The sequence below is a fragment of the Crinia signifera genome, chromosome 1 (assembly GCF_055691185.1).
Source record: "Crinia signifera chromosome 1, ASM5569118v1, whole genome shotgun sequence".
Lineage (NCBI taxonomy): Eukaryota > Metazoa > Chordata > Amphibia > Anura > Myobatrachidae > Crinia > Crinia signifera.
Window position 1 is genome coordinate 156,619,743 of NC_139217.1, and position 272,845 is coordinate 156,892,587.

Below are 272,845 nucleotides of genomic sequence, written 5' to 3' on the forward strand. Positions count from 1 at the left end.
GCCTCTGAATTTAGTTGGGCCTAGGGGACATCTAAATTTAGATGCTAAAGCATTTAAATTTAGTTGGGTCTAGGGGTACACTATTGAAACCTGTCCACAGTGGCACTAGTCGACGCAACAGCTGTCGACCTTGTAAATTCCACTATCCACGCCAACCCGAAGCGTGGCGAGCGGCGGCGGCACGCGTCCGACTACCTTTTCATACCCCCACTATCCACGTCGGCGAGGAGTTGATTTTATAAAGTGTGACGAGCCACCGAGCCCGAAGCGTGGCGAGCGGACACGGATACCTGTGAAGCCCGCGAGGGGACGCGGATACCTGTGAAGGTATCCGCTGCGCTCGCCACGCTTCGGGCGCGGTGGCTCGCTGCGCTCGCCACGCTTTATAAAATCAACTCCACGCCGACGTGGATAGTGGGGGTATGAAAAGGTCGTAGGACGCGTACCGCCGCCCCTCGCGGGCCACGCTGCGCTCGCCACACTTTGGGTTGGCGTATATAGTGGAATTTACAAGGTCGACAGCTATTGCGTCGACTAGTGCCACTGTGGACAGGTTTAAGAGTGTTTTGCACAGTGCATATGAATTCAGACGCTAAAGCGTCTAAATTGATAGCGGTGTGCTGAGTTTAGACGGAATTAGATGCTACGCTACGCTGATAATGTAGCGCTGCGCTGAGAACAGCTAGAGCGGCACGCGCACATGCTACGCTGGTAACGTAGCTCTGAGAACAGCTAGAGCGGCACGCGCTCCAGAGTCTTACAGGCTGCCAAGTTTCAAACAGACTGTGCGCGCGGCGGCGCCGTGAAACTACACAAGTACCATAAATTACATAGGAAAATCGCATCGCACGGATCTAAAATGGCCCATGCGATGCAATGCGATTTCCCTACGCAGAATAGCCCACTAAGCAAATTGCTTAGTGGGCGCCGTGCCAGGAAACAGGTCCCCAAAAAAACCTTGCAGTTTAAACACAGATAGCTTACCAATGGTTGCATACAGTGTCCTTGCTCGCATTCTCCACCAATTGTGACAAGGATCTCAAAAATGGGGACTCAGATGAAGAGTTTATTTATTTTGAACAGCAGGTCACAGCATCTCATGTCAATCCATATCCAATCGTTATTACAGGCTTTAGCATACAGGCAATCTCAGCATAACAGACTTTTGCAAAGGCTCTAACGGTCCCTACAATAGTCCATAGACCCTGGCCTATCGCTTGGGCAACTAATCCACCATCAAGAGCAAGGGGACTCTGCCCTGGAAACCCTTATATCAGGAAATCCCAGATGCTGCTGATTAGACACCTACTGCTCTAAAACCTGGTCTGGATCCTCCATATTACTTTCATGTGGGGAGATGCTGACAATATGTATATTTATGTACAGTTTCTTATATAGAACAGACAAGGCACTTGAGAAAGGACAATTTTGTTTGAAACGCGTTGGAAATAAAATAAGTGGACAACAACACAGGGTACGGTTCCCCACTTGGGAATTTTCTACATTTAGATACATATTTTAAGTTATGGTATCACACTGTATGGTTCTTTTCTCTATTTTATGTATATTGAGAGACATCGATAAAACCTTCATTGGACATAGAGACAGATTTAGAGTGAGGAGCGCCTGAAAGACTGTCAGTATATATTTTTTCTTATGATCATGTATTGTTTACCCAGCTTTACTTTTTTTATTTCATAGAATTTAAATCCCAGTTCTTAGCTTTGTTTTTGCACCCCATGGTGTTTACCCAACCTCATTCCCAGTGTCTCTGCAGCTCCCTTCTGTCCCTCCTCACTCACCCTATCACTGGGTCTCTCTGGCTCCTCCATGTTTCTCTAGCTCCAGCCATCCAGTGATTCTATAACCCATTTTCATCTTACCAACTTTAGTTCTCCATCTCTAAAGCTCAAGCCCCTTCCATCTCTCCAGCATTTCTCCAGCTACAGCACACTGTTTCTCTAGCCAGGGCCGGATTTGGGGGTCAGGCCGCCCCTAGGCACCACACTTTAGTCCGCCCCCCCAGTACCTGGTCGGACCATCCCCGGCACTCAGTCCTGCAGCCAGGCTCAGCGCCTCCACTTGGCCTCTTCACCTGCTCCCGCAGCCGCCGGTCCTCACCCTGTAGGTCAGTGATGGAGGAGGAGAGCAGCCCTGCCAGCATGTCTTCAGCTCCAGCTGCCTCTCCAAGCCCCTGGGACTCCTCCATTTCCGCCTGCAGCGTCCCCCTGTCACCCTCCCGCCAGAGGCCCCTGTAGCTGGCAGCCGGCCACAGAGACACCTCCGCACCGGGTACATGGATGTGCGGGTGGGAGACTGCACGCTGGCTCAGGCAGCATTGAGGAGGAAGCATTAGCAGCCGCTAGAGCACAGGTACCGCTGGACACCTGTGTGAGCAGGAGCCTCGCTGGCACAGGTCACTAGCTCCTGGTCTCTACAGGCATCTGTGCAAGGGGTGATGTCAGTGCTGCCGATGCTGCTACCCATAGAGACCCGGAGCTAGTGACATGTACCGGGTGAGGGTCCTGGCTGCCTGCCGCCCTTAAGTTGTGCCGCCCCTAGGCCTGTGCCTCACAGGCCTAGTGGCAAATCCGGCAATGTCTCTAGCCCAGGGGTTCTCAAACTATTTTGCTCTGGTACCCCATCAGACAATAACAATTATTACAAGTCCCCAGCAAGTTACCACAGAATGGCTGCCACATGTGTGGTCAGTGAAGTAAAGTACTGTTATTGTGACAGGGAGGCAGTGGGTAATGAGGGGATGGAAAATGGGGATAAAAAAGGGAAGCAGAGGGTGTTTACGTAATGAGTTATCCCCTGTCCCTCCCTCTACAGACACACTAATCTGATGGTCAGCAACATGGAGTCGTGACGCCATGCTGAGGTGGTCGGGACCCACAGTTTGAGAACCACTGCTCTAGCCTGTTTGTGTCTTTCAAACTTTAGCTCTCTTCTGCCTCTAATCCCCCAAATATCTCTCCAGCTCCTGCCACCTTGTGTCTCTCATGCCTCCTTGTATCTCTTACTCCATACTCCAGCCGCAAAGTGTTTCTTTAACACAGCTGAAGTCGCTTTCCATCTCTCCATCCCCCAGCCTCCTTTTATATCTCCATCTTCCTTGTGCCTTTCCAGCCCTAGCTCCCTTCTGTTTCTCCAGCCATGCAAATGCCTCTCCTGCTCCTTTCTCCTTGTGTCACTCCAACTCCTTAGTGTTTCTCCAGTTCCCATGTGACTCTTCAGCCCAACTGCCTCATTAGCTCCAGTCACCAATGTTTTTACATGCCCTTTCTATCTCTACAGCTTTAGTTCCCTGCTGTCTCCTTTTCCAGTGCAAGCCTCCTTTTGCCTGTCCAACCTCTTAAGGCCCCCATACACTAGTAAGATTTATCTGACCTGTAAATTGCATCTGCTCTCCCCTCAACTTCCCCAGAAGCTTCCCAGGAGGCCTACATCCAATTTGACACTTGATGTGCCGTTTTATACATCCAATTTCCGTCAGATAAATCACATGTGATTTATCTGACGCAGTGTCTGCCTAGCGGCCCTGAGCCGTTGGCGGAGGCCATGATCCTAGGCTGTCCCTATGAGCCCACGTCCCCTGTGCGGGGAGACCTGGAGCTGGTTTCTATTTTATTTAATATATTCTGGGAATTTCTGGGAGGCTCTAGAAAATCGGGTCCCCCTCCTGGTCCCCCAGGAAGGTCGGCATTCCTCCAGCTTTTGCCTGGCAGCCCCCTTACCCCCCTTCCTTACCGCACTAATAACCGTTTTTTCACGGGTCCGCGGCAAGGGGCGGGACTAAAATGAAGCAAATAGCGTCATTTTAGTCCAGCCTCCTACTTGTGGACCCGCGAATCGCGGCATTTGCCTGGATTGGGGGCTGGTCTTTCAGTCATCAGCCCCGGCCCCTGAACTGAAGATCCGGTTGTCCTCTCTGGGCTTCACCCAGAGAGGCTATCCGAAAAGTCGTCAAGTATGGGCGTGGGTGGAGGGTTAGAGTGCAAGAAGGGATGATTGGGATGCTGGGGGGGGGGGGGGGTATAATTTCAAAATGCTACTGTAGTATGCCTAGTTCTATTGATGTAGCCATGGGCTCCGTTAAGCCAGGTGGGTTTTCTGTCCCCGTGTTTATTTTCACAGTTTGGATGCAGTAGGTATTACTCATTATCTGTGTGTGTGCTCCTGTATGAGCATGGACTGAAACAGTTAACTACGTTCTGGGAAGCAAAGAAATGTTAAGGTGCCCACGCACGCACGTACAATTGCCGACCTCAACCTCCAGCAGCACGGGAGGGTGGATCAGGCTCTGCTGTCTGCTCTGACCTTGTCCTCCAGCAGCAGGGGAGAGGTGTCAGAACTCTGCAGCAACGGAGAGGGGGGTTGGGCTTTGCTGCTGCCGGCTCTGACTTCCAGCAGCAGAGGAGATTCTCACTGTGACTGACACTGTCTCGTCTCTCCCGGCGCGCCTGCCCCTTCTGGTGTCGTGTATCTGGCTGCAGCTACTGGGGAAGCACCAAACTGAGGTACACATAGATATATCGGATCTGAAACATCGTGGGTGCTAAAAAGCACCCATGATGGGTCAGATTCTGATATATCTGATGTTCAGCAGGTCCGACGCCCTGATCCGAGCTGATGCACACGGGAACGCGCATCAGATGAGATCAGATGTCACACACATGCGATTTTCGGCCGATTTTATCCGATTTATCGGCCCAAAGGGCCGAAATCGGATGAAATTGGACGAAAATCGCATAGTGTATGGGGGCCTTTAAGGTGGCTATACATCAGAAAGACATTGCACCCAATCATACAATATCAATGGATTGTAAAATGGATTGTATGCAGATTGTGTGCACATCGTGTGAGTATTGAGTCCCAATTTGTACATCCAAGTTGGAAATGGTGGCAAATGGCTGAGTCCGTGGGGGAAAAAGGGGTAGCTGGTCCAAGGGGTGGTGGGTAGGTGTCCAAAGTGGTAATCACAATACTGCAGACAAGGGTTAACCTGACGCGTCTCGTTGCGCTCTGGCAACTTTCTGTACAGTTTATCTGTATATCTGTGCCACAACACTCAAGCTGTCTGCCCTGTACCCATCACTTCAAAATATGCAGGAGAATGTTTTATATTCAATTCAGAATCTATACCTTTTTTCAATGGTAAAAATGTCAAAAGCATTATGTGCATGGGAGAATTTTGAAGCAGTTTTATACCGTGTTCTCACTACGAGTGAGAAATACACGGCTTCTACCCGGCATTAAAATGCTGGGGACTGCAGGGACGGACCCCCGTTCTCACTGCAAGGCAAATTCCCAGGTGAAGAAGTTCTACCCCGTAACGTGCCTTTAAACAGGGGTTTTTATGCAGTGAGAACGGGCCAACCCGTGTCTGCATATCTGGATCTCAAACATGGGTAAAAAGAAGGGTTTTACCTGTGTATGAGATCCGGGTATGCGACCCGTTCACACTGCAAGAAAACCTGTGTTAAAAGGCAAATTTCCGGGTCAACATGCTAGACCCGGGAAATTGCCTGCAGTGAGAACGGGGTATTAGTGTTATGCAAAGTATTGTTACCGTGCTGGTAAACTTCCTGAGCCTCTTCTTATCAGCACTGTGGACTGGAGATGCTAAGAAGATAAAAACAGTCTCAATCAACAAATTATGTTGATTAATTGCAGTAGAGGAATCTAATGTGACCTGCGTCTGGGAGCTCACTCCACTTACAAAAGCTAGCAGCCGTCCAGGGAGAGGGAGGAGGTAGCATAGCAGGACTTCAGAGTGTTTATTTGTCCTGGCTGACAGTAGGCGTTTTATAGCGATTTCCCCATTTGCCCCACTCTGAATCCATGCCTGTCCCTAAACCCCTCTGCCATCAGCCCATAATCACTTACCATACACTGCATCTTCCATGCTGCTCCTTTTTTTAACTACAGCCTCTGTCTGCTTCTCAATGGTGCACGTCTTCCCAGAAGGGGGAGGCCAGGGATGTGGCTCCCTGAAATCTGTACATGCCCCTGTGGCTTAGCCTGTAAATTGGTCAGGCATGATGGGCAGCCAGGAGCTGTGGCAAGTAATGAAGGAGACCATGGGGACTGACCCAGCGGGAACTGTCTTGTATTCCCAGTGGCCCATACCACCCCTATAAGCTCACCCTGATTTTTAGCCAATCAGATCATTGAAATGTCTACACAGCAGCAGGTGCTGAGCTGCTTGTGGGAATGCATATGGCAGGGACAATGTCAGGATATGTGGTAGACTATTGGGATAAGCAAGAAGACAGGGTTAGACAGTGTAGAACCCTAGTTACACAGAGTAGTAGAGCTTTCACACAGGTGACAGTAGATAGGCTATACAAAAAAAGCATATTTAAAAATAAATAGAACTATTACAAAACATTACTCATAATGCATTTTTTATTGAAATATATGTAAACATTCACATGTATTACATTCCATAAAATAGTACATCAAATTTAATAAATTATATTTTGGTGATGAGTAATGTAAAAGTACTGAATGATTGTTGTGTAAGATGTGCCTCAGTATGAAACAAAGTTCAAACATCCAGCTTGTTTATCAGCTATGTTACAGCAGGAAATTATAATAGTGTGAAATGGTCCAAGTTGGCAATAAACTTGTTTAGATGTTTCTAAATTAAATAGAAAACATAATGTAATTTCCTTCTCATTAATGTCAAGTTCTGCCTCACTACTTTTTTCATCAAACCGAAATGAGCCCCTGCTGCACATATTCACATCTATTCATGACTTTCCCATTAGAATAAATCAGAATGTAATGCTGTTGGCTGTTACAACCAGCAGGGATTAGATAACATGAGCTGAGGTTTTGTTTGCCAGTTAAGCAAAGTTGGCCTAGATTTGCTAAAATCTGTGGAATTGTTGAGCGTACCTATTTAAAATGAAAACATAATTTTCGTTTAATGTGCTCTTTTAAATTTTACAGGCATTGCTGAATATACTGTACATGTGAAGCAGATAGTTGGATAAAATCACACGATACTGAAAGAAATTACTAAAAAACCTTTAAGGACAAGTAAAAATGAAGTCATTTTGCAGGACAAAATACAATAAAAAGCATTTATGATGTTTCTGCAAGTATGCATCTTATTTTGGAATTAAGACTTAGTAATATTAGTTAAAAGTCCGTCAAAATGACAGCTTCTGCCATGTACTTTCACTTTGAGCTGTGACAGTTTATACTCAAGGTATAGATTAACAACACAAACTGCTAACTATGGGGGGTATTCAATGCCAGGGGTGAGTGGTGACAGCGAGCAGGGCTGCCTGCTCGCTGTCACCGCTCACCCGGTCAGTAGTCAACTGACTCACCCGCATATGCCGATTCTGTGGCTTCGGTGTATGCAGCCACAGAAGCAGCGAGACTCGCGGCTAAATGCAGCGGGCTCCCTGCATTAGATGAGAACCTTGCCGTTTAGGGGAATCCTATTCATGGAACCTATTACATTAGAGTGAGCGGCCGGCACGGGGGTTAAACAGTGAGGCTCGCTGGTTTTCTGTGATCCCTGCCATTTAACCCCCTTGCCGGCCGCTGGCTACTAGATTAATTACTGCACTATATGTGTACGGCTAAAATATACCCATACCAGCCATAATCACTCTTGCCCTCGAGCACAGGATGGATTCATTGTGCATGAATCCACAGCCCCCTGCATGCAGTTCCCTATCAGCGTCCAGTTCCATCGACCACCAACTAGCGGATTGTGCCTCAATACGACTGGTAGGATCAGCCGCTATGCAGCAGACCATGCCGCACAACAGCTAGAGTTCACAGAACGACACCAAAGAAGACCATCCGCTAAGATATACTAGCTGGCCAGCAGCTACTACTGTACATAGTAAAATCGTCTTGCCCTTTGTAAAATAAATTGTAAGACTGCCATCTGGTTAATATATTAGAGTTCATTATCTCTCTATCTGCCATTGGGAGCCAGTGGAATACAGAGGATTGTAGCTATACATATGTTATAGTTGCCAATTCATCAGAGTATATTTCTGCTAGTGTTTTGGAAAATATCTATTTCAGGTTTTGCAGATCAAGAGGAAACAATTGGTATGCATATATTATGGAAAACGATATTTTAATAAACCAGTGGATAATGTAATAATCATACTGTATGCATTACCTTCTAAACCATGCAACCAGTTACCCCTAGCAACAGCAGGAATTCTACAGTGATTTCAGCAAGGCTTAGTTCAGTGTGTAAAAGCTGCTTCATTCACAGACAATGGGAATGGTTGTAAACCACATTAGCATATGAATAAACACTGCTGACTGTAGGTACAGATTCCTTACAAGATTAACCTGTCCCCTGCTATATAAGATTTAAAGATATACCCTTTATAATGTCTAATGCAGCCGCACGGCTATTAAAACTTACTATACAGATGCATCAGCGTTTGAGTTTCTCAATTAGAGTTTGTGCAATGAATATCACTTTATGACCTTAAGTACACGATCAGCTCACCATTGCCATTAATCGTATTGCACATTGATTAAGATTACAGCTGATAATGCATTCGAGACACATCGTCTGACTACAAAGAAATAATACACGCAGACCTTGGTTATGTGGAGATCACAGATCTGACCCCGTGTAGTATTATTATTGATGTCCGTAGTGGACCCAAGGGGGTGGGGGGTACAGAGTAACACACAATACATATATGTATAAACTATAGAATAGTACAGTACAGCTTATACGTGGAATAGAGACATTACTACAATAGATATAAATGCAAGTACCACTTAACACACATAAGAATTAACACATATAAGGGATACAATTACCGTCAAAAGGAGCAGATACCACAATTGGATAGGGTTCCTCCATTATCCCTGAGAATGTGTTCTGTTTAGATCACATGTCTTCTGGATCCTGTGCTAAGGCTTTTAAAGCGGTGTGGGTTCAGGCTGGAATATCATTGGATGCAGTAAAGGGACTAGGCATCTCTTCATTGGTTCTCAGCTTCACGGGGACGTCTTCCTGTAAATGGGAATCTCGTCAGAGCATGCTTGATTCCTGGTCTTTGTTCTTGGACTGACAACTGGTGTGAGTCGGAATTATAGTCTGTTTCTTAAGCACACTGATTCATTATATAACACAGACTGGGTATCTGTAAGGTCATATATAGTGATTGTTTCACTATACTGACCTTTGCGACGGTTGACGGCAATTTTGACAAGTTAAATCAAAAACAACATTGGGGTTTATTCAGAGTTTCACGTAAACAGAGAAAGACAAAAGGGAACATATCTTTAAGAATTAACCATTAATGTTTCACATCTGGCCCTGGTAGTTACACTTAAGCTAATAAGACGCAAATAGCGTGATGGAATTGCGCAGAGGGCGGTCCTAATACCACCTTAATGGCGTAGAGCTGCAATTTAGACTTCCACAATATTTATCCACCATATTAATTGAAAACATGTATTAACCACTGTTTTATTTATCAGAGGCCCCACCCAGCCACGCTACCAACTCCCTCCCATTCTTGAACCTAAACTGGACGCACTCCCTTACCCTGCAGCCTCTCTCGATCACACGGACACCCACCCTCACGCCGCAAAGTGGACTCTATCACACTGACGCACTCCCTCACCCTGCGGCCTGTGCTCTATAACACTGATGCTCTCCCTTACCCTGCAACCTGTGTTCTACAACATTGATGCAATCCTTCACCATGCGGCCTGCATTATGTCACCCTGACTAAATCACTCACCCTGCGCTATATCACACAGACGCAATACCTTAACCTGCTCTATTACACTGATGCACTCCCTCACAATGCAACCTGTGCTCTATCACACTGACACACTCCCTTACCCTGCGCTCTATCACAATGATGATGTGCTCCCTTACCCTGTGCTCTATCATGCTGACATGATCCCTCACCCTGTGGCCTGCATTATGTTACACTGACGCAGTCCCTCACCCTGCGCTCTATCACACTGACGCACTCCCTCACCCTGCGCTTTCACAATGATACGCTCTTACCTTGCGCTCTATCATGCTGACGTGATCTCCCCATCCCCCCTAATCCTGACATTCCCGATCCCCGCTAGTGCTTAACCCTCATACCCTGCGGCGTAATTCCTCCCCCCAGCAGCCTAACACACCCCACATATATACAAACACACCACTCCCTCTTACCTTTAAACCATCTGCAGAGTGCAGTCTCACTACCTGTGTTGGCCTGGAACTTCAGCAGCCTCTGTGTCCCCTCCCTCTTTAGCAATAGCAGGAAGCACCAAAACAGCAGCTACATAGCTCTGCCCATTTAGCCCCTCCCACGACAGGACCCGTGTAGCTCCACCCACCCACCAAGCAGGGATGCCGGTCGTCTGAGGGGGGATTCTAGGGGCTGAGTGCTGCTGAGGTCACTAAGAATCCTGGGACATGTGACAGCCTCCTGTCCAGCTGCTGGAGGCTGTCACATATTCTCCACACAGTGCTGACAGTGAGTCTCCTCAGGAGCAGCAGCAGCTGGGTATGTCTCATGACCCAGCCTGCCACTGATGGGGGGGGGGGGGGGCTGTTTTGTGGTCCCTCAGATCGGAGTGGCCCGGGTCAGCAGTCCCCCTTGACCCCCCTGTCACCAAGCCTGGGAATCTGTCATCGTCGTCATCTTCCTTTCTCAGCAGTCAGTGTATGTAGGTGATGTGTCTGTGCTAGGATTGTCTGCGTACCTGTATATGTTAAGTCACTCAGCCAACAAAAGACAATGATTAAGCATTTCTACACCTATTAGGAAACTCTTCGGCATTACAGGCACAGCAGTTACTGCAGTATGTACAGGGAGATGTTTTTTTTCTCTCCTTCCTTTGGACACTCCCGAAGTTTGGGTTACCCCTTAGCAGACCTCCCCTGGACACCCAGACATCTGCATACACTGCATGTGTCGCTCCCTGCCTCCAAATCAACAGCCGTCCGAGTATGGGATAAATTGGTATCTCGGATTCCTGGCTACTACCCAAAGTACTCAGCCCTGTCACTGCAGGCTATAACTACAGTGATCCCAAATCTGGATCTTTCGAGATGGCTGGCCTGCGGAATCCATACCCTAGAGGACCTCTTAGATGGCCCAGTTTTACTCCTTTTCTCATCTCCAGGCACATTTCTCCCTCCCTCATACAGAATGGTTTCATTTCTATCAAATCCAACATTGGTTTAGCCAGTTACCACCACCTAGAGGATCCCTGTGCTCCCTCTCTCAAGCCGTTATAGCCCATATTTATAAACCCCATTCTAAAAGAGATATTTCCTTTTGGTACAATGTCCTTAAAGAACTATTGCCTTACACTAAACCCAACTCCCAATCCCGCTGGGAGACCGACCTGGGTATACCCCTTTCAACCTCACAGTGGTAAAATATTTATGCAACTTCTTACCGTATGTATAGATGTCTTAACCACTCAGAGGTGCATGTAAAATTATTACACCGATTGTACTTAACTCCAGATAAATTACACTAGTTCTGACCTTCATGCTCTAAATTCTGTTGGTGGAATTGTGAACAGGTGGGACACTGTTTCCATACCTTCTATTCGTGCCCTGCTCTCCACGGTTTCTGGAAAGAGGTTTTTCAACTAATTAATATAGTCTTAAAACTAACACCGAGACTTGATCCGGCCCTGGCCTTACTGCATATCTTCCCAACCACAGTCCCCTCCCACCTCAGATATGTTCTTGCCATATTTGCATTGCAGCCCAGGCTACAATAGCCCAATCATGGAAGAAACCCCTCCCTCCACCTTTGATTAAAGTATTTCATAAGGTTCACTTTCACTTCTCTGTGGAAACTAAGTTCTTACCATACTCATCTTCGACTTAGTTTCCCCTAAAAAAGTAGCTCCCTTGGCACGAGTATGTGACCGATGGAGTTGGGGCACAATTTCTACCTGATACTCCGACCCTAGACAATTTAGTTTTCTTGAATGAACATCTTTTTTGGGTTCAAGTCAGGATATGGACTATACTATACCTCTCAAACAACATTATTTGGCAAATTCAATGAGTGATATTCTTGTTATGATGCTCCAATCAACTTATGTCATCTTTCAAACACATGACAGTTATGGAACTCATTGGGTGAAACACCATTTAAGATTAGTAACAAGTGATAACAAGATCACACAGTGTTAAGTTTTTGTAATTAGGTTTCTTATAAGCCATTTATCTTTATGCTTTGAATCATTGTATTTGTGCCTAACACAATGGAGCATGGGTTCAAGCTAATTTACTGAAGGCTGGACAATCTCCCGCACAATGTTCTGGTAGAGAGCAAAATTCAGTTTGATCAATTGTGAGAAGTCACCCAGGTCCCAAACAGTTAAAACACATTTTCTTGTGTAATGCTTTGTTAGCTTGACCCTGTATAACAGGACCCAAGTCTTCCAAAAAGTTCAATTTGTCTCATGGAGTAAAGCAGCTCTTTTGGTGGAATTGTGGTATGAACATTCCTGATAAAATTTACCACAATTTCATGTTTTATCCATCAGGAGATCATAGCTCTCACAGTGGTTTTCTGGACACCTAGAGCCTTAGAAATTGCCTGGTTACCTTTAGAAGACTGATAAATTTCATGTCTTTGATTGTGGCAGACTCTACTGTTTGAAGAGACATTGTCAGGACCGTTCTAGATTTAAAAGGATGTGCAGTTATCAATCAAATAGTTTATTGGTTGAATGAGTAATTATGGGCCATAATTAATTGGTACTGGTTAACGCTTTTCCTTGAATTAAATAAAAATAATAACCAAAAAACAGTATTTTGTGTTACCTAGGTCATCAGTCTTATATTCAATTTTGTGTGGACACCAATAAGAGAACATTAATAGAGAAATAACAGAAAAACCCAAATGGCAGCACTTCCATTAGAGGTGTCCAGGAACATTGGTGATGTTGTGGTATGGGCCACAGAATGTTGCACATGGAAGTGGATTAAAAGCTCAACAGCTTGACACTAGATAGTCAACAGAATCAAAAAGGGCAACAGGTCAATAGCCATCATGAGCTTATGTCAGAGTCAAAACTCACCATGTAAAATGGTGAACACAGAAAAGTTAGGCTTTTTCCTATTTTAAACCTAATCTTAACATTCCCCCTAGTGCTTAACCCTAACCAACCCCTTCCTCAGAATAATCTTCCACCAAGTGACAATCCCTAGAAATCATGAAAAAAAATATCAGAATTCTATTTATTTTGTGTGACATTTTGACATCGGTGAACAGAGTCCAAGTAGACAATTTAACTGAGGCCTTTTGACCTTCTCAAAAATATTGACTGTTGTACTTCTACCCAGATACCACCGCATATACAAATAATAAATACATTTTATGATCTCTAAATTAAAAAACAAAAATTTTATTGGTTGCGTTTGACCCCCCCCCCCCCCTTTTTTAATTTCCTTAAATATCCAAATGGCATATATTATTGGAAGTACAAAGCATGAGGGTAGTGATAAAAGCACAAATATACAGGTGATTTAAAGTGTACTGGAAACGGAAGACTAATCCATTCCCTCAAAAATTAAGTTATATGGAATACATACAAGAAATGCACTCGAAGCCAAAACAAAAAAAAACAAAAAAAAAAAAAAACCTTTATTGAGTAGAAGAAAATACACAGACTCTAGAATTCACACAGAAGCAAATTTATTTCTAAGACAGAACAAATATAGTGGCAAACATCAATAAGCAAATTCACTGTATAACTGGGGTAAACAGACTTCAAATACAAAATATATTAAAAGGGAATTGTATTGAATGTATTTTATATATTTTTTTGTTAACCAGCAGCTCATGTCTCCATGTTTCTTTTTATTTTTCCTGCAAGATTTAGTCCATCAGGCCAAGAAACTTTAACAAAGGGACTGTAAATTAAAGCTTGCTTCAATTCAATTAAGTTGTTATGAATAAGGCTTCATCGTGATGAGGAAAATAGCACTGAAAACAGTAACTATACCAGTAACATTCACTCCATGCTAAGCCACAGTCTTGTCTGAGATCAGTACTGCGAAACGTGAACTATTTTTGGCAAAATCAGAAAGACTGCAATAGTAACACTCAATTATAAATCATATATATTTTATTACTTGATAAGATTAAACATTCTAATCTTAAGGTGAATTTATATGTCGAAGAGGGAAAATGTGTGAACGGTTTAGAAAATTGCATTTAATGAACCAAAAATGTGATTATGTAAAAGCAGAGTTATTCCATTCCACTTTGCCACCTAAGGCAGGATTAATACCCTGCTCCCCACAGACAATCACTCTAGTCACGGTCCAGTCAATGCAAGAACAAGCGTCACCTTGACTCATGGAAGAAATAGCTCACAAAAATAAACTTTGCTTTAAGCCATTTCAAAACATGTGTTAATTGTGGAAAAGTTTCAACAGGACCAAATACTAAAAGGTAAATCAGGGTCATGAGATTTTCGTAGTTTGGACCTGAGGTGACAGATTCTCCTGTAAAATTTGTTTGTACAAAAGTATCTATTTAAAAGGTTCACAAAAGGTAAACTAAACAACAAAGCTGCTAAAGCAAAATATACGGTATTTATTATGAGTAGACCTCACCATTAAAACTATTTATATGGTACAGTAGGACTAAAATTGTTTCTTTAAAAAAAAAAAAAAATAAAGTAATGATTGCTTAGTATCTCCAATTCCGAGTGTGCCGCATCTCTCTGCATGTGTGTGCTCCCACACTCCAAAAAAGATAAACTGATAGGTGAATTGGCTTCTGAAAAAAATGAATCCTAGTGCCTGAGTTAGGAAAGTTAGATTTACAGCATTAAAGGAACAGTGGAATATGTAGGCACCATATAAAAGGTTACTAATAACTGCAGCCAAAATAGTACTTGAATTAAAATGGCTTTCCACAAAAAAAGTGCACCTCTAAGACTTTTTAATTAAATTAAAACTAGTTAGAAATGTAAACTAAAATTAATTGACTATTTAGTATTAGATTGGCTTTTAGCAAGCCAGAGAAACCAATTAAGGTATATGGTTTCATTTATTCCAGTGCCTCAATTGGGTGCTGTCAGTTTACTAGTAAACTAAAACTAATTATGTAAATAAAAACGAAAGTGAGGGAGCACACCGTATACTTGTAACAAAGGTGGTAAAAAAAATGTCAGGTATTATCCAATACCTTCCCACTGCCCAGATGCAAAATCTCAAACATCCTTAGAAGAGAATTTTAGAATTGCATTGTAAACAAGCAAAAAAAAAAACCATTAGAATACAGTCATTTAAGGTGCTGTGAGATCACTGGCCATGTGCATTTAACCTCTAAGTCACGTAAAGCGGTCACTCAAACTTGGCCTGCTTTATTAAAGAAACATGTCCCTACTAACCTGTTACAGAGGTATGAAAGGTTATTGTGGGCATATTTTAGAAGTACAAACCCTGCTTTTATTATTTCATGTATATTACTCAGCCCAGCCAATATATAGCATTCATTAAATAGATTTACTTTTTAAATAACCCCTGCACTTGTTTAATGGATTAGTATTGAAAATTAGCACTTCCTCCCTACAGCAGATTTTTATTATTATTACCTACAGTACAAGATCTATCCTGACTGGTTACTAGTTTTTAATACTATTTTCCTCAAAAATCTGTACTTGTTCTTTCAGGAATTCTGCATCACAAAGGGCTCATGCAAACTACATGCCATATTAACCATGCATAAACATAACAGTCACATCACAGCGTACAGAGCATCATTACATAAAAGGTGGTCACCCACTCATATTATATTGTCCAGGAGCGATAACCATGAACCCTTGCAGAGCTCAATAAGGTTCTTGGCCAGATTACAATTAAACTGTGAATTCATAACCCTCTCTGTATCATTGTGAAAGAGGTTACAATTAAAAAGGTCATTGAAATGCCTTGGCTAAAACAGAATGATGTATGGTTTCTATAGGATCAGAGCTGCTTTATTGAACGCAAAAGGAAACTGAAGGGCAACAGAAAACCCCACATATAAAACTGTACGGAGATTGTCAATGAGTCTTTGAAAGGAAATTCAAGTTTATCAAAAATTGTTCTGTGATTACAGACAATGCTGTAAAACAGGACGTCTATCTTCAAGCTTCTCAGCATGTGTGCAGTTAGCTTCCATAGAAGCACCATTAGGAAGAGATAGCACCACATTTACAGGTTTTAGAAGCTAACTGTCACCGTGCATGGGAAAACTTGGAACACACTAAGGTCCAAATACAAGGCCATTTACAGTTATGGTAATACAGTACAATACAGTTAAAGAGAACATATTTTAGAGTACAGTACAAAGGTATAATCACTATTCAACATGTGGATATTGAAAGCTATTACAAACAAGTTTTGTGGCATGGACCTTTGCAACCCAGTATTTTCTTTCCCAATGAAAACAACTGCATTTTGCATATAGAAAGTGTGCAAGGTGTTTTTTATGCAGGAGTTGTGTACACAAATCGCTAGTCTATAGACGTTTTTAGACCTCATTATCAAAATTTTCCTTTAGCTTGAGCTACATGGTAATTATTGCAATGTGCTGAGCTGCAGCAGGCCTCATGTTTAATATGTGGATTAACCAGACAAGTTATAGAATGCTACAATGATCAGGAGTATGAGGAACCAAAAACCAAACAGCACTAAAAATCAGCCTGAACCCAAGCATAATTGGCAAATGCAAATTACTTGAGTCCAGGAAATGCTTATAAATTATATAATAGTTACGCATTTGTATTCGCAGTACTGACTGCATCTATATAAATCAGTAATGGCAGAAATTGAAGAGTGATGTTTTATAACCAAACTGAACTTGTGACCAGAGTTAGATGGGACCGCACAGCAAACAGTAGCTTTTGTGGTTTTAGAAATCGAACTATAAATAAAACAATACAACCTTGTTGCATCATTTAGTCACTTGGAACAAACAAGATGTACACAAATGGAATAGTCTATGCATTTCAGACTTATCTAAATTGAATTCCTTTACACAAATGTAACATTGCTCAGGTACAAAAGAGGTAGGGAAATAGATTACACAAGTTATCACAAAGTGTACCTTGCATGTATGTTAAAAGGTCAGACTATTGCAAAGCTCAAGCATCTCTATTCAGTTAAAGTTACAAAAAAAAAAGAAAAAGAAAAAAAAGTTGCCAATCTGTGAAACAACTTTCCAAGATACACAAATTTTTATATGGCCAATGTTAAAAAAAAAAAAAAAAAAAAAAAAAAAAAAAAAACGGTTAGAGGTCTGGTAAGTTTAGTACAGGAATATATCTGTAGTTGCTGTGTATAGAAAGGTGCAGTCCATTATTTTGTTTTTCCTTTCTCACATGAGAGAATAGACTGACATGGTTCCTAATGAGAATGCAATATGTAAGAAATGATTATGTGAACTTCATATAACATGTATATCTACAATGCACCTGGAACATTGAGGTTTGTTGAAAAATCAAATTATTTTAACACACTTTGGCCCGTATTCAATGGGGACGCCGCGGCCGGTGAGGGGGGTTAAACAGCGAGGATTGCAGAAAACCAGCGATCCTCGGTGTTTAACCTCGCCAGCCCATTGCCCTATTAAACATTCCAGGGGAATCCTCGCTGTCACAGGACTGTGAGGATTCCCCCAAACAGCGCATCCTGCGGCTAATGCAGGGAATCAGCTGCATTTCACCGTGGGTTTTGCTGTTCAGCAGCAAAATACGCCGATTCCCCTTCACTCCAAAAACGGAGCGAGGGGGAAATCGGTGTATTAGGGGGGCCAGTTGAATACTGTGGGGGTGAGCGGTGACCATGAACAGGCAGCCCTGCTCGCTGTCACCACTCGTCCCTGGCATTGAATACTTGTCTTTGTGGGGTGAAATTGAAGACTGAATTTATTAGAAACCTACATGTGTTGGTCAAACTGTAGAACGTTTTTTTTTGTGGTCATATGTGATGGTCAAGAAATGCTCTTTCATAAATCAGCAACTTTTTTTTTTAGGAATTTACAGAAAAGCAGCAGCAAGTAAAAAAAAAGTAAAAAAAACCCAAACACACCCTGTCTATTTGTAGAGAGATTGCCATGATAAAGTGTTAAAGAGCTTAGTTAGCACTTTACCAAATCAATAACATTTATGTAGTGCAGAATCAATGTGATGTGAAAAAAAATAAACAAAAAGCATAGTTCTTCAGAGACCTTGGCAATTGTAGCAATAACAAGATGTCAAATACTGCAAAAAACAAACAGATGCCACAATATATTAACATGACAATTTTATATATAGGTAAATAATAATAAAAACCAGACCTAAGACTAATAATGTGAAGTTAGATTTGGTTAATTTATAATAGCACCACATGAAAAAAAAAAAAAAAAAAAAAAAAAAACATATTACTAATGTTAACAGAGTACATTTTTAATTTACATCAATTTATAGAGAACATCAGCACCAATTTTTCTAGCATACACAAGTATTTTGCTTCAGGTGACACAATGTTATCTGAAGCACTTTGTCCTGCTCCAAGTCAGTCGACATCAAGACATGGAATGAAAAAAACAAACAACAAAAAAACCACCTTTAAGGCCATCTAGCTTGCTCCACATACTTGGAATTACCCGACTCACACACCAGAATGACTGGAGTAGGTTACATGTTTTATGCAGCAATCCTAAAATTCATTTCATGCAGCCAATATAGAGCACCTGCTGAATTAGCTTCATCTTTTCTAGCTGCATATAAAAAGCACCACCATGATTTTATAAGATTATGTTCTTAATGAATGTCTCATTAAACTCACAAAATTTCCATCCCATTTCAGAAATAGAACTGCAGCCTATTTCTGTTGCCCCCAGAAACCTTGAGATTCACATTATATAAACCTTTTCTAATAAAGTAACATCACACTGCATTGGTAAATTAAGCTTTGTGTCAGCATTAGGTGATCAGTTTTCTAAATTTACACAAAGGCATGGTCCTGTCACTATAAAGCAGTAGTGGTTTTCCGGTGAGTTGAAGATTTAGAATGGCACGAATACCCCTTTCACATTACAACTAAAAATGGTATATTGCCTATTTTTAAGGGCTTTAAAACGGTTCTAGCTGTAATGTGAAAGGTCCGTTCTAAATTTACCGGTTTAAGAAAACCGGTAATTCAAAACGGGTTAAAAGCAGTGTCCTACCCGTTTCAGAGCTGATCCAGTGTGTAGTGTTAATAGCTCTGAAACAGTATGCAGAACAAATTACTGTAATCAGGCAGGTGATAGGCCGTCTCCCTGCCTGATTACATGCTACGGTCCCTGCGCCGGATGGGCAGATAGCGTCGGGGTCCTTGCAGAGGATGGGAACTAGTTCCCATCCTCCGCAGGGACCCCACCGCTATCTGCCCATCTTGTGCAGGGTCCTCCTGCCCCCCCATGCTGCTCCGACCCTGCAGCACCCCTGCCGCAGATTCAGCCAGCCGACTCCAGTGGATCGTGGCTTACTTCCTGCATGGAGCTACGGCCTCAATTTGTAGCCCCCGATGGGGGTGATCACCCGGGGATGTCCGGTCCACAGTGAAACGGGTGGAATGTGAATGGACTCATAGCGGTAATGTACCCTTTTGAAAATGCAATGTAAAAGGGGTTTAACTGGCTTTCGACTAGTTTTTTTTTAAACACTTAAAATAACGGGTTGAAAGCAGGTTTGTAATGTGAAAGCAGCATTAGTGTACTGTAGATCACGCTGACTTTACACTGGCTAGGAGCACACAGTTTTACATATTTCACCTCTAATCTGTGGGGAAACAGTGGATTGCTTCCTAAATAAAAGCACTGATTCTAGAGGCTTATATTATTTTATACTTCAAAACAAATACTACTAAGCAACAACAGATGGATAGGAATGAGATTGGATGATACTGTATGCTTGCTAAATATATACACAGACCCACTATATAAACAAACCTATTAATGCTAAATGAGAAATGCTAATCTAATTAAGCCACAACCAATCCACACTTATTTCTGATGTGTTATTCACTCTTTAAAAAAAAAATTTTTTTTTATTAAAAATGACAGAAGCTCTGGCCTCATCTGATATATTTTCAATATTTATTGTTTATTAAAAGAAAAGGTTAGTTAAATAATGTAGTGTGCATAAATAGTATTGTGTATTTAGTTATGTTTTTGAAGGCTTTAAAAAGGCTAAGCATAGTAATAGGGAGCATCACGGCATAATTTTTTAGTTATAGAAGAGAGCAAGCAAGTTGAATGCAGGGCACACTACGATAATTAAATCTAAAATTTTATTTGTATGCAATATAATACATTAATATTAACTTAAATGTATTTATTTATGCATGTCAAGTTGAATAATATATTTGTGTGTATATATTTGCTGTGACCAATTAGTACTGTGTCTTGGGGGGGGGGGGGGGGGGGGGGAATTCAATCCCAGGTCATGACTGTTGATCCATCCCGACAGCCATAAACCCTATCCCATTCTCGTTTGGCTCGACCGCATGTCACCAGGCAGGGCTCAATGTCCCGCCTGCCGATCGTCAAAAAAAAAAAAAAAAAAAGGGGCTTATCCACATAAACTGCTGCGTATTGTGAAGATTCGGCCGTGCTCGACAATTATCTTCTAAACGGGCCTGGCAACTTTTAAAGTCGGGCATGTTCTGTCGATCTGCCTCTTCAATGCTGTCGGGCAAGACTGTATTGAATAGGCGCCCGCCCGACAATCCAAGTCCGTTCCCAGCAAAACGAGCCCGACTGACTTGGGCTTGTTTTGTCGAGATGCCTGTTCAATGCTGGCGGGAAAGGCAGCATTGAATAGGCGCCTGCCGCTATTTTCCCTGTCGGAAATATCAGTGGGGATTTAATACCCCCTCATTTTCTGTTAGAAACCACATGCTGTAACAGCACTCTAAATTAATACACTGTGTCCATAGCGGTACCTGAGGAGCGGCCGGCCATGTGGAGCGCACACAGACCCGAGTGCCAGCAATTTTAGGTGAGCGCATTGTAGGACAGCCGATACCAGCTGCAGGAGCATTAACCGCTACCCAAATGTGAGTGTCCACAACAAACCACACACCAATAAAAAGGCAAAGTTATTTCTATTTAGCTAAAAAATTGATCACCACTGCTAGGCTATAAAGCTAGCTAACCACAGAGTGCTAGAAGGAAATATGCTATGCCGAGTCACTATCTATTGCTGCGAAGTCATTGACCATTTGTTTATCTGGGATACTCATTGTAAATATATATATATATATATATATATATATATATATATATATATATATATATATATATATATATATATATATATATATATATATATATATATATATATATATATATATATATAGAAAATTATTACCAATATTACTATTATATTACATTATAGGAGTGAATATACTCTAATACGGTCAATTAACCAGCATATTAGAGCCGGCACATACCAACAGCATAACTACTGATGCATTCTAGCTTTGATACTAGTAGAATCATAATTTGTTACTCTACTATTGGCAGCACAGCATACACACAATTACTGAGCCATACATGCTCAGAGTAATTTCAAGCAACCACTGACATCAGACTGAATTAGTAGTTTTAATTTATATACTTTTTTCTAAACGTCTCCCTTTTATCTTTTTAATATTTCACAGTTTTATACCTACATATATTTGCATACAAATAAACATTTTGTTTTAGATATAATTGTATCCTAGTGCACCTTGCTCATTGAGAGGGAAGCTTTCTGACTAAAGTGAAGCTTGATTACTTAAGTGAGTTGGAAACTGAAGCAGGTGAGTTATCTTGCATTCTGTCTTGTATTCTTTATCTGTCTTTCTATATAGAGACTGTAATTTTGAGGGAGAAATCTGAGTGTGATTTTGGTTGTGCCTGTATCTGTATAGTGTATTGTTACTAGGTGTGAACTGATACTAGGAGGAGGAGTTAAATCTAGGTGTTAAGAGAGATTAGGGGGAGGAGCTGAGTGTAACAGCTGACTGACATACTATATAAGGAGGGGCAGAGCTCATTTTGAGCTGGCTCTTTGAGAGGGAAGCTTTCTGACTAAAGTGAAGCTTGATTACTTAAGTGAGTTGGAAACTGAAGCAGGTGAGTTATCTTGCATTCTGTCTTGTATTCTTTATCTGTCTTTCTATATAGAGACTGTAATTTTGAGGGAGAAATCTGAGTGTGATTTTGGTTGTGCCTGTATCTGTATAGTGTATTGTTACTAGGTGTGAACTGATACTAGGAGGAGGAGTTAAATCTAGGTGTTAAGAGAGATTAGGGGGAGGAGCTGAGTGTAACAGCTGACTGACATACTATATAAGGAGGGGCAGAGCTCATTTTGAGCTGGCTCATTGAGAGGGAAGCTTTCTGACTAAAGTGAAGCTTGATTACTTAAGTGAGTTGGAAACTGAAGCAGGTGAGTTATCTTGCATTCTGTCTTGTATTCTTTATCTGTCTTTCTATATAGAGACTGTAATTTTGAGGGAGAAATCTGAGTGTGATTTTGGTTGTGCCTGTATCTGTATAGTGTATTGTTACTAGGTGTGAACTGATACTAGGAGGAGGAGTTAAATCTAGGTGTTAAGAGAGATTAGGGGGAGGAGCTGAGTGTAACAGCTGACTGACATACTATATAAGGAGGGGCAGAGCTCATTTTGAGCTGGCTCATTGAGAGGGAAGCTTTCTGACTAAAGTGAAGCTTGATTACTTAAGTGAGTTGGAAACTGAAGCAGGTGAGTTATCTTGCATTCTGTCTTGTATTCTTTATCTGTCTTTCTATATAGAGACTGTAATTTTGAGGGAGAAATCTGAGTGTGATTTTGGTTGTGCCTGTATCTGTATAGTGTATTGTTACTAGGTGTGAACTGATACTAGGAGGAGGAGTTAAATCTAGGTGTTAAGAGAGATTAGGGGGAGGAGCTGAGTGTAACAGCTGACTGACATACTATATAAGGAGGGGCAGAGCTCATTTTGAGCTGGCTCATTGAGAGGGAAGCTTTCTGACTAAAGTGAAGCTTGATTACTTAAGTGAGTTGGAAACTGAAGCAGGTGAGTTATCTTGCATTCTGTCTTGTATTCTTTATCTGTCTTTCTATATAGAGACTGTAATTTTGAGGGAGAAATCTGAGTGTGATTTTGGTTGTGCCTGTATCTGTATAGTGTATTGTTACTAGGTGTGAACTGATACTAGGAGGAGGAGTTAAATCTAGGTGTTAAGAGAGATTAGGGGGAGGAGCTGAGTGTAACAGCTGACTGACATACTATATAAGGAGGGGCAGAGCTCATTTTGAGCTGGCTCATTGAGAGGGAAGCTTTCTGACTAAAGTGAAGCTTGATTACTTAAGTGAGTTGGAAACTGAAGCAGGTGAGTTAGAATACTGAAAAAGGTGAGTTTGAACACAGTCTAAATTTTCATCTTCTATTTTATTGTATTATATTCATCTTCTTTCTATCGTATTGCAACCTGTTGCTCAATTTTGACATTTAATTCATTTTTATCTATATTTTTTCCAACATTGTATTTCATTTTACTCATTCACTATTATCTTCTCTTATCTTTGCCACACATTTATTGCACTCTGGTTCCCTCTTCACGCCTGCTCACATTTGCCTCACTTCTGACCTTCTCTGTTCCCTTCATCCTCTCACTTGTTGCTGTTTCATACTTAATTGGATTACTCAATCAACCTGATTTTACCCACTTGTCTCCTCTCTGACAGTAGTTCCTTGCCTGTTACCTTCTCTCTCACTCTGTTTTCTACCAAATCTACTACAGACGCTGTCTGTCCTCCCAAATCCCTCTGTCTGATTTCACTAACCTACCCTCTCACCTTCGGTTCCTCATGGCTGTTAATCTCTCAACTTCACTTTCTCCAACTGCTCCTCCCCCCTCCCATCCCATACCTATCCTGACCACTCGCCCCCGCACCCCCACCCTCCCAACGACCCCCCCTCGCTTCTGCAATCCCAAAAACCTTATCCACATAAATACACAACCCACCCCCCCTCTTTCCTGTGCACTATGGAACGCCAGATCCATCTGCAACAAACTCCCTGCCATCCATGACCTATTCATCTCTAGAGCATTCCACCTCCTTGCTATCACCGAGACCTGGCTCTCCACCTCTGATTCTGTCTCTCCGGCTGCTCTCTCCCACGGTGGCCTCTCTTTCTCTCACACTCCCAGGTCGGATGGTCGCCAAGGTGGCGGTGTGGGTCTTCTCCTCTCAGCCTCATGCACCCACAGTGTCATTCACCCTGAACCCTCTCTCCTTTTCTCCTCCTTTGAGTCTCACTCTATCCGTCTATACTACCCCTACCACCTCCGTGTTGCTGCAATCTACCGCCCCCCTGGCCCTATCTCCCAATTTCTTGACAACTTCGCCGCCTGGCTCCCACACTTCCTCTCCTCTGACCTGCCATCTGTCATTCTTGGTGACTTTAACATCCCCTTGGATAACCCCGCTGATCCTGGCACCTCCAAACTCCTCTCTCTCTGCTCCTCTCTTGGCCTATCTCAGTGGACTACCTCTCCCACCCACATCCAAGGACACTCCCTCGATCTCGTCTTCTCTCGCTCTTGTTCCCTTACTGACTACACTATCTCGGCTTTTCCTCTTTCTGACCATCACCTCATCTCCTTCTCCCTCACTGCTTCCCCCTCTCCCACTCCCCCTCCCAAGCGCATTGTCTCACGGCATAACGTCAACACACTTGATCTTGCTGCCTTCTCTAACACGCTGTGTCCTCTTCTCGCCCCAATCACCACCATGTCCTGCCCGAACCTCGCCGCCTCCTTCTATAATGACACCCTATCTTCGACATTGGACTCTGCCTGCCCTCCATCCTCTATCCCCCTTCGATGCTCCAACCCCCAACCGTGGCACTCGCCTATCACCCGATTCCTTAAAAAGTGCTCTCGCACTGCTGAGCGCTTCTGGAAGAAATCACGCTCCCTCGCGGATTATCTCCATTTCAAATTCATTCTTTCCTCCTTCAGCTCTGCCCTTGCTCTGGCCAAGGAATCCTACTTTAAGTCCCTCATCCTTTCCCAATCATCCAATCCCCGCAGGCTCTTCGCCACCTTCAACTCCTTGCTCTCCCCCCCTCCTCCAGCTCTTCCGTCCTCCATCGTAGCCGCTGATTTTGCTACCTACTTTTCAACCAAAATCTCCTCTCTCAGGACTGCCATCACTGCTGCCATGACCCCACCCTCTCCCTCCTCCCCTCCTACATCCCCACTCCCCTCCTTCCAACCCCTGTCCTCATTTTACCCCACCACTGCTGCTGAAGTCCACTCTATCCTTCAATCCGCTTCTCCCTCCACCTGCCCGCTCGATCCTATCCCCTCCAATATTATCCGTCGTCTCAGTCCGTCAGTCTGCTCTCACCTGGCTCACCTGTTTAATCTTTCCCTATCCTCTGGGATCTTCCCTTCCTCCTTCAAACACGCTCTTGTCTCCCCAATTCTCAAAAAAACAAATCTGGACCCCAACTCCCCATCCAACTACAGGCCCATCTCCCTCCTCCCTTTTGCCTCCAAACTCCTAGAACGTCTGACCTATAATCGTCTCCTAAACCACCTTACTGCTAACTCCATTCTCGACCCCCTCCAATCCGGGTTCCGCCCTTTACATTCCACTGAAACTGCCCTGACCAAAGTCACTAACGATCTAATATCAGCTAAATCCAAAGGCCTCTTCTCTATCCTCATCCAGCTTGATCTGTCAGCTGCCTTTGACACTGTTGACCACCCTCTCCTGCTCAACACACTCCGCTCCTTTGGCATCACTGGCACGGTATTCTCCTGGTTCACCTCATACCTCTCCGATCGCTCCTTCTCCGTCTCCACTCCGAGCTCCTCCTCTCCTACTACCCCGCAGCCAGTCGGTGTTCCCCAAGGGTCTGTCCTTGGCCCTCTCCTCTTCTCTCTCTACACCACCTCTCTGGGCACTCTCATCAGCTCCTATGGTTTTCATTACCACCTTTATGCTGATGATACCCTAATCTATCTCTCTTCCCCCGACCTTTCCCCATCACTCCTGTCCAAGGTCTCTGAATGCCTCACAGCCATCTCAGCCTGGATGACCCAACGCTTCCTGAAGCTAAACATGGCTAAAACTGAACTTCTAATCTTCCATCCCCCGAACATCCCCTCTTCTCCCACTATCTCCATCAGTATTGGTGAAACCGAGATCACCTCCACCGACCAAACGCGCTGCCTCGGTGTCATCATTGACTCCTCCCTCTCTTTCACCCCCCACATTCGTGCTCTCTCACAGTCTTGCCGCTTTCACCTACGCAACATCTCACGCATCAGACCATTCCTCTCCACTGACGCGACCAAAATTCTCATTCACTCTCTTGTCATCTCCCGCCTTGACTACTGCAACATCCTTCTCTCCGGGCTACCTCTCACCCGCCTCGCACCTCTCCAATCCATTCTTAACGCTGCTGCTAGGCTCATCTTCCTCTCCCGCCGCTCTACCTCCGCCTCCCCCCTCTGTCTATCTCTTCACTGGCTCCCCATTCCTTTCCGAGTTCTCTTTAAACTCCTCACCACCACCTACAAAGCTCTCTCCTCCTCCACCGCTCCTTACCTCTCTTCACTGATCTCTATCCACACTCCCTCCCGTCCTCTTCGCTCCATCGCTGACCGCCGACTGACCTCTCACCTAATCACCTCCTCCCACTCCCGTGTCCAAGACTTCTCTCGCGCTGCCCCCCTGCACTGGAACAACCTCCCGCCACCCATCAGGCTTTCTGATTCCCTTACCTCCTTCAAGCGCTCCCTCAAAACCCACTTTTTTCGACTAGCCTATCCCTCCTCCTAACCTCTTTTGATCCTCTTATCCTGCCTCCGTTCCCCTCCGTTCCTACTTATCCTATTGTTTTTCGTTCGTCCACCCACCTATTTTTAGTATGTTAACTCTTATGAGTAGGGCCCTCCTTCCTCACGTACTCACCCTACCTCTTTACCTCACCTGTGCTCCTGTCCTGTTCTTCCCTTCCTCTACTTCATCTTTAGTCTCCTTGACAATTTTGACACCTACTTCTGAACTGATGCTGACTTTAGTTCTACCAGCTATACCCCCATTTATACTGTATTTTTCAACACACCCTGTACGTTACCTCGTCATTTTTTTTTTTTTGTTTGCTATGTACGGCGCTGCGGACACTTTGCGGCGCCCTATAAATAAACGTACTACTACTACTACTACCTTGCAAACTACTTGCTTGCCCTCTTGTATAACTGTCTATTTAAAGTAGTGGGTAGCACCTCAACATTAATTTATGTGATATCCACGTAATAATGTCATATCTAAGATGGGACTAAAAAATTATTATATATTACCACTAATACCAAACCGATGCTGGAGAGGCTTCTTTTTATAAATGGCATAACATGTGTGTTAAATGAAAAGGTTTGGTACATGCAAGAGACTGTTTTTTGCATTTTTATTTATAATTTGGTTTATTTTTTTTTAACGCTTTCTATTTTTGCTATTGTGTTATATAAAATGTTGATGCGATTTTAAAAAACACAATAACCATCATCCACACTGTCTGCATTACTTTGTGTGACACTATGATGCAATATCCCATAACAGCAAAAGTATGAGCCTGTAATTTAACAGTCTTCACCGCTGGACATGTACAAAATCCAGGAGTTCTTAAAAAATATTTACTTAATGTTTTAAGCCAAACAGATCCAGGAAACAACTGCCAGACAATATGCCGGTTGTCTGGCACCTGATCAAAATGTTAAAGAGCTTTTGCTATTTGCAAACCGTTAACTTTGGCTTGTAATGGCTATAAATTCAATTGCACTCCATTAGAAAACCTCGATGATATCAAACAGCAAAGCCATCAAATAAGCTGTTCTCTTGTCCTTAAATTACACTACTTAACAGGTTTTTTTTTTAGATATATATAAATTATCAATTGGCTTAATTAATTGAATTAAATATGGGTTCGATATTTTATAAATAAAAACGCTCTACCCAGATGCAATTACCAGTGGCAAAACCATTTTTTTTTTCAAACATAAATGATTATACTCTATAGGTTTCCATCCTCCATCAAATCATATGTAGGTACACTTTCCTCCTCACCCTTCCTATACCCATGCCTCTGTTTTCCTCCACCCTTCTGTACCTGTCCCTATGCAATCCCAGCACCTGTTAACCTACATACTTTGAGTAATATTTTTTATATGCTACACACACACACACACACACACACCTAATGAGAGATAGGTTTGTCTGTATAGTAGTTTGGCCACACCACCATAGTTTTCATTTACTTCCTTATTAGGAATGGATTTCACTCATGCTTCAATAATATTGTTCATTTTATTTCAGCGCATGGCTAATATATTACAGTCACTATAATGCCTTAAGTGTTGTCATAAACAAATTAGAACAATTATACTAAAATAATGTAATTTAGGCCAGGCACTTTCCAAGTAACTTTTGCTGGGGATCAGAACAAAGATAATGCTGGACATACATGGTCAGATAAAATGCCTCTTAGATGGACATATAAACTTACATCCTGACACCCATCAGATTTCCTATGCATATACGGAGAGATTACACTGTGTATTGCTCACAATATCGGCATTCCTCCCATAAAGAGGGGGGATTTCTCCTTTCCACTCCTGTGAAGCAAAAGGGAAAATGTTGGCCAGCTGTAGCAATGCTTACATTGCCTGATATAGCCAATTTGCAACTTACAAAATATTCCATTTGACAGACAAGCTGGACGATTCAGCATATACAACAAATTTTTGGGGGCTCGGTTGCACACATATATTGTGCAATTATCTGGTTCATTCTCCGATATCAAGTGTTGAGATTTATTTCTAGAAAATGTTAAAGTTATAAACAATCAATAACATTAACTATACTGGCGAAAGATAAACAAGTGACCTGCATTTTATTTTTGTTTGTATTTATCGCAAAAAAAAAAAAAAAAAAATTATAAATGCTTTATAATGTATAAGAAAATAAATGATCATATTAGAAATGTATCCATGCGACAATTAATCACAAATCTATTTATACAGGTTCCTCACTACGACGTCTGAAAGAGTGCATTTATACATGTACCATCAAACTACAAATAGAGAAAGCTACCAGAATGGGCCCCCCTTCATGACATTCCAGACCCATAAATTTAGCAAAATGTGGCCGGGTATACTCATGCCTACATAAAAAAATATATAAATTGTAACCAACCATCGGTTTGGCGCGGTGTTGGCTTGTCAATGATCAATGCCAGTCAGTATTATTCATGCACAAATTGTTAAAAAGATGTCAGTGTAATTGAGCAACCAAAAGTTTGATTATATTTAGCCTGCTTTGAAACAAATGTACAGAGAAAAGTAGGACTTTCAGGGGGTAATCAGATAGGAGTATTTCAAAATAGGCTTCAATAGCTTGAGTACTACTTTGCTCACTAAGGGTTTTGTCTGCCGACTTGTTTTTATATGAACTAGTGATGCTTTTCCCTCTTCACACTAATGGAGGGTTGGGTATAGCCATTTCTTATATAGTTCTTTTGGCACAAGAACCATAACAGATGGCCAAGTGCATTTACTGCGAAAGATCATATAATATTCTAAATAAATACCTATTATATTTTTGTAAAAGAACAAATAGTAAAACTGAAAAGACCCCCAACCATAATGCAGACATATTAAACATTGAATCTTATTTGTTTTTCTAAGCACTTTAGTATTAGTTTCTGTTGTCACATTAACTTTTTACACAATGAATTAAAAAAAAAAAGGTTTAGGAAGCGACCTTTAAATTGCAGCAGTAAAACTATAAATTGCAATGTGTATTAAAAGATTTTGGCAATTACTAAAAAATTGAATAGAATTTTAAGAATGGGATGATGTTGCTTATATATATATATATATCTTTTCTTACTGGCATAATTTTCTTCTAATGTATAAATCATAGCTGGCTCCCTAATCCAGTTCAACCCCAGGCTTTCCTTCTCATTTCAAAGAAATCAAGATATTAAATTAATTGGCTTTGTCCTTGAACAACATGGATGCAAATTCCTGCCCCCCAAATTCAAGAGATGTAGGAATATTAAAGTCTTATCACATTTGTCCATTTGATTAGTTATCTTATGTGGATTGCACAATATCCTTAAATTGTATAATTTCCAAGACTGAACTTGGTAGACCTATTGCAACAACAAAAAATAAAGAAAATAATATAAAATATAGCAATGGGAGGTTTGTTTATGCTATCTGGTGTGCATAATCTGGACATTATTATTAGTTTGTGGGTTTAGATAAATTTTGGTCCATGAGATTATAACACTGCTGGCCTGCTGCTCATACAATGTGGGAAGACCAATTAGCCCTGACGAAAAGTGTTTGTACTGAGTTCTCTAAAATGTTGTTCAGGCTTATTTAAGTAGATCGCCCAAAAAAACAAACACTTTTTCCTCCCAAGACACACAGGTTGAGTAAAACAGATTTGTTTCGGCCATAGCTGCTTCGTTTTCGCTTGTAAACTGGGCTGCTTTCTCTGATTTCGCTTTGCCTTATTGGGGTTTATTGGATAGCTTCGGGCAAGAATTACCCATGACCAGTGATCGCGGGTAATTGGAGATCATTGAAAATGCTTGCTGAAACAAATTATTTTCTAACACTCCTGCAGTTCATTCTAGGGCCAGACACTTCTAGACAGGGCTATTTAATAGATTCAAGTCAATGGATGCTACTCTTTATTAAACTTCCCAACCCATTTCCTCAAGGATGGTAGCATGCCTCCTGTAGAATTTATACTGCACTTTTGAAAGGCCCACTTTAATGATAACTTTTTAGTCAAAGAATTGTACAAAACAAAACATTTTATGAATGACTGACATTTCATGCCATTGTGCATTAAGTACTGGTGATATGCTATAGACAATGGTAATTTGCTCATTAAAAATGTCCTACCAGTCCTATATAGTATTGTATAGTTTTAGACTGAAAAACATTTTCTCTTTCAAACTGATTTACTGAAGATTTTATGGTATTTGAAACACCACAATGACCTAATTTTGATTATTACCAAGTCTTTATAAATTCAAATAGATTATTGCCACAAGATTGCAGAGGGGTTTCATAAGTGAAATTTTCATAAATACGCCATAAATATTTCAGATTATTTTTGTTGACATGTCCAACATGTCTTGTAACAGAATACTATGCTTAAACAAAATACTTTATAAATTAGAGAACTCAATTTACATCACTTAAAACTATTTAGCTTTTAGAAACTATTCTTTATATCAACTTTGTCATCTATAAATAACTTTATTATTAAAGGCTGTAGTTTAAGAGGAGACCGAATAATTTTTTTTATACCACACGGACGCAGTCAATGACCTACACCAACACGCACATCAGAAAGCATGACCTACACATTCCTAAAACGTAATACCTATAAGCGATCCTGTGCTCGTTTTAGCACCATATAATTTTCAGGAATTAATCTGTAAAATTAAATATATATGACCATGCCGAGATTATAGATCTATATAAAACCATTTTAAGTGAAGGCTAGATAGTTCTTCTAGATCATGAAACTTAATACAGAAAGTGAATTAAAGAAAAAAAAATAAAAATAAAAATATACACAGGGGAGATTAGAAGGGTGTCAGTTAAAAATTCTTAAATGATTTAATAGTTTTAGCGATATAATAAAATAAAGTTGAAATCCAAGTGGTTAAATGTGTGTCACAAAGTGCCAGAGTACTAAAAAGTACAGGATGTCAATTATTGCACAGTTTACCATATTCTTTAAACCGGCCAGAAAATATCACATACAATGGGGTAATGTTCCCTAAACTGCCCAAATATTTCCAATGCAATTACTTTTAGTATATGGTTTGGATGGTTTTACTAAATACTGTATACAGATACATTACTTTGGCAGCAGTGTACTCAATATTCCAAGACGTATGTAAAACGCGTAGGTATGTATTCAATCCCTGCCCCTATTTCCGACAGGGGAAATAGCGGGGGGGCTCCTATTCAATGCGGTCTTGACCGACAGAATATAAGAGGCAGATCGACAGAACTGGCCAGACTTTAAAAGCTGTCGCGCCCCTTTCACTGAGAATTGATCGCAATCCACGTCCGTTAACACAGACACGCCCCCTCTTTGCAGATTGTCAGACGGGACATTAAATCCCACCTGGCAATTAGCAGTCAAGCAAAACGAAAATGGGCCAGGGTCACGGCTGTCGGGACGTAACTACAGTTGTGACCCGGGATTGAATACCCCCCTTGGTGTAAATGTTGGCAAAAATCTAATATTACCTGTATTCTATAAGATGTCAAATGTACTATAAAGAAAAAAAGTCAATGATTGTGAATACAAAACACTGACAACTCTTTAGAACTGGACCAGATAAGAAGCTTCTCTGGTATGAAATGCTTATAAAGTACTTGGCTTAGAAGTGCCACATCCTCCAGTGTCCTGCCACAAATTTTAACTGGTTTCTGCATGTAAAACTTAAATTTAAACTTGTCCCTGCTGAATATATAGCAGCAAATAGAACATTTGGTACTTATGTAGTATCTGGGCTTCCGATTTAGAAATCGGATCGGATCGCATCGTATCGCATCGCATGCGACCAAATCGTATGCGATGCGATGGTCAAGATTTTTCCATAGGATTCAATGTTAAAATGGTCTGAGTCCATTTTAACATAGAATTCAATGGGAAAAAGGGGTCCTTTTCCTTTCCCCACTATCCAAGTGGGCATGGAGTTGGATATAAACCTGTGGCGAGCGTAGCGAGCCACCGAGCCTGAAGCGTGGCGAGCGTAGCGAGCCCCGCGAGGGGACACAGAATACTTTTTAAGAAATATGCGTCCCCTCGCGGGGCTCGCTTCGCTCGCCACGCTTCGGGCTCGGTGGCTCGCCACGCTATATAAAATCAACTCTATGCCCACTTGGATAGTGGGGAAATGAACAGGACCTTCTTAACATTGAATCCTATGCAAAATCGCATCGAATCGCATCGCATCTGATTGTATGCCTTAAGGTAAGGCATACAATCACAAAATCGGCAGCCCAGATACTACATAAGTACCGAACATTTTGACAATACTGCATATGGGGCTAGAGAACCTACTTATAGTCCAATAGAAGCCTTACAAATAGGGATTACAGTTCTGTAAACCTTTGAAGACCCCAAAAACCTAAGCTAATCCTTAACCATGGTGGTAGAATACACACATACAATATAGCCATCTAAATGTGCTAGTATACGAGCTATATGACCTTTAATTTGGGTTAATGTTTCATTAAGGTGCCACTACTACAGTACATAGTTGCTAACACCAACCAACTTGCACTAAACAGATCAAAGCCAATAGCTGTGCAATTGTAATTCAGTGTGGATCTTGCACCCAAATTCAATGCTGCTAAATAAGCCCTATTGAAACAACCATGATTATTGTACATTATTCTACATATGGTTTAAAAGAAAAAGAAATGTATTAATCTACACAAAATACGAGGTTACTTCAAAATTAAAATACATAAACATAAAACACACATAAGGAGACGGATACCATGATAAAGTGATTATGTGCTTTGGTGCAAAAAAAAAAAATCCTTTTCATTCAAATGGAAATCTATTGTACAAGAAAAATCATGGAAAAATGCCATTATGTGACGGACAGAGGAATCATGGTTACCCAAATGTGGGATATGTATGGCCCAAATGATCTGTTACATTCATACACCCAGATAGCTGTGTACATGTTCTCAGTTACTACAGGCACTGTGATTAGCAGCAACAGTGTTTAGTGATACTTACTGTACACTCCACTTATAATCTGTACTAAAAAAGGTAACTCTATAGGTATGCTTAACATGCATAACTATGATATACATACAATTTTCAATTTACTAAACACTAAATGGTGTATATATATATATATATTTATATATATGTATTCTTTTCTTTAAATAAAAATAAAACTTTTCAGCACTTGTGCACCGAACATATAAATTCAGCAACCCTTGTGCAAAACAATACGCAAGTAAGGGCAGATTTGGTATGGTTCAACCTCCATTTTTAGTCATGAGAACCCTATGCCACTATTCAGGTGGAACAAAAGGTTTTTGTCTTCTTATCCTATAAGCATACACACTTTCTATGCCAGGAGATGCCGTATAAACACTGCAATCAAGCAACAACTAACCCAAAGAATAGTTGAACATTCACTGATAGCCATTTCATTATTACCTACCACACCCACACACAGGAGGGAAAAAAATCCCCCAAAAGATAAGTTAACATAGTATAAACAAGCTATCATTGTACAACAGGCCTTCATAATATATAGATTTATATATAAAACAGCCACGATGGGAGTATTATTAAAAGGCATAATTGCACACGCTTACCTCTCTGCACAACGCTACTGAATGGACAGATTTATTTCTCTCAATCTTGTTTACGGTGCAGCTATTTTGTTGAGACGGTCATTTTTGATGTTTTTAATAGTGAAATATATAAATTCCTTGGCTGTAAACAGTGTAAACAGTTAACACGCACACTGTCAGCTATTCTTCTCCCTTACTGTTGGATCCTGCATCCAACAGATATTCTAGACTCGATCAGAGTCTGCAAACATGTAAATGCATTTCCTATACATTCACAGTAATAAATGCCCTGTAAATAAGCTTGGCAGAGCTTTTTTTGTTTTAAATCAAATAACAAAAATAAAAAGAACAAAACAAGTTTATATTATAATTCTTATCTGTATAATACTGTATAATATATCTATACATCTATACAAGTAGAAATATAGATATATGTAATTAGCTTTGATAGTGCAATTCAAGCCTTACCTAAGGTATTTAAAATGTTTAACTTTGTGCTGATCAAAAACATACTTCTAAAGTCTTGATATTAGTAAAGCAGCTGTAAGGGAGGCTGGTACGCTCAAAGAGTTTGTGTTGTAGATTAAATGTGGATTACCAGACTATTACTTTTGTCCAATGATTCTTTGCTAAAAAAATAAAAGGAATGAACAAAAATTAAAAATAGGAAAAAAAATCTTCTAAAAAGACTACAGAATTGGTCTTCAATAAAAGACTTCAATAATGTTGTAGGTGTTCAACTGGCATTTGTTCTATTCTGGACACTCTTGCTCTTCACTACTGTCCACACGAACATCCATCCTTTTTTCTTTATGGCTGTTATAAATTTTCCTCATCTCTTCTTCATATTTAATAAAATTGTCCCCAAACCTAGTCCATACTTTGTAAGGGACTGTTATAGTATTGCGGTATGGTGGCCTAACCTCGCTTACCCTCAAAAATATGCCATAACGGTTCGAACCCACATCAAAGTAGAACCTCTTGTTGTCCACCCTGAAAGATGTTCCTTCCGGAAGCTCAGGAGGTTCATCCCCACCCCCTCGTCGTTCTTCTATATCTCCTTCACCATAATCTTCAATAAGTTGAACCAATGCATCTCTAAATTCAATCATACCTTGCGCTGGCAGAACTATAGTCTGCTCCTGACCCAAACTCTGGCCAAAGTAGCCAATCATTCCAGGTCCTCTGGTCATTGTTTGTCTTATTCTTAAAAAACGTCCTCGTTGATTTTCTTTAAGGTCTAGGTAATATTTCCTATTGTCTCTCTCAATGTATTCTGTTTTCAGAACACTGTGGGTAGCAGGCTCTTCAGATCCTGCAGAACCGGAAGGTGAGGATGGATGTGGTCTCCTTCTTGAATCATGCTCTTTTTCACTTCCATGTTCGCTTCTTTGAGAATGACTGCTTCGAAGACCTAGATGGGCATAGTGTTCAATGAAATCCCCCAAACAATCCTTTAATTCAGCAGCGACAGATAAAGATAAAGTCAACTTGCTCTTTCTGATGTTATCCTGTCGTCCTCTGCCAATCCATACCTCTGCGATTTTCAAAAAACGTCCTCGAGCACTCTGTTTGACATCTAAGTAAAATCTCTTTTTCTGAATGTCCACTCGCTTGGATGCGAGCTCCTGTATCTCTAAATTCTGTGATGATGGGTAGCTGTATTGTTGAGGGTAAATATTTCGGCTTATACCTGCACCTTCTCTTTGACCTCTTCCCTGATCCATTTTTATCGCAATAAGCTGTAAAAAATATATATATATAAAAAAAAAATGCACATCACAAAAAACAGCAAATTAAAAGTAAAGATTTGGATGACCCATTATGGATTTAACGTAAAATGGGTATAAATAACAATGCAGATCAATTCCTTTACTTAAGACACAAGGCATGCTGCAGAGATTGCACACATTTCAATTAACAAATTAAGATGCAAAATGGAGCTGCAACAGGACATGTTGGCACAACTGCAGGGTATGCAGAGTTCAACATAAGTTCAGTATATAAAATGGACACAGATATTACACAGGTCAAGGGCATTTGTTTTTTACATACACAATAATATATAATTAAGAACACCTACAATTCTATTAGAATCCTCTATAAACATACTGAATAGAAGTACAGACAATTAGGATGTTGCCATCCAATTAGTCCTGATGCTGGCACTCCTCTGCATAAGAAGCCCCCCCCCCCCCCCCCAATTGTGGCTGCAAGAATACACAAGTCTGCAACTTTTCATGGATTCTATGTGTTTTTCACACTTTTTATTTCTCTGAACATTTTTTTTGCGGCTAATAGGATACTACTCTTAGTAGGAAATCGCCACAAACTTTGTGCTAGTGAGGCTGCATGAGACATTGAACATCTCTCACCTGTGCTCAAACAGGAATATCATGAAGATAAGAGTCTGTGAGTGCCTCCTCAAAATCTGAGTTGTTTACCCTGTGGATGAAAATTAATTTCAGAAAAATGTCAGGCCAAATGAACAGCTATAGTTATTAAAACAATGCAGCAGATTATTAATTGGGAACTGCAAATTATATATGCACTTTAACATTGTTATATTGTGTAACCTATTTTCCAAATTTTTTATAATGATGTGTGACTTATCTTGGACATTCACTTGTCTGATTCTGCATTGTAGCACACATACACATAATATATAAGAATGGGGGGGGGGGGGGGTTCAGAGGGTGCTAGAATAACACAGCAATTTAGATAAAAGATTTGTATTTAATACAAAAGGATTAAGAATGAAATTTCACATGAATCACCCTATATCGGGTGTTACAAATTAACACAAACACAAGTGTTACAACAATATGCCACTTCTGGTGGGTAGATGAATTGCTCAAAAGATTTTCACAAATGTATGCTCAACTCTGGTGGGTTGATGGTGGAAAGCCCCAACTCTGGTGGGTTGATGGTGGGCTTTCCACCATCAACCCACCAGAGTTGAGCATACATTTGTGAACATCTTTTGAGCACTTCATCCAATCTTTGGTGATCCAATCTTTGGAGTCATAGAGAGTTTTTATGTAAAAGTTTTCATGTCTATGGAGAGCCAGTACATAATAATCTAAATAATATCTCGGTATACATTTTTAGGATCTGACACCTCCCCAAAATTCCATTGCTTGTTGGAAACCTGTATTACATATACAAAAATAGTTATTACCTAATATTTTAGAGACATAGGGTGAGATTTAATAGGATGAGAGATACAGAAAGTGAGAGATTTGGTAAGAAATCTCCAGTTTTTTTAAAGCGGCAATCATTTACACTGCAAAATCAAACTGGTTTTGCAGTGTAAATGATTGCCGCTTTAAAAAAACTTGGCGATTTCTCACCAAATCTCATTTTCTGAATCGCTCATCCTATTAAATCTCACCCAGTATGTCACGAGTCTATTGGCTCAACATTTTTTCACTAACCTAGCACTATCTTAACCCATTCCAACAGAGCACTTGTTCACCATCACATAGCTCTCCTTCTTCTTCGTCTTTTTCGTACCAAATCAGGTGTGTTTTTATTTTAAGAAATGAATGGGTCCATGAGTGAAGCCTTCTGTGAAGTTTTAATGTAAAGCAAATATGATTTTAAAGTAATGTTTGTATTTGTAGACACAAAACTGTTCCCCTGATCTGTTTAAGACGAAACGCGTTGGGACGTTTCTATACATCATTATTTGTGTCTGGAACAACTTTCTGAAAATAAAGATATCGAAAGAACTGCTTTGAGTGCTTCACTGGAGATTGGATCACCATATTTAGGGACTTTTATTAAATTAAGACGCCATTCCACAACTGGGTGTTATATGGTTGTTAGGGTCCCTTAACCCTCTGGGGACATTGTGGTAAAGGCTGCCAACCTTTTTGAAAAATAAGGTTAATTTAATTGTATATAGAATTGTATATAGAGCGCGAGGTGGAATATTGGGGTTACATAGATAGATAGATATTTTTTTTAACATACATATACACACAAATACATATACAGATGGAGCCCCTCTCATTCACTCTCAGCACTCACCAAGACATCACCGCTGGTGGAGAGGGACTCCATCAGACTGGGAAGCGTGTGCGTCTCACACGCACGTGTGTCCCAGTCACCCGGTGGCGTGACCCTGACCGTCTCCACTTCAGGGAGATGGGCAGGTTCGGGGCGGCGGTGAGGAGCTCAGTCAGAACGGGGCACGCAAGCGTCTCGTGCACACGCGGACCCTTCCCACGGCTGGTGGAATCGCCAGCCACTGCAAGGAAGAGGGGCGCTACATCTATATCTATACACACAAAAAGTAAAGACCACTAAGAATTCCACCCTAAACTGAAATTAAAATGTTACCAGGAATTTCCCAAGCTACTTGCCACACCAGAGCAGAGAGGCATTTGCATATGGTGTATTTGGGGCAATGAGGTAAGTTATTCTGATCCAAATCATGTACATTGAATTGTGTGAATTTCGCTAAGAAAAAAATAATACTTTCAAATTTTGTTGGAGTTCTCTTAATTCTCCAATGTCCTGGTCTCAGGCATCATGCTCGCCCAGAAAAGTCCCTAATGCAGTGGTTCCCAAACTGTGTGCCGTGGCTCTCTGGGGTGCCTCAGGACACTTGCAGGGGTGCCCTGGGTTGGTGTTCCAGGAGCAATTCAAATTATTTATGGTTAATTATTTATGGGTAAAACCAGTGCTGGTGGATGCCAATAATAAAATGTGTAAAAACAGAAAAAAATCCTGCCCTTTACCACATAACTGACCCAAAAAATTGCTGATAAACCCAACCTAATTAATTTTTTTTTGGCTTGTGCTGTGAAAATTTTTTGATAGGGTTCCGTGATTCAAAAAGATTGGGAACCACTGCGCTAATGTATAAAAAGGAAAAAAAAATAATGTAATGATGTACAGTATCTCAAAACAATGGCAATATAATGGCTGAAACATACAAAACCATTTACACCATTTTCTGAATAATACAGGTGATTTTCTTTCTGTCTAAAAGAAATAATAAAAAAAAAAGTTAATTAGAAACTTCCTTATTTTTTTTAAAGAAAAGCACTGTATTTAACAAATAACATTAAATTAATCATAAATATCCTCTATACAGTGTTAATGTGGTAAACGACTACTCTAGCTGCAAAGGTCTGGTTGGTTTTCAAAGGAATATCTACATAGGTGTATAGAGGTGGGTACCCAGGGTATTTAAACAGGTAAGACCAAAAACACTATTTTCCCCCTTCAGGTCATGGCCTCACGCTGAGACCATAGGATGGGCCACAGCAGTCTCTCAAGGCTGTGAACAATCCTGAGCTGGCCCTTTGCCAGCAAATCAGCACAGCCGAAGTAGTCACATCTATAGAATCTGATTAAAGTATGAGAATGGGACCACGTGGCTGCTCAGCAAACCTGCTCTTCAGAAGAAGCCCTTCAACCTGCTGCCAAGATGCCACTACTGACTAAGAGGAATGGGCCCTGACAGATGCCAGATCCAGCTTATCAAATAAGCTTAAAAGATGGGCACAAAGATCAAACATGTTAGTCTGTTTAGAGGTTGCCCATCCTCATTTCTTGCGGTCATAACTTGCGAAAAGGCCCTGTACCTTGGACGTGTGCAAAGGACAAACAAAATCCAGAGTCAGTATAGTGACATCATTGTCAAAAGAGCAGGAGAAAAGGAGGGAACTATCTCCTGGTTAATTTAAAAAGAGGATAGTAACTTGGGATGGTAATCCGATGAGTATAACGCATTGCACAGTCCGTGAGATAGGGCTCCTAAGTCCGAAACCTGGCGAGCAGAGTTAATAGCCAACAAGAAATGTCAGCCAATGGAGAGAAATAACATCCAAATGCTCAAACATGGCTTTTGCAGAGCCCCGAGAACCACAATTAGATCCAGGGTGTACATTTGAAACAAACAAAAAAAAATAAAGTTGGTTGGATCTGGAACCCCCCTGTAAAAAAGTTCACAGTAGAAGGGGGCCAAAACCTTCAGGTTCTCCTCACCGGCCTCGCGCAATCCCAACTGGCTCCTCTCCAATCTGTCCTCAATGCTGCAGTCAGGCTTATCTTCCTCTCCCGCCGCTCTAATTCTGCCACTCCCCTTCAACAAAATCTGCACTGGCTTCCATTCCCCTACAGAATCCTCTTCAAACACCTCACACTCACATACAGGGCCATCTCTAATTCCATTGCTCCATATATCTCTAACCTCATCTCCATTCATACACCCTCCCGCCCTCTACGGTCGGCTGACGACTGTAGTCTCTCCTCCACCCTGATCACGGCTTCCCATGCTAGAGTACAGGACTTTGCCCGTGCTGCACCCCTTCAGGGGAACGCACTCCCTCACTCCATTAGACTCTCCCCGACCTTCCAAAGCTTCAAACGGGCACTGAAAACTCACCTATTCATCAAATCAATACCCTTCCACTGCATAAACGAGCTGGTTCTCCGACCCCTTGCCTTTTTACATCCTGCTATCTAACCACCACCCACTCGCGTGCACCTCTTGTAATCTGTCTGTCTCCCCTTCCTACTAGATTGTAAGCTCCTCTGAGCAGGGCCCTCTTCCCTCCTGTTGTCAAAGCCCATTTCTCTTCACATTTCACTCACAGCTCTCCTATACTCCAACACTCAGTGACCATCTTTGTCCGCATACACATCTCCATCATTGGCATCTAGCCTCTAGTTGATCTGTGGCGCTCTTTATTTGTACTGTATTTTTGTTATTTATTCAATGTTATGCCAAGCTTTGTCTCCCTGTATTGTTCCTTTGTACAGCGCTGCGAAACACTTGTGGCGCCTTATAAATATAATAATAATAAAAACCTAGATTTGAGTGAAGCCTGATTCCAACCCAGACTGAAGGAAAGTTAATAGTCTAGATAAAGAATAATTTTCAAGGCTTGATAACCTGGTCAGGAAGCCCCTGGCTTTTAGGATCAACTTTTCAATAGCCAATGTGTCAATACCAGACAATGAAGGTGCAGAGTAAAAAGATCTGGTCATAGAGGAAGTTCCGACAGGGAATCAATTGACAGGCTGAGCAGATCTGCAAACCAAGCCTTTTTTGTCCAGTTTGGGGCAATGGGAATGGGCATAACGTCCTCAAACTGCCGCTTGCAAGAACTCACTTTAACAGAGCTATCTGACGAAAAACATACACCGTACAGTAAGGCCACCATGGCAATGACTAGAAATGTCCCTGGACCTCTGGTCATCACTCCATAGCGAGGAAGTTTGTGATTGTGGGGAGAGGCAAATAGGACATTCTGAGGACAACTCCAGCAAAACACCAGCTGCTGGAAGACCTCCAGGTGGAAAGGCAACTCGGCCATACGGACATCCTGCCTGCTGAGGAAGTCAGCCTCCCAAGTTTGAAGCATCAGAATGTAAACAAAGGATAATACTGATAAAAACTGCACTGCCCATCTCAAAAAGTGGGTCAGATTTTAAATGGCTGCATGACTGCGGGTGTCATCCTGATGGTTGATATAGACTAGACTTTGTAGGACTGGACCTTTGCTGTACAATTTTGAAGCAAAGCTCTGCCTGACTGAAAGCTAGTTAGAGAACCTCTCAGGGCTAGCACACTGAAAGTTTTGGCTCTTCAGCTGTCCAATGAACCTGAAAAGAGGGACATGCAGTGACCGCTCCTCAGCTCCAGGGGATGGCATCCATTGTGAGGATGACTCATTACAGGTTGAGGAAATCTTGACCCCTGTTTAGGTATAATGTCTGAAGCCAGCACAAAAGAGGAAAGTGTCCATGGAAAGGATGAGTTATTTAGACAAAGATGAGAGCGATTCCAGTTCCGGAGAAGTTGCAGTGGTCTGGAGGGCCATGAAATTGTCCCTCTGGAGGACTTTTAGTATAGACTGTAGTGTTCCTTCTAGGAACCAAACGGGGCAGGGCGCTGGAGGGGGCGGACCAGGCACATGGACGGCACATATGGGGGCGTGTCCAGGCCGCCGCATCACAAATGGGGGCGTGCCGGGGCCGGCGCGGCACAAATGGGGGCGTGCCTGGGCCGGCGCGGCACCGAAGGGGGCGTGCCCGGCCGTGACGACGTCCCCGAGCTGCCGGGAAAGCGCCGTGCACCGCCGTCTATGGTGGCGCTGGGCTTCACCGGTGCACTCCGGCAGGACAGGCAGCAGGCTGTTTTAGCGGGGCACTGCTAGAGGAGCAGGGCGCATTTTGACCTTTAAAAATCGGGCAGGGCGCAGCGCCCCGCTAAAACAGCCTAGCGGGAACACTAGACTGTAGAGAGAGACTGCATCCTGAATCTCGAGACCTGATGAAATGTAGTTTAGGGAAGGGCTTAACACTCTGCTTCTTATAAAAAGGTGCATCCTGCCGCCCGGGATTCCCCATGGCCAACAGGTGGGCAGAGTGGAGGACTCCTGGCTGTATTAGAGCAGGTCCTCAGATATTTAAAAGGTACTCTTTACTTAGAAGGGCGCCCATCTCGGGCATTGAATGCACTAAAAAATCAGGTGCGATGCGACAGACGAGATGCCCGAGATTTCCCATAGGGAACAATGTTAAATGTCTCAATTGACCCGATTTTCCTGTTCAATGCCTCAATTGACCCAATTTTTCCATAGGAAACAATGTTAAATGGGCCACAGAGGCCAAATAGGCACCCTGAAGTGAATAATGGCCACCCGAATTGTTAACGCCACCCCACGATCAACGTCAACCCGAAGCGTGGCGAGCGCAGCGAGCCCGCGAGGGGCGGCGGTACGCGTCCTACGACCTTTTCATACCCCCACTATCCACGTCGGCGTGGAGTTGAGAATAGAAAGTGTGGCGAGCGCAGCGAGCCCGAAGCGTGGCGAGCGCAGCGAGCCCCGCGGATACCTTCACAGGTATCCGCGTCCCCTCGCGGGCTTCACAGCTGCCCGCGTTCCCTCGCGGGGCTCGCCACGCTTCGGGCTCGCTGCGCTCGCCACACTTTCTATTCTCAACTCCACGCCGACGTGGATAGTGGGGGTATGAAAAGGTCGTAGGACGCGTACCGCTGCGCTCGCCACGCATCGGGTTGACGATCGTGGGGTGGCGTTAACAATTCGGGTGGCCATTATACACTTCAGGGTGCCTATTTGGCCTCTGTGGCCCATTTAACATTGTTTCCTATGGAAAAATCGGGTCAATTGATGCATTGAACAGGAAAATTGGGTCAATTGAGACATTTAACATTGTTCCCTATGGGAAATCTCGGGCATCTCGTCGGTTGATCGCACCCGATTTTTTAGTGCATTCAATGCCCGAGATTTTTTACTAACGATGCCCACGATCAAAATCGTGGGCGCCCTTCTAAGTAAAGAGTACCATTTAAAAATGTGACCTTGCTCACGAGCCAATCGGAGCTTGCAGTTCAGCAGTCTCTAAGTAGAGGCAACAGTAGCTCCTAATGTGCGGTGAGCCTGGGATGCTTTTAATGCTGCCCCCCTCCACTGCAACACGCAGCACATGCATCTCCTCCTTTAATATCGTGTCACTAACCCCCCCCCCACCACCCCACTGGACTAACAGACAATCTGGAAATATGGGTAACCCCCAACGGCAAGGGGATATGGTCACTAGGTGGAGAAGGGGAAGGTCGACATGCATCAAGGTTGACACACCTGAAGGCCAACATGGGGTTAGGTCAACACAAGCATTGGGTCCACATGAGCAAGGTTAACAGTAAAAAGGTTGACATTGTGTTTTTCATGTTTTTTTTGACCCGGCAGGCGGAATTTCATGCACTAGGACATGGTGGGAGTATAAAAAAGTGTGTCGAGCGTAGCTACCATAAAAAGAGGGATACTTGCAGATATTGGTACAGTCACCTGAGATGGAAAAAACTCCCAGACTAGAGCTGGGTCTTGCACAGGAGGTGGTCTCTGAAGCAGAATCCCCTGGGTCACAGACCATGTAACCATCTGTATAACTTTAATTACACCTTTTTCATGCAGCTAGATGCTGTTCTGATAACCACTTACACACAATAACCGGTACAACATAAACAGAAGCTTAATAAAATACACTGAAGTGGGAGTGAAGGCCATAAGGAAGCAGCCACACCTGCCCTAATTAGCAATATATAGAATATAAAGCGCAGACACCTGTTAAATCTCTGGAGGGGGGTATAGAGGCGAAGCCAGTAACTCTAAATTTAAAGTGCCAGCTCCACTTATCCACCCAACTATACCCACGGTCATAAGCCTCTAGTGTCCCTTATTGGATGAAGAACAAATAAAAAATAAATAAAAAAGTAAATAAAAGTTAAATCTCGATGCTCAACGGAGAGATATCGCAGATCGTTCCTTCCGGCTGCAATTAGAATGTACAACTGTCATGTTCTGAAGAAGACCTGCATGTTCCTAGATTCTTGAGTTATATTGTTTGGATCTTATCTTATTATGGGTGTTGTTATTATGCTATTACTCTTATCTGTACTTGAACCTTGCTGTAACGATTGAAAATTTTTCCATTGTGAGACAAATAAAAGGAATTCTATTTTCCTAAAAGGGTGCCCTTTCCTGAGGCACAAGTAAAAAAATTGGCTGGGCTGGGGCAGGCTGGGTATAGGGGAGGAGCCTCTCCCACTGCACTCAAGAATTTAACTCCTTGGTGCTCGGTCAGTGGACTTAAACTATACCATGGTCCCAGTGCGACACCATGGGCTTCAAGGAACAAGATATCCTACAATAGTTGGGTAGATTTTTCACAGTATATAGTGATCTTATATGCAGATATTATTTATCACTACAATTTACGGTCAAAAACAAAAGTAGGTCCTTTTGATTCAAAATTAGATCCCACACTATTTATAACATGGGTCCTCAAACTGCGGCCCTCCAGATGTTGTGAAACTACAAATCCCAGCATGCCTTGCCACAGTTTTGCTATAAGGGAGTGTTAAAACTATGGCAATGCATGCTGGGATTTGTAGTTTCACAACATCTGGAGGGCCGCAGTTTGAGGACCCATGATTTATAACTTCTATTGACTGATTACGATGAAAAGCAGACTCTGCCGTCTTCATGTATCCCTAATTCAGATACCTTTCTAGCTGGTATTTCTTAAATAAAACAAATGTCCAATTCACACACTATTACTCTTGCTCTACGGAGTGCAGATATGGTGACTGGATGTAGAACATCCCTTCTATGAAATTATATATATATATATATATATATATATATATATATATATATATATATATATATATATATATATATATATATATATATATATATATATATATATACACACACATACATACACACACACACACACACACACACACACCTAGACCAGAAATAAATGAATCACAACAGGCAAAATAATTCTTGCCAACCCTATGATAACGGTTTTAAGACACATTCTCCCTGGCTCTAATAATAGTTTGAATGATCAGAAATCCCTTTCTTCTATACAGTCTTGCTATTCATTTTAGACAATCAATATACCCCCCCACCCCCCAGGCCCTGTGACAGAAGATTGTTGTGAAGCAGATTCATGATCCCTGAAACTAATTATATGTTTAATAGTTTCAAAGCCTAGGGACTACTAGTATCACTGGAATTGCTTCCTTTTTTTGAGTAATCAAGAAAGTATCGCAATGGGAGGGAATATGTAAGCCAAGTGGAACACCCAGTGCTACAATGGCATCTATTAAAAAAAGGCAATGGGTCTCTGGCCCTTATTCTGCTTGGTGCGGCCGGAGCCGCATATGCGGCTCCGACCGTGCAGGCGAATCCCCGCCTTCCATACGGATCGCCACGGCCGTCCGTACGCGGACATGTGGCGGTCCGCATGAAAATGGCGGGGGATACGCCTCCACCATCTTGGAGCAGCCCCCTGCATTCGATGGTCGCCGACCATCGAAGGCAGGGCCGCACGCTCCACCAGCTCCCGCAACCATAGACCTCACGGACACTTGTCCGTGCGAAAGCATGTATGGGGGCGGGCAGCTGACATCCGGCGATGTCAGATGCCCGCCCCCAACACATGCGTCACAGCCTCATTACCATGCGTACGCCCCGCGTTTGCATGGGAACGCCCATGAAACGCGGGGCGTATGCATAGGGAAATGAGGCTAAGTAGCCCCTCACGCCCCTATCCACCCCCTTTGCGGCGGTAAAAAAAATTGTGCGGCGATTTCGCCTGCACATGCGCAGAGTGCCCTCTGCACATGCGCAGAGCGAAAACATCGGCGGAACGGCCGCAAGCGGCCGTTACCGCTTAGATCGGAATAAGGGCCCCTGTTTTTCAATATAAGCAGGCAGTTGTGTTGTACTAGGAAGCCATTCAACTCATCTACTGTTAACATCACTGTTTAATCAGACTGCTTAAGACAGCCGAGTGCAGAGACCATGCTCTTGGATGAATCTCTGCCCAAGACGAAATCTGAAATTATGTTTCTGTCTGACTGGACTCTGGTAGGCCTGACCTAAAACAGTGGCCAAGCTTTGCGCAATACGCTCAGCAACACTCTTATTTCCCAGATATTGATTGGAAGAGTTTTTTCCCCTCTGGACCAAAGTCCTTGTACTGTAGATCAGTGGTTCTCAACCTCTGTCCTCAGAACCCCCCCCAACAGTTTACGTTTTCCAGGTATCCACACAGAATCACAAGCCACACCTGTGGATCTTTTAAAATGTGTCAGTGAATAATGAGTGCCCCTGTGCACCTGCAGGGTGACCTGGAAAAAGTGTACTGTTGAGGGGTCCTGAGGGCCGAGGGTGAGAACCACTGTTTTAGATGATGAATAGGACTGCACCCCATCCCCGAAGACTGGAGGCATCCATAGTAATTACCATCCACACCTGAGGGGTACTCCGGCTTCTGTTCTAGTTTTCAGACATGGTCTGCTACCTCTTGCGAAAGAGGAACTTAAAAGATCTAAAAAAAAAAAAAAAAAAAAAAAAAAGGGACTGATCTGAAAATAATTTTTCCAAATAGGGAACAATCATTAGAACTTAGAAGTCCTGCCATGACCTTTGTAAAAATATATGTAAGGAAATCCCAAAATTGATTTCTTCCTTCGACTACAAATCTTTAAAGTCACTGTTGCCCTTAATAGGCACTAAAAATAACTGAATACATGCACAGCACAGAGTAAACGCATTTATAGAGATTTTAATCCAGAAACCTAACATTTAGTCACTTCTAGGCAAATCTATTTTCATAATTATTCAGATTCTGTTTGCGACAGGCATGATGCAACTTCTGATCTATTGTATGCGGTCCTTTTGCAGAGGATAGATCATATATGCTCCCGTTCCCCACTGCGGGGAGGGACAGTGCATCGAATCGGATGTCAAACACATGCGATTTGGTTTTTATTAAGCAATTACCCAGCCCGAACCATCTGAATCAGGTCAAATGTGGCCAAAATTGCATTAGTGTATGGCCAGCTTTAGCACATCCCACCAAAGAAGTTATTTCTCTTTGGTAATCCACTTGATAGCTTTTGTTTTAAAAATCGACAAATACTGTATAACAACGAGAAAAGTACAACAATGATCCCAATCAAAAGGCCAAAAGCAAAGCTGGAATGGTTGGACACAATGGTGTATGTTCTACAATACCCAAGTCAAAGTCCAGATCTCAATACAATTGAGAGGCTATGGCGCCATTTGAAAATTGCAGTCCACAAGCAATCAACCTGAAGAAGATCTGCAAGACAGCTGGGCAAAAATCACTCCAAAAGCAGTGTGCAAACTGGTATGGATCATTTGGTCTACAGCAATTAGGTCAACAAGCATTGGGTTGACACCATTAGGTCAACATGGGGAAAGGTTGACATGGGTCTAGGTCAACAGGTCATTAGGTCGATGCAAGCATTAGGTCGACATGGGCAAAGTCAACATGGGGGTTTCAGTTTGACATGAATGTCGACATAGACACAGGTAAAAGTGCACCGCTGCGCTCGCCATGCTTCGGGCACGGTGCCTACACACAGGGCGACTACACCCACAATGTATGGACAGCGATGATCGCATGCATTGCTGGGGGTGGGGGGGAGCGGAAGCCGCTCAGTGCATACACACTGAGCGGCTTTCCCCCTGCCCGGCACAGACGGAGGGGGGAGGACGGTTTTGTATAGCGCAGTGCTATGCAAAGCCGTCCTCAAAGACACTCAACTGCTGATATAACCAGCAGATGAGTGGCGTTCCTGGCAATGATGCAGGAGCGCTCACCACTGGGGCATACACACTGGGCGGCTTTGAGCTGAAAGCCGCTAAAACCTGCTGGTTTGAGCGACTTTCAGCTCAAAGTCGCCCAGTGTGTATGGGCCTTTAGACTCAGCTAAAATCTTTCCAAGGGTGGTGCAAAACCTTTTGCAAAGTTATGCAGATAAACTGGGGGGTATAAGCAGTTGAGCTTATAACCCTGACATTTGCTTGTGGGCTTATTATATTCAGGAGAGAAAATAGAATAGGATTTTAATGGAGTTCATATGGGGTACTGAGGTCTTATAACCTTGGGGAATAGAGGGTATCCGACAGGAGACAGGCACATAATTTTTTCTTCAACCAGGGTGTGTTGGCTCCTCCCCTCTACTTCCCCTTACTAGCCAGTTAAGAAGGAAGGATAACGTATGTGAGGTAGGAATTAGCATTAAAAGGTAATTTGGTGAGATTCGCACCAGCACACCACAACAAACAACCACAACACTATGAACTAAACTTAGTTAACCCCGTCATTGTGTTATATGTGCAATCAAAGCACCGCACTGAGGCGGGCACTCAGTAACCCATATGAACTCCGGGAAAAGGATTTATCGGTAGGTATTAAAATCCTATTTTCACTATCATTCATATGGGGTACTGAGGTCTCATAACCTTGGGGAGGTCCCATCGCTTCCAGAAAGGGCGGGAACGTGCGGAGCTTGTTGCAACACTGCCTGACCAAACTGGGTATCATCCTTGGTCATAGTGTCAAATTTATAAAACTTGACGAAGGTATGTTGACCTGACCAGGTGGCAGCTCAACATAGCTGACCCAGGATGCGCCCACGGCTCTAATGGAGTGAGCTCTCACTCCAGTCAAATGGACTGCCACATAAGCTTGCTGTATATTGGAACAACTCCATCTAGCAATCAATTGCTTTGATGCCGGGCAGCCTTTCTTGTGTGCATCATACAGCACAAAAATACACTCTGTCTTACGGACCGGTGATGTTCTCTTGACATAGATCTGCAAGATCCTAACCACATCAAGTGACTCAGGGATATCTTGATGTCCTGAACGAGAAGGCACCACAATCGGCTGATTCATATGGAACGCCGAGACCACTTTCGGCAGGAACTACTGTCATGTCCTAAGTTCCACCCTGTCCTGATGGAAGATCAGGTATGTACTCTTACAAGAAGAGAGCACTAAGCTCAGAAACTCTTCTGGTCGAATCCAGAGCCAGTAGCGTCACAGTCTTCCATGTGAGGAATTTCAGGTAAATGGTGTCCATCGGTTCAAACCAGGATTACTGAAGGTACGTCAGGACTATGTCCAGGTCCCAAGGCGCAGTCGGCGCTACAAATGGAGGCTGTATTCTTAAGACTCCTTGCAAGAAGGTCTTGACTTCAGGATAAACCGCTAACTTTTTCTTTAAAAAGATAGAGAGGGCCGACACTTGGACTTTTAAAGACCCCAGCCGGAGTCCCTTATCAAGGACCACCTGCAAGAAATGCAGAAAACTGTCCAATTTAAAGTCCGGTGGCGGAAAACTCATGTGCTCGCACCAAGACACATATCTTCACCAAATCTTATGGTAGTGCGAGGCCGTCACTGTCTTCCTGGCCCGGGTCATGCTGTTTATGACTGAGGAATAAAATCCCTTTAGAGCTAAGATGTCCCGCTCAACTTCTAGGCCGTTAAATTAAGACACCCTAAGTCCCGATAGATGAAGGGAAGAAAAGAAGGGTCAACACTAATGCTGTGTACACACGGGGGAGATAGGTGCTATAATCGCTGGGAATATGGTCGCAGGTAGGGTGGCCAATCCCGGGATCGGGATCGGCGGGATCCCGGGATTTGGCCCCCAAAATGCCGGGATTTCAATCCCGGGATTGGAGTTTCCAATCCCGGGATTTCGGGATTAGACTGCGCATGCGCGCAGTCTAATGCCAGGCAGCGTCTGAGCATCGCTCAGACGCTGCCCGACTTCTCCCGGCAGCACTGTGTGCAGCGTGACCTCTCAGGGTGAGATCAGGGGTCACGCTGCGCAGGCAGAGGACGCACCCGGCATTGTAATGCCGTGCCGGACAGCGTGCCCACCCAATCCCGGGATCCCGGGAATGAGCATTTTTCAATCCCGAATACCGGGATTGAAAAAATGCCCCGGGATTGGCTTCCCTAGTCGCAGGCGACCATATTGCCAGTGATTGGGAGTGTGCCCCGGCGATAAATTTCCGGGTGCGCGCTCCCGTTTTCTGCCCCATTGTAATCGCTGGTCGCAGGAGCTTGCTCCTGCGACCAGCTAATTACCTCTGCGGCACCCACAGCAGAGGTTCGTTTTCAACAGCGACCATCTCTGGTCGCTTGTTGAAAAAGACACTGAGCAATATATTGCTCAGCAATATATTGCTAGCAATATATCTCCCCCGTGTGTACGCACCTTAAGTGTTGTCCCTGGGAGCGCTTGTTTATGAACTGCTAATCAATGTTAGCTGCTGCTATGTTGGGGGGAGGGTCAGTCCCCGCAATGGGATAGCAAGAAAAAAACACAAGGTTATAGCAGCGCTCAAATTTAAATGAGTGAATCAAGATTAAAGGGTAAAATACACTTATTTATTAATACCAATTAGGGTATAGCATATTATAAACATATAATTGAATAGACAAAAAATATATAAAAAATGTTGGTTTAAAAACGAATGGTACCAGATCTCACGTGTATGGGGCAGTCCCAGGGAAAAAGATGGTTGGATTAGACCTGCACTGTCCTTCCAATTGGTCCCAATTAGGGCTGGAGTCCCTGATAGATGAAGGGGCCTTGTTCCAGAAGAGCTCTTCTTAGAGGCAGCCGCAACGGTTCTTCTACCAGCATGTTTTGCAGACTTGCGTACCATGCTCTCCGGGGCCAATCCGGTGCTATTAGGATTGCCTGCACCCTTTGATGTCTGATCCTCTGCAACACTCTCCCCAGGAGGGGAAGGGGCAGGAACAGGTACACCAGTTCGTATGACCACTGTGGTCAAAGCATCTGTTGCCTCTGCTTGAGGATCCCTTGTCCTTGAGCAATACCTTTCCACCTTGTGGTTGGTCCTTGAGGCCATCAAGTCTATTTGTGGGAGCCCCCACAGATCTACAATGCTTCCGAACACCTGAGGATGTAATCCCCATTCCCCGGGGTGAAATTCATGACGACTTAGGAAGTCCGCCTCCCAGTTGTCCACCCCAGGAATGAATATGGCAGAGATTGCCACTGCATGCATCTCTGCTCTTCGTACCTCCCTGGTGATTTATGTAAGCAACTGTCGTTGCATTGTCCGACTGGACTTGTATCGCCTGATGTTCCAGGAGGGAATGAGCCCCCAGAAGAGCATAGTAGACAGCTCTTAGCGCCAAGTTGTTTATATGGAGCGGTGCTTCCAGGGATGTCCATCGGCCTTGGAATCGCATCCCCTGGGTTACTGCCCCCCAGCCTTGTAGGCTGGCATCTGTGGTTAGTAATATCCAGTCCTGGATCCAGAAGAGTCTCCCTGCAAGGAGATTTGGCGTATGTAGCCACCACTGCAGGGACTGTCTGTGCCACATGCACAGGATGAGACAAGCGAATCATCCTGTGCATGTGGATGTGTGAGCCCGACCACTTGCTCAATAGGTCCCACTGGAATGTTCTCGAGTGGAATCTCCCGAACTGAAGGGCCTCGAATGAGGCTACCATAGTTCCCATCAGCCTGATGCAGATGTAGACCGAGACTCTCTCCGAAGCCAGCACTTCCAGCAGCAGTTGTTGTAGTGCAGTAATTTTCTCCAATGGGAGAAACACCCTTCTTTCCACTGTGTCCAAAACCATCCCCAAGAACTGGAGACATTGGGATGGTATCAGTGAAGATTTTGGTATATTCAGTACCCATCCATGATTGGACAGAAGGAGTCTGGTCGTCTCTATGGCCCTCGGCAACTTGGACACTGACTCCGCCTTTAACAGCAGGTCGCCCAAGTATGGGATAATGTTTATCCCATGAGTCCTTAACAGGGACATCATCTCCGCCATCACTTTGGTGAAGACTCGCGGGGCCGTCGAAAGTCCAAACGGTAGGGCTTGGAATTTAAATTGTTTGTCCAGGATTGCAAACCTCAGGAAGGCCTGGTGTGGCTCCCTCACCGGTATACGAATGGACGGTATCAATGGACGCTAGGTGTTCTCCTTCTACCAGTCCTGCAATCACTGCCCTCAGGGATTCCATCTGGAATTTGAACACCCTCAGATAGGGGTTCAGGGACTTTAAGTTTAGGATGGTTCGAACTGACCCGTCTGGTTTTGGAACCATAAATAAGTTGGAAAAGTAACCCTTGTTCCTTTCTGAAGGGGGCACTGGTATGATAACCTGTGCTAGCACCAACTTCTGTACAGCGCGTCTGAGGACACTGCGATCCTCCGCTACTGCTGGGAGTCCCGACCTGAAGTATCTTTGAGGGGGCGGTCTTTCGAACTCCAGCTTGTAACCATGTGAATGAATAGCCCTGACCCAAGGGTCGAGGGAGGATGCATCCCACACGTGACTGAAAAACTTCAGTCTGGCCCCCACCACGAGAGTATCCCGAGGTGGGAGGAGCCAGTCATGCGGCGGGCTTAGGGGTAGCTGCACCTGTGCTACGGTCTCTTGTAGCAGCAGTCGCAGCCTTTCTTGGCTTACCTCTAGCGCCTCTATTGGCGTTGGAGCCTCCCCTGGCCTTGGGCCTAAATTTACAGGTCCGAAAGGACTGCTGGAAACCCCTGTAAAAGGTCGTCTCACCGGAGTGGAGGATGACGGGAGGAAGGTGGACTTACCAGCTGTAGCTTTTGATATTAAATCATCCAATTCACTCCCAAAAAGTCTGTCCCCTGAGAAGGGGAGGCTTTCCACGCTGCGTTTGGAGTCTGCGTCAGCGACCCACTGCCGCAGCCACAGGGCCCTGCGGGCCGACACGGCCGAGTTACGGGCATTAATGGCACTTAGCTCCTTTTGTGCTTCGCATATCATTTTTGCCGTGTCCTGGATGTGATGTAGCTTTTCAGCCACAGTAGGTACATCCATGTCACCCAGCAGGCCTTCTTGTATCTGGCCTGCCCATGTAAAGATAGCTTTTGCCATCCAGCAACTAGCACGCACAGGGCGTTGTGAAGCTCCACTGGCTGGATACATAGCCTTTACTGTGCCATCTAGTTTTCTATCGTCCGCATCTTTTAAGGTTGAAGTACCTGGGACTGGGAGCACAACCTTTTTAGAAAGGCGGGACACCGAAGCATCCACTATAGGGGGCTCCTCCCACACCTTCCTGCCCATGTGGTCAAAAGGGAAGGCAGACTTAAAACGCTTGGATAAGGAGAAGCGTTTCTATGGATTTTTCCAGGCAGCTTTGAACACATCTTCTAAGTCAGACTGTTCAGGAAAGACAATATCTTGTCTCCTATGGGACACAAATAATGGGTCCCCTTCAACAGGTGTTGCTAGAGGCAAATCCAGTACCTCTCTAACAGCTAGGATAAGGTTTTCAGTGCCCTGAATGCAAGACTGACGCTTGTGAATCAACGACATCATCTGCGTCACCATCGCCCATATCGGAGTCAGGTGCAACGGCATTGAGCGCCCTTTTGCCAGACACCCCTGACATGGGTGTTAGAATATCCACCCTTGCTGAAAGCACTTTTAAATCCTGCTGCACCTGCTTAGTCTGCAAGGTATTTGTCGCCAGCTGTGATGAGACATTCTCCAACATGGCTTTCATACCAGTGGCCCATGAGGGTTCCTGGGTATCAGCCTGCGAACTACTGCGCTGCGGAGACATGTTACTGAGCTGTGGTGACATACATTGCTCACATGCAACCTGTGATGTGGAGCTAGGAGCAAACTTGTTTCTACAAATCATGCAAGTTATTTTTCTCACCATGCTGGAGAAAATAACACCCCCTTAAACACACTGCAATCACACAAGCAGTTGAATGTACAGTAATATATATACTATGTGCAGTCACATATGAATATAACAGTGTGTAAATGCTTAACTAGCAGTGGGGGAACTGAGGAATATGGGGGACACCAGCACCCTGTAACCTGGTCTACCGATTAGATAGACCGGCCTTAATGCACAGACACCAATATGATCAATACTGTGTACTGCTATAAGTGGCTTATAGCACACTTAAAGCGCTTTACTTGCTGTCTCTGCTGACTGATCTCTCTCCCTTCAAGGCTGCGCTGAGGAGTGATCTCTGCTCTGCTGTAATGGCGCCCACAGCATGAGAAGAAGCAGGAAGCAGTGTACAGGCGCGCTCAGGTCCCGCTCTGAGCTAAGCCCCACCCCTTGTAATGGCGCCAGGGCTATACTAATTTTTATACTGGCGCCTGGTAAACCTTGCAATAAGGAATACCCACATAGCGGTATATGCCCTGGTGGTCCAGTGGCAATGCCTGGCATCCAGTCTGTCTGCTTGGCTGCAGTGTAAAAACAGCTGCGAGCGATCGCTGTGCAGGGCTACTGCGCCGCCATCGCCATTATGCTGCACATAAAACCGGCGTACCCCACTGAGGGGACCCGGTTATTACTCACCACCAATGGTTTCAGGCTGAGCCAGGGGTGTGCGGCAGCTGGGGGCGTGCATGCTGCAGTAACAGCACCCTCTCAGGTCGGTGGACCTGCAGCAGGGATCAGTTTGGTTCCTTGAAGGCCTGCAACTGTCCCTTCCCCCGGCTTCCCTCCTCGCAGGTAAGCTGTTAAGCCCAAACAGCAACCCAAAAATAACAAACTAAAATAAATTGAAGAAAAACTCTGTGCATCCTCTCCTGAGGGTACATTTTCTAAAACTGGCTAGTAAGGGGAAGTAGAGGGGAGGAGCCAGCACACCCTGGTTGAAGAAAAAGTTATGTGCCTGTCTTCTGTCGGATACCCTCTATTCCCCAAGGTTATAAGACCTCAGTACCCCACATGAATGATAGTGAAATTAAAAATACAGTATTTTGTGTGGTTCTGATTGATGGACAGCTCTGAAAGTTACTTAACATATGGTGGATTATAAATCAAGATGAGGTCTTCAGAAGAAATGCTTTGGCAGAAAATTTTGCTAAGCTAGCAGCACTTTCTGGAAATTTGCAATACAGTCCAATTCTTTGTTTGTTTGTATACAGCATTTGACTACACTACAGAATGAAAAATCCCACAACAGAATCTGAAAAGGCTACATGGAGGTCTTTTGGTTTAACACTGCAGAACACCTTCATTAAATCACCGGAGGTTTTAGCTCCCCAGATCACATGTGGGATGACACAAACGTATCAGGAAAGATTTGCATTATGGCAATAGTGTTGCTAAATTGTCAGTGTTATCATGTTTGAAAGAAAAGTTACCAAAAAGGTACCAAAAAACAAAATATAAAAATTGTACACAGTGTAGTCCAATTGTAAATTTGAACATTTGTGACTGATGAGAATGCTAAAAACATTAATCTGTATCGGTATTTCTCAATACTTCGCATGGGTTAACACAAATAAGAGTTTATATTTAGAGCTGGGTAAAAAACAGCCCACACAAACCGCAAAAAAAAGTCATGTGCCCAATAAATTTTTGCTGGCACCTACATTTTGGGTGTCTTTTTATTCAGGTCACTTAATGCTGCAATAGTTTCAAAAATAGAGATTATAGAATGCCTCAGAATAACGGGGCAAGGTTTTTTCCTTTTACTTTGCCAGTTGGATAACTTGCCCAGAGGATATCTTATGTGTTAGCCTGGCACACAATGCTTTCACCACAGTGCATTACAAAATGAAATAAATTATTTTTTTCCCCCCAGTAAAAACACACACACACACACACACACACACACACACACACACACACACACACACACACACACCCACCCCCACCCCCCTAATGACCACGTGAAAAAGTTCAAGTCTGGAATCTGTCTGGGCCAATCAAGGACATTCACAGAGTTGTGTTGGAGCCACTCCTACGATATCTTGGCTATATGCTTAGGCCTTTATTCAGGTCTGATCGCAGTACAAATTTGTTTGGAAAATGGGCAAAACCATGTGCACTACAGGTGGGGCAGATGTAACATGTGCAGAGAGAGTTAGATTTGTGTGAGTTATTTTGTTTCTGTGCAGGGTAAATACTGGCTGCATTATTTTTACACTGCCATTTAGATTTCAGTTTCAACACACCACACAAAATTTAACTCTAGCTGCACATGTTACATCTGCCCCACCTGCAGTGCAAATGGTTTTGCCCATTTTCCAAACAAATTTGTACTGCAATCAGATCTGAATAAGGGCCTTAAGAGTGATGAACCATTGCCCCATCTGCTGCAAGATGAACCATCGCCCCAGTCTGAGATAAAGAGCAATCCTGAACAGCTTTTCATTCAGGAAGTCTCTGTATATTGCTGCATTCACCCATCCCTCTATCCTGACTAGTCTCCCAGTTCCTGTTGCTGAAAAACATCCCCACAGCATGCTGCTGCCAACATCATGCTTCACTCTAGGGATGGTATTGGCCTGGTGATGAGTGGGGGCCTGGTTTCCGCCAAACATGAGGGAGTACGGTCATGGAGACTGAACCCCAAGTGTGACGGTCTCTGCATGAGGACAAAGGCAGAGCAAGAGATTGCACACCTTGTGCTGAGTGAGAGAGAATGTGCTTCTTAGGCTGCTTAGGATATATATAATTTAGGAATCCAGTAACCGTGCGACTATAGCACCAATCAATTTATAGGGTATTATTAGGGGGTGTGGTACAGGATCCCGACTGGCCGGACTCAGACAGCGTAGAAAGCGCAACAAAGCCTGGTACCATATATAGTGGCATGCGATGCGATTTTTGCCGGTTTTGCAGTTTTTTTGTCAAAATCGCATGCGATTTTTCACTGAAAAGCATCCAAATGCATTGGAATTAGTATGAAACATGTCCAATGGCCCCCAAATGGCATTTTTGAGGCTGTACCACCCCCACTATCAACGCGAACCCGAAGCGTGGCAAGCGCAGCGAGCCCGCGAGGGGCGGCGGTACGCGTCCTACGACCTTTTCATACCCCCACTATCCACGTCGGCGTGGAGTTGAGAATAGAAAGTGTGGCGAGCGCAGCGAGCCCGAAGCGTGGCGAGCGCAGAGAGCCCCGCGAGGGGACGCGGACACCTGTGAAGCAAGTGAGGGGACGCGGATACCTGTGAAGGTATCCGCGTCCCCTCGCCACACTTTCTATTCTCAACTCCACGCCGACGTGGATAGTGGGGGTATGAAAAGGTCGTAGGATGCGTACCGCCGCCCCTCGCCACGCTTCGGGTTTGCGTTGATAGTGGGGGTGGTACAGCCTCAAAAATGCCATTTGGGGGCCATTGAACACGTTTCATACTAATTCCAATGCATTTGGATGCTTTTCAGTGAAAATCGCATGCGATCAAATCGCATGCAATGCGATTTTTTCATGTACAATGGCCATCGTGGGAGCCGTGATAATCCACAAGTACCCAAAGCCCCTTGCGGGCTCATTGCGCTCGCTACGCTTGCCACCTATTCTATTCTCCCTCTATGGGGTCGTGGACCCCCATGAGGGAGAATATCCGGTGGCCGTCAGGAACCCATGCGTCAGTATTTTAGCATTCGGGATCCCGACCAGCACCCATTATAAGGGCATAATAAGTGCCTAAAGAACTGTTTATAGAAGGGTATCCTGGCAGAGAAAATAAGAATGGACACTATCTCAGGCACTCACATAAAGAAGTTCTTGCAGGTTTGAGCGGCTTTCAGCTCAAAGCCGCCCAGTGTGTATGCCCCAGCGATGAGCGGTGAGCGCTGCTGCGCGCTCCTGCAACATTGCCGTGAAAGCCATTCATCTGATGGTTATACCAGCTCCGCTATGCAATGCCGTCCTCCCCCTCCGTCGGCGCCAGGCAGGGGGAAAGCCACTCAGTGTGTATGCACGGAGCGGATTTCCCCCCAGCGATGAATGTGATCATCGCTGTCCATACACACTGGGCATAGTCGTTTAGTGTGTATAGACCTTTAGTCTTACAAAAGAGACCACTTTCGATCTTTGAAATAAAATACATTACCATTATCTGCCACAGTTTTGGAATAAAACTGTTGCAGGGCTTGCTGGTCTATGAAGTTCCACAATAGCAGGAGGGCTGCATGGTAAATTACCCTACCCTATTGGGTTACTCTTTTACATTCTGTATTACATGTATAGGGAATGCAATATACAACACCAATACATGACGTTATAGTGAGTGGCCATTGGTGGACCCCTCTTCAATCCTGTGAGAAGACGACTCAAGTTCTGGCACCCCTAGATGAGGAGATAATTAAACTGATAGCAGATGACAACTGCTTGGCCCTTAGATCAAGATTACCCTTTTACACCGCACCTCAGCCACAGGCAATTTGCTGGGCTGCTGACGTGTCTACCCGGGTCAAGGTGCGGTATGAAAGCACCAAAGTTTATAACCGGGGATTATGGTCAGCACCCACTCTATGAATTGTTCTTCAATGCACATTAAGACTCTCCTCTAGCCTCCAAACTCACCTCTTCAGGCAAGCATATCATATGCTGTAAACCCCCACATTATCTCCAGTAGCAATTCATATCTAATTGCATCTCATCAGGACAGTCTTGCAACCTGGCGGGACTACCATGCTATGGAATCCCATCCTTATGTATCCCTCATATTATCCCTAGAGATTGTAAACTTGCCTCCATGTCTGTTTGTTACTACACCGTTTATGGTTTCCTATTGTAAAGCACAACAGCATTTGCTGTGCTATATAAGAAACTGCAAATAAATAAAAAAAATATATATATATTGTGAAAGCACTGGACCCTGGTCCGACCTGGCATAGTTATCTGAAAGGGGTATACAAGATTTAAAGCAACAGCTCTGGCCTGGGAACCAAAAAAAGAGACCCACATACAGACTTGGGAACCTGAAAGAAAGAAACCTACCCCACCCATGGCTGTTATTGCATGGCTATCGGGTGTGGCCCCTTGGCGATGGGGTTACCAGTTCATTAAGAATTGGTAGTGGCGCAGCCACCATGGACCAACGCAATATTCTTTTTGTTGATGTTAAGTTAGAACCGTCTAAATGTGCTGTCAGACTTGCCGTAATAGAATGTACTGACAAATTTCAGCTTAGTTTACTACTACTATTACTCCATGTAATCACCACCAAAATTGTGCAAATAGTAGGGCCATTTGTATACCATTTGGCTCCCAGTAAAAAAAAAAAAAAAAAAAGGGATTATACTTTCTGCACAGACACATGTATATAATATTCCTGCTATGTCAGACCTACAGCAGACAGCAACAGGTCAATGTTCTCAAGAGAGCAGACACCCTGTATAGTTTGTATTTGAATGGACCAGTGGTGTAGAATAAAAACCACTTTGGGGTTAGGGGGTATAACCTCAAACCGTTTACAAATAAGAGGGGGTGGGGGTATTCAATCTTGGTTGCTATTTACATTAGGGGAAACAGCAGCACCCACATGTTCAATGCGATTGTTTCAGACAGCATGGAATGCAGATTACGAAAAAAAAAATCCAATTTATAACGTCAGATCGGTTGTCGGAAACTGACCCAGATTGTCAAATTCACAGACCGTTTGACAATCCACGGACGTTTTTGCCGACGTGCCCACTGTCCAACACTTGACAATCGGAACATTGAATTTTGGCTGTCGAATTAGATGAGTTGAGCAAAAATGGCCAAGGATTCTGACTGTTGGGACGTTCCAGAAGTCGGAATCCCAGACTGAATACCCCCCCCCCCCCCCAAGTATCCCATCAGTTGCCAACTGCCATGTTACAGGCTGTGAGGCTTAGTACATCTGCACCAGGATGGGTGTCATATCTGCAAAATAGTCCACCTGTATCTCGGCGGGCGTTCGTCCTGGCTGCTTAGCGAGCTGTACTGAAGCAAGACCGTTGCACATTAAGAGTATATATGTGGATTTAGTAAAGCTTCTAAAACAGACATGTGGCGGTGTTGTCCATAGCAACCAATGACATTTTGCTTATTATTTTGTAGACTGTAATAAAGTATATAGCTAGAATCTGATAGCTTGCTATGGGCAACACCACAACTTGTCTGTTCTAGAAGCTTTTGTTAATCTATTCTATAATCTTTAAAAATTGCATAAAGATGTAAGTAGTGGTTTCCCTACACACCTATATCATTTTCATTCAAGCGTTTGATCGACACTACTCCAGACTGAATGTCCCCAAACTACAGCCGATATGTGTGTACACACCTATACAATCTTACTTGCAGCGTCTGATCTCTCCCATCCACTCGCGTAAGAAAATTATTGCAAGAACAGCCGGCTTATCGATGGAATGTGCATACACACTGCACCTTTGTTCCGATATGGGCCTGTTAGGTCGCATGACTATTAAACTGCACATAAGATTCAGGGTATGGGTGATTAGGTCGACATGCATTGGATTAACCACTGAAGGTCGACACAAGCATTAGGTCAACAATAACCAGGATGATTTTTTTATGTCTTTATATCCCAAAAGTCGACATGGACACCCAGAGGCAAGTTCGAGTTTGTTGTCTACCACCTCATACAGGTTGTATGTCAACATTCACCTGTGCGTATCATCTCAGAGTCCAGCAGCATTGCTGGCTGCAGCATGGGCTGAGTGGTACCAGGTAGGAGCTGTCCTGTCCTCTATTGCAGATGTTACTAGGGCTCCTGGTATAGAGTCAATTAACTACAGGTGTGCCGGACAGATGATGATTTACATGCAGGTGTTCCTTTAGGGCAGGCATGTCCAACCTGCGGCCCTCCAGATGTGCTAAAACTACACATCCCAGCATGCCTTGCCACAATTTGGCTATTAGGGAATGCTAGAATGATGGCAATGCATGCTGGGATGTGTAGTTTTAGCACATCTGGAGGGCCGCAGGTTGGACATGCCTGCTTTAGGGCTTGGAGCCCGGAGGCTGGAGCCTCCATTGCTTTTTAGAGTTACGCCTCTGGTATATCCTGTCTATGGAGGAAGCATCCAATATACAATATTTTGGGTGCACTGCGTAGGTTGCTACTGGCAGAATGTGCACACAGGGGGGACAAAAGTGCACAGAGCTTTCCTAAGGTACCAGCAGTGTACAGTGTGGCGACTTGCATACCAGTTCTGGTCTTCGCATGAGATGCTAATTTTCTGACAGTAAATAAATTTGCACATAACAGACTAAGGAGCAGATTTATTAAACCTATTGAAGGGATAAAAAGTGTAAGGTGATCACGCATAAGTTACATTTTGTAAAACCCAGCCTGTAACTTACAGTTAGGAGCTGACTGGCTGGCGTATTGTCACGGGCCACATTATCACTTCACCAGGCTTAATAAATCTGTACCTCTAGGAGGTGAAGCAATAATATGCATAATTCAGAAACCTGTACGTATAGTTGTCCTAAACTCAGGTAGAATATGGGGAACCCACCAGTGTTCAGTAGAAAAGTGGCTGGTGTGGCTTTTCCTGATGTACGATATCTTTGCTCAAAGGAAAATCCTGTAGTGCTCCTACTGTATCTCAACTCCCTGATCGCCTTGAGGTGTCCTATTGTTCTCATGGGGTAGGTCAGGTGTCAGTGTTTTCCAGCAGGGGTTAGGCCACAGGGCAGCATCAAGTGGGTCTAGCAATCCACGCTGGGTGCCTCAGACAGAAGTGAATCACATCACACAGTACAAAAAGTGCAGCATGTACTTTTTGTACTAGATCAGTGGTAGTCAACTCCAGTCCTCGAGAGCTACCAACAGTGCAGGTTTTCTAGCTCACCTCACATAATCACAAGTGAAGTATTTAGCTCCACCTGTGGATATTTTAAAATGTGTCAGTCTGTAATATGTGCACCTGTGAGGTGAGCTGGAAAACATGAACTGTTGTTGGCTACCCCTGTACTAGATCATATATAGTACAGAGCACATCGCTCCGTTTATGGGCACCATAAAGGCTCCCATACTCTACGCGATTTGTGCCCAACTTCACCTGATTGCAGTGGATCGGGCAGAGAATTTAGATGAAATTGGCACAAATCGCATGTGTATGACATCCTATACAACAGGGGTTCTCAACCTCGGTCCTCAAGGACCGCCAACAGTGCACGTTTTCATTAGTCACTGACACATTTTTAAAGATCACAGGTGGAGCCAATTACTTCACCTGTGATTCTGTGTGGAGACCTGCAAAATGTGAACTGTTGGGGCTCCTTGAGGACTGAGGCTGAAAACCACTGCTATAGAATAAGCGTTCCCGTGTGGATCGGATCAGAGCCAGAGATTATACATGCTGCACTTAAGATAAGATATACCGTGTGTGCTTTTTAGCTGTATCACATCCAATGCGAGGGGATGCCGAGAGCCAGGCAGGGCAACGCCAGGAGAATTTAACATTTTTCTTAAAAACATGCAAATGAATAGGCTCCACTGATTAGTTGAGAGACCTATGTCAGCCAATTTGTGGCGGCCCACTCATTTGTATGTTTTTTTTGTTTTCTCCTGCAGTCCCCACCCCCCACACAGGCATCCAGCTCCCCCTGCCTGCAGCTCCCTGGGAGTACACGTGCCAAACTGTACATGAGCCCTCCTGGGGGGCTGCCAGGGAAATCAGAGCAGACATCCTTAGGATAAGTCTGCCTAGTGTATGGGGGCCTTAATATGGCATGGTTGACTCACCAGAGACCCATGCTTCGGTAGGCATGCAGGCCACTTTTAGTTCCAGTGGCGACTACAGTGATGGTGTTGCAGAGCACTCAGATAATCAATACTCCTTTTTATGATTTTTTTTAAATATCATCCAAAAATATGCCCGCAATACTTCATTTTTTTTCTCAATTGGAGGTGGACATACTTATGTCCCCCTGCAGCAATAGAGAACTTGCAAAATTGAAAGCGCTACTAAAAGGGAGTAGAAAAGGATCCCTCTTTCCTTACATTGGGCCTAATTCATCATGGATCGCTAATCAGGGAAATGCAGAGGACTGCAAGAAGAAAGCTGCCACCCAGTGTGAAAAATGCCCTTTGCAAAACTGCGAATGGTTCACTAACCGATGAGGTCTATTCGCAATTCCCAAAACATTGAAGAGATTTTGCATTCTGTGCAAATGTGAGTAGGTCTGAGGCTTCCATTAATCTGCAACCGAGACAGGCTGGAAGTGGTCAGTGCGAACATCAAAGACCATCCTAAAAAATGCCTGCATTCTGTCAACCACGCCCAAGAAATGGCAGGTTTCCTCCCCCCCCAAACGCTGGCTTCCTGTCAGTTAAGCTCCAGTCATTCGCACTTTCAGTTGCCATTTCCCCTCGTACATGCACAGTCGTTCAATTATTGCTCTATTTGTGAATTCTCTAATTAGGGATCCATGCTGATATAGGTCCATGGTTCCCTATGGCTGTAGGAAATTCTCGGCCACATTAAAACAAGATCAGATTTATTTGATGATCCAAAGGTCGAATTTTGCTTCCTAAAGAGTGTACAGAACCAAATGAAATGGTTCTATATCACAGACTATGTACTGTGGCACAAAACTGGTAATCGACGGCATAGTTATAATTCTTTAAGTGCTATATATCTCGATCACCTCTTAGAAAATACAGAATATTCCAGGATTTTTTTCTTTTTTGGGGGTGATGCTGACCACTCCAATAAAGTCCAGTCCAGTATGTATAAAATACCGTGTAGAGCAATAGAGTCTGTTGCGCTTTGAAGCTTGTTAACTACAGTTAGCGCAGAAATCATTAGTTAAGCGAATACAAGACATGCACAGTGTTGAGGGATTTGTTCACAAGTAACAGTGTTCATTCTATCACCCGCCATCTTTGAAAACACATGCAGATCCTCTTCCCTGCCTGGGGTGTCACTGTCTGCTTTAGTGCTTCTAGCACAGTGTGGTCTGTATATAAGCATTAATATGCAAACCAGACCTGTGCTAGAAACACCACAGCAGACAGTGACACCCCAGGCAGGGAAGAGGAACTGCATGGGTTTTTAAAGATGGTGGGTGATAGAATGAACACTAAGTTTCATACAGATGTGTTCACAGATTTAAAAGGGAGGACCAGATTTAGCTTTCTCAAGAGTTGAGGAGAGGACAAGTTGCCCATGCCAATAAGTCAGCTCCTACGTAGAAGTAATAAAGAACGTTACATGGATAAGTAGAAGCATCATAGTTACTATGAGCAACTTTGCCACTCTTCAGGCTTGTGAAAACCATTGGCAAGCATTTTGTTTTCTTATAACAAGCAGACACATGCATTTGTTCTGCACTGCATTTTGTATCAACTATGCTTGGTTTGTAACTAATTAATGAGGTGTTTGGTTAATTACAGACCCAATCTTCCCCACTGATAACATCATTAGAATGTAAACGCTATCTCCTTGTCCATTTCCTTCCCCCTTCCTTGTGTTATGTCACTTATATGTTCGGTACTACATTATGGGGTACATTTACTAAAGCTTCTGAAAATTAATATTCTATTGCATCCTATAAAATTATAGACAGAATCTGATTGGTTGCTATGGACTTTCATTTTTAGAAGCTTTTGTACATTTACCCCTATGTTTATTTTGTTATATTCATAGCTCTTAAATATTCTACATTTGCTTCTGCTGATTGGAAATCTACATTTATTACTACTTTTCCATTCCTTTATTACAGGGCTGGGCAACACCGGCCCTCCAGATGTTGATGAACTACACATCCCAGCATGCCTTGCATCAGTTTCAGCATGGCCACATAGCAAGACTAATGCAAAGCATCCTGGGATGTGTAGTTCATTAACATCTGGAGGGCCGGTGTTGCCCAGCCCTGCCCGATTGTAAGGCTACAGTGAAATTATGGTGAGCCTTTAAAAAAAAAAAAAAAAAAATATATATATATATATATATATATATATATATATATATATATATATATATATATATATATATATATATATATATATATATATATATTACCATATTGCAGGGGGTTCTCAAACTTGTTCCTCAGGACCCCACACAGTGCACATTTTCCAGGTCTCCCGCCAGGTGCATTCATTACTCATTGACACATTTAAAAACATCCACAGGTGGAGCTAATCTCACTTGTGATTCTGTGAGGAGGCCTGCAAAACATACACTGTGTGGGCCTCAGGGCTGTTTCACACAGTACGGTTCCTGCCGCACGGTGAAATCCCGTACGGCCAGGGAGCCGTGCCGCACTCAGCAGTTGTGAATGGACACTATTGTGTCCATTCACACGGGACGGCCACGGCCCGGCCGCACGGCTGCAGCCGGATCCCCCCACTGGAAGGGACGGCTGCCGGGCTGTGGCCATCCCTGCCATTATAAAATTCTGAGTGCGGCGCGGCTCCCTGACCGTACGGGATTTCACCGTGCGGCAGGAACCGTACTGTGTGAAACAGCCCTCAGGACCGAGTTTGAGAACCTGCACAATATAGTATAATTCAGTCACATATACTACAGCTTTCCAGGGACATTTAGCTTACTTCACATTTAAACTAAATATCCCAGAAAATACTTAAAATCAAAAGGACATGACCTGTGGTAATTATGGACATTAAAGGTTCAGCAGAGCCAAATATTAATTCGAGCAAACGCTTATAGTCCATCACTTTTCATAAATTTTACCCATTGACATACTGTATATGAAAAAATTGCTGTATGGGGCTATTTTATTAAACCGTGTGAAATGCAAGAATAGAATGAACAGATTATAAGGAGCAGTGGCATTTATCCATGCATGTGCCTTCCTTGGGTTGAGCTGCACCAGGCAATGAAACCATAACGGTAAAAAGAAGTCATTGACATCTGTGGAACAAGCAAGACATTTTTTTTTATTTAGTCAATGAAGCTGTCCATGGTCCTGCTACGACTTTTGACATAAACATCACACTGACACTAGAGTTACTAACAGGTAAAGGTGCAAACTTGCACATAACCAGATGAAGGTTGACTGGACTTGAGATGGCCTAGGAGTTAAAGCAGCATAACCAATGGATTGTGTACATACCCAGCAAAGACACATACTTATACCTACCTACTCTCCAACACATGCTGTTATTCCGGGCCATGGGCACTGCCACTGGGGGGTCCTACTGCAAGTGGCCTTTCTCCATGGAGCTGATGTGAATGCGATGTTTACCTGACGAAAACCACGATGACACCTCCGCTTGTGTTTGTGTGTGTGGCCTGGGCAGGGATATGGGTCGCACAGATATTGGGGGCAATAAGACAATAAGGACTGACCCACATAATACAATCAGGTGTCTGCTCTGCGTATGATGGATTAATTCTATATATAGCACAGTGCAAAACCGGTGCATGCCCTGACCAACACATCCTACAGCAGCCCTCCCCTGACCTTGCAGCTTCCCCCATCACTACAGCGCAGAGTACACTCACAGCTGGGTGCACCGTCCCCTCTGTCACACGTACGCTGCCCGCACCCAAAAGACACGGCGCTACTCACTGTCACACGCCTTGCATGGCGGGCCGCCCAGCTCCCCGGTGCAGCAGCAGCAGCCTGGAGATGACCGCTCCGCCCGCTTTCATGGCCGACCTGGAATGACTGCTCCATCTGCGCGTTGGCGCAGAATTACGTCACCGCCTATGGATGGCAAGGTCCCGGAGACAGGCTTGACATAGCGGAAATTGTCTGCGGGAGTGAGGCATGCCGGGGTGAATGAGCACCAATCAGAAGTGCGTCTACACTGCTGGCGGAAGTGTTTGTCCTTGGAAGCTTCAGCTGAGCGCGGGACAGCTTGGTGGCCGAACACACAGTTGTGCGCTCCCGGTGTCAGTGCTGGAAACATGCCGGGTATCCAGCGTGTACGATGTCATAGGCGCCGGCGAGTGGCGAGTAGCACCAGTTAGCCGCATCCCTGCAGCATCCTGTTGCATGAGATCCAGGCTACGTATCAGGTACCATGGGCTATGGATGGAGGAGCACTGCTGCAGTGGGTACTTAACTCAAGGTTGCCTACCTGACCCTCTCCTTCAGGGAGAAAATCAGAATCAACTTTATTGGCCATGTATGCTTGCGCACACTAGGAATTTTTTGTGGATTTACAGTACAGCATCAAGCAGGGATGAAGGGGGGGGGGGGGGGGGGGGGTGAAGGCATTACATACATTACATTAAGACATTACATGTGGGGAACACATACCCGCCGAGCTGCACAGTGCCTAGGCAGCCATCAGCGGCGCCACTGGTCGCCAAAACAGCCAGGTAGGTAACAATACAAGCAGAGAGACAGTACAGTTATCACACATGGAACATATTTGGCTGAGCTGCACAGCTCCTAGGCAGCCATCAGTGGCGCCATCTTGATCATGCTGCTCAAAGGCAGCAGTAATAATATTATTTTCATGGCAACTGAAGCCACCAGCGACCAGTGGCGCCGCTGATGGCTGCCTAGGCGCTGCACAGCTCTGTTCCTGAACTTCCCTGGTAATGTATGATTGCCATCACCTGTGGTGAGCTAGGTATTTAATAAGAAAGGTGTTTTACCACAGGTGATGGCAATCATACATTACCAGGGAAGCCCAGGAACAGAGCATTTTGTCCCTGAAGGAGAGGGTCAGGTAGGCAACCCCGAAAACTGTCACAGGGTTGTGCGTCTGTATTGCAGCTAATCCTGTGTAACTTGCAGTAATTAATATGCTAGTATGTATATATGTTCATCCTGGTGATGAAACTGTCATACTTTTTTCTTAAAGGTATTGATTCCTGATTGGATATTATATTAAAACTTTGCAATTCCGGCTATTATCTAACTTCTAAAATGACTGGTGAAGTCCGGAAGCTTCCTGTCTGGATGTCAGATCAGAATGCATGCGGCACAAGTGAGACCACAAAGGCAAGTACACATTTATTTAAATGGTACAGGTTCAGGACCTGGGTTAGTATAGCTAAACTACTCCATAATTAGCTACTTTTGAAAATTAGTTTCAGGGAGATTCCAGGTGCTCCTGGGCGAACGCTCCTTTCACACTCGCCTGGGCGTATGCTCCAGTATAAGAAGGCATGGGGCAGCAACAGTGGAATGCCAAGTGTTTTATGTGCATCAATAAAAACACTGTCGGGCAGTTGACGTCAGCTCCTGCCTCGTACTCCGCCATCTCCTGCCAGGATAAAAGTCAGTTTTGACTGAGTTTTATCTGTGAAGGGGAAAAAAAAAATTAGATGGTGAGCGACTGATGTGAGTGGGTGTGTAAGCTTACACATCCCCTTGCATGCTAATGAGGGGGATTCGCACATCAGGGGGCAGGTGTTTGGCGGGGCAGCCGGTGGCATTTAAATGCTCACTAGGCTGCGAATATAAGCAGCCTAGTCAACAGGTCTGAATCAGGCCCATAGTGCACACACATTTATTCCTCCCATATTACAGCCCCCTCCCCAGTACACACAGCACTCACCTGGCTGCGTTGCTCCTTCCAGGGGAGTGCAGGGACCCTGCAGTGTGGTGAGGGGGAAGCAGCATAGGGCAGCCGGTAACACAGGAGCAGGATTGATGCAGAGTGTGGTGGGTGGGGCCAACCTCAGTGAAGCCCTGGCTGCTGACTGACTTTCCAGCTCCTCCCATCCACAGACTTCCTCACTGTGACAGCAGCTCAGCCACCGCTCCCCACAACCCCACAGTGGCCAGTTTGGATGTTAGCGGGGTAGCAGGAGGCTGATATAAAAGTCGGGACCCCACTTCTGAATGCGGGAGGGTAGGCATGTCTGAACTACTCCAGGACAGCAATAAACAGGTCCATGATATTAAGTAATATGTTAACACTTCAATGGCTACTTCCTACTAATGTAATGTTTTCGTGACCTGATACTAATGTACCACATTTTTGTATCTTCTTCCTAATTGAACACTTTTCAGTGTCCTCACTGGAGAATTAAGGAGACATTTCAGCAGAGGACCTGTCCCCATTGGTGATGAGACATGTCTGCAGAAGAACTGACATGCTTCTGTTGTAATTCTAACAGCCAGCACCTCCGACACCTCCCACACAGTCCCCGCAAACCGCAGCTAGAGAGGATATGTCTGCAGAGGGCCCGGACCACAGACATGCTCCCAAGGCAATGCTTCTGGCTGTACAGAACTCACCACCACTGAAAAATAGATCTGTTTCCGCTATCCTCCAAACAATGAGGACACTGACAAGTATTCAATTAGGAGGGAAAGAGAAAATACAGAGAATGTTGTATTAGTAAGAATTAGCAGTTTAAGGGATAATCCTATTGGTTTTGAATAGCTTACAGAGGATGTGAGTTCCCATTGCAATGGTGTGTAAACTCCGTAATGACACCTGAACTTCCCCACACGTTCGCTTCAAGTGGTAGACTTGTACATCCTTGCTGAGGCCCTTCTGTGCCTGAACCAAAACCTGCACATTCGGCAGTAGCGTAAGCGCAGCCAGCGTCAGCCACATTTACTCGCGATGTGAGCTGTTGAGAGTAAACCAAATGTGTTAACTAGCACTCTTACTGATAATCTGAAGCAGTTTATTTATGCTTACCCAAGTGGCCTCATTTTTCTGAACTTGAACAGGTGCGGGAGTAGCGTACAGCTGATTCAGCTGTTTGGGATCGCGCACACCAACCTGCATACAAGTGGGGCGTAACACTGAGTCCTCAGTCATACTAGGACCGTGTGCGCTACCCAGTGATGCCTCCCCATGTCCCTGGCTGGAAGACACACTGTAGTGCAGATAGACGTAGGAGCTGGGTAATACCGCAGCTCGGAACTTTACCAGTGGCAGAGTCTAGGAGAGCAGGGTAGAGCACACAGAAACGGAGGCGTGGGCAGCGGTACAGCTGCCCGACTATAGATCAGTCTCTGGCAGAGGGCGAGAGGTCCACACGACCATGGTGGCAGGACAGATTTCTGGGCAGGGATCGTCTTCTTTCTGTGTGATACAGAGACAGTGAGACGCGGGCAGCGACGGTGGCAGTGCATCTGCCTGATTTAAAAGATCAGTCACCCGGCAGAGGGTGAGAGGTCCATATGGCTGCAGTGGCAGATTTTTGGGGATACCCGGGAACTACATCTAATCCCTAATAATCATTTTGGTACTTATGTAATATCTGGACTCCCATTTTTCTTATGAGACCGCGTCCCCTCGTGGGGCTCGCTGCGCTCACCACGCTTCGGGCACGGTGGCTCGCTGCGCTCGCCACACTATATAAAATCAACTCCATGCGTAGTTGGATAGTAGGGGTATGAAAAAATGGGGTGCATTTAACATGGGAGTCCAGATAATACATAAGTACCATCATTTTACTATTTGAGGTACACCAAAAGGTCAGGTGGTTTATATCTATATTTATGTCTGAAAAGTGACATCATTTGTATAATATATTTAATGCTTTTTTTTTAATTTTGATATTTTATTCGTATGTGTTTTTTTGCATTTTTTTCTGGACATACTAAGTGATATATGCAAATATCCTTTTAAAAACAAAGATGACTTGGTCTTTCATCAATTGGAAATTGAATGGTTATTTGGGACTATTTTGAGACATTAAGTTATGTCTAAACCTAAGGAGTAGCGCTGTAAGAGACCCTCAAACTTTTCCAAATGTTTCTTGTCCTATAGTTTGAAGTTGAACTATTTTTGAGGGACAAGCAGCAGTAGGGCAGAGTTTAGCGCTTAAGTTTTTTTTTTTCAAAAGCTTTACTTTAAAGTAATGGAGGTTGGCTCCACAAAAACATTTAGCCAATTTTATGTACTTTATTACTGTGTTTTGCAGCTCTTAAAAAAATATAAAAAATGAAGAAGCAGTTTGCCCAGCTCCCTTCATTAAATATGGTTTCAAATGTACTGTTCAAGAACTGCAGAGACTGAGTAATAGGTAGTCTCTGTTACAGGGTCACTGTGTTCGAGCATATATTGTCAAAATGTGGACAAATCATTTAATTTCTTTTTTTAATAGTTGTGTTTGGTCATTTCTCAATTATCATTTTAATTATCTATTACTTAAAACCCATTAGAAAAAATATCTAATTAAATTAAAGATCTTTTAATTTATTTTGTTTAAAAAAAAATGAAATAAAAAAATAGATCTCAAATTTCGTGAGCTCATAATGTTTAGGGAGGAAATCAGTTGTGCCATTCAGACGTGATGTGCTGTTGCAGAGCAGCACATCTCAGCAACAGACATTGCAGGTTTTTCCTCTCACGCCATAGAGGTGTACTGGAACTGCCATTTCTAATGTGCATAGCTGAACATTAGGAGATGCTCTGCTCCTTTTTGCCAGCAATAACATTTCCTCATTAATTGAATCTGTTTTAGTCATTTTTAATGTGTTAACCTATGGTGTAGTCTAGTGCAGGTGGATTTAAAGAGAAATTAATGATAATAAATAAAAGTGTTAAATAAAAAAAGAACTACAAACCACTTGAATGCATTTCACAGGGAGCGTACACGTGAAACGTGTACAAGTGATCATTATTGTAATTCTGTGGATGAGTGAATCATTTTACAGTGGAATTAATTTGAAGATGTCTACCCTGGAATTATTTTTGAATGCTGTTTAATATTATACAGTTGTTACTTTACCTACTGCAGTATGGATTTCTACATACGTTCCATCATAACTGCTTCAAAATACCATTTGCAACAGTGAATGGCAGTATATTGTGTAAAGATCCAGCTAAGTGATGAAATGACTGGAGAAATAAACTAAAATAATATAATAAAGTAGCCAGCAGTATAGACCATTGGACAATAGGTCACTGAATTAGTTATCACCAAGGTAATATACACCAGAGCACTAATTGTAATACAATAGAAATATGGTAGACTGTCCTAGTAAATCAGGCCACTGTAGGGTGATATACACTATAAAAGTAAAAAAATTCTGTACGCCACTGTGAGGATATTCTAGATTCAATAACAAAATCCATGGTTTCCATAGTAATACCATCCAGGTGCATGTAAAGGAGGGGTAATACTGAGTAAGTAAAAAATCCATGGTTTCCCCCAGCTCACTGAATGGTATTAGTAACCAGTCTAGAAGACTACATGATAATAGAATTCATAGATATTGGTTACATGTATTTTGCGCAAAAATTATGTGTATGCCCAATACACCCTGCACCTAGATATAGCGCTAGGGACCCCCATAATACAGAGAAGCCTTGATGTTGGCTTGGGGGCTTACACATAATTTTGTGCAAAATATATGTAACCAATATCTCAGAATTTTATTATCATGCAGTGTTCTAGACTGGTTACTAATTCCATTCAGTGAGCTGAGGGAAACAATGGATTTTTTACTTACTCAGTATTACCCCTCCTTTACATGCACCTGGATGGTATTACTAAACTAATTGAGCACCTGCCACGATCTATATGTCAGATGCAATAACAGTCTGTCACAAGTCCAAACTTCCTCTTGAAGTCTCAGCATCCTTTCCATCTAAATATATGAGGCCTTTAAACATTTTCCAAGCAGGAATACATTAATCTTACCAACACAAAGCCATGGTTTGTCCTAAAAAAAAGAACAACATAAAGTAGCTTTATAAAGTACAGAAAATGTATTCATTGTGGAATATATCATAGGTAGGTATTAGAAACCATGTGAAATGCAGCTTATATGATTTCTTTTGAAGAGCCCGGACACCCTTTCTGGGATCCTTTCAGGATTCAGATTCTCTGCACACTCAGGGTGAAATGTAATAGCCAGCCTGGTTATGCTTTTATGTTCTTTTTGCCTTTAAACACAGAATCCTATGACAAATTCATACCTTGTGATAACATAGCGCGAGTTGCGGTACAAACTTATCATAATTGCAGCAAGTTGGCGTGAGTTTGTACTCTCACAAAAACTTGTACACTTGCATTTGGCTCCTTACGTCTCACAGCCAGAAGCAACTTGTGTCACCTCCAATGCATTTCAACAGGATCATCTTTTATAAGGTGATGTTGTTGCTGGCCACATGTGGTGAGTTTCAAAGAAAGAAATGTTTATAAAATATGTAAATATTACATAATGCAACATGTTTTACATAACTAAAATACAAAAAATGCTTAGAAACATTAAAATTATGATTTGGTCACTTCTGGTTCCAGACCTCCAGCAAGAAATTATAGCAACCATAATTAAGTACCCAATCAGCAGCCTCCTGCTTTGCTTACATTGAGGACTGAAACAATCCTTCCTTGTGTAAAAAACAATCTGTGGTTGGATTTTCCAGGAACTGTGACTCAAGGGATGTATGGCATATAAGATTAGTCCCATGTAGCTAGTCCTTCAAATATCTGATGGGAAAATCTGAAAAGTGTAGTTAGATTTTAGTGATGTTGGTTAAGTTAATGCCCGCAATTGATCTAGATTGACAGTTTCTAGAAACCTGTACAGAGCAGTTTCCCATTAAAAAAAAATAGAATAAAAGTGTGAATGTGAAGAAGAATGTGTAGCAAATACAGTAATTTGAGGACATTTGTTCATTTGGCTCTACCAATATATGAAAGAGTAAGATGGTCTCATACCCTAAGTTCAACCACCATATCCCTAATTGCAAGAGTGACATTTTGTTTATAGAGATCAGTCAGGTTTTTAAGAAGACTAACTCCTGAATAATAAAGGACATTTATCACTGGTATATTTAGGCACTTGAGAGGGTCGTTTCTCTAAAGGTTGCTTCATAGGGAGGGGATAAAGTCCATGCCCCCAGGTCATACAACAGAAAGAAACCAATGGAAGCAGCTCTTATCCTATTATAAAAGTATTTTTAAATAACAACAGTGGGATAGTCTGAAAAAATATATATAATGTTCATCTATTGATAAAACATATTAAAAATAAGAATAAATATAAATTGCTTGGTTAGAGCAGCATAATTTCACGTTAGGGTAATCACAGTTGTTTTTCAATAGCACACACAGTCCCTCTGATAAAGAATTTTTAATGATGATCATTGATGGAATTTAAATAGGTGTGTAAATAGAGAATTCTGGGTACTTGGTAATAGATTTGATCTCACTGCTAGAGGCGTTCTTGTGGACCGTTGGTATACAATAGGTCCTCACAATAGTGTGGATGCTCCAAGATTAAATATTAGGCTTTGTATTTACGAATACTTTGTATTATACTTACCTGCTTCCTGTATTCTGGTCAAGTTCTCGGGCAATCCTACCAATTACCATATTCTGGTTCATGCTTCCAAGTTCCCAGAGTCCTCTATTGGGTCAACCCTTACACCCGTGGCTTATGGTTCCAACCAAGCCTTTGGCTTGACAGACTGTATTTCATTTGAAAAACAACTGATTTCCCTAACGCAGCGGTTCTCAAACTGTCTCAGCATGGGGTCGCAATTCTATGTTGCTGATCATAAGGCTGATGACTTTTCTAATCCAGTGATTAAAGGAGTCTGAAAAATCTGTTGAATAGTCTATTTTCCTTGCTCCTCACATTATTTTGTGGCTCCACAATCCTGCCATGCGTTTGCTGTTAGCTGACTACACATGTGACGTGATGACCTTCTGCAGTAACTTGCTGGGGTCCTGTAATTATTTTTATTGTTTGATTGGGTCTCAGAGCAAAATAGTTTGAGGACCCCTGCCCTAACATGACATTATGCTGCTCTAATCAAGCAATTCATAGTTACTGTATACTTCTTTCTCCATCATCCATATGGGTTACTGGGGTCTCAATACGATGGGGAATAGAGGGTCCTCCACAGTAGACAGGCACATAAAACTTTCTTCAGAACTGTTGTACTGGCTCCTCCCCTCTACATCCCCACCTAGAAGCCAGTTTAGAAAAATGTGTCGTCAGGAGAGGATGAACACTTCTGGAGCTCCAGAGAGTTTTTTTCATGTCAGCATGCAGGGCTCTGTTGTTGCGTCAGTGGGTCACGGATGTAGACTCCAAGATGAGTTGATTTCAAAAGCTACGGCTGGGAAATCTACCGGTTCTTACTGCATCTGGTTGTCACCTGAGTTTGAGTGACATTGTTTAACCAATGTTGTGACTTTGTTTACTAATATAATACAATAAAAGGTTAACCAGTTAGGTCACCAGTTCTTATTGTTGTTTGGGGTGTGCTGGTATGAATCTCACCACATATCATGTATCACATATCCTTTTCTCACATACGTTGATCCTCCTCCGGGCACAGTTTTCCTTAACTGGTTTGTGGGTGGGGACATAGATGGGAGGAGCCTGTACACCCGTTCTGAAGAAAGTTTTATGCGCCTGTCTCCTGCAGAGGATCCTCTATTCCCCATCGTATTGAGACCCCAGTATACCATATGGACTTTGAGAAAAGGATTTACCGGAAGGTATTAAATAGCAATTTTTAATGTTTTATCAAAAAAATGTACCTATATTTTTTTCAGACTATACTGCTGTTGTTATTTAAAAATACTTTTATAATAGTTTAAGCGCTACTTCCATTCCATTAGATAAGTTAGAAAAGATGAAGGAGTTTACAATGGAACTGCATGACTCCATCAAGGAACCAAATACCCAGTACAAGGGGAGTATTCCCACGTAATTATTAGTGTTAATTACAAGCCCAGAAGTGCTGCCATAAGAACAAATTTTGTCTTAATATACAAGTCAAAGAATTTGGAGAAGGTTGTCAAAAGTTGAATATTATCTGACTTGAATACCCTGGATTGATGGCCAAGGCTTTAGTATGTGAAGGATGGGATACAGTGCTAAATTATCAATTGTCAATGTCCCTGTTACAATCTTATCACTCAAGTCCCTTGAATAATAATGTAGTGTATGAAGCACAAAATAAAAAATAATAAAATTAAAAAATGTAATAAAATCAGGATGAAAAGCTTTAGCTGGATACACACTATAAGACTTTATTTTGTTAGACGCCGTGGCTACCTACCTGTTGCGTCCCTGAGTGCTCCTTCTGTTGTTCTTTCAGGAGGCTCAGGGACAGGGTCCGGCGGCCATCGGCAGTCAGCTCCTAATGGTCTGTGGTGGGTTTTGCTGGGGCAGGACAAACCTGCCCTGGCAGGTTTGTCCTGCCCCAGCAAAACCACCACTCACGGGGTTAACAGCGTTGTGAAATTGTAGTAAAGGTTTCTTTTTAATTATGACATAGGTGAGCGCATCTATGATTTCCTGTGTATATTTATTTCACAAAGTACTTTATATTTTTTTTCGGTACTGCTTTCCTAGCACGGCGCCCACGATCTAGATTGTATGTATGGGGCTGATATCTCAAGCATCTCGTGCATCTTATGTGTTTGTGCGGCATAAGATGCATGAGATGATGCAATCGACGTGATCGACGAGATTGACAGGATTTTTACATTGCAAGCATCTCATGCATCTCATGCATCTTGTGTGTTTGTGCGGCATAAGATGCATGAGATGATGCAATCGACGAGATTTTTACATTGGAATCAATGTAAAAAGGCCCCAAAACCCCAATTTTAATTACTAACCCCCCCTAATGGGTGACATGGCCCCCCCATTGTTAAAGCCACCCTACTATTGACGCCAACCCGAAGTGTGGCGAGCGCAGCGGTACGCGTCCTCCGACCTTTTCATACCCCCACTATCCACGTCAGCGTGGAGTTTATTTTATATAGTGTGGCGAGCGGACGCGGAATACATGTAAAGTAGTCCGCGTCCCCTCGTGGGGCTCGCCACGCTTTGGGCTCGGTGGCTCGCTGCGCTCGCCACACTATATAAAATCAACTCCATGCCGACGTGGATAGTGGGGGTATGAAAAGGTCGGAGGACGCGTACCGCCGCCCCTTGCGGGCTTGCTGCGCTCGCCACGCTTTGGGTTGGTGTTGATAGTGCTGGTGGCGTTAACAATGGTTATTGGGGGCTCACGATTTTTTATCTCATGGATCTCATGCATCTTATGGATGCATAAGATCCATGAGATTAAAAAATCGGGTCCATCGCATTGATTGTATGCCTTAAGTACCTTAAACTTAAGGCATACAATCAATGAGACGGGCGCCGTGCTAGGAAAGCAGTACCAAGTTTTCTTTACACTTTAAAATAGGTTATTGAGAATATGCAAACAATAAGGTATAAATCTCTCACTTCCATAAAGTGAGAGATGCATTCCTTTTCGGTTTAATTTGGGAAGTGCTTATTCAGCATGAATCACTCAATAGAGAAGTTTAAAATCGAGTGATTATTAAATTACTATGCATGAGGGGAATCGGTGACTGAAATTGTGAATGGATTGTAAATGCAATGTAGCTGCAATTTAAGTGACAGAAACTCGGCTTTTGGGGGTAGTGACATGGGGTGTTTTCTCAGTCAACTGCAACTTTTCAGATTAACAACCCATGCAAGTTTAAGCCCTATATCAGTGTTGCAATGTGTAAAATAATCTTCTAGGTTTATATCATCACATCAAATAGTTCACCTTCCATTGAATGATGCATGAATGATGCACACTAGCTTATTTTATTCTCGCCTTTGGGTTTATCTTCACTAGAGATACACTACTGATTTCATCTTTTTCAGTCCAATCCATAATATTTGGTGCAATTTTGTGTACTCTGAAAAACACATGAGAATCCAATTAAAGGTGATTTAGAACTGAAGCCAAAATTGGAAGTTAGGGATGCTTTGCTTCTTTTGCAAAGTCTATGGTGAATACCTTGATCCTCCCTAATAGCCATGATGATCAGGTAAATTTAGCCAAATGCCTAGATCATTTGAATTGCCTTGGGGCATTTAAGCCTAGAGCCAGCTGAGCTTTACAGTGGCCAGCAGTGGCGTATTGGGACAACGGCATGTAATGACAACCATAGCACCCTTTACTAATGTTCTGCAGTGGCCTAAGGGGTTAGTGAGGTAGTGTCATAACTGTACCCAGCGTTACAACCCTACATTAATTTCATTGCCTGCTCTTCCTGGCAACTGGTCCCTCCGCTAGGACTAGTCTCCATTGAGCTACTTTTATTTTCTTGTTCCGCCCCTTCTCTCTTTACTCCTCCACTGTCTCTGTTCCATCCCATAGTCCCTCTCCTCTCACCTGTCTGCTCTGTAGCTCCTCCCCCTCCTCCTCTTTCTCTCCTCAAGCATCCCTCATCTGACCTGTCTGCTTCTCTGTTCCCCCTCCTTTCCTATTTTTTCACCCCTCCTCCCTGCTTCTTAAGGCTCAGCTCGTCCTCATCCTTCATGGCTGTTCGGCTTCCTCCATCAGCTGACACTAAGAGACCTGAGCACATGGTAACTAATTCTACATAGGAGTGTGTACTTTCTAATACAGTGGGGACAATTTTTACTAAGATGTGAGTTCTATTTCACATGGGATGTTGCAATGAGCAACCAACCAGTCGTCATCTATTCTCTCCTAGAACAGTGGTTCTCAACCTCGGTCCTCAAAACCCCCCAACAGTTCACATTTTCCAGGTCACCCTGCAGGTTTACTCATCATTCACTGGCACAATTTAAAAGATCCACAGGTGGAGCTAATAACTTCACTTGTGATTCTGTGTGGAGACCTGGAAAAGGTGCACTGTTGGGGGTCATGAGGACCGAGTTTGAGAACCACTGTTCTAGAAGGTGATAAATAAGTAGATTCGGATTAGTAGTCCATAGCAACATCCCATGTGAAATATAACTCCCATTTTAGTAAATTTCCCCCAGTGTGTGTGTGTGTGTTACAGTATAATACACAAGTAGGGGACTATTGGTAATGGTGGGGCATTATTTACAGTATAATATGCTGGGGTGCATTATATTGGTGAGGTTGGGTTGTCATTTATAAAGAAATGTGGTGGTTTGTTCTAAAGGTATAAAAACATACACTGTATTTGTATTTAAAATGAATTTAATATGGTGTTTGGATTAAATATAAAGGTACTTGTGGAGTATCACAGCTCCCACGACCTTCATCGTATGCTGATTGTATGCTAAAAATCGCATCGCATGCGATCAAATCGCATGCGATGCGATCGCACCCGATTTTGCACTGAAATGCATCAGAATGCATTGAAATGTGTATTAAACTTGTGAAATGCCCCCAAATGCCATTTTTCATAGTGCACCACCCCCACTATCAACGTCAACCCGAAGCGTGGCAACCTTTTCATACCCCCACTATCCACGTCGGCGTGGAGTTGAGAATAGAATAGTGTGGCGAGCGCAGCAAGCCCCGCGCAGGGACGTGGATACCTTCACAGCTATACGCGTCCCCTCGCGGGCTTCACAGGTATCCGCGTCCCCTCGCGGGGCTCGCCACGCTTCAGGCTCGGCGGCTCGCTGCGCTCGCCACACTATTCTATTCTCAACTCCACGCCGACGTGGATAGTGGGGGTATGAAAAGGTCGTAGGACGCGTACCGCCGCCCCTTGCGGGCTCGCTGCGCTCGCCACGCTTCGGGTTGGCGTTGATAGTGGGGGTGGTGCACTATGAAAAATGGCATTTGGGGGCATTTCACTAGTTTAATACACATTTCAATGCATTCTGATGCATTTCAGTGCAAAATCGGGTGCCATCGCATCCGATGCGATCGCATACGATTTTTGAGCAAAAATCGGTAAAAATTGTATCGCATCGTATGCCACTACATATGGCATACGATGCCATACGATGGGGATGCGATGGCATACGATTTTTGAGCACAAATTCTCAAAAATCTGTAAAAATCGTATCGCATCGTATGCCACTACATATGGCATACGATGGGAGCCGTGATACTCCACAAGTACCAATATAAATGTATGTACTATACCAGCCATTGTTTTTTTTTAGCTCCAGCTGTTGCAATTAACTTAATTTTCTGTTAGAAACAGGTGACCGGCTTGCATAAATACTCATAGGACCACAGAGTCCTGGATACCAACTCCCTCACAGCCACTAAATAGTGGTGTAGAGGGATGAAGAGCAGCATAGGGATGTAAAGGAGTCTAGAGTGGTCTAGAGCAGTATATAATTGGTAATAGGCCAATGTCCTGCTCTTCAATGAATGAAATAATAAACTACTGTAGCCCCTTTTCCCAACTCAGACTTCTTCCATGCTGCATTGGTACCATGTGGGGTATACATACATTTATTGGTAAGCTTTTGGTAAAGATTTCATTTATATATTGTGACATTCTGCTAGCTTGTTTGTTTCAATTATGCTCAAGTCAGGATTTTCCTTTATATATTAGAAGCCTGGGCGCACAATTAACCTCTTTGAAGACAATCTCCCATTTTTGGAATTTGGTGGCTCCATTGTCTATAGCTATGAAGCGAATGACTGCTCTTTCTTGTCTGAGATGATCAGGTGAGCCCTTTCAAATAACATAATGTTTCTAGTTGTACTTTAGTTATGTGGCTTTTGATGGTAGTAATAGCATGTATACTTTCCTCATGCCCCTTAGTGTCAGGTGCTGTATCTATTATGGTTCCACAACTCGACACAGCTGGGATGGCACCTGCCACATATAATTTTTGTTGCGGTTTGGTTGGATTGTAGCATTGTTGGTTTGATTTTAAAGTTCTGGTTAATTAATAAACTTAAAGTGCATTTGTAATTAAGAGTTACATACTTTATTATTTTAGAGAGGGACTCCAAGAAGGAGAAGCAGTTGGATTTGACATTGAATGGCCCCCTGTTTACTTAAAGGGCAAAACTGGGAAGGTTGCTCTCATCCAAGTATGCATTTCAGAAAAGCAGTGCTACTTATTTCACATTTCCTCTATGACAGGTGGGTGTTTTTAATATAAAATGATCAAGAAATACTGCTTTTAGAAATAATTTTTTTTTCAAAGTTGTATGTCTAAATAACCAGAATGCTTTAGTCCATATACTAAATATGTGATCGTTGTTTGATGTTACTCATATTTCTTATACAAGTATTACTGTTTGTATTAGAAATTTCTTTCCCATGTCTAAAAAACTGTTCAGTCATACTTCACTCATTTTTAATTGCAGTTGTCCCTTTTTGCAATGCAATATACCTGTTGAATATGATAAATATTGTGAAGCTTATGTTCCACTTAAAAAAAAATTGTACCAAAAAAAGGTTTCTTTTTAATTAGAGCTGAGTGAGCTCAGTTTTACTTCGATCTCAAAACAGGATCTTATTGGCTAGCTATCCAAAACACCTGACAGCCAATAACTAATTGGAAAAATCCGAAATTGTGATAATTTGGTGAAAAGATCCAAGTAAAACCAAATTCGCTCACCACTAGTTTTAATTAGTAAAGAGAGGAAAATAATATTTTAAGGGATTATTTTTGGTACTTGTGTAGTTTCATGGCGCCACCCGATATCGCATGCGATTTACAGATGGGGCAGGCCTCTTCCTTGCTGGCGAATCTCCAGAACGTCAGCGCTGGCGATCCGCCAGCAGCCTGCCTCACCATCTGACTGAGATGCGCATGCGCATCTCAATCTCCGTCGGCGGGGTGACGGGAACCCTGTCCGTCTCCGCCTCAGGGAGATGGACAGAGTTAGGGGGGGTGCGGGCAGGCGGCGGGGACCCCTGGGGAGCGGCTGGATGCCACTATCCACTCCGACATGGAGTTGATTTTATATAGCGTGGCGAGCCACCGACGCCGAAGCGTTGCGATGGGACACGGATTACTTGACCTGTATTCTCTGAGTCCGGGGAATACATTTCAAGTAAGATGTGTCCCCTCGCGGGGCACGCTAAGCTCGCCACGCTTCAACTCCATGCTGTAGTGGATAGTTGTGTTATGAACAGGTACTAAATCGCATGCAAATCGCATGCAATTTAGTGGCGCCGTGAAACTACACAAGTAGTTGCATGCTCCTCTGACCAGCGACTTCCCCGGCCTCCTCTCCCGGCAGTGTGTCATTTTCATCAGCGACCATCTCTGGTCGCAGTTGAAAACGGGACACTGAGCAATATATTGCCAGTGATCATATTGCCCCATGTGTATGCACCTTTAGACTGAGATCTTTTATTGCCATTTGTAATTGGCTGCTTGTAGATATGAATTGCTCATATTGTAACATATAAGAAGAGCAATTATAAGGAGTTCAATTATTAATTATCATAATGCTAAATTATTTACTTGTACTTCCAGCACTGATCGAATGGCGCCCAGTCCCCCTGCCTGTAACACCTCATCACCCTGCTTGCATTCTTACAGTCTGCAGATTAAATTTTCCGTATTTCTGTACAGCATTAGTACAGAAAACTACATACAGTATAATAAACATTTGTTTTCCCCTGTCCTACTCTAATGTGCTGAAGTTTAGCAGGGATAAAGCAGAGCTGCGCATTTTCGAATCCACTGTTACTGCTTTTCTATATTTGTATTGCCTTTATAATATGAGATGCAGTCCAAACATTTTTTTCGTTATCTTCCTCTTCATATAATAATATTACACTCTAGTATGGTAGCAAACGCCCGCATTTTGCCATACTTTGTTTCACATAATAGAACATCTATGTGTACAGGTACTAGGGTTAAAAGTCTTGGCCTGACTCTTAAGGCCCATACACACTAGATGATTTTCAGCTGAAAAATCGCTCATTTTGGCCGTTTTGAGCGATTTTCAGCTGAAAATCGCCCAGTGTGTATAGGCCACCGATGGTAGACTAGCGATGATGCGCGCTCCCGCATCATCGCTAGCAAAATCTCTAGTCTGCTGGTTTAACCAGCATGCCAGAGATGATGGCTGGTTTATTCAGCCATCATCTCTGTGTGTGTACGCCCCTCACGGCTGCCGGGCTGAAAGATTATCGACTTTGAGCCCGGCAGACCGCCCCGCTGCCTCCCTTTCTCCCTCCCCCTGAAGTGCTGCTCACTCCCCCTGCTCCCTATAGCACTGCACGGATCAGGGAGGTAAAAGCCGCCGCCGTCACCCGCCCCCATCCGCAGCAGCGCCAGCACCTCTGGTTCCCCTCTCCCTCCCCGGCTCCCCCTGCACCGCATACTCACGGCCGCCCGTCGTCTGCAGCAGCTCCGAGTCCCCCTGTCAGTACGCCAGCTCCTGACCTGCTCCCCCTGCTCTGTATATACATGGAGCAGGGAGAAAAAGCTGCCCGCCCGCCTGCCTGTCCAGTCTCCAACTCCCCTGCCCGCAGCAGCACTATTGATTTAGCTGGTAATATATACATTGCTGGCACATGCCAGCAATGTATATATTTCTGGTAGCCCTACCCACCAATGAATATATATTAGCTGTTAATATATACATTGCTGGCACATGCCAGCAATGTATATATTTCTGGTAGCTCTGCCCACCAATGAATATATATTAGCTGGTAATATATACATTGCTGGCACATGCCAGCAATGTATATATTTCTGTTAGCCCTGCCCACCAATGTTTATTAATAAAATATGAGGCGCTAATGTATGGCCGGCACTGTCTATGTTACCGCCACCACTGCCCCCCAACGTACATTATGTTATGGGGGTAACACATGCATTGCTGGTCTGCATCAGCAATATATGTGTTACCGCCGCCACTGTCAAACGCCTGTGATCCCTGGTCGTTTGCGGTCTTATTGACAGCAGACAGACATTTTGGGGCATGCCATTACCATTTTCTGGGAGTTCACCAGAAAATGCAGGTGTTCCCCAGCCATTCTGAGTCGTCAGTGCCCACCTCCCCCTCCACCCTTGGAATTCAAACTCAGCCCATTATGTAAATAGCCTTTTATATGAAAGATTTTCAGCAAAGTCTTTCACCTCCTGAAAATCTCTTGCTCTTTGGGAAAATAGCGCAGTGTGTACGCACTACTTTGGTGACACATATATCTTTCAAAGATTTTGGCAAAGTCCTTTGAAATGAAAATCTTCTAGTGTGTATGGGCCTTAAGTGGTTTGTAATGCAAATGCAACGCCCATTGCAGATTAAATATATACTGAATGCTAATTTGACTACACTTACAGATGGAGCCTTCTTCAACTAGCTTTCTCTGGTTAGCCATGGTGTGCCATGGCTCACCAAGGCCTATTGTTCTCAGCTGCAATGCAATACATAGAACAATACAGTAGGTGATTAGCAGAGGATTAAGTCCAAGAGCTCTGTTCTAAAGTGCGTGCATCTACATGATTTCACTGCAGTGCTCTTCCTTGTGCAAGAGTAGACCTCGTTATTCTCCTCAGCAGGACTTACACATATTCTAGACCAGTGGTTCACAACCACGGTCCTCAAGGACCCCCAACAGTTGATGTATTTCTAGGTCACCCGGCAGGGGTACAGGTGTACTCATTATTTACTGACACATTTTTAAAAGATTCACAGGTATAGCTACTTATTTTACTTGTGATTCTCTGTTGGGACCTGAAAAATGTGCACTGTTTGGGGGTATTTGGGGACCAAGGTTGAGAACCACTGCTCTAGATCATGCTAAAAGAAGGTTATGCTACTGATTTTGGCATCCAGAATGCATATATAATGCTTTCTACACACCCATAATGCACCTTGACACACCCACAATACACACTTGCATGCCTTCAGTTGTTGTCACTCAGTTGCCACCAACAAATGTCCATTTGGTTGCAAGGAAATGGTTGATATGCATGCAACTCCGAATCATGCATATGTTTGAAAATACCTATGCAGCCCCTGGTGCTTCCACATTATTATTTGTTATTTATAGAGAGTACACAGAGAGTAGTTAGCCATTTGCAGCGCTTTACAGAAAGTGGTTGACCTTTCACATTAGGCCCATGTGGAACTCTATATTATATATATACACACACACACACACACACACACACACACACACACACACACACACACACGTTTTGAGGTGGGAGAGTAAGCCTACACCAGCACAAGAAGAATATACAAACTCCACACAGGGCTGTGGTGGGCATCTAACACATGACCTCAGTGCTTAAGGCTCAACAGTAATGCTTACCATTACACCAAGTGTGCTGCAGTGTGTCACCCGTTGCTAAGTGTCTGCATATGAAGTTGCGTTTAGCTTATTGTTAGGCCCTGTGTGTGTTGAGCATGTGGACCGGTTTCTTGAATTATTTACAAACACTGTATTCATCAGACGTTTATAGACCATAATTAGATGTGTGTATTATTATTATGCTTAGGTTTTCCAAAGGGTCTTAAGAGGTTGCTAGAAGATGTGACCATAAAGAAAGTTGGTGTAGGGATCGAAGGAGACCAGTGGAAGCTAATGAGCGACTGTGATCTGAAACTGAAAGGATTTGTTGAACTTTCTGATTTGGCCAACCAAAAAGTATGTAATGTTCCATGTGAAAATGTTGTTGGGATTTTTTGTTTAAGAAAGGAATGTTTTTGATTTATTCTACTTTCTTACATTCAGATATGCTAACATACATAGATTCTACATTTATGTATTTTTAACAACTTTGTACTTTTCATAACACGAATTTGATGTGTAAAATATCAGTGACTTACTGCTGTAGAGTCTCAGCTGGAACGTATTTGCGTTTCAGCGCTAAAGCTCATCCTAGGTCAGGGTCACCTGTTGTCTACATCAGAGTTCTCCCTCCAGGTGCATAATCTCTAAGCAAGGAGGCCAGGGTACATTGTGCTGTTAAACATCCTGAGTAGAGGGCCGTTCCAAAGGCTATGAGAGCTACTCTATTTCATAAATATATATTTCACTTTCATTCAGTATGGGGTACTGAGGTCTTATAACCTTGGGAATAGAGGGTATCTGACAGGAGACAGGCACATAACATTTTCTTCAACCAGGGTGTGCTGGCTCCTCCCCTCTACTTCCCCTTACTAGCCAGTTTTAGAAAATGTGCCCTCAGGAGAGGATGCACACTCCTGGAGCTCCAGAGAGTTTTTCTTCAATTTCTTTTAGTTTGTTATTTTCGGGTTGCTGTTTGGGCTTAACAGCTTCCATGCGACGAGGGAAGCCGGGGGAAGGGACTGCTGCAGGCCTTTCAAGGAACCGAGCTGATCCCTGCTGCAGGTCCACCGACCTGAGAGGGTGCTGTTACCGCAGGCATTGCGCCGCAGCGAGCACACCCCCAGCTGCCGCACACCCCTGGCTCAGCCTGAAAATGTCGGTGGTGAGTAATAACCGGGTCCCCTCAGTGGGGTACGCCGGTTTTATGTGCGGCATAATGGCGATGGCAGCGCGGTGGCCCTGCACAGGGATCGCGCGCAGCTGTTTTAACACTGCAGCCACGCAGACTGACTGGATGCCAGGCATTGCCACTGGACCACCAGGGCATATACCGCTATGTGGGTCAACCCTTATTAAAGGGTTACCAGGCACCAGTATAAATATTAGCATAACCCGGATGCCATTACAAGGGGCGGGGCTTAGCTCAGAGCGGGACCTGAGCGCGCCTGTACACTGCTTCCTGCTTCTTCTCATGCTGTGGGCGCCATTACAGCAGAGCAGAGATCACTCCTCAGCGCAGCCTTGAAGGGAGAGAGATCAGTCAGCAGAGACAGCAAGTATAGCGCTTGATAGCGCTTCTAGTGAGCTATAAGCCACTGATAGCAGCACACAGTATTGATAATATTGGTGTCTGTGCATAAAAGCCGGTCTATCTAATCGGTAGTCCAGGTTACAGGGTGCTGGTGTCCCCCATATTCCTCTGAGTCCCCCACTGCTAGTTAAGCAATTTTACACTGTCATATATATATATATGTGAAACTGCACATAGTGTGTTAGATACATATATACTACTGTACATTCACTGTGTGTGTGTTCAGCGTGACTGCAGTGTGTTTAAGGGGGTATTATTTTCTCCAACATGGTGAGAAAAATAACTTGCATGATTTGCAGCAACAAGTTTGCTCCTAGCTCCACATCACAGGTTGCATGTGAGCAATGTATGTCACCACAGCTCAGTAGCATGTCTCCACAGCGCAGTAGCTCGCAGGCTGACTCCCAGGAACCTTCATGGGCTACTGGTATGAAAGCCATGTTAGAGACTGTCTCATCACAGCTGGCGACAAATAATTTACAGACTAAGCAAGTCCAACAGGATTTAAAGGTCCTGTCAGCAAGGGTGGATATTCTTACACCCATGCCAGGGGTGTCCCTCAAAATGGCACTTGATGCCGTGGCACCTGACTCCGATATAGATAATGGCGATGGTGACACAGATATTGTACATTCACAGGCGTCACAGTCTTGCATTCAAGGTACTGAAAACCTTGTCCTTGCTGTTAGAGAAGTACTAGATTTACCTCTAGCCACACCGGTTGAGGGTGACCCATTTTTTGTGTCACACAGAAGGCAAGACATAGTCTTTCCTGAACAGTCTGATTTAGAAGAGGTGTTCAAAGCTGCCTGGAAAGCGTTTTAAATCTACCTTCCCTTTTGACCCCACGGGCAGGAAGGTGTGGGAGGAGCCCCCTATAGTGGACGCTTCGGTGTCCCGCCTTTCAAAAAAGGTGGTGCTCCCAGTCCCAGGTACCTCTACCTTAAAGGACGCGGTTGATAGGAAACTAGATGGCACAGTAAAGGCTATGTATACAGCCAGTGGGGCATCTCAACGCCCGGTGCTTGCTAGTTGCTGGATGGCAAAAGCTATCTTCACATGGGCAGGCCAGATACAAGAAGGCCTGTTGAGTGACATGGATGTGCCTACGGTAGCTGAAAAGCTATGCCACATCCAGGACACAGCAAAGATGATGAGCGAAGCACAAAAGGAGTTAGGTGCAATTAATGCCCACAACTCGGCCATGGCTGTGTCGGCCCGCAGGGCCCTGTGGTTGCGGCAGTGGGTCGCTGACGCGGACTCCAAACGCAGCGTAGAGAGTCTCCCCTTCACAGGGCATAGACTCTTTGGGAGTGAACTGGATGATTTGATATCAAAAGCTACGGCTGGTAAGTCCACATTCCTCCCGTCAGCCTCCACCCCGGTAAGACGCCCTTTAACAGGGGGTTCACAACAGTCCTTTCGGACCTCTAGATTCAGGTCCAAGGCCAGAGAAGGCTCCACCGCCAATAGAGGCGCCAGAGGTAAGCCTAGGAAGGCAGCTGCTGCAGCTACAAGAGACCGTAGCACAAGTGCGGCTACCCCTAAGCCCGCCGCATGACGGGCCACTCCCACCTCAGGATATTCCCGCGGTCTGGGCAAGACTGAGGTTCTTCAGTCACGTGTGGGATGCATCCGCCCTCGACCCTTGGGTCAGGGCCATTATTTCACACGGTTACAGGCTGGAGTTCGAAAGACCACCCCCCCAGAGATATTTCAGTTCGGGACTCCCTGCAGCAGCAGAGGATCGCAGAATCCTCAGACAAGCTGTACAAAAGCTGATCCTAGCACAGGTCATTATACCAGTGCCAGCTGCAGAAAGGAACAGGGGTTACTTTTCAAACCTATTTGTGGTTCCATAACCAGATGGGTCGGTTCAACCCATCTTAAATCTAAAGTCCCTGAACCCCTACTTGAGGGTGTTCAAGTTCCAAATGGAATCCCTGAGGGCAGTGATTGCAGGTCTGGAGGAGGGAGAATATCTAGCGTCCATCGATGTGAAGGACGCGTATCTCCACATACCGGTGTGGGCCCCACACCAGGCCTTCCTGAGATTTGCAATCCTGGAGGAACAATTCCAGTTCCAAACCCTACCGTTTGGACTTTCAACGGCCCCACGAGTCTTCACCAAAGTGATGGCGGAGATGATGTCCTCATTAAGGGGTCAAGGGATAAACATCATCCCATACTTGGACGACTTGTTGCTGAAAGCAGAGTCAGTGTCCAAGCTGCTGGGGGCCATAGAGACAACAAGACATCTCCTGTCTCAGCACGGATGGATCCTGAATATACCAAAATCTTCAATGATTCCGTCCCAACGTCTCCAGTTCTTGGGGATGATTTTGGACACAGTGGAGAGAAGGGTGTTTCTCCCAGGGGAGAAGATTGCAGCAATACAACAGCTGTTGAGGGGGGTGTTAGCCCCAGAAAGAGTCTCGGTCTACCTCTGCATCAGACTGATGGGAACTATGGTGGCCTCATTCGAGGTGCTGCAGTTCGGGAGATTCCACTCAAGAATTTTCCAGTGGGACCTATTGAGCAAGTGGTCGGGCTCACACATCCACATGCACAGGTTGATTCGCTTGTCTGTGAAGGCAAGACAGTCCCTGCAGTGGTGGCTACATACGCCAAATCTCCTGGCAGGGAGACGATTCGGGATCCAGGACTGGATCTTGCTGACCACAGATGCCAGCCTTCACGGCTGGGGGGCAGTTGCACAAGGGATGCGATTCCAGGGCCGGTGGTCATACATGGAAACTCAGCTCCACATAAACATCTTGGAACTGAGAGCTGTACACTATGCTCTTCTGGAGGCTCACTTCCTCCTGGAGCATCAGGCGATACAAGTCCCGTCGGACAACGCAACGACTGTTGCTTACATAAACCGCCAAGGCGGCACGAAGAGCAGAGCGTGCATGAGAGAAGTCTTCAAGATTCTGACCTGGGCAGAGACACATGCTGTGGCAATATCTGCCATCTTCATACCCGGGGTGGACAACTTGGAGGCGGATTTCCTGAGTCGTCACGACCTCCACCCCGGGGAATGGAGTCTGCATCCTCAGGTGTTCGGAAGCATTGTAGATCTGTGGGGGCTTCCACAGATAGACTTAATGGCCTCAAGGACCAACCACAAGGTGGAAAGGTATTGCTCAAGGACAAGAGATCCTCAAGCAGAGGCAACAGATGCTCTGACCGCGGACTGGTCATACAACCTAGTATACCTATTCCCTCCCCTCCCCCTCTTGGGGAGAGTGTTACAAAGGATCAGACATCAGAGGGTGCAGGCAATCCTAATAGCGCCGGATTGGCCCCGGAGAGCATGGTACGCAAGTCTGCAGAACATGCTGATAGAAGAACCGTGGCGGCTGCCTCTAAGAAGAGATCTTCTAGTACAAGGCCCCTTCGTCTACCAGGACTAAGGGCGTCTTCGTTTAACGGCCTGGAGGTTGAGCGGAACATCCTAGCTCTGAAGGGATTTCATTCCTCAGTCATAAACACCATGACCCGGGCCAGGAAGGCAGTGACGGCCTCGCACTACCATAAGATCTGGCGTAGATATGTGTCTTGGTGCGAGCACATTAGTTTTCCGCCAGCAGATTTTAAATTAGACCGTTTCCTGCATTTCTTGCAGGTGGGCCTTGATAAGGGACTCCGGCTGGGGTTAAAAAGTTTTAAGTTTCTTTAAAAGTTAAAATATCGTCCCTTTCTGTCTTTTTTCAAAAAAAGTTAGCGGTCTATCCTGAAGTCCAGACCTTTCTGCAAGGAGTCTTGAGGATATACCTAGATGTTGTCCTGGAGTTCCTTCAGTCAGCCTGGTTTGAACCAGTGGACTCCATTGACTTAAAATAACTCACCTGGAAGACGGTGACGCTACTGGCTCTGGCCTCGGCCAGAAGAGTTTCTGAGCTTGGTGCTCTCTCTTGTAAGAGCCCATACTTGATTTTCCATCAAGACAGGGCGGAACTTTGGATAAGACAGCAGTTCCTGCCTAAAGTGGTCTCGGCGTTCCATATGAACCAGCCGATTGTGGTTCCTTCTTGTTCAGGGCATAAGGATATTCCTGAGCCACTTGATGTGGTTAGAATCCTGTGTAAAGGGGAGGTTGTATGCAAGAAGCATACAGAAAAGGACAAATGTGCCTTTTTGGGCGCACTCTTTGTTCAATAATTTGATATGATTAATTCATTAAAACATAACTTTTATTAGCTTCTTATTCTAAAAAGTTGGGAGCATTACTCATTTCTTGGTCATTTGATACATTATCATTGACCGTCAATCAGAAAAAAAGGGGGGGGGAGGGGGTCACATACAACATTTAGACAAGACATAAACAGACATTTGAAGACATGCTAGACTTCTAGCTAGTCCTCATATGTAACCATCTAATTTATATGGCCTTTTACAATAATCAGGTTATAAATTTTATGTTTGTGATTTATTATTGGAATTTTTATAAATTTTTATCAATTTTTAAATTTATAAAAATTTATAAAAATTTATAAAAATTCCAATAATAAATCACAAACATAAAATTTATAACCTGATTATTGTAAAAGGCCATATAAATTAGATGGTTACATATGAGGACTAGCTAGAAGTCTAGCATGTCTTCAAATGTCTGTTTATGTCTTGTCTAAATGTTGTATGTGACCCCCCCCCCCCCCTTTTTTTCTGATTGACGGTCAATGATAATGTATCAAATGACCAAGAAATGAGTAATGCTCCCAACTTTTTAGAATAAGAAGCTAATAAAAGTTATGTTTTAATGAATTAATCAAATTATTGAACAAAGAGTGCGCCCAAAAAGGCACATTTGTCCTTTTCTGTATGCTTCTTGCATACAACCTCCCCTTTACACAGTTGCAAATACTGATGTGTTGGGCGCACCACCAATCCAAGACTACCACCATATAATTGAGTAGTCCAGTATATTGGTTAAACTAATGGTTCTAGTAAAATAGATCAAATATGTATTAAGTCTGTGCGGATCCATACCTTTTCTTTGTTGCACAGTGGTTAGAATCCTGCAGATCTACGTTAAGAGAACATCAAGGATCCGTAAGACGGAGTGTCTTTTTGTGTTGTATGACACACAAACGAAAGGATGCCCAGCATCGAAACAATCGATTGCTAGATGGATTCGTTCCACTATACAACAAGCATATGTGGCAGCCCATCTGACTATTCCGGCCTCAGTGAGAGCCCACTCCACTAGAGCCGTAGGAGCATCCTGTGCGGCTGCTCGGGGTGTGTCAGCATTGCAGCTATGTAGAGCTGCCACCGTCTGGTCAACACACTTTCGTCAAGTTTTATAAATTTGACACTGTGGCCAGTGATGATACCGAGTTTGGGCAGGCGGTGTTGCAACAGGCTCCGCACGTTCCGGCCCTTTCTGGAAGTTTTGGGACCTCCCAAGGTTATAAGAACTCAGTACCCCATACTGAATGAAAGTGAAAATAGGATTTTAATACCTACTGGTAAATCCTTTTCACTGAATTCAGATGGGGTACTGAGCGCCCGCCTCAGTGCAGTGCTCTGTTGCACAGGTTGTAATCCTGTTATTGCCTTCTTGCTGATTGCAATTTCTGGCATTCTGAAAAGTTATAGGTCCGTTGACCTGTTTGGGAGCAGCTGAGTTTTGGTGATTAATTGCTCCACAAAAATCTTAATATCATTTATGTTCTAAGTAACACAATTACGGGGTTAACTATGTTTAGTTGAGAGAGTTGTTGTGTTTGTTGTGGTGTGCTGGTGCAAATCTCACCACGTTATCTTAATGCTAATTCCTACCTCACATACGTTATCCTTCCTTCGGGCACAGTTTCTTAACTGGCTGGTAAGGGGAAGTAGAGGGGAGGAGCCAGCACACCCTGGTTGAAGAAAATGTTATGTGCCTGTCTCCTGTCGGATACCCTCTATTCCCAATGTTATAAGACCTCAGTACCCCATCTGAATTCAGTGAAAAGGATTTACCGGTAGGTATTAAAATCCTATTTTTTCTATGGAATTGAAGCTTTCGTTTATAATTTATTTTATAACCTAACTAGAAAGTAAAATTTACTATGTTTCACAGCCATTGTCAATATAATCCTGATCACAGATGTTGAGATGTCTTAAAAATTGTAAAGGGCTTTCGTTTTTTTTTTTTTTTTTTTGTAGCTTAAATGCAAAGAGAAGTGGAGTCTGAATGGCTTGGTTAAACACCTGTTATACAAGCAGCTTCTGAAGGAGGACTCCGTGCGCTGCAGCAGCTGGGACAGGTTTCCGCTGACTGATGACCAGAAATTGTATGCAGCATCTGATGCTTATGTAAGTTTCATTATCAAGCAAATTATTCCGTTATACCATAAAGGTTCTCATTTCTGTTCTACTTAGTTTGGCCCATATATATTTGAACATTGTCTCAATTTGTTATTTTAGCTGTTTACTAAAATGTACCTAAGTTACAATTATGCAATGAATAAGCTCTGTGTGTGTGTGTGTGTGTGTGTGTGTGTGTGTGTGTGTTACATATATAAAAGGCAACACACAAATAAAGAACAGATGCAGAGAGGAACACTGCACACCGTACTGCCAAAGAATCACATGGAAAGCTCCAATCCAATTAGAATGGGTGTGACGGATGGAATGCATAGACTAGTCTCTGTCACCCACAGGGGCAAAGAAGTGTCAAGGACATGGGGTGTCTACTGTAGAATACCAGCTTTGTAAATGATGATCACAGTGTACCGGAAGCAGGCTTGAACTTAGACCCATTGGAACCACAAAGATGGAAAATGGTATCAGGAAAATGAAATGTCAGCAACCAGAAATATGTAAGACAATGAAGTAATGTGGTAGCAAAGTCAGAAGGCAACGTGAATCCTACATCAAAGTCATTTGGTGTGTACTGGAGGTTTTAGACAGACATTGTGAGTACACACACGGAAAAGTCCAAGGTTTGAGATTGGAGTCAGTCAATCTGCAAGTGATAGAAGGGAAGTGGATATAGGACTGACAAGTGATAGCTAATCCAATCAGTCATGAACCCATCCTGAATTAAGCTAAAGAGCTTGCCTAAAACCCATATTAAAAAGGATTTTTTCTGCTAGCGCTCAGTTACCTTTTGAGCGAAGGGGCTGCAGAGTGTTGGGCTGTCCTAGCCCAAAAGTGCAATAAACAGAATTGGGTTTACACTGCGCTCACCTTCTAGCAAACCTCTGTGGGTGCACAGGGGGTTGCTCTGTGTGATGCACGTGGCGTGCAGTATTGTTGTGGATATCAATAATGACCAGTTGAATATCTGGTTCAGATATAAACCCAATTCTGTTTAAAACCCATATTAACCATATTTACTAGAGCAATGTGTGACACTGCAGTTTCTTGTCCCCTATACAACATTTGTCCCAAATTTTTGATGATTTGCAAGAGACCAGGGGCCAGATGCACTAAGCTTCGAAAGTGATAAAATGGAGAGTGATAAACAATCAGACCCTGCCTCACAGTTTTCAAACACAGCCTGTAACATGGCAGGTAGGATCTGATTGGTTGGTTGTTTATAAATCTCAATTTTATCACTTTTGAAGCTTAGTGCATCTGGCCCCAGAGCTGGCTATCCACTGATGTCCCCCATTTATTGCAAATTATAAAGAGTTGTTATAGTAAGCAATATGTATGCCGCATTTGTCAAAATATCCATTTGACACGCTTTGGTTCTTATGCTAGCTTGCCGTATTTATGTCCTACTGTAACCTCGGTAACTACTGGGGTGCACTGTTAAAGGTCTAGCCTGAAAATTGACTCACTGTGACTAACTGCCTGCGGGAGCTAGGCACATCACTGCTCACTCTTGGGCTTTTTAATTTAGAGATCTGCAATCAGCAAGAGGACAGGCAGGTATCTTTCTGTGACAAGGGAGCTGCTTGGGGGACCCGTGCGGCTCTCCTCTGGGTCCCTGGCTGGTGGGACCACCATCCCTGAGGAACTGGACTCCGCTGAATGCAGTGTGCCTTGCGGACCGCATTCAGTCAGTCCACCGCCGGCCAGCACAGCAGGGGTACATATACCTTGGCTCCGTAATGGCGGGGAGGCCAGGTAAATGTAATGGCGGTCATTTAAGGCACTTTTAAATAAAGCGTCATTTCTTAAGGGGCAGAGCTTATCGCGTCATTTTCAGGTCTCGCAGGGTTTTTATAATCTTATCCTTTTCCTACGGATAGCAGAAAACTATGTGGATAACCTCCATCCATAGACCCCTCGGTCTCCAGAAGAAGACCATTCTGCCTATCTTGGGAGCCTCATCCCTTAAGGACGCCTCTGACAGACATTTACATAGCACGCTTAACATTTATACCGTTGCGGGAGTCTTGCAGCGTTCCGCTCAGGTGGGTTGTTTGGTCAACAAGGCTATGGAGGCCTGGGCGAGTTAGGCAATGATCCAGCTACAGGGGATCTGTTAGTGTTAATGGAACACATTTGTGAAGCAGCAGGCTATCTAGTAGATGGATGCACGTATATCTGCACTCTCTATTTCAGCTCGCCGAGTTTAAGACTACGACAGTGGCATGCAGATGTCAATTCCAAGCGGGCTGTGGAAGCGCTGTCCTTCGCAGGAGACATGCTTTTTGGTCCAGAATTGGACCAGATGATTTCCCAGGCCACTAAAGGTTTAACCCTGTTTCTACCCACAGCAGCTCCTCCTCCACACAGGGCCTTTCAAGCTGGAACTGGAGGTCATTCCTTTTGGCCACAGGCAAAATTCAGGGGCAGACCCAGGACAGGGTAGAGGAAATACCTCTACTTCACATCTTACCAAGGTAATGGCAACCATGATGGAGATACTGAGAGCTCAGGGCTCAGGGTAAGACAACCTCTTACTAAAGGCGTCGTCCAGGGAGGTTCTCTTGCACAACATCCACTTGACTTGAGAGACCCCCGGTCCCTTATGGGTGGATGCTCAATATCCTGAAATCTCCCCTTCTGCCTACTCAGAGGTTAGTGTTTTTGTTGATGATTTTGGACACGGTTCTCCATCAAGTTTTCCTGCCACCAGACAAGATACAATTCCTTTAGGAGTCTGGTGTTGCAACACCGACAGGTCTCAGTCTTTCTTTGTACACGTCTTCTCAGAAAGATGGCGGCTGCTTTCGAAGCTGTACAATAAGGTCACTTTTGGACTCAACCTTTTAAACTCTGCCTTCTTCGTCAGTAGTTGGGTTCTCATCTTTTCCTACACCAATAAGTATCTCTGTTTCCACAAGCTCAGTCCTCTCTGGCATGGTGGCTCAACTCTGTGAACCTACAAGAGGGCAAGAGATTCGGCATTTGCAGTTGGACTCTCCTTACCACGGACGCCAGTCTCGGTGGGGGTGCCCACAGATCGACATATGGTGACAAGACACAACCATCATCTTCCCCTGTATTGTGCACGCACAAGGGACCCCCAGGTGGTGTCAGTGGATGCTCTCACAGCCCCCTGGGACTATCAGTTGTTCTATCTCTTCCCTCCATTTCTGCTGTTGCCTTGGATTCTACAGGACATTTGCAGGAAATTGGTAACCATACTCTTGATAGCACCGGAATGGCCCCGCCAATCCTGGCTAAACTATTCTAACTGCTCTTCTGATAGACAAGCCCTGGCCTCCTACCCCTGTGGGACGATTTACTGTCTCAAGGCCCTTTCGTCTTTCTGGACTTAAGGCATCTTATTTTGACGTTGTGGTTGTTGAGAGGTCCATCTTGAAAAAGGCAGGCATCCCTGCTGCTGTAATTCCTACCATGATGAAGCAGGTCATGTCGGTTCATTACTATCTATATGGAGAGCTTATGTGTCCTGGTGTGAATTAGCTGATAATTACTTTATCAGCTATGTTTATTTGCTAGAAAAAAAATTGTAATTCTAAAATAGAGGATGTGAACAGGACAAAAAGTGACATTGGAGACCAACTCATGTACTTTTGCTTAACCCTTTCAGTGCCAACATCTCTGTGAGAGATGCGTAAAAATATCTGCTAAAAATGACAACATCTATGTGAAAGATGTGCAAAATATGAGTGCCAACAGGTCTATGAGAGAGATGCCAAATATCAGCTAAAAATGCCAGCGTTGCTCATATTTGTTATATGAATTCAAATAAAAATGTTGTGTTTAACCCCTTCCCGACATTTGACGTACATTTACGTCATGGTCGGGAAGTACTTCCCGACACATGGCATAAATGTACGTCATGGATTTAAACTGTCACCGCGTCTATAGACGCGGTGACAGTTTGGAGATGTCTGCTGTCCCTGACAGCAGACATCCCCCCTCGCCGCCCAGGGGGGGCAGGGATGCCCCCCCCGGTCGGCGATCGCTGTGATTGGCTGTTCAAATCTGAACAGCCATTCACAGCGTTTCCTGTGTTACCGGCGGCTAAGCCGCTCGGTAACACAGGGATCGGTGGTGATCGGTGCTGTTAAGTACAGCACCGATCACCACCGATGAGCAGCACCCCCCTCCCGACATATGACGTATATATACGTCATGGTTTTTAAACTGTCACCGCGTCTATAGACGCGGTGACAGTTTGGAGATGTCTGCTGTCCCTGACAGCAGACATCCCCCCCTCGCTGCGATCGCTGCGATTGGCTGTTCAAATGTGAACAGCCAATTGCAGCGTTTTCTGTGTTACCGGCGGCTAAGCCGCTCGGTAACACAGTGATCGGTGGTGATCGGTGCTGTTAAGTACAGCACCGATCACCACCGATCGCCAGCCCCCCCCCCCCTCCCACCCGGCAGCCCCCCCTCCCTCCCACCCACCCGGCTGCCGCAGCGCCAGCACCCCTTCCACCCCCCCACCAGCCGCAGCGCCAGCCCCCCTCCCAAAGCTGGTGACCAAAATGGGGTCACATGTGGGGGGGTTCCACTGTATTGGTGCTTCGGGGGTCTTGCTAATGCGACATAGCACCCACCATTCATTCCACCACCAAATATCACTCCTTCCCTTCTGAGTCCTGCCATGCACCCAACTGGTATTTTTTGGTCACATGTGAGGCATTGCCATACTCGGGAGAAATTGGGGCACAGATTTTGGGGTGCTTTGTCTCCTTCATTCCTTGTGAAAATGAAAAATTTTGAGCCAGATCTGCATTTTTGTGTAAAAAATTACATTTTTTTACACAAAAATGCAGATCTGGCTCAAAATTTTTCATTTTCACAAGGAATGAAGGAGACAAAGCACCCCAAAATCTGTGCCCCAATTTCTCCCGAGTATGGCAATGCCTCACATGTGACCAAAAAATACCAGTTGGGTGCATGGCAGGACTCAGAAGGGAAGGAGTGATTTTTGGATTTTGCAGCACAGATTCTGGTTCAATGACCCCTGAAGCACCCATACAGTGGAACCCCCCCACAAGTGACCCCATTTTGCAAACTACACCCTTCAGGGAATTCATCAGGGGGTATAGTGTACATTTCAAACCCCCAGGGGTTTCACCAATTTTGATACAACTGAGCTGTGAAAATGAAAAATTTAAATTTTTTCATTTTCACAGCCCAGTTGTATCAAAATTGGTGAAACCCCTGGGGGTTTGAAATGTACACTATACCCCTAAATGAATTCCCTGAAGGGTGTAGTTTGCAAAATGGGGTGACTTGTGGGGGAGGTTCCTAACTTTTAGCACTTATGGTGCCTAGAAACCTACATGGTGCCTAAAAAAAAATCTCATAAAAAGGAGGCTCCAAAATCAAGTAGGTGCTCCTTCTATTATGAAGCCTGTGGTTTGGTCAACGTGCACACTAGGGCCACATATAGGATATTTATGAAAACAAAAGAATTGGGGGAATCAATTTTTAGTCACATTTCTCTAGTAAAATCTACTGTATTCGTTAGAAAAATGTATTAAAATTGAAACTCTGCAAAAAAAAAAGAAATTTTGAAATTTCACCGACACTTTGTTTTAATTCCTGTGAAACACATAAAGGGTTAACAAACTTCCAAAATGCTGTTTTGAATACTGTGAGGGGTGCAGTTTTTGAAATGGCATCATTTATGGGGGTGTCTCACATACAAGTCCCTCAAAGTCACATCAGAACTGAACTGGTCCCTAAAAAAATCAGTGTTTGAAATTTTCTTGAAAATTTGAGAATTTGCTATTCATATTTGAAGCCTCCTAGTGTCGAAAAAAATGAAAAGGAGGTTGAAATAATGATTGCAACATAAAGTAGACATATGGTCTTTGTTAGTTATTAACTATTTTGAGTGGTATGTTTATTTGTCTCACAAGCAGAAAATGTGACATTTTGCAAATTGCAAAATTTTCCATTTTTTCACGACATTTTGGTATTTTTCACAAAAAAACACAGACTGTATCGACCCAAATTTACCACTAATTTGAAGTACAATGTGTCACGAGAAAACAATCTCAAAATCACTGGGATAAGTAAAAGCAAAAAAAAGTTATCCCCACTTAAGTGAAACATGTCAGATTTGAAAAAAATGGCTCTGTCAGGAACGCAAAAACTGGCTGTGTCAGGAAGGGGTTAAATAAAGTTGTGGTTAAAAAAAAAAAAAAAAAAAAGATTATATTTCCTAATATAAGGTCAACGTAACCGGTCATTATGATGAATAAAAATGTTTGCTTGCCCATTTTCACACCAATTTTGACAAAATCACTTGGCACTCAAGGGGTTAATGATTCCTAAATCCCCCAAAAAAGAATATAAAACTAAAACCCCTTCAGCAGCAAATGTCTTTGATTCATGGAAATGTTATTTAGCATACATTCCTAAGGATCTGAAAGCATATCTCAGCCACCTACTTTGTCAGAGCTTTACACTCTATGAGAATCCTTTTGTTTAATATTTGTGTTAGTGACAGTGTTCTTTGTTCATTTTAAAACACAACTGATCTTCTTATACTGTTAAAAGAAAAGAAAATATATGTTGGCACAAAGCAATATTGTCTTTAGAAATCAATAATAAAAAATGCGAAATGAGTAACTTTCTTAATTTGTAATCAATACGGAGTCCCAGATACGTATCTCAAGTACAAGAATGTCTAAGAAATATATCGGTGGAGAAATTTACTGGTACCCATACAGCTCATTGAAACAATGCTTCATTCCTCCTGAAAAATTATGACTTTAAAAGCTATTGTCTCATGTATGGGTGCCGGATGACTGCCCGACAGGGGGTATCCCAATGTGGAATCCCAACTGCCGGGGCTATTCTACCTTGTGGGGGTCCACGACCCCCATAGAATGAGAATAGAACCTGTGGTGAGCCCGCAAGGGACAACTTTGTGCTCGCCCCCGTCGGACCCCAGGCAGTTGGGATACTGCCTGTTTGGATCCTCCCTGTTGGGCAGTCCTACCACCGCCCTCATGTATACCTGCACGCCTTTGATATAAATAAAGCAACACAACTGAAAAGTGATAAATGTATTGCTTATTCTCTAAAGATATTCCCAAATGGCATGTCATGGGTTTGTGTCATAGGTCCTACAACAGGAAGATGATACAAAACCAAAGGTGCCTTTAGCTATATATGGGTGATCAAGATTGTATAACAGTAAAACATTGGAATATTCTGAACGTTCAATAAACATTGGTGCAAACATTAGTCATTTTATCGGACCATATCAACTGATTATTTCCTTGGTAACTAAAGAGTGTCCACGGGGCAGGTTGAGGGCCTGCTAAAGTTTTTCTGTGGCCAGGTGTGAACAAATTTGTTCTTTGCCTGTATATGGCAACACCAACACCTTACCTAGATTGGACCATTAATGCAAACTGAAAGACAGAGTGGATATTGGTTGGTCTTTAGTATGGCAACTATCTCAAACATTGTACTTTAAAACTAGCCTATATTACATGGTGGCAAAGAATCCGCTTCTGAAAAGTGCCCCACTCATTCTCATTTGGCTTTGCAAAAAATCACTTGGAAATATCTTGAGACATGTAGCAAAAGGTTATATGGTCAGATGAGACAATGATTGAACACAGTGCACCTCCTACAACACACTATGGGGTCGATCCTATTACACCAGAAGGGTGCAGATGCGTCCGGTGTTTGCGAATTGTCATGACAACGGGCGCACTTTACAGCGGGCCGAATTTGCTGAAAATTTCTTGCACCTCCATTGGGGTGCGAGCAATATTCTGCTAATTCGGCCCTGCGAAGGGTGCGAGTTAGGGTTAATTCACGTGCTGTTTTCAGCATTAAAACGTCACCCGAACAGGAACTCGCACCCTTCGAGGTTAATAGAATCGACCTGTATACCTCCAGTTAATACTAACCAAACAGCTGAACTGCACTATCTAGCTGGCAAAAGATTGGTTAACTGGCTGCAAACTCCATTAGCCAGATCTAATGCTAAGGAATGGTTATTCTAAAGAAATCGGGGGTGGGCATGCTCTCATCTGTGTAATTGAATAATAAGTGGAGTGTGATAGACTGACCTACTGATTAAAGAAAGGGTATTCTATAATATTGTTTATTATGAATAATATTAAATTGTGTATTAAATTAATGGAATTATTGTGTGTCTGTGTGTGTGTATAGATGTGCATATAACAGTTACCCTTTCTTTGAATGTTGTAAAATGTCTAAATAAAGCTGGAAAAAGTTTGATTCAGCTTTATTTTCAAGGCTTTTCAATATACTGAGGAAGTTCTTTGTTTCCATGTGTTACCAATGTTATTTTTAATGAATTGCAGGCTGGTCTTCTAGTTTACCAGGAGCTAGAAAACATGGATGAGCAAGAGATATCTCTTTTACGTATCGGAGGTAAAAAATAAATACAGTGTACCAATTTGAATTATTTAATTGCAAATAATGCTATAATAAAAGTTTCAGCAAGTGAGTATATTTAACCCTGTGTTTTCCAGGGGTGATTGCTGGGTCTGCTACAGTGAAGGATAAGTTAGTTGCTCTGTCACAAGAGTTTCTTGAATTGGTGGAACATGTCCCTAGTAACTTCAGTGAGGCACAAAGGTAATCATTCTGTTTTTACCCTTTTCCTAAAATAATGTTATATATTGTAAAGAAGATGTATAATGCGGAGACTCCCTGTTGAACTTTTTAGCATTTTGTTCAAAAGTGAGTGTAACTTGTCCAAACACAATATCAGCCCTCTCATTTGCCTTCGTGGGGAGTGGGAGGATGACTTGGGAACCTTAAGTGATGAGAAATGGGACTAAACTAGGAAATTTCCACACACCACTACCGAATCCATCAGATTCAACAGTCTGTTTTACATAGAACATATATGAGCCCTGTATGTTTGGTAAAATTTGGTGGTAGACATTTGAATACCAGTCCCAAGTGTGCTGAGGCTTTAGGCCCTTTCTGGCACCTTTTAAGGGACTCATTAATTCTACAGGCATTTTGGTCTCAAGGTAAAACACACTGGTGGCCACTGGCATACATACTACTAATGCTTCCTCCCAAACTGTGTATTATACTGTGTATAATACAGGCCAGCACATTGTATAAATTGGAAGTACAATACTGTATGTTAGCCATTAGCAAAAGTCTGCCTTGCCAGATTGTAGTTGGCTCATACTGGGCTAGATATTAACTCTTCTACAGCACTGGTTAATGGTTGTATAATTCATGAACATCATGTGTAACCTTACATATAAGGGCGGTATTCAATGAGGCTGATTCGCCAGGTTTTTATGGCGATTTTGTGCTGTAAGGCGAATCACCCTATTCAATGACCAGATGGCGAATACATTTCAAGGTTTTTTTCGCCATGATTCACCGAGTAGCAATCGCTATCTTTTTATGGTGAAGTGGAATGTGAACTTTTAAAATAAAGTGTTTTGTTTTTTACATTTGGTGTCAAAAAATCAGGAATTTTATTCTGAGGAGGGGCATGCTATTTTTATTCATGTGCTGTAAGCACATGAATATATATTTAATAAAAAAAATAATAATAATAAAAAAAAAAATATATATATATTTTTACACAGACCAGCCAGCAGGGGGCCGGAGCCGAGCCGCTCATTAGATATTCATATATTCACTTCACCCGATCATTACATATGCATGATCGGGTGTAGTAAATATACCCGGTCCCCTGCTGGCACCCCCGGGGGGCAGCCTGTGCTGCTTGGCACCCGGGGAGCCCACCTTTCCCCCACAAACGTTCTGGGGACCGTTAGACCACGTTAGACCTTTAGACCATCCACAATTTTCTACATGCTGTGTATTCACAGTTGATTTTCTACATACCTTGCAAGTAACAGCATGGTACAGTATTTGCATTACAGATGCCATCCTGTCAGCTTGTACATATATGGCCACTTTCCTCTGACTCATTAACAAGGCCTAACCTGCTCGCAATTTTTGTTTTGCCCACTGGATCCGGATTATAGATGGACAGTCAATGGGTTGACACCATAAAGTCGACAGACACAAGTGGAAAGGAACACTAATTAGTGGTCCACATGATCAGGTATTGTCATTGGCACCAACAAAAAATGAAAAGCGCGTGTGGACTTATTACTGCTGAACCAATGATCCATGCCATTGCCCACCGTTGAAAATCCCAGGAGATTTATGTTTTACCAGATAAAATAAAAAAATATATATATATATATATATATATATATATATATATATATATATATATATATATATATACAGTTTTGCCTAGCAGAATTTGTGATTTTCTGGCCATTTGTCAGAGAATATGAATGATTAGTAAGTTTAGTAAGTTTTATTTATATAGCGCACTTTCTCCAACAAGGCGCTTTACAGAATGATAACTCACAAACTTTTCTTTCACTCATGGTTAGTGGTTGGGTGAAGCCATTTATTGTCAAACAACTGTGTTTACTCTTTTTAAATCATAATGACAACAGAAACTACCCAAATTACCCTGATCAAAAGTTTACATACCCCAGTTCTTAATACCGTGTAAAGCCCCCTTTAACATCAATCACAGCTTGAAGTCTTTTGTGGTAGTTGTGGATGAGGCTCTTAATTTTCTCAGATGGTTCTGGCAAAAAGCCTCCAGTTCCTGTAAATTCTTGGGCTGTCTTGCATGACCTGCACGTTTTGAAATCTCCCCAGAGTGGCTCAATAATATTGAGGTCAGGAGACTGAGATGGCCACTTCAGAACGGGTGTGGTATAGGGGTCCGACAGTTGGGATCCCAACAGTCATTAGCCTGATATCCCAACAGTCATTAGCCTGATGTTGGGATCCTGACTGGCCGGACTCAGACAGCATGGCGAGCGCAACAAAGCCCCTTGCGGGCTTACTGCACTCACCATGCTGCGGGCACAGTGGCTTGCTATGCTCGCCATCTATTCTATTCTCCCTCAATGGGGGTCGTGGACCCCCACTAGGGAGAATAGCTGGTGGCCGTCGGGAACCAGTCTGTCCTTGTTTTAACAGTCGGTATCCCTACGTCGGGTAAATTAATCCCTAATTTTCCACTTCTTAATTAGAGTTTGAACACTGCTGATTGGCATTCTCAATTTCTGGGATATCTTTTTATATCCCTTTCCTGTTTTATACAGTTCAATTACCTTTTCCCGTAGATCCTTAGACAATTCTTTTGCTTTCCCCATGACTCATAATCCAGACACATCAGTGCAGCACTGGATGAAAGATGCAAGGGTCTTTCAGGAGACCAGAAACTCACTGACCTTTTATACACACATACACACTGATTACAAGCAAACAGATTACAGGTGAGGATGGTTACCTTTAGTAGCCATTCAAACCCGTTTGTGTCAACTTGTGTGCATGTAATCAGGCCAAAAATCTCCAGGGTATGTAAACTTTTGATCAGGGTCATTTTGGGTAGTTTCTGTTGTTACTATGATTTAAAATGACACAGTAGTTTGACAATAAATGGCTTTACCCAACCAATAACCATGAGTGAAAGAAAAGTTTGTTGAGTTATCCTTCATATTCTCTGACAAATGGCCAGAAAATCATAAATTCTGCTAGGGTATGTAAATTCTGGTCTGTGTTCTGAACAACAACTGAACTCTGTGTCCATGTCTGTATACCTCTATAACTGAGACGATTGCTGTTATGATCTCTTTAAGTAAGATTAGTGCAGTTTATTATCCTGTCTAAATGACACGACCGCCTTTAGAACTTCTGGAACTGGGATTAGGTTTTGACAAATCTCTACCGATCAATGATGTCAGAAAGAACACAGAAAGCAAGCATTTACATATTTTATTTAGCATCTATTTCAATTAAAAAGTACTGTTTGAACCTGCATAAGTGAGAATCTCTATAAATGATCCATTCCATTAATAATCTAAAATATCCCCAGCCTCTGAATTCCAGGGTTTCTGTTCATTTTAAAACACAGTTTATTGCCAAGAAACATGTTATCTCTTCCCTTGCAAAGAATATACACTTCAAAAGCCTCACACATGGGATTTTACATCTACACAGGAATGGTTTTAACCCATTTCCAAAACCCTGCTTTGTTCTGAAATAACTTGTAATACTCTAAATCAGCAGCTGAAAGAAAAGGGTACTTGTGTATTAGCTGGGCGCCCGGTACGTAGTTAGCATAGCGGCGCTGTCAGAATCAGCGTAGTGTTCCCGAGGCCAGCATAGTTAGCGAAGTCAGTCAGAAGTAGCGTAGTGTTCCCGCGAGCGTCCCTGTCAGAATCAGCGTATTGTTCCCGCGGCTGCGTAGCCAGCGTCTCTGTCAGAATCAGAGTAGTGTTCCCACTGTGATCTTTTCTCCTTTATTATTAACTAAAATCCAGTTACCAGTTAACATGTTGTCCTTACTGTCTCAGATGTATGATATGGCAGGTGTGAATGTGTTCCTGAAACACCCCCACTATCCACCCCAGCCTGAATCGTGGCGAGCGGACGCGTTATGCATCCTCCCTACCGGTTCATACACCCACTATCCACGTCAGCATGGAGTTGTTTTTTTAAAAGTGTGGCGAGCGGACGCGGATTACTTCACATGTGTTCTGTGTCTGCTCGCCACGCATCGGGCTCGCTGCGCTCGCCATACTTTATAAAAACAACTCTACACCGATGTGGATAGTGGGGGTATGAACAGGTCGGAAGGACGCGTAACGCATCCCCTCGCAGGGCCCCCTGTGCTCGCCACACTTTGGGCTGGCGTGGATAGTGGGGGTTTGAAAATGCCTCCTTTATTGTGCATAGGACGCACTTGTGCCTGCATACCCCCTTTATGCATGAGGCGCACGTTCTAATAATTAATGAGACGCAGGAGCATGCACCAGCGTCTCAGACAGCTGGAGCACCTCTCTGCCGGCGCCCGCATGATCCTCTCTCTGCCGTTGTCTGCCAGCGCAGGTGATCTGGCGGTTACTGGCGCTGTGTGAGAGGTGCTCACTAGACTTGGCCTGGATGCCGGGGACAGAGCCATGGACGCCGAGGACAAAGCCGGGCTGCCGTGGAGTGACTACGCTAGGCAGCCATTGGGCTGCCGCTAGGTAGCCGTTGGACTACGCTGACAGCGTAGCTAGCCTACGCCTGCGTACGTTTTCTAATTGGGCGCCCGGCTAATACAAGTTACAAGTTAAGAAAAGTTACCTGTACCTTTTGCATAAGAAAAAATCAACTAGATATAACAATAACCAAATGTGTTTTGTTTATTTATTAACAGTTAAATTAGACTCTCTTTAGGAACCCATTATAACTTCAGGATCACTCACAGACTTGAGGAAGAAAAAAAACTGACCAATATTATCTTATCAAATGCAATTCATACTTACTCATTGATGACCCAATGTATTTATATACCTCCAGCTTTATACTTTCACTCAGCCCACTACGAAAGGCAGTTTATATCAGTCCAGCACAGGCTTGTATTCTTAAATTCCTTGGCAATTAAAAAAAAAAAAAGTGCAGTTGTGGAAGTGAAGCCAAAATCCCATTATCCCCTGTAACCATCGAAATACTGTGTCTTTAGGCTCACCAGGTTCAAATGGAGACAAATCAATGTGGGGCCTAAGTGACGTCCCTGTGTGCTGACATCCACAATTAAGAAAACTACAGGCCCTCTGGTATGCCCAATTAGGTCCATCCATCGCAATGCTAGATTTCTATAAAAAAAAAAAAAGGTACTTGTGTAGTTTCATGGCGGCAGGCTGTGCTATGTTTTCAGCGTAAGCTAAGCTACGTTGTCAGCGTAGCCCAACAGCTGCCTAGCGTAGTGACTCCGCGGCATCCCTGCGTAGTCAGTGTAATGTCCCCGTCAGGCAGTTAGTCACTGTACTGTCCCCGGGAGCTGCAGCTCTGTCTGCGGCGTCCCTGGCAAGCCTAGTGAGCACCTCTAACACAGCGCCGGTAACCGCCAGATCCACTGCGCTGGCGGAGAGGGGATCATGTGGGCACCGGCGGAGAGGTGCTCCATTTGTCTGAGACGCAGGAGCAACCCTGCTTGTGTCCGCTTCAGGGAGACTGACAGGGTTAAGGGTTCGGTAGCGGGTGCGTCTCGCGCACAAGGGGGGGTGCGGTGTGCAAGTGTGTGTCATGCACAATAAAGGACCCATTTTCCAGTGCTCCATGTCACATACTGGCAAATGTCTCCATTTCAGACCCCCATTATCCCCATTATTTGACGTGTATTCCGCGTCCTCTTGCGGGGCTTGCTGCGCTCGCCATGCTTCGGGATCACTTTTATAAGATCAACTCCACGCCGACGTGGATAGTGGGGGTATGAACAGGTCGGGAGGGTGTGTACCGCATCCCCTCACGGGGCTCTCTACACTCGCCCCACTTCGGGCTGGCATGGATAGTGGGGGTGTTTCAGGAACACATTCACACCTGTCATGTCAGGCAGGTTAAAATGGTCAATGGTTCACACACAATGTAATAAGCGCTAACTGACTGCGCTAACTGACTACGCTAACTACGTGTAAGCTCCGGCTGGCCGCAAATGGGCGGGTACACGACGCTGATACTGAGAGGGACGCTTCACTGACTACGCTAACTAGGTAAGCTCCGGCTAGCCATGAACGGGTGGGAACACTACACTGATACTGACAGGGGAGCCCCCTACGCTGGCAGCGGAAACACAACGCTGATTCTGACAGGGATGCTACCTAACTACCTAACTGCTGCTGTTAAACTACACAAGTACCAAAAAAAAAAAGAATTGCTGGCCTTATTGTATCTTCAGATCTTTCCTATATTACGGAGATTTGGCTAGATGAAAATGCAGCATCTATCTTGGAAGCAGTAGTTCCAACAAATTACTTTTGTCAATCAAAACCCAATACTGAATCGCAGAAGAGGGGAGTGGATATCTGGTTTAAAAAAAAAAAAAAAAGTTAAGGTCCACACAATGTCAATTTCTCTTTTTAGTGCATCTCTGCCTATAGATTAAAGTATCCAAGTACTCATTTATCTCCCCACTGTAGATGTAAAAATTTGCAGATGTTCTTGCTGGACTAGTCCTGGTGCATCAAAGATCACTGATCCTTGGATTTCAATGCATGGGTTGATGATGAGCTATCACGCCTTTATCAAGACCTTGTGCACAATGAATGCTATGGGCCTCACACAAGTCATTTCCTCTGCTACACATAAAGGTGGTCACAGGTATTGCCCAAGGAGGGACATGACTCCCCAGGCTCTTGCAGCAAACTTGGACCTCTCCGCGGTAATGGGGGCCTGTGAAGATCCTTCTTCCCTAGTCTTTAGCTATAAGTGATGTGGCGGCAGCAATGGATGTTATTGCCCTTGTGCATATATGACCTTGCCAACCACACTATTAAAGCCCCTGGTTTGACAGCAGTTTGAAAGGGTATGTAGCATTGAAATAGAGGAAGACAAATCGGCTAGAGGATAAGTTAAAGCTAATCAAATTGGGGAATATCCATCAACAATCACCTGCAAGAAGACAGTTCCGTTGAAAAGAGATCATGGCAACGATCAATAGGCCAGCTCAGCTTTTCCACACATTGAAGATGCCTTGCAAAGCAGCATGCCTGCAGCCTCATGAGACCATCTCACTGTCAAGATGTAATGAGTTTGCAGATTGTTTCTTCAATCCAGGTTGGAATCCTAAATGTGTCAGCAAATGACTGCTAATCTCCCAAGCATGCCAATGTAAGCCACCTGTCTCCATGGAATAGGTTTGACCAAATGGATGGAAAGGACATTGCTATAATTATTCAAATGTGGCCTTCCACTACCTGTGATCTGTACACTGCCTCAACCAAGCTTCTTATAGGGTATATAGACATAATTGGCCCTGTATCTGCAGAGATAGTTCATTGCTCTTACAGAAAGGCAGTTTTCTTGTACCACTCATTCCACAAACAGCTTAATTTAAGCCCAAACTGTATGACAAAGTACAAACTAGGTCAAACCTTCCTTTTTGTAGAAAAATTCTGCATGTCAATCCATGATATTTCTGATCCATTCCAGTCAGGATTCAGAAGAAGACGGCAACAAAATTGCCTTTGTATGTGTTCTGAATGATCTCCTAATAGTAAGAGACAGATGTGACTATTGAGTCTTAGTCCTTATGGATCTCTCTTCAAAAACGCATTGAACATGTGCTAAATCTTGGCATTGTCCTGGATAGTGGCTTGACACTTAATCTTCAGGTATCAGTCACAATTAAATCTTCATTCTCTCATCTAAGGAACATAACCAGAATCAAGCACTTAATTCCCTCAGAAGATCTGCCCACTTGCAGATGATACAAAATGCTGCTGCCAGGTTATTAACCAAGCAGCCCTGTTCCAGTTACATAACACCCATTCTCTACTCCGTTCACTGTAAGATGGATGGAGAATCACTTTTAAAATTGGCTTAATATGTTTCAAAGCACTTCAAGACCCGAGCCCAAGGTACTTGAGCTCGCATTCTGATTCCCTACTGCTGCTCTCGATTACTATGAGCTGCAAATTATGGACTATTAACTGTACCTAGAATCTCCCTGGACTCATCTGGGGGTCAAGCTTTCATCTTTGTGGCTCCGACTCTATGGAACTCTCATCCCATATAGTTTGAGAGGCCCCCCAACTGTAGAATACCTCAATATAGACTCAACTTTCCTGTTCTCTCAAACATTTCACTAATATCCACTGTTATGCTTCTTTTTTTTGGGCATGTGCAAATGTACAGCACTTTGAGTCCTGTTGGGAAAAAAATGCTATATAAATAAAATGTATTTAATGTTGTTTTTTATTATTATTATTATTATTATTATTATTATAAGAAACCAAGCTCTTGAACCTGCATAAGTCAGAACCTGTGAGACAAACACTACTTGAACCAGTGTAAGAAACATACCTATTTAAGTGAGTCTAAAACCCCTACACACAAGGTGATGGGGGAGCCTGTGCTGAATGACGGGCTAAATCACGATTGCTCAGCACATATCGCGTTACACCCGCAATGCACACCGCGATGTGTGCTGAGCGATCTGTGCAGAACCAAGCTTTTCCTATTGTTTATAGGCAAAGCCCTGTGATCTTGCAGAAAAGACAGTGCTTGCATCACAGTTGCACATGGCTATACACACAAAGAGATCTGTGATCCATTGGGGTGAACATCGGCCTGTGTGAATGCCCCTTAAATGTGCCGTAACTTGAGATCCCACTTAGGGGGGTATTCAATGCTCTGGCGAGCACACAGCAGTGAATCCTGTTTTTGATTCACTGCCGCCCTGCTATTCGCCGTCAGCTCTCAGCCCACACTATTCAATGCGTCAGGGGCTCGCTGCCCCTGACGGCGAAAATAACCCCTGACGGCGAATTACAGTCAGCGCTCTACTGCCGGGAGCCGAGGATGGGGACGGGACAGCACTCTGGGGATGGAGCTGGAGAAACGGCAGGGGTGCACGGGGACGGGTCAGCAGCAGTACCAGACCTCCGGCTCCAGCAGCCCTGGCACTGACATCTGCAATCACCGCGCAGGGTCTGCCAGAGCCGGAGGTCTGCTGCTGCTGCTGGAGCCTTCTCCCTACTCACACGGCAGTGTCCCGGCTCTCTCCGCTGCGGCTACACTGGGGATGGAGTGGAGTCCGGGCGGGGGAGCGCAATGACATCCTGAGGATGGGGACAGGTTCAGCAGCAGTAGCAGACCTCCGGCTCCAGCAGTCACCGTGCTGACATCTACTATCAGCACGCTGGGGCTGCTGGAGCCGGAGGTCTACTGCTACTGCTGGACCAATCTTCTTACTGGTCAGTGGCGTCCTGTCCCGGCTCTCTCCCCTTTCCGCAGACCTCCGGCTCCTACTCCCTTGGCAGGGAGCATACTGTAATAACCCCTCCGGCAGAACTGGCTGCGCATCAGCAGACATCACACGCACAGCAGTAGCAGACCTCCGGCTCCAGCAGTCCTAGCGCTGACATCTACTATCACCACGCTGGGGCTGCTGTAGCCGGAGGTCTGCTTCTACTGCTGGACCCATCTCCTTTACTTATCAGTGGCAGTGTTTTGTCCGGGCTGTCCCTTTCAATAGCAGCTCACGTCCCCCGCATCCCCATACCCATGTTCAGCTGGCTGTCAGTTCGCTGAGAAAAAAAAAAGAGGTGCTTGCAAAGGCGTAAAAAAAGCAAGACCCTTCAAATAAAATTAAAACTGATTTTTTTGGTCATAAAAAAATAAAATAAAAAAAATTTATTTTACAAGTACACATAACAGTTCACCAAAAAAAGATGATGAATGTAAAATGGAGAATCCAGGGGAAACTCACTGGAGAAAGCAGTTCTCCACTTCAGCATTGAATACACTCTCAGTGAATTCCACTAAAAACCCCATTGAAAACCACTGCCGAATCGCGGAGAATCACAAACAGAGAATCGCCAGACATTCGCTCTTCATTTGCAGAGAATTGTGTCCATTGAATAGGGCGAATTGTTTTTCCTGTGAGAAAATTCCCTGTAAACCCGGGGAATTGCCTGATTCCCCAGAAAATATGGCGAATCAGAGGCATTGAATACCTGCCTTACTGTATTAATATTTCCCTGGAGAAGGTTCCTAAATTGCCTGCTGATTATTTTAAAAAAGGAGGATGATAATATTATATTTCTATCTAGACTGAGTAATTCATATAAAAATGAGAAGGTCTCCATTGGTTTATCATGTGGAAATGTCACTGGTAGAGGCCCCTCTTTGAAGACTAAACTTGAACACTATTTACATATTTCATGTGTCATGAATTTAGACCTCGAGTGACCCGAATATTTCGCATGGTCAGAAAATTGCAGTGTGAAAGGCTAGCGGTGCTTGAAATAAATAAATCTCATTGAGCAACTTACATGACATCAGTCCAGCATGCTCAGTACAATGTATTTTTATTCTTCAGTAGAAAGCTGAACAATAAAGCTACAGTTGTGTACTATAATAAGATGTTCTATTTCAGAGACTTACAGATCCATTAAGCCAGAAGTTGAATTTTAAATGAGTGCATAAAATGCTCTGTCTCCACAGTTCAATACTATTATCATGTTTACAGATCAGAGATTTTATTTTTCTAATCCTATTCTTACTTGCCCATCTTTAACAGTGCTTTGGGTACAGGAATATTACAGGATCATAAATAAAGGAATTCATTTACAGATTCGTGTTATACTGTATTTAGTTCAGGTATGAAAACCTGGCAAATATATAGTGAAACTAGTCTTAAGGACTGTCCAATGGACAGGTGAAAGTTTATGCTTATGCTACAGGTGTTCTGAAAAGTTTTTTGTTAAGTGAAAATGTTTTTTACCCTTATAAACCTTTTAACCCCTTCAGTGGTGTGTCTGGAAATTTTTCGAGCTGAGCTCCAGGCTCTCCCGAGAAATGTCCATGCATGCAACTGTAAAGAAAGGGTGCGCCAGTGGTGTCTCCAGTGGTGCACCACCATCACCCCTGTCACTGATCCAGCAAACATCCAACAGAAAATGCATTAACCCTTATGACAGCACCGTTAAGGGGTCGTCCGATTTAAACCCATCTTCGAACTTCAATTGTCCTTTTAGATGATAATGTAGTGAGCGAAGTTGAAGACGATTAGTTAAAGCGTTTGAGAGTTATCGTGGAACATCCATATATACAAACACACACAAACATCATTCAATTATACTTATGTAGATGTGGGCAAAATAATATAATGAACATAATCCCTAATTTCGTTCCTTCTGAGCAATATCCTTCATTATAACTCCCTGTATGTATGCCTCCAATGACGAACAATGAGCTTGACTGCTGGTTGTTAATGACCCACCACATCTTCTGTACATGTACAAAGGAGGGAGCATATCATTAACGAGGGCCATGCTGTATTGCACATCCTGAAGCTATAATGCATGGAAATGGGACCACAATATTGCAAGTAAATATGTGCCAAACCTGACACTGTAGAGGGAAAGATGAAGAGGTCAATTTACTAAAGCTTCTTATATTGAAAAGTGGATATGTTGCCCATAGCAACCAATCAGATTCTGTCTATAATCTTCTAGAATGCAATAGAGAAATCTGGTTTCTATGGGTAACATCCCCACAATTGGCAATAGTGAAGTCACTTAGGAATTAGTGGAGAGACTCCCAAGGGGGAGTATAGAAAAACGTGAGTACTCATTACAGCTTATGTGAAGCTTGTATGGTTATGTATATATATTAAAATGTCATATGTTAAAGCTAAATAAAACAAAAATATTAAATGGAAATCTTAACAGTATGCTCATTTGGGAGGGGAGTGGTTATTGCTGACCATTTATTTCTATCAGTGTGCTGCCCACTTGTTTATGATTGATGTTGGCTGTCAGAGCATACACATTGGATAGAAAAGGGATGTGCAATCCGCCTACATCATTGAAATTTGCTCACTGATTAAATGGGTAGGTCATAAATGTGTATTTCTCACAATTTTGATAAAGCATCCTGAATGTATTATTTTACAGAGCTGTCAGTATTCTTGCAAATGTTTCTGGGAATCTGGAAGATTTAAGAAGCCTATTTTTAGAAGCCTCGAAAGAACAAAATAATGAATCGGAACAGAGAAGCATTGGTTCATCGAATGACACTGGCCAGGCTGACGCAGGTGCGACTGATCATAGAGACCCCTCAACAAAGCGAGAAGATGATCAGACTAACAGATCTATCACAGATGGCCAAAGTCAACTGAACAGAAAACAAGATGAAGACTTTTTTATGACTTTGGGGATCAGTGAAGATGAGCTTAACATGATCGAGCAAGAAGCCATTGAAGAAAATAAGATGAATGAAAGTGATGAGGTAAAGTGCTTCCCTGTATTCAACTCTGTTGCTTTTTACGAAGCTAACTCAGTTCACCCTGCACTTCTCCCCGGTGTTCGCAATGTCTGTTCAATGGGGATTTTAGTGTCTCTCTCAAAAAGTGTATTCAATGCACAAATTGCGAGTCCTGCTGGTTTCTTTTTTTAGAGATGTTCTCCATTTTTCCCTCGGCATCTTTTTTAGGTGAACTGTAGGGTTATCTTTGTTAAAGTTGTAATTTTTTTGTTTTTTATGGCTTATAAATTAAAAAAAATGTACTCTATATTAATTTATTTGGAATTTAATAAGTTATTTTAATGGTAACCAATAAGAAATCATTTTGGAATGCTCCTAGTAATTTCCCATGCTTCCTCTCTTCTTCCTCACCTAACCCCCAAACAGGCTTTTAAACACGCTAACAAAGGGGCAGACTAGATGGACCGTTCTTACCACCATCAACTTCTATGTTTCTATGAAAAAGTGCGTGCACCTGCTGAATGCTTTTTCTATGGGAAAAAAGTCACAACTTTGATGTGTTATTCCTAAACAACCAGACCACTTATCAAAATTCTGCATCCTATTTGAATGACACCTGAAACCTCACAGTCAGCATGTCACTCTCTCTTTCAAAAAAATTGCTTAGCAGATTAAATATGTAGATGTTTAAATAATTGAATATTTGTGTATTTTACAGGACTATTATGGCTTTGATGAGGAACACGAAGACACATGTGCTGCTCAAATGATAAAGGTGTGATTTTTTATTTTTATTTTTTATTATTGGATACGTTTATGATGTATGATTCATTTAAGATTATGATTATAATATTACATATATTGCAAAACAAATATCTAAATACACTTTGGCTCCATTTTAAGTTTACTGCATTGGTTAAAGCAGCAAAATAAAAAGATTATACTATGTTTATTCACATAGTTACTTTAACCCAATTAGGGAAACCCAAGAAAGCATAAACCAAGCTTGAGTTGTCTAGCTCTCCTGAATGGATGCATTTAAGATCCCGCTGAACAGGATGGTGGCAGTCAGTAGACAGATACCAGCATCACGACTTGTGGACAGAAGCCCGACACTGGAATCCCAACTGTCGGCATATCAGCAGTTTGCGGGGGAGAACTAGGTTTAGGCACTAGTGGAGGAGTTAGGATGCAGGGGGTGGGGAGTTTAGGATTAGGCTGCAAGGAAGGAGGGTTAGGGTTAGACACTTAGAAGGGGGTTAGGGTTAAGCTGCGTGAGGGGAGGGTTAGGCTGTGGGAAAGGGAGGGTTGGGGGCAGGGGGAAGGTACGTATAGTTAACGGACTGTTGTTGGGATTACCTCCATCTTGATGCCAGTGTCTGTATTCTCGCCACCAGCATCCCATCCTATGGTCAGCCATATGTATTCCTTCTTGGGTAAAGAGATAACAATACAATTTGTACTTTGGGTGCTCACTATAATGAAGACATCCTAAACACTGCCTTTAATCTCATGCATTTTACAAACCTCTTTAAGGATCGTATAATGCATGTCTGAAAATAGACGTTTTATTGACTACATATCTACAGTATGTCTTGTTTTGTGTTTATACAATGCACTTATTCTAAGTTAACTGCTTTTATAAAAGCCTGTAGTTACTTCAGATTCCTAGCAAGAAAGAGATTCTAGAAACATTGACAAAAATAAGCTATTAATTCCTCAATACTCATGATTATTATGGGAGGTATTCAATCTGTGCCAATATTAACCGACCGGGGAAATATCGTCACTCACCTATTCAATGCTACCATTACCCACAGCATTGAAGGGGTGTCCGATCTTACTTTTTTAAAAGTTGGATCTGTTTTGTTGGAAACTGCAGCGGATTGTCGAATTCACGGCCGTTTTTTTCAACAATCCACGTCTTTTTCCGCTGATCCACAAACTTTCCGATGCTCGACAATCGGAAATTTGAATTCCCGCTGTCGAGTTAATGTTGGATCGGACGAAAATGGCCCGGGACGTTCCGACAGTCTGAATCCCAGATCAAATACCCCCCTATAGCTCTACAAAACAAATATAAAGATGAATTAAGAAAAACTAATGTATACAGTTTTGACATGCTATAAATATCTCATATATTTAGATATTATGGGAGGTATTCAATCTGTGCCAATATTAACCGACCGGGGAAATATCGTCACTCACCTATTCAATGCTACCATTACCAACAGCATTGAAGGGGTGTCAGATCTTACTTTTTTAAAAGTTGGATCTGTTTTGTTGGAAACTGCAGCGGATTGTCGAATTCACGGCCGTTTTTTTCAACAATCCGTGTCTTTTTCCGCTGATCCACAAACTTTCCGATGCTCGACAATCGGAAAATTGAATTCCCACTGTCGAGTTAATGTCGGATCGGACGAAAATGGCCCGGGACGTTCCGACAGTCTGAATCCCAGATCAAATACCCCCCTATAGCTCTACAAAACAAATATAAAGATGATCTAAGAAAAACTAATGTTTACAGTTTTGACATGCTATAAATATCTCATATATTTAGATATTGTATGTTGTCTGTTAAGAAATCAAGGGAATTATATACAAAGTTGTGGATTGTGTTTTATACCCGATATTTAAAAGGGCATAGTTTTACTAGATAGACTAGTATTGCTCTTTAAATATTGGGCATAAGCATAAGCAGATGCACCAGGTTTTACAATTTGAAGCTTTGTTAAAATAAAACCCGTCCTCTAGTTAAGTAACTGTTTTTCATCTTAGGGGGGTATTCAATGTTAGTCGTGCTCCTGCAGCCATCTCCTGACGGGGGAGATGGCTGCGGGGCCCTATTCAATGCTGTCTTCCCCGAAAGCATTGAACGGGGTTCTCAGCAGAACGAGCCCGACATCACAAGCTGTCGGGCTCGTTCTGCCGAGAAAAGCCAGAAATAGGTGAGATCCCGGCCGGAGCTCATCTATTTTCGTCCTCAGCTTGCGGCCATGCCACTTTCTCGCCGCTCTGCGGCCGGGACATTGAATCCCGACCGCCGAGCTCAAGTCGAGCAAAGCGAGAACGGGACAGGGGCACGGCTGTCGAGCTTGCTTGACAGCCGTTCCCCTGACATTGAATACCCCCTAAGTGTGAGATTATTATTATTTTTTTAGAATTATTCTTTTTGATTCAAATAGAAGGAACAAAACTTGTTATACTAAGTGCATTTTTGAAAAATAGATATATGTTTACTTGTTTTAAGAATGCTTTATAGAAGCAAATTCTTTCAATGCAGTGATAATGTGGTTCTTGTAGATAACCATAATTTGTATGTTCAGTAATTTGGGTTTAACTAAGAGTGGTTTGCATGCCTAGTTCAGGTTAAGTATTCCTTATCCAAAATGATCAGGACCAGAAGCATTTTGGATAAAGGATGATTCCTTATTTCTGAATGTTTTTATATTTCAATGAGTTATCTTGAGGAAGGGACCCATGTGTGAACACAAAATGCATTTATGTTGTATAGACACATCAAACACCTAAAATACACACATATATTTCATTTGTGCATGAAATAAAGTTTAAAAAACGTGAAACGAAGTTAGTGTACTATCTCAGGTACTGAATTTGAATGGCAAGCAATCAATTTTCTCACATATTTGGTGCCAGTTACATATCCTATGTCCCAGTAGTGCCCATTACAGATGTCCTCAATAGTGCTTTTAGCAACAAAAAAAAAAATATAATATAATATTTTTTTTTCTCTTTTTACAGTCTATTTTACACATGACAGTTTGGTCTTTGATGCAACCCCTTTTTATGCATCCTTCATGTCCATTATTTTAGGGCTAGATAAATAAGGACAACATTTTGAGTGGTTGTATAGAAACTTACAAGTATCTTACTAATTAAAGCAGACTGTTAACTATGAGGACAACAGCCCAGAGTGTGACTTTGGAGAAGAACATCTACAAATGCCCCCAACAGATAATGAACATTTGACTAATGCTATAGATGAGGATGAGGATGAAGGTATAGAAGAAGAGGAAGATGATGATTGGGGTAAGAACAGCTGCTCTGTAATGGCAGTCATTTGCCTGCAGTTTGAATAAAGTAAAACATTTTGTAAATGTTAAAAGGGTTGGGATCATTTGGTCTATTGCATTATGGTAGAAAGTCATTAGGTCGAATCCATTAGGTCGACATGCTAAAAGGTCGACATGACTCTAGGTCGACATGGGAAAAGGTCGACATGATTCTAGGTCGAAAGTTCATTAGTTCGACAGGTCATTAGTTCGACAAGGTCATTAGTTCGACATTGTCTATGTCGACATTCACAAGGTCGACATGGGGTTTTTCACTGTTTTTTTACCTGAATGTCAACACAGTCGACATGGACACAGTTTAAAGTGCACTGCAACGCTCGCTGCGCTCGCTATGCGTCGGGCACGGTGCCTCGCTACGCTCGGCACACTATTTTATTCTCCCACCACGCCCTAGTGGATGGTAGGGCATGAAATACCGCCTGTCGGCACATGTTGGCTCAAAAAACAGTGAAAAACTCCATGTCGACCTTGTGAATGTCGACATAGACAATGTCGAACTAATGACCTTGTCGAACTAATGACCTGTCGAACTAATGACCTTTCGAACTAGAATCATGTCGACCTTTTCCCATGTCGACCTAGAGTCATGTCGACCTTTTAGCATGTCGACCTAATGGATTCGACCTAATGACTGTCGACCATAATGCAGTAGACCAAATGACCGCATCCCATGTTAAAATTATGATTTAATTGTGCTAAAGGAATTAAGGATTTGTGTTTTTTTTTAATCAGTGTTCTATTTTATTGGGCTTGTAATTTCATTGGCCTCTAACTTGGCAACATCATTTAAATGCTTATCTGCACATTCTAAATTGAATTTGGATAATGAAGTATATTTATTATTATTCCATTTATTTTATTTGTCATTTATAAGATCCATCAGTACCTGTACCTAATGCAGAACAAATAGCTTGTTTGAAGACCTTTTTTGGACATTCACGTTTTAAGCCGTAAGTATATTTAATGATTTACCCAATGTGAACCTAAATGAGTTCTTCATAGTCCTACGCCTTTCACACCGCACAAATAACCCGAGTCTGATCCGAGTTGTTGCCGGGTAAACCCAGGACTCTCGGGTCCAGCAACCCAGCATTTCGACCCAGGTTAAAAGAAAGGTTTTACCCGGGTTGGACCTGGGTTGCTGGGCCATGTATACGGGTGACCTGATCCCCTTCACATTATAGGGAGGAGGCAGCATCAGCTCTGCCTCCTTCCCTGCCCCCTTTCTGACATCAGCAACCAGGTTAATTGCCGGGTCACTGTGGGGGATAATCATCACAAATATAATTTTGAATCATGTCCGAAATAAAATTTAGAACATTTAGAATATGGTCAAGGTCTCATAAATCTGTTCTCCTCGATTTACCAAAAGATTTGTGTAACCACACTGAATGCTCCATTTTATGCAGATGTGGGTGCTTATGTTCTGGTGATTGGCTCCCAATTTGGAATAAACTACAATGGGACCAGCATGCGCACGCGTTCACTGCCCATTCAGTCAATGGCAGCCAGTTGCAATGTGCGACATGTAATGAGGCGCACGCATTGTGGACACACTTTGTAAGCTGGTTAATGCATTGAACCTGTAGTGGGACACATCTGTAATTCGAGGAACTCCAGATAAACTTTGTGGCACAATAAGTTATTCCCCTCTTAGTTAGAAGTCTTACAATGGTACAGCTGTACACACAGGAAGTGAACGGAAGATGGCTGCTCACCGACAACACAAGTAATCTCTTCTAGTATGTAGGCTCCATAACTGAACAATATGGCAATGTCCTTTGAGATGATTATTTTATCTAGAGATGTGTCCTCATACATCATTACTGCATTCACGCCTCTTGGTGCTCTTGGGTGTCTATTTTTTGTGGACAAGATTCGACTAAGATGCAACAGGAATCCCTGCTGATTGATCTAATATGTGACACTCTGAATCTGCGTATGAAGTGCTAAAATGCAGCGCCCGTGGCTTTTTTTTTTCTTTCTATGCCATGTTGCATTTCAAGTGAATCGGCACAATCAGTCTCCTGGTTCTTAGCATATAATCTGGAACACAGAATCTTATAGAACATTGTACCCCGAGAAGAGCTGGAAATTCTCTCATGCCAAGCATCTTTTGCCGCGTGGTGTATTGAGGCTAGATCTATGAGGGTACATCTGTGGGATTACTGGTTTATCTCACTGAAGTGGGATAACAAAGTAATACTTGGTGATTAGATATTTCTGACCCTTGTCAACTGAAGTGCTTTGTATCCATATCAGGTACTTTCTGAAAGACAGTACTCCAGTTGGGTGCGCAGCTCTATTTCTCTATATACTTTCTGAAAGAGCTATCCTCCAAGTTTTAATTTATTATTTCAAACCAGTGACACCCTATTTCCAGTGGCTATGTACACAGGGCCTTTATGTCACAGTGCATGTGGGGAAAAAGTTTAACATAAATGTAAAATTTCTGTGTTTTTCTTCTCAGGGTTCAATGGAAAGTTATCTATTCTGTTTTAAAAGAAAGAAGAGACAATTTAGTTGTCATGGCAACAGGTAAGCAATTTTGTGGTCTTACAGGTTAACTATATTTGAAGATTCTGAAATAGTAGTTCAGCCAGAAATTCCCTGCTGAAACCTCAAAATATACTGCTGCTATATATTGGAATCATGTGGTAAATAACGGACCTTCCTTTGTAACAATTGCTTACATGGTTACATTTGTTAAGGAGTGTTTACGGTGCTAAGCATGTGTACCTTCCATGTGTACAGAGTGATGCATGCTGCTGCGACCAGCGGCTTCCCTCCGTGTGTACAGAGCTTAAGATTGAGAAAATTCTTTACTGTGGCTCAAAAATCCACAACAATATATGTGGCTGAGCAACAATATCCCTGTGCGAACAGGGCAACGCTCAACAGTAGCGCGCTCCCGCGACCAGCCATGCAGTGGTCGCTGGACCATCGGCTTCCCCAGCCAGAGTGTCTCGTTTTCATCAGCGACCGCTGCTGATGAAAACAATACACTCAGCAGTTTGATATATCCGTTGTAACCACTTCCTGGATGGGTGTTTAGATTAAACTTCGAAACCTAGAAGTCAATGTTTTATATAGGGACCACTAGACTGCCCATGTATATTCAGAAACTAAAACTGGGTACACACCTAACAATATATGTACCCAGCTGACGGATCAGCCAGTGTAATTGATACATTGACCATTCTGTACATGCTAAACGACATATTGCACAACCACATTCCAATCCAGTCTGTTGTCTGGCCATTGGGTGTGCAGAAGGCTGGTGGGACAACCAGGAAAATGACCTGGGAATGGTGGGAATCAAACCATTATACCAGCTGTACTACTCATTAATGTTTCCTATTTTGTCAGATAATATTGTCCACCGTTTTCATTAATATAATGCATGGCTCCAGCATTGGAACATTTTATAAAAGTGGAATTTTCTAGTTGGATCACTCCACACACAGAATAAATTGTATTTACAAAAATAAATTTCTAGCCAGTCATTTAAGCAACCCTAAACTGGACCAGTTGTATAGGTTTTCTATAATTTTTTTTTTTTAGGTTATGGAAAAAGTTTATGTTACCAGTTTGCACCAGTTTACACAGCTGGTATTGGTATTGTGATCTCTCCCTTAATTTCACTGATGGAAGACCAAGTTTTACAGCTTGAGTAAGTAATGGATACTTCATGTGTACTTGGGGTGTTGGTACGGGTAGTACTGGATTTTTATGACCTAAAACTCTGATCCATGGTGTCTGTCCAGTTATATGCACTATATCTAATTTAAGCTGCAAATATAGTCATTTTGCTTGATTGGTGACCCATTGGTCGACCCATTTATCAAAGATCGCATTTACAATGTGATCTGGGCAAAATATTACCACCCATGATTGCATTGTAAAATGCAATCCTAACAGCAGGATTTTTCATGTATCCGAAAGGAGCCCGTCCCTGTGATGTGCTGAGCTGGGTGCCGGGGGGAAGTCTGCCAATGCGCGTTTAGCAATTACCCCCACGACCCCGCTGACCGCACTGCCTCGGCAGCAGTGCACCAATGGGCTACCACCATCTCAGAATGGCGGTAGGCCAAGGATGTTGATACATCGGGCAGCTTTGCATCCCCCATTAAAACCAATGGTGAAAGTGGCCGGCAACGGTACAGGAGGGATCCAATCTCTGATCCCTGCTGTGGTCCCTCATGATACATTCTAGTGGTACTTAGTGTTTGCGGCTAACCCCCAAAAACGTGTGTTTTGGGGATTTAACCGCAAATTTTTAATGATACATAGGTCCCTTGATATTCCACTTTTAGTACACTCACTTTTAGATATTAAAGGAAAACTTTCTACCCACATATTCCCAAAGCACTTTTTGCAGTGAGGAGAGCATGCTTCCATTGGCCCCCAAACCACGTGGTCAATTGAAGTAACTCCATTGTACTGATATTTACATACAGTAGGACTAGTCACTGTGGTCCAGTGTTCTAAATCCTATATGAGTGCCAGAGTATGGTTTAAGAGGCTAGTCATGACTGGCAGTTCTTAAAAAGAGATAACCAGAACTCATCCAATAGAGAGCTTGTGGCAGCTTCTAGTGATGCCTCCTCTGGCACTCAGAAATGTTGAGGGATAAGTAGAAGACCCCATTTGTAAATACAAAGGCCAGACTGCTTTGAACAATTGCTGGGGTATTTGTATTTTTTGCTTACAGTTTGCTGAATAAAGGATTTAATTTAGATTTTATGATGAGTGTCCACATATAGAGATATAGCTGCACTTATTATTGCTGCACCACAGCCACTTGTTTGGCGCACCTATGTTGCACCCGCAGCATGGGATCGCTATGCTGCTCAATGCGCTTTTATGAGCTGCAGGAGCTAAATAGATGCACAAGCGTGGTTACTGGATGGCGCCAATCACCACATATGTTGTATGTGGCAATTGGCATGGCAATGATAAGCAGGGGTACATTTGTATAGGGGTCAATCCTATTTATCACAAAGAGTGCAATGTGCCATTGCCACTGCATTTTAATCCGGCAATGTCACCTGAACCCACACCCTTTGAGGGCTAAAATCAAACCCACAAAAGTGTCCAGAGCCCCAAGGGACAGCGAACACTTTTGTAGGAATCCTGGCCAGCATAAAGTGTAGCCACTGTCAATATGGCTCGCACACACGAGTACCTCGCACATTATAGGATTAACCACAAAGATAAGTTTTCTTTTATGATCTAATTTACACACTCACTTTTTTCTCAATGTTTTTGTGTTCCTTTTCTCTCTTTTCCCATACTCTGCAGAATGTCAAACATTCCTTCCTGTTTTCTTGGCTCTGCACAGACGAAAAATGTTATGCAAGATGTGAAAGCGTGAGTCCTTTCTGTAATATATTTAAATCTTAGACTTGTCATGATCAGTTATCTGTTTTGTCTAAGTTGGCTTCCGATTATTTTCATTAATTTCAGAATGTATAATTATAAATGCTAATTAAGGAATGGTGGCACTGCAGTGGCTTCAGTCAAGAGTATTGTTTTTGTTTGCCAACTTTTTATTAAATAGTTGTATTTGATACTCTGAGGTGAAATAATTTTATCAGTTTGTGGCATTTTTGTCTATCTTCCTTGTATTTTTGATTTCTCAGAGGAAAGTTTAAAGTAATTTACATGACTCCTGAATTCTGTTCTGCTGGAATCTCTTTGCTTCAGGACCTAGACAACAAATTTGGTAAGTCACTGATTGTGCTCTGCCTTCCAGTTCATGTAATAGTAGGGACTCATGGGTGTAAGTTATGGGGCCTACACACAGGGTCATTTTAGGGCATTTTCTAAGCAATCTCACTAGATTGCTTAGGAAATGCCCATACATTGCTCCGTGTGTAGGGGCGATAATGATGGCCCTGCATGCCACTATCGCCCGGAGATTAATATCCAGCATGCTGGATAAATCAATAATCGATAGTGTAAGGGCCAGTGTTCTCGCTCTGTGTTCTCGATGTGTCAGTGTTCATTGACCCATCGCTGTGTACTGAGCGATCTAGCATCACTCAGAACATCATCTCATGTGTAGGCCCCATTACTCTGTTTTTATCCAAAGCTTAACCTTTTAATTGTTGTGCACTATTAATGTGCTATGTAACAGACACTTCTAAAACTGGCCATATACTAATGCAATTTGGGCACTTTTCATACGATTACAACGTCAAATAGTATGTGTTTCCCTTCCGATTCCGATGCATGGTCCCGTGCACATCACCTCTGGAGATCGCAAGGGCTGCACTATAGACTTACCGGGTCCTTCAGCTTTTTTTTTTTACATACAATACATCATGGGGGTTATTCTGGTTGATTCTGTGAATTCACAGCCTTGCGAGTCCACCAAACCCTGCCTTGTGAATGGTGGCTGGCCACCACCCATTCGCCAGGTAAATTTGCTTGCAGGGCATGCAAATGGATGTTACACAGTAACAGCAGCCTGGTGGGATCCGCCGCCATCATTCAATGGTTTCTGACCATCGAATGATGATGAAGGCTCACGCATATGTAAGGTTAAGGTTGCCTTGTGTCTGCATCCGGTGATGTCAGCTGCCCGCCCCCCACCGGTCTGTCATGTTCCCATGTGCTAATGAGGCAGTGCGCTGCCCATCTCCGCCCTCCCGCCCGCAAGGCTGCTTGCGTGCACTTAGCGAACAATCAGCTCGCTGTAGCCACACCCAGCAAGCACATGCATATGCACAGAAATGTCCATTAATATTCTGTTTAGCATATTTGTTTTCTGTCTACTCTGTAGGGTTAGCTCTGATTGCTATTGATGAAGCACATTGTATATCTGAATGGGGTCATGACTTTAGAAGTGCCTACCAGAATCTGGGGTCACTCAAGACAATGCTGCCATCGGTAAGATTTATTTTATCACACATTATAGTGTCTTTTTATTGTCAGAAGGAATTGGCTCAACTTGCCACTTCACCACAGCTAGCAGTATTTCCTTATATTCATTATATGTGTCTTAATAGCCAGATAAGTTTTCACCATTTTGTGTTGTGTGATGGGGGTTTGTGTATGCAGCCTCTGACCTGAATGGTTTGATACTTGCACAGAGATAGGCTGTAGAACGTCTTCAATATTTTCTTCTTCTTTAATTGTACTGTATATTTAACCCTCCCATAGCTGTAAGCCTGCAGTTTACTTCTCTGAAATAGCCCTCACATCTGCCGTGTATATCAATAAGCCTGTACTACGGATTCTGTTTTTGGCATGGACTAATCCATAAAGTCAAGGGGGTAGCAATCATGCCAGGGGGAATGGGTGGTATGTTAGTATTTGCTGGGTGTGAGACAAGGGGTGGAGGGGTAGACTGTGCTGGTTACTGTGATAAGCAACACTTGCATATCTGTGTAACCTATATTAATCAGCAGAGTCTACTGGAACATCCCAAAAACATTGCATCGCTTCCAATACGCATTTTCAGCAAAAAATATGCCTGAAGCTAGTACAGTCTCTTTGGCTATTTGGTGCTACTGCAGCAAAGATGTATGGAAAAGCACTAACCAATCAGATTTGAACTCACATTTTACAGGCTGTGTTTGAAAAATGACAGGAGCTGATAGGTTAGTGATCTATTTCTTTCCACTTTATTTCTCACCATGCTTAAATTCCTACCAATGTATTCATTAAGAATTCTATGAAATACACTTCAGTGGGTAGCACAAGTCTCCACATCGAATACTATACTAACATGTGTTCTGAATTATTCTAGGTGCCTATTGTGGCTCTGACAGCAACAGCAAGCCCTTCAATCCGCAAAGATATTTTGGATTCCTTGAAGCTGCGTAAGCCACAGGTCACCTGTACTAGCTTTGATCGACCAAATCTGTATCTGGATGTAGCCCGAAAGACGTCAAATATCACTAGAGATCTCCAGCAGTTTCTTATTAAGAAAAAAGGGTAAGACTCTTGTAAACAATGTAAGAAAGTGCATTTGGTAAAATGTAAGTTGTCCTTGAACCTATATCTTTTGATCTACACGTAATGGTGAAGAATACGTTCTAATATAATAATCATTTGTACTTACAGGGGCAGTTTTTATATACTGTAGTTGCCATCTGTGCACACTGATTACTGAGCACTTCATCCTCTTCCACCCTTTCCTTCTCCTGAATTTTCCATGCTTAAAGGGGCATACAAACGGTGCAATTTTTGCCTATTTTCCAATCGATCTCTCTAGATCGCTTAAAAATTAAGCACAAATCGCTCCATGTGTATACCCCATAGCGCATCCCTGTCGCCAGCTCGGATCTTTTGTGCATTCAGGCAAAATCTAGTTAGATCGCCTAGCAAGAGAGTTAGCACAAATCGCTTAACACATCGCAATGTGTGTATAGGGTGATCTAGAAAATAAAAAAAGGGAAATTGCCTACCCTATATCGCTTAGCACAAAAGGTAAGCACACATCTCAACATGTGTATGCCAAATTACAGAAGCTCCATACACCTAGATATTCCTGAGGCGATTTGGTCCGATTTCAGCCGATTGCGACCAATCGGCCCGTTAAATCGGACCAAATCGCCTCTCCCTGACATGCAGTCGGGTATGATGCGCAGTCCCGTGCCCACCTGGTCGGACCGGCTGGCCATCCAACCACCTGTTCTGGGACCTCCCTCCAGACGGCGAGGCGGGCGGAAAGCAGGGACGCATGCGATCCATCACAATGGATCGCATGCGTTCCTGCCGCCCGGCAGGTCCCGGCAGCTTGCAGGGGTATTGGGTGTCCGAACACTGCTTCGAGACGTCGCAGCAGTGTATGGGCACCTTTAGCCCAACTAGTCTGCATCTGTCTTTCATTTTTATGGAATAGAGATCTAGGTCTTTTTTTCCTTTACAGTGTATATTTTTCCAGTATAACAGAACCACTTTTGTGATCAACTCTTGGCGTAGGGCTGAGCTGGAAGAATGTCTGGTTCTCTCTATACGTGTTGTCCCTTTATTTGTGACCTGATTTCATACTCGTAGATGGCCTGTAAGCATTTATCTCAGCCTTTCAATATGCAGAATGAGACACAGAGGCTGATGCAGAGCTGAGCCCTACTTCTCTGTAATTGCACTCCCATTGCATAATAAGCAAGATATGGCTGCACCCAGATAAATCCCAGAAAACTTGAAGAGGACGTATACAATACACCCACAGTATCCAGGTTGTAATCAAGCTAATGGCCCCAACAATGCTAACCACTGTGTCCCCTACACTTCAGGATGTTTTGCTGATAACCATAGAAAATACACTGATTGGTATGGGCATTTAAAAGGATAAGCAAGTCGCTGGTTACACTGCTGGCTGTCTTTCCACTGGCTGTTGGAGACCAGTGCATGAGATATGGCTAGCATTGTTTGGGAGGATGCCAGCAAGCAACTGAAATTCTGTATTACTCATGGGTCACATGGCTGCAGCATTGTGCGTGTGTCTTTGTTGGAAAATTAGATTCTACATGTACTTTGCATATTGGTCAAATAGGTCTGTTTACTTGTGAGTTTGTGCTGCGTTGTATACTGTTAAAACAGGTCAGCGTCTTGCTTTACCAACGCTGTATGATCTATACCCTGCCACTCTCCGATATCAAACTAAAGTTCTATACACACTAGGCGGTGTTGGCCATAGCCAATGTATTTTAACAATATTGGTTGCTTGTGACCAAAATTGTGTGGGAAATTTTCTGGGAAATATATACAGTATATACTGTAGATGCATGGCAGCTGAGAGGGCCTCTATATAAAGCAGTGTTTCAAAGCAGGGTTTAGATTTGCCATTAAAAAAGGTGACCGGTGGCGCAATTCAACAGCAGCTCTTCCAGAGGGAGGGTGTTAGTTTCCTAATAGATATTGGGGTGTAGAAAAAAAAAATAGTGGACAGCACCAGAGTTTCACTGAGGTATTGAAATGCTAAAAACACGGCCAGATAAGATGAGAATTTGTTCTAAATTAATAGGATTAAATAAAATTCATAAAATGCAACTATAAAGAGCATTGGTGGATATGTGGGATTCCACACATATAAATTGGGGATGCGGTTAATTTCCCGGCGGTCGGGATCCCGGCGGTCGGAATCCCGACACTGGAATCCCGACCGCCGAAATCCCGAAACTTTCTCCCTCCGTGGGTGTCCACGACACCCATAGAGGGAGAATAAAATAGCGTGCCGAGCGTAGCGAGGCACCGGGCCCGCTGCGTGGCGAGCGCAGCGAGCCCGCAAGGGGGGGCGATCCATGTCCCCCCCTTGTCGGGATTTCGGCGGTCGGGATTCCAGTGTCGGGATTCCGACCGCCGGGATCCCGACCAGGGCCGTTTCTAGACAATTTAGCTCCCAGGGCAGGAAAAAAAAATGCGCCCCCCCCCCCCCCCCCCCAAATACATAACATGGAATAGACGAAATAGTGGGTGTGGCTTAATTCAAAAGGGGGTGTGGCTTAATATAAGGGCTTGGCCTGGCAGGAAAACAATTACCTTACATCACACCTAGTACGCCTCACAGATCAAGGTCAAACAATGACAGGCTACTTAAATCATTATACACTATTTATCCATGATGCCAATTACACACGACGCTGCACACCGTATTGACAATTACACATTACGTCGCACACCGTGATGACAAGTACACCTTATGCCGCACACTATGAGGCCAATTACATATTACGCCGCACACCGTGATAAAAATTACACATTTTTGTTGCACACCGTGATGACAATTACACATTATGTCGCACACCATGATGCCCATTAGACCCCACACTGTGATGCCCATTACACCCCACACTGGGATGGCAATTACGCAATACTCCCCACACCGTAATGCCCATTACACATTATGCCCCACGAGCCGCTGCCGCACAACTGATGCCGTTTACTAATATGCCCCCACAGTGCCAGATATGCCCCCACAGTGCCACACATATATGCCCCCACAGTGACAGCTATGCCCCCACAGTGCCACACACATGCCCCCACAGTGCCAAATATTCCCCACAGGTATGCCCCCACAGTGCCAAATATGCCCCCACAGTGCCACACATATATGCCCCCACAGTGCCACACATATATGCCCCCACAGTGCTGGATATGCCCCCCACAGCGCCACACATATATGCCCCCACAGTGACAGCTATTCCCCCAAAGGCCACACATATGCCCCCACAGCGCCACACATATATGCCCCCACAGTGACAGCTATGCCCCAACAGTGCCAAATATGCCCCCACAGGGCCACAGATATATGCCCCCACAGGGCCACAGATATATGCCCCCACAGTGCCACAGATATATGCCCCCACTTTGCCACAGATATATGCCCCCACTTTGCCACAGATATATGCCCCCACAGTGCCAAATATGCCCCCACAGTGCCACAGATATATGCCCCCACAGTGCCCAATATGCCCCCCCACAGTGCCACAGATATATGCCCCCCCCCACAGTGCCACAGATATATGCCCCCACAGTGCCAAATATGCCCCACAGTGCCGGAAGCAGCATACAGTGACTCACTGTTTGCGTCTCCCCCTGCTTCCATCGCCTGTGCTGCTGCCTCTTCTTCATCTTCATTGGGGAGGGGAGGGGAGCGCATCACATCTCTCTCCTTCCCCTTCACTGAGCTGTCAGCCATTCATACATCGCGGGCTGTCTCCTGATTGGCTGACAGCCCAGTGACATAGTGAGAGAGGGGAAGGAGACGCACGATGCGCTCCCCTCCCCTCCCCTGGGAAATTAATCAGCGGCGCCGGCGGCGGACACCGGCGGTGACCGTGAGAGGCGAGCTGGGAGGGAGAGCAAGGGAGGCGGTGCTGGGGGGAGCTGCCGGGCGCCCCGGCTGTTTATTAGAGACGGACAAGCCGTGCGGCGCCCCGGGCTGCTGCACGGCTTGTCCGCCTCTAGAAACGGCCCTGATCCCGACCGCCGGGAAATCATATCGGATCCATAAATTGGACACACCTCAGATGAACTTGGTAAATGTACTTTTGGAGGAATGAAGGTCCCAGAATATAGTCCAGCAATAAGAAGGTGCCCAGGAAAGTTGTATTTCCGTACTGATATTAGCTGCTGTTAATTGGGCAAGGTATACACACTTGAAAGCATATGTAGTGGAAATAGACAATTATCCTCGCTTGGGTAGCATATGATGGTACCTGGGATAATTGTACATCTAATGATAGCCAGTCCTTACTAAACAAGTGCTGAGGGTACAAGGTAAGCATTTAGAGGCTCAACGCGCAACTTCTCATGTCTTATGTAGGAGCTACTGTAAATTTAGTTTTGCCATTGACTGGTTTCTTCTTAAGGTAATGGTTCATAGAAAAGTTGGGCACTCGTGTATCTGGGTATGTGAAGTTTAAGACTATGAGTAATTGTCAATGACATAATGATTTTTGAAGTAGGTAATCTGTTCACAGAATATAAAGTATTTTGCCAGTGTTTTGTTGTGAAATTCTGGAAGTCTCCCATAGGGTAACCTTTGACAGTTGAGTTTTGGTGACTGTCGCCTTTCTTCTGTTGCAAATATAAGTGATTGGTAACACCTGTAACCAAAATTACTGTGATGATATACATTATTCCTTCTGTACCGTATGTAAAAAAACCTCCACTTACGGCAGTTCAGTATGGTTTTATAAGACGCGTACTTCTTAATAAATAAATGCAATTCATTTAGATAATAACAATTATTTAGAAAATGCACTCCTATTACACAGCCATGTTACATTACCTATTACACAGCCATATTACATTACCTATTACACAGCCATATTACATTACCTATTACACAGCCATATTACATGATGCTTTACAGAGAACAGTAACTGCCTCCGTAGAACTTGCAATCAGTATGCAGTCATTAGATCTGCAGTGTCTAGTGTCGACAGATAAAATGTTGACAACTATTAGTAGACAGTCAAAAGGTCGACAGTCAGAATGTTGACATGGTCAAAAGGTCGACTTGAGTTAAAAAATTGAAGCCAACATGCGTCGACAGGCGGTGTTTCATAGCCTACCATCCACTACGGCGTGGTGGTAGAATATAATAGCATGTCAAGTGTAGTGGTGTCCATAACTACCTATGTCAACATAGACACGAAAATCATGTAAAAACTCATGTCGACCTTTTCAATGTTGACCTTTAGACCCTGACGACCTTTTTACTGTAAACTTAAGGCCCCCATACACGCTGCGATAGTACATTGCGCAGTACAAAAAGTATGTGCTGCACATACTTTTTGTACTACTCGCTGATCGCATCGCATGCAAACCGCATGCCGTGCGATGTGATCCAGCTCATAACACATTGCAGCGCATACTGCTATCACAGCGTGTTTGGGCACCTTTTAGACATTGTAGATTTAATATACTGTAACCCTTGCAATCTATGCTCCCTATCACAAGGTGACACATACAACCTAGGTCTGTCTTCTCCTTTTTTTTTTGTCAGAAGCCAATTAACCTACCAGTACACTTTTTGGACTGTGGAAGGAAAAGAGAGCACTCAGGAAACATAATGAGAACATGCAAACTCTGCACAGATAGAGACATGGTGCCGCGGCCTTAGTACTGTGCCCCAATTATAGAGTTAAAAGTATCTTAACCAATAGTAACATCAAATTCTTCCCAATATTATTACAAATAATTCTGTTTTTTAACACATTGTGTTGTCAAGTGTATATTAATGTTTGTTTATGTAGCGTTGTTCTCCAAAAAGTCTTAAATACCATTAACATTTGCTAGAAAGAACACATATTGCAAAGTTGTGTGAGAAGCTGGGTAACTATAAAGGTTACCCCATCTGGTACACGTGATCCAATCCCTCACTGGACAATGTATGCACTGAAAGATATTGGTGAATGGTTTTCCTGAACTTCCCCAGTGTCCTGGACGAACGATATTGTGCATACACACTGAACAATATGACTAACGATCTAGCTAGACGATAGCTTTTAAAAAAAAAAAGAAAAGATCCAAAATTGACCAGCCTGCACAGTCCACGAACAACTGGCGGGTACACGCTACATCGTTCCTCTTTCATAGCTTACACATTGAATGATTCTTGGTCAGCTACCCAGGATGCCACAATTCTAGGGGCCTTTGAGCAGGCAAAGGCTAGGCCAGGGAACATCTGCTGGGTTGGTGACTTCAGAGCTTCTTGGGAGGCAGATAGGATATGCTACCCACCCACTCTGATTGTGGATTATTAGAACACAATCAGAGCAGCCAGGCATCTTCCTGCTTTCCAACCTGAATGAAATACTGCCTTTCGGCACATGTTGGCTTGAAATTTCAGCGGGGGGTCAATAGTGGCCGACCTTATGACTGTCAACCTAGAGTCAATCTATCAGGAGTCCGAATACCGACAGTAAATGGCTGTCTGCATGCTGATGGTGCATGGGAGCTGTCCACCAATCAGAGTGCTGGCAGCCATTCACTGTATAGAAGCATGTAAAGAGAGACCGTGTGGGGCTGCAGGAGGAGTTATGATTGTTCCCCCCTTTTTCCTTTGAATGGGTGCATTGCTTTGCCCCAGGACCTACACCCCCCACAGCACTGCACTTCTATTTTCCAGCTGGAGAGGTTTATGCATCAAGCAGCGAAAACAGTGAAGATGCCAGTAGCAGCCAATTCACATTCTATAAAAAGATAGAAGCTGATATTATCCCCTTAGTGCTGACCTGGTAACTGATATTGTCCTCAATAAAATTCCAATGCACCTATCCCTGGTGTAGGGGTCTAATGAAAGTGTAACAAAGGGAATACCGTTCCCTCACAAAAAACACTGTTATCTTGGGGGCATTACATGGGTTACACTAGGTGACTGGAAAACATGATACCCGCAGAATATTTAGTTCCATAAATTACTCATCAGATTTATACAGTAACAGCAGCGGCAGCAGCCTAATTGGGTGCACTACAAAGGTTGCATTGGGTAGGGTAAGCAAAATGTGGAATTGATTACAATATGGGGAGATAAACTGTGGAAATATCAATATACAAACAACAATATCAATGGTGGTATAATGGTTATCAAATAGTATTCGCATGTGAACGTTCAGTTATATTTTTTGGTTTGGTCTCCACCCTTTTATAAGCATGAAATAGATTTTTTTTTAATTCCGCAGAAAGCTTGCTACATGTTATTGTCCTAGTCTATAGAATAATAACAGCTCTTTCTTACATTCTATTCTGAGAAGCTTGCTATCTACTTGCAGCTGATGCACTGAGAGTCAGACTCGCCCAAAGGCGATTTAGCCTATCTTCCTCAGACATCTATCAAATTTCACTCAGGGTACACAAACACACAGGTGTTATCACAGATGGGTAGAGCGCGAGGTCCAAACACAAATTTAATGTCAATAATTTCTCTGAGGGCCTCCTCCAGGTAAGCGGATCATTTTACCAAACATATCATTAGGTGTAAAATGAGTCTGAGGAATCTGTCTGAAAATGTATGTGGTGGTAATTGGGATAATTTGTATACTCTGATGGCTCCTGCAGACTGATAGGTCCACATTCAGCTTGATTTTAGAAATTTTTTTATTTATTTTTTTATTACACTTTACGGTTCTGGATAAGGTCATAACTTTACTTAAGGATCAATCCAGAATTCTTTGGGTATCACGTAAACCTGATACTGTAGTTATTTTTATTTACACTACAGTGATTAAAAGAAAAAGGTTCACTTTTTTTTATAAAATATTTGACAGCAGATTTGCCTCAGAATGATTTACTGTATGATGAAATCAAATACAGACTTGTTACAAAAAACTCAGCACTAGTACCTAAGTCAGTTAAGAAAAAGCTAAACCTTTTATATTTGGCAGCAATCACATTGTATTCGGTTAGCCTTTAAAATCTCCATAATGTCGTTCTCAAGCTCCGTGCATGTCAAAGTCTGTCCACAAGGCACACGAACAGTATAGGGTTTTAATTACGGTATATCCGTTCTTAAGCACAGGTGACTGTATTAGTGCCTCAGTCATTTTAGATTTGCCATCTGTGCTCCAGAATGCATATCCTTAGAACATGGACTGCTAGTGTGTCTTGAGGACGGCAAACCTATTATTAAGTCACCATTGTCAGAATTGCTTGATAGTGTTTAGACACTTTTATTACTTAGCTGTAGCTTAAAATCTCACCAGTGGCATTGCAGTCTGGCCACAGACGTCATGCAGGTAATTGATTTTCACAATGTCAAGTTTGCCATCCTTGTACAGTTTGACCTTTGTTGTCACATACTGTTCTTTGCATGTCAATTGTAGTAATTATTTCCTGTTCTGTCCTGTGTAACCTGATCAGCTTAGATCCAGCTGACTTGTATTAGGTATTTTAAATTTGAGGATGTATCATTCATTACCATTAACTATCCCACAATGCACCATCACACATTGCACCATAGCCTATGTCCATCGCTCGCATCTGGCTAGCTTACAGTACCCTCCATTTATCTCCCAGAAACAACCAATGAAAATAGAATAGAATTCCTATTCGTCTCACAATGGAGAAATGTCAGTGTTACAGCAAGGTTCAAGTACAGATAAGAGTAGTAGCATAATAATAAGAAGAAACATGATAAGATAAGATCCAAACAATATAACTCAAGAATCTAGGACATGCAGGTCTTCTTCAGACCATGACAGTTGTACATTCTAATTGCAGCTGGAAGGACAGATCTGCGATATCTCTCTGTTGAGCATCGAGGGTGAAGCAACCGATCACTGAAAGTGTAACACAGATCTGTCAAAACTTTTTGAGCGGGTGTGAAGCATTATCCAATAATGATGTCATCTTGTTGATCATTCTCCTCTCACCCACAATCTCTACAGAATCCAAAGGCATTCCTAGGACAGAACTGGCCTTCCTTACCAGTCTGTTTAGTCTCTTATTGTCGGCTGTTGAAATACTGCTGCCCCGGCAGACCACTCCATAGAGTATGGCCGATGCCACTACACAGTTGAAGAAGGTCTTCAGGAAGCGCTCCATGCACTCCAAAGGACCTCAGTCTCCTCAGCAGATAGTCTACTCTGCCCCTTCCTATACAGAGCAGCAGAATTATCAGACCAGTCCAGTTTATTGTTAGGGTGAAAACCCAGATACTTGTAAGTTCTTACGATCTCAATATCCATTCCCTGAATGCTCACAGGAGTTGGGGGGGTATGCTGACGTTTCCTGAAATCAACTACCAGCTCCCTAGTTTTCCTCGTATTAGGTTGAAGATGGTTCCCCACACACCAGGTAGCAAAGTTCTGCACAAGTTCTCTGTACTCCCTATCGTCCCCATCTACGATAAGGCCCACAATAGCAGAGTCATCAGAGAACTTCTGTAGATGACAGGTTGATGAATTGTATGTGAAATCTGCAGTATAGAGAGTAAAGAGAAATGGTGCCAAAACTGTTCCCTGCGGCGCCCCTGTACCACAGATAATAGTATCGGACTGGCACTCCTTGGTCCTCACATACTGTGGACGGTTTGTAAGGTAATCCAGGATCCAGGTGATTAGATGATGATCCACCCCCGAGTCAACCATTTTCTCCCCCAGGAGCATGCGCTGAATGGTAATAAAATCACTGGAGAAGTAAAAGAACATTATTCTCACGGTGGCCCCAGCTCTCTCCAGATGAGGCAGGGCCCTCTGCATCAGATGTATGACAGCATCATCCACACCAATTCCAGGCTGAAATTGCCTCTTTCTGGGTTCAAGTTCATTCTGTGTCCTCCGACGGGTATGCATGCATATACTTCAAATATTGGGGCCAATTCTAATCCATTCAGTCCCCGGCGTGTTCGCAGCGTGGACCGATGGTTCTTCCTTGCACATGCGCATATTCTCATATGCACATGTTCAGGGCTTCTGTGCAGGTGCCTCCGCAAAACTGCACAGTCGGCGTGGCGCTCGCACGGTGGGGAGTTGGGTGGTTTCGGTGGCAGGCCATGGGAGCACCCAGCATTATTTCATGGGCGTCCCCACACAAATGTAATGTAATATTACATGTCCCATGTAAATGTGGCCGTGAGTGTGCCGTCAACCGTCCATCCTGTCTTCGTCCAGACACACGCAAATATAAGTCAGACTCCACTGACTTATATTTGTGAATGTGGGAAAAAATCATTCGATGGTCAGCGACCATCAAATGATTTCTCTCATAACACATCCCCTTGCATGATTGCGAGTGGATGATGCGGCGGGGGGTGGTGTGTGTATTCGCCGTGGCAAGTCCTCTCTGGGACTTGGTAAGCTGCAAGCTTCGCAGCTTACAGAGTCTTTCAGAATAAAGGCCATTGTCCGCTTGTGTCCAACATGAAAACTGCGTCTACTTCTGAATCAGACCCCTAGTCTGAAAATAGTGATCACAACTTTGCAGGAAAACCTAACATATTGGATTCTGTCTGTCAGGCATGTCCAAACTGTGGCCCTCCAGCTGTTATAAAACTACACATCCCAGCATGCCTTGCCATAGTTTTAGCATACCCTAATAGCAAAACTGTGGCAAGGCATGATGGGATGTGTAGTTTTCCAACAGCTGGAGGGCCATAGTTTGGACATACCTGGTCTCTGTGATCTGATGACCTCACTGGGCCAGATGTATCAAGCTTCAAAAGTGATAAAATGGAGAGTGATAAATAACCAGCCAATCAGCTCGTAACTGCCATGTTGTGGGCTGGGTTTGAAAAATGACAGATAAAAGCTGATTGGCTGTTTGTTTATCACTCTCCACTTTATCACTTTTTGAAGCTTGATACATCTAGCCCTGGGTGGGCTTACTTCATTCATAGCATTTTCTTCAGTCAGAAACCATCTAGGATGAACTCCTTTCATAGCACTGCTGAATGAAAGTTGATGAAGCACTAGCCATCTAAGATGTGTAGCTAGGATCCCTGGCTTTATACAGTACATGGCATATCATTTTCTTTAATACTTGCACACCCATATTATGCTAAATATTCACACAAGACCTATGGATATGCCTACACTGTTCCATCAAGAAAGACTGCATATAGTACAGATGTATCTTCATTATATAATAATAATATAATTCAGAAGTGTCCGCATACACCTATGCCGTCTGTGCCACATTTTTCTGTGATGCCCGGTTCGATTGCCATGCTGCTTGCTCTTTTCTCAATTTTTGTCCTTTTTTACTTCATTGTGCTACTTTTTCCTCAATTGTACACATTAGGGTGGGTACACATCTGGCTGATATTGGCACTATATAGTATGTAGTTTACAGACAAATTGGAATGGCGTATTGTGCAGTGTGTATGCCAGACTGCATGTTCCCAAGAGTCATGGCATATGCAACAGTTTTAGTCCAGAAAGGCAAAGAAAATGTGCCACATTGATACGGCTTGACGGTAATACTGTAGTAAGTGCTGAGGTTTTCGTCTCACGTGATCTGTAGGCACATACTGTGGTGGTCTGCATTCCTCACACCCTCTGTCTAGCATTCTGTCTCTCTATATGTTATATTCAACTCTAAATATACACCCTGCTGTATCATTACGAATAAAATGAAAACTGCACCATGACGTGAAGCCACACTAGGTTATGATATCAGTTAGGTAGCGCTTCTGAGAGGTTCCTTTGTTAGTGTAATTATGGCATAAAGGAACTCAATTGAGGTTTGACCTATTTTATATATGCTAGATAACGTCTCTCTTATGCTGTGTACACACGGGGGAGATAGGTGCTATAATCGCTGGGAATATGGTCGCAGGCGACCATATTGCCAGTGATGGAAGCGTGCCCCGGCGATAAATCTCCGGGTGCGCGCTCCCGTTTTCTGCCCCATTGTAATCGCTGGTCGCAGGAGCTTGCTCCTGCGACCAGCTAATTACCTCTGCGGCACCCCCAGCAGAGGTTCGTTTTCAACAGCGACCATCTCTGGTCGCTTGTTGAAAAAGAGACACTGAGCAATATATTGCTCAGCAATATATTGCAAGCAATATATTGCTAGCAATATATCTCCCCCGTGTGTACGCACCTTTAGTTGAGAATTGTGCAGGACAGCATTGTGGTGCAGTGGATAGCATTGCAACCTTACAGCTCTGTATGGAGTTTGTACATGCTACCTCCGGGGAGCTTCCTCCATGTTCTCTGGGTTCTATCTCCATGAAAATATCATGGAATTGCCTTCTGACTAATAATGGGCTTTATTGTATGTGTATGTGGTAGGGAATTACTACTAATGTACATGTTCACTGTACAGTGCCATATAAACTGGAACTACGGTATATAAATGATAATGTTTACAAAAAGTAGGCTCCATTCCTCTTACATTTTGCTGTACAGCAGTGGTAACATACTAACAATTCATATATTAGAAAATAGGACCATAATCTAACCCTTTCTTTCCTAGGTCTACCTGGGAATTTGAAGGTGCTACTATTGTGTATTGCCCCTCCAGAAATATGTCTGAAAAAGTCACCGGAGAATTGCATAAACTGGGCATTTCATGTGGCACTTACCATGCTGGCATGGGAATCGGTGCAAGGAGAGATGTGCATCACAAGTTTATGAGAGATGAATTACAGGTACGTATAAGCCTCATCCTCATAATTGGACTGATCTTGGTGGGTGAGCAAGTTTCCTACAGTAGCCATTGTCATAGTTGTAAACGAATGTAATTAGAAAGCACTAAACTAGGATATGTAGAAGAACATACTACAATATATTTTCTATGTTGTGTACAAGGTTATTACACATTATTGTACACATCATTCGCAGGGAGGAATGTCAATTGGTTCATGTTTGTAGAGGTTGACTGTTTTTTCCTTTTCCTATGTCTTCACCCCATCCCCCAGATTGCAGTTCTTGCTGTTCTTTCTTTAGCAAGAGTTTCTCTTCAGACAATAATGCTGGGGGAGCAGCAGCTTCTGAAGGGGCAGTGGGTACAATGCAACCTACTCTCACATTAAAATAATTACTAGCTGTGATCAGCATCCTGGTGGTCAGGTTTAGAGATGGGCAAAACGGATCTTTTCGCGGACCCGGGTCGACCTGGGTCGGTCAGTGAAAAGATCTAGATCCTTTGGGCGGCTCTGCGGCTCAGTTTGTGTAAAAAAGACAGTTATTTATGGTTTGAGTTAGTGTACCATACCTCCCAACATGACCCTTTCCAGGAGGGACACAATGCTCTGTTTCTGGACTTCCCTCTTAATGTTTGATTGTTATTACCTGTGTGGAAACACCTTTCTTATCCATTTACCTGTTTAGAACAGGTAATAGCAATCATTCGTTAAGAGGGAAGTCCAGAAACAGAGCAAAGTCGTAGGTCAGAGATGGGGAACCTTTGGCCCTCCAGCTGTTGTTGGACTACACATCCCAGCATGCCCTGCTACAATTTGCTATTTGGCCATGATAACACTGTTGCAGGGAATGCTGGGATGTGTAGTCCAACAACAGCTGGGGCCAAAGGTTCTCTAACCCTGACCTAGGTGGTGCACTTAACATAGATAGTCGTTTGGTCGACTGATCTAGGTCGACATTAGGTCAACAACACTAGATCGACATGCTGAAAGGTCGACGTGGAACAAGATCGACATGGTTATAGGTCAACATGAGGAAGGTCGACAGGTCATAAGGTCGACATGGGGATTTTCACTGTTTTTTGAGCCGACATGTGCCGACAGGCGGTATTTCATGCCCTACCTTCCACTAGGGCATGGAGTGAGATTATAATAGTGTGGCGAGCGAAGTGAGACACTGTGCCCAAAGCATTGCGAGCGATGCGAGGGTCCGATTCTCACTTCCAACTGTGTCCATGTCAACTGTGTTGACATTCGGGTCAAAAAACAGCGAAAACCCCATGTCGACCTTATGACCTTCCTCATGTCATCCTAACGTCCATGTCTACCTTTTCCCATGTCAACCTTTTCCCATGTCGACCTTTCTGCATGTCGACCTAGTGACTGTCTGACCAACGCTTGTCTGACGAACAATCCAGTTCCCAGGACCTGGGTAGAAGTCCCGTGTAAAGGGACACGGCGTGTCCCATTTACACTGCCGCTGACAGGGGTCTGACCCGCTGAAGACCCGGGGTTTTGCAGCGGTGTAAAAGGGGTATTAATTTGCTCGTTGCCAAGGGAGACTAAATTTGCTCATTGCCGAGCCCCCCCTCCCCCCCCCCCCCCAAATAAAAATTAAAAGAAGGCCCCCTCCCCCTCCAAATTAAAGTTAAATGTACTACACAGCCCAGCAAACAGAGATCTAGTAAAAAAAAAAAAACACATGTGCACTGCCTAATTTATGTCTGTGTGTCTGTGTGTTCATACTTCTACTACACACCTTTCTGTGATACTACTGGTGAACTCAGGTGAAGCAATCTTGAAATGCCTGCCAGTGCCTATGCCTCTGCTCTGTCTGCTGTTGATGTGTAGTCACCAGACCTCCCTCAGGGCTTCCAGATTCAGAAGAATCTAGATCTGCACGTGACACAGCAACAGCAGCAGCAGCACAAGCAGCCAATTAGAAGAAAATATCTCAGCTGCCAAAGGGGGCAGTGCTGAGCTCAAGCAATGCAATGTGCATTGTATTGTATGTAATGCTAAGCGAAACCGATCCGGATCACCATTTTGGGATCGGCGGCTCGCTCGTTCCTTTGATGGATCCGTTCAAAAGAACCGGATCGTTCGCGAACGACACATCTCTAGTCAGGTTGTGGCGTTCACTATACTGGCATCCTGCTAAAGCCGGGAGACGAGCGCTAAAATCTCAATATCCATTAGGATGCCTGCGCCAGAATCCCAATTTCCGGGATGGACGATCGTTAAGTATAAGAGCCAGGCCACACATAGCGGCCAAGCAGGTAGATGGATATTTACTAAATCTCACCAACCTGCAGGGCAGCATAGTTTTACCAAGGTGCAAAGTTACTTGCCTTTTTGTATTTGTGTTGCAGAACCAGATTGTTAATGTAGTTTGGGCATGTCTTCTATACAGTTTAGTCAAATACCAATGCTTTTACTGCATTGCTGTTGCTATCAGTGGTGGCTCCAGCGATGTGTCTGCTTCAGAATGTAAAATTCAAACAGGGCAGCCACATCAACTTCCAACCCAAGCAATGTCAGTCATCGCTGGCCGTGCCTCACTGGCAGATGGTATGGCTCCCCTATGTGAATTATGCCCTACACCTGAGCTGCCACTGCTTGGTATGGATACTGTATCATTAAACAAAAATGATATCAATAATGCTTTTTGTTTCTTGTGTTAACATCACATCGTTCAGTCCTGCAGTACATTAATAATGAACAATGACCATTTGTATTCTTTATCTGACAGTGTGTTGTGGCCACTGTTGCATTTGGCATGGGTATCAATAAACCAGACATCCGCAAAGTTATCCACTATGGAGCCCCTAAAGAAATGGAGTCCTATTATCAAGAGATGGGTAGAGCTGGAAGAGATGGTCTCCCCAGCAGCTGTCATGCTTTGTGGGCTCCAGCAGATATGAATTTTAACAGGTAAAATGTATTCTCTTTAATTTCAGTAAACACGTTTGCCTACTTATACATTACCTATTTATACATTAAGATCGAGGGTAATGAATTTTCCCTTAATTTGTGAAATAGATCCATGTTATCCACACAGTTATCCAGAACAGTCTGGTTACAATAATGTGCTCCGGAGTGAGCATTAATATGTCATTTCTCCAGCATTCCAGGCAGCAGTGAGCGCCATAATGAATATTGGCTCTGAGAATGAAATGATGACAGAATAATAGTCCATTGTTGCATGGGCACAGACTGCAGTCTCAGCACTAACCAGAATCTGTTTTACACTTGTGATATACCAATTCTCCTTAGATCATTTTGGTTTTAATAGAACTGTGTAGGAGACCACAACGTTCTGAGAACACAGAATGTATATTTATTCATGGGGCATTAAATTCAATTAAGGGTACATTAATAAATTAAGGACACTTGAAATATTTAGTATCAGGACACATCAGATTATTATTTTTTTTGGGGGGGGAGGGCAATACTTGTAGTCTATTATATGCCATTTGGCACTTGTAGTCTTTCAAGAGCATCTGCTTTTAGTGCATGCTGGTGTGATACTTTCATTGTAACCATAGAGCACACTGGTCAAGTGTACGAGGGGATAGACTTGGCCCAATGCAGAGTATCCTGATTTACCATGCAGTTAGATATACACTACACGCAGTTTGGCTTAAAGCTGATGTTTTGGGATTGTAAACTGCAGCTCTTCAATTGAACAGTTATGAACCGTGTTTGCTTTCTTCAGATGTCTTCAAGAGAATCAGAAGCTTGTAGTACTCGCCCCATCACTCGTCCTCCATAGTTTTAATATACAGTATATGAATTATGTGGATGGATGATGGGAATTAGAAATTTTTTACTAAACTTGTTTTATGTTAAGTTGTTATCCCCAGGTGTAGCTGCCTGCTCTCTTATTTTGTGGCCTTTAATATAATAATGATTGTTTAAAAAAATATATTTTAAAGTACCCACATTTTAAACTTTTTTTAATTTTTATTTTTATCTAGACGTATGCTAAGTGAAATCAAAAACAAACAATTTCGGGAGTACAAGCTGAAGATGTTAGCAAAGATGGAAAAATATCTTAATTCAACCAGCTGCAGACGCAAGTATGAGCCCATTCCTAATCACATTCTTTAACTTAATAAGATGTGTTATCCATACTTATCAATGTTACTGTAGCATTCATGGACATGTCTATGTAGTAGCTTGTCAAAGCTCTGAACACAGTGGGCCTAGAGTTAGAAGTAAATACAATGTGCATTTTTACACACTGGCAAAATTATTTTGCCTAATCGGTCTGTGTACTAGTTTCCACTGACACTATAGCCAGTATTTCTGTCAGGGTTTGGGGGTGCTCACCACTAGCAGCAGTCCAGTTCCATTCATTACAAATAGGCCCAGTGAGACCATGTCCCCGTCCTCCAACAAAGAAAAAGCAAAATGCAGATGCACACTCTAAGCACTAAGTACACTGGGGTAAGTTAAAATATAATAAACTCTGCAATTTAACATGAAATAATATTGATGTTCTTAACAAAAATATGTGCCTACCTACCACGGCCAGGTAACTTCATCAGATGGGCCCTAACATTCAGACTTTGTAAGTGAATGTAAGAAGCTTGAATTGCATTTGGAAGAGGAAGGGGAGCCAGTGTAGGGCTTGTAAGAGAGGGAAGATGACCAGAGTACTTTGAGGAGAAAAATGTGTCAGGCAGCTGCAGTGAGGATCAATTAAAGTAGAGAGAGGCGTTTGTCTGGGAGGTTAGATTGGCTTCTTATTAAAATAACCATTTTTAACAGTTAAACTGCAAATTTTACCAGTGTGATGTATTGTGTTGTCCTGGACCAGTGGTCTGATTTAGTGAACTGCTAAGAACCTGAATCTTACTCCATGATAAATAGTATTTAGATTGTGCACCTACATTTTTAGTGTGTGGCAATACATGTCTCAGCATGGTAGCACCTCTTATTATGTTTAGGATTAAGGTGTGAAGTCCAGACCCCTCTAGTTCATATATCTCCTTCCTTTAACATAGTTTCTTATGTGTAGATAATGGCATATATTCAATGCCGTGGGCAAGCGGTGACTGCGAGCAGGACTTTTTGCTCGCAGTCACCGCTCACCCTGTCAGTATTCAACTGACCCCCCTCATACGCAAATTCCCCCTCGCTCCGTTTTTTGAGCGAGGGAGAATTGGCGTATGTGCCTCCAAAAGCTGCGAGAATCGAGGCTAATTTCAGCGAGTTTGCTGCACTAGCCTCGGCTCTCGCAGTTTAGGGGAATCCTTGCAGTTCTGTGACGGCGAGGATTCCCCCGGAACGTTGCATAGTGCGAGCGGCCGGCGCGGGGGTTAAACTGCGAGGATCACTGGTTTTCTGCGATCCTCGCAGTTTAACCCCCTCGCCGGCCGCTCGCACCGGCATTGAATACATGCCATAGTCTCAGTGACTGGATTGTATTGTCTGCTCTCTAACAGTTTTAGCTTGTTATGAGCTGTTCGTTTAGTAGAAAATTAAAAATATTTTACACAATTATACAGAGCAATATATTAATTTATATGTTATAGTGTTTAAAAGGACTATAGTGTTCATTCTAGCACCCGCCAACTTTGAAAACCCATGCAGTTCCTCTTCCCTGCCTGGGCTGTCGCTGTCTGCTGTGGTGTTTCTAGCACAGGTCTGGTTTGCATATCAGTGCTGATATACAGACCACACTGTGCTAGAAGCACTACAGCAGACAGCGACACCCCAGGCAGGGAGGAGTAACTGCATGGGTTTTCAAAGTTGGCAGGTCCTAGAATGAACACTAGACTAAGAAGACAAAAAAAAGTCCAATTAACAATATGTTTAATTTGCTGTATGAGTAAAGTTAGAAAAAGATCATGGCCAGGTTATAATTAGAGACCATTTTAGTAACCCTGAAAAAAGTTGCTCAAAGTCAGCTGCTAGATTGTCCTACTTATTTTCTGAACTTGGCCAATGTAATGGTGTGCAACATTTATGCTTTGTTTGCAAATCAGATGCGACAACTTGCGGTGTTTGACTAGGAAGCATCTGATTTATTCAGGCCAACCGGAATGCGCTGTATATATAGTATAACAGTTGCAGGCCAGGAAGTAATGGGAGTCGAGTTATAATTGTCAATGTTTAAATTAACTTTAAAGTATAAAATAAGAGAACATTTGTAATATACATTTAAAAAATGATTTCTAACCTTAAAAATACAAAATACACTTTGATTTGTCAAAATAGCTCATGTGCTATACAATATTTCCATTGTTTTCCCATTAAATGCTAAGGATGCTAAGTAGAGGCACAAGCAGCTTTTATGGATTAAAATGTTATACAGCATACCTATATTCTGCATGTATTTGTGGCTCTATCTGCATAAAAAAAGTCCTGCTACAGTGTTTCCAAGCCAAACTGTGTACCATTATTTGCTATATATTGTTTGTAATTGCCACTATCTGCATATCAACCAGAATCTGCTTGGGCATCTAGATACTTATTTATTTACAGTGCTACGTTTCAGTGTCCATGTCAACTGTGTAGACATTCGGGTCAAAAACAGTGAAAACCCCCATGTTGACCATTTGACTGTCGACCTTGCCCATGTTGACCTAATGCTTGTGTCGACCTAATGTCGTGTCGACCTAGACCCATGTCAACCTTTCTGCATGTCGACCTAATGGCGTCGACTCAATGCATGTCGACCTGATGCTTGATGACCTAATGACCCTGTTTAACATGGGCAAATCATCTCGAGACGACTTTTTACTGGCATCTAATATTCAGAGCTGAATGCTTCCGACTTTCAGTGAACTTGGACTGTAAAATGTCAGATTTTATGCACGAATCGGAGCTAACTCGGCTCTCATTACATCCCGGCTCATAAGTCTACTTTATTGATCATTCATGGTGTCCACTATGTGATGTGTTTGTGGGGGGGTTTTGACACACATGTCTAATGTAGATGGCCTAAAGATTCAGCCCTGGTCTGTGAATTACTGCTATTGATGAGAGACGATGCGAGATGGCTTTCCTAGAAATATGCATATATTCTGCAACTCCTAAATGGTAGGACCATTCAAAGGGATGTCAGACAGCAACTTTTTTTTTTTGTCAATTACAACATATAGGAATATTTTGGGGGGATGGTTTAAATACACTTTATTTCACCTAGATATACAATGAGTAGCTGTATACTCTCTGCAAGAATGACATCACTGTCTGTGAATTAAACAAAGCCAATTAATTGTGTCCCCCTAGATTAAATTAATGAAGATCATTTTAGCCCATTATTTTCTTCATTCAATTTAACATGTAAATTCTTGTCCTTTTTTATTTACCTCACAATATTCCCTTGTGTAGGATCATCTTATCTCATTTTGAAGACAAACAACTCCGCAAGGCCTCTTCCGGTATCATGGGAACTGAAAAATGTTGTGATAACTGCAATTCCAGGTAAGTGCTCTCTCTTGGGGGTAAATGCCTGGACAGCTAAACATCTCTCGAACTTCTGCAAAGTTAAGGCAGTTTATAATCTTTAGTAAATGTGCCTGTTATTAATGCATTAGCTTTGGAAATCTTTAATTTGAATATTGGTTCAAGGAAAGAACTTTTGAGAATACTTTTTTTTACAGAAAAGGGGGGTGATTCGATTTAGTAACAGATATTTTTTTGAAAATTCTGTAATCACAAGTGTTATTCTTGTTAGACTGGTGTCACAAGGGTGGACTAGAAAGCTCCACTGATAAATATTAATAATAATAATCATTTTTATTATAAAGCCTTGCAGTTTCTTTGTCATAGATGTGATTTATACTTTAGCCTTTTTCAAACATGACGATGTCCGTTGCCTATATAAGGACAGTCTTCATTAAAGCATACAGATGGCGCGCCTCTCAGCTGACTCTCAGCAGTCTCACACACGGTGCAGTACGGCGGTGGGGAGTGATTTCCCTTGCCGTCTTTGCTTCAGGGAGTGGGGGAAGCTGATGGGGGCAGCGGGGAGATGCAGAGGTCCGTCGGCGGAGGACTCCGACGGAATGGGGCGTGCAAGCATCTTGTGCTCATGTGCACCCCCTTCCATTGGCTGGTAGTGGATGGTGGTTGCTCTATCGCCAGGAGCAGCTCAGATGGGAGCTGCTCCATCTGTATTTGTGAAATGAGTTTCTCTAATTTATAGTGGTTTCCCATAGATCAGCAGTAAAAGTGGTTTAATAAACTAAAGGTGCCCATACACTGAGGCGATTTCATCCGATTGTGACCAATCGGCCCGTTAAATCAGACCAAATCGCCTCTCCCTGACATGCAGTCGGGGCCGATCCATCACAATTGATCGCATGTGTCCCTGCAAGGTCCCGGCGGCTTTGCAGGGGTATCGGGTGTCCGAACACTGCTGCGAGACATCACAGCAGTGTATGGGTACCTTAAGGGGCCAATTCAGACCCATTCGTTATGGGCCAAAGTTACAGAGTGAACGGCTTCTGCGAGTTTCACACTTGTCATGCCGTTCATTCCATAGTGGGGGGCGGGCAGGGGGCTGGAGCAGGGGAACGCCCAGCATTTTATGGGCATCCACATAATAACACTGGCTGTTCCCCTGTTTGGGGCGGGCGGCTGACTTTTGTTAGCAAAGGCATTAGAATTCATTTGATGGTAAGCGCCCGTCAAATAATTTATCCTACTTGTGGTCGCATACGAGGGGATGTTGGCGTGCACATCCTCTTGCATTTTAGTGAGGGGTTCAGCGTTTAACACTTTGCTCGGCTGTGAACATGCAGCATAGTGATAAGGTCTGAATCAGGCCCTGAAATATTACAGGTAAGCAGAGTGTAATTATGTGGACTGGCACCCTGAAAGCTTGGGTAATTAGGCCCAAACAATTGGGGTTTTTGCTGCCTTAAATTAAATAAATCCAGAAATGCTCAAACAGAATCCAAATGCTAACACCGTCCTTCCTGTCACAGGTTCCCCTCATTGTCAGAATCTTTTCTTTAAATTACAGTATTGGCAAATTGTAGTATGGCATAAGTACAAATGTCTTGATCACCTGGTACAGCAATACCAGGTGAAAAGGCGATAAATGGGCTAATTCTGGTTGGTTGGCAATAGCAAACTCCTTCTTTAATGGACAAAACCACGTACACTGCAGATGGAGCAGAGAGTTACATTTGAGGGAGTTATTTTGTTTCTGTGCAGGGTAAATACTGGCTGCTTTATTCTTACACTGCAATTAAGATTTCAATTTGCACACACCCCACCCAAATATAACTCTCTCTGCACAAGTTACATCTACCCCACCTGCAATGCACATGGTGTTGTCCACTAAAGAAAGAGTTTGCTTTGGCAAACCAACCAGAATCCGGTTTGTTTCATGGGACTGTTGTCTGCTTCTACCAACAGTTTATGCCTATTTTTTCCAACACTGCTATTGGTGGAATACGAATAAATACTCTTTTTATCCTTGCAGAGTGCCTGTCTAGCTGTACTGTGCTGGGGATTTTAGCTCTCTACTAAAAGTCCTTCCTCAGGACAGAACATATACTAGTTACAGGCACATCACATGGCAACCACATAATTAAACAAAACCGCAGATGAAATAAAAACATCACCTGCTTATCTTTACATTGAGAGGATATTCCCCCCAAAAAAATCCGTAATTCAAAATCAAATCTACAGTACAATAAACTTTTGTAAAATACTTGAGTTAAATTCATCAATTAAAAATTGTATTGCAAAGAAACCTAAATGGTAAGTGGCAGTATTTTAGTTGCTTTCTCAGGCACAATGGTAGGCAAAACTGCAGAAAGTTACAGTAAAGAAATTGCATGTTTATGAATATACACTACTTGCACAGAGTTGACTGTTTTCCCAGGATGTAAATATCAGCCTTTTTTTGTAACTTTCTATAGCTGGTACATATTGACTGGGGAATGAAGGGCCCACCAGAGGAAAGCATTAATAGGGGCCCATACTTAAGGGCCAGTTACCATGGTTCTGAGACCAGCTTACAAAGCCATTTTAGGCCGCTTCTATGATCCTCTAATAGTGGCATCTCTACTTTAGGCGACACCCACTGCAGTTGGACATGCCTGCAAAAAAATGGGGTGAGACTTCCAGCCAGGACCACCATTTTTAGCACCCCAGGGTCCTGTAGATTTGGTGTATCCCCTTTGGCAGGTGACACACGAGTGCAGCCCTTAGCCCCCTTGTGATGCCACTGTCACCTAATAAAGTAGCAGTGGGGCCCCTCAGGCAGGTAGGCCCGCCACTGGTCCAAGCCTAGGTACAAAATGTACGTCTCAAAACACTTACTTGCAAGTCTGCATGGCCATGGCATGTAATCACACACTCCCAGTGTGTTATTTTATTATTATTTATTTATTTATTAAGAGTTTCTTATACAGCTCAGAATATTCAGTTGCGCTTTACAAAAGGAGACAGTGATACAACAAACAGGGTATTTACAGACAGTCAAATGGTAGGAGGGCCCTGCTCGCAAGCTTACAATCTATAGGGAAATAGGCATTGATACATAAGGATAGATACTGTATTTTTTATGGCATCGATTCCACCGGAATGCGTTTATAGGTTTGGAAGGTTTTATAGGGGAAGAGTCTTATTGTGCTTGGGAGGGCATTCCACAGAGTGGGTGCAGCCCGAAGAAAGTCTTGCAATCGGGAATGGGAGCGAGTAATGAGTGTGGATGATAGACGCAGATCTTGGGAGGAGTGTAGAGGTCGGGTTGGAAGATATTTTGAGATAAGAGAAGATATGTATGTTGGTGTAGTTTGGTTTATGGCTTTGTGTGTTAGTAAAATAATTTTGTATTGAATACGGTAGAATACAGGTAATCAATGAATTGACTGACAGAGTGGCTTTGCAGGCGATGAAAGTCTCCTATATGCTGCTTTTCAGGTGGAACACAGGGGCCACCAGATATAACACACTGAAATCTTGCCTCACTTAAGTTTTTAAAAGGTGGTTTTATTTTCTGGCAGTCATATTATGTCCAAATCTACTGTGTTCATAGAATTTTACTTGCAGTGTTTGATTAACTCTGAAATTGCTACAATAGTTGTCTTAACACGGTTGATCTATGGGATGCACAATAGTTTTAACACTTTTTATTTCTCTTTTGCTTTCATGTTTTTAAATCTTGTATCTAATCTAATTTATGCTTTGTAGATTAATAAACAACATTTCTGTTACTGTTACGGAGTGTCTTCAAGATTTTGGTGAACAAGCACTACAGTTACTCTCAGCGGTAGAAGCTCTAGGGGAAAAATTTGGGACTGGTGTGCCTGTCTTATTTCTCCGTGGATCAGTAAGTATATGTGATGTAGTCCTTTTTCTATTCTTTGTTATGATTCATTACTTTTATTTTGCAGTAGGTTCTTACTATGGAATCTGCTGCACAATATCTAGTTTCAATATTTCCTTTTAGAAGCAGTATGTAGTATCTACTGCTAACTCCTATATCTAAAATTAGTGGTATCTGTTCTCTGTTTTCAATTTACACCTACAGTTATCTGCTGACTGTACAGTGCAGGCCCTCATGAATCTAGTAGCTTCACATTGCAGGCCCTTGTGTATCTAGGCAGTGCCTAGCACTAAAGCTGGTCATACATCAGGATGACCAGCATCAGATCCGAGTCATCTTTCCTGCGGCAGCTTCCCAGGCACACAATAGATCAGTGGTAGCCAACTCCGGTCCTTGAGAGCTACCCACATTTCATGTTTTCCAGACCACCTAGCAGGTGCACTCTTTACTCACTGGCAAATTATAAAAGATACTTAACTTTTGATCTGTGAGGAGACCTTGAAAATGTTAACTGTTGGTAGCTCTCTAGGACTGGAGTTGGCTACCCCTGCAGAAGATTTTATGTGTAATTTCACATAAGATCTTTCCTAAGATCTGCAAATCTCAGCATACTATTTGTTCGCAGCATTGTTAGATCTTACATAAGATCTGAGGATTGACCTCGCGACCCGCGGGCCCCTGCATTGTGCTGAAACACGTCACAATTTGCACTCAAAATGCACACAATACATCACACGAGCCATCTAAATCGTGCGTTCGGGCCTGAAATCGTTCTGATGTATGGTCAGCTTAAAACTTGGGTGAAAGTCCTTTCTGCAGAACAATGATTGAAACCCTAAGTCTAAAGCAATGCTGGGTTGGTTAATAAAAATAGTAATGTTCTAAAAAGGTCAAGTGCAAAGTTCAAATCTCAATACAACTTGAAATCTGTGGCACTATTTGAAATTTACAGTCCACAAGTGTCATCCAAGCAACCAGGAGCAAATCTGCAAGGAAGAATGGCAAACTGTGGAAGTTATTCTAGTTGACACGTAGCGCTGCAAAGTTCACAGCGCTGCATGTCTTTTTAAGCCTGTCCGCTGCTCACACAGGCTGCCACCCCCACTTCGCAGGGCAAATTCACCTGCATGGCTGCGAATGGATGTTTTGCATAAAGTGATGAATGATGTGGAAGGTACACGCAAAACTAAGACACACTCAGGTGTCTTAGCTTTGAGTGTGTTCTGGAGGGGGAACAGGGCGGGCAGTGATGTAAGCTGCCTGCCCCCAGCACCCGCATCACTGGGTTATCACCATGGGAACACTGGGCGTTCCCATGGGCGTGACTACTCGCCCATGCCTGCACTGGTGGGTGCGAGCACCTGCCGAATGCTCGCCCTCAGCATATGCGCATTGACTAGGATAAGGTCTTGTGTGTAACCCCGGTAGAAACTTACTACAACAGATTTAAAGCTGTGATGTCACAAAAGGTGGCACTACTAAGTAAGTCTCCAGTGGTTGAATATGTATGACAACAGTCATTTTCTATTTTTTTTTATTTTGAAAAACATTAATATGATCTAAAACAAACAACAAATGTGGAGGATGCCGATGTCATTGCTGCAGTGATGCCAAACAGCCCCTCTTGGCTTGCCAGGTACCCTTAGACACTGCTAGCATTGGGCATGCTTTTGCATCTTAATTGCAGTGTGATGTGTCTGGGATTCACCAGCAGACTGATTCATTCGAAATGTGTCACTTGTATATCTGTGTGCGACAGCATCTCTGAATCTGTGATCTGTGCTTGCTTCTACGATCTTAAAGTAAATGCACTTAATGGCTAGGTGGTAGCAGCATTTTAGCTGTCATACACATTGTTATGTTGCCATACAAAATTTGTATAATTGGCATTGTGGCAGGCAGACTTTAACTTATATAACCTTAGGCCAAAAGCCAGTCTGTACTGGGTCTTACTGAACCTTAGGCCAAAAGCCAGTCTGTACTGGGTCTACATATCAAGCTGAAGTCTGTTATTGATACGCTTACAATGATATCTATTAAATCCGGGCCACCTATGAGTTACACAGGTTCTCTGACTAACCAGGTGAAATTCAGGCCAGCCACAGATCCTGTGTAAATCACGGCTGTCCCAGAATAAAGGGGTATTATGGCAAGCCTAGTTATTGAAGAGGGGGAACTTCAATTAGAAGACGGAAAGTATCTATAAGAGCTCATATAGAGGGCAGAGCTGAGGGTACCAGCTGGAAGAAGATGAATACATTCTGCGGCATCCCCTGAGGAAAGAAAATAAATACACTCAAACTTCAGTGGCTTTCATTTCTAAATTGAATAGGGACATTTCCCCAGTCAAAAACACCATGTGCTGTTATGGGTCCGCGCTAAGGGGGTATTTTTCGTCTAGCTCAAAAAATCTACCCATTTGCCACTAATACTTAAATGAACAGAAATTGTACAGGTCGGGTCTGCCTTATCCATGTACTACGAAAGCCGTGATTTTTCAGAATATTTCGTTTTTTGTTTCCCCACCCCCCCAGCCCCTTTTTTTCATACTTACCTCGTCCCCTGATGTCCATGGCGGCCACCGGGATCATCTTCAGCGGCATCTCCGGTCCCAGGTGTGCATTGCTCGATCGCGCACTCACACAATGCCACCCTGGGACCGGAGATGCTGCTGAAGAGGATCCTGAAGGCCGCAGTGGACATTGGGGCACCACCAGGGGACCAGTTAAGTAAGGAGGGGAAAAAAATGATTCCAAAAAAACGAAAAAAACCCTTATCCAAAATGCTTGTGGTCACAAGCATTTCAGATAAGGGATACTCAACCTGTACTGTCATGTTATACCGTGTTCTCACTGCGAGTGAGAACTACACGGCCTTTACCCAGCATTAAACTGCCGAGGACTGCAGCGACGGACCCCCGTTCTCACTGCTAGGCAAATTCACGGGTGAAGAAGTTTTACCCGGTAATTTGTCTTTTAACACGGGTGTTTATGCAATGAGAACGGGTCAACCCATATCTGCATACCCGGATCTCATATATGGGTAAGAAGAAGAGTTTTACCCGTGTATGAGATCCGGGTATGCGAACCGTTCACACTGCAAATAAACCCGTGTTAAAAGGCAAATTCCGGGTCGACATGCTAGAACCAGAAATTTGCCTGCAGTGAGAACGGGGTATTATTTAATGGAGATACTTAATTAACTTTACTTTGGCAGTTTTCAATACTGACGATCTTTTTTCTGTTTAAATAATAAATGAACCTATAGTATTTTTCCTTTTCTGCTCTGTTTTATTATATAGACACACAGACATATGCAGATAGAGAAGACTCAGACTGGGTGTTATTTTTGTTGTTTTACATCCACCTGTATGTGTTATCCCTCAGATAACGATGTACAGATGGGCTCTCAGGCAGTCCTGAAATAGACCACAGGAGGGGATCAGGTTTCGTCTATTACATGACAAGCTAGTCAGTCTGCTGTACTAAAAGTTCTCCTGGGAACTTTCGAATTAGGAAGTTGCTTTTGATGAAATTTTATCCGGCCTTTGTTACGATGTAAGACAAAGAGCGTTCCAGATAGAAATCCTCCAAAGTAAAGAAAAAATAAGAAATAAGTGGTTTGCCTTGTCTGATCACATTTAATGAGATGTTACTGAAATGAATCCTTCAGTCAACAAAGACAGCAATCATTGCAGATGTGTAGCTTTCATTGCTTGTTGCCTTTAATGTTAAGATATCGGTTTCACTTAATTATTAGTCATTGTGTCTATTAATAAACCAAATACTTTTAATGTCTAGTTGTTATTGTAAAATTTAGATTTTATACAAGTAAACAAGCTCACCCTGCACAATGAGGCTTTCATCCACAAAGGGGTTTAAAGCCCACAAAAAGCAGCATATTAGTGATTTCATGCTGTAAAGGGAGCAATTGAATTGCTATTTGGGTGCCCGCCCCTAAAGGGTGTCTAATGACGGTAGTTCTGCCATATGGGTGCACAAATAGCGGGCGCCAGCATTTCTCCTCACAGCTTCCCAACTACCTGTCTTGCAGGTAGAATTTTAGTCAGGTTTGGACACTTTGCACAGCTACACATGGTGCTTTAGGACACATCAGAAGTAATGGGCACCGGACTGGAGCAACAATTAACTACCCCCATAGAGCCCGATTCTGAGTCGCATGCGGTATCGTTCACTGCAGCATCTTTTGGCAGTCATAATCTGTGAATGTAGGGCCTTTTAAGGGCTCATGCACTTTGCATATGGATTGGTGCTTCCTGATACACCACCATAGGTCACACAATGGAAACTTGCACTAGCCCTATTGGAGGTGCAGCATCTCCATCATACCATGGCCCCCCTATTCCTGTGAATGCAGCTGCTTGCATTGACACACATATGTGACGCTCCCATAACATGCCTACTGAACAAAACAGTAGTTAATTTCTAGCCCCCTCTCAATCACAGCCCAGGAATGCCCAATATTGTTCTGCCACCTTTCTGATATCATCTGTCCTGATTGTACAGGCACCCTTCTTCTCTGTGTAATACATGCACTGTAAGGGTTTGCAGAAATAGTCACACATGTGCAATTGCATCAACTACAAGGACATCAGCATTGGGTTACGTCTATCAATACCAGACCACATACTCATATACATATAATTTTCCAAAGCAGGATGGCACAGATGTCGGTACTTGTTTCCTAGCACGGCACCCAGATTTTCTATGTATGCTAACGTAGTGAAATCACATGTGCTTTTTTTTTTGCATGCGATGAGATGCGATTTTTCATTGTATTAGTATCCATACCATGAGATGTGATGGTACTTCATTTTAAAAGCACCCATGCACCCCCACTATCCACGTCACCCCATAGCGTGGCAAGCGCAGCGAGTCCCACGCAAACAATAAGGGGGAAAGAAAGGAAAGGGGGGGGGAGGGAAACCGAGGTGCAATGCTGGTACATGGGAATATAGATCAAGGGATACACCAGGGAAACAAAGGTGGTAATGTATGCCACCAGGGTGGCTAATAAAGCATTTAGGGTGTAGATAAAGTCTTACCATATGTAAATCGAAGTTAAACCGGTTTCAGTAAACTGTCAGCACGGGGATGAGAATGCAATTGCACCCAAATCATCACTATATCCACTAAAATCTAGAATTAGGGATATCAAAGTGGGACCGGAGCCAAAAATAAAGGCCTGAGGGGAACATGCAGTCCCCATAATCTCTAGTCAAGGCTATAACTTTCCACCAAAATGGAAAAGGAGGGAAGTCCTGCCATATATGAATTACTGTAAAAGCTTTCCCATGTCATATTCAGAGGAGAGGGTGTTGTATATTAGGTCGGCAATGACAACAGATTGACATATGAAAAGGTTGACATTGAGTTTTTTACGTAGACCACATATTAGTGCATCACGTCCACTCGCATGGCTTACTGCACTTGCCATGCTTTGGACCGTTCTCAGACAGATTCCACATGGTCTGTAAAGTATGAGAAAAATCGACCACAGCCATGTGGACCTTTTTTGCTTGTTTGCCTGTTTTTGCCTGTTTTTGTCAACCATATGTATGCCGACCTATTGGTCTAGACATGGTTGACCTACTGTACCATGTGGATACCCGGCAGAGAGGGGGGCATTTTGAGAAGAATTTGTGTAGGACACGGTCATCACCTGGCCTATTTCTTATACTCCGTTTCTAAAAACCTCCATGATGGAGGACAAACATTAACTTAGTAGACTTTCTCAAAATGAACATGAATGACTCGTGGCATTAGATCCTTTACCCACTTTTTTTTTTTTAACTTAAGGGGATCTTAGTAGATGGAGTACTAGTAAAATTATATAGATACCTGAGATTGTGTGAATAGAAGTAGGAGCTCATAAATTCACATATGGTCAGCTCTCTATCAAAAGTAAGTGCCCCATGTAAAGAATTAAAATGTATGTATCGCTAGAGCAGGGGTAGGCAAGTAATTTTTAACGGCGTCCGAATATTTCTAATTATTTTGATCGAGGTCCACAAAACACAAAATCAAATATCTTAGATGTACTTCTTTGAAGAGACCCTCCTCCCCATTCCCCTCCCACTGCATAGCAGCCATTAAAAAAGAAAAAATACTCCCATCATATATTAAAACTTACAGGGAGTTGTCTGTCACGATCCCCTGCTGCTCCCTCCTGCCGTAGCTGCTTCTGCTGGGCCCTCTTGCTCTCACTGTGCCCTCCTGACACTGCTGCTCCCGCTGGGCCCTCAGCTTCGCCACATGGAGCCGACTGAGTTCCTTACAAGAGTCGCGCAGGTGCGACATGATTTCATCCACGTACCCGCCGCAATGCATTCCTGGGACCGCTGCAGTTTCAGGAGTGTGTAGGCGGTCCACATCTCTGTCCTTTGCGGTCCAGAGATGGACCAGAGTCCACCAGTTGCCTACCACTGCGCTAGAGAAACACTGTAATCTATTTTAATAAGGTACTTGCCCACATCTGTTGTCAGTCTAACACCGAGCGCAAAATAATAGCCAGCTAGCAAATGAAGATCATGAGCAGTAGCTGTCCACCCCTGAGCCGTCTTTGTATGAGCACTGTAGTTTTATATCTCGCTTGAGGAAACCTCAAAGAAAGGCTCCTAATCTTTATAGCGCGTCATATGACAAACTTTGGGTTATACCACTAATTTTATTTGTGAATTCTATGAAGTATATTAGGCTAAAGCTCTGTAAATAAAAGGGAGTCCTATCTGGTACTTGTCTATCCATAGCTATGCCTTATTCATGACCTTGGTATAGGGTTGTCACCACGATACTGGAATAAAAACCTGGGACAGATGGCTAAATACACCAGTTATGGCACCACCAGAAATGCTAGCAGATAAGTTATAAGGGTCTTGGGGATGGATTCAATTAGCCATTATAACATTTTTGTAGCTGGAATTTATGTGCTTTTTGTGTAGTAATTTTGGTTATTACATCTAAGTAGTGCAGTTACTTTTATGGCAGACTCGTGTGTCCACCAGCTTCACGCCACGTTAAACCCCTGTAAATAGGTTTTAATGGCTGATTGAATTCCCCTCTTGGTCATTTTCTGTGATGTGGCTTGGAATGTTCTAGTAGAAGTTCAATGTTAAGTCCAGTGTATTCCATCAGATGCATTTTGTTATGCGAGTGCAGTGGAGGACTGATATGTTGGGATAAATCATTTTGTTTGGGTTCATTCAATCAATTTCTTTTTTCAATTGGAAATTGCATTATAATCCTGATTTAAAAACGCATAAACAAGCTCTTAACTAAAATGTAAAATATCCTGTACTCAAAGCCTTTATTAAGCACCCAATGTCTAGAAAAAGGTTTCAGCCATAAATCCTTATTTTCTCAATAGGACATCTACTGTATGTGTCTCTGCAAAGGCTTAATGGAGACGTCCCATAACATAATTCAAGTTTCTATGAATGCTGTATATAAAATATGTGGACCCATCCAGGAGTGTTGTATCTTCCTTATTATCTGCACCATTACCAATTTCTATGCAGGATGTGTTCATTAAGTTTACTAAAATCTAGATCTTTGCTGTGAATCTGTTACTAGCTTCCCATTGCATATTTTGTCATTAATATATTTTTTTAATATTTAATCCTGAAATTAATTTAATATGGTTGAAATAACACTGTTTACTATTTTAATTCCACTACAGAACTCCCAAAGGTTACCAGATAGATTTCGTCGCAATCCTCTTTTTGGTAAGGGGAAAGATCAGACGGAGGTCTTCTGGAAAGCTTTGGCACGACTGCTGATCACTGAAGGCTATCTTCAGGAGTCTTCTGGGCAAAACAAATTTGCAACCACATGTGGCCTTTCAGTTAAGGTAAAGTAATAGTTTTACAAAATGTATGACCTTCAGCAGAAAAGCAAGGGGTTCTCTGGGGCCTACTGTGAATTGCATATTTCTTGCTGAAATATATTTGGCAGAGGGATGGGGTATTTACAATGTAGACATTGTAAATGGTGGTCCTGCACTCACACCCCATCTGCCATTTTTAGCTAATTAAATGTATTTAATGGTTGTGTATTACAGCTGTATTTAGAAGCCCCTAAGGCTTTGGCTGCTTATAATGTGCAATTTGTAGTGATATAGTGTGTGTTTGTCCCAATTCACTCCCAGCATTTCGCTGAAATGCCCCATCACCAGTAGCCTACTCCCACATGCCCCCCCCCCCCCTGCCCTCAGTGTCTGACATGCCCCATCACCAGCAGCCTACATGCCCTCTTTGCCAGCATCACCCCATAATGCTACATCACCAGCCTGCTACATGCCCTTCTGTGTGCCCCACTGTCTATTACTGACCCACCCTATTACTAGCAGCCATCTTCCCCACAGTTTTACCTAGACTGAGCTGTGGGAGGGGGCATAGAGGGGAGGAGCCAGCATATCCTGTTTGAAGTTTTATGTGCACAGACTTTTTTTGGACACCACCTATACTCCATAGTACTAAATGAATCCCCAGTATCCCTTATGGACTCAGAGAAAAGGATTTATCGGTAGGTATATAAAATCCTAATATATATCTAGAATACCAATACACACCATAGTTGACAGACACAGCTCACATCATCTAGGATGGATAACTGAAGGTAAATAATAGGGTGCGGGGGAGTCATTAATTTTTTAGGGTCCTTTACATCCAACTGATGAATTCCATTGTTGTCCTGGGAAGGAGTGACGTGGGTGCCTTTTATTTCTGTAACACCCTCCTGAGGCAATGAGAAGAAATGTTTCTTAAAACACTGCTTTTGGGTGTACAATTGGCGTGCCCAATAGTTTCGATGGTTTAGCCGTTTCAAGTTACATGCTCCAAGAGTAAGGGGTGCCCAGTTTCTCACAACTATTGGGCAATACAATTGAATATCACCTTGTCACTTTAGACATGCTTGCAAAAACAATGGAATTACCTTCATAATGATAGCAGGTATATAACTGAAATTGACAAATTCTATCAAATAGTTTTATATATTTTCATATGGAATGAGAAAAAGGATGTAATTGTGTCATTTCGTTTTCAATAGCTGTAAAAATATCATTGCTTAGCTTGTGTGAAAATACATGCAGACTGCACTTGTACATTCTTTTGCTAGGAATTATTTAGAATAGATGATGCTATATTTAGGTGCCGGATTCAGCTTTCAAAGCAAAGGGGAATGTGATCAAGCCAACTCTGATCTCACTTCAAGGTTCAACGATTTTAACAAAGAAAGGATAGAAAGAAATATTACGACTTATGACAAATTTTTAAATTAAAATAGGTGTCCGTGTGTTTATTAAATCTACATGTTTAAAAAAGAGGGGTATATCTGATTGATGTACATAGTATTTACACTAACCAAGTTTACACTGATATTTAGTCATGTTTAGTAATGTTGACACTATGGGTGAAATGTAATAGGATGAGAGATTCAGAAAGTGAGAGATTTGGTAAAATATCTCCAGTTTTTTTTTTTTAAGCGGCAATCATTTACACTGCAAAATCAAATTGGTTTTGCAGTTTAAATAATTGCCGCTTTAGAAAAATTGAGATTTCTTACCAAATCTCTCACTTTATGAATCTCTCATCCAATTACATTTCACCTTATGCATTTAGTCTAGTTCTGCATCTATCCCTAATACTAACCCGGGATCCAGGTAACCATCCTGGTGGTTGAGATGCAAGCAGTCAATAATACTGACACTGGTCAGAAGCCGCGGGGATACGGTTAGGGTTAAGCACTAAGGGTGGTGGGTAAGGGTTGGGCTGCAGGTAGGGGGGTGGGTGTGTGGGTAGGGGGGTATATTGATGTAAAAGGGTCTGGGTCCTGACCAGTGGGATGCCGCTTCCTGCCATCAACCCTCAAGCTAATCTTAAGGCAAACTTTGACATTATGACCATGTCCACATTTTGAAGGTGTTAACATTAATTATGTGAACATTTCTTCCTCGGGTTCCATGGTCCCACAGGGTGACATTGGGGTTGTAGGCAGTTCTGAGGACCGTGGCACCAATCAGGAAAGCTTTCAGGTTTCCCAGGATGCACAGCTCCTCTCCCATATAACCCCGCCTCCATGCCTAGCTCATCAATTTGTTAGCCAGCCAATAGCAGGAAGCGGAGAAGGAAGAAGATAGACAAGAGCATGCCAGTACTCAGACATAAATAGAGTGAAGGAAACTAAGGTGGTGGAAGTCACAATTTGTGTATCACAAAGGAATACCTCAGGCTTAATTAAGGGTGGGTGCCCTGTGGGTATCATGAACCTCGAAGAAAGAGTTAACCTAAGGTAGGTCTACCATAACTCTCGTTTTGTTATCATGTCACATCGGCATTCTGAATGTGATTAACAACATTCTTACTGCATATCGTTTAACATATCCATGTTGTGTCTTCAACGTAGCCCTCTGTCCACAGCTGTACTGTGTGGCTTATATATTGTTGGCAAGTTTTGATTACACCATGTCCTGCTCAGACTGTAGGGCAGGCATGTCCAACGTTGGCCCTCCAGATGTTGTGAAACTACACATCCCAGCATGCTTTGCAATAGTTTTACCATTCTCTAATAGCAAAACTGTGGCAAAGCATGCTGGGATGTGTAGTTTCACAACATCTGGAGGGCCACCGTTGGACATGCCTGCTGTAGGGTATGTAAACATGCTGATGTTATAAACTGATTCTGATTGGAATGCATGGTAAGAGCAGTGCTGTTTATGACTCTCCCTATGAAGTGGAGATTTTTAATTGGGCTGATTCACAGGTGGTCCCTATTTCAATGTTTACACTAAACATGTTTTGAGATCTGCACAGACGTTGCATGCGCATCGGCACATCTGGGTCTGCAATGTTGCTCGCAGTGCCCCAAAAGCCGCAGTATGATTAATATACTGCTGGTATTTGGATAAAGTGACGGGCAGCGTTCCAGAAAATGGGTGCGTGACAGTCCCGTTTTCTGGATGTGCAAAACTAGTGGCTGTGTTATCGTACACCGCTTCACTGAAACGAGCAGCCTGATCTCCCCAGATATCCTGAGTAACCTCAGGGTTGGAGAGACCATTAGAGATAACCTAATATGAAGTCCAATAATTCTTATTCATTTCTTATTATATAGGATCTCTTATTAATGGTTATCATTCTATTAAACCATTTACATTTTATTTTTTGATAAGTGTTTCTTTTCATTATAGGGTAGAACCTGGCTTAACAAAGCAATGACTGTCAAATCACCATGCCTACTGTTGCCACCCAGTGAAGAGCTGTGTCCTCCAAAGCGTATTGTTCCAAGGTAAGGAACTGTAATAAAACAAATATTATGCATTCCATATACTGGCTGCAGCTGAGACCTGTAACAAGAGTACCCCCCTTGACTTACCGCTGTCATTCACTTGAGTGTCATTAGGATAAATAGAGCCGATTTAGTTGAATAGGACGATCCTCAATGTTGCACAACAATATGTATGGAGGGCAATAAAATATTGGCCATGATAAAGAAATCATATCCTTGAAACCGTTTCATTATTCGAGTTTACTTCAACTTAATGGTGTGGCTGCTGAATCCATCATTCTTAAAGCTAAGGGCCATTATGAAAGTGTACTTCAAACAATGCAGAAGGCTCAGACACCTGTTTAGCCTACAATTAACATACAGTGAGCAGATTCCCTATCTTTTATTGTTTGACCAGGTTGCATCTATATTTGCAGTATGAGCTAGAACATAGCTTAAAGTTCAGATGTTTAATGGTTCAGTTTTCAATTCTTTTGATTTTCTTTCAAAGAACAATGACTCTCTTGCCTGACATTTTTTGTCCTGTTCTTCCATGCCAAATCCATTGTGCTTACAAACAAACCTTTGTTTCGGCCAAAGGTGGTTTCTACATTCCAGAATTGTGATTCCAGCCTAGGGTGTAAATTTATTAAGATGGAATTTTAATTGATGATAACAAACAATCAGATTTTATCGGTTATCCTCTAGAAGGTGCTGCATATTGATTTTTACTCCTGATCTGTCCTTGGGGCTTTGTACTTTTGACCCTTTTAAAGAACTTAATGTCTCTTCTCCCCATTTTATATACTGTAGTTAACCTATTATTATTTTGTGCCCCCTCCCTAATTAATTATGCCTTTAGAATTAATTCGGATATTGTGCTTCTTATCTTTTTTTTTATAGTGTTCTTGTCTAAACTGAATTCTGTTTGGTATTACGAGCCAATATATATTATATATAATGTAGTTTGACAACTGCTGCAATATAGGTCGGGTAAGCCCCGCTCAAAAATAGTGGATTTACCCAATATTCTCAGAGAACTACATTTTTGAACATTTTTGTATCTATCATTTTTTGTTTAAACATTTGTGGGGTTTTTTTTTATAGCTTGCCGCCTTGTTCTCCAAAGGACACGCAGCCATCAACCAGTGTGAGGGACAGCAAATCTACACCCACTATTCAGGTAAGGTTTTTTTTTTTAATTTTTCTTTTTTAGAAGTACAGTATTTTAAGCAATTTTGCCGCCTAAAAGTTGTGCCAACTTTCACACATTTACAGAAATTTTCATTAAGAGACAAGTTTTCACATCAAGATGCTGGGAAACTTCCCAGAACTACAGAAGTCTCCAAAATCAGGTATGTTGTATGTAGGCATGAAGCTTGGTCTGTAACTTGAAAGTAAGATTTGAAGTAGGATGTTGTTAAGAGTTAAAAGTTTAGGGCAGGGCTGGGCAACACCGGCCCTCCAGATGTTGATGAACTACACATCCCAGCATGCCTTGCATCAGTTTCAGCATGGCCACATAGCAAAACTAATGCAAAGCATCCTGGGATGTGTAGTTCACTAACATCTGGAGGGCCGGTGTTGCCCAGCCCTGGATTAGGGGAATTGGAGTATAATGTGATGATTTCCATTGTATACAATATTTTAAATCTGGCTTCTAGTATTGTGTTTTATATTGTTTTCATATTTTGTGGGTTTTTTTATTTTTTTTTGTAAGCAATTTGAGAAAACAATCACCATGCAAACAACCAGAGCCCACTGTGTCCCCGAGAGAGATGCAGCTACAGGTGAGTTCTAGACCATCCAGTACTGAATCTACTGTATGATTTCAGACTGTAAAGAGCGTTTTACTATGAACAAATGATACATACAGTATATTTTGCATACTACATAAATATCTTAAGAATTTCGAGCTGTTTTGTTTTATTATTATTTATTTTAAATTTGCTGGCTCCAGAGGGTGAACAGAACTTTTGCACCTGCACTTTCTTCTCTTATGATATTACAAAACTGTAGAAGTGTTACCCCCAGTTAAACCTCAGAATGTATTATTGGGTAGAGTGTGTGAATTAATTATCTAGTAATCCTCCCAATACAAAGGATCTCACTGTTTATAATAATCCAGTGAAGCTATCACCGCAACTACTGAGGGAATTCTTTCTTTCAACAGACTGTAAGTTGTCAATGTCCCTCTTCCATTACTTTAACATTCTCTTGCATGGGAAGTAAATTGGTCCTCAAGGCATCCCAACTGTCCTGGTTTTACGGATATCTGTGGCTAAGAACAGATGATTTAATAAAATTGATTGAGGTACTCATTGAGTCACATGCGCCCAAGCTTGGTTACCCTTAAAACCTGGTACAGTAAGTTAGGGTGTTTTGAAGGCCAAGTTAGGGAACCATTGTCATAGAGTTATATTGATATATAGTGCTTTTCTGGAATAAGGTAATTGGCTTGTCCAATGAAATAGTGGAATCTCCTGTTCCGATGGGTCTGGGGTTTTGGTTTATTTCATGCTCCATCGCTGTTACTGGAAGTAGAGTTTACATATTGAATCTATGCTAAGGTCTTGATTCTTGCTTTCACCATAGCTCTTTCCATATCTGGGTCTCTTGGTACAGCCCCTTCCTGCCACACCTCCCACCATCTGTTTCTGTTTTCTTTTTTCATTCTGCCTCATATTTACTTTAAGTTTATAAACAAAGTATAAGTTGTAGTATGTATATTCGAATGTTACATTAGTTCTTTCCTGTATTGTTGTTTATCAGTTTTTTGATATCTTCAAAAGTAATATTTATTTAAAAAATAAAATAAAATCATAGTGGCAGAAGAGGAGAGCACTTTTGGATCAATGTTGATTTTTGCAATCTTTAATTGATTGATCTTCAAATTTGGATTGAGTTTCTGAGAGTGTGTGAAGGACCCATGTCCTTAAAAATAGTTAGCACTTGGTAAGGAAAGGATACTGCATAAGTAATGACAATACAGATCAGCAGTAGCTAGAAACAATAAATGTATTTAGACATTCTAATAAATAAAAAAAAAATGTGCATTTTGTCATATCAAAACAGATTTCGCTTTTATATAGACTGTAACTGATGCCTGTTTCCGCAGACCACACTGTATGGCATGCTGGTAGCAGCTAGGCAGAAAATAGCCAGCGAGAAGGATATTCCTCCAGCCGTATTAGCCACTAACAAGGTGCTCGTGGACATGGCTAAAATGAGGTATATACATATTTGCTCTTTCCAAAATCTAAACAACATCATCATCATCATCCTCATCATCATCAAATGGAACATCATCACAAAGAAAAGGGAACACTTGCACTCTTATATAAATGATACTATTTGTTTTGTTTGCTTAATGTACTTCACTTTTATGTAGAGCATGTGACTATATATCTATCACATAAGCCACTAGAACACCAGTACATGACATTACCAGCAGACATTGTATTGTCTCAGAGGGGTATATTAAGCAACAAGATAAATACCCCTAAAGTTCTAAGTACCCTTTCTTCACAGTCTGGATTTTTTACATGGCCATATACAGCACTTAATAATAGTCTAGAGAACTATTACACTAGAACATACACACTATGCGATATTAAAAACAATATTACATTTTGTCCCCCTGAATGATATAGTTTATAATATAATCTAGTGTGTACACTCTATATTGTTAAGGATGAGTGCTCCTGTGGGTGGTTAACAACACCCCCTGACGCCTGTACATGCAGCTCAATTGGACTACATTGTAAACGACTGCATGTACGGTGCGTGGATCCGTAGTAGTGTAAGCACTATATTGTTCGCCCTGGAGTTCAGAGGGAAATCATTGACAATATTGTCCATAGACTATGTCAGTGTGCACGCGCATTATGCCCAGTCTCTTTACAGTTATTGTACCCTGACAGGTGACTTTACAACATATTATTGGGGAATTTTCCATGCAAACGTTAATGTTTCTATTCAATATCATACTGCACATGCTATATGCCCAGTACCTGAAGCGTCTAACTTTTGTATAAATAAAACAATGGAGTTAATTAAGCTAAGTAAATACTATATGATGTAATAAACATTGCAATGGTCAATCCAATTTCTATAATTCCAGAAGACACGTTATAGAATGTACGCACTATGCCGCCTTCTGAACGGTCCAGAGATTGTGTGGGAGTGGCAGTTCAGATGTGGTAGTCAGAGGATAGACTGAACCAATATGTTGTGTGGTTTTGCATACACTACTAGAGAATATGTACATTGTTTATTCGTCACACATCAGATGGGACAAGGCAGTAAACAACTTTTCTTAAAAGTTACAGATTGTACACACTATTGACTGTCTTGTGATAATATATTGGATGATAGGCTTTAGCCTTTTAATTATTTTCACAGTTTTTCCATAATTCCAAAATATTTCCTCTGGTTATTCATTACACCTACAGGCCAACCACTGTTGAAAATCTGAGAAAACTGGACGGCGTATCTGAAGCAAAGGCCACTATGTTGGCTCCCCTGGTAATGACGGTGAAGGAGTTCTGCCTTGCTAACAGTTTGCAGGTACAGTCCTTAAATGAGTTGTGAGCTATTATATATTACTGTAAGTTATTATGGTGCTTTATATTCAAGACTGGTAATTGCAATAGAACAGCAAAACTGCATTTATGTTGCTGGATTAGGAATTGATCTGTTTACTGCTCATTGGTCCTCCTAGTGTTTATTCATAACAATCAGAGATGTACGCAAGGCTATCTTGTATACGGATTGTGTGATTTTAGTACTGAGCATGCAGCTATGGGTGAGTTGTACCATCACATTAGTTACTACTCTAGTGGGGGTGTAACTGAGCTGAGCAGGACATCCGCACATAATGTATGCTTTGTTGCATATGGATTTGCCTGCTGTGCTGAATTAGGTGTACTCTGAGAGCAATCTGATTCTAGATGCATATCTCACACCAGGTATTGGACTGGCGCAGTTGCGCACATACTAACAGATATTTGAACAGGCAGGTCATCAGATGGGTAAGGAGTTATGTGGTCAAATATCTGCATTAAGTTCTGTGCAATTGCGTACCTCTTGTGTACAACTCTGTATAAATCAGCCCTTGTGTCCTGATAAGAACACCAACCCTTTTAACTTTTACTGCTGACTTTCGGACTATAGTACCCATACAAAAACAAGATGCCTCATCATATGCAAGTTGTGAAGACTAGGGCCTACACCAAATGTCATCCATATCCATATCTGTGAACACCAAGCCACTTCCAGCTTTCCCCTGTGATAGTGGTTATTGTATAAATGGTAGACCATGTCTAGGACGACCACTAATGGTGGACAGTGAGTAGTTCAACACCTTGAAATGGTCGACTTAGCCCAGGTCGACACTGACAAAAGGTTGACACAAGCTTATGGTCAATATAGACCTAGTCGACATGCGTTTTTCATGTTTTGGTGTCTGTCAACATATGTTGGACACCGTATAGGTGTACCGCATCCCCGTGCATGACTCGCTGCGGTGGGCACACTATTATATTACTATTCTAGGCTGACTTGGATAGTAAAGAATGAAAAACTATCTGGGTTTTTTAAAGAAAACGTGAAAAACTCATGTTGACCATATTCATGTTGACCATAACCTTGTGTAGCCCTTTTGTCAATGCCGACCTTGGTTAGGTCAACCATTTCAAGGTGTTGACCTTGGCACTGTTGACCATTAGTGGTTCACCTAATGACTGTTGACCTAGACATTGTATACTCAGTGACCGCATACCATGATAGTACGGCACAACTGTGTGTAAAATACAAATAAGAGCTAATCTGCCAGGTGGAAGAGGTGTACCAGCGCTTCACAATCAGTGTAACTTGAAAGCTCTTCTGTTGAAGAATGCATTATGGTTTACATTATTCTTGCATTATATAATATATACAGGTAATACTGCCAGTAATATGCAGTAATAGATAGCCAGTGATTTAAAGAAGTTATTTCCTAATTTCAGGTGGATTCGTTTTCCACTTCTCAATCAAATTCACAAGCTGATGTGGCTGTACCGAAAAGCCCTGCCTGCACCACCCTCCCAGAGTCTCCGCGGATCACCTACTCACTGTTTCAGGAGCAGCATTTATCTTTGGTAAGTTTGTCAGTCTCCTCTCTATCCTGTATTAGTATAGGAATAACATATTTTATACCTAGCGACAATCTGCTACAAAATACAGACAAAACCTACAAAGTCTAAAGGGTTTATTCAAAATGAAAAAAACAATGATCAACTCTGTGGAGTTGCTCGAAAGCCATGACAGACTGGAGAAACATTATGGGACTGAAGGCAGAGGAAGGAACCTCAGAAATCACACCCTTCCATAAAGAACCCTCATGCCTCTGCTCCTCCCAGATTCCCTTATGGGTCCTTAGTCGGACCCAGGGCTTAGCTTTTCTTTATATTTTAGGGGAAAATTTGGATTACAGTATTTATATTTATGTATTTGATCGTTAAGGTGGCCATACACATGCAGATTTATCTTCAGATCTGTCTGGTTGGAACAAAAACATGGTTGTGGATGAGAGCAAATGACAGTTGACCATTTGCTTGGAAATGCTGGAAAACTGTCACTCATCCATAACCATGTTTTTGTTCCAACCAGCCAGATGTGAAGATAAATCTTACTAGTGTATGGGCACCCTTAGTTTTCAATAGATAGCAAATGTAAGAAGATAATTTGTTAAAGTTAAATTAAAATCTACTCAGTTGTTAATTAAACCTTCACAAACAATGGGAACTTATGAGGTTGTAAGTTCATATATCTGTCTAATACCTGTCTAAGATTTCAACAAGATTTTCATTTTGTAGTGTTTTTATGCCCACTGCCTGTTGATCATCATGCAACTGCCTACACTTGGCGTAAGATAACAAGGCTGCAAATCTGTACAATCTGCAAAAACTACAACAGTTTGATTCCTCCCATTGGGCAAAATGTAGTAAGCCTTTACAAGTGATAAAGTGTAGATGATAAAGTACCTGCTAATCAGCTTATGTCATATTTCAAACACAGGGCAGATGTATTAAGCCTGGTGAAGAGAAAAAGTGGAAGGAGATAATGCACCAGCCAATCGGCTATGTTTGAAAAAGGACAGTTGGGAGTTGATTGGCTGATGTGTTATCTCCTTTCACTTTTTCTCCACTTTATCTCTTCAGCAGGCTTAAGACATCTGCCTGTAACATGGTCGTTAGGAGCCGGTACTTTATCACTCTCCACTTTATCGCTTTTAAGGCTTAATATATTTGGCTCAATGTGTTCAAAAGTTTCAATACTACAAATCTGTAAGCCAGCCAGAATGAAAATGAAATGGGGGCATGGCCTGGACAGACATTGAGTAAGAAACAGGTCCTAATGGTAGAAATGGCATCAATGAACATTCTTTTTCACAGAAAAACCAATACTGCAGCCAGCTAAGTCTGCCAGACTTCTCTGTACAGATAGCACCTTCTACTGGGCATTTAACAGTATTGCATCCTGATGAGAGTACATTATAGCAAATAAATGTTGTCCATCACAATCTCAATAACTTGTTTCTGGGGGATATGGTCACTAGGTCTACAGCATGATGGTCAACATGCAGGAAGGTTGACAGGGTCATTAGGTCGACACAAGCATTAGGTTGACATGGGGTTTTTCACTTTTTTTTTGTCCCGAATTTCTAAAACTTAGTACAGACGCAGATTCGACAATCCAGCGGCTATTTCTGACAATACAGTCTCTTCCATAGGGAGGCAAATCTTTAGCAGGTGAATCGGCCAGGATTGAATACAGAGGGCCACTATTTCCACCTGGCAAAATAGCAGCCGGGATTGAATCCCCCTCCCAAGTTGTAAATGTTGACTGGTTTTATACAGTAGGTTCTTCATAAGTTGTAGAAAATCTTGGGGGCACATAAAAGCCATCGTACATTGCCGGGTGAACAGCCCTGTCCTAAACTAGTTAACCTTTCTGAACTCATTGATACCATAATTTGAAAGGGACACCAAAAAAAACGAAAAAGGCAAAAACCATTGAAATCAATTGCTGAATGTGTACATGAGTCATGTATGATTGTCTTATTTATTTGTTCTATACTTTTATATACAGCAAAAGATCTCTGATGCCAGAAGTATAAGCTTGGCAGCTGTTGGCATGCATCTATGGCAGGCCCTGAAAGCTGGTTATGCTGTTGATGTGCAGCGTGCTGGCCTGACACCTGCCATGCAGAAGACCATTACAGATGTCATTAAAAAGCCTCCTATAAACTCAGGTCAGAAGGCTGTTCTGCAGTTGAAATATGTAATGTGTTACATGTGAAAGTCACACAGCATAGAGGTATATTGGTAAGTGATAGCAGTACACAGCATTGATGGGGATGAGGTCATTTGGTCTACAATAACTAGGTCGACATGGGTCTAGGTCAACAGGTCATTAGGTCAACACAAGCACTAGGTCGACATGGGCAATGTTGACAGTCAAAAGGTTGACATGGGGTTTTTCACTTTTTTTGAGCCGACATGTGCCGACAGGCGGTATTTCATCCCCTACCATCCACTAGGGCATTGTGGGAGAAAAAAAATAGTGTGCCAAGCGTAGAGAGGCACTGAGCCCGAAGCATGGCGAGCACAGCTGTGCACTTTAACCTGTGTCCATGTGGACTGTCGACAATCGGGTCAAAAAAAGGTGAATAACCCCATGTGGACCTTTTGACTGTCGACATTGTCCATGTCGACCTAATGCTTGTGTCGACCTAGACCCATGTCAACCTTGCTGCATATCGACCTAGTGGTGTCGACCCAATGCTTGTCAACCTAGTTGTTGTAGACCAAATGATCCACACCCCATTGATGATTCCTCAACCTAGAGATGATGTAGGGAGCACCCAGTAATTTATGTGCTTACATAGAGTAAATTACAATTAACAAGCTAAAAATAAACCCTTAAGATAACTTGATTTCCCTATATAGAGTATAAAATAAAATAAGCTAGAACCCCCCCCCCCCCCAATACAATTACATATAAAATATATGTATGTATAAAATACCTGTAAAAAATAAACCTGAAGCCCCGTACACACGGGGAGATATATTGCTCAGCCACATATTGCTAGCAATATATGGCTGAGCAATATATTGCTCGGTTTCTCCTTTTGAAAGAGAAACTCTGCCGGGGGAGCAGCAGAGGTAACCAGCGATCATAAGGGGGCTAAAAACGGGAACGCGTACCTGGCTATTTATCGCTGGTGTGCACTCCAATCACTGGCAATATGGTCACCGGCGACCATATTTCCAGCGATTTCAGCCCCTATCGCCCCCGTGTGTACACAGCTTAAGAGCTGCTGTTATGACAACAACTGCTGCATTCCGAAAGTGCTGTTGTTATTGAACATCTAATACACACTCCTATCTTTTTGGGGGGCATGGTTTTGTTTTTGTGAATGTATATAAAAATATATAATTATGTAACATATGTATGTCTTATTACAGCACCATAGTCCTATTTAGTGAGCATTGCTGTAATAATTGTTGTTCCATTGAAGTCAGGTTTTCAAAACAAAGCATAGAGTGCCATCTGCTGGTCACATTAGGAGTTTCACTTCTTTCAACAAATTTTGGAGCAAGTCAATTGATAAAAACTTAAGTACATTCTGTCATTTGAGTAATAGAGTAAAGCTAATGTGTGAAGATCTTACTGCTCCTCTTCAAGAATGCAAAAGCGGCCTACCTTGATCATGAGGCACCCCCAGTGGGCCTCTCAAAAGCCAAAAGAAGGACTTGTGTAGCAATAAATTAAAATGCAATATATTTGGTTAATCTTGCAGGGTTTTTTCTATACTGATGAGTAGAGGAAAAGCTGGCTACTCGGTGTGCAGTATGCTCCCTGGTTTGTTACAGACCAAGATTTACGCTCCATGTTTTTCAAATAACTTCAGTATTCTTTTACCTTTCTGGATTAAAGTGGGGTAAATAAACCCTGTGACACAAACTGTTATAAACATAAAGATAGAGGTGTCTGCTCACCTTGCTGGATCCCTAGTTGGAGACTTGCACAGATAAATTTGCACTCTGAGCCAAAATCTCTGCCACTGACCTTCGCAACACCATGCAGTGTCCTCTGGTCTGCGCCTAGTTGGTACAGAGTTAATCCTACAGCAAGATAATAACCCAAAACATACCTATAGGCTATGTCAGAACTATCTTTGAGTAAAAGGACAAACCATAAGGCCGATACACACACAACGATGTGTCACTAACGACCCATCGTTAACTACCATCGTTCATGTTCACCCTTGAAGTAAAAAATGAACGACCTCAGCATTGCAGTGATCGCTGTTGCACGACGGATGACAAACGACCACAAACTATGCAGGATCTTTTTCTATTGAAAAAAACAAACAATGTTAATGACCATAGTCAAATTGACCTGCATGCATTGACGATGGCTCTGGTCTTTAACGACCCACGGGTACGCGCATCGTTGGTAGTCGTCCGTCATTCACATCATAAACAATAGAGACGATGTTAAAAGATTCACATCCTAAACTACCCTGAACAAAGTCGTTCTGGGTTGTTCAGGAGGTGATTTATAATGGGGTTGTTCATCATCATAAGAAGACATCGTAGTGTGTGATTGTGGGCCTATAGGCTTCAAATCATGGAATGTCTAGCACAGTCTCCAGGATTATACCCCATTTTACTGATTTGGGAAGAACCTGACAGAAGGGTGACAGCAAAGTAACCTTCAAGTGCCACACATTTGGGGCAACTTTTGCAACAGTGTTGCGGAAGAATGCCACGGGTAAACTCTGTGGTTATATCTGCAAACGACTTTAAGGAGTCAAAAATTTAGATTAAATTAGATAAACAAAATAATTATATTTATATTTTTTTGTTTTAATCCCTTACTGTTTGTTCTATGCTTTAATTTAAAAGTACAATAATAATGTGTAGATTACAATATATATTTTTTTAAATGATGTTCTAAACTTTTGACTGGTAGATTACATTCATTAACCGTTTAGAATTTTCTCCGGACTGAACAGCAAAAGTAAATGTCACCTATGCAAACTGAATGCAGCCATTTTATGGGGTAAGGACCATGGAACCTCTGCATACAGCTGTGTACCTCAACATTTTATCCTATACCTCAGTCATGTCACTGGGCCCTATTCGGTGGATAAGCTGCATACTAGTTCAGCCTGCTGTGTGTAGGGGATCTATAAAAGAAGGGAATGGAAATATTCATTTCTAAGAAGCATACTTTATATTCATTGAAATCTTCAGTGTACGTTTTGTTCCATGCATTATTGCCTGGAATGCAATTTTAAAAATTCACTAAATGAAAAACCATTAGAATGTAGCATATTCTAAGCAATATGGAACTTCAGGCTTTTTATAGAAAGCATAGAAACTGTCTCATTTATTTCACTGCACACAAAAATGTCTTTCTTTTACTATAAAGCATCGAAATCCTGGTTCTTATTATAAATTGAAAATAATTGTGTTATGAAGTTAAATAATTGTGTATTCTATTTTTATTTGGATTTAAAGATCTATCAAGTTTTCAAGCTATTCGGTCTTTACTGGCACCAGAAATTGACATCTACCTCATAAGAATGGTGATTGCTTTGCTCGAAATCGAGGGTGAGAAGGGAAGAAAATCCATATGCTTGGCCAGTAATTCAGCTCTCAGCCCTGCAGTACAGACCAGGGTCACATCACAGGAGAGCACACAGCCCAAAACCACATTGGACAACAGTCTTTGGATTGAAAAGAAGGTTAGCAGTTTGGCCTAATTACCTACTGTATATTTTATTCAAAGACCAATATAAAATAGAGTTATGAGGGGGGTGATGAGATTGACTGTGGGCTAATTGATCCCCTATTGAATTGTCCCCAAAGGCATCACGCAGGCCGCAGGCCTGTGGCTCAAAAAAAACCAAACATACATTAAATAGCCTGTTTTAGCTGGCCGGTTCAGTATTAACACATAGGTCAAAGAACTACTTACAGATTCTATAGGTTACTGCCCAAAAATCTTATTGAGTAGCTCTTGGGGGGAAAAAAACACAACAACTTGAGGCCACCGATTTTTCACCCCGTTAAATTATTGAGGCTGATTGAATTCCCCTGTAAGTATTGAAATGTTTAATTTCTAGCTTAGAAATTCACATTAGAAGTGGTTCGTCCTATATTGCTTTCTGCAATGTCTGTGAGCCTGATATACTGCAGCGAAATTTCCTATTGTACATTTACCCTATTGCTGACCGTAACAATTATATAATCATGTACTGTAGTTCGTTATTTAAAATCGCATCGTCGATCAGATTGTGTTGCGGCAATGCTTGCATGAGGTTTGAACGGACTTCTCAAGCAATACTGTATGTTGTACATTTTTTGTCTTCAGAAGTCGGTGGATGAGAACATATCTAGTGTCCATAGAGGTTCCCTACAACTAGAAGTGCCTAAGGCCTCCATCATAGCCCCGATCAAACTTGCCTCGTGGAATAAGCCTGTGGTGGATGAAGACACTGAGGAGTTATTCTCAGATTCACAAATACAGGTAAAACTCTCTTCAGTGAGAAAGAAATGTTATATTATTTTTTGGTCATACAAGGTAATATGTTGGCTGTGATGGAAATTGCTATATTGTAATACAAAGGAAATCCCCTATAATTTTTTAGAGATTAGATTTTTATTGTGATGGGGGGGGGGGGGGGGGGGGGGGACGACGACACTGCTGCTCTCTAATCAGTCTCTAACATAATATTAGCGATAGGATATTACAGGTAGGTTGCATTAATTTAAATTTGCTGTATTTTAATGAAGTGTTTCAAACTCTAACAAGCAAACTTGTCAAAGCTGGGTACCACAAGTGAAGGATAGGACGAATGCACTTGTTGCTCATTGCTGCTTTAAAGGAATTAGTTCACGTTTGTGGATATTTTAATTATGTTAAAACAGGTTGAGTATCCCTTATCTGAAATGCTCGGGACCACGGGATTTTGAGTTTTTTTCTTTTTTTTCCCCCTCTTTAACATACCTGGTCCCCTGATGGTCCCACGGCGGCCTTCAGGAGTTTCTTCAGCGGTCCCAGGGGTGCATTGCATGAGTTTGATGTCACCAGCACACAATGCACTCCTGGGGGGGATATCCAAAATATTCTTTAATAAAAACAAGTTTTTTGGAATATTTCGGATAGGAGATCTCCAGATATGGGAGACTCTACCTGTAATAGGTTAATGATCAAGATGGCCTGTTAATATACAAATTGCCTATATTTTTTGGTGTGTTTAGAATTGGGTATCCAACGTGTACAGCATGGGCCATATTCAGTGGGCCCATGCAGCCGGTGAGAGGGTTAAACAGCAAGGGTTTTTCTGCATTTTTGTGCTGTTTAACCCCCTCGCCGGCTGATCACCCTATTCAGCGTTCCAGGGAAAACCTCGCTGTCACAGGACAGCGAGGATTCCCCTAACAGCAGAACCGCGGCTAATGCAGCAAATCAGATGCATTTCACCATGGGTTTCACTGCTTCAGCAGCAATATAAGCCGATTCCCCCTCGCTCCAAAAAGGGAGCGAGGGGGTAATCAGTGTATTAGGGGGGTCAGTTGAATACTGTGGGGGTGAGCGGTGACAGCAGCAGGCAGCCCTACTCGCTTTCACCACTAGCCCCCGGCATTTAGTACTTGCCTATGTATTCCAAATCTGATCAAAATATAATTGGCAAATATTACATATAAAAATAACTCTAAAAAGTTCTTACATTATCGGGACATACTGTAGGTTAGATTTACACAAAGTAGTCTGTCAGTGTGCTGTATAATGTATGTTTGTCATGTTTCTTATGTTTTAGACCCCGAAAAGGAAATTGCCTGAATGGTTTGAGGTTTCAAAGAGAAATACTACTTCATCTAATGTTAAAAAACCCAAAACTGGAAAGAAAAAGGGTCTTTTTGGATGAACTTGGATCATTTAGGAACATAGCAAGTCAATGTACTTTCAGATGACAAGTACCATACATACAGGCTATATGCCGAAGATGCTGCACACACAAATGGATCACATAGTAGGAAGCTGGAAAGGCAGCTTGTGAATATGGCGAATTTACTTTTTAGAGCTTGTACAGTTTAATATTCCTGTTCTGTCAACACAGAAAATGTACAATTGTATATTTAGAAACCATGCATCCTGCTGTAGATACTTAAGGGCAGCATAATAGGATGTAATGTAACATGGCACCATCTAAAAGATGGAAAACCGGGAAACCATTTTGCAATTCAATATAAAAACTTCCTGTCAGAAAAGGGAGTTCTAATGGCAACATTCCTTTTATAGCGTTAATACATTGAGTGCTGCCACTAGCTATTATAAGTTGTTGTAGAGGTTTTGTTGCTGCTCAGCACATCGGGCATTTTGGTATATTGTGAGCCCATGTTCTTTCAGAATTGTTTTAGTCTTTGTATATTATGTAGATGTAGAGCATTGTCTAATGGTATGCACTCATATACTTAACATTACCACATGGTGAGCACAGCTTGAATGGGGATACGGTTTGGGATTGCTATTCCAACACAGATAAATTGGATATGGAAGATCTCATGATTTTTGCCCTTACCGATAGTACTACAGGGATTACTAGTTTCTAGTATACAGACCACACCAATGTGCAGTATATATTTGTTCAAGCACATTCATCAAGCAATGAATGCAGATCACCAAATTACAGGTGGATGTAGAAATTCCTGAATTCATGCCTTTTAGGCTTAGCACCAAAGGAAACTTGTAATAATAGATTAGTTTTTCTGTCATTGAAATGCAAATATTGTATATATGTATTTGTTTTGTTACTGTATTTTTGGAAATTTCTAAGAATTGTTATAATAAATTGTAAAATAATTACGCACGTACTAGTGATATGCAACTTTTTTCCAATAGTGTTTCAATGTAAAAAAAGATTAATAATGTATAAATGTATTGGAGTCTTTCACTTTAAACCTTTTATGTGGGACTTTTCACAAAGACTGTAATTATTCCTACTGTGCAGTGAGTTTTTCTGCATTTTTGTACAGTGAGCGAATGTGCCCAAAAAGTGGCATGGTTTAGGATCAATAGAGTGCTCTTAGACAAATTGTGTTGCTGCTATTGGAGGACATCATTGTGTAGGGTAGAGGCAATCCTACAAAACCAGAGTGGCTTTGCTTACAGTTCTTAATCCTCAAATTTACAGTTTTGGTAGGATTTTTAAATGTAACATTAACTCTTTCATGCATAGAGGCCACTACAGTGGACAGTTATGTCCTATAGAATTTCTCTTTTGTCATCAATAGTGCACTGTGTCTTTCTCGTAGGAGCTCTAGGAAAATGAGAAGTACAAAAAATGCAGTTATTTCAAAGGAAGTAATGTCTAGGAAATTATATGGTAGATGTTTTCATCAAATATTAAACTTCAACTGTGAAAAAAATAAAGATCTGTACTGCAAGCTACACTTATCCTGGCATATAGCGCTAAACTAAATATTTTACTCATAATAGCCAAAACGTATACAGATATATCCTCTTACATCTTTGCTGCAGTCTCACCAAACAGCCCCTCTTGGCGCTCAAGGTCACATAATTGACTTGCGCTGACCGTCTTTTTTGCATAAAAATGCATTTTAGTTGATATGCAATGTGACTAGGATGCATGAGGAGACTGCTGATTAATTTGATATATATGACATGTCTATATTTGTGTGTGACTGGGTCTTTGAGTGTACATGAAGTGCTGCAATATAAGTTATCTTCTGCTCCATATACAGACTCAGTCATACACACTATATTTGTATCATAGATCAAATTAATTAACACAGTGAGAGTGGTGATCTTTTATTGTGGACTGTGACTAAATAGTGGGGCTGGGCCTGCGGTGAATGGCCATACTGCTTCTGCAGATATCACTTTTGTTCCATCATTCCAGCCATAACTGTAATTTTACGTATTAAACTTTCATGCTGAAACTGAGAGAGGATATCTCTTTCCTTTTTTTTATACCACTTAACAGTAGTATTATGGAGTGAAGAGTGAAAAACCAGTGGGTGCTATTACATAACAAAGATACCTTTTATGTGAATGGTACAGCGTATTTACTAGTAAGTACGGTATGCACTAATCCTGACCTGTGATTGGTGGATATTGGCCCTGTAGTGCAAACCGCGGTGTATGCAAAGAAATCTTTTTGCATGGTTACACCCTCCCTCCAGTGTGAGGTGGGTACGCATCTTGGTACTCCCATTTCCCTTTATGTTTATTGTGGTTTAAATAAAGACTACACATTGTTTGGTTTGGCTGTTTTTTATCCCATGTATTCCACTATCGTTGGAGGTGTTCCTTGAAGTATGTACAGCCCCATTGCCAGTTGCCATTTTCTTCAAAATATACTACGTTCCTGAAAGGACTGTGTAGTGTTCCTCTATTTGTGGCGATGCTGAAGGAGCTTGATCGTGCCTTGGGACTTTTTTAATTCTGTGTTTAGTGGGTGCAATGTGCCCACAGATGAGCTGCGGGCCAAAACATCAACATAAAGCACTATGGCAGCATACCTTTTACCAGCCCGTCCTGAACATGGAGTTTGACAAGCTGGCTAAGGGAAGAAGAGACTAGTTTAAAAGAGCCCAGTAAAACACTCCATTTATGGCCCTCCGGGATACTGCCTACTGAGCAAAGAACCTACCACAGGCATAGCCACACCACAGCCCAAAGTCCACTTCCAGGAGCCACCACGATACAAGAGATTCAGAGCTGAAGACTGTAAAAGATATCAGCAACAGGGAGCCTCAGCAGAACGGCAGCACAGTTAAGACCAATGAACCCGAACTCCAGAAGAACATGCTGAAAATGAAGGGAAAAGCCTCCCACAATGCCTGTAAAACCGCCATTGCACAGTGGGGAGCATGGCCACAATGATGCGATTGCACTGGCCATGCCCCCAGATATACTGATTGATTCATAAGCCCTGCCCCACTCAAAAGACAGCTTAAAAGTAGGCAAGTATGCAGAAGGAGCAATAGGCACCCGATGACTCCAGTCAAGGTAACTTAGGAGACAGCTGGGTCCTACTGTCTGCATTGTGGAGGTCTGGGTAGAACAAATTGCCATTACTGGTCCTGGCAGGAGCTTAAGTCGGTCAAACTGGTAGAGGGAAACTCTTGGAAAAACCAAAGTATAACAGGCGCTGGATTCTTTGTTTATCCCCTTAGAGGCGTGGTTATTTGTAGACGTCTCTTATAAGGTAGGTGCTTAAAAGAAAGTAAAAAGACATGTATTAGTGCGATGTCTATATTGCTGACAGAGAAGGGGGAGGTAGGGACCCTTAGGACCCGTAGTCCTATCTGCGCATGCACAGGGTGACAAGCTTGCCACCGGGGATACTGGGAAGGATCCATTTGGAAAGGATGACCGGGACATGGACAAAAGCAAATACTGAGATAGCAAGGGTATGCAATACGTAGACCCGAATGCCATAAAGATAACCATGCCAGGTTCCTTCAAAGAACCTGTAAGATAAGTAACAGGATGGCAGTACTATGGCTGAAGGCAAAGCTGGCCAAAGGACTCAATACTTAGGCATAATAAAATTGATTAAAGGTATAAATATTGGAGAGAAAGAGGGAGGGGCTGCGCAGTTGAGGAAAGAGGAATAAATGTTGGAAGGAGGGCCGGGGGTGTCTATACATATGTATAAGGTTTCTGGTTGATGACTGTCCCTGTTATCCTGTATCTATTTTGATTTAGAATTATTATTTAAGGTTTAGCTGTAGGTTTCTTGTGTTAGTCTGCTTTTGCAATACATGTGATCAAGCTATCTTTTGAATAAAGCATTGTCATTACTTTTACAAGTTTATAGTTAAGGGTTATAAAAAAATAAGATATAAGTCTGCTTTTTTAGAATGGAGGCCCCAGCCTGTTCTTTATCAGTGATGGAGGGAAATAAAGTTTGCAGACTGTACTGCTTTTTTTATCTACGTTTTACATGTTGTGACAAATTGAGAAAAAAAGCCAAGATGTATGTGGACACATCTGTATCTCTCAGTTTTTGATGTGGTAAGTCACGTTACTTGAATAAAATAATTTTTTCCCCTTGATTGTAGAACAAATACATGTTCACATACCTCCCAACTTTGGACCAGTCGGACGCGGAACATAGCTCCTGCGCGCCAAAATTTCGGGGGGGGGGACCTAATTCGGGGGGCATGGCCTATACTCGCGGCTCTCCCGCGAGGCCAAGCCCCCATTTTGCCGCTATGGGGGCATGACCCAGAGGCTCTAGCCATGCCCCCTGGCTACGGGAATAGACGCTGTGTGCATGCGCACAGTGTTTATTTCGTACTGTTTAGCAGCCTACAGGGGGGACTCCCAACAGCCCCCCCTCACCGCGGGACACTGCCGGCCGCGGGAGGGACAGCGGGACAGTCCCTGATAATCGGGACTGTCCCGCTGTAATCGGGACTGTTGGGAGGTATGGGTTCATCCTTGAAAAGGCAATGCTGCATTTGCTAGCCTGTCAGCTATCTCCCCTCAATTACCCATTTCTGAACTGATCAGGAAAAAAAAAAAAAAACACGGAGAGATGTTAAAACTATTTTCTTCTTTTCTGCACTAAATAGGATTTTTTTTGGTACTTATGTATTATCTGGACTCCCATGTTAAATGCACCCCATTTTTTCATACCCCTACTATCCAACTACGCATGGAGTTGATTTTATATAGTGTGGCGAGCGCAGCGAGCCACCGTGCCCGAAGCGTGGCGAGCGCAGCGAGCCCCGCGAGGGGACACGGTCTCATAAGAAAAGCGGGAGTCCAGATATTACATAAGTACCTTTTTTTTTTATTTTTTTTACAAGCATGCAGACTTGATATAGCGTGCAGACTTATAAGAAACATAGGGAGAAATGTAATAAGATGAGAGAATCAGAAATAATTAATACAGTAATATCTTCAGAAGATAATATAATCCAAACAGCTGTAGTCAGAAAGAAAAATAAGCAAATACTGAAATTAAAGAATTTTAAATACAATAGAAAATTATTGCAAGTATAATAAATCGCAAACAATTTGGGTGAAATGTAATGGGATTAGAGAATCGAAAAGTGAGAGATTGGTAAGAAAACTCCCAGTTTTTTTAATGCGGCAATCATTTACACTGCAAAACCAGTTTGATTTTGAATTATAAATGATTTCCGCTTTAAAAAACTGGAGATTTCTTACCAAATCTCTCACTTTCTGATTTAGAAAAGACGAGCCATTCTGAGTTAAGATGGTAACAATGGTGCAAAAAATAATATATCTCTGCATTTCTTCTTTAGACACTTATGAGCTGATCGCAAAGTAAGAACAATAAGGTTAACTGATTGTTGGTTATACTGTATAGTTATCCACCATATGACTCTGGTAATGCTGGATTAATGGCTATTTCTATTGCAGTCAGATCAAACAACACTTCACTATGGGCTTTATTCTGGTTGATGCGGGCGGACCGCCATACGTACAGTCCATACAAGCAAATACCGCATTCTTTCGGGCGAGCGTGAGTCTGCCCACAGAACAGCCGCACACGGACGGTCACAGACACCGACAAAGGGGAGTGGCGTACATTTGAGCATACGCCACCGTGCACGGACAGATCTCAGCCCTCTCCCACCGACACCTGGTGTACATATGATCGTACGCCAACATGCACAGGATGGATCTCAGCCTTTTTCACTCAGAGACTCAGCGTGTCTTCCCGATCGTGAAAGGATGTGCGACAAGGGGTAATGAGACATTTGTCTAGGAATGCATATGTGTCCTCTGATGGTTTTTCATAGTTATTGTTACAGGTGAAGATGTGTCAGTCGACCAAGCATGACAAAATGGTTTGTGTGCAAACATCATCTAATATTGTAACAAATAAGACATTACAGACTGATAGGCAGATGTTGGGAACCTTTGCTAGAGATATGTGATTGCAATAATGTGCTTCCTGGCATCTTACATACAGAGTGTGATAAATAAAGTTATTAGGAGATAGCAAAGTGCAAAACTTATGTCCAAGGTAAATATTAGTCAGATTGTGTGCAAAATAGTGTCCATGAGCATACGACATTTAACAAACTTTGCAAGTAGAAATGGTGACCCAAAAACACATTGTTGGGGTTAGACGTAATAGATGTGTTTAAAAAATACATTAGACTTGTATGTTTGTGTTGCAGTGAAAAAGTTGACACGTGTCCACTCCTATGAATTGTGTATCCTGCTTTGTAAAGATGTAAAACACACTTTCACTAAGGGTGTAGATGGTTAAAAAATAACTACCTGGACATATTGAAATGTGTATTTGGATTAATACTGCATAAAAATAAACCAACCTTTACATGGTGAGAACTGTAGAACGAGAACCTTCCTATGTATTTCTGGGCTGTGTGTGGCTTGCAGGTACTGAAATAAGGCATTTCACTTAATAGCCTGCAGCATTGCTTAATATTGCAGTCAGGGGTATGCAATTTACTTGTAATTGTCATTAATTAGTAGACCAGGCCGCCCGCACTCAGGCGTAAACTCTAAGAGTGGTATTGAGCATTCTTTGGCGTCCAACTGATTTTGGCCCAAAATGCACATTGCGCACGCCGATTGAGGCGGTTGTCCCTCCGTGCAGTTTGAGTGCACACCCCCGTGTACACCCAGGTATACACCCAGTTTTCTAGCCTCTACCCTAAAAACGCCCACATCACGCCCACTGTCATCGTGTGATTGCGGATAGGATTTTTCGCTCGGGACAGTCCGTTCGTCAGCAGTTTGCTGACACCGCACATGCGCATAGCGAATGATACGCATGCGCAGAAGAAAAAACCTCCGGACCGTGCGAACACGGTCCGCCTGCACCAACCAGAATAACCCCCTATGTGACACACACATGAGAACCTTATGATGTTATTGACTCCCCAGGTTTAAAATGAACAAAATATCAAAGGTATGGTCAGGAAAGTATTACATGTATTAACAAAACAATTGGAACTAAACATTATTGGAGAAATGCTCTTTTACAAACCAATAAATACACAAGACCGTTTAAGCAATAAGGAGATAGGAGATATATTTTGGGGTACAACAAAACATGTAGTTATGTGAGAGTGTGGTGAGCTATGAGAAAATATAGATACTCATTGAACTTGAGGCACTCATTGAATTGTTTGTTATGATGTTTTCTCCAGCATATTGGGGCAGATGTATCATAGCAGCGCTTATCGCGCCGCTATGATACTTCCTGCTTCGCCTCAATAGCGAGGCGAAGCAGGAAGGGACATCGACAAGATGTATTAACATCTTGTGTGCCGAAGCGGGGGAGCGTTAACTCCCCCCTTCGGCGATGTCCCTTTCTGGAGATAGCGCATCAGTTAATACTGATGCGCTATCTCCTGTCCCCGGCCGGCCGCACTGGGCATGCGCGAGATCTCGCAAAAACCGCGAGATCTCCAGCGCAGCCCAAGCCAGACGCAGGGCTAGCGTTGTCCCCATAGTGGGGGATAGGACAACGCTAGCCCTGAGCTGGCGAAGCGGCCGGGGCGAATTAACGCCTTGAAGGCTGTTAATACATCTCCCCGGCCGTTAATCCCTGGGGGGGATTGCAGGGACAGCCCCGCCGAGCGTAACTCGGCGGGCTGTCACTAGCGCACGTTAGGTGCGCTAGTAATACATTAGGTACAGACGTAATCCCCCCCAGTTAACCAGCGTTAAGTGCATTTTTGCACTTAACGCTGGTTAATACATCTGCCCCATTGTCTGATAAGCCATGGACACTGCAAAAAAAGTGTTATTGTATATTTGCAGACTTAAGGTTCATAAATGGTTACCAGTAAGATCTTTTGGAATATGTTTTACTAATAGATGAAGTGGTAATACAACATGAGGATTTGAAAGTAACAAATGGTGTACAGTATAAGAGGTACAAACATTTTTTTACATTGTCCCAAGGTTATAAAATTGATTTGGGAACCTAATTTAAAATGTGGTACATGCATCTACTGATACTGAAGAAATAATAAAAGAAAAGTTGAATTCAATTATTTGGGTTAAAAATGAGTTTACTAAACAAATTAAAGTGATGGTGTGATGCCCTACAGGTGATTCATTTAGTTGAACCCCAATACCTGGTTCACATACAGTAATCAACTTTATGCATACATTGGAAAGTTTAATATTTTATGCCATAATAATATCGATTTTCTATACGATAGTGAAATGCTTCACGAAGGTTTTTGATGTAGTAAGAGGTAATCAAATGATGCATTTTATGAGAGATATGAACTTTCTTTGGAGAAATGAAAAAGTTCAGAAGATGGAACTGATAAACAGAAATCAACGCATCAATAAATCTATGGTTATATTATAAGGGGATTTTTTGTAAGAACTTACCATTCAAATCCCTTTCTCTGAGTCCATCCTGATGACACAGCTCAACCATGGGATGTAATGGGGTCCGAAGGAGCCAGGCAGCTGTGCTGTGTCTTTAAGAGGCACGCTTCTCCCCTGCTGCATCCCAGAAACCTCAATTCAACTTCAAGAGCCCACTAGGATATATTACTCAGTACTACGCCTAAACTTATTAATATGCACAACCATATAACATGAAAATGAAACCTGAAATGGTATAACCACTTACTGAGCGTAAAGGAAGGGATCGCTGTGTCACCAGGATGGACTCAGAGAAAGGTATTCGAACTCTATCATAGTTATCATCCATTCTGGTGACACAGCTCAACTATGGGACATCCTTAGCGATGGTAGGCTCAGGTCCGCAGCATGTAGAACTGCTCGCCCAAACGAAGCGTCCTCCGACGTGAACTCATGGAACCGATAGAATTTTGTGAACGTGTGAACAGAGGACCAGGTGGCAGCCCTGCATAACTGCTTCACTGAAGCCCGGTGATGCACAGCCCAAGAGGAAGCAACAGACCTTGTGGTATTGGCATTTAACCTGGACAGAACTGGTTGACCAACCTTGGTGTAGGCGAAGAAAATAACCAACCTCAAACATCTCGCAATAGTCTGCTTAGAGGCCCGCCACCCTCTCTTATGAATATCCTACAGCACCAGCAACATGTCAGTCTTGCAAAAAGACATTAACGAACATATATTTTTGAGAGAAAATTGTACATTAAGTACCTGACAACGTCCCTCTACTAGGATATGATGTGAGCTATCCGATGGCTGCACCCTGCAAGAAAACAATTTAGAAACACCCAAGGTTTTTCCTAAAGAGTTATCACTACAATATGTTTGGGGATAATAGTGATTTTTTTAGCCTAGACGAGGCTCGTAACTTGAAATGCGTTTCTTCTAAGAAAGCCACATCTATTTTCTTGGACTGAGGGTCTCTGGGTAGTATTAACCTCTTCTCGGGTACATTGAGACCTTTTCTCATTTAAAGAGCATAGGTTAAGGACTGTGGAATTAGTTAAAGCCATTTCTGAGCAATCGAGGTGACATATGTACAAAACACATCCAAGTCCTGTCTGGACAAGAGCGTGTGAGATGATACTTAAGCAGAGATAGAAAGGAAAGAAAAGTGAAGAGAATAGCAGAAAGAGAAAGAAAGGAGAAAACATTGTGCAGGTAAAGTAAATAACAACATAACCAGAAACATTTGAAACCACTTTTGGAGCCAGTGATGCCACTGTGGTGCATCACTATCCAAGGAGTATGTGGTTCACCCTAACTGGGGTTGGTGTCCGCAATCCAGTAACCCAGGCTCGACTATGAATTTGAATAAACTATGGATCTACTGTGTTTGTCCAAACATATAAAGATAAGGAGAATCATCAAATAAAGGGACAGTGTGCTATAAGGCCTATTCAACCCTAGGGTCTAGCTAACTTTGAGACGAAATATCCTTTGAACATAACTCCAACTATATATCCCTCCTTCCGCCATTATAGTTACTGAGGCGGTTAGAGTAATGTTAAGTTAAATTAGGTAAACCAAGCGGTATTAATCGAAATAAAAAACAGCTCTGAAACTTTATAACTACTAAAATAAAGAAACTAAGATGGCTGGTATCTTCACACTACAGCTGGTGGTTAACAAAGGCTGATAAACTAATAGTATACTATGGGGGTATAATGAATCTAGAAATTGTAGTTTGGTAGAGCAAGATCGATCATTAGTATTATTGAAACTTGTGGTAAGGATTCTTGATAACATTCAGGTTACCATCCTAACAACAAATATGAAGCTAAAAAAAGTCAAATATCAGTTTTATACTTAAATGTGAGGAGTAGGACTCCACATGAAGTCAGAATTGTTAAGTAAAAGTAGAGAACACTATCAGACAAGAAATAAAACCAGAAATAAAGGACTCTTTACAATACTAACAAACCCTCCGTCTTGTTATCTGGGGACCAGTCCATCAAAAGAAGGCAGATATCAGGTTACTGCTTCCGATCGAGTCGCTCTGGAAGACAAGAAAGCATGGTCCTGTTTTCCACTGCATGTGGTGCGCCGAAGGGTGAGGAGGGTCTAAGCAAGATGTTAGGTGTATCCAATCAGCAAGATGCGGCTTGGCTATATCAAGAGCCATGTAGAATGAGTCCAGATCATCTGGTTCTTGCAAAGTCACTTGTTTACCTTCATGAGAAGCCTGAATGCTCAATGGAAAGCCCCACCAGAATCTAATGTTTTGTTTCAATAAGTCTGTGAGGGGTTTAAGCAGGCACCTTTGCTGTAGGGTGCTCCAAGAAAGGTCTGGGAAAATTTGAATCCTCCCACCATTGAATTCAATAGCCCCTAGTTTCCGGGCTTTGTTCAGGATATCTTCACACTCTTTATGGTAGTGCAGCCGACAGATGATGTTCCTGGGTTTTTCAGATTGTAAACCGCGAAGGCATAAATGGGCCCGGTCAAAGAGAATAGAATTGTCAGGTGCGGCATCAGTTATTTCATTGAAAATTTTAGTGAGGGCGTCTATTAAGCCAGGTCCATGGATATCCTCCGAGAGGCCGCATACCCCTCAATTTTTTCACTTCCCTCTATTATCGAGGTCGTCAAGGCGGCGTTGGAGATGTTTTAGTTCCTAAGCATGCACAGAAGACACTTCATAGAGCTTATCCTGATAATTCACAATATCTCCGTTGTGGTCATCTAATTCGGAGACTCGGTGGGTCGTTTGGTTGAAGTCTGATTGAATTGCAATTTCCAGCTTGACCATTTCCCACAGTTTTTGTTGCAAGTCGAGGAAGTATTTTTTTCATGGGAGGTCTTCTTTAGTAGGCAGGGTGCAGAGCTATGCTAAGACCTCAGTTAACGTAACCTCTGGGTTCGATGCTGAGGTGGGGCTTGGTGGAGGATCAATTTGATGGAGATCTTTTGGAGATTGTGATGGATCTGAAGAAGTTTGCGTATCTTTGGCATGAATATCAGCACCGTGCGTGAGATAACAGAATAGGTTAGGTTGTGGTTAACTGTCGCTTGAATGCTTGGTCACCGGTGTCTGTGAACCTTTCTTGGTCTTCCCCATTGATAAAAGAAAATATGGAGTAGCGCTAGTAGAATTATCTATGCAGGTTAATACTGTATTTCAAGAGATCCGAGGTGTTATGAGCCCGAAAGATGGTTAACACCCACCCCTCCCCCCTAGGGGGTCATAGACTTTGAGTCGGGATGAATATTGTATCATCATTGTCTTGAGGGCCAACGGCACAGTGTGGACAGAGCTCAGGTTGTTACCACATGTAACTTAGTAGTAGGCGGTCAGCACTATACATATATATATAGTCTGAGGGGGTGAAAGTTATTGGAGGGGCTGTGAGATAACTGGGGCAAGTATCTGTTCACAGTTCAAGAGAATTGCACCCAATCTGGTTATGCCAAAGATAAACAGGAGGGAGCGTGCAGGGACTGGAGAGCTAGACTGCATGCGTAAAGCCCCTATTAGGTGTATTTGGTATAAAATAAAATTACGTGGTATGGTTTGATGGAGTGTTGTACCAATGTTTACCACAGGATGGAGCTCCAGGACAGGAATTAGAATGGAGAATGTGAGAATATGGCCACATGAAAGATGAGGGATTCGTATAACCTTTTATCAGAACCAGAGTTTCCGGTCAGTTAAAGCTGCAGTTCCTTCAGTGGCATGGGGAGCTTGTTAGATGGAGGAAAGCTGTTACTCAAGCCCTCCTGCTCCTGTGGTTCCCCCACTAAGATGGCCTCCTCCAACAGTCTCCGGCAGCCCTCCCTCTGTCAGCCGCCCCTCCAGTCCATCTGGCCGCTAGGACCAACCTCACTTCAGCACTTTCAACCCTCCTGGCACAGCGCCAGCATAGGGAGGACTATGGAGGACCAGTGAGGAGAGACAGGGAGAATTAGCCCAATAATTTACAGGAACTGGAGGCTTTTTGCCAAGAATGGGATGCTTTACCATCTCAGAAAATAAAGAGAGTCATCCACAACTACCACAAAAGACTTAGTAGTAGTTTGTGTATTTATAAGGCGTCACAAAGCGTCCACAGCGCCGTACATAGCAAACAAAAAAAATAATTACAAGGTAACGTACAGGGTGTGTTGATAAAATACAGCATAAATAGGGGTATAGCTGGTAGAACTAAAATCAATTTAATGTATGAAATTACATAAAAAGAAACAAATATAATGATATGACAATGCTGATAATAATATGGTTAAAATACTGCAATTACTATTCACTCAGTGCATTAGACGTGAGTGTGTGGATAGTCACCCTTCTTGTGTGGTCCACCAGTACTGGGGAAATCATTTATGGTCTGGGAAATTGTAATATCCAGTGAGTAGGAGGTGTTGGTCTCTTCTTCTCCTTTGCCAATATGGAACCGGGTCTGTTAGGAGGTGGCGTTCCTCCAAAGATGGTATTGCCGCGGTGAGTTATGAAGCGATAAGCCACTTGTATTGGTGGTTTGTTGTAGCCTCCACTGGAAAGTTGGTGCCAGTTTCTGGATGGGCCGAGTGGGTGATTATCCAATATTTGCAGTGAAAAAGTTTTCCAAGAACCCTACGCGTTTCGCCGCACAAAGCAGCTTTTTCAAGGATGTCTTGCTCTATCTAAAGTCTGGGTTTAAATACCCTCTTAATAGAGGGTGATGTCATACACCTGTTTGAACTCAGGTTAATTATAGTCGTAAAAATACAACTTAAAACATATAAACACATATATACATTTAGTGTGAGGAGGCAGACTTGCCTATATGCATATTCACCAATCAAATATATAGGTTGAAAGATTTTTAAAAGGACCCAAATGTTCGGCGCCGCATACCCGGAAATCCAGGCAGCGGGTGGCTTCCGGGCAGTGGAACGCAAACGTCACCCGCGCACTTCCTGTATACGCGAGCGACGTTGGCGTCCAGCCGCTTCGGAGGACCAGTGGGGGAGTTTCCGGTATTTGGACCGCTCGTGAAAGGCTGTGGACCGCACGGAAGTGTGCCACAGACGCGATTTCTGCATTCTGTTCATTCAGTTTTTGTATAGTTTGTTAAAAAACCTGTGCGTGTCCAACATTACAAATTTGTATAAAAATACATCAAAGAGCACTTGAAGAGATATCTATAATTTAAAGGGATGCTGAAAATGAATGAAAAAATTAATAAATGGAAAGATGAAAAATGAAAAAATTAAATGAATAAAATGACAAAAATGTTTAATAAATACATAAAAAATAAAAATGATAAACAAATAATATATATATGGTAATAATGAAAATTAGAATGAAAAAATATAAAAATAATAATATGATAATAACTGTTGCTCCAAGTTTAAGTAAATAGTGAGAGATCCTAGGATTGTACATATCTCTATATATTTCAAGACATTCTAGATACAGATATCTGGAGATACCATTTTTTATTTATTTTTTCTTTATCATCCTTTATCTTTTCCCATTCACTATTCATCTTTTGTTTTTGATATTTGTTATTGATCTTTCTGAATTTATTTTCAGGTCTCTTTTCTGGTTATTCCTCTGAATATTTTACCAATATTCACATATGCTATATAGTAACATTTTCAATCATAATAAGGGAAGCCGATAAAGGGGGGGACATCATAATACAAAACAAATCAGACTACATACTAGAGGCCAATAGGCAGCTCAAAGACCCGACTTTCTATACTGTTTTAAGCAAAAACCCTACTCAGGACTTCAGTTTACAACTCCTCCAATTATTGAAAGGAGCTGCCCTAGATGGAGTCATATCCAGGGAGGAACTCCACTTTCTGTATTGCGAACACCCAGTTGTCCCCATTTACTACCACCTTCCCAAAATTTACAAAACCCTCACATCACCACCAGGACGCCCTATTATTTCTGGTATCAATTCACTCACTTCTAATTTATCTTTTTATGTTGACTCACACCTACAGCCACGAGTGTCCACCCTCAGGTCTCACGTCAAAGATACACTACACTTTCTACAACTCATTCAAGAGATTAAATGGAAGGACTCTTATTCATTCCTGACACTAGACATAATGAGTCTATATTCTAATATACCCCATACATTGGGAACTCAAGTTATTGCAAAAAGACTAAGTACAGACGGAGACCTGGGGGAGAGACACCAACAATTTCTCACGGAGGCAATTCTCTTTATTCTACAGCACAATTACTTTCTTTTCCAGGACACTTTCTACCTTCAAGTCATGGGGACCAGGTTCGCACCCAGTTATGCAAATTTATATATGGGTGACCTTGAACAACAACTTATCTGGGAGAGCATATATGCCCCGAACCTGGTCCTCTATGGCCGCTACATTGACGATCTATTTATTATTGGGGACTCACAATTGGCACACCAATTCATTAATCACCTTAATTCCAACACATATAATTTACAGTTTACTCACACACTACACCCTAAGCGGACTTCCTTCCTGGATCTGACTCTTGAAGCTATAGGGGAGAATATTGTCACCTCTAATTATATCAAAGAGGTCGGCTCAAATGCATATTTACATTATAAAAGTGCACACTACCTACCCTTGAAAAGGGGAATACCTAAAGGACAACTTCTCCGAATCTATAGAAACTGTTCTGACACACAAACATTCGAGATACAAGCTAAGGATATGATGGGTTCATTTATACTAAGGGGTTACCCCAAAAAATTGGTACATCAAGCCTATGAAGAGGTATTAACTCTTAACTGTAATGAATTACTTAAGAACAAAAAAGACAGCACGACAACTAACAAGTTACCACCAAAAGCAATAAATAATCAAATAGCGTTTATATCAACATATAATAACCAATCCTCTCAGATTAAAAAGATCAATAAGAACTTTGAGATTCTGAAACAAGACCCACTCCTAGTAGACGTACTGCCCGAAAAACCAGTCTTCATATTTCGAAGAAACAGAACACTAAGAGACACTTTGGCCCCAAGCTTTTTAAAAACCGAGGTTTCTGAAGTCCCCTTCAAAGAGACATGGCTGAATCCATCGCCTAAGGTTTTTTTTTAGGTGTGGCAGCACTAGGTGCCTAACATGTGCACACATCCAACAGAAATCTTTATATCAAACAACAGATGGAGAAGGCACAATTTGCAAATTCAAACAATTCATGAATTGCAATACAACCTTTATTATTTACATGCTTATGTGCACTTGCGGCATGAAATATATCGGCCAAACAACAAGGAAGCTGAAAATCAGGTTCCTAGAACATCGGAGAAATGTCGCGAAGCAGCTGCATACACACAGCGTTTTGAGACATTTTGCAGAAAGACATGCAGGAAATACTGCAGACCTTAGTATCATAGGACTTGAATATATACCAAAGACAGTAAGAGGCGGTGACCGCTTCAAGAAATTATGCAAGCAGGAGGTGTTCTGGATGTATAAGATGCAGTCAATACATCCAGAGGGCCTCAATGAAGCTATCGAACTAAATAATATTATTTAATCCACATCCATATTGTTATCCTCTCCCATCTCTTTTTTGTCTCAATATATAGGAGGAATATCTAGGAGGAGAATATGCAGTGTTATTCTGCACATAAGTGACATCCTTCTCTGTCATCTCTCTCCCCTTTCGGCTTGTCTTTCCCTTTCCATGTTTCCATGGCACTTAAATTAATTAATTAAAATGAATTGAAAAATGAATATGTTACTATATATTTATATAGCATATGTGAATATTGGTAAAATATTCCGAGGAATAACCAGAAAAGAGACCTGAAAATAAATTCAGAAAGATCAACAACAAATATCAAAAACAAAAGATGAATAGTGAATGGGAAAAGATAAAGGATGATAAAGAAAAAATAAATAAAAAATGGTATCTCCAGATATCTGTATCTAAAATGTCTTGAAATATATAGAGATATGTACAATCCTAGGATCTCTCTCTATTTACTTAAACTTGGAGTCACGGTTATTATCATATTATTATTTCCATATTTTTTTATTCTAATTTTCATTATTACCATATATATATTATTTGTTTATCATTTTTATTTTTATGTATTTATTATACACTAGGTGATTCATCGCGCCCTACGGGCGCTCTTCACACCGTCGTAAGGGGCTGCGCCCCCTTAATTTGTGAACGTTTGTATATGAGAAATATGGTTAGAATTGTATGAAAGATGCCCTGTATTGCAACTTAGGTGTCCGCGAATCGCGGGAGGGGGGGTCGCGGAGGGTGCCGCGAATTGCAGGAGGGGGGGTCGCGGGGGGTGCCGCGAATTGCAGGAGGGGGGGTTGTGGGGGGGTGGATGCTGCAAATCGCGGGAGGGGAGGGATTGCAGAGAATCGCGGGAGGGGGGTCGCGGGGTGGGTTGCCGCAAATCGCGGGAGGGGGGTTACGGCGAATCATGGTAGGGGGGGTCGCGGGGGGTGTGCCGTGAATCACGGGAGGGGGGGTCACGGGGTGGGGTGCCGAGAATCGCGGGGGGGTGTGTGTGTGCCGTGAATCGCGGGAGTGGGGGTTGCGGGGGGGGGGGGGTGTGACGCGAATCGCCACAAGAAAAAATCAACACAGAAAGGTCAACACATGTAAATGTTGACATAAGTGTGGCACTTCATTGGTGTCCATGTCGACACATGAGAATGAATATGAAAACATTCAAAAAATGAAAAAAAAAACCTTCAAAAACTCATGTCAACCTTTTTCATTGTCGACCATAGCCATGTCAGTGTTTTCCATGTGCAATTTATTTCTGGGGGGTGCCGCGAATCACGGGGGGGTGCCGCGAATTGCGGGAGGGGGGGTCGCGGGGGTGGGTACGGGGCGGGGGTTGCGGCGAATCATGGGAGGGGGGGTCGCGGGGGTGTGCCGTGAATCACAGGAGGGGGGGTCACGGGGTGGGGTGCCGAGAATCACGGGGGAGGTGTGTGTGTGTGTGCCGTGAATCGTGGGGGGGGGGGGTGGGGGGGGTGTGACGCAAATCGCCACAAGAAAAAATCAACACAGAAAGGTCAACACATGTAAATGTTGACATAAGTGTGGCACTTCATTGGTGTCCATGTCGACACATGAGAATGAATATGAAAATATTCAAAAAATGAAAAAAAAAAACTTCAAAAACTCATGTCAACCTTTTTCATTGTCGACCATAGCCATGTCAGTGTTTTCCATGTGCAATTTAATTCTGGAGCTGCTGCGAATCACGGGGGGTGCCGCGAATTGCGGGAGGGGGGGGTCGCGGGGTTGGGTGCTGCGAATCGCGGGAGGGCGGGGTTCCGGTGGGGGTTTGCCGCGAATTGCGGGAGGTGGGGGGTCACGGGGGGTGCCGCGAATCGCGGGAGGGGGGGTTGCGGGGGGGTGTGACGCGAATCGCCACAAGAAAAAATCAACACAGAAAGGTCAACACATGTAAATGTTGACATAAGTGTGGCACTTCATTGGTGTCCATGTCGACACATGAGAATGAATATGAAAATATTCAAAAAATGAAAAAAAAAAACTTCAAAAACTCATGTCAACCTTTTTCATTGTCGACCATAGCCATGTCAGTGTTTTCCATGTGCAATTTAATTCTGGAGCTGCTGCGAATCACGGGGGGTGCCGCGAATTGCGGGAGGGGGGGGTCGCGGGGTTGGGTGCTGCGAATCGCGGGAGGGCGGGGTTCCGGTGGGGGTTTGCCGCGAATTGCGGGAGGTGGGGGGTCACGGGGGGTGCCGCGAATCGCGGGAGGGGGGGTTGCGGGGGGGTGTGACGCGAATCGCCACAAGAAAAAATCAACACAGAAAGGTCAACACATGTAAATGTTGACATAAGTGTGCCACTTCATTGGTGTCCATGTTGACACATGACAATGAATATGAAAACATTCAAAAAATGAAATAAATCTTCAAAAACTCATGTCAACCTTTTTCATTGTCGACCATAGCCATGTCAGTGTTTTCCATGTGCAATTTAATTCTGGAGCTGCCGCGAATCACGGGGGGGTGCCGCGAATTGCGGGAGGGGGGGGGTTGCGGGGGGTGGGTGCCGCGAATTGCGGGAGAGCGGGGTTCATGGGGGTTCCGGTGGGGGGTTGCCGCGAATTGCGGGAGGGGGGGGGGGGTCGCGGGGGGGTGCCGCGAATCGCCGGAGGGGGGGTTGCGGGGGGTGTGACGCGAATCGCCACAAGAAAAAATCAACACAGAAAGGTCAACACATGTAAATGTTGACATAAGTGTGCCACTTCATTGGTGTCCATGTCGACACATGACAATGAATATGAAAAAATTAAAAAAATTAAAAATAAATCTTCAAAAACTCATGTCAACCTTTTTCATTGTCGACCATAGCCATGTCAGTGTTTTGCATGTGCCATTTAATCCTGGGGCTGCTGCGAATTGCGGGGGGGGGTGTGCCGCGAATCGCGGGAGGGGGGTCGCAGGGGGGGTGCCGCCAATCGTGCAAGGGGGGGGTCGCGGGGGGGTTCTTTTTGCCGCGAATCGCGGGAGGGAGGTCGCGGGGGGGGGTGTTTTTTCCGCGATTCGCGGGAGGGGGGGTCGCGGGGTGGTGGTTATGCCGCGAATTGCGGGAGGGGTCGTGGGGGGGTTCTTTTTGCAGCGAATCGCGGGAGGGGGGGTCGCGGGGGTGTTTTTGCTGTGAATCGCGGTAGGGGGGGGTCGCGGGGGAGCGGGTGTTTTTGCAGCGAATCGCGGGAGGGGGGGACGCGCGGGGGGGGAGGCTTTGCCGCAAATCGCGGGAGGGGGGCGCTCACCTGGTGGCTGTGGAGTAGCAGTGCTGGGCAACATGGGAAGGCAGTGGGTGTCTGGCACTGTCTGTGGGCTCACTGGGCTGGTTCTCTGTTGCTGCTTTCAGACCGCATAACTGGCTTTGACCCTGTATTTGGAAACGTTTCCAAAAACGGGTCTGCCAGATAAAACCCCTTTCACACCGCAGCACTTAAACGGTATATTACCGTTTAAGTGCCGATTTTTTGACACTGGCAGACCCGTTTTTGGAAACTTTCCAAATACAGGGTCAAAGCCAGTGCAGCCTTCAGCCCTCCCCTCCGTGCAGCTCCCCCCCCCCTCGCGCGTGTCGACCGAGAGCATGTCGACGCCCCCCGCGCATGTCGACGCGCCCCCCCCCCCCCCCCCCCCCCGTGTCGACTTACCCCGTGCCGGTACCTCCGTTGTGGATCCCGGCACTGCAGCTCAGTATGCTCGGAAAGCACTTATGAAAAAAGTGTCTTCCAGAAAATGGCTGCCCCATAGGAAACCCAGTTTAAAAAAACTGTCTTTCGTACGGGGGCAGCCATTTTCTGAAAGACACTTTTTTCATAAGTGCTTTCCGAGCATACTGAGCTGCAGTGCCGGGAACCACAACGGAGATACCGGCACGGGGTAAGTCGACACGGGGGGGGCGCCGACACGCGTGGGGGGCGTCGACACGCGCGCGGGGGGTGTCGACACGCGTGGGGGGGCTCCAGTGCTGTGAATACTTAATGAGCGCTCATTAAGTATTCACTGTGCTGAATTTAGGACCCAGCTCATTGGCTGGGTCCTAAATACCGTTTCAGAACCGATTTTGAGCCTAAAATACCGGTTCTGAAACGGGTAGGACCCTGCATTTTAACCGGTTAGAAAAAACGTTTTTTTCTAACCGGTTAAGTGGTCCTGCACCTTTCAGACCGCACACATTACCGTTTTAAAACGGTAAAAAAACGGCAATATACCGTTTTTAAAGTGCGGTCTGAAAGGGGCATGTCACATACCTCCCAACATGACCCTCTCCAGGAGGGACACAATGCTCTGTTTCTAGACTTCCCCTTAATGTATGATTGCCATCACCTGTTTTAAACAGGTTAATTTCTCAGAAAGGTGTTCAGCACAGATGAAGGCAATCACACATTAAGAGGAAAGTCCAGGAACAGAGCGTTATAGACACAGACACCCACTTTGAGTGACAGATGTAGCCAAATATATAGGAGATTTTTGTCATTTTATTCATTTCATTTTTCATCTTACCATTCATTTTTTCATTTATTTTCAGCATCCCTTTAAATTATAGATATCTCTACAAGTGCTCTTTTGATGTATTTTTATACAAATTTGTAATGTTGGACACGCACGGGTTTTTTTAACAAACTATACAAAAACTGAATGAACAGAATGCAGAAATCGCGTCTGTGGCACACTTCCGTGCGGTCCACAGCCTTTCACGAGCGGTCCAAATACCGTAAACTCCCCCCACTGGTCCTCCGAAGCAGCTGGACGCCGACGTCGCTTGCGTATACAGGAAGTGCGCGGGTGACGTTTGCGTTCCACTGCCCGGAAGCCACCCGCTGCCCGGATTTCCGGTTACGCGGTGCCGAACATTTGGGTCCTTTTAAACCTCTTTTGACCTATATATTTGATTGGTGAATATGCGTATAGGTAAGTCTGCCTCCTCACACTAAATGTATATATGTCACAAGAAAAATAGGAATCAGACTTATCCGACGCTTGGAATCCTGATTTCACCTGGATCTCTCCGGTGACAGTTCACATAGAAATATGAAAAAATGTATGCAATAGTGAAGTACGTTTTTTTAAAGTGCTCCTTAATTTAATACATTTCCCATTAAAACACGACATAAAAACATGTAAAAAAATCTCAAATACACAAAATATACAGCACTGCTTTAAAGTGCATGAGCGGAATCCTAAATGAGTAGGTCCTATGGAGTATATCAGCTGGGCTCCAGGTCCTGTTACGATCTCCCGAGTTTCAGTCGGTCTTATCAATCCATATGCATAAACACCAGGTGTGTTTATGCATATGGTTTGATAAGACGGACTGAAATTAAGGAGTGCTTTAAAAAAACGTACTTCACTATTGCATACATTTTTCTTATTTCTATGTGAACTGTCACCGGAGAGATCCAGGTGAAATCAGTATTCCAAGCGCCGGATAAGTCCGATTCCTATTTTTCTTGTGGTGTTGGTGTTGGTGAAGGTTTAGAGGGACCTTATTTTGGAATATTAGGCTACTGGCTGCTGGATGCGCGATATACCATTCTATTAATCCATCCAACAAATGTATATATGTGTTTATATGTTTTAAGTTGTATTTTTACCACTATAATTAACCTGAGTTCAAACAGGTGTATGACATCACCCTCTATTAAGAGGGTATTTAAACCCAGACTTTAGACAGAGCAAGGCATCCTTGAAAAAGCTGCTTTGTGCGGCAAAACGCGTAGGGTTCTTGGAAAACTTTTTCACTGCAAATATTGGATAATCACCCACTCGGCCCATCCAGAAACGGGCTCCAACTTTCCAGTGGAGGCTACAACAAACCACCAATACAAGTGGCTTATCTCTTCATAACTCACCGCAGCAATACCATCTTTGGAGGAACGCCACCTTCTAACAGACCCGGTTCCATATTGGCAAAGGAGAAGAAGAGACCAACACCTCCTACTCACTGGATATTACAATTTCCCAGACCATAAAGGATTTCCCCAGTACTGGTGGACCACACAAGAAGAGTGACTATCCACACACTCACGTCTAATGCACTGAGTGAATATTAATTGCAGTATTTTAACCATATTATTATCAGCATTGTTATATCATTATATTTGTTTCTTATTTTTATGCAATTTCATACATTAAATTGTACATTTTATGTCATACACCATTTTTTAATTTTTAATTTTATTGTTATCTTTAGCGCAGTTTATACTTCCTGTACCTTTCTCTATATCATTGGGAGTGACTACTCATTATTCTTTAACTGCTGCTTGGCTAGGCATACTCATATCAAAGCGGCGGTCACAATATCTTGATATCCACAATCCCGCTATAACTAAAATCAGCATCAGTTCTGAAGTAGGTGTCGAAATGGTCGAGGAGACTGAAGATGAAGTAGAGGAAGGGAAGAACAGGCCAGGATCACTGGTGAGGTAAAGAGGTAGGGTGAGGAAGGAGGGCCCTACTCATAAGAGTTTACAGACTAAAAGGAGGTGTGTGGATGAACGAAAAACAATAGGATAAGTAGGAACGGATGGGTAGGCAGGATAGGAGCAACGAAAGAGGTTAGAAGGAGGAGGGATAGGCTAGTCGGAAGAAGTGGGTTTTGAGGGAGCGCTTGAAGGGAATCAGAAAGCCTGATGGGTGGCGGGAGGTTGTTCCAGTGCAGAGGGGCAGCGCAAGTGAAGTCTTGGACATGAGAATGGGAGGAGGTGATTAGGTGAGAGGTCAGGCGGCGGTCGGCGGTGGAGCGAAGAGGAGGGGAGGGAGTGTGGATAGAGATCAGTGAAGAGAGGTAAGGAACTGTCATTGATTTTAACCCCTTCACGACATATGACGTATATATACGTCATATGGCCGTTGCGGGGGAATCAAGCCAGCTCACGGAGTGAGCTGGCTTGAAAGAGAGCAGGTAATGGCTGTATATTACAGCCAGGTCCCTGCTCTCACGGCCACGAGCGGCGAGTTCGCCGATCGTGGCCGTTTAACCCTTTAAGCACCGCGGGCAAAGCGCCCGCAGTGCTTAAATAGCTGATCGGAGGGGGGGCGCCCCCCTCCGGCGCCGATCGGGGCCCCCCGCAGCGAGATCGGAGGGTGCCGATCGGTTGCCATGGTAGCCAGGGGTCTAATGTAGACCCCTGTGCTGGCCGTATATGCATACCTATTACATCCTGCCTCAGGCAGGATGTAATAGGAAGTGCATAAAATCACTACGTTCAGCCATAGAGCTCTATGGCTGAACCTAGTACAGGCGATCGCGCCCCCTAGTGGTCAAGTACACTAGGGGGCCTTGTAGTAAAAGTAAAAAAAAAAAAAAAAATAAAGTTTAAAAATAAAAAAAAATAAAAAAATATTAAAAGTTCAAATCACCCCCCTTTCCCCATTTCCCAAATAAAAATAAAAAAAAAATAAAAAAAATAAACATATTTGGTATCGCCGCGTTCCTAAAAGTCCGATCTATTAAAATATAACATTAGTTATCCCGCACGGTTAAAGGCGTAAACGGAAAATAATCCCCAACGCCAAAACTACGTTTTTTGGTCGCATCGCGTACCCAAAAAAAAATAACTAAAAGAGATCAGAAAGTCGCCCATATCCCATAATGGTATTAATTAAAAAGTACACTTCAGCCCGCAAAAAATGAGCCCTCACCCAGGTCCGTAGGTGGAAAAATAAAAAAGTTATAAGCCGCAGAACATGGCGACGCAACGCAAATTAGAAAAACCGTAAAAGTTGCGATTTTTTTTTTTAGTGGTAAAACATAACGAAAACTATATAAGTTTGGTATCGCCAGAATCGTAACGACCCATAGAATAAAGATAACCCATCATTTTAAACGAACTATGAACTCCAAAAAAACCGTAACCAGCGCAAAATTGTGCAATGGCGGTTTTTTTTTTTTTTACCCCACATTGAATTATTTCCTGATTCCCCAGAATATTATACGGTATAGTAAATGGTACCATTACAAAGTACAACTTGTCCCGCAAAAAAAAAGCCCTCATGTGTCTATATAGCCGGAAAATTAAAAAAGTTACGCTTATTTGAACGCAAGGAGGAAAAAAAAAAAAAAAATTACCTTAAAAGGCAATGTCGTGAAGGGGTTAAAGGGGGCAATATACGGTATTAAGAACTGGGCTATGTAAACGTTTTGTCAGGGTCATTTGGGTAGTTTCTGTTGTCATTATGATTAACAATAAATGGCTTAACCCAACCACTAACCATGAGTGAAAGAAGTTTGAGAGTTATCTTTCATATTCTCTGACAAATGGCCAGAAAATCACAAATTCTGCTAGGGTATGTAAACTTATGAGCACAACTGTATAGTGGAAGGGGACCCTTAAAGGAACTGAGGTGAAACCTTATCAGGGGTTTCAATTACTATGTGTAGCCTTGTAAAGAGTAATGTGTTTAATGGAGGACCCTTAAATGTTTGTCTGTAACCTTTCAGATGTTTACATTACTGTGCATAGCATAACATACTGTACCACTCAAGTTCTGTGGGAGATGGCAGCACTAACAAACAACGATGGTACTGGATCAATCAGCAGGAAACAGGAGCTGGGAACTGACTGAGGCAGGCAAAGCAAAATCCCCGAAATCTGGGAAATGGGGGCTGTGGCGGCCAAAAACACACAAGTTTCACTGAACCTGTTTTCAGAAGAGCTCATGCTTTTTATCAGCTGATCCTAATAGGATAGCACAATAAAAAAACTTTAGAAAAAAGTGTGAATAACTTGAGTTTTCCCACACCCAATGTGCATAATAGGATACCTCTTTAAAGGTGAGTACAAACTGGACAATTTTTTTTTTTAAACGATATCCCTCATTTTATCCCTTCTGAGCAATATCATTTTAAATATCACGCAGTGTGTACGCTATTAAAATGCATGCAACCAATGCACATTCCCTCCCCCCCCCTCATCATCCGTGCATGCAGCTCAATTTGACATATACTGTAGTCACTGACTGCATGCTTAGTGAGTGGAACCCGGCAATGTCATTAATGATATTGTTAAATGTGTTTGTGCTATATCATTTATATCACATCAGTGTGTACGCACCTTTACTCTCAGCATGATGTCCAGCAGAAGTCTGTATCCTTTGGATATAATTGTTTTAGCCATCATATAGTGCAAGAATGGGTACTCTTAGTTTTCAGGAAATGATCTGGAAGAGAGGCTCTCCGTTTTGGAGAGGATGTTCATTGGGCTCTCAGCTGCAACTCTTATAGGGATAACAAAGCTTGTTTAGAAAGGGGCTTCTAAACAATTGTTCCCATCTGCTGACCATGCAGGTCAATTTGGCTCTATATTGTGACATTTCATACATACGCGCAACAACCCATAAAATTGATCAGTGTCAAAGGGGCCTGAAAGATTGTCCCGGGTCCAACGTTCCAGGATTTTATCCCCGATCTTGACTAGGGTTGGACCCGGAATGCTCACATGTCCAGGGGCAGTGTGAATGAATAACCCGGGTTGACTCAACAATGTCATCTCCCAGCGCAGCCCCAGACCCACCTCCCAATTAAGTCACCCGCCCGGCTTTATGCCGAAAGCGCTTTCCAGCCGGGTCGCACCTGGGCTTGCCAGCGTTTTGTTTTCTGTTTTCTTGATGTGCCAATTCACGAATATGAATGTATACACCATCAAAAGAACATGAATAGGAATCACCATTCAAAAGGATGGTGGTTCCTAAGTTACTAATTATTGGCAATTAGCGGGATACTAATTATTGGCAATTAGCGGGATACGGCCGCTAATTGCCGGTAAAATATGCCATCATTAAATATGTGCCATCATTTTCTCTTTGTCTTGTCTTCTGCCCAGCTATCCTAGTGCTCAGCAATGTCATCTACCAGATATACCCAGTTGTTTTATACCAAACTCTGTCTGACCCAGAAATCTTTTTGTTTCACTGCAGGGATATAAAGCTGGATAATATTATGCTTGATGGTAAAGGCCACATCAAAATAATTGATTTTGGCCTTGCCCAGGATGGCATGAATGAAAGCAAAACCACCTTCGGAGGAGTTGGCTCATTTTTTTACATGGCTCCAGAGGTAGGATAGAAAATATGACAACAGTTAAAAAGTAGTCTTGTAAAATTATTTTCTAAAAATGGTTTCTGTTTTTTTTAATGTTAACCAATTATCCAGTCCCACATTACCATAACCCTCTAGTACCTAACCGCCCATTCTACTGCCTTATCCCTTACCCTCTCACGGTGCACTAGAATATCAGCATTTTATTAATGGCACCTGGCTAAAAGTTTCATAGTGAGAAACTCAGAAAATAGAATTCCAATTATTTAATGCAAGGCAAAACCACGGTGGCTGCCAATCAATTCCACTACATCCGTCCATCTGAAAGTTATAGGTCTTAAGTTAAGTTATTTTATTCTAGTCACATTATATACATTGGTAAGCTATGGGGGCTGCACAGAGGGCAGAAAGAGAGGCTGGAGCTGCAAGAGGGTATTACAGGCAGTTGTGTGTGTGTGTGTGTGTGTGTGTGTGTGTGTGTGTCTCTCTATGAAACAATGTGTATGTCTATGGGACAGGTTGTGTGTGTATGGTTGTGGGGTCCCTGTCTAGAATTCTTATGGCAGCCCTGGATAACAGACATTAGGATATAGTTTATAAGAAAGGGGTGTAAGTCACTGTACAAGAGCAAAAATAAAGGATGATAACTGTGAGAGATCCAGAAAACCTTTCAGGAGCACACAGATAATTTAGGAGATGTAATTACAGACAAAAGTATATGTATAATATGATATATCTTTTATTTATCAGGTTCTGCTTAACCAGCCGTATGACTGTGCAGTAGATGGGTGGTCCCTGGGTATAACCCTTGCCAGGATGGCCACAGGAAAACATCCATTCTATAATGGCCTACCTAGACAGTCAAGAGTGTTTACAATCTGTGCTGCATAATGCGCCAACATACAGTCTATGGCTGAATCCAAGGCAACAGACTTCCTGAACATGGTGAGAAACTGAGTATTTATTCTAAACTGTTCTAGGAAAGCACCCGGCCCTGACCGATTTTTATAGGGCAAAATGTGCCATGCCTATTTAGCAGCGCCCTGCTTAAAACAGCCATTCCGTGGATCTCCATCGCCACATGAATAGATGCCATGGGCATGCACACAGCAGCTATTCACATTCACCAGAGAGCATGGAGGAAGCCCAGCGCATGCCCCAAGCAGTGACAGTGGCAGCCGGGCCCACCCCCATTAGTGATATAGGCGGGCCCGGGCCACCGCTATCAAGCTGCCCGCTTTCCCCCTGCGTCCTACCATGATCCCGGAGTGATCACTAAATACTGTGTATTATCAGGACACCGTATTACAACCATGCTGTATTAATCTCATAATCTGCTATATAATGATCTCACTGAGTTATAACTATGGGCAGTATTCAATGTGAATACTGGTGACGTGCAGCGAATCCTGTTTAGGCTGCACATTCGCCACTGCTCGCTGCATTCCGGAGCCTTGCCGGCTCCGGTATTCAACGAGTCAGGGGCTCGCTGCCCCTGACCGGCGAATTTGAGCTCCTGAGGCGGACGCCGCAGGGAGCCTGAGGACAGTGGCAGGCATGGAAGTCTCCCTGCCTGCCCCAGAACGTTTGTGGGGGGGGGCTCCCCGGGTGCCAGGCAGCACCGGCTGCCCCCCCGGGGTGCCAGCAGGGGACCGGGTATATTCACTACACCCGATCATGCATATGTAATGATCGGGTGAAGTGAATATATGAATATCTAATGAGCAGCTCTGCTCCGGCCCCCTGCTGGCTGGTCTGTGTAAAAAAAAAAAATATATATATATATATATTTTTTTTTTTAAATTAAATATATATATTCATGTGCTTACAGCACATGAATAAAAATAGCATGCCCCTCCTCAGAATAAAATTCCAGATTTTTTGACACCAATTGTAAAAAACAAAACACTTTATTTTAAAAGTTCACCTTCCACTTCACCATAAAAAGATAGCAATTGCTACTCGGTGAATCATGGCGGAAAAAACCTTGAAATGTTTTCGCCATCTGGTCATTGAATAGGGTGAGTCACCGTTTTAGTCAGAAATTCGCCTTACAGCACAAAATCGCCATAAAAACCTGGCGAATCAGCCTCATTGAATACCGCCCTACGTGGTTTGGGCTAACATCTGAGTCATTGGCCTTCAGAGTTCCTCAAATATCTCCCATTAAAAGGGACATACTATCACAGTGTTCCCCCCTGCGAGGTCTGCAGAGATCTCTCAGACTGAGTCCTATAACATAATATAGAACCTATAGATGTTACTTTTCAATAAAGATAAAATAACCAAATCCCATAATGTATTTCCTTTACAGTGTTATGTCACCTCTAAAAAGGTAAAATGTAACCTCTCTCAGTATTAATGGCATCACAGTAAAACATTTACTACTTTCATGGTTAATTTTACAAGTGACCACTCCTCTGAATAACATACAGTCGTGGCTGTAAATTCTGTAATAAGGGGTATGTGACTGGTGCTGCTGGCTAGACCGTGAGGGCGGCACCAGGGAGAGGAAAGCCACCGCCCTACTCTACATTGCAGGCAATCTAAACCTGTGTGTGGTGCTACCCTGGCACAGATATTCCAGATGCAGCTGTGGCTTTGAGGACAGTTTTATATATTCCAAACTATTTGTAAATTAAAACCATGTAATATATCTGAAATATTGCAAAGGAGGCTATGTAACCTGTTACTTATATGAATGCATTGAATCCCAAAGGCAGATAAAGCAATGCTTAAGTCAGTCCTGAATAACAAAGAAAATGTATAGCTTATAGTAAAACCACTTTTGACTTCAGTAGCATTATAGTTAAGATCGAAGCTTAAAACTGCTTCAAATAAACACCCCCAAGCTTGTGAGCAGGGCCCTCCTACCTTTTGACTGTCTGTAAATACCCTGTTTGTTGTATCACTGTCTCCTTTTGTAAAGTGCAATGGAATATGCTGCGCTATATAAGAAACCGTTAATAAATAAAATACTGTAAACAAATAAATAAGACCATCTGGGTGCACCCTAACTAGTGCAACCTCTAATTAAGGTTTAACTGTTTTAAGACAGAAAGGCCCAGATATATTATGCTTCAAAAAGTGATAAATTGGGGAGTGATAATCAACCAGCTCCTACATGTCATTTTTCAAACCCAGACTGTAACGGATTCAGTATTGAATCCCAGCGGTCGGGATCCCAGCCGAAATGCCGACAAGGGGGGGACGTGGATCGCCCCCCCTTGTGGGCTCGCTGCGCTCGCCACGCAGCGGGCCCGGTGCCTCGCTACGCTTGGCACACTAATTTATTCTCCCTCCAGGGGTGTCGTGGACACCCCAGGAGGGAGAAAGTGTCGGCATTTCGGCGGTCGGGATTCCGGCGTCGGGATTCTGAACGCTGGGATCCCGACCGTCGGGATCTTAACTGCATCCCGACTGTAACATAGCAGTTAGGAGCAGATTGGCTGGCTGTTTATCACTCTACATTGTATCACTTTTTGTATCTTGATACTTCTGGCCCAAAGAAATTTAAAAGTACAGTTTACTTCCAATCCTCCAATAATAATTGGCAAGAAAAATGTGACATGCAGTACAGTAATGCGCATTTGTTATCTACATTTACAGCTATTGATAAAGAACCCAGAGCATCGCCTCGAGGCAACACGTGACATCTGTGGGCACCCCTTCCTGAGATTTATCAACTGGAGCGATATACAGCAGAAGAAAGTGACACCCCCATTGCAGCCGATTATGGTACGGTGACATATACAAAGGGAATTGGGGCAGTGGCAGAACTCCGGGAGGCAATGGAGTCATTTGCCGCCGGGCTCCTGGCCTACAGGGGCACTGACTCCATTGTCCCCCATTACCTATTCTTGCTGATGTCATCGGAGCAGAGCGCCGAGTGAGCCCGGCTTTTCCCTTGCTACCGCCGTGTCCCTGCCTGGCATCGGCTCTCCCCCCTGCTGCCGCCGGATCCTTGCAGGGTGTGCACATGTAGTGCGCCTAGCTCTTCCCTGATACTGCAGGGTCCCCACCTGGAGTCCGCTCCCCCCCTGCTGCCAGATCCTCGACGGGTGTCCACATGTACTGCGCCCGGCGCAGCTCTCTCCTGCTACTGCCATGTCCTACCGGGCTTCGACTCTCCCCTTGGATCCTCGCTGGGCATCCGGAGGCAAGATGAATGCTGGTGCCCCCCAAACCACCCACTTTATAATTAAAAAAAAAAAAATATATATATATATATATATATATATATATATATATATATAGAGGTATCTTTCCTAAAGCAATCCAGCAGGACTTGAGGAAACACCCGCACCAGTCAAGATAGAGTCCAAAATGAATGCTTTTAAAATGGCATATTTATTCCGCTCAAGCTCGCATCAATCAGAGCTATATACAGAGCATTTTCAGACACCCAACAGGCAAATAACGTGTGAGATACATTACAAGTCTCCTCGACGGCCGTTTCGGCGCATAGCGGCACCTTTCTCAAGAGGGGTCATACACAATATGCTAGCCAGAGCCCGAATATATAGGTTGTACATGCCATACTCACCTGTCAGCAATCGTGATCACCGGAGGACCAGTTACCTTGTAGTCCCAGCCCGCCATTGCCGCCATGCATTTGGAATACAGAGCCCCCCACTGACAAAAGCAGCAGCGGCGTTGTGGAACCAATATGCTGGGCGCGCCGGCGGGGGAACCTAAACAAAGTTCCGTTGTCCCCGGAAGCAGACGAGAGCGCACAGGTGATTACCATGGTGATATGATGCACATGGTGACGTGCATACTATCACGAACCAAGAAACCAAAGCGTGCAAAATGTAAATAAACAAACTATACAAAACATACAAAACAACGTTCACAGAGAATCAAAGCACATATGGTAGAGGAAGGCATCCTTCTACACAAAGTCAGCACAAATATAGAATATATACAACAATAATTTTTTGTGTCAACACAATCGCCATGTCGATATGGCCATCCCGTTGACACAATTAAATAGGCATCAGTAGCGGTGCATATAATCATAAACAGAGCAAAACATCACCTAATAAATGGGGAAAAAGAGAACTCTTCATTCAAACCCAACGGACTCATACAGTTAAGTTCATGAATCCAATAGCACTCCTTTTTCATGAGTATCCCGTGCCTATCTCCACCTCTCCTCAATGGGGGTACATGTTCTAATGGCATAAAAGCAAAATCTTTAATGGAATGTCCATGGTTGACAAAATGCCTCGCCACCGGGGGCGTACTGGCCTCAATCTTGTGGTAGGCCTTGTTAATGGAGGACCTGTGGACACCAATCCTCTCCTTTAACATACGCATGGTCTTGCCCACGTAAATCTTATTGCATGGGCACCTGATGAGGTATACAACGTATTTTGTTTCACAGTCCATGGAATGCTTTAACATGTATCTCTTGCCTGTGCCTGGGTGTATAAAGGAGTCTGTGTGGATGATATGTCGACAGTTCACACAGCCTGAACATTTGTGTGAGCCGGCAGCTCTGGATAACCAGTTTCTTGTCTGGCCTACTTTTGGACTAATGTCCGAGTAGGTTAATTGCTGCTTCAGATTTTGGCTGCGTTTAAAGCAGAACAGGGGAGGACTTTGACACACATTCCCCATTATGGGGTCAGTCCGCAAGATGTGCCAATGTTTCAGGATAGAGTCTTTAATAACTTTGGAGGCCACTGAGTATGTAGTTACAAAGTGAAGCCTCTGCTCCTTCTCCTCCCTAGGCTTAGGGGACAACAGGTCACTCCTCTGTAGGCTCATACACTTAGCTCTGGCCTCCTCGACCTCCTTATGGTCATATTCACGTGCAAGAAATTGTTGACACATGTCATCAAGAATAACATCAAGTTTTGCAGGGTTCGATGTTATACGTACTGCTCTCAGAAGTTGCGAGTACGGTAGCCCACGCTTTAGTGGCTGTGGGTGAAAGCTACTTGCCAACAAAAGCGTATTTTTGTCAGTGGGTTTTTTAAACAACGAAGTTTCAAACTTGCCATTGGAGATGGTTATGAGCACGTCCAGAAAATGGAGCCTGTCATGGCTGCAGGTAGATGTAAATCTAATTTTGCCAGGAATAGCATTTAATACAGTAATAAACTCAGTAAGTGAGGCCTCAGTGCCAGTCCAAATAAAAAATAAATCATCTATGTATCGAACATAGCATTTAATAAATTTGGAAAAAATTGAGTTTGCAAGAATGTGTTGCTTCTCATACTGAAACATAAATAAATTGGCATACGATGGGGCCATGTTTGACCCCATCGCAGTACCACGTTGCTGCAAAAAAAAACGCATTATCAAACAAAAAATAATTCTTGTTTAAAACCATTTCCAAAAGCAACAAAAGAAACTCAATAGGGGGACCAATGTATAGTGGACTGGCACTGATGCACTCACGCACCGCTCTGATGCCTTCTTCATGCATAATATTAGTGTAAAGGCTGGCAACATCTAAGGTTACCAGCAGACACCCTTCAATTGGTTGGCCAAAATTAAGCAGTTTGTTCAAAAAATGGGTGGTATCACGAAGAAAGTAAGGACTCTCTTGAACCACCGGCTGCAAATAATAATCTATGTACTGTGAAACAGGCTGACTGATTGAGCCCATGGAGCTAATAATTGGTCTCCCAGGAGGGGAGACCAAGGATTTATGCACCTTAGGCAAGCAGTATAGGAGGGGGATGATGGGGAATTCCTGGGTCAAAAAATTACTGGTTTGCTCATCAATCCAGGCGTTGCTAACACCCATCATGATGATAGCATCAAATTCTTTTTTGAATTTTTGAGTGGGATCATATGTTAATTTTTTATAACATCCAGGGTCCGCAAGTTGCCCCTTAATTTCATTAACGTAATAATCCCTATCAAGCATCACCACGCCCCCGCCTTTGTCGGCGGGGCGGATGATGATGTCAGGATTATTTCGTAGTGATTTAATCGCCTTTCTTTCATCTAGTGTTAAATTAGAAAAATATTTGGCAGGTTTTTTAAGTGTGGGCAAGATGTCATGTTTAACCAAACGCATAAATGTGTCAATTGACGCATTAGGTGAGGGGGGGTCAAAGTCACTTTTCACCCGAAAGGGTGTAGGAATTTTAGCAGTTTTAACAGTAGAGGTGGACGGCAACCTCAAAAAATGATCTTTCAGACGTAGCTGTCTGTGAAACCGGTAAAGTTCGGTTTCACATTCAAAAGGCTTTTGTCTATGCGTCTGAACAAAAGAGAGACCCCTGTTTAAAACAGATATCTCAGCTTCAGAAGGACTATAGGCGGAGAGATTGAAAACCATTAATTCTGGTTTCCCCTCTTTCCCTTTCCTTTTTGAGTGACTGTGCTTGACGCCCCCTCTCCTGCATCTTTTGCGTCTTTTTTCAAGCGATTCCGGTTGCTCACCCTGTTTCCTAAAAAAGTACTTTTGGTGGAATGGTCTGAATCACTATGTGACGTTTGGGAATCTAAGTCCGTAAAATGGACTTCTCTCCGCTTCCTATTGGTGGAATATTGTTCTCTCCAAGGGCGTCTATTATTCTGTCCAGTCAGCCATGGATATACACGTAACTCCCTGTAGTCATCCTTCACTTTTTTGTATTTACCTTTTTTGAAGGCTAGTAAATCAGATTTAAAGGATGCTACAGATTCTTCCAATTTGGTCAACCAATCTACAGAGGTGTCAGATTTTAATACAGCAGTACCCTCCTTTTCACATATGGCAATCTCTCTCTTGACAATATCAATATCACAGTTGACCTGCTGCACAACCAATACAATTAAATCAAAGCTACATTGGTTTAATATTGCGCACCAATTTTTACAAAAATCTTTATTGGTGCGACCAATTGTAGGTTGGTTTCTGATGCGAAAGCCCCTGGGAATGAAACCTTCCCTATGATATTGTGATAGGGTTAAACCGTGGAGTTCTAATTCCACTAACCTCTTACGTAATTTTAATAAATCTGTATGTACTTCCAGGGGACTGTCGACATCAAATGCCAACTCTTTTGTGTCGGTAAACAAGATTTTGTTGACATCTTTGTCCAAAAATCTTTTGGTGCCAGTCAGGTCATTAGCATCAAAATCCATGATAGATAGGCAATAAACAACACAAGACGCACAACATATAACAGATAATATATACACAATCAGCATGGGGGGAGATCCACCCCACTATTGAAAACGGTGGTGCAAGAGAAATGTCCAACAGAACTTTGAATAATCCAAAGAGCAATCGCACCCACTGACAGAAATATTGTGGACTGTGCTGGGAGATGATTATGCAGAGGTATCTTTCCTAAAGCAATCCAGCAGGACTTGAGGAAACACCCGCACCAGTCAAGATAGAGTCCAAAATGAATGCTTTTAAAATGGCATATTTATTCCGCTCAAGCTCGCATCAATCAGAGCTATATACAGAGCATTTTCAGACACCCAACAGGCAAATAACGTGTGAGATACATTACAAGTCTCCTCGACGGCCGTTTCGGCGCATAGCGGCACCTTTCTCAAGAGGGGTCATACACAATATGCTAGCCAGAGCCCGAATATATAGGTTGTACATGCCATACTCACCTGTCAGCAATCGTGATCACCGGAGGACCAGTTACCTTGTAGTCCCAGCCCGCCATTGCCGCCATGCATTTGGAATACAGAGCCGCCCACTGACAAAAGCAGCAGCGGCGTTGTGGAACCAATATGCTGGGCGCGCCGGCGGGGGAACCTAAACAAAGTTCCGTTGTCCCCGGAAGCAGACGAGAGCGCACAGGTGATTACCATGGTGATATGATGCACATGGTGACGTGCATACTATCACGAACCAAGAAACCAAAGCGTGCAAAATGTAAATAAACAAACTATACAAAACATACAAAACAACGTTCACAGAGAATCAAAGCACATATGGTAGAGGAAGGCATCCTTCTACACAAAGTCAGCACAAATATAGAATATATACAACAATAATTTTTTGTGTCAACACAATCGCCATGTCGATATGGCCATCCCGTTGACACAATTAAATAGGCATCAGTAGCGGTGCATATAATCATAAACAGAGCAAAACATCACCTAATAAATGGTGAAATGGTGAAAAGTGACTTTGACCCCCCCTCACCTAATGCGTCAATTGACACATTTATGCGTTTGGTTAAACATGACATCTTGCCCACACTTAAAAAACCTGCCAAATATTTTTCTAATTTAACACTAGATGAAAGAAAGGCGATTAAATCACTACGAGATAATCCTGACATCATCATCCGCCCCGCCGACAAAGGCGGGGGCGTGGTGATGCTTGATAGGGATTATTACGTTAATGAAATTAAGGGGCAACTTGCGGACCCTGGATGTTATAAAAAATTAACATATGATCCCACTCAAAAATTCAAAAAAGAATTTGATGCTATCATCATGATGGGTGTTAGCAACGCCTGGATTGATGAGCAAACCAGTAATTTTTTGACCCAGGAATTCCCCATCATCCCCCTCCTATACTGCTTGCCTAAGGTGCATAAATCCTTGGTCTCCCCTCCTGGGAGACCAATTATTAGCTCCATGGGCTCAATCAGTCAGCCTGTTTCACAGTACATAGATTATTATTTGCAGCCGGTGGTTCAAGAGAGTCCTTACTTTCTTCGTGATACCACCCATTTTTTGAACAAACTGCTTAATTTTGGCCAACCAATTGAAGGGTGTCTGCTGGTAACCTTAGATGTTGCCAGCCTTTACACTAATATTATGCATGAAGAAGGCATCAGAGCGGTGCGTGAGTGCATCAGTGCCAGTCCACTATACATTGGTCCCCCTATTGAGTTTCTTTTGTTGCTTTTGGAAATGGTTTTAAACAAGAATTTTTTTTTGTTTGATAATGCGTTTTTTTTGCAGCAACGTGGTACTGCGATGGGGTCAAACATGGCCCCATCGTATGCCAATTTATTTATGTTTCAGTATGAGAAGCAACACATTCTTGCAAACTCAATTTTTTCCAAATTTATTAAATGCTATGTTCGATACATAGATGATTTATTTTTTATTTGGACTGGCACTGAGGCCTCACTTACTGAGTTTATTACTGTATTAAATGCTATTCCTGGCAAAATTAGATTTACATCTACCTGCAGCCATGACAGGCTCCATTTTCTGGACGTGCTCATAACCATCTCCAATGGCAAGTTTGAAACTTCGTTGTTTAAAAAACCCACTGACAAAAATACGCTTTTGTTGGCAAGTAGCTTTCACCCACAGCCACTAAAGCGTGGGCTACCGTACTCGCAACTTCTGAGAGCAGTACGTATAACATCGAACCCTGCAAAACTTGATGTTATTCTTGATGACATGTGTCAACAATTTCTTGCACGTGAATATGACCATAAGGAGGTCGAGGAGGCCAGAGCTAAGTGTATGAGCCTACAGAGGAGTGACCTGTTGTCCCCTAAGCCTAGGGAGGAGAAGGAGCAGAGGCTTCACTTTGTAACTACATACTCAGTGGCCTCCAAAGTTATTAAAGACTCTATCCTGAAACATTGGCACATCTTGCGGACTGACCCCATAATGGGGAATGTGTGTCAAAGTCCTCCCCTGTTCTGCTTTAAACGCAGCCAAAATCTGAAGCAGCAATTAACCTACTCGGACATTAGTCCAAAAGTAGGCCAGACAAGAAACTGGTTATCCAGAGCTGCCGGCTCACACAAATGTTCAGGCTGTGTGAACTGTCGACATATCATCCACACAGACTCCTTTATACACCCAGGCACAGGCAAGAGATACATGTTAAAGCATTCCATGGACTGTGAAACAAAATACGTTGTATACCTCATCAGGTGCCCATGCAATAAGATTTACGTGGGCAAGACCATGCGTATGTTAAAGGAGAGGATTGGTGTCCACAGGTCCTCCATTAACAAGGCCTACCACAAGATTGAGGCCAGTACGCCCCCGGTGGCGAGGCATTTTGTCAACCATGGACATTCCATTAAAGATTTTGCTTTTATGCCATTAGAACATGTACCCCCATTGAGGAGAGGTGGAGATAGGCACGGGATACTCATGAAAAAGGAGTGCTATTGGATTCATGAACTTAACTGTATGAGTCCGTTGGGTTTGAATGAAGAGTTCTCTTTTTCCCCATTTATTAGGTGATGTTTTGCTCTGTTTATGATTATATGCACCGCTACTGATGCCTATTTAATTGTGTCAACGGGATGGCCATATCGACATGGCGATTGTGTTGACACAAAAAATTATTGTTGTATATATTCTATATTTGTGCTGACTTTGTGTAGAAGGATGCCTTCCTCTACCATATGTGCTTTGATTCTCTGTGAACGTTGTTTTGTATGTTTTGTATAGTTTGTTTATTTACATTTTGCACGCTTTGGTTTCTTGGTTCGTGATAGTATGCACGTCACCATGTGCATCATATCACCATGGTAATCACCTGTGCGCTCTCGTCTGCTTCCGGGGACAACGGAACTTTGTTTAGGTTCCCCCGCCGGCGCGCCCAGCATATTGGTTCCACAACGCCGCTGCTGCTTTTGTCAGTGGGCGGCTCTGTATTCCAAATGCATGGCGGCAATGGCGGGCTGGGACTACAAGGTAACTGGTCCTCCGGTGATCACGATTGCTGACAGGTGAGTATGGCATGTACAACCTATATATTCGGGCTCTGGCTAGCATATTGTGTATGACCCCTCTTGAGAAAGGTGCCGCTATGCGCCGAAACGGCCGTCGAGGAGACTTGTAATGTATCTCACACGTTATTTGCCTGTTGGGTGTCTGAAAATGCTCTGTATATAGCTCTGATTGATGCGAGCTTGAGCGGAATAAATATGCCATTTTAAAAGCATTCATTTTGGACTCTATCTTGACTGGTGCGGGTGTTTCCTCAAGTCCTGCTGGATTGCTTTAGGAAAGATACCTCTGCATAATCATCTCCCAGCACAGTCCACAATATTTCTGTCAGTGGGTGCGATTGCTCTTTGGATTATATATATATATATATATATATATATATATATATATATATATATATATATATACACACACAGTATGCGGCGGCACTCGGAACGAAATAACAATAGACACAGAGCCTTAAATACGATATATATATATATGAAATATAAATGGGGGGTTTGGGGGGCACCTGGGATGTACTTACACCACTGAATTGGGGGGTGGGTGTATTAGCAAGTCTACATAGTTTGCCCATTGTCCCTGTCTTTATCAGGGTTTGGTAACGATTAGATATACACTACCAGAGCGGCCATCTAATAGATGGCCAGATATTTGGTTGTATTTTAAAAAACCAGGCAAACAGGAAATTATTGCCAGGAAATACTTTATTGTAATAGTTGATTGTATAGAATTATTGCAGACCCAGAAGTCTATCACAATATTTATTATACAGTTTATGCTAACTATGTATAACCTATCACCTGATGCAATTCTAGACCAAGAAATACCCAAAGATTGTAGTTATACTTTACAATTGGTTGTTATTTATATTTACATCGCAGCATCCACTGAAGAGCCCCCAAAGACTGATTTCCCCCCAATGTGAGCACTAATAAATCCATTCTGAACTAGCTCTAGCAGTTACTATAATATTATTTATTTATTAACAGTTTCTTATATAGCGCAGCATATTCCATTGCGCTTTACAAAGGGGACAGTGATACAACAAAACAGGGTATTTACAGACAGTCAAAATGTAGGAGGGCCATGCTCACAAGCTTACAATCTATAGGGATAAGCGTCTCAGCTTGGGTTATTAGTAATGCCGGGCATCTGAAGCCACAACCACATAAATCTATTATACACTGGAGGAAATTCAATTGGGAGCAAGGTTTATAGCTAGGTCAATATCCTCACTAGGGTGGCCAATCCCGGGATCGGCGGGATCCCAGGATTTGGCCCCTAAAACGCCGGGATTTCAATCCCGGGATTGGAGTTTCCAATCCCGGGATTAGACTGCGCATGCGCAGTCTAATTCCGGCCAGCGTCTGAGCGTGTGCTCAGACACTGCCCGGCTTCTCCCTTTCCCGGCAGTACATCCCTGCGCAGCGTGACGAGTACAGAGGTCACGCTGCGCAGACCAAGCAGCTGCACAGAGCCAGTGTGGCTCTGTGCAGCATGCGTTTGCCCCTGCCCACCAACCCGGCTGGCTCCCCAGAAGCCCGCCCCCCCCACCCCCGGCTCGCTGCCCGCCCTGCTAGCCGCTACCCGACCATCCACCCACCCTCCAGGCCGGCTCCCCATCCATCCGGCCGGCTCCCCGACCATCCACCCGCCGGCTCCCCTGATGCCCGCCAACCCACCCGGCTGCCTGGCTCCACATGTAAGTAAATATGCAGGGCGGCCGGGGTGCGTTTTTAAATTAGGGAAGCCAATCCCGGGATCAGGCATTTTTTAATCCCGAAATCCGGGATTGAAAAAATGGTCCGGGATTGGCTTCCCTAATCCTCACTTACCTCATGACCACATTTTGAATTACCCAACATATGTGCCCTTCCCAATATCTGTGGTATCCAATATAAAATTTCAGTGCAGAAATTTTAAAATGGGATGGGACCTCACGCACAGAGGCTCACTCACACACACAGACACTAATACACACTTGCATACGCACTGCTGCTAAAGAAGATCCAGCTCCCACTGTTGGAACAAGACACTGCTTTGGAGCAAGTTCCAATAATTTCCCTAAAATTAATGATTTTAGAGAAAAATAAAATAAAAAAATCAGACGTGCCCTGGAGGTGCGTGATAAGAACGCTGTGATTCCTCTCATTTTCAGTCCTGTAATTGAATAGCTAAACCCTGCAGCTACAGGGAAAAACCTGCGTCCTTTGTCATTTCATCAATTTGATTCACCCATATAAGGCTCATTAATATTTTTGTGGGCTAGTCCCTGAATACCCACATTTTCAAAGGATATCTGCAAATGTTAAGGCTCATCTGAATATATGAAGTAGTTATTGCAGCAGATATTTAGATATTTCCCAATAGCTGCCGGGATCCCTCCATTTACAGAAGTAGCGATAGCGGTTTGGACAGTGTTTACTACAAACGGTCTGCCAGGTGAATCACTTCTGCCTCCATAACTGGATATCCAGGCTGTTACCAACAGTAAATACAAAGTAATGTTCACATGAGCATACAGCATTTTTAAAACATTAGGATTTACTGAATATGCAACACTGAAATTCGGATACAAAAAAAGAAAAAGGAAAATGGGAGGAGTACACAGGATTTGAAAAAAAAAAACTATAATAAAGTAATACTAAATAAATACAGTGCATCTTTGAAAATCAATGTTTCTTCTGTTTTTAGCACAAGCCGTCACTTGTGCTAAAAGACACTTCCTGGTGGGCTGGAACACAGCAGCGGGAGCTGCCCAATCCCAGGATTCTCCTTTTAATGGACACAAAGTAAGTCAGATGTTATAACATTTGTGATATTATATTTCAGAATCTGTTAATTGAAATGTAAGAAATATTTCCTACAGGTGGAGCAGGCTTTATGGCTCATGTCAGTGATGCAGTACTCTGGCACCTCATCACACAGTGCATTACACCCAAAGCAGTATTACTGCATAGTGCTCCTGTGACCCATCATAGGGTATATATAGGTCTTAGGGTTGACCCAATTAAGGTCAACACTCAATAGGTCAACAGGTTATAGGTCGATATGGCTTAGGTCGACAGTGACAAAAGGTCAACACAAGCATCACGTTGACATGAGTTTTTCACGTTATGGTGTTTATGTCGACTTACGTCTACATGGATACTGTATCAATGTACCACGTTCACTTGCCAGGCTCCGGGCTCTAGTGTAATCTCCCTCTATGTCCACATCCATAGATAAGTATGAAAAAAACACCTGTTCTGGTGAAAAAAAAACATGAAAAATGCATGTCAACCTTTTTTGTGTCAACCTTTTTAAGGTGTCATCCTATAGCCTGTTGTCCAGTAGTGGTCGACCTACTGATTGTCGACCCATCAACGGAATAACTATCATACTAATAAGACTCATTCTTCTATAATCCTGTAACATATGGAGCCAAACAATATCTCATTTATTAATTGTTAGTTACCACCTTTCTAATGGAATCATCCAATTACTAAATATTACTGTTTTGCTGCCAACACTAATGGAATACTGTAGATTCCTCATTCATGGGATGATCGCTAGCTGTTTGCTTCCTCCTGTCACTGTCCATCACCTATGGGACTGGCTGTACCTGCTGCTCTGTCTGTGTGACTGATGGACAGAAGGATAGAGCCCAACAATTGCTGGTCAGACCAACAAGTGCAGCTAATCTTACAGAAAGCCATCATACAGTAAGAGGGGAAAGGAAGTAACTAGTGGTAGTACTGGGTGGGTGTCTCACCTTTAGTATAGATTAGCCGGCACACAGTTTCTGGTATCTACTATTGTTTATTTCTCTCACTGCAACTCTCATTCTTTTCAGGAGTATAAAGGCCATTAACCGGGGTGGACGGTTCCTCTAGTACCACCACGAATCGACCAGCTGGGAACATCCAGATCACAACTACTCTGTGTTTAGAAATAATAATAATCATGACCTGCAGGAGGCCCCAAACGTCTCCTAATATCCCCATCGGAGACCACAAACACCTTGCCTGACTACACTTGCTTGGTGTTAAAGTGAATAAAGCTTTAATAAAATAAAGCCATTTATTAAAGCAATTTACGTATATATATGTCATCTATGGAAACAAAAAATATTACCCTAATGGCCAATTTGGGCTGTATATAAGAAATAGTAATGCAGTAGGGAAGTGTGATATATTATAGGGTAATATAATAAACCAGAATTCAGCAGCTTACTACCTCTGCAATACATACACATACACACACATGGCGGTAACAAAAATACTTTGTTTGTTTGTTGGTCTCAAAAACCGTATTCTCGTCGACGGATTGACAGTCTCTAGAACAGGCATGTCCAAACTATGGCCCTCCAGTTGTGAAACTACACATCCCAGCATGCTTTGCAATAGTTTTAGCATTCCCTAATAGCAAAACTGTGGCAAGGCATGATGGGAATTGTAGTTTCACAATAGCTGGAGGGCCATAGTTTGGACATGCCTGGTCCAGATCAATCATGTTATGGTGACCACGCTTATTCGAACGTGTCTAGTTAGACACCTGAATATAGACGACTACACATCTAGATCAACAGTAACAAAAGTTTTAGACATCTATCTAGACCAGGGCTGGGCAACACCGGCCCTCCAGATGTTGATGAACTACACATCTTAGCATGCCTTGCATCAGTTTCAGCATGGCCACATAGCAAAACTAATGCAAAGCATCCTGGGATGTGTAGTTCATTAACATCTGGGGGGCCGGTGTTGCCCAGCCCTGATCTAGACAGTTTCCACTAAGGGTGGTCGACCATAACATCATCGATCTAGACAGTATCAATCCCCTATACCATAACCCACAGAAACATTAGCTTGAGGCATATAAAAGGAGGGGGGTGACATTTAGTAGAATATGAATGCTTATATGAATTTATATCATGGCTGGCACACCAAACTATCAAATGTTCTGGTGCCACTGATCATTGGTGAGTATCAAAAGCCAAGTTAAATTTTAATAGGTGTTTATAAGAAAGCCTGTCTCTTATTGGTGTGTACAGGGAAGCCTGTCTCTTATCGGTGCGTACAGGGAAGCCTGTCTCTTATCGGTGCGTACAGGGAAGCCTGTCTCTTATCGGTGTGTGGATTGGTTTGGAACAATCGCACAAGACTGTGTATAACAATTAGTCATAATCACATATAGGCCCCCTCTTTATGGTTATAGAGACCGTACAGGTAGAATCAATTCAGGCACTGACAAATTACACATGTATCAAAGGGAAGAAAGAGAAAAAGATTTGTCATGGTGTGGTGCACCCGTGAAGAAATCAGCCATAAAATATAACTTTTATTAATATATTAAAAGCAAGCAAAACATTAAAGAGAAACACATATAGGACAAACAAGTGACAATTGTGCATGTTTAAAACTACACGTGCGGGCTAGCCATGTGTGCTTTATTTCTTTGTATTGTTTTATAAGAAACAGTACTCTGCCAGACAATTCACTTTGTTGTAATAAGGATACTCTTGTAATATATATTAGCCCTTTTCTGTATAGAGCCCAATTGACTGCTCTAGATAGGGATTGTGAGGATACCGGGTGACCTGGGTACCCTGGGGTTCAGGGATCACACAGCAGAGCGGGTAACAATGAAAAAAGCTTGTACTTTATTCAGGGAGAACCAATAAATCCAGTAAGCAGCAGCAGCATCAGGATTATACTAACAAAGTCCACTCACAGTTCAGCAAAGTCTAATCAAGCTGCTATACAATGTATCAGTGTATCTCCTACAGTCCTGAGCAGCACTGGCAGCTGTAGCAAAGCACACAGAATGGCTAGTCACTGATTACTGTTAGAGGTGTTCCCCCATCCTGAACCTTCTGTGAGGGGATTCTAACAACTGCCTGTCCTTAGTCTCCGGGATTTGATCAATAACCTGTGTTCCCTGCAGGAGAAAATCAAATCGACACACACACACACTGGAGTGTCAAAGAGATGTTCTGAAGTTTATTAGTCTATGCTTACATTTATTCGTTTTCTTATCTATTACATAATGGGTTTCACACATATAATTGCATTCCATAACATAAATCTCTACTTGCCTATACACAATTCACTAATTGTCACAGCAGCTTGCTTACATCACTACTGAGATTTGGTTCCCCCACATCTCCTGGGCGTACAACCAGAAACACAGATAAACGTTGTGCCCCTTATAATAGATTTACGAGTCTCCTTCAAGGTAACAATCTTTTAAACTAAACTAATTATAATGAGAAACACAATACATTACATATATGATGCATACAAAATGGCGTATATGGAGCTACATAGAATAACCAGCAATCTGCCTCTCTCAGTCCCTTCTATTGATTCTATTTAGGGACAATATACGTTATTTGCCCTGAGCCTCTCCGCCAATCAGACCAGGCGATGCCCTGATTTAAGTACGTTCTGTCCCCATGGGCCTACCCTGACCACATGGAGGGCAACATGCCGTCCCACACAGACAGAGAGTTCAGGTCGCTGTCATATGGACCACTAAACATGTTCTTGATCTCTTTCCAGGTAGATTGCTTTCACAGCTTTATCCATGGCTTCAGCATCATCATACTGACAACGGATCAAACGAATGTTGTGATGATCATTGTCTTTGTCAGCTTTCTTTTTCTGTGCTCTCTTATTGTGTTTTTTATTTTCTTGGCAGTACATGCAAAGCAATACAAACAAAACTTGATTAATACATAGAAAAGCAGAATTACGCATATAATTTTTGCTAACCATGAAAGTATTCCCATAAACCATCCTCCTATACCCTTATATCAATCGGATGGGTTTAACCAACTGAACCAAACTATCCTCAGGGAATAACCAATTATCCTTGTGCTGTTCTGCAAATTCCTCCTTAAGAGTTTCGACCATATCTAGATGCTGTTCAATGGCTTCCTCTATGGAGTCAGACTGATTGAGGTAATTACAGCAAGCTTCTGCCACTATCAGGCACAAGCCCCCCTCCTAACTTCTCGTTTAACCATTTTTATGTCCTCCAGTACTAGGTCAAAAGTATCATCATATATCCTGGTTATATTGTCCAGTAATTTGGCTAGGTCACTAACTTGTCTGTCATTGAAAGCGGTCCCTATAGTAAATACGTTTCCTATAGTTACCCCTACCATTGTACCCAAACCAGTATTAAACAGGGAGTGGTAAGATTTATGATGACTGCCTCTTTCCCTGAATTCTCTCTCATTTAATCTGTTCGGGAGCTTTGCTTCCATGGCGTCTTTTACCCCTAGTTTTTCTATTATTTTTGTAGCTGGGATTACTCTGGCTATGGTAGCTAACACAGTTGAGATACACATTAACTTCCACCAGGGCAGATGGTCTGGCCTGAGGTGAGTTATCATTTTGACAACTTAACTTTGCGTGGGTAGGTGATCTGGTTCGTGTTCAACTGTGGGAGGAGTGTATCCACGTCTCTCTTCCAAACACTTTCACTGAGGTTGGGGTCGTCAGCAACACTTGGAACGGACCATCATATCTTGGTTCCAGTGAAGATCTCACGTGTCTCTTAACATAGATCCAATCTCCAATCTTTAGTGCATGAGGTTCTGGTTCTGGGCTTTTGATTACTTAAAAAAATAAAACTTGAAAATGCAAATCAGTTAAATATTCATTTAAAGACTTCACATATGCTGTCATGTTCCCATGCTTAAACTGTAATTCTTGGGGAAAATAACATCCTGTCTTTGGTTTACCTCCAAATAGGATCTCATATCCTGGAGTTGTTCTTATTGCAAATAAGGCCAGGGGTAAGCATTCTACCCATGTTTTGCCAGTCTCTTGTATGGCTTTTTGGACTTTTAGTCTCTCGATTTGGGCACTGACCTGTAGGCCTGTATAATCTGCATTATTTCTCCGGTGTAATGACTACCTCTGTCTGATTCTATTACTTCTGGTACCCCATATCTGCAACTACTTCAGCTATTATCTTTTTGGCTGTGGTCAGGGCATTTGCTTTAGATACTGGCCAAGCCTCAGGCCATCTGCTGAAGATATCTGTGCAAGTTAGGGCGTACTCATACGTGCCACATTTAGGCGTGTGAATGTAGTCTATTTGGAGTCTTTGGAAAGGGAAATATGCTTTTGGCATGTGTCCCATGCTTGTCCTGGTTCATCTTCCTGGGTTGTTTTCTGCTCATATCCAGCATTGGTCTGTGTAGTTCTTAGCTGCCACATAGAAGCCTGGAGCCAGCCAATATTCTTGAACTGTCTTAGTCATCTGTTCTTTGCCTTTTTGGTCTGGTCCATGGGCTACTTGAATCATAGGTGCATATAGTGTTCTTGGCAGGCACCATTTTCCTTCCTTTTTCCAAAGACCCACACAGGATTGCTGGGCTCCCATCTTCTCCCATACTTTGTGTTCTGTCTTTGCTTGTTCTTGTAGTCTGATGAGTATCTTCATATTAATTTCTGCCTTTGTCTCTTGGACATATATTCCAGCTGTTTTCTTCTCCTTTACAGCTGCTTTCTTTGGTTGTTCATCTGCAAAAGCATTCCCTTTTAATTCTTCTGTGTCTTCTTTAGTGTGTGCCTTTGTCTTTATGACTGGCTTTTGCTTTGGTAATCGTAAGGCTCTGGTCACTCTCTGGATCAATTCTCCATTCCTGATGGGTTTTCCTGTTGCAGTAAGGAAATTTCTTATTTTCCATGGATGCGTAGTCGTGTGCCACACCCCAGGCATAACGTGAGTCCGTGTAGATATTCACTGACTGTCCTTCAGCCATTTCCAAGGCTCTTGTCAGAGCTGTTAGTTCTGCTGCTTGGGCTGAGGTACCGGCTGGGAGTGGTTCTGCTTCCATTACATCAGTTGGGGATACCACTGCATATCCTGCATATCAGTGTCCATCCACATAAGAACTGGATCCATCGGTGTAAAATAAAAAATCTGGATTATTTAATTGTTTTTCTTCAATTTTCCAATCAGGTTGCACTTCTTGTTTTATCATGGATACACAGTCATGTATTATAGGTCTTGAGGTATCTTCCTCTTCTTCCACTTTTGAGGTATATGTATCTTCTTCTACTCTCCCTTCTATTGAACCATCAGGTTCATCATCAATAGGTAGTAGAGTGGCAATACTGTGCATCGCTTGATAGTCACATTGCTTGCAGATAGCAAGGCTACTTCATACTTGGTGAGTCTGGCAGAACTCAAATGCCGTGTAGAAGCTTGTTGCAGTATTTCTGTCACTGCATGTAGAACTTGAATGATGAGGGTGTGATCTAGAACGACATCAGCACATTTTTCCTTTAGTATTGCAGCTGGCTTGTTTGATCTGTTTAACTGCTTCCACTTGGGCTTGTCTTTCCTCATCAGATTGGGTTGCTGTTTTCTTGGTTGCATCATAGAGGGGTCGCATGAGGGCTGAAGCTTCCAGTATCCAGTCTCTTACATACAAGGTTAAACCTAGAAATGCCCTTTTCTTTCTCAAGGTGTCTGGGAATGGGGCGTCTAGGATTGCTTTCACTCGCTCTGTGGTGAGATGCCTGGTAATCTGTGAGATGCAGTGTCCAAGGAATATGACTTTTTCTTGTGCATATTGTAACTTGTGCTGAGTTACCCTGCAATCTTCTTCCGATAGGAATATGAGTAGTGCTACTGTTTCTTCCTTGCACTTTTTCTTGGTTGTTGTGGCTTTGAGTAGATCATCCACATACTGTAACAATTGGTTTCATGGGGGTATAGAGGTCCCCCTTTCTTCAGTATCGTAGACGGCCTCTGTAAATTCTTCCATCTTCTTCACTTGCGTACCCAGAGCTTGATTTTGTGCCTTGCTTAGAGGATACTGGCATATTGCTACTGGTACGGTATTCGGCTTGATGATCAGCTGTACATTCATCTTCGCTACATCGTTCTTCCCTTTTGCCCATACCTTGTCTGGAACTCCTAGATGTGACAAAGATTCAAATGCTGTCTTCTCTGCTGATTCTTGCAAGAGGAATATATGGACAGCTGCTTGTATTCTTGGGGTTTCAATGCAGTTTGAAATACAATCTTGTCCCCGCGATACAGTATGCTTGCTTGTAGTTTTTGCATTAGATCTGCTCCCAACAGGTTCACTGGGCATGTAGGTGAGACTAGGAATTCTGCTGGTACTTCTTATGGGTGACCTTGCACCTGAATATTCATCTTCTTTATCTTGTTCAGGTAAACTTCTTCTTGAGCTGTTACTGGTCTGTTTGTAATGAGGGAAGGTGGAATATCCTCTTTTCTGATCACTGTTTTGCTCGCCCCAGTATCGAGTAAACAAGAGATCTCTTCTCCCCCTGGTAGAGTGATGTTCACAAAACCCTCTACTGATTTGCTTTTGTGAGGGGAATGCATAAATGTTCTTGACTGGGGCGCCCAAACTTCAGTCTGAGCTTGTTGGTCCTGTATTTTTGGGGCCATTTCTTCTCTTCTCCATGTAGGACTTGTATGGCTTACAGTGACGTTTCATGTGACCGGATTTCTGACACCAGAAGCACTTTCCAGAGGATGGACTCACAAAATTCCTTCTTTTCCCCTGTGCTACATACTTTTTCTTGTCTTCGGTCACAATGTATACTTGTATTGGCCTTGCTCCTTTCCTCTCCTTTCCCTTCACTGCATGTGGACCTATCTCTTCTCTCATTATATCCACAGGGGTGCGTCCACCCTTGGTATTAGAAATTCTTATTTTGCCTTTCTCAACTTATTAATACTATTTTATTTGTATTTATTTAAAAAAAAATATTTAAAATAAACAAATAGGTACTTATGTAATATCTGGGCTCCCGTTTTTCTTTTGAGACCGCGTCCCCTCGCAGGGCTCGCTGCGCTCGCCACGCTTCGGGCACGGTGGCTCGCTGCGCTCGCCACACTATATAAAATCAACTCCATGCGTAGTTGGATAGTAGGGGTATGAAAAAATGGGGTGAATTTAACATGGGAGCCCAGATAATACATAAGTACCAACAAATAATAATCCTAGTACCACTTTTCAGTACTGTATTAATTATTGAAAAAAATGGGTTGCTGTCACTACAGTTTACTTCTGTCCAGCTGATTATATGACACCTATAATCATTTTACACCTTCCGCTTCACAGTCTTCCACTAACTGATCGGCTATTTTTTATAATGAGTAGAGTATGGATGCCGTATATGGGGTATTGGTGACCATTTACTTTCTTAAAACCAGTTACACTTTTTCTGTTCTGGTTATAAATATACAATTTTCTTCTCTCCTGCCTTGTCACAAACCACTTCAAACTACCATCACAGCAATTACAACTATCTGAACTTTGTGATCTCAAAAAAAACTATTAAAATCTATTACATCACACATTTATCATTTTGAATTTGCCTCTGTCTTTGTAAACATAAAACACAAATACAATCTACTGTATGGCAACAATTATCACTATAACAAATGGTACAATCAGACAATATTCAACATTTTCCCTTATAACATTTTCCCTTATAACATTTTCCCTGAGACAAGGAGGCAGGACAATTTGAGAAGCGCTTGAATCAGAGAGAGAAATAAGTATTCTGGCAGAGATATCAAGACACGTCAAGTAACAATTGGCGAAAATCGCTTATCAATTTGTTACTTACCGCGGTTTGACGTTTGTTGGGATCTCTGGTCAGATACTGGTCATTCCTCCGTCCAATTTCTTGGCTTTCCCGGGTTTCGGCACCATGTAATGTTAGAGGTGTTCCCCCATCCTGAACCTTCTGTGAGGGGATTCTAACAACTGCCTGTCCTTAGTCTCTGGGATTTGATCAATAACCTGTGTTCCCTTACTGCATGCAGGAGAAAATCAAATCGATATACACACACACTGGAGTGTCAAAGAGATGTTCTGAAGTTTATTAGTCTATGCTTACATTTATTCGTTTTCTTATCTATTACATAATGGGTTTCACACATATAATTGCATTCCATAACATAAATCTCTACTTGCCTATACACAATTCACTAATTGTCACAGCAGCTTGCTTACATCACTACTGAGATTTGGTTCCCCCACATCTCCTGGGCGTACAGCCAGAAACACAGATAAACGTTGTGCCCCTTATAATAGATTTACGAGTCTCCTTCAAGGTAACAATCTTTTAAACTAAACTAATTATAATGAGAAACACAATACATTACATATATGATGCATACAAAATGGCGTATATGGAGCTACATAGAATAACCAGCAATCTGCCTCTCTCAGTACACAGAGAGGGGACAGCACCCCAACCTCCAGTGACTAAAGCTGTGCACCTCACCTCACACAGTCACCTCTTCTTCCACTTCCTCTCTCCCACAATCCACCTTTGATTGATCTTCCCTTCTGGATTGGTGGACCATGCTGTCAATCTTTCCAAAGGGGAAGGAGGAAGGCTTTTCTAAAGGGAACAATTCCTTACTGTCTGCTTCTGAATGTCTTCCTGTTTGTAACCTCTGCAGACTGAGGGCTTTAATTTAAAAATACAAAACTTGGGCCATAGAGTAACTCATTTCTAAAAATGCAGGCAAGCCCTATTCTGTGGGAAAAGTAGTAGAACTGACCCTAACCTATCCTGTGCCTCCTCACATACCTCCCCCTTCTTAAATCGAGGAGACAGGCATGGTCTCAGTCCTGACTGTCGACTTAGCCCGAAGGTCTGCGAAGCTTGCCATATTGTTCCTCACGTCTGGATAACCCATCAGCGTTGTTATGGTCTCGTCCCTTTTTGTGAGAAATGGAAAAGGTGAAACCTTGCAATGCCAAACTCCACCTCAACATCCTCCCATTTTCCCCTGAAGTTCTCTGTAGCAAACTTAAAGGGTTATGGTCAGTCACAACACTGAACTCCTTCCCATAGAGATAAGGTTGTAGTTTCTTTAAGGCCCACACTATGGCTAAACACTCCTTTTCGATAGTGGCATAAGCTATCTCTCAGTCAGCTAGTTTACGAGATAGATACACGATTGGGTGTTCCCTACCGTCTTCTCCTACCTGGCTTAACACTGCCCTAAGTCCACAACCTGAAGCATCTGTTTGCACAATAAATTTTCTATTGTAGTCAGGGGCAGCCAACACTGGGGGTCTAGGCAGCATGTCTTTTAGGGGTTTGAAGGCTTGTTCACACTCAGTGGTCCATTCGATCTTCCGAGCATATCTCTTTTTTGTTAAGTCTGTTAGAGCCTTGGCCACGGTGCTGTAATGTGGTATGAATTTTCTGTAATAGCCAGCAACTCCAAGAAAGGCCCGCACTTGCTTCTGGTTGACTGGTTGGGGCCAATTGGCAATAGCCTCCACCTTTGCCGGTTCAGGTGTAATAACTCCTCCTCCAACCCGATGTCCTAAGTATTGAACCTCAGCCATCCCCATCTGGCATTTATCTGGGCGTATGGTGAGTTTGGCCTTTCTGATCCTTTTGAGCACTTCTGACACATGAGTTAAATGCTCCTCCCTGGTATGGCTGAAGATGGCGATATCATCGAGGTAGGCTTGGGCAAAGTCTTGACACCCCTCCAGTAGGTCATTCACTGTTCGCTGGAATGTGGCAGGGGCATTCTTCATCCCAAAAGGCATGGTAGTCCACTCAGAGTCCTATTGGTGTGATGAAGGCAGAACGCTCCTGGGCTTCTTTGGTTAGTGGGATTTGCCAGTAACCCTTGCTTAAGTCCAGCGTTGAAACAAACCTGGCCCCTCCAATCCGGTCTAGTAGTTCATCAACACGGGGCATAGGATAAGCATCAGTTGTCGCTACTTCATTCAATTTGCGATAGTCCACGCAAAACCTTGTAGTCCCATCTTTCTTGGGAACCAACACAACCCCAGCAGCCCATGGGTTTTTAGATGGTACGATGACCCCCAAAGCTAGCATCTCCTCGATCTCAGTCTTTACCTGCCTTATAACTTCTGGCGTCATTCGGTAAGCGGCTTGTCGAATGGGCTTAGTGGTCCCAGTGTCCACATGGTGAGCGGTTAGGTGAGTTTGACAGGGTTGACAAGAAAACTGGTCTCTTTCATCTTCTAAGATCCTCTGCATCTCTTGCTGCTGGGCCGCATTCAATTGTTTTCCTACCTGGACTGATTCCACACCTTTCCTCTGTTTAGCAGCTCCCAAAAGGTCAGGTAACGGATCAGTTTCTGTAGTCTCCATCGGAGGGCAGCACACTACCATGGTCGCTACTTGACGATCTCTATAAGCTTTGAGTCGATTTATATGGAAGGTGCGTAGGTATTTCCCTCCCTTATCTAGGGAGACCACATAATTGACAGGTCCAGTGCGTCTTACCACGGTGTAGGGTCCATCCCAGGTGGCCTGCAGTTTGTTTCTTCGCACTGGGATAAGCACCATGACCTTTTGCCCACGATATAACTCCCGGTTTTGAGCATGGGCATCGTACCATTCCCTTTGCTTTTCTTGTGATTCCCGGAGATGCTCTTCAGTTAACTGCAGCAGTCTTCTCATCCGTGTTCGCATGTTCTCTACATACTGCAAAATGGGCTGCTGGTATTCTTGAAAAGTTCCCTCCCAACTCTCTTTGACCAGGTCTAGAGGCCCCCATACTTTCCGACCGTACAAGAGTTCAAACGGGGAATATCCTGTAGATGCCTGAGGTTCTTCCCGATAAGCAAATAGAAGTTGTTGTAGAGCTCTTTCCCAGTCCCTCCCCTTGGACTGTACATACGCTTGTAGGAGTCTTTTAAGTGTTCCATTGAAGCGTTCACAGAGCCGCTTGGTCTGCGGATGATAAGGGGAGGTCCGAAGAGGCCGAACCCCCCACTTTTCCCATAGGGTTTGCATAAGTTCGCCTTGGAATTGGGGTCCTTGATCTGTGACTACTTCCTGTGGGTATCCAACCCGACTGAAGATTTCTGTCAGTGCTTGTGCAACATGTTCTGTGTCAATGGATGATAGGGCCACGGCCTCAGGGTAACGCGTAGCAAAGTCAACTAGTGTTAAGATGTACTTCTTGCCCGTATGACTTGAAATAGCTAATGGTCCAACTAGGTCTATGGCAACACAGGCAAAGTGCTCCCCTATAATAGGTAATGGATGCAGAGGCACTTTCCGTTGAGGCTTCCCCAGTCTTTGGCAGGTATCGCAGGTGCTTCGATACTGCTTAACATCTCTAGAAGTCCCTGGCCAGAAGAAATTCCATAGCAGTCGGGCCAGGATTTTACAGGTGCCGAAATGCCCGGCTGCGGGAATGTCATGAGCGAGAGCTAAATAGAAAAGGAGAGGGAAAGTGGACTCTCTTTGTGTGGCACTCTTGGAAATATATAGTTTATTAAAACTTAACTTTTACTGTTTTAATTTTTAAAATATAATGAGTAACCACACTACTTGGTTGCCAACAAAACAACCAGGACAAACATATATGTTCAACAAACAAACATAGATTGCAGTGAGCCTTTGAAGAAATACGCTATGCAATGCGAAAATAGGGGCGCGAGTTCTACTATAGTGGTATTTTAAGTGTCAAATATATTCGAACCTCAACGTTCTTAACTGTGACTATTGTACACTATAGGGCTCAAGCGAATGAGGATGTGCCTAGTCTGGCTGAGAGTATCCTAGACTAGGGATGGTCTGAAGGCAAAAATAAGAAAAAATAGTAAGAAAAAATGTTATAAGGGTAGTATTCCCTTTTTGACTGCAGTATCCACAAAGTGTTAATGAAAAAAATTGGTCGGTCCAATCTGGTTGATCAGATACTTTTCATTTCGTCCAATTTGATTGATCAGATTTGGTTTAGACAATAGATTGCGCCGAGCTGCGCCGAACAGAAAATAGAACAAACAATTATGGATGCAATGCACCAATCTGTCTCTCCACCCTGGTTGGTCAGATAGATATTAGCAATAGGTTGCGCCAGATTGCACTGTACCTGCAATAGATTGGATCAATTTCTGTCACCAAAGCGTGCAGAGATGGAGTGTGCCTGGTTGTGCCTGAACATACCATCAGTTGGAACACATATATGCATACGAAACAAAACATATGGTCTCCCAAATATACAGGTTGTCCGATGACTGGGTCAGGACGTTCCTATTGCTATACGATAATGTCTTCGATATCTGAGATGCAAAAGGTTTGTCTCATCTGAGTGGTCAGATTTTGACTATGGATTGCGCTGAACAAAACCATCTATTGAAGCAAGTATATGTATAGATAGTGTGCGTCAAAAGGAATTGATCTATCCAATTAGGTTGGTCAGATAAATTTAACCACAGATTGCGCCCAGTTGCATCAAACCTGAAGTGAGTTGGCTCAATTTTTGTCTCCAGAGAGATGCAGCGTAGGCTTGCGCCGGGTTGCACCTGGACAAACCATCAATCGAAACAAATATCTGCATACAACCCAATCTGTTTGCTCAGGTTGGTTAATCACCAATTTCCATACATTTTACATGTGATTTTGCCACAAGAAATAGTTTAATTCAAACTGATCAATCAGAAAGTTTCAACAACACATTGTGCCAATTGCGTTTAAGCATGCAATAAATTTATACTCTCTCAGCCATACACAGTAACTATTTGATTGGATCAATGAAGTTTTGGAAAATCACACATATAAACTGTGTCAACTTTCACAAGTGTCCCTTAACGGTTGACAGTCCGATAGTGATGTTGACGGGTCACCCTATCCCAAGTATTGGTGATTAAGAATGACCTTCTAGCAAGTCGGGGAGGACCTGCTGCTTTCACTGAGTCTTGCAAACGTGTATTGGACTCAGGATGAGAGAGTCCTTCCCGTGCTGTGGGGTCAGAATGAGATGTAGCAACACTTCTGCTATTGGGAAATCTGGTAATCCCTCTGTACTGTTGTTTGAGCCAACATTGCAATAAAGAGGGTTTCCTGATATCCCCAATGAGAGAGTGTTAGAGTATGTGGATAGGGATAGCGTACAGCGCTGTGAATGGAGAGAGAAATATGGCACTAGTGGTACCTGTGCTGCCTTCTGCTTTTATGAAGTCATGTTCCTACAGAGGACTTCAGTAATGAGAGTGAGAGCAAGGTTTCACGTTGTGACAGTAAGAAAGTATAGATAGCCGCTTCTTTCACTGCCGTTAGATCACAGCTGTCATGTTGTTCATGGGGAACAGAGCATGCACAGTCTGTGAGATCAACAGTGGTGAAGCGGTGAGAATACCTGTACAGATGGCTGCTCTGGTAGGGAAGAGGTGTGCCGGTCCAAGTGGTGTCCGGAGGTCCCTAACGGCGGAGGTATAAAGTAATCAGCTAAGTTGCTGTGCAGTCAAAAAAGTCACTACACCGCCGGCGCTGGCGGGTAGTGCGGGGATGACGCGCGTTTCGTCTTCCTGCGGCTTGATCACATCAAGTGATGTGTGGTGTGTAGGATCTCCTGAAATACCCCCATGGGAGAAACCTCCCCTGTGGGGTGTAACTTGCTGGTTGGATGCCTGTGAATCCTGACGTTTGGAGTGGGCGGGTACCAGCTTTCTAGTGAATGGGAGGACGGGCTGATTCCGTGTATACGTCCTGATTGACGGCTGTGTGGCTAGTGGGCGGGTATCTGCAACTAGCTGGCCGGGAGAACATACTGTCTCCGTTCTATCTCCCTATGTTGATCCCAGGTCTTTGCTGGAGACCGATGAGTGGGGAGTAAATTGGTATCAGCGGCGTGACAGTCATTGTGACTGTGTATAGGGAAACTGGCTATTAGACATGTATGTCCCTGTGGGGTGTAGTAAGCTTGTTGAATGCCCGTAAATCCTTATGTTTGGAGTGGGCGGGTACCAGCTTTCTGATGAATGGGAGGACGGGCTAACTCCGGGCTGTTTGGCTAGTGGGCAGGTGCCTCCAGCTAGCTGATCGGGAGAGCATACTTTCTCCGTTTTATCTCCGTATATAAGTCCCAGGTCTGAGCTGGAGACAAAAAGGATGGGGGGTAAAAAAGAAGAATGGGGGGTAAAGAATACCTGCGGCGTGACAGTCGTGGATACATTATAGCTGTGTTAAGGGGAAGCTGGCTTTCAAACACGTTTGTCAAAATCCCTGTACTACATTTGCTGCTAAGGGTGCCAGTCAATGTTGTGTTATGGTAAATGCCCAGTAAGGGTATAAGCATATTCGTATTGTTTTATTTCTATTTTTTTTTTTTTTTCATATGGGCAGACACTCGTCAGAAGTAGATTTATTATCTGGAGATGTGAGGGTAAAAGGTTATAAATGTGTAGATAGATAATTGGTGTGAAAGGTGAAGGATAAAGGACAATTAAGTACAAAGATGGGAGAATATTGGGAGAGTATTATTCTCTTGAAAGAATGGGGGTTGAAAACATACCCAAGGGGGAATTTCTCCGTCTTAGGCGCAACTGCTCAGACGACATGATATACAAACAAAAAAGCCAAGAGCTCACCATCAGGCTGAGGGAAAGAGGTTACAGTCATAACTCTACTAAGAAGGCACAGAGGTTTATGAAAACGATCAAACAGGAAAATCTCATCTTCCAACCCCCCAAGAGAAAGCAGGAGATCGACAACGCGGCTATCAGATTTGTAGGAAACTTCAACGAAAACTGGAAAGATATTCAAAAAATCATCCAGGCACACTGGCATATCCTCAAATCTGACCCTGACTTATCCGAACATCTGGAAGACAAAGTGTCCATGAGCTGGAGAAGATCACCTAACCTCCGAGACCATCTAGTCAACAGCCATTATGTCCGCACAAAACCCAAAAACCCAGCCACCACAGGGTCAATGGCATGTGGCACCTGCAAGGCATGCAAATTCATGCAGAAGGTTACAGATGTGGAAGACAGACATGGAAATAAAAGAGAAATCAAAGACTACATTAACTGCAGAAGCCAAGGAGTTGTATATTGCATATCCTGTGAATGTGGCCCAAGATATGTCGGCATGACATCCAGGATGTTGAAACAACGCATCCTAGAACACCTGGGGACAATTAGGAACGCAGAACAAGATCGTAAGAAGATGAGACAACTCACTACAGTTGCTAAGCATTTTCATTACAAACACCAGGGCAACACACAAACCTTCAGAGCCTTTGGCATTGAAAAAATACACCTAGGGATCAGAGGGGGAGATATGAACAAAGAACTCCTCAAACGCGAGAGTTACTGGACCTTCAAACTCGGAACACTGGCACCAGGAGGACTTAACGAACACATCAATTACGGTGTTTTCATATAAACTGATCATGTCCATCTCCCCAATACTCTCCCCTTAGCCAAATGGGACCAGACACTATACAACTAAAATCCAACACAATCCTGGATGACACCAGCCCCCAGACCAATCCACACACTTAGTACCTCAGCGCTCACTTCAAAACATATACCCACACGCCTGGACCACCCACTGTTTTCTCTATTCACCGTGACCACCCCCACGTTTTTCATTTTTTCTATTATTTCTTTTGACCCTTTCACCAACAAAAGTCACTACAGACACACATTCCAAAACCGGCATATGCCAACTAACACCCCATTTTCTTCACTACATGGTAGTAACACCCATAAAAAGCAACCACCCATCACAATTTGGGCCCGCCGAAACAAAATAGCACAAACCCACCCACAATTCACCCTCCACACAAACTCCTTCCTAGGATCCTCATTAATCACTGATGACACTAGAAGACTATGTAGAATTTAACATCCATGTGTCCAATCATTTACCCTTCTATTATCACTTATAAGTTCAAACTAGCGTCACCATAACACATGGGCATCAGACCGTAACAAATACGGCTCCATGTGAATCCTCTTAATAGAAGAGAAAACATCCGTCTCACAACCCCCATTCTTTCAAGAGAATAATACTCTCCCAATATTCTCCCATCTTTGTACTTAATTGTCCTTTATCCTTCACCTTTCACACCAATTATCTATCTACACATTTATAACCTTTTACCCTCACATCTCCAGATAATAAATCTACTTCTGACGAGTGTCTGCCCATATGAAAAATAAAAAATAGAAATAAAACAATACGAATATGCTTATACCCTTACTGGGCATTTACCATAACACAACATTGACTGGCACCCTTAGCAGCAAATGTAGTACAGGGATTTTGACAAACGTGTTTAAAAGCCAGCTTCCCCTTAACACAGCTATAATGTATCCACGACTGTCACGCCGCAGGTATTCTTTACCCCCCATTCTTCTTTTTTACCCCCCATCCTTTTTGTCTCCAGCTCAGACCTGGGACTTATATACGGAGATAAAACGGAGAATGTATGCTCTCCCGATCAGCTAGCTGGAGGCACCTGCCCACTAGCCAAACAGCCCGGAGTTAGCCCATCCTCCCATTCATCAGAAAGCTGGTACCCGCCCACTCCAAACGTAAGGATTTACGGGCATTCAACAGGCTTACTACACCCCACAGGGACATACATGTCTAATAGCCAGTTTCCCTATACACAGTCATAATTTATCTATGACTGTCACGCCGCTGATACCAATTTACTCCCCACTCGTCGGTCTCCAGCAAAGACCTGGGATCAACATAGGGAGATAGAACGGAGACAGTATGTTCTCCCGGCCAGCTAGTTGCAGATACCCGCCCATTAGCCACACAGCCGTCAATCAGGACGTATACACGGAATCAGCCAGTCCTCCCATTCACTAGAAAGCTGGTACCCGCCCACTCCAAACGTCAGGATTCACGGGCATCCAACCAGCAAGCTACACCCCACAGGGGAGGTTTCTCCCATGGGGGTATTTCAGAAGATCCTACACACCACACATCACTTGATGTGATCAAGCCGCAGGAAGGCGAAACGCGCGTCATCCCCGCACTACCCGCCAGCGCCGGCGGTGTAGTGACTTTTTTGACTGCACAGCAACTTAGCTGATTACTTTATACCTCCGCCGTTAGGGACCTCCGGACACCACTTGGACCGGCACACCTCTTCCCTACCAGAGCAGCCATCTGTACAGGTATTCTCACCGCTTCACCACTGTTGATCTCACAGACTGTGCATGCTCTGTTCCCCATGAACAACATGACAGCTGTGATCTAACGGCAGTGAAAGAAGCGGCTATCTATACTTTCTTACTGTCACAACGTGAAACCTTGCTCTCACTCTCATTACTGAAGTCCTCTGTAGGAACATGACTTCATAAAAGCAGAAGGCAGCACAGGTACCACTAGTGCCATATTTCTCTCTCCATTCACAGCGCTGTACGCTATCCCTATCCCCATACTCTAACACTCTCTCATTGGGGATATCAGGAAACCCTCTTTATTGCAATGTTGGCTCAAACAACAGTACAGAGGGATTACCAGATTTCCCAATAGCAGAAGTGTTGCTACATCTCATTCTGACCCCACAGCACGGGAAGGACTCTCTCATCCTGAGTCCAATACACGTTTGCAAGACTCAGTGAAAGCAGCAGGTCCTCCCCGACTTGCTAGAAGGTCATTCTTAATCACCAATACTTGGGATAGGGTGACCCGTCAACATCACTATCGGACTGTCAACCGTTAAGGGACACTTGTGAAAGTTGACACAGTTTATATGTGTGATTTTCCAAAACTTCATTGATCCAATCAAATAGTTACTGTGTATGGCTGAGAGAGTATAAATTTATTGCATGCTTAAACGCAATTGGCACAATGTGTTGTTGAAACTTTCTGATTGATCAGTTTGAATTAAACTATTTCTTGTGGCAAAATCACATGTAAAATGTATGGAAATTGGTGATTAACCAACCTGAGCAAACAGATTGGGTTGTATGCAGATATTTGTTTCGATTGATGGTTTGTCCAGGTGCAACCCGGCGCAAGCCTACGCTGCATCTCTCTGGAGACAAAAATTGATCCAACTCATTTCAGGTTTGATGCAACTGGGCGCAATCTGTGGTTAAATTTATCTGACCAACCTAATTGGATAGATCAATTCCTTTTGACGCACACTATCTATACATATACTTGCTCCAATAGATGGTTCTGTTAAGCGCAATCCATAGTCAAAATCTGACCACTCAGATGAGACAAACCTTTTGCATCTCAGATATCGAAGACATTATCGTATAGCAATAGGAACGTCCTGACCCAGTCATCGGACAACCTGTATATTTGGGAGACCATATATTTTGTTTCGTATGCATATATGTGTTCCAACTGATGGTATGTTCAGGCACAACCAGGCACTCTCCATCTCTGCACGCTTTGGTGACAGAAATTGATCCAATCTATTGCAGGTACAGTGCAATCTGGCACAACCTATTGCTAATATCTATCTGACCAACCAGGGTGGATAGACAGATTGGTGCATTGCATCCATAATCGTTTGCTTCACTTGATTGTCTGTTCGGCGCAGCTCGGCGCAATTTATTGTCTAAACCAAATCTGATCAATCAGATTGAACGAACTGAAAATTATCTGACTCACGACAGATTTGTGTTTCGCACACATAATTGTTTGTTCTATTTTCTGTTCGGCGCAGCTCGGCGCAATCTATTGTCTAAACCAAATCTGATCAATCAAATTGGACGAAATGAAAAGTATCTGATCAACCAGATTGGACCGACCAATTTTTGCCATTAACACTTTGTGGATACTGCAGTCAAAAAGGGAATACTACCCTTATAACATTTTTTCTTACTATTTTTTCTTATTTTTGCCTTCAGACCATCCCTAGTCTAGGATACTCTCAGCCAGACTAGGCACATCCTCATTCGCTTGAGCCCTATAGTGTACAATAGTCACAGTTAAGAACGTTGAGGTTCGAATATATTTGACACTTAAAATACCACTATAGTAGAACTCGCGCCACTATTTTCGCATTGCATAGCGTATTTCTTCAAAGGCTCACTGCAATCTATGTTTGTTTGTTGAACATATATGTTTGTCCTGGTTGTTTTGTTGGCAACCAAGTAGTGTGGTTACTCATATTTTAAAAATTAAAACAGTAAAAGTTAAGTTTTAATAAACTATATATTTCCAAGAGTGCCCCACAAAGAGAGTCCACTTTCCCTCTCCTTTTCTATTTTGATCTATAAACGGACTCAGGGGAGCACCACCAGCAATAAAACGGACATTTTTCTTCCACAATAGGTCCTGTAAAAAAACGTCCAATACAGCTGGTCATAGGCAACCCAGGCCGAAACCCACTAACATAGTGAAGAGGGTCTCACTTGACCCCTGTCACTTGAAGTGGGCATAACCTTGTGCGGCTCCCAAAACCCCTTTCCTTTACCATGAGCGAGAGCTAGTAAGTGCACTCTATATGGTGTAGGTACCACCAACTGTTTAGTAGGCATGACAGCTTCCTGTCCAGGCTGAGGAACGACCAATCGGTACAGTAATTCCTCTTCCCAAACTATCTTGTTTCCATCAGCTGTTTCCAGCCCCAGGTCAGCTGCACTCCTCAAATTACTCAGGGAGGGGTCAGTCTTTTGGGCCTGTCGGAACTCAGTGCGGTCCACCTCCCCCAAGTCTACCTCTAGAGTGTTAGATAAGGGACTAGAATCACTCACCGTGGTTGTCTGGGTAGGTTGATTCTGTTTCATATCTGTTGCCTGGGTAACTCTTTTGGCTTGGTTTCTTGTCACCGCCTGGACAAAGTGTGTCACCAGTCTTTGTCCCAGATCATTTCCGAGGATGACCTTGGCTGGTAGCCCCTTCAGTACTCCGACCTCCACAATTCCTTGATCAGCTCCCCAGTCTAGATGTATCTTGGCGATGGGGATGTCGGTCTGTTGTCCCCCGGCGGTGGCAATTCGTACATACTGTCCAGGAATCACCCTGGATGCGGGAATCAGGTCTGGCTCGATCAAAGTGAGTGAGGCCCCAGAATCTCGTAGGCCCTGAACCGGCTGATCCTCCACCGCCACAGTCTGTAAGTGCCCTCGCATATTCCTGGGAGTTGCCTTCTCCTCCCCCAGTACCAGATCCACTATGTACACCCCATCTGCCATCCCATATGTATCTGACTGGATGACCTCTTCACCATAATCCTCCGTGGAGTAAGATACCACAGAGACTGGGGCTGGTCTAGCCCCAGGAAATTGTGCTCGTGTGTGTGGACAGTCTCTCAGCAAGTGCCCTGGTTGATTGCAGCGGTAACACTTCCGATGTTCTGGGTTAGCCGCTCTAAATATGGGCGGCTGATCGGTGGTGCTTCTGATAGAGACTCCTTTGTTAATATTATTGATGAACGGTTCTTTGTCAGGGGGCTTCTCTGCTCTTGGGATTCTTGCAGCAGAGACTCTCCATTGGGGATGATTGGCTATATATTCATAAGCCCATTCCGCAGCTTGCTCAGGTGTATCGGGCTTCCTGTCCATGACCCACTCCCGTACCTCTGGTGCCATCTTAATCATTAGCTGTTCCACCACGATTAAGTTGATGATCTGCTCTGCTGTGGAGGCCTGCCTCCCTTCAAGCCATTTCCCACAGTTTTGCCGTAGCTGACTAGTAAACTCCTGGTGGGAAACAGTCCCACTTTTATTCAGCATTCTGAATTTGAGACTATAAGATTCTGCAGTGATCTGAAACTTAGCAAGCAATGCCTTCTTTATACTGGCGTAGACTTTACACTCCTGGGGAGTTAGGGCCCGATAGGCTTCCAAAGCCCTACCAGTGAGACTTGGCCCCAAGTACTTTGGCCATTCAGCTGGCTCTATTCCGTGCACCTCCATGAGATTCTCAAAGTTCTGGAGGTGAGTGTAAATGTCTGTTTCATTTTCCCGGAATGTGGGAACATCCTTAAATCCCAAGTGTCGCTTGTTTTGGCCAGAACTTTGGGGTGACTCTGGAGATCCACCGCCAGTAGGAATTTGTACCCCAAGTATTGCTTGGATTACCCCAGTTCTCTCCTGTGGGGTCGCACTGTCACAAAGTGCCCCCAGCCAGCTCTGTAATGCAGCAGGAGTAACAGTGGTGGACTCTGGTAACTTACTGGATGCATTGACACCACTGCCTGTCGGCACCTCTTCATCATCACTCAGGTGGTTGGGATCCTCTGGGTGCGCCCGATCCCACTCCAACAACCTGAGCACCAGTGTCTCCCGGGTCTCAGTCCCATCATAAGTAATACCTTTCATCACCCTAATGGGGGTTTTCAATGTTAAATGGGCCCCCTATAAGATTATTAATTGTATAAGCACCGTAATGGGTGCTTACAATGTTAAAAGCACCCCCACGCCACCCCCACTATCAACGCCAACCCGAAGCATGGCGAGCGCAGCAGTACGCATCCTCCTACCGGCGTGGAGTTGATTTTAGATAGTGTGGTGAGCGCAGGGCTCGCCACACTATATAAAATCAACTCCACGCCAACGTGGATAGTGGGGATATGAAAAGGTCGGAGGACGCGTACCGCCGCCACTCGCCATGCTTCTGGTTGGCGTTGATAGTGGGGGTGGCGTGGGGCTGCATTTAACATTAGGGTGCTTATACAATTAAAAATCATATAGGGGGGTCATTTAACCCCTTCAGTGGTGGGTTTTTTTGGGGGCAGGAGTACCTAAATAGGACAGGTTTTTCATGTCCCAGAAAAACCATCCACTGATGAGTTAGAGGAGTCCCAGCACTCCCCTCCCCTCCTGTGACCCCCCCCCCAGCCCCTCCGCTCCAGCGGTCTTCAGCGGAACTCCCGGGCCGCTGCCAATTATAGCAGCACACTAGCCGGCGGCAGGCTCGGGAGGACTCAGACGCCTGAACACCCGAGCGATCCCGAGTCCCCCGAGCTGTGCCGAACATCCCCGAGCTCCGGCGACCAATCGCCGGAGCGAAGGTATGGGGGGGGGGCGGCATGTGGGGGTTCCGATGCGATACAATGCATAAGATGCCATACGACTGAATATCATGGGCGCCGTGCTAGGAAACAAGTACCCCCCATATTATTACTCACCAATAAGTATTTAAACTTTTGTTGGTAAGAACGACTAAACATGTCAGACAACTGAAAATAAATAAATATACTCTAATTACAATCAGCTGACCATGCCTATAAGATTGTAAAAATCTTTTGAGCAGTGCCCTCTCTTACTTCCTGTCCTGTCTGTTACCCAGGGGCGTTAGTTTATCCCAGTTGCCCAGAGGCAAGTTGAGTTTGGTGCCAACGCTACCCGCTCAGTCGGACATTAATTGGATATTGCTTACATTAAATACAGATACGTTATATTACTACCCTATAAAAATTATTAATGGTCCAACCAATCCCACATTACAATATTAGTACCCACATATAGGGGGTTATTCTGGTTGATGCGGGCGGACTGCGTTCGCACGGTACGGAGGTTTTTTTTCAACTGCGCCAATCACTAGGCACATGTGCGGCAACAGCACACCGCACACAAATGGACTTTTCCGTGCCAAAAATCCTATCTGCAAGCGCACGGTCACAGTGGGCATTTTTCGGGGAGAGACCAGAAAAGTGGGCAAAACTGGGCGTATACCTGGGCGTACACGGGGGTGTGCACTAAAACTGCACGGAGGGACAACCGCCTTGCTCGGCGAGCACACAGTGCATTTTTGGCCCAAAAGTCGGATGCCAAAGAGTGCTCAATACCACTCAGAGTTTCCGCCTGAGTACGGACGCCAAACACAAATGAATTATATACACCTGACTGCAATGTTGCAGCCTATTTAGTGAAAAAACTAGTTTCAGTACCTGCAAGCCATACACAGCACTGATTTCAGTGCAAGCTTCTCTTTCTACACTTCTCACCATTTAAAGGTAGGTTTATTTTTATGTCGTATTAATCCAAATACACTTGTATCAATGTGTCCATTTAGTTACTTTTTAACCATCTACACCCTTAATGCAAGTGTGCTTTTAATGTTAGGAAAACAGGATACGCAATTCATAGGAGTCGACATGTGTCAACTTTTTCACTGCAACACAAACATACAATTCAAAAAATGTATTTACACAGCTCTATTTCCCTTTGAAGTTGGATTCTACCAATTTTCACATTAGCAGACCAATTGCTGGTCCAGACAAGTGACGCGTACGCTCCCAGGGTCAGGCGTACGCCATGGAGCTGTGTTCTGTCTCCGATCGCATGCACGGGAGAGTACGCTCATATGAACGCCACTCCCCATTGTCCGTGTGCTGATGTGTTGTGGGCGGAATCACGCTCGCCCGAAAGAATGCGGTATTTGCTCGTATGGACCGTACGTATGGTGGTCCGCCCGCATCAACCAGAATAAGGCCCATTATAACACCTAAGATAAATCGTAGTGTATTGCATTTGATTTCCCTTGAACGCCACTGGCAGATTCCTGGGAGTCCAATAAATTGCATGTAATATATTGCATGAAAAAATGGTACATCACGTGCCAAGTTGGATGCCGGGGAAGTTCAAGGGAAAACTGGTCTGACTTGTACCTCAGGCAAGTCGGACCAGTGTATTAGGGCCTTACCATTAGATGAGCCCACTACCCCATGGCTGACCAGACCAAGGATTTTGTCCCCCATTGTTACTATGCCTCAGCATCGCATCACTTTTGTAGTACAGTGCGATGCCATGTTACCTAGTGACCATAAGGTCACTATATAATAAAAAATAATAATAATAAAATCGCATCGCACAGTAAAGTACAGTACATTGCATCGCACCCGATACAAGTGCCAAAATCGCACAGCACCAATAAAGTACAAAACGCACAGCACACTGAAATCAGTACGTGTATGAGCACCTTTAAACAACTGTGTTCTGTTAACCCCTTCCTGACAGAGCCAGTTTTTGCGTTCCTGACAGAGCCCTTTTTTTCAAATCTGACATGTATCACTTAAGTGGGGATAACTTTTTTTTGCTTTTACTTATCCCAGTGATTTTGAGATTGTTTTTTCGTGACACATTGTACTTCAAATTAGTGGTAAATTTGGGTCGATACAGTCTGTGTTTTTTTGTGAAAAATACCAAAATGTCGTAAAAAAATGGAAAATTTAGCAATTTGCAAAATGTTAAATTTTCTGCTTGTGAGACAAATAATCATACCACTCAAAATAGTTAATAACTAACATAGACCATATGTCTACTTTATGTTTCCATCATTATTTCAACTTCCTTTTAATTTTTTTGGACACTAGGAGGCTTACAATATGAATAGCAAATTCTCAAATTTTCAAGAAAATTTCAAACACTGATTTTTTTAGGGACCAGTTCAGTTCTGATGTGACTTTGAGGGACTTGTATGTGAGACACCCCCATAAATGATACCATTTCAAAAACTGCACCCCTCACAGTATTCAAAACAGCATTTTGGAAGTTTGTTAACCCTTTAGGTGTTTCACAGGAATTAAAACAAAGTGTAGGTGAAATTTCAAAATTTCATTTTTTTTGCAGATTTGCAATTTTAATACATTTTTCTAAGGAACACAGTACATTTTACTAGAGAAATGTGACTAAAAATTGATTCCCCCAATTCTTTTGTTTTCATAAATATCCTATATGTGGCCCTAGTGTGCACGTTGACCAAACCACAGGCTTCATAATAGAAGGAGCACCTACTTGATTTTGGAGCCTCCTTTTTATGATATTATTTTTTAGGCACCATGTAGGTTTCTAGGCACCATAAGATGCTAAAATTTAGGAACCCCCCCACAAGTGACCCCATTTTGCAAACTACACCCCTCAGGGAATTCATCTAGGGGTATAGTGTACATTTCAAACCCCCAGGGGTTTCACCAATTGTGGTACAACTGGGCAGTGAAAATGAAAAATTACATTTTTTACACAAAAATGCAGTTCTGGCTCAAAATTTTTCATTTTCAGAAGGTATGAAGGAGAAAAAGCACCCCAAAATCTGTGCCCCAATTTCTCCCGAGTACGGCAATGCCTCACATGTGACCAAAAAATACCATTTGGGTGCATGGCAGGACTCAGAAAGGAAGGAGTGATTTTTGGATTTTGCAGCTCAGATTCTGGTGGAATGTTGGTGGGTGCTATGTTGCATTAGCAAGACCCCCCAAGCACCAATACAGTGGAACCCCCCACAAGTGACCCCATTTTGCAAACTACACCCCTCAGGAAATTCATCTAGGGGTATAGTGTACATTTCAAACCCCCAGGGGTTTCACCAATTTTGATACAACTGGGCAGTGAAAATGAAAAATTACATTTTTTTACACAAAAATGCAGTTCTGGCTCAAAATTTTTCATTTTCAGAAGGTATGAAGGAGAAAAAGCACCCCAAAATCTGTGCCCCAATTTCTCCCGAGTATGGCAATGCCTCATATGTGACCAAAAAATACCAGTTGGGTGCATGGCAGGACTCAGAAGGGAAGGAGTGATTTTTGGTGGTGGAATGTTGGTGGGTGCTATGTCGCATTAGCAAGACCCCCAAAGCACCAATACAGTGGAACCCCCCCACAAGTGACCCCATTTTGCAAACTACACCCCTCAGGGAATTCATCTAGGGGTATAGTGTACATTTCAAACCCCCAGGGGTTTCACCAATTTTGATACAACTGGGCAGTGAAAATGAAAAATTACATTTTTTTACACAAAAATGCAGTTCTGGCTCAAAATTTTTCATTTTCAGAAGGTATGAAGGAGAAAAAGCACCCCAAAATCTGTGCCCCAATTTCTCCCGAGTACGGCAATGCCTCACATGTGACCAAAAAATACCATTTGGGTGCATGGCAGGACTCAGAAGGGAAGGAGTGATTTTTGGATTTTGCAGCTCAGATTCTGGTGGAATTTTGGTGGGTGCTATGTCGCATTAGCAAGACCCCCCAAGCACCAATACAGTGGAACCCCCCCACAAGTGACCCCATTTTGCAAACTACACCCCTCAGGGAATTCATCTAGGGGTATAGTGTACATTTCAAACCCCCAGGGGTTTCACCAATTTTGATACAACTGGGCTGTGCAAATGCAAAATTACATTTTTTACACAAAAATGCAGTTCTGGCTCAAAATTTTTCATTTTCACAAGGAATGAAGGAAACAAAGCACCCTAAAATCTGTGCCCCAATTTCTCCCGAGTACGGCAATGCCTCACATGTGACCAAAAAATACCATTTGGGTGCATGGCAGGACTCAGAAAGGAAGGAGTGATTTTTGGATTTTGCAGCTCAGATTCTGGTGGAATGTTGGTGGGTGCTATGTTGCATTAGCAAGACCCCCCATGCACCATTACAGTGGAACCCCCCCCACAAGTGACCCCATTTTGCAAACTACACCCCTCAGGGAATTCATCTAGGGGTATAGTGTACATTTCAAACCCCCAGGGGTTTCACCAATTTTGATACAACTGGGCAGTGAAAATGAAAAATTACATTTTTTTACACAAAAATGCAGTTCTGGCTCAAAATTTTTCATTTTCATAAGGTATGAAGGAGAAAAAGCACCCCAAAATCTGTGCCCCAATTTCTCCCGAGTATGGCAATGCCTCATATGTGACCAAAAAATACCAGTTGGGTGCATGGCAGGACTCAGAAGGGAAGGAGTGATTTTTGGTGGTGGAATGTTGGTGGGTGCTATGTCGCATTAGCAAGACCCCCAAAGCACCAATGCAGTGGAACCTCCCCACAAGTGACCCCATTTTGCAAACTACACCCCTCAGGGAATTCATCTAGGGGTATAGTGTACATTTCAAACCCCCAGGGGTTTCACCAATTTTGATACAACTGGGCAGTGAAAATGAAAAATTACATTTTTTTACACAAAAATGCAGTTCTGGCTCAAAAATTTTCATTTTCATAAGGTATGAAGGAGAAAAAGCACCCCAAAATCTGTGCCCCAATTTCTCCCGAGTATGGCAATGCCTCATATGTGACCAAAAAATACCAGTTGGGTGCATGGCAGGACTCAGAAGGGAAGGAGTGATTTTTGGTGGTGGAATGTTGGTGGGTGCTATGTCGCATTAGCAAGACCCCCAAAGCACCAATACAGTGGAACCCCCCCACAAGTGACCCCATTTTGCAAACTACACCCCTCAGGGAATTCATCTAGGGGTATAGTGTACATTTCAAACCCCCAGGGGTTTCACCAATTTTGATACAACTGGGCAGTGAAAATGAAAAATTACATTTTTTTACACAAAAATGCAGTTCTGGCTCAAAAATTTTCATTTTCAGAAGGTATGAAGGAGAAAAAGCACCCCAAAATCTGTGCCCCAATTTCTCCCGAGTACAGCAATGCCTCACATGTGACCAAAAAATACCATTTGGGTGCATGGCAGGACTCAGAAGGGAAGGAGTGATTTTTGGATTTTGCAGCTCAGATTCTGGTGGAATTTTGGTGGGTGCTATGTCGCATTAGCAAGACCCCCCAAGCACCAATACAGTGGAACCCCCCCACAAGTGACAACTATTATGCAAACTACACCCCTCAGGGAATTCATCTAGGGGTATAGTGTACATTTCAAACCCCCAGGGGTTTCACCAATTTTGATACAACTGGGCAGTGAAAATGAAAAATTACATTTTTTTACACAAAAATGCAGTTCTGGCTCAAAATTTTTCATTTTCAGAAGGTATGAAGGAGAAAAAGCACCCCAAAATCTGTGCCCCAATTTCTCCCGAGTACGGCAATGCCTCATGTGTGACCAAAAAGTGGCAGGACTCAGAAGGGAAGGAGTGATATTTGGATTTTGCAGCACAAATTCTGGTGGAATGTTGGTGGGTGCTATGTCGCATTAGCAAGACCCCCAAAGCACCAATACAGTGGAACCACCCCACAAGTGACCCCATTTTGCAAACTACACCCCTCAGGGAATTCATCTAGGGGTATAGTGTACATTTCAAACCCCCAGGGGTTTCACCAATTTTGATACAACTGGGCAGTGAAAATGAAAAATTACATATTTTTACACAAAAATGCAGTTCTGGCTCAAAATTTTTCATTTCCAGAAGGTATGAAGGAGAAAAAGCACCCCAAAATCTGTGCCCCAATTTCTCCCGAGTACGGCAATGCCTCATGTGTGACCAAAAAGTGGCAGGACTCAGAAGGGAAGGAGTGATATTTGGATTTTGCAGCACAAATTCTGGTGGAATGTTGGTGGGTGCTATGTCGCATTAGCAAGACCCCCAAAGCACCAATACAGTGGAACCCCCCCACAAGTGACCCCATTTTGCAAACTACACCCCTCAGGGAATTCATCTAGGGGTATAGTGTACATTTCAAACCCCCAGGGGTTTCACCAATTGTGGTACAACTGGGCAGTGAAAATGAAAAATTACATTTTTTTACACAAAAATGCAGTTCTGGCTCAAAATTTTTCATTTTCATAAGGTATGAAGGAGAAAAAGCACCCCAAAATCTGTGCCCCAATTTCTCCCGAGTATGGCAATGCCTCATATGTGACCAAAAAATACCAGTTGGGTGCATGGCAGGACTCAGAAGGGAAGGAGTGATTTTTGGATTTTGCAGCTCAGATTCTGGTGGAATGTTGGTGGGTGCTATGTGGCATTAGCAAGACCCCCAAAGCACGGTGAAATGATGAACCTAATAATCCATAGATGTGTGGTATATTTTAAAACACTCCTTTATACATAGGCCGGGTTTGTCGGAGCAAGTTTCACAGTGGAAAATAGTTTCCTTTCTTATTCCCTTTTTATAGCAAACTTTGCACCTTTTTTGTGTCCTGCCCTTTCTTGCAGTGGAGGGGATTTCGTTCGGAAAATGCTGCCCTGGTACAATACGGGGGCCAGTACTAGAAGTACTGGGGCCCTCTGCCTGCTGGTTCCCAAATACTAGGCCCTTTATGACTTCCTCTTGAAAGTGCATAAATGTCCCCCTCTGGCCGGTAGAACGGAATAGTACGTAAGCGTTATACAGTGCCATCTGGATGATATACACGGCCAGCTTCTTGTACCAGATTTTTGTTTTCCGCAGGGCACTGTACGGCTTCAGTACCTGATCTGAAAGATCCACTCCGCCCATGTACCTATTGTAATCCAGGATACAATTAGGTTTTGAGGTGTGGGTACTGGTACCTCGTACAGGGACGGAGGTGGTCTCCGTGAATTGTTGTCAGTATAAGGACATCCCTCTTGTCCTTATATTTGACCAACAACATATTTTCGGTGCATATTCCCCTGCTTTCACCCCTTCTCATTACTTGGGCAATGTGCGTTTTTGGGAGGCCTCTTTGGTTCTTGCGCACAGTACCGCAAGCTGCTGTACCTCTTGAACCAAGGGCCTTAAACAGGGGGATGCTAGTGTAAAAGTTATCCACATAGAGGTGATAACCTTTATCCAGGAAGGGGTGCACTAAATCCCAGACAATTTTTCCACTAACACCTACGAGGGAGGGGGGGCATTCTGGCGGTTCAATTCTTGAATCCTTCCCTTCATACAGATGGCGCCGGCCTTATTATTGCTGGCGGAGCGCCAGGACCGTGTCCCTGGCGATCCGCCAGCAATCTGGCGCTCTGGCTGAATGAGACGCTCGTGCGTTTCCCACGCACGAGCGTCTCAATAGCCGGGCGGCGAGGCGGCGCGGCGGGTGCAGTCCTGCCCGTCCCCAGCTTCAGTGAGACCGACAGGGCTGCGGGGGGCTGCGGGGGGGCGGTGTGGACCGGCGGGGACCCGGGGAAGCCGGCGGGGACCCGGGGAAAAGCACCGTCGGAACGGGACGCGCGCGCACCTCGTGCACGCGCGTCCCCTTCCGACATACAGATGGCGCGGGGCGGGGGATGGCGGGTGGGATGGCGGGTGGCGAGTCCTCCGCCATCCCCAGCAAAGACAAGCCCGGCGCCATCTGTATACCCTAAACCTGTGAGTGTACCCTGAGGTGCTTTCACACAGCTTATACATTTTTATGCCATACCTTGCCCTCTTACTGGGAAGGTACTGGCGGAATTTAACCCTTCCTTTAAAATGTATAAGGGACTCGTCTATGCAAATGAATTTATCTGGGATGTACATCTCTTCAAATTTGGCACTGAAATGATCAATGACCGGCCTGACTTTGAATAGCCGGTCAAAGGTGGGATCATCTCTGGGTGGGCACTGTGCATTATCGTTGTAATGCAAAAATTTAAGGATCGTCTCAAATCGAGCCCGGGGCATGGCCATACGGTAAAATGGGGTGCTGTACAGAACATCTGTACTCCAATATTGCCTAATTTCTGGCTTTTTTACTATGCCCATATGAAACACCAGACCCCAAAACGTCATCATCTCTACTGCATCTACAGGGGTCCACCTAGCAAATGATGACGTGGGGTTTTGAGCAATAAACTGCTGGGCATATAAATTAGTTTGGTCCACCATTAAATTTATAAAATCATCAGAGAAAAATAATTTGAAAAAGTCAATTTCTCTGAGACCTGTGGAATCAAATTGGATTCCTGGCATGGCCAAAAACTCAGGAACCTGGGGCTCAAAATTGTCTGGTGGTGGGGTCCATACGAGATCAATTATTGGGGGGTGGGTCTCAGCTGCTCTACGGGGGCGTCTTTGAGGGGGTCCCTCATCACCAGAGGAGGAAGAGGAGCTTAAGACGAATCCTTCAAATTCCCCGCTTGCATCACTGGCTGTGTCAGTCAGAGGCAAGCATGGCATATGCCTCCTCCGCTGAATACATTCTTCTGGATGACTGGGATGACATTTGGGATGACATTTGGGATGACATTTGGGATGCCATTTTTATTTTTGTGTTACTGGTAGTGAAATGTTTCAACACGTGTATAGTGTAGGGGGGGTACAAACTTTATTTCAACCCGGGGGGTATGTAGTGTGTAGTGTGTATGTAGTGCAGAAAAAAAAAATACTTTATACAAAAAAAAAAATTGAAGGGGTTAAAAAAAAAAAAAAATTGAAGGGGTTAAAAAAAAAAAAATTTAAGGGGTTAAAAAAAAAAAAAAAAAGGTCCTGCGCCAAAAATTGAGCACAGATGTTGGTCAGTAACGTCCGTCACTGAACAGCGCTCAAAGGCAACAGGAATTTGATAAAAAAAAAAAAAAATAGATCAACCCTGTGCCGAAAAAGATGATCAGTGATGTACGTCACTGATCAGCGCACAGTGGCCACAGGACACCCACAAAATCACAGTGTGTGTAAAAAAAAAATTAAAAAAAGACCCCACAGCACCCACAAAAAAAAAAGGTGATCAGTGATGCGACACTGATTACCAGTGAGGGGCAGCAGGTGCACAACCTTTGGTGCAACTGACAGTGCAACTGGCAGGTATATATAAAAAAAAAAAACCTCTGCACCCCCAAAAAGTTGCTGATCACCTCAGATATAGTGATCAGCACAAAAGGCGGGGGCAGCAGACACAAAATTTAGCACTCTCTATCACTCTCTGTCACTATCTCTCTCTATCTCTCTATCTCTCACTATCTATCACTCTATGACACTGCAGCAGCAGCACTGACAGTTATATATATGAAAAATAACCCCTGCACCCCCAAAAAGTTGCTGGGGGTGCACAAAAGGGGGGCAGCAGACACAAAATATAGCAGTCTCTATCACTCTCTGTCACTATCTCTCTCTATCTCTCTTTCTCTCACTATCTATCACTCTATGACACTGCAGCAGCAGCACTGACAGGTATATATATATATAAAAAAAAACCTGCGCCCCCAAAAAGTTGCTGATCAGTTAATTTATACTGATCAGCACAAAAGGGGGGGCAGCAGTCAGTTATATAAAAAATATATAGCACAATCTGTCACTATCTCTCTATCTCTCTCTATCTCTCTCTCTCTATCTCTCTCTATCTCTCTATCTATAACTCTATTACACTGCAGCAGCACAAAATATAGCACTCTCTGTCACTAGGCCTCTCTATCTCTCTCTATCTCTCTCTCTCTATCTCTCTATCTAATAACTCGCAGCAGCACAACACAGCACAACACAGCACAGGATGTCACAAGAGGAAGCAAGATCCAGGCAGTGATCAGGTAAGTATTTAGCAAGGTTCTGGTCAGTAAATGGCGACAGCTGGGCACGGTGACCGCACTGCACGCTATTCCAGACCGGAATGGCGTCTGCAGTGCAGTCACCGTTAGTTTAAACCCCCCTCCATGGCTGTGATTGGTCCGTCGCTCCGACGAACCAATCACGGCCTTTGGGGGCGGGCGGGGTGAGGTGGGGTGACACCAGTGTCACCCTTACACCCCGCGGTGATTGGTGCTGTACTTTACAGCACCAATCACCTCCGATCCCGTGTCACCGGCGAACGTTATTCGCCGGTGACACAGAAAACGCTGTGAATGGCTGTTCACACTGAACAGCCAATCACAGCGATCGCCGACGGGGGGGCGGCATCGCAGCCCCCCCTGGGCATGCAGGGACATGTCTGCTGTCAGGGACAGCAGACATCGTCCCTCTGTCACTGCGTCTCTAGACGCAGTGACAGTTTGAAGTCATGACGTATATATACGTCATGTGTCGGGAAGTACTTCCCGGCCATGACGTATATATACGTCAAATGTCGGGAAGGGGTTAATAAGCAGTTATAAAATATAACATATTTGGAATTAGAATTATTCTTTCTAATTTTGATTGCCTTTTATATTTATAAGATTAAAGTGTAATTATAGTTGGCACTTAAGCATATATATCAAGTTCTAAAGTTCATTTGTTTTACTTGTCAACAAAAATAGATTAATGAATCCAGTTACCTTAGCAACACAATTGCTTACAATGTTACTATAGTAACAGAGAAACACCACTGATGATACTTGTTTTACACATTTAACTGAATCTTTCTATTTGAGGAATAAGAAAATGAGCAGCACATTACTTGTCACTTGAACAAGCATATAAAGTACCCAAATAGAATTGGTGAAAAAAAATCTACACATATATTTACATATTCACATTCTCACACAGTCTGAGGGAGCGACAATGATACTTTACAACGTAGTCATTAAGTAGTCATTATTGAACACCTACAAATATATGTAACGTGACAGTCTGGATTTTCTGAAAGCATCAGTTTTCAAGAGAAACTACATTAACAATGAGGCACAAATCGGCAGTGCCGTAACTAGACATTTTGGTGCTGTGTGACAAAAAAAAACTAAATTAGTATCCCCCCCCCCCCCCTCACGGTGAAAATACAGGCATGGTGCACTGGCTGTGCGCAAACAATTAAGGGGTGTGGCCGAATAATAGTACCAATTCACAGTACACCATACAGTAGTGTATGTTATTCACACTACATCACACAGTAGTGCCACTTGTAGAAGTAATAGGGAGAAAATGGTAGACATAGGCAGCAGCATAACTACAACTTTGTGGGTCTCATATCAAAATTCTTAAGGGGCCCCAAATCAGGTTTCTACCAGAGTGGGTATGGCACAGTAACATGTGACTGGTATGGCTATTTTCGCACATGAAGCGTGGTTATTGTTATTATTAGACAGAGTGGCAGCAGGGACATAGAGACAGAAGCAGTGGGAACATTAAAAGCAGTGGAAGCAACAGGGATATAAAGATAGAGAGAGTGGTAGCAGGGACATGGAGAAAAGGCAGTGTGAACATAGAGATAGAGGGACAGCTGTATTAAGCCTTGTGAAGAGATAAAGTGGAGACCATGTAGAAGGTAATAATGCATCAGCCAATCAGTTATGTTTGAAAAATGACAGTTAGGAGTTGATTGGATGGTGCATTATCACTTTCCACTTTATCTGTTCACCAGGCTTAATACATCTGCCCAAGAGAAAGGCAGCAGTGGCAGGGATTCAGATGCAAGGAGACAAAATCAGAGGGGGCAGGGAGTCAGGCACAGGAGACAGGGATTCAGCTGCAAGGGGGGCAAAGAGACAGGTGCAGGGAGACCGAGCATGCAGGGAGGCAGAGGCAGCTGGAGGACAGATGCAGAGGGGGCAGGGAGACCGGCACATAGGGGGCAGGGAGGTAGAGGCGCATGGTAACAGGCAGTAGGGGGTCATGGTGTCAGAGGGGGCACAGTGACAGGCAGGGGGTGCATTGAGACAGATGCAGTGAGACTGAGGCATGAGGAGCTTGGAGACTATGGAGGAGGAGAGGAACCCCCAGCTTGCTTCTGCTGCACTTAGATGAGCAGACAACATGAAGCAGTGGAAAGGACCATGCGCTGTGTTATATAGACTGTGGGTACTTGTGTACTTTCACGGCTCCCATCGCATGCCATATGTAGTGGCATGCGATGGGATGCGATTTTTGCAGTTTTTAAGCATTTTTTTAATCGCAAATGCGATTTTTAACAGAAATGCATCCAAATGCATTGAAATTAGTATCAAACATGTTCAATGGCCCCCAAATGTCATTTTTCAGGCTGTACCACCTCAACTATCAACGCAAACTCGAAGCGTGGTGAGCGGCAGCGGTACGCGTCCTACGACCTTTTCATATCCCCACTATCCACGTCGGCGTAGAGAATAGAAAGTGTGGCGAGCGCAGCGAGCCCCGAAGCGTGGCGAGCGCACGCGGACACCTGTGAAGCCCGCGAGGGGACGCGTATACCTGTGAAGGTATCCGTGTCCACTCGCCACACTTCGGGCTCGCTGCGCTCGCCACACTTTCTATTCTCAACTCCACGCCGACGTGGATAGTGGGGGTATGAAAAGGTCGTAGGACGCGTACCACCACCCCTCGGGGGCTCGCTGCGCTCGCCACGCTTCGGGTTCGCGTTCATAGTGGGGGTGGTACAGCCTCAAAAATGACATTTGGGGGCCATTGAACATGTTTGATACTAATTTCAATGCATTTGGATGCATTTCTGTTAAAAATCGCATGCGATTTTTTGCTATGCGATGGACATCGTGGGGGCCGTGATTGTACACAAGTACCAGACTGTGTCCTTGCTGCTGCTGTACAACGGAGACAGGGGTTTTTTGGAGTCTGCACACTACAGGTGGATTGTGCCCTTGATTTTTGGGCCTAGTACCGCTATCACAATTTATACTGGGAGCGGGGGTGCTATCCTGTTCAACTGGAAGTCTATATTTGAAAAAAGAACACAAGAGGGAAAAAAGACAGTTGTAGGCGGATGCACTCCTGTTTTGAGGATTGAAATGAAGTGCTTTTTATAAGCACAATTTTTCTTTTAAAAAATGGGAACTCCAATTATCTTTATTGTTATAGTTCTGATAAGGAGATACCCATTAGTATGCAAAATTGGAAGAGTTTAAAAATTGGGGGACAAACAATGACATGAATTGTGCTAAAAAATAAAGATGGTGTTGATAGAATTTAAAACGTGTTGGCAGATTTTATTATATTTGGAGGATGTAGCTTAGAATTCCGGGGGTAATTCCCTTTATTGTGAATGTCACTGTGTGAATGGATCACACCACTGTGCTGTTTGTGGAGTTGATAAATTAAATATGGCCTTAATAGGCTCGGTACTATTCAAATATTAGCTATTTTATCAATTTTACTCCTGGGGGTTTACATTACACAGGGCTTGTACCCATTTTAAGTACACAGTATAGGTAAAGGTTTGTGCAAAATTGCACCTGCATTCAGTGTGGAGCGTCTGAACAAATGAACAGGTTTCCCTGTTATACCAGCTTTGGGTAACCTCTGCTGGTACACAGTGTTACATATGGTGGATACAGTCCTACAGTATCAGATACATTAAGTAATCACACACTCTGCGAGAATTGCTACTGTGTTGAGTGTAATGTTATCTATTGTTCAAATGGACTGGTTAAGCCCCTAGTTAGTCTGGCTTATGGGGAACTCTGCTGGATGAAGATAGTATATTGCTGTTTATTAGCATAGATGTTTAATGTCATATGGGGTTAATAAGCCTTCCATGAATACCATGTGGAGTAACCACAATTTGTTTGCAGAAGGACTTATTCAGTGCTGCACAATGTTCTTCCCACACCTATATGGTGGGAAGTGAGGCCACTGCGAATGTAGTGACCCTATCTAGCACACATGGTGGACCACACACATTAGATCACATAAGCTATCATAAATACATCCTATAATCTGCCAAACACGGGGTTGTGACACGTGTTTCGCATCTAAGCTTTCTCAAACAAGCCAAACGAATGACACCCGTATGCTGGGCTATATTCATATGACCAGCCTATCGCTGGCTCCATTTGTGGTCAGCTGTGGTTCTCAGCCAATCATTTGGCTGATTGTCCGGCCTCGCTTACTGAGCGCTTCCGCCCATCTCCTGGCGGGTGCTTCTGGCGTCTATTGTGACGTCAGGACGCGGACCACGTTATCGCTTGGTCCTGACGCGCACTGAGTCACATGGGCAATTGGAGCCTATCACGGCAGTAATAGGGATGCTGCCCGTGCATAAGGATATTCCAAACTGCGCCCTGGACTCTGTATGTCTCATAATGTTCCTGGTTTTTATACTCATAATGCGATTCACGTATTTGCTTTTGTTGATTTTTACAACATTCTTTGTACCCCGTGTGGTGTGTACCACCTGGGTTCATCATATGTGGTATTGGAATTCAAGGTGAGTGCGTTGTAATGCTGCATTTCTGCTTTTAAACCGAATGCAGGGTCTGCCCTGCACTCTGTATGAATTGGGTTTATTATGATCTGGCTGGATGCTGGTGCCTGACATCATTGGCTGATGTAGGATACTGAATATGTGGTACCCTACTATTAGTGCATGGCCTGTGAGGCAGTTGATATAATGATGGTAATTATAGGGTGAGGTAAAATGAAAGGATTTAGTACCATAAACATCATAAAGATTGATTGGCTGTGCAAAGGATAATTTTATATGTTGATACTGGCACAGTAATATTTGTGAATTGGTTCCTAATTGTGACCGATGATGTTAGTTGTGAAATAGTGATGAAAAAGTGTGAAAAGGGTGAGGTACATGCATTGAACTGAAAACTTAGTGACACTTTCAACGTGAAAAAATATATAAAGTGATTGTGTATTGGTTGTTTATAGTTTTATTCTTGTTTCTTTTTTCTTATTATATAAGATGGTGTTTAATACATCTATCCAACTGGTGGGTAGTGTAGGGGAGGTGTGATACTACTGGTGTTGTAGGTGAAAAAATAATGCTAGTGGGTATTCCAGATAAGTAGGTAGATACTGGTGACATTGGGGTGAATACTGTGATTTTGTGTTGTTGAACCCAATCACATTATGAATTTATGAATAATTGACCCATTTGAATATGTTGTTCTATTATCAATATGTAAAGGTTTTTGGGTCTTGGTTTGTTGAAAGATTAGTTGGATGGAAGAACTAAAGAAAAGGTAGGTAACTATTGAATTCATTGAGTCCTCTTTGTTGGAGACAATCCATCAGGAAGATGAGTCTTGTTTTATTTTTCAGAAGTTCAGCATCAAGATCTCCCCCTCTGATGCCAAGCTGTATGTGCCGCATGCCAAATACTTGTAGGCCACTGGGGTCACTATCATGGTGGCGCATGAAGTGTCTGGCTATGGGGGTAAGTTTTTTGAAGTTGTCTGTATCTTTCTTTGCGTTGCGTACTGAGCCAATGTGTTCCAGTACTCGCACTTTCAAAGGCCTTTTGGTTTTGCCCACATAGGCTTTACCACATGGACATTTAATTTGATAGATCACCCCTATTGTGGTGCAAGTGATCAATCCTTTTATGGTCCACACTTTACCATATCTATCTTGGTATGATTTGGTGGGTACCATGTACCGACACGCCTTGCAGCGACCACATTTGTCTGAACCCTGTCTGGAAACATTTAAGGTCATTGGTGGATCGGCCAGGTGGCTACGTACTAGGCGATCACCAATATTTCTGGCTCTTCGCCAACTGACCTGGACTTGTGGTTGTAGGATCTTTTTCAAGTCTTCATCAGTATGTAGTATGGACCAATGTTTCTGCAGGATGTGACGTATATCCTTCCAATGGTTACTGAATGTACCAATGAAGCGTATTGGTTCTTCTTGTTTGGGGTTCCGTTTTTTGGGGGCCAATAGAGAGTTTCGGGGGATTTGTTTTACTGTTTTGCACGCCTTTTTGATGAGTTTTTTGCTGTACCCACTTTCCAGTAGCCGTTGTGAGAGTTCTTGTTCTCTATCTGAAAATACTTCTGGGCTTGAGCAATTCCGTTTGGTTCTGATCAATTCCCCTTTCGGGATTGCTTTAATTGTGCTTGGTAAGTGGGCACTAGACGCGTGTAGTACGCTGTTGGTAGCGGTTATCTTTCTATATATGTCCGTACATATATTGCCCATTTCATCAACACTAATAGTCAAGTCAAGAAAGTCACCCCAATGTCACCAGTATCTACCTACTTATCTGGAATACCCACTAGCATTATTTTTTCACCTACAACACCAGTAGTATCACACCTCCCCTACACTACCCACCAGTTGGATAGATGTATTAAACACCATCTTATATAATAAGAAAAAAGAAACAAGAATAAAACTATAAACAACCAATACACAATCACTTTATATATTTTTTCACGTTGAAAGTGTCACTAAGTTTTCAGTTCAATGCATGTACCTCACCCTTTTCACACTTTTTCATCACTATTTCACAACTAACATCATCGGTCACAATTAGGAACCAATTCACAAATATTACTGTGCCAGTACCAACATATAAAATTATCCTTTGCACAGCCAATCAATCTTTATGATGTTTATGGTACTAAATCCTTTCATTTTACCTCACCCTATAATTACCATAATTATATCAACTGCCTCACAGGCCATGCACTAATAGTAGGGTACCACATATTCAGTATCCTACATCAGCCAATGATGTCAGGCACCAGCATCCAGCCAGATCATAATAAACCCAATTCATACAGAGTGCAGGGCAGACCCTGCATTCGGCTTAAAAGCAGAAATGCAGCATTACAACGCACTCACCTTGAATTCCAATACCACATATGATGAACCCAGGTGGTACACACCACACGGGGTACAAAGAATGTTGTAAAAATCAACAAAAGCAAATACGCGAATCGCATTATGAGTATAAAAACCAGGAACATTATGAGACATACAGAGTCCAGGGCGCAGTTTGGAATATCCATATGCATGGGCAGCATCCCTATTACTGCCGTGATAGGCTCCAATTGCCCATGTGACTCAGTGCGCGTCAGGACCAAGCGATAACGTGGTCCGCGTCCTGACGTCACAATAGACGCCAGAAGCACCCGCCAGGAGATGGGCGGAAGCGCTCAGTAAGCGAGGCCGGACAATCAGCCAGATGATTGGCTGTGAACCACAGCTGACCACAAATGGAGCCAGCGATAGGCTGGTCATATGAATATAGCCCAGCATACGGGTGTCATTCGTTTGGCTTGTTTGAGAAAGCTTAGATGCGAAACACGTGTCACAACCCCGTATTTGGCAGATTATAGGATGTATTTATGATAGCTTATGTGATCTAATGTGTGTGGTCCACCATGTGTGCTAGATAGGGTCACTACATTCGCAGTGGCCTCACTTCCCACCATATAGGTGTGGGAAGAACATTGTGCAGCACTGAATAAGTCCTTCTGCAAACAAATTGTGGTTACTCCACATGGTATTCATGGAAGGCTTATTAACCCCATATGACATTAAACATCTATGCTAATAAACAGCAATATACTATCTTCATCCAGCAGAGGTCCCCATAAGCCAGACTAACTAGGGGCTTAACCAGTCCATTTGAACAATAGATAACATTACACTCAACACAGTAGCAATTCTCGCAGAGTGTGTGATTACTTAATGTATCTGATACTGTAGGACTGTATCCACCATATGTAACACTGTGTACCAGCAGAGGTTACCCAAAGCTGGTATAACAGGGAAACCTGTTCATTTGTTCAGACGCTCCACACTGAATGCAGGTGCAATTTTGCACAAACCTTTACCTATACTGTGTACTTAAAATGGGTACAAGCCCTGTGTAATGTAAACCCCCAGGAGTAAAATTGATAAAGTAGCTATTATTTGAATAGTACCGAGCCTATTAAGGCCATATTTAATTTATCAACTCCACAAACAGCACAGTGGTGTGATCCATTCACACAGTGACATCCACAATAAAGGGAATTACCCCCGGAATTCTAAGCTACATCCTCCAAATATAATAAAATCTGCCAACACGTTTTAAATTCTATCAACACCATCTTTATTTTCTAGCACAATTTATGTCATTGTTTGTCCCCCAATTTTTTAACTCTTCCAATTTCGCATACTAATGGGTATCTCCTTATCAGAACTATAACAATAAAGATAATTGGAGTTCCCATTTTTTTAAAGAAAAATTGTGCATATAAAAAGCACTTCATTTCAATCCTCAAAACAGGAGTGCATCCGCCTACAACTGTCTTTTTTCCCTCTTGTGTTCTTTTTTTGAATATTGACTTCCAGTTGAACAGGATAGCACCCCCGCTCCCAGTATAAATTGTGATAGCGGTACTAGGCCCAAAAATCAAGGGCACAATCCACCTGTAGTGTGCAGACTCCAAAAAACCCCTGTCTCCCATGTTCCAAACTCACTGTTACCCATACAGTTCTCTGGAATCTAGCACCTATATCATTTAAAATTGGTATAATCAATTGATATTATAAACATAATACACCAACCAAACGATTGTTACCCACGATGTCCACATTCAGCCTCGCGAAAGATCTAGAGAGTAGGAGAGACAAACTCCGTAGTGATATGGACTCTATATTCTTAGACCACCCAGGCAGACCTGGCGGTCCTGCCTCCAATTGGTCTGATGATCTGTATGCATTAAAACTGGCACTTATGAAACAAAGTAAAATGGTTTGGAACCGTACAACCTTTGATAATTACTTAAAACACAACCTGGTCCCCAGAGGCCTAAGGCCAAAAGTCTTCCCGGCATTCGATCTGGCCAACGAAGATCTGAAAGTGGAATGGGAGAAAACCCTATTACAATGTTCAAAAGATTTAATAAAAATTTTGGTGAAACATGATGAAGTGATTTTAAACCAACTATCGCAAGAAATCATTGTATTGGGAGAAAAATTAAAAAACTTTGAAGCGCTAGAGCAGTTTCAAACCCAATACGACAAATATAAAAAAGAGATAGAAACCTTTGAGTCGGAAATTATTGAACGCAAAAAACGTACATTCCAACGTGACAAAATGGACTTTCAGAACAACAGAATTTTCAAATGGAATAATAGGACCAACAGACCCCAATATAACACCAATAGGAGTGGCAATACCTCCAACTACACAACCTCTGAACCTGAGTCATCGGATAGTGACTCTGTAGAAAATAGACTCTCATGGGTACATTTTTTAGGAACAGGCCGCAAACCAGGCAGAGACCCTGGAGAAAGATCAGGAGGGGCCAGGGGGGGAAGAAGAAGAAAGCGGGAATATCTCGACTGGAGGGAAGAACCCAGAGAGAGGAGACGTTTCAGGGAATAATACACCCGGAACCTGATATAACAACTGCCTCCTCTACCCCCTTGAAAATTATTAACCTAACCGATAGAGAACTTACCCAAAACCAAGAGTCCATTCTTAAGAGAGGTTTGTCATTCTCACCGTCCTCTCAAGCCGACAGATTCGACCTAGAAAAGGATCTTCATCTATTTACGAGGAAAATACTCCTAAAAAAATTCTTCTGTCATCAAAATATTCAAAACAAGAAAGACTATCCTCATAATCAGGAAACATTGGAGGAAGATGACCAACCAGCATTAGAAAAACTTATGGATCTGGCATCTGAGAATGAAATACAACTGCCAATAGCAGCAGAATGTGACACGTATCACGCAATGCCCGAACCATTTGATAAAACAAAAATTAAGAAGAAATCTGTATTCTTTCCAGATACAAAAATTTGCCCACAAATACAGGTCTACCAAACTCTGGTATCGCAAGACCTAGACCAATTACTGGCCCAAAAACAATGTAAATCAAGTAACATCAATGCAGGAGAAAAAAGAGCTCTCCAGGAAATATCCACGTGGCACGACACAATAATCAAACCTTCTGATAAAGGGGGAAACGTGGTCTTGTGGCCACGTACCCTCTACACCCAAGAACTGCAGCGACAACTAAACAATCCGGACTGTTACACCAAGTTATTCTTTAATCCATGTGCAAAGTACTCTCGACAGTACCAGGATCTAATTACAACGGCACATGATAGAAAAATCATTACAAACAGCGACCTAAAATTTCTACAAACTCCCAATCCAAAAACACCCACCCTTTACCTGCTTCCGAAAATACACAAGAACGCCAATGTACCACAAGGCAGGCCAATAATGTCAGGCAAGGGGAGCCTTACCGAAAAACTGAGCATTTATGTAGACCAGTTTTTAAGACAATACGTCACAGCTCTCCCATCATATCTACGTGACACCATGGATGCATTAAACAAATTGGAAAATCTAACTGCCAGCAAGGATACATGGCTGGTGTCACTAGATGTTGAGAGCCTATACACCAGCATTAAACATGACAAAGGCATTGGAGCCGTACAATATTTCCTCAATATGAACAGCAACCATGACTTCAATGCATTTCTGGTAGAGGCGATTACATTCATACTCACCACAAATTATTTCACATGCCAGGGCTCCCACTACCTCCAGGTACAGGGGACTGCTATGGGGACAGCATGTGCGCCGACATATGCCAACCTGTACCTGGGGTGGTGGGAAAAGGAAGAGGTGTTTAAGGATGCACATACCAAGTTTACAGAAAAAATTCCGCTATACCTACGTTTCATAGACGATATCCTACTCCTTTGGGAGGGGGACAAAAAGGAATTAGAGGAATTCATTGAGATACTTAACTGCAATGAGTTAAATCTTAAACTCACAATGGAAGCCAGCCAGGAGCAAATCCACTTTCTTGACTTGACTATTAGTGTTGATGAAATGGGCAATATATGTACGGACATATATAGAAAGAAAACCGCTACCAACAGCGTACTACACGCGTCTAGTGCCCACTTACCAAGCACAATTAAAGCAATCCCGAAAGGGGAATTGATCAGAACCAAACGGAATTGCTCAAGCCCAGAAGTATTTTCAGATAGAGAACAAGAACTCTCACAACGGCTACTGGAAAGAGGGTACAGCAAAAAACTCATCAAAAAGGCGTGCAAAACAGTAAAACAAATCCCCCGAAACTCTCTATTGGCCCCCAAAAAACGGAACCCCAAACAAGAAGAACCAATACGCTTCATTGGTACATTCAGTAACCATTGGAAGGATATACGTCACATCCTGCAGAAACATTGGTCCATACTACATACTGATGAAGACTTGAAAAAGATCCTACAACCACAAGTCCAGGTCAGTTGGCGAAGAGCCAGAAATATTGGTGATCGCCTAGTACGTAGCCACCTGGCCGATCCACCAATGACCTTAAATGTTTCCAGACAGGGTTCAGACAAATGTGGTCGCTGCAAGGCGTGTCGGTACATGGTACCCACCAAATCATACCAAGATAGATATGGTAAAGTGTGGACCATAAAAGGATTGATCACTTGCACCACAATAGGGGTGATCTATCAAATTAAATGTCCATGTGGTAAAGCCTATGTGGGCAAAACCAAAAGGCCTTTGAAAGTGCGAGTACTGGAACACATTGGCTCAGTACGCAACGCAAAGAAAGATACAGACAACTTCAAAAAACTTACCCCAATAGCCAGACACTTCATGCGCCACCATGATAGTGACCCCAGTGGCCTACAAGTATTTGGCATGCGGCACATACAGCTTGGCATCAGAGGGGGAGATCTTGATGCTGAACTTCTGAAAAATGAAACAAGACTCATCTTCCTGATGGATTGTCTCCAACCAAGAGGACTCAATGAATTCAATAGTTACCTACCTTTTCTTTAGTTCTTCCATCCAACTAATCTTTCAACAAACCAAGACCCAAAAACCTTTACATATTGATAATAGAACAACATATTCAAATGGGTCAATTATTCATAAATTCATAATGTGATTGAGAGGGGCGTGGCCTGGCCGTGGAGGAAGCAGGACGCTCAGCTTTACAGCTCCTGCAATAACCCCATTAAAAACCCCGATTTGTGGCCTCTCAGGTCACCTGAACCCTCCCCCATCACTCACCAAGCCGGCGGGGAGCCTCCGGATCGAGGGGGCACGAAAAACGGAGCCGGGGACCCGAGTTTACAGCTCCTGGAGGTTGAGGCCTACCCGCAGCACCAAGCCGCGGCCTAAAGTACTGCAGCTACCCGGCGGCCGAGCTCCACAGCCGGATCGCGGCACTTCGCGCGGGCGCCGGAGCTGCTGGAGCCCCTGGATCAGGCCTCCGAGGTAAGGGGACTCCCCACACACCCAGCACAGCCCCTGGGCACAAAATCAACAAGCCCAGGAGCCCCAGCAAAGCACTGGAGCCCCTCTATCCCCCTGCCTCACTACTTGCGGCGGCCATCTTGGTTTCCCCATTCTCCCTGTGTTACTAACACACACAGAGTAGTGCTGCACACAGTGACCCACGCAGAATCCTGCTACCACCAGGGTTCACCCCCAGCCACAGGACCACTGACAGTGCACCCCTTAACCCCTCTTGTGTTGGCTCCCCCAGAAGCCCTAGGAGCCCTACCAACAGCCTTCTAATAAAGAGGACATTGACTCTGGTGGCCAGTGCTGGCACGACCACCTCATCTGGCCCTGGCTGCATGGTAGCCACCCCACGCATACAGTTTCATATGTCCTGCTTTCCCTCTAATATGACGCCCAACATGCCTTAGAGGGTGCTGACACACTTTACCACTCCCGATATGATTTGAAGTTTAATACTACAGTGGCAGTATGTCATTGACCCAGCCGTAACCTGCTAATAGATCAGCCTGCACCCGCATCCAAGTCTCTCATAAGTCTGTGCATTTCCACCACCGTCCCACTTCCTGCGGCAAACATGCCCCCTAAAAAAGTGAAAGAACTTGGTGGCGCCCCCCCAGCTAGCTTTTTTAAAGCCTCTTCTCAGTCACCCAACTCTAAGCCGGTCGCTATCAAAGGACCCGGTACACCTACTCTATCAGCTCTCAGTGCACCATTCGATCCCACCACAATGAGCAATAACCAACAACCTCCAGCAGGGGACGATGCCCCCCTAACGTTGGGACTGATGAAGCAGCTACTAGCCTCATTTAAAACAGACATATCCGCTGAATTTAAATCAGCGCTCCAATCTTGCCAACAGGACATAGAGGCGGTGGGACATCGCACTGACCACATTGAGAATAAACTGGATGAACTGGTCAAATCCCACAACGATCTCCTTACTCTTCACGAGGGGGTCCAAGACGAGGTGAGGGCCTTGCAAACTAAGATCTGCGACTTGGAGGACAGGTCGAGACGCAACAACATTAAAATTAGAGGCATCCCGGAAACTGTCTCTAACTCGGACCTCACTCAATATGTGACTGACGTATTCTCAAAATTAATGCCAACTACACAGATCACTGACTTCCTCTTGGACCGCATCCATCGCCTACCAAAAGCCCGGAACGCCCCCCAGGATGCCCCACGGGACACACTAATGCGTCTCCATTATTTTCATATCAAGGACTCAATACTCAAGTCCGCCAGACCATCCACCCACTCTGCTGCCATCCTGGGAGACCTCCAGATCTTTGGCGACCTATCCGCAGCCACCCTCTCTCTCCGCAGGTCGTTCTCCTCGGTGACAAAGGCCCTCCGAGAAGCTGACATCCCTTACAGATGGGGATACCCTACGAAACTTCTCATCCGGAAAAACGGCTCAATGTTTACTGCCACTACACCCACTGAGGGTGCACAACTCCTGACCTCCTGGAAATTGGAGGTGGACTCTCCGAAGATCCCCGATGAGTTACGTCTCACCCGAGATTGGTCAGTGGCAGGCAAGTCTAATTAACATTATGTCACGCGCAGGATTATGGCCCAGTTTTTCAACTGTCACATGACGCTATCCCACCACTGGCCTATATTACTAAACGATTGACTTTGTGTTTCTTTTTTGATAATGTGATTGGGTTCAACAACACAAAATCACAGTATTCACCCCAATGTCACCAGTATCTACCTACTTATCTGGAATACCCACTAGCATTATTTTTTCACCTACAACACCAGTAGTATCACACCTCCCCTACACTACCCACCAGTTGGATAGATGTATTAAACACCATCTTATATAATAAGAAAAAAGAAACAAGAATAAAACTATAAACAACCAATACACAATCACTTTATATATTTTTTCACGTTGAAAGTGTCACTAAGTTTTCAGTTCAATGCATGTACCTCACCCATTTTTACACTTTTTCATCACTATTTCACAACTAACATCATCGGTCACAATTAGGAACCAATTCACAAATATTACTGTGCCAGTACCAACATATAAAATTATCCTTTGCACAGCCAATCAATCTTTATGATGTTTATGGTACTAAATCCTTTCATTTTACCTCACCCTATAATTACCATCATTATATCAATTGTCTCACAGGCCATGCACTAATAGTAGGGTACCACATATTCAGTATCCTACATCAGCCAATGATGTCAGGCACCAGCATCCAGCCAGATCATAATAAACCCAATTCATACAGAGTGCAGGGCAGACCCTGCATTCGGCTTAAAAGCAGAAATGCAGCATTACAACGCACTCACCTTGAATTCCAATACCACATATGATGAACCCAGGTGGTACACACCACACGGGGTACAAAGAATGTTGTAAAAATCAACAAAAGCAAATACGCGAATCGCATTATAATATAAAAACCAGGAACATTATGAGACATACAGAGTCCAGGGCGCAGTTTGGAATATCCATATGCACGGGCAGCATCCCTATTACTGCTGTGATAGGCTCCAATTGCCCATGTGACTCAGTGCGCATCAGGACCAAGCGATAACGTGGTCCGCGTCCTGACGTCACAATAGACGCCAGAAGCACCCGCCAGGAGATGGGCGGAAGCGCTCAGTAAGCGAGGCCGGACAATCAGCCAGATGATTGGCTGTGAACCACAGCTGACCACAAATGGAGCCAGCGATAGGCTGGTCATATGAATATAGCCCAGCATACGGGTGTCATTCGTTTGGCTTGTTTGAGAAAGCTTAGATGCGAAACACGTGTCACAACCCCGTGTTTGGCAGATTATAGGATGTATTTATGATAGCTTATGTGATCTAATGTGTGTGGTCCACCATGTGTGCTAGATAGGGTCACTACATTCGCAGTGGCCTCACTTCCCACCATATAGGTGTGGGAAGAACATTGTGCAGCACTGAATAAGTCCTTCTGCAAACAAATTGTGGTTACTCCACATGGTATTCATGGAAGGTTTATTAACCCCATATGACATTAAACATCTATGCTAATAAACAGCAATATACTATCTTCATCCAGCAGAGGTCCCCATAAGCCAGACTAACTAGGGGCTTAACCAGTCCATTTGAACAATAGATAACATTACACTCAACACAGTAGCAATTCTCGCAGAGTGTGTGATTACTTAATGTATCTGATACTGTAGGACTGTATCCACCATATGTAACACTGTGTACCAGCAGAGGTTACCCAAAGCTGGTATAACAGGGAAACCTGTTCATTTGTTCAGACGCTCCACACTGAATGCAGGTGCAATTTTGCACAAACCTTTACCTATACTGTGTACTTAAAATGGGTACAAGCCCTGTGTAATGTAAACCCCCAGGAGTAAAATTGATAAAATAGCTATTATTTGAATAGTACTGAGCCTATTAAGGCCATATTTAATTTATCAACTCCACAAACAGCACAGTAGTGTGATCCATTCACACAGTGACATCCACAATAAAGGGAATTACCCCCGGAATTCTAAGCTACATCCTCCAAATATAATAAAATCTGCCAACACGTTTTAAATTCTATCAACACCATCTTTTTTTTCTAGCACAATTCATGTCATTGTTTGTCCCCCAATTTTTAAACTCTTCCAATTTCGCATACTAATGGGTATCTCCTTATCAGAACTATAACAATAAAGATAATTGGAGTTCCCATTTTTTTAAAGAAAAATTGTGCATATAAAAAGCACTTCATTTCAATCCTCAAAACAGGAGTGCATCCGCCTACAACTGTCTTTTTTCCCTCTTGTGTTCTTTTTTTGAATGCTGCTGTACAACCCAAACCACAAACATACCCGGACTTACACCTCCGTTATATGGAGATGACCCCTCCATCAGAAACCGGCGGTGGTGCAAAGTGTAGAAGGGGGCTGAGTGGCTTACTCACCAGGAATTTGCATTGTCGCTGCAGACCACATGTGGCAGAGGAGGGTATGTGGAGGAGTCACCAGGACAGCTGAGGTGGTGGAGTCCCCACACCAGCGAGCGGCACCACTGCTGAGCCTCCCTTGAGACACACGGGAGCAGGTAGAGTCAGATTCCCTGCTAAGTGCTGCTCCCAGAACGTAGGTCCAGCTTTGCGCTGGACTTGCGCTATTGTGGTTTTTATCGGATTTTGGTATGAACTTAAACCCGCACGCCGGGCTACCGCCACAAGGGATAATGGGCAGATGTATTAAGCCTTAACAAGAGATAAATGCAAAGGTGATAAGGAGAGATAAACGTCCAGCCAATCAGCTCCTTACTGACTTTTTTCAAAGACAGTCTGTAACATGGCAGTTAGCAGGTGATTGGCTGGACGTTTATCTCTCCTTATCACCCTTGGATTTATCTCTTGTTAAAGCTTAATACATCTGCCCCATTGACAGCTTTAGCCTATGGGCTTTTTATCGCCACCCCGCACTGACCTCTGTTGCTCCCACCTCACTTGTTTCAGGGCCTGTACTTCCCCTTCCAGGTGCAGTGAGGAGCAGGAGAAGGGAGAGCCCCGGGGACCCCCCCCCAATCACCGGCTGGCAGTTATAGGCATGTCCCTTCTCACTCCATCTGGCTGCAGTATCCCCATATTGATGCATGTGTGGCTCTCTTCAACTCTTAAATAGATAGGTTCATTGCATTTATGATTTATATGTATTTTTAGTTGCTATTTCCCCCTCACACATGCATAGCGTTCGCATGTGTAACCATTCGGTAATTGCTCAATTATCAAATTCTCTATGCACTCCATGCTGAATAAGCCTGATGCTGCTCCTGTGCACACAGTGGAATGGAAAGAACACAAGCAGAGCACTTGGTGCCGCCAGTTCCAGTGTCACATTAACAAATAGGCAGATTAAGCTGCAGCCTAAAGGTTGGGGGTGTCAGCCGAGTAAAACAAATAAGGCCTAATTTATTACATGCTTCTTAGCTATCACCTATCCCGATGTAATGTGGAGGAATACAGTTCTTAAGGTAACTGCAGATAGCTGTGCTAATGTAACAATTAAGGTGCCCATACACGGTCCGTTGTGTAGGGCTCCGTTCTGTACTATGCGATGCGCGCTCCCGCGCATCACATAGTATGGTACAAAAAGTACGTGCTGCACATACTTTTTGTACTAGCTACACATCGGATCGGATCGCAGTGCATGCACACTGCATGCACTAGGGATGCGATCCGATCCGATGTGTGCTGTTTAAGCACACAACGGATCCGATTAACGGACCGTGTATGGGGGGCTTTAGTGTTGGATGGAACAATTAGTTTATGGACATTGTGCTACAACACCAGCTAGTCAGCCTAAAGCCAAAGCCTCCTTCCCATGCCACAAGCATTAGATGCTACACATACTTCATGGTTGCCTACCTGACCCTCACCTTCAGGGAGAAAATGCTCTGTTCCTGCACTTCCCTGGTAATGTAGGATTGCCATCATCTGTGGTGAGCTAGGTAACTGATAAGAAAGGTGTGTCGTCACAGGTGATGGTAATCTTACATTACCACGGAAGTCCAGGAACAGGGTATTTTCTCCCAGAAGGAGAAGGTCAGATAGGCAACCCTGACATACCTCCCAACATTACCCTCTCCAGGAGGTACACAATGTGGTTGCCATCACCTGTTTTAAACAGGTTCAGTGATAAGAAAAGCATTTCACCACAAGTGATAAGAAAAGCATTTCACCACAGGTGATGGTAATCATAAATTAAGAGGGAAGTCCAGAAAAAGAGCATTGTGACCCTCCTGGAGAGGGTCATGTGGGGAGGTATGTCTACATGCCAGTTGTATATCCTTTGTTACATGCACATGGGCATGACTGACAAGTCCCCAAATGCCCATAAATGTGTTTTGTATCATTACAAAGGGAGTCACAAATGTATTAGCCTAGGCAGGGCATCTGGAACCTTTAGTCAGGCACTGGCCCGTCACAAGCACCCTTTCCCATATAATAGACCCATATGCTCCCCACCTTCCTGCTGCTCTTAAGGTCTGCCGCCTCCTGACTGCCAGTGCTGTACTACGCAAAGAGGCAGAAATCTACAGAATTACATTGCCACTTCTCAGCCATAGTGGCTTCCCCATGCATCCGGCGCTCTCTCTCTGGCTAAAGCTGACAATTAGCAGCTTAAAGATGACCTGGTGGGGATGGATGGTGGTGTAGTGAGGCACTTTTGCCTGTCAGATCCAATCAGAGGTTGCTGCCATGGGTTTGCTGAGAGACAGCCATTCTCAGTCAGCCAGCAGCCTGTTCCCATGGTAGCAGGCAGTTTTCTAGACCCAAACACTATGTTTTGCTACATTATTGGATCTGAGGCTTGCATGGAGCCAGACTCAGATGTCCTAAATTTGAATGGGTTTTCCTCCCCAACTTGCATATAAGGAAATCAAAGCGCTCATCTCATCTGTCCGTAAAGGTGCCCATACATGGTACAATTTAACAGGTGCAATGCAATGCGCTCTCCAGAACTTATGACATTGCATAGCACAAAAAGTATGTGCTGCACATACTTTTTGTACTAGATTGCATTGCATCTCACTGCATTCAAAATGCATGTGATGTGTTCCAGTGCAAAACACACAGTGACTAACGCACTGTGTATGAGAACCTTAAGAGTACTGGCATGCCGCCCTCTGAGGTTTTTGGTGCCAAGAGCTCACACTCCACCAGAACCACCCTTGCAACACCTCTAGGTGCATCATATTTCTTTAGCACTCCTGCAGCACCATACCCTCCAACATGACCCATTCCATAAGGTACAACATGCTTTGCTCCATGACTTCCCTCTTAATTTATGATTGCTGTCACCTGTGCTGAATCATCCTTCTCATCGATTACATACCTCCCAACTTTGAAGCTGGAGCAGGAGGGATGGTCCCGTGCGGTGGAAATTTGGGGGCGTGGTCTAGTGAAATGGGGTGTGGTCTATACTCGCGGCTCTCCCACGAGGCCATGCCCTGTTTTCGCTGCTGCGTGGCATGAATAGATGTGCGCATCTATTTACGGGTGACAGTGGGGACTCCCAACTGCCCCCCCCCCCCCCCCTGGACACTGCTGGCCCCTGGCGGGACATGAGAATGTCTCCAAAATCTGGGATGTTCCTACGGTAACCAAGACATTTGGGAGCTATGCAATGTCCTAGTTCAACACTAGTGACGGAAATCATACATTAAGAGGGAAGTCCAGGAGCAGAGCATTTTGTACTTAATGGAATGGGTCATGTTGGAGGGTATGCAGCTCTGCTCAGTGACAGGTGGCTTCCTCCATCTCCCTGGTTAACAGTAGCCTACCAGCCCCAGCGCAACCAGTGCTAGAAAAAGACTTGCCTCCCCCTTTACCAGTGACCACGCATCTTCCCTCAGTTGTTTTTTTTTTAGCATAGAAATGTTGTAGGGTACCCATTTGCGTTGCTTTAAAGTTAGTAACAACAATTAACGGTAAAAATCACTTTTGCTGAAGACATACCCTCCAACTGTACCGATTTAGCCGGTAAAGTACCGTTTTTTAACGGTCTGTACCGGCTAAAAATAGATGTACCGAATGTACCGTTTTCTGACGATTTGCGGTGGCTGCGCTGGTCGTATCCTGCCCAGCGGTGGTGTTAAAAGGAAATTCTAGCAATGCAGCAGCACCCATTCCCCGTCCCGTGGGGCCTTGCGGTCCGGTCACGGCAGCCAGCTTAATGATAAAACATGTTAAAACATCACAGCTCTTTCGGCGTGCGTTCCACCTGCAGTGGAACGCACACACGCTGTTGCCGCTTCACTTCCCGTTGTCGCGGCTTGTTAGCGCTGCCCGTCCAACTCTTGCCTTTCCTCCTCCTTCTGACATTATGTGGGTTCTCGGCTCTGGCTTGTGCGTATCACCATCCTGGAACGCACAGCCATTGTATCAACCTGTATCTTATGTTATTTAAACTGCTTTGTATAATTAGAATACTTAGTTCTCGGGCTCACTTAATTCAAAACTATTAAAGCCGCTGTCGCTGTCTAGGATGCAGTAAAGGACGCTCAGCGCATGTGCCGTTGATATATCTGGATGCTGGAAGCTGTGCGATGCTGTACAGCAGAGCCAAGTCTGGGGCTGGATTCGGAGCCACCGGTCGCAGCAGTATAATGCTGCTTTCCCACTGCAGACCCGTTTTAAGTTACAGGTAATCTTAAACGGTATTTAGCATTCCCACTGCAGCAGATTACAGTTTTAAATGCCATTTAAGTACCATTCCCATTGCAGGTAAAACGTTTTAGCTCTTCAAAACGTTTTTAAAACACAAATGAGTGCCTGTGACTTTAATGGGCTTTTCAGGGATAAAAAGGTGCACACCCACAGTTGTTTTCACATAATAAAAGGTGGGGGAGGGGCCAGTGGTGCGTACAAATCCCGCAGCCGTCGACATTTGTGCTATGTGTCGGCTCAATTTAACCCATGGTGGACAGTAATATATACATTGCTGGCCAGTGCCAGCTATGTATATATTACTGCCAGGGCCGGCGCCACCACTAGGCAGCATTAGGCATTTGCCTAGGGCGCCGGCCACTAGAGGGCGTTAATGAGCTGCAGGAGAGCCGGAAGAAGAAAGCAGCAGCAGCTGCCAAGTATAGCACACAGGAGTTCGTACCAGCAGGTAGCAGGTGAGACATACGTCCGCCCTCTGCCTGCATCCCGCCCGTGCGTGGAGCAGTGTTAAACCCGCTGCCCTCCCACTGCCAGCTCCTCCCTCTGCAATCTCTCCCTTCACAATAGCGCCAGCATATTCTCTCACCACAAACCAAGCCTTACACCCCCCTCCCCATCCCACAGCAGCATGATTTTAAAATTTACAACCTGAAAGCGCACCCGCATATTCTCTCTCTCCCCCTCCTCTCTTTTATGATTGCAATATGAACATGATCACTAGAAGCACGTTTACAAAGGGTCGGCACCCCCTACTGCACCAGCAGTCAGCTCAGAAGTCACTCTCAAGCAATCAATTCACAGCCTGTTCGGGGAGGGAGGGAGACCACCTGGGCTGGTCACTGATATCTGCACAAGGACCACGCACTCTCTATTGCAAGTGCCGGCCAGCACAGTGAGCAGTAGTATGGAGCAGACAGCACAGTGCCTCTCTCCTCTCCTCGACTCGAGTCCTGGCTCCTCAGCCCGGCAACACGGGGAGGGGGGTGGGCTCTCTGCCCCTCCTTCCTCCTCACAGCTTCAGTCCTTTCGTTTCCTCATCCTTCAACTCCCTTTTCTGAATCAATCAGGTGAGAGTGATGCAATCACTATTAGTGTCAGTGTGTGCCTTCCTGTGTATTAGACTAATGTCTGTACACCTAACAGCTACAGTACCATTGCAATGATGCAGTATCAATCATGACAAGTATGCATAACTGTTTGTAATGTATAATAGCAATGAGATATATGTGTGTGTGTGTGTGTGTGTGTTGTGCATATGTGTGTGTATAATATATAAATACTGTATATAACTATGTATAACTGTTTATTATATACAACAGCTATGTATGTTTATGTGTGTGTGTATAATATATATATATATATATATATATATATATATATATAATTTGTATTTATATTTTTTTGCTTGTTTTTTTTTTTAACTTTTTAATGCATTAATATTATTACTTTATGAAGAGTATCACTATGTGACCAGAGTTCTGGTAAGAGAGTACTATGATGTAATTACTGTGACTCCCTTATAAATAATAGTCCTGTACCTGATTGGAGTATAATTGGGAGTAGGTTTTTGAAACAAAAGGGTGTACTGCGACTTTTGAATCACCCTGTATATCGAGGTCACTACAACATTATATGCCAGGCTCTGTGATGATTTTTTTGTATTATGATAGTGTATTTTTTTTCTTGTCTTTTAAGGGCCTGTGGGGCAATATCTATCTAGTGTTTTATTTATTTCTATAAATTGTCTTGTAGGGGCCAATATGTTGTTTATTTTCCCCTATGTTTTTGCTTTTCTTATCGGGACAAATTATATATTTTTTTGTCCTGGGTAGTTACAGGGTTTTGGCTAATCAGGTGCAGATGTAGCATAGTATTTGCATGCTATTGGGGTTACACGGGCATGTTGCTGGAAGCCATAGTAAACAAAGACGATGAGTTGCTCACATTGCACAATACATGATCTGCTCTTAGTATATGGCTTATGCAAATTTCAATGGTGCGACCAATGGTGAAGTCTAAAGCATGATTGCAGCATCCGTACACACTTACAGTGGGTGTTTCATTCCTTGCACATTTTGATACACGGATGCACACCAGGGTAGGTAGGGCTTTGAAGCTTGGTGGGCTTCATGGTACTCCTGGGCCCTCCCACAGTCAAAATATATTATGTGCAAGTGTGTGCATATACATGTGTTCAGGGCAGACTAGATGGGCCAAGTGGTTCTTATCTGCCATCACATTCTGTGTTTTTTGTGTACTGTACAACTGAATAATGCACCAATATGTGCTAGCTCCATGCACTAGGAACTGTGCGTTGAAATATCAGCATGCTGGGTACCAAGATTTCTGTTGCCGGCTCTGCCCATCGTCATATCATGTTGATTGACCACCTTATGACTGAGTGACTGGATGCCTGCCCAATAGCGTATGTCTCCTTATTGACTGGCGTTCACATAAATGCCCTACATTTTGTCTGGCTATTAAAATGCTCTTAGTATTACATGGAGGTCTTTCAATGGTAATGTTATTGTTATCACATTTTATGGAGTTATTCTTTTTATATTTGTTCATACAAATACAAAATCAATATAATATTTAAAGAAGTCAATTATGTATGCGAGTGGCTGGGTGGAGGGTATTGGGGGGAGCAGGGGCGGTGTTGTGGTGCTTTGCCTAGGGTGTCTAGAATCCTTGCACCGGCCCTGATTACTGCCTAATAACTAAATCATTGGTGCCCAGTGGTGCCTGCAATATATAGATTGCTGGCATATTACAGCAATCTATATATTACTGGCTTATGATTGTCATTGGTGCCCAGTGGTTCCAGAAATATATAGATTGCTGGCATGTGCCAGCAATCTATATATTACTGGCTTAGGTTTGTCATTGGTGCCCAGTGGTTCCAGAAATATATAGATTGCTGGCATGTGCCAGCAATCTATATATTAGTGGCTTATGATTGTCATTGGTGCCCAGTGGTTCCAGAAATATATAGATTGCTGGCATGTGCCAGCAATCTATATATTACTGGCTTAGGTTTGTCATTGGTGCCCAGTGGTTCCAGAAATATATAGATTGCTGGCATGTACCAGCAATCTATATATTACTGGCTTATGATTGTCATTGGTGCCCAGTGGTTCCAGAAATATATAGATTGCTGGCATGTGCCAGCAATCTATATATTACTGGCTTACAAAATAAAACATTGGTGGCCAGTGCTGCTCCGTGTGGAGCAGGACGGAGGGAGGCGGGGCATGTGGCCGGACCAGCGTCGCTAACGGCATCCAGCCGCAGCAGCAGCCAGCCGGACACAGCGGGGCAGCGTGGACAAGTGAGTATAACAGGAGGGGGGGGGGGGGGGTGGCAGCGGGGCGTACCGCCGGGCTGAAAGTGGTTAATCTTTCATCCCGGCAGCGTACA

General features: G+C 43.2%; 2 protein-coding genes and 1 long non-coding RNA gene across 5 annotated transcripts; 2 read left to right on the forward strand and 1 right to left on the reverse strand.

The window, feature by feature from the left end:
- Positions 1–34,806: 34,806 nt before the first annotated feature.
- PURG (purine rich element binding protein G) lies at positions 34,807–67,325 on the reverse strand. Of its 2 annotated transcripts, none has more exons than XM_083175087.1 (3): positions 67,148–67,325; positions 36,840–36,909; positions 34,807–36,206 (listed from the first exon to the last, which is right to left on the reverse strand). In XM_083175087.1, exon 3 carries the CDS (start codon positions 36,189–36,191, stop codon positions 35,217–35,219), a length of 975 nt encoding a protein of 324 aa, XP_083031213.1. In that variant the 5' UTR covers positions 36,192–36,206; positions 36,840–36,909; positions 67,148–67,325; the 3' UTR covers positions 34,807–35,216. The 2 variants fall into 2 exon arrangements, with proteins under 2 accessions (XP_083031213.1, XP_083031220.1); XM_083175094.1 differs by lacking the exon at positions 67,148–67,325 and adding an exon at positions 39,411–39,429.
- Positions 67,326–67,347: 22 nt separating this feature from the next.
- Positions 67,348–176,359, forward strand: WRN (WRN RecQ like helicase). Of its 2 annotated transcripts, none has more exons than XM_083175069.1 (35): positions 67,348–67,599; positions 68,397–68,536; positions 80,788–80,903; positions 81,182–81,327; positions 85,661–85,809; positions 93,206–93,355; positions 101,722–101,791; positions 101,893–101,998; positions 113,884–114,217; positions 114,912–114,968; positions 118,096–118,243; positions 119,162–119,237; positions 120,758–120,825; positions 121,852–121,960; positions 123,592–123,660; positions 123,933–124,015; positions 125,078–125,184; positions 126,047–126,234; positions 138,673–138,847; positions 141,594–141,775; positions 142,822–142,923; positions 146,189–146,281; positions 150,011–150,149; positions 157,845–158,015; positions 161,355–161,452; positions 162,539–162,614; positions 162,710–162,786; positions 163,152–163,221; positions 164,550–164,662; positions 165,886–166,000; positions 167,440–167,571; positions 169,565–169,727; positions 173,008–173,234; positions 173,864–174,019; positions 175,314–176,359. In XM_083175069.1, the coding sequence occupies exons 2-35, from the start codon at positions 68,462–68,464 to the stop codon at positions 175,419–175,421; spliced, it is 4,248 nt and encodes a 1,415-aa protein (XP_083031195.1). In that variant the 5' UTR covers positions 67,348–67,599; positions 68,397–68,461; the 3' UTR covers positions 175,422–176,359. The 2 variants fall into 2 exon arrangements, with proteins under 2 accessions (XP_083031195.1, XP_083031203.1); XM_083175077.1 differs by having other exon boundaries at positions 67,349–67,599; positions 118,099–118,243.
- Positions 176,360–205,078: 28,719 nt separating this feature from the next.
- On the forward strand, positions 205,079–217,100 carry LOC146026750 (uncharacterized). The gene is made up of 3 exons (XR_014454533.1): positions 205,079–205,181; positions 215,778–215,875; positions 216,919–217,100. It is a non-coding gene; the product is annotated as an uncharacterized LOC146026750 (long non-coding RNA).
- The last annotated feature ends 55,745 nt before the right edge of the window (positions 217,101–272,845 follow it).

Coding starts and splice junctions, on each gene's coding strand:
- WRN (XM_083175069.1), top strand. CDS start 68,462: ATGACTGGTGAAGTCCGGAAGCTTCCTGTCTGGATGTCAGATCAGAAT. Junction 68,537..80,787: donor GCACAAGTGAGACCACAAAG/GCAAGTACACAT, acceptor TTTATATATTAG/AAGCCTGGGCGCACAATTAA. Junction 150,150..157,844: donor TCTTATTTCTCCGTGGATCA/GTAAGTATATGT, acceptor ATTCCACTACAG/AACTCCCAAAGGTTACCAGA.
- PURG (XM_083175087.1), bottom strand. CDS start 36,191: ATGGATCAGGGAAGAGGTCAAAGAGAAGGTGCAGGTATAAGCCGAAAT.